Raw genomic sequence first — 288,047 nt, 5'->3', positions numbered from 1 at the left:
CCTTCTCCTTTCGTTCTTTCTTCTGTGTTGGAGTCGGGATCTTTTGGCTTTTCCCTTTCTTATTCTTGGCTACTGGATCTTCTTCCGCACCGCTAGAGGACCCCGTTTCTTCAAGCAACATTTTTATGTCCCCTCCTCTTGTTAAATTCCTAAATGATTCCCATGCGAGGGGGACTTTATATGAGTGGAGAGCATCCTCCACAAGAAGTTTGACTAACCCATGGTGGGCTACCTGATCCGGAATGCCGTCCTTGAGCTTTGTGGAGCACTCCATCAAGGACTGTAGTAAAAAGTAAGGAATGCTCAGCGTCTGTTTTGCAGGAAGATCAATCCGGTGTCTTAGTTCATTGAGCAGCCTGAAGTGATATGCATATACGATGCTGTAACGACCCTCACAGGTGATATATTTCATAATTTGCAAACTGACTTCGTTCCATGGTGGCAACAGGCTTGTCCTTCTCACCCCATTTTTGTCCTCTGTGAATGATTCTTCAGGTGGGAAGAACTCCTTCTTGGCTTGCTAGCTTAGCTTTCGTTCTTCTTTATCCCATGGGAGACCCATAGGAAGCTCAGTGATTCTACTGATAGACTGCGGGGTGATCTTGAGGCTTAGGCCTCTGAAATTGACTGTGGCCAGCACCTTGGATTTTGGCCTCAGGGCCTGCAAGAATTCCTCGGCCACTTCCTCATCGTACCCCTGCAACTTATCACAAAAAGGCATCCATTGTGCTCTGGTGAAGAGCTCTACCACTGCCTGATTTCTTCTTAGTGTATTTGAATCAGTGGGCTCTCGCCTGATAAATCCACCCGGCATGATGGCACAATTTTCTTAACCGGAGGTGGTGATGGTGGAAGAGAGTTTAGTTTCGGTGACAGAGTGCAGAACAATGCGTATAACCCACAAAAATTTTACAACACAGTCTAACCACGCAACAATCCTGTAGAATTGCAGTATGGGCACACAGACAGCAATTTGTCTACTTCCTCATTTACCCAGACAGTAACTGACAATCCTACCACCTTAAATGATCAATTGCATGAGGAGTCCAGGGTTACCTCGTTACTCGGCCACTTTTCTTTTTTTTTACGTGAACACCCGCGTTCCTGTAGAAGACTGCGTTCCTGTAGAGACTGCTTCCTGTAGAAACTGTTCCTGTAGGAGCAGTGTGCAAACTTCGGGGAGGACTGCAATTGGATTGCGGTTGAGGTGCGCTTCACCGGTGTTCTGGTAGCCGAAAGCTTGGCGTATCAACGTGCCGAGGAAATCAGAAGAGCCACTCAAGTTTTGAAGTGGAGGTTGATGAATACATGCACATAATCTAGCCGATTAGATTTTGAATCGGCGCAGCTCGTGGCGCGGGGGGTGAGCTGTCCCCGCCGGACTGTTGGGTGACGTCACCCATCATTCGCCTGCATATTCACTCGCTGCCGCATTCATTCCCACAGATCTGCCGCCGCCCTTTTCGGTTAAACTCGTTTCTCGGTTGACGGGACTATCTTCACGTGCGTGCTGCGTGTTTTCTTTGTCGTGGCTGCCACCCGATCATCCGACTATACCATAACTAGCCGACGTGGCCAGTCAACTGGCCATACGGCTGCTTAACCATTCACTCTTACGCCATGCAAACAAATCAAAGTAATATTCATGTGATTTGATGGAGAGAAGGTTGAGACACTTACCTGCACGCGTCTGCACACGATTTTCAGTTTTTGGATGACGGATCTACCTGCTGCACGCGGCTTACACAGACCCGGAGGCTCATGGTTACAGGTTGCTGACGCTGGAGTGGATGGTTTTGTTCATGCGCCCGCGTTTCATCTCGGATGGCGGTGCTGTGGAGGGTATTCACTCGAGCAGGTTGAACTGTTACAGGATCCCCGCGAGGGGTCTCGTCACAGTCCTTTCTCCTTGGGTGCATGCTGCACGCTGGCGGTTCTGGCTTCTCGATCACGATCCCAGCGCTCTTGATGCATATGGTATGAGATCTCGTCATTTGTTACCTTTGGAAATGGCTTTCTCGCGAGAACTCATCGATTTTCTTTGTGGGTGCAGGGACTTGGCCGCATGTCGACACGGGTGGTGGAGCAAGGTAACAGCGTCGTGCATGGGCCCAAAAGAGGCTTGCATGCGTCCACACCAACCCGTAGTCATCAGATCTGCTCATGAAACGCATTCTGGGCCGTTCTGAGCTTCTACAGGAAGTTTCCTGTAGAAGTACAGAGCTTCCTGTAGACAGGCAGCTCTTCCTGTAGAAATTTGCACCTTCCTGTAGAAAATCGCACCTTCCTGTAGAAAATCTGTGTCTTCTTGTAGGAGACTCAATCTATAATGAAAGTGCATATACCTTGAAGAACATAAGCATTCTTGGAGGAGGTGCTGGTGAGGTGTCCTGGCTGCATGATAAGGACCTTTGACCTTGAGTTGAGAGGCTTCTTCTCCTCCATAGAACACCTGCAATCTGCATGCAAATTTCACATAATGACTTATTGATCTTGTATTTTTTTTTTTTTGTTTTTTTTTTTTTTGAAAGATAGCAGGGGCGCCTCCATGAGGTTTTCACCCCTACCACCTGCCTTAAGCGCCTCAGAGAGGTTTTCACTCAAGGATCTTTATCTCTTTTTTCTCTTTTTTTTTTGAAAGATAGCAGGGGCGCCTCAATGAGGTTTTCACCCCTACCACCTGCCTTGGGCGCCTCAGAGAGGTTTTCACCCAAGGATCTTTATCATTTATTTATTTATTTATTTTTAGATTCTTCAGGGTGTGCCCAAAGCAGGGGCAGGACCCTTCTCTATGACCAATACTGCCTTCTCCATTGTTTTGATGAACTCTTGTCTTGAGGGAGGCTTCCTGTAGATCTTCAATCGATGCTCATTGACCAGCATGGGAATGGCTTCCTCATCAATGGTTCGAATGAGGACAGATCCATTGTCATGACACTTTTCCACTGAATATGGTCCCAGCCATCTGGTTCTCAACTTCCCCTTGAAATCTTTGTATCTGGAATCATACAACAAAGCCCAATCTCCCGGCTGAAATTGCTTGTCATGGAGATGTTGGTCATGCCACACCTTCCTCTGAAGTTGAACCACTTCTGAGTGAAGGAGGGCCTGCATGCGGTGCTCATCCAGTCCATTTAGCTGCAATAACCTTTCTTGCTGTGCATGGCTGAGATCTAGGTCCAGCTGAGCTGCCATCCTCAAAGTGTTATACTCAAACTCAATGGACAACAAAGCTTTCTTCCCATAGACCAGCTCATAAGGTGTGAAGCCGGTGGTGGTCTTCCAAGTGGTGTTGTAGGCCCATGTGGCTTCAACCAGGCGATCTGCCCAGTCTTTTCTGCTGCTGCTCACCACTTTGGTCAAGATCCCTTCTAATGCTCTATTGGTGACTTCCACCTGCCCATTTGCTTGAGGATGATAGGGGGTGGAAGTCCTATGCTTGATCTTGTGATGAGCTAGTAGATCTTCAACCAAGTTGGATGTGAACTGGCTCCCTTGATCGGTCACCAGCTCTCTTGGGTAGCCAAACTTGTAGAAGATGTTCTCTCTTAAGAACTCGACCACCTTCTCTTCTGTTGTTGCTTTGATTGCTTTAGTCTCTGCCCACTTTGTCAAGTAGTCAGTACACACAATGATGTAGGATCTCTGCCTCGAAGGGGGATTGATTGGACCCACAAAGTCCATGCCCCACTTCTCAAATGGCTCAAGAGTCACTTGAGGTTGGAGAGGCATCTCATCCCTTTGGGTCGGTTTCCCCATTCTTTGGCATTGGTCACACTGGCTGACATATCTTCTGACATCTTGATGAAGTGTGGGCCAATAGTAGCCTGCCTGCAGGATCTTGAAGGCAGTTCTCTTTGCTGCAAAATGTCCTCCACAAGGCCCATCATGACAGGTGAGGAGGATGTCAAAGACTTCCTCTTCCCTTACACAACGCCTTAAGATCTGATCGGGGCCAAGATTGAACAGGTTGCCCCCGATCCAAGTAAATGAGGCACTTTTTCTGATGATTCTGCTCTTCTCTTTTGAAGAGAGGTGCGGAGGGAACTGAGCTGAAACAAGGTAGTTTGCTATATCAGCAAACCATGGAGAGAGTACTGAGATAGCAAACAGATGCTCATCAGGCATCTGGTCATCCACCGTCCCATCTTCATCTGCAGACAAATCCAATCTAGACAAGAAGTCAGCAACAACATTTTCTCTACCTGGTTTATCAACAATGGTTAGATCAAACTGCTGCAATAAAAGTAACCATCTAATAATACGAGCATTCACATCTGGTTTATTCATCAAATATCTAATAGCAGCATGGTCAGTATGTACAAAGGTCTGGTAACCAGTAATATAATGTCGGAACTTGTTTAATGCATGGACCACAGCCAAGAATTCCTTCTCGGTTACAGTGTAATTCAGCTCAGCTTTGGACAAGTTTTTGCTAACAAAGTAAATGGCATATGGAAGTTTCTGCTCAACTTGTCCTAAAGCTGCACCTATGGCTTTGTTCGAGGCATCAGTGTGGATGTGGAAAGGTAGGGCCCAGTTTGGACCTCTCAAGATTGGTGCTGACACCAACTTGTCCTTTAACTCATTCAAACTCTTCTGACAATCGTCAGTCCACTTAAACTCCACATCTTTTGCCAACAGACCAAACAATGGCGAGGCTAGCTTGCTGAAATCTTTAATGAATCTCCGGTAGTATCCTGCTAATCCCAAGAAACTCCGGACATCCCTTACTTTTTGAGGAGGTGGAACCCTCTTGATGAGAGCAATTTTGTTAGGATCCACCTGCAATCCTTGGTAAGAAATGGTATGGCCTAGCACGGTCCCCTCAGTCATTAGGAATTCACATTTTTCAGGACTAAGGGACAAGTTCATCTCGGTGCATTTGGTTAGGAATTTCCCAAGGTTGGACAATGCTTCCTGGAAGTTGGCCCCATAAGGAGTAAAGTCATCCATGTATATTTCCACTGCATCATGGACCAACTCCGAGAAGATGCTCAAGACAGCTCTCTGAAAGGTAGCAGGAGCATTGCATAGTCCAAAGGGAAGGACTCGGTAGGCAAAGGTACCCCAAGGACAAGTGAAGGTGGTCTTATCTTGGTCTTCCGGGCTGATTTGGATTTGATTGTACCCGCTAAACCCATCCAGGAAAGAGAAGAACTTCTTTCCTGCCAGTCCATCCAACACTTGATCTATGAAAGGTAGAGGGAAATGGTCTTTCTTGGTAGCTTTGTTCAGCTCACAGTAATCCACACAGATTCTCCACTTCCCATTCTTCTTGGGAACCAACACTAGAGGGGACACCCATTCACTATCTGAAATGGGGTAGATGAATCCGACATCCAACAGTTTCTGCAATTCTTCCTTGACAATGTCCTTAAGAGCTGGATTCATTCTCCTCTGATGTTGCCTAACCGGTTTACAATCCTCTTTGATGTATATATGATGGGTACAGACCGAGGGATGGACTCCTTTCATCTCTTTATAGCTCCAAGCAAAAGCATCTAGGTGGTTGGCCAACAGACTACACAGCTCCTTTTCCTGGGAAGGAGATAGGGAGGAGCTGATTTTCAATGCTCTCTCAGGGCCGAACTCCACATTCTTAACTCTGGGAGTGACAGGGTTGGTTGTACAAAGATCCACTAAGGTGCTAGCTTGGGCATCCTCCACCAATTTTTCTAAAGGTAGTGCACTGGTAGGTGGGTTTTGGATCAGAGTCTCAATCAAGTCATCCTCGGTTGGGGGGTTTCTTTTAGTGGTATCTAGGGTACACAGAGGTGCTGAATACACCTCGTCTTCTTCTCCTTCCTCCAACCAGAGTGGTAAATCATGCTCTAAAGAAGGTTGGGCAGGAGGGTATAGGACTAGCTGCTTGGACATGGGACCATTTTTGATGGTCATGTTTCCTGCCCGACAACTTATGTAAGCATCTGCAGTAGCTAACCAAGGCCTTCCCAAAATGAGAGGATATCCAGTAAGCTTGGCCTTTGGTTGCAGAACCAGGAAGTCTGCAGGGTATTCCCAAGAATCAATGGAGACCATGACATCCTCCACAATCCCTTCGGGAGTCACGGTGGAGCGATCTGCTAATTGCAGTACTGTCGAGGTCTTTCTCAAGGAACCCTGAAGATTGAGTTTAAGCATGGTATCCCTGGTCATCACATTGATGGCCGCCCCCAGATCAATCAAGGTGTGGGGGATAATGATGCCATTGATGTGAACATCTACTACAGGACTTCCAGGATCTAGGTACTTTGGGCAGATGACTTGTCCTAGCATAAGGTCAGACAGTTGTCCTATGACATTGATAGTTGAGGCATCTTTCTTCCGTCTGCCTGGGTGTTTGAAACACTTCTCCTTAACCAGTTTGTTGTAAATGGGCACATCCTTGATAGCTTGGAGAAGGGGTATCTTCACACACAACTGCTTGAGCTCTCCCAGAAGCTCATCCTCCTCTGGGTTGGGTTGTGTGGTGGCTGTTAGTCTCTCAGGAAAGGGTGGAATAGGCTTTGGTTCACTCTCCTGATGGTCTTCCTCATCCTCTGGGGGAGGAGGTTGGCGATCTGGAAGAGTCTTTCCAGATCTAAGATTGATCTCCTGGATTTCCACAGCATAGGTAGGGCATGAGGTCTCCCCAGTATATACCTGCTGAGCCTGTCTATTGTTGGGGTTCGGGTTCGGTTGAGCAGGCATCTGAGGTTGCCTTGGAGGAGCAGGAGGTAAAGGCTGAGGTTGAACTGGTGGTGGAGGCAAAATGGCAGGAGGAGTGTTGTATTGGGGCCTCCACCCCGACTGAGGTGCACTCCATTGAGGCTGTGACTGGGCATGTGAATGATAGGAATGAGAAGTGGGTTGTGTAGGGTACTGAGGTGGATAAGACCATGGAGGAGGCATGGACCAAGAAGGATGAGCAGGGGGACCCCAAGAAGGCATGGGAGTCGATTGGTTGGGGTTATAATAAGCTTGTGGTGCCCCTTGCATCCCCTGCTGATAAGGTCTAGATCCTTGTGGCCTCCTTTGGTTGATGAAGTAGAGAGGTTCAGTGGGGGCTTCGGTTCCTTGGTACATGGCTTTAAACCCAGGTAAGGTTGGACATTGATTTGTTGGGTGGTCCTCCTCACAAACGAAACACACTTCAACCGAATGTAATGGGCATTCGTTCTTAGGGTGTCTTCTGGTGCACCTAGGGCAGAAGACAGCCAAGGCTCTCTCAGCTTCTTCTTTCTTCTGCTGGATCCTGAATGTGTCCAGCTGCATGGCAATGGTCTGTCTCACCTCACTCTTAAGATCTTCTAATTGGTTTGTAAACTCATGTTTGGAGAAAGGGACACCAGTGGAGAGGAGATTTCCTCTACCTCGTTTCCTAGCTGCCCTGGAATGATTTCTAAACACAGTCTTGATGTCCTCATAAGGCAGTTGGTAAATGTCCCCCCCAGCTAACATGTGAAGGGTGTCTAAGAGATCTTCAGGGACTCCTCGGAGTAGAACCAACTTGAGGGATTCAGGGTCAAGTGTGCACCTGGCCCGCTTATAGCTAAGTTGGAACCTCTCCTCATAATCCTCTAAGGACTCATCATTCCCCATGGTCATCCGAAAGATCTCTCCCTTGGTTTCCTTAGACCTACAGTAATCCCTATACTTGGTATTGAAGGCTTGCTGCATTTGAGCCCAAGTAGTGATACTATTCCCAGGTAGTCCCATGAACCAGCGTAGTGCTGCATCCTTAAGGGTTGAAGGGAAAAGCTTCAGCTTTTGCTCATCTTCAGTATAGTCATAGGTTCTACAAAGGACAGCAAACTCAAACAAAAAGGTATCAGGATCCTCAGTGGTCAGTCCATGGAAGTGAGGCAAGGCGGAGGGGCTAATGTTCTTCATTTTCATCTCTCCATTGGTCTCTCGGATGGGGAAAGCTCCTTCTATTCTCTCATCTTCTCTTCTATTATCAGCCATGGCTTCAGATGGAGTGGTCTCTAACTCTTCTTCTTCTATAGGGTCTTGGTATATCTCAAGATGTTCACCTATAGGTTCCTCTGGGTCACTGTTACCAAAGAAGAGAGAAGGGTGACTCAGTGATGTGGTGGGGGTGTTTGGTAGGAATTTGCCTGATCTATCTCGGTTCCTACGAGGCATGAAATGGAAAGGACTTTTTTTTTTTTTTTGGTGCTTTTGCTTTTTCTTTGGTACCTGCAAAACTGAAACAAAGTGATCTACACTAACTATATTGCTCAAATGAAATTTGCGGAATTGGAAAGCTAATTCTAGGAAAGCAGGAAATATTAATCTAGGAAAGCAGGAAATGCTAATCTATGAAAGCAGGAAATACTAAGCTAGGAAAGCAAGAAATATTAATCTAGGAAAGCAGGAAATGCTAATCTATGAAAGCAGGAAATACTAAGCTAGGAAAGCAAGAAATACTAAGCTACTTTTGCAGAATGGAAATGAAATAAACTACTGGGCAGAAGTAAGAGTACGAAAGTAGAAGAAGAGCAACAATTACTAATACTCTGACGCTTCCCCGGCAACGGCGCCAAAAAGATGGTGAGCTCCAGTATTGTAGCAATAATGCTACAACTCCTGGGGCTTCCTGTCTCTCATTTTATCAACCCGGTAGTTCGTACAAACTTGGAAGCGACGGTGCTGTATGCACAAGTACTAGCTCTTGTCGCAACTGTCACTTGGTCAGCTGGCACAAGTCCGCTAGGGCTCAAGCCAACTTCTATAGGCTCTCAGAAGAAGCTTGCTAATTGATGGACGAAAGCTATTCTCAAAGGGAAGCTACTTTACTTGACAAAAAATGAACTGAAAGCAAATCAAAGCACGTAAACCTAGGAAACCCTAATTTAACTAGTCTAACCTCTATAATGCAAAGAATGTGAATGAAACTTCTACCAATGCTGTTGTTACCTCTAATAAGTGAAAATGCATGGATCTAAGCTGCTTGCATCATAAAAGACATGTTTTTGTATTTTTCCTTTAAGTGTATGGAATGATTGTGATTGTGTGCTAATTAGGGTTTGGTTGTGCAGATGGGATGGAGAAGGAAGGAAAGCGTGGGACAGGTTGGGGAGGCTAGGAGAGGTCCCTAGGGATCCTTAGCATCCATCCACAGAGGTTCCTCGCATTCAGATGCTCAGCAACCGAGTGAGTGGCCTCCTACAGGATGTCTGCAGGGGATCCTACAGGATATGCAGAGATTTCTACAGGATGTCTACAAATTGCTACAGGATGACCTACCGTGAGTGTTTGAAGTGATGGAGGAGTGATGGAATGGTAGGGGGAGATGTGTAAGGTAGGAATAAGGCTGGTGATGGCTCAGAAGTGGAAGAATAGGATAGGGAGTGAGTGTAGGGAGTAGGTTGGGAGATAGAGGACTAGGTCAACGAAAGGGCTAGAGAATGAAGCTATGTGAGGAGTGAAAGACTTTGGGAGATAACAGAGCGGAACAGAGGTCAAAGATGTGTTTTCATGCGTGATCAATATGGAGGAGAAGGTAATGGAACGAGAGAGAGCAGTGTAAATGAAACAAATGCTTATGATTGTCACCAAACCAAAAATGCATTAGCCTAAACTACCTGTGCTTGTAAATTCAATGAACAGCAATCCAAAACGCGAAGGAGAATGTGCATGAAGCTGTGGAAAAGGAGTGTGGTGCAGGTGTGAATCATGTGGAAGCATCTAACATAACGTGACTGTGGTTGCAGCAATCATGAAATAAAGAAATGCGTATTTTTGGTGGTTAGTCATGGACTGCACCCCAATCCCAAATGAGATGGCAGTGAGCCTTAACAACCCTTTTGTTGGAGCTCCAATGGATTATATCTATCCTCTGCTAACCTAAACAACTGTAAACAAATTCACCATAAGCAAATCCTATCTAAATTCATGAAAAACAACTAAATTAACAACCTGTAATTCGAATTGCATGTGGAAATGAAAACTCAAAGTGCTGAAACGAAATGGAAACAACACTACAGCAGAGGGGATCTATGGCTCTCAGGTTGGGCCCTAACCTGAGAGCTATAGTCTCCTTAAGAAAACTCAGAACTAGATCAGAATCTGCCTTCTTTATTCATAATCTGATGTCATGCCAAATTGGCTTACAAAAAGGAACAAAAACTGAGCTGTGCTCCAAAATTACAATGGTAATGCGAAAGTTTCAACAACCTATCAAAGGCTACGGCCTTTATACTTATGCAAAACAGTGATCCAACAAGTGTCCTTGATTTTAGGAGCTCGGCTGTCCAACTAGAGTTTAACTGCTGATCCTGTAGGACAGTCATAAGTGCTGTTCTTGTAGAACAGTTGTAACTGTTGTTCCTGTAGAACAGCTGGCTGCTTCTAAGCTCGGAGGGGAGATGGATTGGAGCTCGGAGTTCTTGGTGGGAATCATGAGGAATGTCCCCAAGACCGTGGACATCCTCTCCTAAAAACCAGCAGTGCCACCTCATTGTCTCCTTGTCTCCTTTTCCGTTGTCTTTTGCTCCCTTTTAATGCCAAAACCTGGAATCATAATGCATTAGTCACGTAGATAGAGTGCCTACCCTTCTTCCTACAAACAACATGAACAAACTAAGAAATGCATGCATAAGCAATAAAAAATGAATGGTTTGAGCAAGTAGAATAGGCCAAAATGAGCCCAAATTGTACCAAAATTGGGGCTCATCAGTATGCCAAAATGGATAACTTTCTTTTAGATACTGGCTTTTCTAGGTGTCATTCTGACAATATTGTCTACACCAAGAAAGTGGGTAAGTCTCTTATCATTATTGTTCTTTATGTTGATGATCGTATCCTTACTGGTAGTGATCCCAACCTTATAAACCATGTGAAGTCCAACACTAAAAAGAAGTTTGAAATGACAGGCTTAGGACACTTGCATTATTTTCTTGGTCTTCAAGTCTTGCAATCCAAGGAAGGTATTTCTCTTTGCCAGTCCAAGTGTGCCTGTGATTTTCTACGCCACTTTCACATGGAAGACTATAAGCCAGCCCCTTCTCCCTTTCAGTCTGAAGCCAAACTTTCAGTCACTTGTACTTCCCCTGAAGTTGATGCTACCTTATACCGTCAACTTGTAGGAAAACTTTTGTATCTGACCCATACTCGTCCTGACCTTTCCTTTGTTGTTGGCCTTATTTCTCAGTTTATGAAAAACCCACATGAAAGTCATTGGAAAGAAGCTAAAAGAATACTTTGTTATGTTCGAGGTACAGTTCAGTTTGGGATTCATTACAGTGCAGAAGCATCTCCTCTATTGGTTGGTTTCACTGATTCCAATTGGGCTGGTGACCCTAATGATCGGAAGTCTACTGCAGGTTATGTCTTCACTGTTGGTTCTGGACCTATTACATGGGCTTGCAAGAGACAAAGTGCCATTTCTCTTTCTTTAGCAGAAACAAAGTATCGTGGCGCTGTAGAAGCTAATAAGGGAGCCCTGTGGCTTCGTCAGATCCTATCAGAGTTTGGTTTTTAGTAGCAACATCCGACTACACTTTGGTGTGATAATCAAAGTGCCATTCAACTATGTAAAGATCCAGTCCAACATCAGCGCAACAAACACATTGAACTACACATGCACTTCATTAGAAAGCTCATTCATGACCATGTTCTTGAAGTGCAATATTGTTCAATCGATGATCAAGTTGCAGACATCTTTACAAAGGATCTCACAAAGGCGAAGTTTACTAAACTTTGATTTATGGTTGGAGTTCAGGAAGTTGTCACTAAGGGGGGATATGCTCTAATGCCTCCTTCCTTCTCCTATTGTGTCATATTTGTACATCCTTCAATCCTATCCCAAGTTGTTATTAAGGGGGGATGTTAGGATATTCCGACACATAGGAAATAGTTAAGTATAACTTGGTTTAATTTAGAGTTAGGTAAAGTGTGTTTCTTTACTATGTACATTTGTAACTTACAATCTGACGGTCATGATATGTTCTAGACATGAACTAATCAAACGGTTCATTCTCTCCTTGGTATTACCAACACTTGATCCGTGGCTTAACACCCAATTGGTCCATGATCTCTATTTAAAGAGCATGAAGGATTATTTGTAGGGTGACCGTTCATGAGAGAAGCTTATGTAAATTTTCTTTATTTTATTAATAAATTTCCTGAAGTGGCCGTGTTGGCTCAAGCTATGGACTGTTTCCCTCTTTGAGGGTTTTAACCTTGTCAAGAATACTGGTATATTGATTTGTGATCTATTTGTGAGCGGTGTCCTTTGGTATTCTATTTGAGGAACTTACCCTATAAATTCCAACATGATTATATTAATTGAATTTCAAAATATTCCCAAAATCAATAATTACACCTAAAGTGCCCTTTTTTGAAATTGGTCAGATTAGGAATTGTCTACCTTTTTTCATCTCCATTTGACATTTGTACGTCTCTTGTTTTGACACTGGTCAACTTTAACATAAGAAAAAAAGAATTACACACCTTATTTTAAAATGGACTATTTTTCTAAATAAAATTTGCTTATATATAATGAATTTTATAAATAATAACGAGGAACTTATCATGGGGGAACTTATTAGAATTGAAATAATCTCAAATCCATAGGAAATTGGTGGGTGGGGAGCCACGTGGCATGAATCTAATTTTTTAAATTTATTAAAAGTAATGAGCCATTTTACTAAATAAAATTTGTTTATATATAAATGAATGTTATAAATAATAATGAGGAAATTATTAGAATTTGAATAATCTCAAATCCCTAGAAAATTGGTGGGCGGAGCATTTCCAGTTAATCAAATTCACTTTTAATTAGCATTATTTTTAAACAAATCACATTTAAATATTTATATTAATAAAAACTTGATAACCTTACTTTTACAATTATATTACATATTTAAATGACTAAAAAATAAGAAATAAATATGCATCACTATAATATGACATTGAAAATAAAATATTTGAGATGTTAGTTTGAGATGGTTGAGAAATTCTCTCAACTTCTCCTTCTAAGTTAGGAATAAATTAGATCTGAGAAACTCTATATATTAGAGTAATCTTTGAATGTAAAGTGTGTGTGTGTTGAGCACATACACCTTTGTGTGAAATATATGAGTGCTTTCAGCCATTCTTAACATGGTATCAGAGCTCAAGGTTGGAGATGAGTTTCCCTGAAACGTGGCTGAGGTTTTTGAGTGAAAAATTGTCATTGAACATGTTGCAAGATTGAGATCTGATGAGAGCCACGGACATGAGAATCCATTGCGTTGAAGGAAAAGAAGGGCCCTTTCTGTCGCTTCGTTGGATCAATTATGAAGAATGTGGGTGAAGTGATAGAGAGCGAATAGATTTGATGGTTCAAACAACTGCTACCTACATGTGAAGTAGATCTGTCGATTCAAACAACTGGTCCCTCCATGAGAAGTAACGAAGGGCCACCGTATGCATGGAAATCCATTCTTTGTGCACTATCTTGTTGAAGGACTTGGAGACGTCGTCAGATTTACAGAAGCAATATCAATGATGGCTTCTACAAGTTTAGTGATGCCACTCGAATAGTCTTCTTCGCAATCGGGGACAGGTTCCTACCCATAAGCGTAGATTGTCTTGGTGTGTTGTTGAGGTTGTCGTGGAGCATCGTCACCATCATGAGTTTGATCTAAGCCGTGGAGCGCAGAACAGTGAGATGGGAGGAGAATGAGCCATAGAGAATAAGTTGTGGAGCGTAGATGAGTTGACTACACTATTCGGAAATTATAAAAGAAGAATTCTCTAAAAACTACACATTTCAGCGCATTCTTATGTGAGTCTGTCTTGTTTTGTTTTTTTTTGAATTTTGAGGTCGATCCGAGGCATGCGATTTTCATAAAGCAACCAAAGAATTTTTTTTAATTGTAGAAAGGTACCTCGGCGTTGAAGTTTAAATAGGTACTTTTAATAGTTTTCTTTGATCATGGAGTTTATGGTTTTAGAAAAATTCAGTGGTGCAAATTTCCCTTCATGGAAAGTAAAAATTCAAATGCAATTAATGAAGAAAAATTTGTGGGGCATAGTGAATGGTTCAGAAGTAGCACCTACAGATGCTAAATAATTAATTGAATGGAAAAATAGAGATGACAAAGCTAAGTCCATTATTGGACTTTCTCTTTCAGATTCGCAATTACATCTTGTAGATCTCACTAAACCATCTAAGGAAATATGGGAACATTTGACTCAACTATTTGGTGTAAAAGCTACAAATGAAATTTTTTCCATAAAATTGTAATTATTTAGACTGAAAATGAATGAAGAGACATCTATGTCCACTCATGTAAACAATTTAATGTCTCTTATAAGACAATTAGCTGAAGCAGGTGCCAAGGTGGAGGATGAAGATGCTAAAGCAATATTACTAAATAGTCTTCCTTCAAGTTATAGTAATGTTGTCTTCACTTTGAGTCAAATGTCTTCACAAAAATTGCATGAGACAATTGCAACACTTCTTTTAGATGAAAAGAGACTAAAACCGGAGGATACAAAACAAAACTCTCCAATAGAAAATGCATTGTTTACAAAGACAATGATGAAAAAGAAAAATGCAAACAAAAGTGAAATTGAATGCTACTATTGCAGGAAAATTGGGCATACAACGTGGAATTGCAGAAGTCATGCCAGTGATATGCTAAAAGGGAAACAATCAACAAATACAACCACAAATGAATATCCGTTGAATTCTGATGATGAATTCAATGAAGAATTTGAACATCTTAAACTTTTTTAGAACAACTCAGTGAAAAGGCTCAACATGGATGGTTGTCTAGATAGTACGGTAGTTGCGGATCTTGGGAAGAATCCCTCATTCATTGAAGACATGGGAGTGGTCTTCTAATGAGGTTATGTGATAACTTGGGATGTTTCTTAGTAATTGACTTCCGGAGGTCCTTGATTCAGGAGTTCAAGGGTCGAACTCGGGAATCCAACTTGCCGACTACACCTTTACGAGGGTTATGAGGCAACTTGATGGAGTCTATACTGATAAGTTGTAAACCAGTTAAAGAATGACTGTGTATTTTGTTGTTTGTGGATGATTTCAATAAATTTATGTAATGTAAGCATTAAGAGGGGATGTTGGAGTTAATGCTTACATCCTATATTTGAGATGTTGGTTTGAGATGGTTGAGAAATTCTCTCAACCTCTCTTTCTAAGTTAGGAATAAATTAGATCTGAGAAACTCTATATATTAGAGTAATCTCTGAATGTAAAGTGTGTGTGTGTTGAGCGCATACACCTTTGTGTGAAATATATGAGTGCTTTCAGCGATTCTTAACAAATAGTTCTTATTTTATTAAAATATAATGAATTATCTTCATATTGGAACTAGGAAAGGTACAAGGGTTTTACATAGGTTGATTCTGATACGTGTAATGTGCAGTGGAATATTTATTTATATATCATAAATAAAAACTAAATAGATTCATTTTTAGGATGTGGTTGTGAAGCTTCATGTTCAAAATCCATGATACCTATGATGTAGTGGGGAACATACACCTTAAATTAAATTTGATTTAAACAATTCATTTTCAACATGGCGCTTTACACTATTCTTGATGCTAGCATATTAATACATCTGATAAGATTTACATTAAATTATGTACTTTTAAAGATTTTGTTTACTTATTAAAGTACTTTTTTAGGTAGAATGATATAAAATGTTTAATTGAAAAATTAAATGGGATTAATTTTGATTTTTTTCAACCAATTTACAACTAGATCATAACCTAACCAATTTTTTTATATAATAGAAAATATCTAAATTTTCGGTCAAGTTCATATAGAAATTTCAACTTTGGGGATTCTTAAGATAACTCCCACACAAAATTGCTTTACGTTATTGGGTATTTTTTTGTTTAGGAATGATCATCCTTGGCATAAAGACTTCTTAACTATGGTTAACTTACATGGTCACTCGTTATTGTGGGACCGGCACGAGCTGTGCAAAGTCAACCGTAATTACTTCTGGAAAGATGAGAAATAAAGAAAGAAATAAAATTTTAACGTCCACAAGGCTGAAGATAGCTTATGGGACCTCTTTTAGAGTGTAAAACTTGAAAAAAAAAAGCATGCACCTCAAGAGATTTAATCTCTTCAAAATGGATCTATATTGGTTCTATATATGCATATAGCATGTGTAACTTTTCATTTTTAAAACTGTATTTTTGAATGCTAAATGGATACAACCCCTTGAAAGTTTACTTGGACACAATTGTGTAAACTACACCACATAAATTTGCAATTCCAACAAATCTTTGTTAGACAAAATTTAAATTTAAATTTAAAATTGGAATTAATGGCTCCAAATTAATTTTAAATTTTTAAAAGGAGAGCTAAAATTCTAAAAAAACCTCATTTTTTATGTTGATTGCAGAATATCATGGAATCTGATGGTCCCTCCAGTGAAAACAACTCTTTATTTATTCTCATTATCAACACACACTGAGTTCAGTGATTTCCTCTGTGCAATTACATTTTTTGTGCGTGAATGCCACCGAAGACCTATGGTAATGTTTATCTTTGTTACCTTGCATGTTATAACTTGGATATAATATGTATATATGATTTTGACATAGTGGTATGATTGAAAAAAATGATTTAGCCAGGTGGTTGGAGCAACATTTGCATCCAAGATCCATCTTAGTTATACTTTTCATGAAAAATAGTAGTAAGTTTATTATTATTTTTGACAAATTTAGAATTTTAATTTAATTATTAATAATTATTAGATAAACAATAAATATTCTAGAAATTTGATAATAATATTCACAATAAATTAAGAATTATTTCAAAAATAATTATGTCTTTTTTTTTTATCTTTTAATTAAATTGATTAATTAAAAAATAACACAAACATGTATAAATATGAGGTATGGTTTTTTGTGCATCTGGTATTAGTAAGCCATGGTATTGTTGAATCGAGATGCTCATTCTACAGTCGAGCATGAAGACAATGTGTAATTATGTATGTACTCAACTAAGAGTTAACAATGTCACTTTTAAATCAAAATAAAATATTTTTAAATTAAAAAATAATGTTGACTATAATATAGAAAAGAAAAGAAAAATAAAATAAAGAGATACATATTTGGTTATACAATCTAAACATATAATAAAAATTAGTATCAATACAATCCAATAAAACATATGGGGGTTAGTTTTATTTAAAATTATTATAAAAATTAGTATCAATACAATCCAATAAAACATATGGTAAAAATATTTCTTTCTTTAGTTATAAATAAAATAACGTACTTCTATATTAACTTTTTAAATTATTTTGAAGCAATTAAAATAAAATAAAACTTAGTATCAATACAATCCAATAAAACATATGGTAAAAATATTTCTTTCATTAGTTATAAATAAAATAAGGTACTTCTATATTAACTTTTTAAATTATTTTGAAGCCGTTAAAACAAACAAACAAAACAAAAGTGATATTACTTATATTTTATATTTCAATTGGATATTAAATAAACTATTTTAATATCCATGTTAATTAATTTAATTTAATCTAAACTTTAAAAAAACGTAAACATATGTATATATATGAATCTCAATAAAATATTTTAATGTGCAAGTAATTAAAAGTAAAAGATTTAATTCCTAAGTGGGAGTTGTGTAATTAATTCAATTTTTAATATAAAGTTAATATGTTGCATTTAAAAAATATTAATAATAATTAAAAAATTCAATGTGAATCATAAATAAAATATTTCAATATGTAAAACTAAATAATATTGAAATATATGTAAGAATATATTAATAGGAAAAAAATAAGGAGTTGTCTTTAGTGCGACTTTTTGGAAGCTTTTGCGGTGGGTCTTTTGGTCAAATTTCTCTAAAATCCAGCTGGAATTTATTGAAATCACAAGCTTGATGAGTAATCTTGTGCAATCGAAGTGCCCTAGCTGTTTTCCAGGCTGTTGAATCCATATATACAGTAAAAAAACTAGTTTAAATAACACAAATCAATATTTCACCTCAAATTTTTCCACCGGATTCCGGCACCGGAAAGTCAAAAAAGTCGCATTAAAGACAACTCCAAAAAATAATATGGATAATGTAATCCATAAATAAAATATCTGAACGCTCATGTTAACTAAATTATTGAATGTCAATAATAATAATAATAGAGCAAATATTCTTTCTAAATGCATGCTTAAGCTATTTTATTCCATGTATTCAAGGAGTTGAATCCACACACACACATATATAAGCATAGTGTAATTTATCTAAAAAATAGACTTCTTCACTAGAATCCAACAAAACAATTTCAAGAAAGAATATGATTTTTTGTTGTTTAAAATGCATTTTGAATGAATAAATGGATCTGGCACCCTGAAAAACCCTTTGGCCGCTGAAATTCGCAGATTAAAGAACTAAAATTCAAAGTTTCAATTTCTTTTGCTAGATTTTAATTAAAAATGTCATGAAAAAAACTATTTAATTATGTTTATATATAAAAAAATTATATTCATCTTACCCATCATTTATCAAATCCTTATCTTAAATTTTACATTGTGGAAAAATTTCCCATTCAAGAAATTTAATCACCTTATTTACAAATTTAAAACTCTCTATAATAAGCAATTTAGTAGTTTTCTAGTTTTATTTCACACGTCCTTACCTTTACTGTGCTCAGTCCAATATTCTTTTATGATTATTATACGCTATCTCATTATGGATAAGTGTATACGCAGTGGAAAACGCAACGCAGGGAGGAACATGGGACTAGCCTTTTCAGTGTAAGAGTAAGAGATATATCCTTTTTTATTTCTTGGTTATTTTCGTTGGACGAGTGTTGAGGGGAATAAATGAAAGGCTTAGTATATTGAAAGTTGTGATAAAAAAAATTGTTAAATGAATTTTTAAAATTTGACAAAAGTGTTGGTGTTTATTAGTTATTTAATTTTATAATTATGTTAGTAAATAGAGATGACCATTATATATAATGAAATGACTCGTTAATGCATTGTTATATATTTTTTGACATATTTAGAAGATGTTTATTTTTTTTTTTGCTGAAGCAAGTGCCGATCTTTCTATTTCATTAAATCAATTAGAAAATTACATAATGTACAAAGCCTAGTCCATACCACGAAACTGGGAGACTGAAAACCTAACTAAGAACAAGACCACCCATTGATAAGGTGATCAACTTACCTATTGGGAATAAACAAGTAAAGGCAAGATAAGCCTCCACTCAAACTGACGGAAAAACAAAGTCTCCTGGGCCCACCCACTATAATAGACCCTATTGCCGCCCAAATACCCCACACCACTACAGAGTGGAAAAGCGCGCCAAAACAACAGAGAGGACAGAGCCCACCTGGCCCCACAACAGCACGATCGATCCCATCTGTTAATCTAGGGTGCCGGATCCAACGGCTGGGAATCGTATCGCACGACCTAACACTACCGAGGGATAGTGCGCGATCGAAGGTGGTTTCGAAATCTACCACTTGCCACGTGTAACCAACTCTATGGCATCACTCCCACAACAACAAAACCATTAACCGCTGATGAAACGCGCGATCGCCGGAAAACCGTGCAAGCCAAGTTTGTCGTGCCCGAAAGCGGAAAAGGGAGAGATAATCGGCTGCCTGGAAAATGAACCCTGCCATTTGAGTGTTCTTGCTACAGAACCGAGCTCCAATAAGATTCTGAGGTGGGAAGAGACCTAGCGCCTTATCCTTCAAGGAACCGAGAATCTCCTTCGGCTGCCTCCAGGGTGAGATGAAACCAAAAATTGCTCTTCTGTCGCCCATTAACAAACTGGAAGGAAATCCAAAACCAACTGGAGAACTCAAGCCATACTAGTCATCCTAGCCTGGTTTCTGAATATTTCATTATCTTCTATGGCTTGTTCTTCGCAGAGAACTTTTATTCTGTTTTGTGGTATTTCTTGCCACATTTTCGCCATTTCCCCATCAGTATTAATCACCCCTTGATTGGCAAGAAGATCTGCAAGTTTGTTGGCCGATCTACGAACGTGATTGAAACTCACCGTACGAAGCTTCTGGAGATGAATATGGATTTTTTGGTAGACCTGTATTAATTTCCAGTGTGTAGAGACTTTGTCTGGTCGGGATCCTCCATTGATTTTTTTCACAGAGTTAATGGTGATCTCTGAGTCTGCTTCGACAATGACATTTGAATCATGGTACTGGTTCAGAGACTCAAGACATTGTTCCATAGCCATTAATTCTGCCATATTATTTGTGGCTCTTCCCAGATGACAGTGAAAGATAAAGATGATATTGCCCTTATCATCTCTTAACACTCCTCCGAAACCTGCTGTTCCTGGGTTGCCTTTTGATGCCCCATCAATATTGTATTTCAGATAACCTTTCGGAGGAGGATGCCAAAAGTCCTTCTCTGTCTCCATATTTATGTTCTTCTTGCAAAATCCTTGGGGGATAATTCCTTCCATTCCCAGATGTCTCAGAGTTCTGAGCTCCATCTCAGAGGGGGAATTTTTAGGGAGATTATGAACTGAGATGCGCACAGTCTCTCTAGGCTGCTTTAGGATTAGATCAAAAAGTCTTAGAGGAATAACCTTTTCATTCTTGAAAATTCTTTTATTTATTTCTTTCCAAACATTCCAGATAATGAAACTTGGCATTAAGGCTTAGGCCAAGTTAAGGTACTCATTCTCCGAATAATTTCCTCTCCATTTGTTTAGGGTATTTGTGATACTACTCATGTCCCTGTCTGTCTGATGGAAAATGGTGGAGAAGGAATCCCACAACCAGGTGGTATAGGGGCAGCTGTTAAGAATGTGTTCCATAGTCTCCTCCTTCTCTTCACATAGCTGGCATCTGGAAGGCCCCATTACCCCTCTTTTCCTGATGTTGTCCCACGTTAAAATTTTCTTATGATGAACCAACCACATGAAAAGCTTGATCTTTATCCAACCTTGATGCTTCCAAAGGTGCTTCCAGGTATTTTCTGGAGCCCTTGAGTCAAGTTCCAGAAGAATACCTTTAGCTTCCTTGAGATTAAAGGTGCCTTTATTATTATTGCCCCATCTCAATTGATCCTGCCCCTCTGTTACTAAAATCATTCTTTGTTTCAGCAAGTTTTCCAGAGCCTCTGATTTTATTCTAGTGGGACTATCATCTCTGCCTTCCACTTTCCTCCATTTTCTCCATTTTCCGGAGTTTTGGGTAGGATCCCAGAAATCCTTAACTTTGTTTAATCCTTGGGCATCTGTTTTCTATTTGAGGCTTACAAATTCCTCTGATAACAGCATAGATTCTTGTTGCCATTTGTCCTCCCAAAAGAGTGCAAGATCTCTTGCTCTAATTTCCCAAAAACTGTGATTTTGAACTAGGCTTCTATTTTCCCAGGCTCTGTTCCAGATGTGAGATCCTTTTAAATTTCCAGACATCCTTATGAGTTCATAAGTGTGCCAAGAGTTGGCATATTTCTCTTTCCATATCCTTGCCCACTGTGCTTTTGGCTCTTGAACCCATCGCCACCAAAGCTTGGCTCCAAGCACCTTGCTGAGAATCTCCTGATCATCCAAACCTAGACCCCCATGAGTTTTAGGTCTACAGATTTTGTCCCAAGACACCAGGGCCCACTTCTTCTTTGTTTCTTCCTTACCCCAGAGGAAATTTCTTTGTATATTCCTGAATTGTTCTAAAACCCCTTTGGGAGCTGGGAGGGTTGATAACATAAAAACCGGGATGGATTGTAAAACCGCCTTTGTCAGAACCAACCTGCCAGCTATGTTTAAGACCCTGAAGGTCCAATTTCTGACTCTATCCTGCATCTTGTTAATCACTTGTTCCCAAGTACTCTTGTGCATTGGTTTGGCTGTAAGTGGGATTCCCAAATATTTTGTGGGGAGGGTATCCCTTTGGAAGCCAAGAATTCTTGAGATGTTTCTCTGAACAACAATATTAGTATTAAAGAAGAAGATTTTTGATTTAGAGAGATTGACTTCCATACCTGTAGCCATGGCGAAACCCTCCAAGATTTGATTATAGGCAGAAGCTTCTTTGACTGTGGGGATTCCTTGTAACATGGTGTCGTCAACAAATTGTTGGTGAGTTAGAGCTTGACCATTCTCAGATAAATGGAGACCTTTAATTTTGCCCAACTCCTTAGCATGTTTAATTGATCTGCCTAGTCCTTCCATCATGAGGATAAAAAGAAAGGGAGAGAGCAGGTCTCCCTGCCTGAGGCCTCTAGAAGGAATGAAGATCCCAGAGGGAGAGCCATTCACCAAAATTGAAAAGTTGGAAGAAGTTACCAGAGGCATGACCCATCTGACCCAGTTGTGATCGAAACCAAAAGCAGTGAGAACTTTCCTGATGTAATTCCAATTTACCTTGTCATAAGCTTTGGCAATATCCAATTGCATAATCATCCCTGCTTGCTTTTTACTGGTAAGTGTATGCACCACCTCATGGGCTTGGATAATGTTATTTAAAATTTGTCTGCCCTCCACATAACCTGCTTGTTCCTCTGAAACTAGGTGAGGAAGGAGAGGTTTTAGTCTATTGGCTACAACCTTGGATATTATCTTGTACACTACATTACATAAGGCTATGGGTCTGTACTTATCAACCGTTTGCGCTACATCCTGTTTGGGGATCAAAGAGATGAAGGCAGTATTGAGGGCTTTCAGGATGGTATTGCTACGCCTGGAATCCTCCACCACATTCAGAATATCCTGTTTGACAATATGCCAACAAGTTTTTAAAAAATCCACATTGAAACCGTCCGGTCCTGGTGCTTTACCATTCTGCATCTCTTTGAGAACTTCGCTTACTTCCTCTTCAGTGACAGGTCTATTGAGGTTATAATTGTCCTCTTTGGTAACCAACTTAGGGATATACTTTATTATTTCCTTGATGGAATAATCCCTATTTGGATTGTTTTCCCGAGTGATGTTTTGGAAATACTGAACAAGAACAGCTTCAATATTTTTGTGAGTGTTCTGAAGCTCCCCATTCTTGTTCTTTATTGAAGAGATTCTATTGTGTGTTCTATTAGCTATGGTGGACCTGTGGAAAAATTTTGTGTTCCTTTCTCCTTCTTTGAGCCATTGAACTCTAGACTTTTGCCTCCAAAATATTTCTTCTTGTTTGCATAAATTTTCCCATTCTTGATGATGTTTGTCAGCCTGTTCACTTTTAATTTTATCAAAGCCTTCCTGGATCAAAGTCTAGTTGAGATCCTGAATTTTGATCTCCAAAGATTTTTTATTCTCAAAAATGTTTCCAAAATCCTTCTTATTCCATTCTTTGAGTCTGAGCTTGACATGTTTTAGTATTTTGTGAAGGAGGTACATTGGTGATCCTTGTAATTGCAGATCTTCGGACCACCATTTTCCAATGTTACTGATGAAATTCGGGTGGGAGAGCCAGATGTTCTTGAATCTGAAGGGCCTATTTCTGGGAGAAGCCATACCTTGGATTTCCAGTTGAATCGGCCAGTGATCGGATCCTCCGAAGGGAAGGATTCTCGTTGTTATTTCTTTGTCTATAATCATCAACTCCTCCGAAATCAAGAACCTGTCTAATTTAGAGGCTACCAGTGCCTCACCTCCTCTTTTGTTATTCCAGGTAAAAAGGCCATTGCTCACTTCTGCATCAACCAACTTCATATCCTCTGTGAATGTTTGGAACTCTAAAGAATATTTTGCTAGCACTCTGGTTCCTCCTTTTTTTCTTTTGAAAGAGACTTGATCATATTGAAATCCCCTCCCATGATCCAAGGAATCCCATCCTGTCTTTTCCTGAGATCTTTTAGGGAGTCTATCAATCTAAGTTTGTCATCTAACTTTTGAGGGCCATAAACATTAGTAACCAGGAAGGTTTCCAAAACCCCCACTGGTTGCATGACCACTGATAAGTAATCTTTGGATGCTTCAACATCTATCATACTGATTTTCTGGGGATTCCAAAGAGTTAGAATGCCCCCCGCTGCATTTTCAGCTTTAATTTCTAAATACTCGAATCTGTTTAGCCATTTACTATGAATTTGTTTAACTTTCTGGATGGAACATTTGGTTTCCTGAATTAAGATCATATCCGGAATTTCTGATTTCATTCTGTAACTTAGCATTCTTTGCTTTCTTTTACTACTTAGACCTCTAATATTCCAAGATGTGAACTTCATAATTCAAGATTTGTAAAGGAGTAACTGGTTAGATCTTTCATCTTACCTGAGTCTATCATTAACTTCCCACACTCCATCAGGAGGTCCTTCTGCTTTTTTCTACCTCTTTTCTTTCCTGCACTTCTAGTGGCTAATCCTGGAGTTGATTTAATTATCTTCACCCCTCTGTACTCCTGCTTGTCGGTGGTTTTACCTTTGTCTAACCCATTTTCCTGAGTTTTCCATAAGAACAATTGTTGAATTCTGTTGCAGTCTTCTTGAGGTAGTGAATCTATCCCTCCCTTGGTTCCCTGCATCAAGAACCCTTCCAGATCTAGGTGTTCTTTATCTAGAATTTCTTGGAGTTCATGATCTTCTAGATCTATTTCGCTCTGGGTCATTTCCTGATCCAACTCTAGTTCTGCTTCATTCATTATAATTTCTTTGTTAATATCCATCTTTTGTATTGGGTTGCAATTTCCTGTCTCTTCCTTTTCTTTAGGGTCATCCTCCATAGATTGGTCTTCATTTGCTATTTCGTCATTCTCTTCCAAAACTTGATACCTGTTTTGACTGGCCTTTTGATTCTCAGTACGTGGGTGCCTTGGTCCTTTTTTGCCTCCTTTTCCTTTATTAGCAACTTTCTGAAAGATCTTTGTGTCTTTTGTTGCATTTTGTTTACTTCTATTGCCTATTTTTCTAAGCGGGAAATCTCTGAACAAGTGCCCATGTTCATGGCATTGACAACATCTGAATGGGATATGCTCATAGTCCACTGTTTGCACCCAATCCTCATCAAAAAAATTCCAGGATGACTTCGCCCGGAAGGGCTCCTGATAGATCCATTTCTACACAGATTCTAGCATAAGATGTGTATTTGCCTCTTCCGAAGCTTTAACAAAATGACCCAGTTTATTGCCTATGGCCGCAAGAGATTCAATTTGTCAGTAATCAAGGGGAAGAGAATAGAGCCTTACCCAGACAGGAACCGAAGTGAAGGTCTCCTTCTCCAGAACAAAGTTCATTATCCAGGGGCGCATATAGAGGCTAGCTGCTGTGTAAAAATAGGGACCTCCTTTGAATATTCTGTCTTTATCTTCGATACTTGTGAACACCACAGTGAAGAATCCCTTTGATCCTAGATATAGATCAATGTTGCCTTTGGGTTTCCACTGGTACTTGGTCCACATCTGTAAAGCCTTTTCCGTGGGCCGTAATCCCATGAATTTGCAGATTATAGCATAAGTCCCCATGTGTTCCCTGTGGGCCTGCAGTGCAGGATCATTTAGCACTACTCTAGGTGTAGTCTCCATTTTGGTTTTTCATGGTCCCTTTCATTTATTGTCTCCTGCTCTCTGTCTTTTGTCTTCTTCCTCCTTGTCTTGATCGCTGACATTCTCCTGGGGCCTGATCCCCTCTGTCTCCTTTTCGCTAGTATTTTTTTTTTCCTCTTCACCAGAACCTCTGACATTTCCTAGTGGGGATTTACCCCTACTGGCTACCGCCTCCTTGTAGGAGGGAGTGGAGCTCCCTCCTCTGCGGCTCTCCATAAGGAGCAAGCTCTGAAACTCTTCAAAACCCTAGCTGCGCGATTTTCCTCTCAGCTGCGTGATTTTCCTCTCCTATTCAATCTAGAATATTTTTATTTTAATAAAATGTTTTTTTCTTTATCTAGTGGCATTATATCTATTTAGAATTGAGTTGTTTTTGGTGAGACTTTTTAAAAGCTTTTCCACTGGGTTTTTCTGGTTTAATTTCTCTAAAATCTTGTAGGAATTTATTGAAATCACAAGCTTGATGGGTAAACCCCTGCACAATCAAAGTTCCCTAGGGTTTTTTATGGTGTTGAATCCTTAAATACACTCAAAAAACTAGTTTAAATAACACAAATCAAGATTTCACCTCACATTTTCCCATCGGATTCCAGAAAGTCCAAAAAGTCGCACTAAAAACAACTCCATTTAGAATATGGTCATTTTAACTATTAGATGTTCTTCTCTTTACCCATTGGCATTGTATCCATTTAGAATATGTCCATTCTAATTATTAGATGTTCTTCCCTTTTATTGAGATATTTTTGTGTGGAGAGGCACTCTCAGGCCTAGTATGGCATAGTATGGAAGATATGTTATCTAAAGATTTTGAATCAAATTACACAAAAAATAAAATAAAATAAAATAATTATTATTATTATTATTATTTTTTACTTTTGCTGAGAATGAGAGGAGTGATGCTTGAGAGGCGAGAGGCTAGGGTTTCAACCAGGCAATCCTGAAAAACCTGTAAAAATCCCTAGACAAAAAGGGATAGCAACAACAATATACAACGGACCTGATGATCGGGGTCATGAGCGGCTTGGTAGGGGGGGAGAGATCCCCTCCTATCGAAATATAGCGGCAGGGGATTCCAGCCAGCATGGAACAACAACATGTAACAATGGTGGCCGCGGTAAAGGACCTTCAGTCCTGGGAGTGAAATGGCAAGTGGGTCTGGGAGGCAAGTGCCTACCACGGGCCGCCAAGGAATTGAGATTCGTTATACCCAATAACAAGTTGGAGGAATACATAAAGTATATGGGGGATCATGCCCTCATCTGCAAATTTATTGGAGCATGGCCAACAAAAAAGGATCCGATTAAATGGATCCAGCACAGATGGCAGCCGAAGGGCCACATTGATCTCAAACTAGGAGAAAAAGGCTTCTTTATAGTGATATTCTCCAACCTAGAGGAAAAAGAGAGGGTCTTTGAGGACGAGCCCTATTTTTTCAACAACGCAGGGCTTTTCATACGACACTGGGAGGAATGTTACAACTCAGATCACGAAAAGCTCCTTGCTGCCCTAGTTTGGGTCCGATGATTTGCCCTCCCAATGGATTTTTGGGATCCAGAAATCTTAGAAGGGATTGGCAACTCTACCAGAACCTTTGTTAAGGTTGTAGAGTCTACGTGACGGGAAAGGTACACCTCCTATGCTAGAATCTGCATCCACATGAACATTACAGAACCATTGTCGGATTTCATAGAACTGGAATATCATGATGAGCTATGGCAACAACCCTTGGATTATGAGCACATCCTTTTTAGATGTCAGCGTTGCCATGAATATGGACACTTGTATCGAGCTTTCCCGTTAAACCAGAGCAAAAACCCTTCAACTGAGAAAAAAGAAGGGGAAACAACAACAAGAGAAGATGGGGAAGGGTTCCATGAGGTCCACCGATGGAAAATAAATCAGAGGCCTACTGGAAACTAGAGAGCTAGCCAAAACGAAAAAGAGCATTGAAACTGGAACCAGTTTGAAGTCTTACAGGAGGAGGAGGAAGGAGCGACAATCCCTTACATTCCAATGGAAATAGAAAACCCACAAAAAAAAAACCTCTAAAGGAAACAAGCCCAAGCGAAAAGTGGCAATAAAACCTCAAGGAAAGGAAAAACCCCATGCAAACTATAGAGCAAAACCATATGTAGATTGATAGATAGAAGGAAGACCTTAGTGTAGAGGAACAAGTGATGAAGTGCTTACTGCAAGAATGGAGGCACTTGGATGAACATTTCATTCTAGAAGACCAGAAGCAATTATATAAGGAAACCTTCCAACAATACAAAGCCAAACAGGCTACAACTATCATAGTTCAACCGAAACATCTAGCCTCCCAAGCTAGCCAGTCCAAGACCCAGGACCCTAAGGAAAATGGGGTAAGAAGCGTGGAAGAAGAACTTTGAATGAGTCCATCCAGATGGTTTGGGAGTTACTAGTAAATTCTGGAAGGGTAGTACTATTGTAAGAGGTATTCCACCAACCCCCCAAACTGTTGAAATGATCATTACATCCTAGAATATGAGAGGCCTCAACAACAGAGGCAAACAAAGGTACATTAAAGAGAGAATAAAAAAAGACAAGCCTAGCATCATGATAATACAAGAAACAAAGATCAGTGAACGAAAGCTTAAGGAAATTTTGGAAAATTTCAAACCCTGGTACCAAGTAATGGCCGAGGATGCAAATGGCAGTGTAGGAGGGCTTGCGATCCTATAAAACCTTGGAGAGATAATTTTTGATGAATGGATCAGCCTACCAAAAATACTCTCAGGAAAGTTCCGACATATTGGATCCAGAGAATGGGTTGTTCTCACAGGGGTTTATGGACCACATATCCCAGGGGAAAGAGAGACATTTCTTCAAAATCTAGAAAAACTGAGGAACCTATGCCCAGAAGACCTATGGGTTGTAGGCAGAGATTTCAATATGATTACCTCTCTAGATGAGAAGAAGGGAGGAATGAGAAGAATGAAAGCTGATATGGAAGCCTTTGGAGACCTCATCGCGGAGCTCCACTTAGTAGATCTACCAACAACTAATGGAGTTCATACATGGAGTAATAGGAGGGGATGAAGCCACCAGATCGCCTCCCGCCTGGACAGATACTTGATTTCAGAGCAAGCCATAAGTAGAGACATATTCATGAAATCCTTGATCCTCCCATGTATGGGTTATGATCACTGGCCGATAAGACTGGAGATAGACTTGAAGGTGTGACCAAAGAAATGCCCCTTCCGATTTGAGGCATTCTAGTTAAGAGACCCTGATATTCTAAAAAAAATTGACAAATGGTGGGGGAAGAGAAAAGAGCAAGGGCAAAACTACATGCATACCTTCCAACTAAAATTGAAGGAACTTAAGCACAAAATAAGGAAATGGAAAAGGGAAGAATTTGGACATATTATGAATTCCTAATGCCAGATGAACAAGAGAATGGGAGAGTTGCAACAAAAAATTATCCAAGTAGGGAGATCTAATGATCCTGTGAAAGAAGAAGGGCATTTAATAAACGAGGTGGAGGAAAGAAGAAAACATGAGGAAATTCTCTGGAAACAAAAATCAAGGGTGAACTAACTGTGGGAAGGCGAATGAAATACTCATTACTTCCATAAAGCCATGGTCCAACATAGGCAGCACAATAGAATATACCCTTTGAAAGATGTGGAGGGGAATTGCAAGGTTCAACATGAGGAAATGGAGGAGATAATGGTGAACCACTTCAAAGACCTCCTTACAGAACTGCCGGAGGACTGATTTGAAGCCATCCAAAGAATTAAGAACAACATTCCACAATTGGTGTCATGGGATCATAATCTAGCACTAATGCGAGCTGCCACGTTGGAGGAGGTGGAAGAGGTTGTCAAAGGAATGCAAAAAAATAAGGCCCCTGGCCCCAATGGGTTCACGAGAGAATTCTTCCATGCAAATTGGCACTTCATGGGACATGACATTCTGGAGGTGGTGGAGGAATCTTGTCATAACCAGAAGGTATGCCCTAGTTTGAATGCTACTTTCATTGCTCTTATTCCCAAAACTTTGAAATCTGAAGATCTGCAAGGGTTTCGTCCCATTGCTTTATGTAATGTTATATACAAAATCATTGCTACAGTTTTTGTAAAGCACCTTAAACCTATGTTTTCCAACCTCATATCTCCAGAGAAAACTGGATTTGTAGAGGGAAGACAAATCATGGATGGGTTTGTAGCCTCTCAAGAGATAGTGCATTCGCTAAAGACGAGAAAGCTTCCAGGGATGATGATTGAGTTGGATCTCTCTAAGGCCTATGATCGGCTAAGCTAGGTCGAATTTAATATCATCATAAAAGATTTTGGATTTGATCAAAGATGGATAAATTGGATATATGCCATGATATCTTCCCCTGTTATCTCCATCCTACTGAATGGGTCTTCCACCCCTACCTTCAACCCAACCCATGGCTTAAGACAGGGAGACCCTATATCTCCTTTCCTCTTTATTCTTACGGCGAAAGGGCTAGGACGTTTTATCAAAAATGAAGTACGTGAATCAAGGCTTTGAATCCTAAGGATTTGGGGCAATGCCCAGGCCATCACACACCAACAATTTGTAGATGACATCATGCTCTTTTGTCAGGTATCCTTAAGAGAATCTCGTTGAATAAAATAAGTCTTTCTCACCTTTATGGAGGCTTCTGGGAAAAGGATAAACAATGATAAGTCATGTATTTTATTTTTTAACACCCAGGGGAATGTTCGGGCATACCTTACCAAGATCCTGGGGTTTGGGATCAGTTCCCTCCCGTCTAAATACTTAGAAATACCCCTATCTGAGAACTCTTTGAATACCTCTTGCTAACAATCGATTCTTCAAAAGACTAAGGGAAATATCAGTAGTTGGACCTTCAGATTCCTCAACTTAGCAAGTAGGACAATCCTCCTCAAAGTTGTGCTTAAATCTACCCCCATTTATCAACTCTTTGGAATGTCCGCCCTGAAAATGGCATGCTCCAAAATGGTCGACATCTTTAAAATTTTTTATTTGGGGCGGTGCACAATAACTCAGGAAATGGGCTTTGGTCTCCTGGTTGGGCTTGGTGGAAAATAAAAGAGAAGGGGGACTAGGCCTAAGAGATCCTTACAGTCTGAACCAAGTTATGGGAGCAAAATTATGGTGGAGATGGATAGGAGGAGGGATGGACCTTTGGAAATAAATATGGACAAAAAAATATAACATGCCAGAGAGAACTGAAGACATGCTATGATATAGGGACCCTCCTAAAGGATCAATGGTTTGGAACCTGGCCACCCAAAAGAGAACCTCATTCATCAGCATGTTTTTTAGGAAATTAGCAATGGTAAAAATAAAAATTCTGGTACGACTCCTTGCATTAAAGAGAGCGATTGATTGAAAGGAAAGACTTGAGAGACATATTTATATATACCAAAGACAGGAACATCCATCTGGTGGAGCAATTTTGGAAAGAAGAACAAGGGGAGGGGGATTCGAGACAATGGAAGAAGAAAGAAGATTGGCATCAGGCTATAAAGACTGAGTAGTGGAACCAACTAGATAAAGAACTACGATCGAGAAAACTAACTGTCCTAAATGACTAGGATATCCTGAGATGGGGTCATACCACAAAAGGTACCTTTACCATAAAAGAAACATACAATCTTCAGATAGGGTAAGCCCAGGAAGGGCAGAGTATAATATGGAAAAATATATGGAAGGGAGGATAGTGGCCGAATGTGACACATTTCTTGTGGCTGGTAAGCAAAGGATGTATATTAACATGGGATCAACTCCAGAAAAGAGGATTTCATGGACCTTCATTCTGCTAGCTTTGCCAACAACACAGCGAAGGCCTAGAACATATCCTCAACACGTGCCCTTTTGCTGAACAAAAATGGAGACAAATGCAAAGAGTTTTTGGAAGAATGGATCGGGAACCACATAGTATCCAGGAAACAATTATCATACGGAGAAGCCACATATTCTCTAGCTCGATGATAAACAGAGCTTGGGGACTGGACTTAGGAATAAACTTATGGGCAATATGGAAGGAGCGGAACCGCTGAATTTTCAAGAACCAATCCTCAACTCAAGAACAAGTCTAGGAAGGAATAATTCAGAACATCAAGGAAATGATCTTAGCAGAGCAATGGAACTAGGATGATTGGTAGGTACCCCCATAGGAAGGTCGAATTTTGCAAAAACTTAATCTATCACCGGAAATTATAGCTCCTTCTACCTGAAAAAAATGCAGGTTAGGTATGAAATCTCGGGATCATTTTACAGCTCCGGGGGAAGGATTTATAAAATTGAGTTTTGATGGGGCCTCAAAAGGTAGCCTTAGATCGGCTGGTCTAGGCGGCCTCTTTCGAGATTCCCAGACCAATACTTGACTAATATATGTAGATTCTTGTGGGTTTTCCAGCAATAATGAAGCATAATTTGTTGCAGCCAAGCAAGCCTTGCAAATAGACATCTGTATGGGATACAAAAACTTAATAGTTGAAGGAGAGTCTAGCATGGTCATCAACACGCTGACAAAGTTGAACCATGGATCCAAATGGGATAAGCTTAGCCACAACTGGTGAACTTTGATCTAAGAAATCAGAGAGTTGATTCACAAGTTTGACTACATCATGATCAACTGTGTCAAGTGAGAAGGGAATAAAGGGGCATACTTCTTAGCCAATTGGGGATGTATCACCAAAATGACCCAATGGAAAAAATTTGGCCAGTACCGCCCTGGGATGACAGGTATCCGACCCTGGTGAAATTCTAGTGCAAGATCAGAGGCAAATCCTTCAATATGGCCATCTAAGTGGAAAAAATTTCGATCGGGGTGTGAGCCGGTAGTTGGGTATTTGAACAAGGGATTAATGGTTTGTACCTCCGAGTACAATACCACCGCCCCCCACATGCTCAAGGCGATAGGTGCGGTGGCCCGTTGCATGATGGCATGCAGTGAATATGGGAAAGGTGGCAGCGGGAGTTATGATAGTGTTGGTATTAACAACAGTGAAGGAGGGAAGTTTGGTGTTGTTTGGATCATTCACGGACAGAGAGACTGGTGCAGTGGACGGGTTTTGCGACACCATCCACAACAACAAGCATATCGACTGGGTGCGTAAGTTAATGGGTATGTACTCAGATATCTCTCCACTCTTGTAATGTTGACCTATTCTGGTTTTCGTTTAAGGGAGGGGAGGAATTATGGGTGAGAATTGAAAAATTGAGCAGCATTGGAAGAACTGGGGGCGTAGGTTGGTGGCATATGCTTGGTCTTGTGTCTGTTTCTCGCACCCATTTGGTATTCTATCCATTTCTCTTTGCTTTGAAGTCCTTCTTTCCCGCATGGGAATTCTAGTGATACTGGACAGAGGGCCTAGTTGTGCAGTTCCTAGGAGTCATGCTGTAAAGCTAGAGAGATAGGCCCTGGGGGTAGAGTCTGTCAGTCCACCTGCAATCTGGGTGACAACCCTTGCTTTAGGTGCATGCGTAGTTGTAGGGAGATAGGTAGAAACCTCAACATGAGGGAGAAGGTAAAACATTATGGGCAGGAAGTTTGGTAAGGGAGCGACACTGGCTATGGCAAGAAGATTGGTGATGGTGGCGTCATGGGGCTCAGGGATGGGTGGATGACTGGGTTGGGTCCTCCTTTTGCATCCTGGGTAGAGGGGAAAGGGTATGCTTGCCTCGGTCGGCTGAGTGATGGAAAGTGGCAGCGCTTACCAACCTGGAACCGAGGAGCGGAAGCAAACCTGATTGAGGCTGAGAGGAGGGGTCTGAGGCGAAGGGTAACCACTGGGGCTGGTAGTGGGTCGGCCCCATCTGAGGAATTGACCTACAACCACGAAGGGCCAGGTACTGCAACCAGAAAAGGGAGGGGATGAAGAAGGTAGGTTGGCACGCTGTAATGTTACCACCTATGTGCAAGGCTACTGTTATATTATGTTAAATTGTCAATGGTTAATGGTTTGCTGCAATGAACAGGGTTGGGCCAGCGAAACCATGGCTCGTCCTGTGAAAACCCGTGGTCATGGAAGGAGGGCCCAAGAGACCAGGAGGGACACGGATCCGGGCACATCTAAGGTCTGTAGAGGTAGGAAATTTGTGGAAAGGTTAATAAGTGAGGTGACAGAGGCCTACCACGAAGGCACAAATGAGGGAATTCACAAACTGTTATAGGAGTGGGAAGAAGAAGTGAAACAGGAGAGTGAGACGGAAACAGAAATGGAGGATTAGAGAACCCTTGTCCCGGATCTTGGAAACACAAGGGGCATAATCACTCAATTCAAGCAGACCCTCTACCTATATTGGTTGATGAAAAGCCTGCTGAGTAAGGCTATGGAGCAGATTTCAGTGGGCATGGTTGTCACTGTCCAAGGCATGCCGAATTACAAACAAGAATTCCAGAAGGTGCAGTTTCAACTGCACAAACAGGATATTCGACTTGACATAATTGAGAGGAACCTACCTTGCATCTTAGGCTAGACTGAGCTGTCGGGGATGAATGCCAAAGACCCAGCACCCGTGGAATCAACTTCTATTGAACAACATGACTAGCAAATATCTATTATTGATTTTGTATATATATATATATAGTATGGACATGAATATATAAACCAAAATGTTAGGAGACAATGAGAAACCATGCTTGACCCCAATATCACTTCTAAGACTTTCAAAAATGCCTGTTGAAATTATAATTTTGACTTTCACCTCTTCATATAGTCTTATTCACAATTGCTCTCAAATGTTTAGGAACCCCAAGTTCCTCCATTATGTCAGAAAGCTTTATCCCTAGGAACCATGTCAAAAGCTTTTCTGAAATCAACAAAGCAAGAAAATACTTTCATTTTTCTCCCAAATGTTTTCAATGATGTGCCTTAAAGTTATACCATGATCAACTATGGAATGTTTAGGTCTAAAACCTGCTTGCCCTTTAGCATGTTTATCTCTTTGTTCTACCCACTCGTCGATTTTATTTTCTATCATGCTTCCAAATAACTTTGCAAACAAGGGATTTATCACTATGGTCCTATAACTGGAGGGATTTTTGATATCACCACTCTTGAAAAGAGGTATTGCCAGACTAGTTGTCCAATGGGAAACCCCTATTGTATGATGTTGTTGAAATATTTTGTAAAGTGAGGTGCAATCATTTTTAAGTCCCACTTTAGATACTCAGCTTGGAGTTCAGTAAATCTTTTACTTTTCCAACTTCTTGATAACCCATGAAAAATTCAGTATGAGTATTAATCTTGCCAAAATAAAATATAATTTTAAGTATGTTGAGATCATTTATAACTAAAATGACTATTCACAATATGAACAAAACTATATAACTACTTTGAATGAAATGAAAAAAGTAGAAACGTTTACATAGTCATCCGCAAAGAACTACAGAGATTTGGATATGCCTGGCACAAAAGGCTTGGAGTTTTCTCAGCAATTGGAGTCTTTCTTGGGCGCTGGGGGATTGAGTGTATGTGGTATTTTCATTTTTATATTTTTAAAGGTGCAATGCAATGTGCTGGGTTTTAATTCAACAACGCAAGATATATGTACATGTGAATTCCTTTTGAACAACATGGTCGGGTTTTTTTTGCACCTACATAAAATAAGGGTTGCCTCTCAGTGTGGCTTTCACTATGGGATTACAATGAATGCACATGGTTTCCCACTTGCTCACATATGTGAGAATGAATAAGTATGAATATGTACACAATATTCTTTTCCCCCGAATAACAGAATGGTTTTCATGAATCCTAGGTTTGATTTCTGCAATGTGATCACATGTGTGCATGTTTTATTTTATATTTCTTGAATTTGTTTTTATAAAAAGAAATGAACATCATTAATTTATAAGCTCACATGTTTCATCTCAAAGTTTATAAAGGAGGATTATATCGGTTTATTGTTGTCATTAGATTGGATGTGTCACTCCTCTACACTGGTGGTACTCTTCCAACCACACGATAGGAGGTGCGGCACCACCGACCACTTTCTTTTCACCAATACTTGCGATCGTGGAATACGCCTACTTTCAATACTTAGATTATTTTCCAATAGCTAAGCATATTCTTCTTTAAACACAGTGGAAACATTCACATTAACATCAACATATTATCACCATTAACATATAAGTGCACAACAGAATATCATGGGAGGGACAACTCCCTGTAATTATGAGTCTGCCCGTATTAGTAATGATAATATTTAGAATTTACATATAAGTTTACAATGGAGGGAAACCCCAAGTTTCACCTCTACACTTATAAAATTCACCTTCTTGCACTTGTCGTGCAACCTTGCCCAGCCACCGGGCAAAGTCACCTGTTCGTTGTTCCGTCGGACCACCTGTCGTCGTTCACCCGTCGCACGAACTTTCGTTTCATTCGAGCACACCCACCACGACCGCCCAAACCATTCACCGTTTCACCCGTCATTCACCCGGACGCATTCACCAACTCGCCCTCCGACTCGTTCACCGACTGCCAACACTTCACCGTGCTGTCGTGTCGTTGTGCCGGGAGAGCCCACACGACTCGTTCGTCGGCACACCCGCACACCCTTCGTTCTCGTTCATCGGCTCTTCGTTCAGCCTTACCCAACGCTCCTCCAAACGTCGTGCGCTCTCACACGAGCTCGTCTCGCCCGACTCATCCTCCCTTCGTGCGCCCGCACACGAGCTTGCCTCGCCCGGCTTGCCCTACCGTCATGCACCCGCACACGAGCTCGTCTCGCCTGGTTTGTCCTACCATCGTGCACTCACACCCACCGACCGCCTAACCGTTTAGTCGAACGCCCACCGTGTGCGCTGTAACAGTCTAAAAAAATAAATATCTAATTTAACATTAATTTAAATGAGAGTGCCACTTACCTAGCCCAATAACCATGATTTTAATTAACTAAATGCAAATTCAATGAATAGTGCTTACCTGTTTCCCTGTGGTCGAAGTAGGCTTACCGCAACAAGGTTTTGGGGACGACTCTCCACCCAACCGTAGGCTCAATTGTGCAACGTCTTGCTACAACTGGCCACCCCCGAGCCCTCAATCAACGTTCTACTGCCAGTGACTCCTAGGTCTTAGTATACCATTCTCCCAAGAGAATGAAAGACAGAATCTCGGAAAGATGGAATGTCGGACCCTCCCATCTTCCTCACCATCTATTAATAGAACAATATTGGAAGGGGAACCACATGCACACACTCCATGTGTCTACATGCAACTTCTTTTGATTTTTAGCTTTCTTGTTTTATTTCTTTACTTTTCTTTTGATTTTTAGCTTTTCTTGTTTTATTTCCTTCTTTTTGATAGTTTTCTTGTTTTATTTATATTTATTCTTATTTAGAGTTTTAGTATAGTTATTACTATTTTTATTTTTATTATTTTTATTTATTTTCTTGTATATTTTTAAATTCATTTATTATTTATGATTTATTATTTTTATTATTTATTATTAAGTGATTTATTATTTATTATTTATATTATTATTATTTATTTGTATTATTTATTATTTTTATTATTTATTATTTATTATTATATTATTATATTATTATATTATTATTTATTATGTATTATTAAGGGAAGGGATATTACATGCGCCTGCCCTCGTGCTGCTCGACTCAGACCCGCCAAACTGTCCACCATTCGCCCTACGCCCTGCGGCCTACACACACCTCCATGGCACCCACAGTTCGTTCTGCGCCTTGGGTGCTTTGACTCCTTGTCTGTGTGCACCTTCGCCTAAGATTTCAGACCTCCAAATCTTCACATCTCACCTGAGCTCGCTCGCTGGCTTGTTTGCTTGCTTGAGTTCGATGGCTTAACTTCTCTCCATCGCCATGTTTATATATGCCTCCACCGCCATGGTTTACCACGTCGGCTCGCCCAGCCAACCTCCCATTCGGCCTTCGTTTTAACTTTCTTGCACGTCGGCTCATCGGTTGGGCACCCCACCCAAGACTGCCTTCTCCTATATACTGCCATCCATCTCCACACTTAGCCATTTTCTCAATGTGCCTCGCGTTTCTCCTCTGCGGCTGCGTTGTTTCGCTCAGCTTGCCCGCACTCCTCCGTCGTGTGCCCTTGCCAAAACGCATCGCAAATCGGGGGCGTTACATCCTCCCCCACTTGAAGTCATTGTCGCCCTCGACAATCTTCCATCCCAGCGACCATCTGTCACCAAGATATTCATCCACACAACTATGTATTTGGGTAATCCAGATGTCCACTACTCAACCTGTTTCCACGCGATAGATATGCCACTACTCTGCAAGGAATCATGTGCTGGTACCCCTCATGTCGGTGATTAGTTGGCTAGCTAATCCAACCATGCATCGCCTTCACAAGAACTCATGCCCCATATATCGTCATGACCGTCCACTGCATGCTATCTGTCAACCTGTGTCATCTCACCCCTAGATGCCTGCTCAAAGTGTTTGGAGACTCATTGCCATGAGCAGTTAACAATGAGCCTCATGCTCCATGATAGCTTAAGATGATGAGGAGGGAGCAAAGCCTGAAGGCTCTCCCTCACTAATCAACTCAATCCACCTATCCGGATCCTCCACTTCCATTCTCTGCAAATATGCCTCCCGATCCTCCATCTGGACATTCGGCCTCACATACTCTTTGTCATCGTCATCCTCCACTGCTTCCAACCTCTTAGATAGATCCAAGATGCTATCTGACAATGCCCTGATAACCTGTGACTGCTCCATAAGCTTTGCCTCTGCAACAGAGAATCGCGTACAGATCTCTTCATCTCGCTTTCCATTCTCCATGTTCATCGCTATCAGCTTACGTTCGGCCTTAGTTACTCCCACGATTGGTACACCAATGGGTACATCCTCTCATCTGTCGTAAATGTACAGTTTCTTCATATGGTGAACAATCATTGCATCGAATTCCTTCATGAATTCTATATCCAGTACAACTTCATAGTCATCTATCCGCACCACGGTAAAATCGACTTTCCTTTTCCATTCACCAAGTGTCACATCCACTTTTTCAGCTACACCATCACAGAATCTGGAGGAGAATTCACTATCTTCATCTATGCCTACACTGGTACAAACTTCAGCCCAATCCTTCTCACAATATCCTCACTCATAAAGCTGTGAGTTGCACCACTATCCACCATATTAAGCACCTCAACACTCCCAACTTTCATTTCGACATACTCCAATTTGTTTCTTTCTGGGTCTCTCCTTGAGACAGCGTCTGTAGCCACTGCAGCTCCTAAATCTGCATAACTCCTACATAAATTTCTTCTTTCTTCTTCGCATTAGACTGTGCCAAGGCAACCACCTTTGGTCTTGAAGGACAATTCTTCACCATGTGTGGTTCCTCACATATCCAACACTTCAACGGTTTCTTCATCTTCGACTTGTCGTTCGATCTCGAAGTCTCCTCTTTTGTAGTCTTGTCTTTCGGTTTGTCAACCTTCTTCTTCTTCTCCTTAGAACTCTCATCATAGTGTTCTACCAAATGATCCACAACAGCAAAAGCCTCCTCAAGTGTTTTAATCTTCAACCTCTTCACTTCATTCCGCACCCAAGGTTTTAGCCCAATGACAAAGTTGAATACCTTGTCTCTTTCCGCCATGTCTGGATGTTCCAGAACCGCACTTGCGAACTCTCGTTGATATGCTTGCAGACTTCCTGTTTGCTTCATATACTTTATCTTCATCCTTGCATCCCATGTTTCATCTTGTGGACTGAAGTGGGTTTGCAAAGCCTTCTTCATGTCATCCCATGAAGTTATGTCTTCAGCATTGCCATTAGCAATCTTATCCATCCTCCTTTGCCACCACATCTTAGCATCCTTCATAAAGAATTGAGCAGCTACCTTCACTTTGGTTTCCTCATCGGATAATCCCAAGCACTCCAAGTACTGTTCCATGTCCCATAGAAAGTTGCCAAGAGTCTTCGCACTCCTTATACCATCATAAGAATCCAGCTCTTCGACTTTGACATGAGTCACACCTCCACCTAAGTTGTGCCTCATGGCCCTCTTCAAAACCGCGATCTCATCTAGAGCTTGTTGAAATTTCAAGATTTCAGCCAAACCTTGACCTCTTGCTTCACCAATCTTCTTAACTTCTTCTTCTGTTTGTGTATACTTCCATTCGGTATACTCGTATCGAACCTTGAGGTCTTAAAGTTCTTCTTTTATCTTTGTATAGCCTTCATGAACCTGCATGTTCTCAACTTTCATCGAATCCCAATCATAACCCAATTCCTCCATTCGTTCCAATACCCTGTTCAGAAAAGCTTCTCCAACATTGTGGCTAGATTCGCCTGTCACAACCTGAGGTTCTTCTGCCATTCCTGCCATCTACTTTCTTTGCAATCTAGTATAGACCATAAACTGTAAACCTGAATCACCTGTCAGATTTCTGAATCACCAAAGATACCACTTGTCACGAAGTGACAATGGGATCAACGTCTTCTGCAAATTTGATTCTATTGAATTAGGCCTCTGATACCACTTGTCACGAAGTGCAGTGGGATCAGCTTCTTGTCACAAATCCTACAACTCTGACTCACCAAAGCCCGTAGAATACAGAGCTCTGATATCACTTGTCACGCCCCTACACTAGCGCTACTCTTCCAATCACACGATAGGAGGTGTGGCACCACCGACGACTTTCTTTTCTCCAATACTTGTGATTGTGGACTACACCTACTTTTGATACTTAGATTATTTTCCAATAGCTAAGCATATTCTTCTTTAAACACAACGGAAACATTCACATTAACATCAACATATTATCACCATTAACATATAAGTGCACAACGGAATATCATGGGAGGGGCAACTCCCTGTAATTATGAGTCTGCCCGTATTAATAATGATAATATTCAGAATTTACATATAAGTTTACAATGGAGGGAAACCCTAAGTTTCACCTCTACACTTATAAAATTCACCTTCCTGCACTCGTCGTGCAACCTTGCCCAGCCACTGGGCAAATTCACCCATTCGTTATTCCATCGGACCACCTGTTGTTGTTCACTTGTGCAAGGTTTGCTCGTTCACCGACGCCTTCACCCGTCGCACAAGCTTTCTTTTCGTTTGAGCGCGCCCACCGCGACCACTCAAACCGCTCTGTTTCACCCGTTGTTCACACAGACGTGTTCACCAACTCGCCCTCCGACTCGTTCACTGACCACCAACACTTCACCGTGCTGCTGTGTCGTCGTGCCGGGAGCGCCCACACGACTCGTTTACTGGCACACCCACACGCCATTCATTCTCGTTCACCGACTCTTCGTTCAGCCTTACCCGACGCTCTTTTCGTTTGAGCGCGCCCACCGCGACCACTCAAACCGTTCTATTTCACCCATTGTTCACACAGACGTGTTCACCAACTCGCCCTCCGACTCGTTCACTGACCACCAACACTTCACCATGCTGCTGTGTCGTCGTGCCGGGAGCGCCCACACGACTCGTTTACTGGCACACCCACACGCCATTCATTCTCGTTCACCGACTCTTCGTTCAGCCTTACCCGACGCTCCTCCAAACGCCATGCGCTCGCACACGAGCTCGCCTCGCCCGGCTCGCCCTACCATCGTGCGCCCGCACACGAGCTCGCCTCGCCCGGCTCTCCCTATCGTCGTGTGCCCGCACACGAGCTCGCCTCGCCCGGCTCGCCCTACCGTCGTGCTCTCACACCCGCCAACTGCCTAACTGTTTAGTTGAACACCCACCATGTGCGCCCGCCCTCATGCTGCTCGACTCGCGCCCACCGAACTGTCCACAATTCGCCCTGTGCCCAGTAGCCTGCACACACCTCCGCGGCACCCACAGTTAGTTCTGCGGCTCGGGTGCTTTGGCCCCTTGTCTGCCTGCACCTCCAGCTAAGATTTCAAACCTCCAACTCTTCACACCTCGCCTTAGCTCACTCGCTAGCTTGTTTGCTCGCTTGAGTTCGATGGCTTAACTTCTCTCCATCGCCATGTTTATATATGCCTCCACCGCCATGGTTTACCACGTCGGACCGCCCAGTCGACCAGCCATTCAGCTTTCGTTTTAACTTTCCTGCACGTCGACTCATTGGTTGGGTGCCCCACTCGAGACTGCCTTCTCCTATATACCGTCGTCCATCTCCACACTTAGCCATTTTCTCAATGTGCCTCGTGTTTCTCCTCTACAGTTGCGTTGTTTCGCTCAGCTCGCCCGCACTCCTCCGTCTTGCACCCTATGCTGAAACACATCGCAGCTCGAGGGCGTTACAGGATGGGTTACATAGGTTCACTTTTTCCATAAATAGACTTCTCATTTTTGTTTTTACCAATGCATTTGAGGTTTTGAGAACATTTAAGTAATGCATTTGTAGTTTTGGGAGGGGTCACATAGTTTTACTTTTTCCATAAATAGATTTCTAATTTTTGTTTTTACAAGTATATTTGGGTTTTGAAAATATTTATGTAAGTAATGCATTTGAGATTTTAAAATTTTTATGTACTGAATTATTTATTTTAGTTTAGATAGATTAATTTAATAAAATTAATAGTGTTTGTTTTAAAGAAACTCATAATAATATATTTATATTTTTCTTTTCTTTTTTCATGTAATAATCAAATTATATAATAAATAAATAAATTATAATGAAAAAAATTCATAAATAATAATTATAATAGTAAGATAATGAAAAATATATCAAATAATTAAACTATAATAATGCAAACAACATCAAATGATTTGTATATCTCAACAATATTCTTAATTGATGGGAAATCATGTCTAAGGGGGACTTTCCTACACCATTAATAAAATCACTTAAATTTATCAATCACAGTGTGGTGGTGGAGAAATCTCTAGATTTACATGATTACCAATTCCAATCCTTAATGAATTATTAGTTAGGAAAGTATTATACACAATAGTGATGAACTTTTACAAAGATCTCATCCCAAAAGCCTAAAATTAGTAATTTCAAGGAACAAATAAGTATCAACATTAGAACCTTTAGTTATACAAATACACTCCCCAACCTCTTTTATGCACACAAAGACAATTAGAGATGAGCTCTTTATGAGTATCTAATCTTACAACATGTTAGCCTTTTTCAACAATATTGATAAACTTATGAGAGATAAAGTATCATAATTACCATGAATTAAGATGCATGATAAGAAAAGATACATCATAAAAAATGCATATGTATAAATATTAATTTAGAAATTAATATTTAACATGTGACAAAGGTAATCAATAAAGATATAATAAGTCTTAAACATAAACTCCTAGTAACAACATCCATGTCAATAAAACAACTAACATATACTAAGGGTACCATATAAACACAATCAACTAATATATACTAAGGGTGCCATATAAACTCACTAAGAGTATTGACTTAAATTTATATGGAAAAGATAGTAACTATATATATTTTTTTTGAAAGAATGAGAAAACCTATCATAACTCAGTAGTCAAATGTGGGAACAACCATCATTAATTTACTATATATCATTTTTGTTATAGTTTTACAATGCTACTAAATTGTATTAATTGTATATATAAATATTAATATTTTATGGTTTTTTCCTAAAAATATTATAAAATTATAAAACAACCGATTTATAGTTATATATTTTTAAATATTAAAAAAAAAATTAAAAACAAAATTCTATAATGACACTTAACATATTTATAAATTGAATTTTTCAAAACAAAATAATCAAAAGAATTTTTTAATATTAAGAATGTAGTATTGACATAAATTCAATTCCATTTACTTATTTCCTAACCTTTCATACCCTATTATAATGAAAGATACAAATATAAATAGATTTCCAAAATAAAAACTTCAAATAATTTTGAAATGTGCTAACCTTTCACGCCCTAACATAATGAAAAATATACATATAAAGAGATTTTCAAAATAAAATCCTAAAAAAAATTAATGAAATAAATCTAATCTAATTTCCTTTAATTAATTAATTAACGAGAGCTGGTCGAGCTAATACGAAGCTTGACGAACTAATTCAACGATGATGGCGAGACAATAGCACCAATTCTTTTATTTCTTTTTATATTGATTGAAAATGACAGAAAGCCTAGTTTGGCAGTCAACCAGTGAGACGATGGGGGATAAGCTTCATCGTCGAGAGGGGAACAGCCCAGATCACCAGCTAAGGCCCATAAATGACCGCTCAGTGATGAAGGAAGTACGAGTGCAAAGACAGCCAGGAGGTTTGCCTAGAAGCAGTCAACCTTTCGTATGATCCACATCTTTTCAAGATGAAAACCCTTTTTCAGGGACGAAAATTATCTGTCATGATAGGTTTCAGGCCTATTTTACTTATATAGTAAGTGTTCTAATGGATCTCTATGTTGTAATATAGAACTCATTGTTGAACTCATCGAGATCTTATTAAAAAAAAAAAATTGCCCCAACTGGAAGGGATGGATCTTTTCTTTATCGCTTCGGACCTCCTGAGATCGATGGGTCGAGTGCTCTCTCTCCCTGCTTGATAGGTAAGCGAGTGCTTATCTGCTATCTCTCTCTCCCCCTCTCTATCAATGGGGCGAGTGCCTAAAGGCCCGTTTCAAAGGTTGATCTGTCGAGTGCTTACGCTAACCTTTCACGCCCTAACATAATGAAAAATATACATATAAAGAGATTTTCAAAATAAAATCCTAAAAAGAATTAATGAAATAAATCTAATCTAATTTTCTTTAATTAATTAAAAAAAAAAGTTTCGCACATTAGTATGATGAAATGTATATACCTTATATATAATTTAAAAATACAAAAATAAAATATTATATTTCAATATTTTATTTATTATCATTTTTTTTATAAAATTAATAATAATAATTTTTATTTAATGTACCCATTTAAATAATTTAATAATCTTAAAAGATTCCAACTCTATTGGAATATTTTATAACTTTAATATGATTATTGTGCCCAATTTAAACCCCTTCAATATAAACACCACAATAATGCAATGCAAATGCTAAAACCTAAAGCTAACTATTATCACATTGCAACTTTCTTGCATAAAACTAAAATCTACAGTTTCAAGAAAAAACTCTCTCACACAAAAATCGTTCGCATGTTTCATAAAAATAAACAAAGATAGCGAGCATCTATCTTTGACGAAAGAGGTAAACAGACAACTCTGAAGTGTAACTGTTTGGTAGATCTGTCATCATCTTTGGCAGCTCACCAAAGAAAAAATTCTTAATATTCTGTTACAATCCGCGTTCAATATAACCAAAAAAATAAAAACAACTATTTTAATGGCATGCATAGCCTTGCCTGAGATGAAGCTCTGGGCAATAACAGTATATCTGCCACAAACTGCATGTGCTTTTCTTCTATTTTAGTAATACCTCGTGGTATTCGGATTTCCATGGTTTCAAGAGCAGGAGTGCTCTTAAGCAAGCACTCTATAACGGCCATTTCCTTGTCATCAAAATTATTTAACTCTACCCGTAGTCTCTGAAAATCTCCATTTACATTTCGTGGATTCTGATCACCAGTTGAGTTCTGCAAGAAAATCAAAGCAAAAATGAAGCAGGTAAGTCTACTCTGTATAATTTTTCATAGATAATTTAGTTATTTTACTGCAAATCAAAGGAGATAGAAATATAAATTAATTTAGCTTTATAAATTAACTAAATTAAATAGACATCAAAATATTAATTTTATAATATATTTTATTTTATTAAAATTAATTAAATTATATCTTTATTTTAAATTATTATGGGAATAAAAATATATATTTAAAAAAATATGTAACAAGATTTTTAACTATAGAAATTTATGTCTTTTTATTATAAAGAAAATAAAAATTACATAACTATTTTCAAAATAAATTTTTACTTTTGATTTGTGACTACTAATAATATTCTATAAATGTTAAATCTCTACCATCCAATTAACTAACAGAGATCCCTTGGATCTACCAAGTGCTATTAAGTTTTTGGAGGGATCAAATCTGTCTAGGTGCAAACTTGAAAAAAAATGTTTGCACCTCCACAAATTTGATCCATGTTTGATAGATCCAAGGTTAATATAATTGATTTGTGACTACTAACCAGTGTATATCCATCTTAACCATGGATCTAGCAAGAGTTAAGAACGATCATATCTCTTGAGATGAAAACTTCTTTTAGAGTGCAAAATATTTGAATAAAATGTTGTTTGTACATATAGAGAGAGAGACCACTTGTAATTTTTCATTGTTTGTGAGACCGCTTAAAATAGTGAGACCACTTTAAATGTTTTAACCTAAAAAAAACATAAAAAAAAATCAATTGTTTTATATAAGCATAAAATGGTGAGACCGCTTAAAATGTTTTAACTATTAAAAAAAATCAATTGTTTCATATAATGTATATATAGTTTTTTTTAACCTTTAACTATTTTATTTCTCTATAAAGTTGGTATCACATTATGGTGTTACATGTGGACATTGAAATATTTTATTTATAGTTGAGAGTGAGAGTAAAATATTTTTACTGCTTCTCCTTAATATGGACACTGAGAGTGAGATTATTGATGTTTTATTATATTTTTAATTAAACAAACCAAACACATATTTATTTGTTTTCTTATTATATCCAACTTAAAATATTTTATTTATGGTTAAGATTAAGTGAAATATTTTCACTGAGTGAGATTATTGTTGTTTTATAATACTTTTAATTAAACAAACCAAACACTTATTTTCATTTTTTTATATGAGAAGCTTTTTTTAAAGGATAGTACATACTTACATATCTCATACTGGGTTACAAAATGAGTCTCTCCATTCAATAAGAATATTCTACAATAATCTATAGAGGTTAAATCTCTACCATCCACATAACTAATATAAATCTATATTAACCTTCCATCTACCAAGTGTTGAGAGAGATCAAATCTGTCTAGTGCGGACCCAATGTCTTAATACATAGCAGTTAAATTTTTTATTGGGTCCGCTTATTAAATGGATATCAGAGCTAAATCACAATTAAATTCCAAATCGGATCCAACTTTATAGTCAAAGTAAAAGAAATCTGTAATTTCAAAAATAAATTTGAATTTGATGTTTAATCTATGTAAGTTTAACTTGACGTAAAAAAAATTGAGACATGTTCATTCGCTTTTGAAAATTAGCTTTCTACGTTTCCCATTGGAATTAGCTTTCTACCTTCAGGGAACAGTGTAACTCATTGAGTTTGATTTTGAATCATGAACCAAAGTTGGGTTGGGATAAGAAATGAAGAGAACTAATGAGTAGGCAGTTGCTAAAAGCGAGTTTGCGTGTATTTTCAGGTCAAACTTTTTGCATTTTTTGAGTTACCCTAACATGAAAAAACATACATTTTAGTAACTATGGTTTCTCACAACTTGTGAGGGTAAATGAAGAATGTTTGGATATTTCCCAAAATTAGTTAGTTTACCTAGAGTCTCCATTAGGTCACTTGGTTATGTGTATGAGCCACTTGTGAGCTATAATAATTGTCTTGCAGGGGGCATTCTGAAGGAAAACAAATTGAATGCATGAGTTTTACACTCGTAAGAATGTTGTTCTTTTCTTGGTAAAGGATATGCATTCTAATGTTCATCTTCTTTGTATCATGTTTTGCATAATGTCTTTCCTCATACTCACTTTCTCTATATCTTGTTTGGCATAATATTTCCCATCTTCACTTTGATAATTGAGCAATGTTTTTCTTAGTGTTCTCTTCACTTCACTTCAATTCAATCTTCTTGAAAGTAATGATGAGGAAAAATTATATAAAAAATTATAGAGAAGTGATACTATACAATAACATGGATACTCGAAAAGGGAGAGCGCGCTGCGAGCTGCTAGGGTTAGCGCAGGTAGCAGAGATTGTTTCCAATGGAGGGCAACAGAGGAGGGAGCTCGACTCCCTCCTACAAGGATGTTGTAACTAGAAAAGGAAAAACACATGGGGAGAACAGCAAAGGTTTGGCAGAGGAAAGAAACAGGGATAATGAAAAGGAGACAGATGGGACCAGGACCAAGGAAAACAATGGCACAAAAGACAAGGAGGAAGAAGACAAAAATCTGGGTTCAAGAGACAAAAAGCAGAAGGGACCCTGCAAACCAAAAGCAGAAATCATTCCCAGAGTAATATTAAATGATCCTGCTCTACAGGCGCACAGGGAACACATGGGGACCTACGCCATTATCTGTAAATTCATGGGACTATGGCCCACTGAAAAAGCTTTACAGATGTGGATCAAGTATCACTGGAAACCCAAAGGAAGCATTGACCTGCATCTTGGGTCAAAGGGTTTCTTTACAGTGGTATTCTCAAACATCGAAGATAAAGACAAAATATTCGAAGGAGGACCATACTTTTATGCAGCAGCAGGTCTCTATATGAGGCCTTGGAGGATGAACTTCGTCCCAGAGCGGGAGACTTTCACTTCAGTTCTAGTTTGGGTAAGGCTCTATTCTCTACCTCTGGATTATTGGCAAACGAAATCACTAGCGGCCATTGGCAATAAACTGAGGTGTTTTGTCAAAGTTTATGAAGCTACAAGAATAAGGAAATATACCTCATTTGCAAGGATATGTGTGGAAATGGATCTATCAGGAGCTCTTTCTGATGAAGTCATTTTGGAAGTTTTCGATGAGGAGTGGGTGCAGACAGTGGACTATGAGCATATCCCATTCAGATGTCACAAATGCCATGAGCATGGTCATCTGTTCAGAGACTGCCCCCTCAGCAAAGAAGATAACAAAGGGAAACTCAATACAAGGAAGGACTCAGAAAGTTTTCAGAGGGTGACTAGTAGAGGAAAAGGAGGAAAAAAGGGGCTAAAGCAACAACATAACGAGGCGCAGAAGGTCAATCAGAACAAGTTCCAAGTGCTGGAAGAGAATGAAGAAAATGTGAAGGAAAATCAATCTCAGGAAGTAGGTCCCAATGAGAAAGAGCGAGAAGAAAATAACACACAAACTCAAGATATGGGCTATCAAAAAGAAAGGTCAATGAGTGAAACAGAAATGGAAACAGACCAGGAAATGACCCATAGTGAAATAGATCTGGAAGATCATGAACTTCAGGAAATTCTTGACAAGGAAAACCTGGATTTGGAAGGATTCTTAAGGCAGGGAACCAAAGGAGGAATAGATTCACTACCCCAAGAAGAATGTAACAGAATACAACAGTTGTTTTTATGGAAAACGCAGGAAAAAGAGTTGGAGAAAGGTAAAAATATTCACAAGCAGGAGCACAAAGGTGTGAAAACTATGAAATCAACTCCAGGATTAGCAACCAGAAATCCAGGAAAGAAGAGGGGCAGGAAAAAGCAAAATGAGCTCTTAATGGAGTGTGGAAAGCTAATGATAGATTCGGGTAAGATGAAAGATCTAACCAGTTACTCCTTTACAAATCTTTAATTATGAAGTTCATATCTTGGAATATCAGAGGTCTAGGCAGTAAAAGAAAACAAAGAATGTTAAGTAATAGAATGAAAATAGCAACACCAGATATAATCTTCATTCAGGAAACAAAATGCTCCATTCAGAAATTAAAACAAATCCATAGCAAATGGCTAAATAGATTTGAGTTTCTTGAAGTTAAAGCAGAGAACACAGCGGGAGGCATTCTCACTCTCTGGAATCCCCAAAAAGTCAGCATATTAGATGCGGAGGCATCAAGAAATTATTTATCAGTAATTATTCAACCAGTAGGGGTTGAGGATACCTTTCTGGTCACAAATGTTTATGGTCCTCAAAGAATAGATGAGAAACTCAGATTCCTAAACTCCCTGGTAGATCTTAGAAGCAGACATGAAGAAATACCTTGGGTCATAGGAGGAGATTTTAACATGATTAAATCTCTTTCGGGAAGAAACAAAAAAAAAAAGAAAAAAGGAGGTACCAGATTGCTAAGTAAAGACTCAGAAACATTTCACTCCTTCTCTGAAGATCTAAAACTGGTAGACTCAGAAACACAAAATGGCCTTTTTACTTGGAATAATAAAAGAGGAGGTGAGGCTCAGGTCGCCTCCAAGTTAGACAGATTTTTGATCTCAAAGGAGCTTATGCTCGCAAATAATGAAATAACAGCTAGAGTTCTCCCCTTTGGAGGCTCTGATCACTGGCCGATTCAATTAGAAATCAAGGGGATTGATTCTCCCAGAAATAGACCATTCAGGTTTGAAAATATCTGGCTCTCCCATCCAGATTTCATCAGCAACATTGAAAAATGGTGGGCTGAAGATTTGCAGATCCAGGGCACTAAAATGTTCCTCCTTCATAAAAGACTTCAACACATAAAACTCAGACTCAAAGAATGGAACAAGAAGGATTTTGGCAACATTTTTGTGGACAAAAAATTAGTGGAATCCAAACTACAGGAACTTAATCAAGCACTAATCTCTGATGGTTTTGATAAAGTCAAAAGTGAGCAAGCTGATAAACACCATCAAGAATGGGAGAACCTATGTAAACAGGAAGAAGTCTTTTGGAGACAAAAATCTAGAATTCAATGGCTCAAAGAAGGTGAACGTAATACAAAATTTTTCCACAGATCCACCATGGCCAATAGAGCTCACAATAGAATCTCTTCGATATTAAATGAGAATGGGGTGCTTCAGACCTCTCATAAGAATATCGAAGCTGTGTTGATACAACATTTCAGAAGCATCACAAAGGAAAACAATCCTGACAGAGAGCAACGTATCAAAGAAATTACAAAAAATATCCCTAAGCTGGTTTCAAGAGAGGACAATTTTAACCTGAATAAACCTGTCACCGAAGAGGAAGTCAGTGAGGTTATTAAAGACATGCAGAATGGCAAAGCTCCAGGACCCGATGGTTTCAATGTAGACTTTTTTAAGGCTTGCTGGAACATTGTCAAACAGGACATTCTGAACGTTGTGGAGGACTCTAGAAGAAACAGGACTATTCTAAAAGCCCTCAACACCTCCTTCATCTCCCTGATCCCCAAACAGGATTCAGCCCTGACTGTCGACAAGTACAGACCCATTGCTTTATGCAATGTGGTCTACAAGATCATATCCAAGGTTTTGGCTAGCAGACTCAAACCTCTGCTTCCTTCTCTAATTTCAGGGGAACAATCTGGTTATGTGGAAGGCAGACAAATCTTAAATAATATTATTCAAGCCCACGAGGTAGTTCACTCGCTAACCAGCAAGAAGCAGGCAGGTATGATCATGCAATTAGATATTGCCAAGGCATATGACAAGGTGAACTGGATCTATATCAAGAAGGTCCTTACTGCTTTTGGGTTCGACCACAACTGGGTCAAATGGATTATGGCTCTGGTAACTTCGTCCAGCTTTTCCATTTTGGTAAATGGCTCTCCCTCCGAGATCTTCACTCCCTCTAGAGGTCTCAAACAAGGAGACCCACTCTCTCCCTTTCTATTTATCATCATGATGGAAGGACTGGGCAGGTCCATTAATCAGGCCAAAGCCTTGGGAAAGATTAAGGGACTTCAATTAACGGAGAATGGTCAGACAATGACTCACCAACAATTTGTGGACGACACGATGCTGCAAGGCATTCCCACTGTCAAAGAAGCCTTAGCATATAAACAAATCCTGAATGACTTTGCCTTGGCCACAGGTATGGAAGTTAATCTCTCCAAATCAAATTTTTTTTTCTTAAATACTAATATTGCAATTCAGAGGAACATCTCCAGGATTCTGGGCTTTCAAAGGGATTCCCTCCCCTCAAAATATTTGGGGATTCCCCTTGTTGGAAATAATACTAAGAGGGGGGGTGAATCAGTATTATCTAAATCTTTTCATTATACCTTCCTGATTTATACTTTAATTTATTCTTCAGATATTGATCATTAACTTATATGTGAGAACCATAAAAATGAGCAAGAACAAGAAAAACAGATAGTCACACCAAAGAACACCAGATATAAGGTGGAAACCCAATGTGGGTGAAAACCACCTGCTGCAATATGTCTCTATCTTCTTTCAATTAGAAACTTCTTTTACAATGATTTTGTACTGGTGCAATCCTTTACCAGTACGCAGGCTGCAACCTGCAGAGAGCTACAACTCTCTCTCGTTTTCTAGTCTCTCCTGGAAGGGAGCTACAACCCCCTTTGCTCTTTTACTTCTTTAAGGACCACGTTTCATTAATTTTCAAACTGGATCCAAGAAGATCAAATAATCATCAAGTACATGCAAATCACCCAATCTCCTTATACAATCAACCAATGAATCACCCAACTTCTCAGAATGCTATAAACAGAAAAGTAATACCAGAAATCTAAACCCAGAACTCTGCAGCAATAGATAAAAGACAGCCAACAAATGTTTCAAGATAGGTCCGCAACTTCACCAATAGAGGCCTGCGAATACTCACAGCTCTTCTGTGTCTAAACTGCGCAGATCCGCACCTGGTCAGTCTTCTGCTCTGCGTATCTCCGCACCACTCGTTCTGCTGCCCTGCGTACCTCTGCTCAGATCCGCACCTGCACTGTCCGCCTGACAGCGTACCTCCGCAACTGGTTCTTCTGTTTCCCTGCGTACCTCCGCACTGTGCCTTCTTCTGCGCTGCGTACCTCGTACTGCGCCTTCTATTGTGCTGCGTACGCCCGCATTGCGTCTTCTCCTGCACTGCGTACCCCCGCACTCACGCTGTTGATCGCCTGCGAACCTCTGATTAGGGTCAAATTAATAGTCCTCCAATGTGCCACAGACAATCAAATCCACAGATCTGATCATGCGCCCTAGAGATCACGACTTATCAATAGATTCGCCTTAAGTTTTCTCCTTGATTTAGATCTAGCTTTGTAAAACCAATCACCCAAAATTTCAGATCTTAAGATATTCAAATTTCACAAGTGACTAGCCAAGTGATCTCCTTCCCTTTTTATAGTCAATCCCTTATTCACACCATGGGACAAAACCATCAAACACCAATACAAGGGATCCAAACCGGGGTTCAACAATTTAGATCCTATACCACGGGCCAAAACCATAGGATCATGAACGACGGGCTAAATACCAAGGGCCAAACATAAGAAACCCCACGTGAGCGCGCTTCTCTGCATTGGAGTGAGTGAACTGGGGGACCGCACCTTATGAATGGAGAACCTGCGGGTATGTCCGCACTTCCTGGATGGCGAACCTGCGGGTCCACACCTTTTGAACGATGCACCTGCGAACCTCTTATTTTCCATCATTTTGAGAGCCTGAACAGAGTTTTGCCACTTGAGTGAGTTGCCATCAAGTACAACACCTGTACCATAGAGCCAAACCAGAATCATAATGCCAACAATCTCCCCCTTTGGACTTGATGGCAACCTCAAGATCCTCAACGTCATTCTCCCCCTTTGACATCAAAGGCAAAGGGTTATGCTTCCCCTGACAACATGCTTAGGCCTTTGCTTTGCTGATCATGCTCCCCCTGACTATAGATCAGATCTGCAAAAGAAAAATTTCTTCAAGACGAACCATAATCCACCATACACCATAAATGATCGTGAAAGAGATAGAGACATATTGCAGCAATATTCATATCAGCATCCATGTTCTCCTTCTGTACTTCCTCCAAGATCTTCTACCATAATGCCAACAATGCATTATTAGAAGTATATATGCTCCCCCTGAACCTGTGCCATTCGATCTTCGACCAATCCGCAACCCAGTATGCGTATACCCCATATGAAACTCGCGTACAACCAACAATCTCTGAAACAGATGAGATTCAACAACAAGATGATGCATCAACTACCCCGAGCTTTTGCCTGAGGTATTCAAAGGTCTCCCTGGGCAATGGTTTGGTGAGTATATCAACAACTTGTTCCTTAGAAGGAACATACTCCAACTTGACCTTTTGTTCAAGCACTTGTTCCCTGAGAAAGTGATACTTGATCGGTATGTGCTTGGTCTTTGAATGCATGACTGGGTTCTTTGAAATGCTGATTGCACTTGTATTATCACATAAGATGGAGATAGGTGGTGTACAAGTGATTTGAAAATCCTGCAAGGTCTGCATCATCCAAAGAAGTTGAGTGCAGCAAGATGCAGCAGCCACATATTCCGCTTTAGCTGTAGATAAAGCAATCGAACTCTGTTTCTTGCTGAACCAAGATACTAATCTGGAACCCATAAAGAATGCGCCACCACTTGTGCTCTTCTTGTCATCCACGCTTCCGGCCCAATCTGCATCTGTGTAAGCATGAAGTGTGAGATCTGTGTCTCTAGGGTACCATAAGCCATAGTTTTGAGTTCCTTGAAGGTACTTGAAGATTCTCTTGACTGCCTGAAGATGAGTTTCCTTTGGATTTGCCTGAAATCTTCCAACTATTCCCACTGCATGCATGATGTCTGGTCGGGTACCTGTCAAATAAAGTAGACTTCCAATCATAGATTTGTAGGTTGGTTGATGCACTGCTGCTGATTCATCATTTGCACTGAGGCTGCATCCTGTGACCATGGGGGTACATACTGGTTTTGCATCTTCCATGCCATATTTCTTCAAAATCTGCTTGAGATACTTGGTTTGAGACAAGAAGATACCGTCTTCATTTTGTTGGATTTGCAATCCAAGAAAATAAGTCAGTTCTCCAAGCAAAGACATTTTGAATTCTTTCTGCATTACCAAGGCAAAGCTTTGACTCATAGCTTCTTCATTGCTGCCAAAGATAATATCATCTACATACACAACAAGTATTAGCAATTTGTCATTTTCAATTTTTATATAAAGATTGCTATCTGCTGATCCCTTTGAGAAACCTTGTTGATGAAGATATTTGTCCAACCGGTAGTACCAAGCCCTTGGAGCCTGTTTAAGACCATAGAGAGCCTTTTTTAGTCTGCATACAAGATTTGGATCATTCCCAAGGATGAAACCATCTGGTTGCTCAATGTACACTTCTTCTTCTAAGTCTCCATTCAGAAAGGTTGATTTCACGTCCATTTGAAATACTTTGAACTTCTGAAAGCTTGAGAGAGCAAGGAACATTCGGATGGCCTCAAGTCTAGCAACGGGAGCAAAAGTTTCTTCAAAGTCTATTCCTTCTTGTTGAGCATACCCTTTACAAACAAGTCTGGCCTTGTTTCTAATTACTTCCCCATTTTCATTTAACTTATTTTTGAAGATCCATTTTGTCCCTATGACATTCTTATCTTTTGGTCTAGGAACCAACTCCCAAGTGTTGTTCTTTTCGATCTGCTCAAGTTCTTCATCCATTGCCTTGACCCAGCATTCATCTTTGCATGCCTCTCTTACATTTTGTGGTTCAGTGGAGGAGAGCAATGCCAAATAGCTTGAGGCTTCTGCAATTGTTCTTCTTGTTTGTACACCTGCTTCTTTCTGCCCCAAAATCTGAGATTCTGGATGATTCTTCTGAACGTACCTGGATGGAGTCTTCTCTTCTATCCTTATCTGTTCCTCTGGTGCCTCTTGAGGTTCTTCTTCATCATCTATCTGATTTGGAGAGTAGTCTTCATTCTCTTCGATATTTTCATGATTTACTTGCCTAGGGATGTATCTTTTTTCATCAACCACTACATCAATGCTGTCAACAATTCTTCCAAGCTTTTTATTGTAACACTTATATGCTTTGCTGTGGGGAGAGTAACCAAGGAGAATGCCTTCATCTGCTCTAGGTTCAAGTTTGCCAAGCTGTTCATCAGTATTCTTAATATAGCATTTGCTCCCAAAAATTTTGAAATGCTTTACCGAAGGAGTCTCACCATACCAGAGCTCATGCGGAGTTTGAGTGCTATTCACTCGGACATTTGTTTTGTTGAGAATAACAACTGCAGCAAATGCAGCTTCACCCCAGAAGGTTGCGGGAGTTCCAGACTCATCAAGCATAGCACGAGCCATTTGTTGAACCGTTCTGTTCATCCTTTCCACCACTCCATTTTGCTGAGGAGTCCTAGCTATAGAGAATTCCCTTCTTATTCCATGTTCTTCACAGAAATCGAAAAATTCATTTGAGGTAAACTCCCCTCCTCTGTCAGACCTGAGGCACTTAATTTTGTAATCTGATTCGTTTTCAGCCAAGGCTTTGAAAGATTTGAATTTTTCGAATGCTTCATCCTTGTGTTTCATAAGTCCCAACCAAACCATCCTGGAGAAGTCGTCAATGAATAATATGAAGTATTCTTCTCCTCGAGGTGACCTTGTCCTAAATGGACCACATACATCTGTATGGACTAGTTCAAGAGGCCTGCTGGCTGATCCTTCCTTCTCAGGGAAGTTAGTTCTGGTTTTCTTACCAAACTGACATGATTTTCATATGGTGTTGTCTGGAATTTTGATATCCGGAAGACCACGAACTGCCTGGTATTTGCATGCTTTCCTTATTTGTGAAAAGCTTAGATGCCCCAACCTCCGGTGCCATAACCAGTGTTCATCATCCTTGCTCAAATAGCATTGTTGTTGTCCTTCTTCAAATATGTATAGATTATTTGGAGTTCTTCTGCCTTTGATCACTGTTTTTCCTGTATCAAGATCACGAACACTACATCCATTTGATCGAAATATTACCTCTGTTCCTTGATCGCACATCTGACTGACACTCAGTAGATTATGCTTCAAGCCATCAACATACAAAACATTTCCAGCCTTGACCTTTTCTTTCAACTGAGCAGTGCCTTTTCCTTTTATGGCTGCAGGGGTATCATTTCCAAAAGAAACCTTCTTTCCCTTTTCTAAAGAAGTATATGATTCAAGTTTTTCTTTATCACCTGTCATATGCTTCGAACATCCGCTGTCGATATACCATAAATTTTCCTGTCCTTCTGCATAAAAATCTATCCCACATCTTTCTGGTTTTGGTTCCTTTATTCTCCATGTTTTGGTACTTGAGGCTTGTTCCTTTGTCTGCCAAAACCTGCTCCTGCATTCAGAATCTTCATGACCAAAGTTATTACAAATAGAACATTCAATTTCACTTTCAAGGGCGGAAAAGTTGTTATAGGTCCTCTTCGTGATTCCAGACATACTTCTTTGTTTTTGAGCTTCTCTAGTCATGATTGTCTTATAGGCAACACATTGAGCTGCTTTGTGACCAAAGTTATGGCAAGAGAAACATTGGCCATTGAAGAAACTCCTGCGATTATCAAATCTATCATCCAACCGATTGTAGTTTCTACTGGCATCCATTCTTGAGGCAAATTGGGAAGATTTTACCTGTGGCTGGTTGTAGCTTCTGTTTGTCCTTAAGGTAGTTTGCCCCCGATTTTCTTGATAGTCTTTGTTCGTTCTTGAGGTAAATTGTCCCTGATTTACCTGATGCTTTCTATTCGGCCTTTGCTCGCTCCTCCTTGCTGCATCAAGATAACTTTTGGAGGTGGATGCTTGAGATGCTTCTCCATTATATCCCAGACCTGTCTTGATTAGTGGAGAACGCTGCACATTGATGATCTCATCCAGAGTTTCAGATCCTTTAACAAATTTAAGATTAAGAGCTTTTGTTTTCTCAATCTCTTTTCTAAGACCAACAATTTCACATTCCAATTTTTCAAGATGTTTTTCCCTTTCAGCCAGTTGACATTGCAGAGAATCAATAATCACATTTTTCTCTTCTAAGCAAATTTTGAGATTAGACATTTCTTCATAAAAACCTTCTTCATCTATAGCATCCATGTAGTCATCATCTTCAAAAGCCATTAAAAGTTTATAATCATTACCTTGTTCATCTTCGTCACTATTTGAAAGTCCATCACTATCTTCATGAGTGTAATAGATTTTCTTATTTGCATTTTGTTTCTTGTTCCATCTAACAGGTTCCTTCCCCTTGTCATTCTTATCCTTATGAGGACATTTGGCAGCATAGTGACCGACTCTTCCACAAGCAAAGCATTTGAAAGGTAACTTACCTCGGAATCGTCCAGCACCCCGTTGAAGATTTCTGACAAAATTTGATTCTTCTTCTTCTTCTGATATGTGTCCTGACTCATAGTAGTCTCCTTTGCCAGAATCTTTAAAGGCGCTTCTCTCCTGTCCGATGGTCCTCCTTTCCTCATTTCTTAAGCAGTTAGAATTCCATGCAGCTGTGAAATTTTAAGATTTTGAAGATTCTCTTTTTCTTCTATTGCAGAAACTTTAGATTCAAACCTAGGGGACAAAGATCTTAAAACTTTTTCAACCACAACAGCCTCTTTTACTTCTTCACCCAAATTTTTCATACAATTAACAATCTCATCTACACGAAGAAAATAGTTAGCCACACTTTCATCATTGTACATTCTGAGATTCTCATACTGAATTCTGAAGGTTTGAAGTTTTGCTCGTTTTCCCTGATCATCTCCTTCATAGCTCAGAACAATCTTGTCCCATATTTCTTTTGCGGATTTATACTGCATAACTTTGACAAATTCTGATTGTGATAGACATCCCAATAGAGTATTGACCGCCTTTGCATTTGTTTCATATTTCTTCTTCTCAGCCGGATCTGTAGGAGTTGCTGCTGGAAAAGTATACCCTGTATCTATGATATCCCAGACTTCTGTACCCAAAGATTGAAGATAGGTAGTAACTCTTACCTTCCAATATACGAAGTTTGTCCCATCAAAAACCGGTGGCCTGATTGATGCTTCCCTCTCGTAGTTGCTCATGATGAAAGATCTTCCTTCAAGCGATCAAGCTTCTTCAGAAGGACCTGCTCTGATACCAATTGTTGGAAATAATACTGAGAGGGGGGGTGAATCAGTATTATCAAATTCTTTTCAATATACCTTCCTGATTTATACTTTAATTTATTCTTCAGATATTGATCATTAACTTGTATGTGAGAACCATAAAAATGAGCAAGAACAAGAAAAACAAATAGTCACACCAAATAACACCAGATATAAGGTGGAAACCCAATGTGGGTGAAAACCACCTGCTGCAATATGTGTCTATCTTCTTTCAATTAGAAACTTCTTTTACAATGATTTTGTACTGGTGTAGTCCTTTACCAGTACGCAGGCTGCAACCTGCAGAGAGCTACAACTCTCTCTCGTTTTCCAGTCTCCCCTGGAAGGGAGTTACAACCCCCTTTGCTCTTTTACTTCTTTAAGGACCACGTTTCATTAATTTTCAAACTGGATCCAAGAAGATCAAATAATCATCAAGTACATGCAAATCACCCAATCTCCTTATACAATCAACCAATGAATCACCCAACTTCTCAAAATGCTATAAACAGAAAAGTAATACCAGAAATCTAAACCCAGAACTCTGCAGCAATAGATAAAAGACAGCCAACAAATGTTTCAAGATAGGTCCGCAACTTCACCAATAGAGGCCTGCAAATACCCGCAGCTCTTCTGTGTCTAAACTGCGCAGATCCACACCTGGTCGGTCTTCTGCTCTGCGTATCTCCGCACCACTCGTTCTGCTGCCCTGCGTACCTCTGCTCAAATCCGCACCTGCACTGTCCGCCTGACAGCGTACCTCCGCAACTGGTTCTTCTGTTTCCCTGCGTACCTCCGCACTGTGCCTTCTTCTGCGTTGCGTACCTCGCATTGCGCCTTCTGCTGTGCTGCGTACGCCCGCACTGCGTCTTCTCCTGCGCTGCGTACCCCCGCACTCACGCCGTGGATCGCCTGCGAACCTCTGATTAGGGCCAAATTAATAGTCCTCCAATGTGCCACAGACAGTCAGATCCACAGATCTGATCATGCGCCCTAGAGATCACGACTTATCAATAGATTCGCCTTAAGTTTTCTCCTTGATTTAGATCTAGCTTTGTAAAACCAATCACCCAAAATTTTAGATCTTAAGATATTCAAATTTCACAAGTGATTAGCCAAGTGATCTCCTTCCCTTTTTATAGTCAATCCCTTATTCACACCATGGGACAAAACCATCAAACACCAATACAAGGGATCCAAACCGGGGTTCAACAATTTAGATCCTATACCACGGGCCAAAACCATAGGATCATGAACGACGGGCTAAATACCAAGGGCCAAACATAAGAAACCCCACGAGAGCGCGCTTCTCTGCATTGGAGTGAGTGAACTGGGGGACCGCACCTTATGAACGAAGAACCTGCGGGTATGTCCGCACTACCTGGACGGCGAACCTGCGGGTCCGCACCTTTTGAACGATGCACCTACGAACCTCTTATTTTCCATCATTTTGAGAGCCTGAACAAAGTTTTGCCACTTGAGTGAGTTGCCATCAAGTACAACACCTGTACCATAGAGCCAAACCAGAATCATAATGCCAACACCCCTCACAGACAAGCCTTTGCACAAAAGTATATGGGAACCGGTGTTCAACAAGATGCAAGATAAAGTCAAAAAATGGACTATCAGATCTCTAAACCTTGCTAGTAGGTTGATTCTGACAAAGGTCGTTCTTCAATCTATCCCTATTTTCTTTTTATCAGCCCTCCCTGCTCCCAAAGGTGTCCTACAACAGTTCAGGAACATTCAGAGAGACTTCCTTTGGGGCAAAGAGGAAACAAGGAAGAAATGGGCCCTTGTGTCTTGGGAGAAAATCTGTAAACCCAAGAGGTACGGGGGTTTGGGCTTAGATGATCAGGAAACTCTGAGTAAAGTTTTAGGAGCCAAACTCTGGTGGAGATGGGTTAAAGAACCAGAAGCTCAATGGGCTAAGATCTGGAAAGATAAATATGCAAGCTTGTGGCAAACTAATGATCTCATAAGAATGTCTGGAAACATAAAGGGCTCTTATATCTGGAACAAAGCCTGGGAAAACAGAAGCCTAGTTCAAAACAACAGTTTCTGGGAAATCAGAGTAGGAGATCTAGCTCTCTTCTGGGAAGACAAATGGCAACAAGAACCAACACTGTTAGAAGAAGACTTTATGAGCCTCAAGCAGGAAACAGACTCCCAAGGATTAATCAAAGTCAAAGATTTCTGGAATCTTCCTCATAACTCTGGAAAGTGGAGAAACTGGAAAAGCATAGAGTGCAGAGATGACGGTGCCATAAAAATAAAAGCAGAAGCAATTATGAGCAGGTTAAAACAAAGGAAAATCTTGGTAACAGAGGGGCAGGATCAGTTAAGATGGGGCCTCAATAAAGAAGGAACCTTTAATCTTAAGGAAGCAAAAAGAATTATCCTGAAACTTGATTCCGGTGTTCCGGAGAAATCCTGGCAACAACTTTGGAGCCACCAAGGGTGGATGAAAATCAAGCTTTTCATGTGGTTAGTTCACCACAAGAAAATTTTAACTTGGGACAATATCAGGAAAAGAGGGGTTTTAGGGCCCTCTAGATGTCAGCTATGTGAAGACCAAGAGGAGACTATGGAGCATATCCTCAACAGCTGCACCTACACAACCTGGTTGTGGGATTCTTTTGCAACCATTTTTCAGCAGTCAGACAGAGATAAAACAAGTATCATTAACACCCTGAACAAGTGGAGAAGAAACTTTTCGGAGAATGAGCTCCTTAATCTAGCCTGGGCCTTTACACCAAGCTTCATTATCTGGAATGTTTGGAAAGAAAGGAATAAAAGAATTTTCAAGGATGAAAAAACTATTCCTTTTCACCTGTTCGATCTGATCTTGAAGCAGATCAAGGAGACAGTTAGTACCATTGTTCGCAATTATCCCAAGAACCCTCCCACAGATAAGGAAACTAGAATACTCAGGCAACTGAGAATGCAAGAGATCATTCCCAATGAACTAAGCAGAAAAGGAAAACATTTGGAAACGGAAAAGAAGTTCTGGCATCCTCCACCGAAGGGTTATCTGAAATGCAATATTGATGGGGCATCTAAATGCAATCCTGGAACAACTGGTTATGGAGGGGTGTTAAGAGATGAAGAAGGAAACATAATCTTTATTTTTCACTGCCATTTAGGTAAAGCTACCAACAATATGGCCGAATTAATGGCTTTGGAACATTGTCTTGAGCTGTTGATTCAAAATCACAGCTCCAATGTCATTATAGAAGCAGACTCAGAGATCTCCATAAATGCAGTTAAGAGAATCAGCTTCGGAGCAGCGCCGGAGAAGGTTTCAAAACACTGGAGACTAATTCAAGTGTACCAAAGAATTCAAAATCATCTTTTGAGTATCCGAACTGTTAGTTTCAGTCATGTTCGACGAGAAGCCAATAAACTAGCGGATACTTTAGCCAACCAAGGAGTATTTAACACAGAATGCAGAATTGAAATGAAATGGCAGGAGATGCCTCAGGATAGATTAAAAGCGCTCTGCGAGGAACAAGCGGCAGAGGACAAAGAAATTTTTAAATATTGGGCCAGAGTGAAAGGCACGGAATGATGAATTCTAAGCTAGTTCGATCTCAGTACTGTGGTTGGTACCTTAACGAAGGGCAAGCTCTGAGCGATCACTCTACACCCTGGTGTAAACAGATCATTCCCCCTTCTCTTTCGTTTCGCAAGATAAGATTCCTTTCTCAGTTTGCGGCAGTCTCTGTTGCTAGTTCCAAGATGTGCTCGCGCGGGAAGGACAGTTGGAATTATCCGGCAGAGGCTTTTCCCCTGTTTTCCTCTCATGGTTCGGAAAACCAGATGCCAAGAGGTTTCCAGGTGATCGCTCGGTTCCCGAATGGTAAATGGTTTTGGGATTTTGGGAGCGATCCCACTAATCTCCCGACACGTGGCACGGGAGGGGTTATGAAAACCACCCTCCATCGGGCATTAAAGTTCGGACAGTTCAGCTATGCGATACTTCTCCGCGCCGTTCGATTTAGCCTTAGAAATCGACGGTCAGTGTTGAACGTGTTGTTTTGTATGGCTTGACGCGGCAAAGACTTGGGGAGTCAACGGAGTTTCCCTTTAGGTTTTTGATTCATATTGTTCAACCCAAGAAATTTTAAGAGAGAATAGTTTTGTAGGGTGTAAAGGGTAGGGTCATTTCTAAGAAAGATAGCCCTTGGTTTTCCTGAGTCCATGAGGAGGTCAGGTTTTGTACATGTTGTAATTTTAATTTTGATTTAATGAAATAGAAGGATCGACTCTTGCTTCAGCAAAAAAAAAGATATTATACAATAACATGTTGTCTTTTGTGTAACATTTCCCCTACCCTTCTTTGTGTTTACAGGTGTTTTAATAAACTCAATAAATAAAAATTTATAGAATTTTTGCATCACATACATACCAACGAGTACAGATGCATGTTGCATCCACAACTAAACACTTGTTGATAGTTTTTAAAAAAGTTTATAAGTGTCTTCTGAAAAATAATCTAGATAGTACATTCAAAATGTTGTCGTTTTTGCTCTGTGCTCCTAAGGAGATCTCTCATTTAATGGAATTTGTTAAAATTTCTATTAATTGGGAATGTATTTTCATCATCAATGGCTTTGAACATGTCATTAATCTTCAGAAAATGCACAAAATTAGTTGGACATTTGAGAAAATGTAAGGGGTAAATGTTTATTGTTTTCAATGGCTTGAAATTGTTATTTTGTTGATAATATTACTGATTTTTAAGCTATTTCTTCAGTTTTTGTGTGAAAACCTTCCATGGAAAACTTCTAAAACAATTTTGGTGTTGCTTTTCACCTTGTAATTCCATGGGTTGTCCAAAACATTTGGTTTCTTCTCTTGTGCTCCATGGTATGGTATGCTATCTGAAAAGATGGACACCCCGACATGCAAGCACCTTTTGGGAAGTTTTTGAGTTCCATGTCTCACATTAAGAGGTATATAATGTTAAGCATTGAGTTAGGTATTTTATAAATTATTGATATTAACATTGTTCACTCAATTTAAAGAGTGTCATTGCAACAAATTTTTTCAAATTAACAAGTGTCACTGCAGTGGTGTTCTCTCTACCCTTGGTTTCATTGTAAATAAGAAATGGTGATACATGTTGTCATTTCCATGGAATTAAAAGAGTATATGGGGATGATTGCAATCCTCCTCTTGATGTTGACAGTGTTATTTCAGACCTTTCTCATTGGCATCCTCCTCTTCATGTTGGTATTGTTATTTTAGACTTTTCTAATTGCAATCCTTTTCTTGATGTTAGGCAGTTTTATTTCAGAACTTTCTGGATGTTTGCAGTGTTTTTACAAACCTTTATGTTGTGGGAGTGGGATTACAAATTTCATAATTGTTTTTCTGATAATCATAGCCACAAACCATAAACAGGTTTGTATAGTTTATCCATCTGTCCACACGATTCATTATAGGTCTTAATAGTTGAAACTTTGAAGAAGGGTGATGTATCAAGCAAAATAAAATTTTATGCGATGCAATATGTTGTAATAAAAGATAGATTTGAGTCTAACATGGAGTGTTGCAACAATTTATTTTGGGAAGATATGGAATGGTGTGGAACAATGCAAGCAAAGGCATTATGAGTGTGGAACACTACAAACAAAAAAACATTCCAGTGAATTATGTCTTGAAAAAAGAAGAAACATATCCATTTTAGCAATTTCCCTTTATTGTGATGAATGGAAGTTTACTGTGATGTGTTCTATCACAACTAAAAATAGTTGATGTGTGATATACACCATGTTGCAAAAAAGAAAATGCTTCACTTGGAAGTTTCCCTTTATCTTCATGAATGAAAATGTACAATGATGTGTTGTGACTACAACAAATTTTGACACATTTTGTCATAAAATAAAGGACAAATTGAATTCAACATATTATTTCATGACAAAAGACAAATCAAATGCGAAATGCACCATGTCATGATGAAACACAAAGTTGGGGTGATACAACATAGGAAAATCAAGTTTCTATTTGATGCAAAAACATAATTTTGGACAAATTTTTAAAACATTTTGAATGACAAAATTGCCTCTCAAGCAAGGGGAAAGCTCAATGCACATCTTCAAGAGCCTAGTGAGTTCTAAGAGAGAATCACAACAAATTTCATTAGAGGGTTCTGTTAGCACTCTATAAATCCCTTAAGGCTGAGGAAAGGGATCCCATAGGTAACCACAAACCACTTGTAGGTTAAGGTCCAGTCCCCCTAACCTTGGAGAGGGCTCTCTCGCTAGATCAACTATCAATCTAAGAAGACTGATAGCATTTACATTTTAGACTGGTTATTAAGCTCAAAGGTAGATGACATAGGATTTAATGGAAATGTTGGAAGTGAGGGCCATTGAAGTATAGGATTATAGTGCATCAGGGCATGCATAAGCCATCTAGATAACAGAGGCAAGGTAGGTACACATTCCAAGTCAATTGTCGGTTGTAGCATAGTGAAGAATGAATGAAACACAAAAATATTCAGTCAAATGTAACAAAGCATATGGTTATGAATTTTGTTACAAAACTAATGGCCAAATATTTAGAAGAAACATGATAGAGCAATAAAGAATTATATCATGTATAAGATCCACTATTATCCTGAGCATCTAAGGATGAATTCAAGACAATAGTTTTAGAAATGAATATTAATTTAACACAAAGGAAAACACAGACTTAAGACCACACACCACAAGAATCTCTGAAAATGATAACACAATCTTGGCCTAAGATTTTATTAAAAATAAGTTTACAATGGTCTTCTTCCTCTCAACAATTCTCTATCCTTTGTTACATTGTGTATTTAGCCTTTTATACTAGTTTGGCCAAGGGCCAGATACATTGCATTACATCTATCTAAGTGGATCAAAAGGTGCGTTTATCATTGTTTCAAACATAAACATCAAGATTCAGGTAAATTATAGAAACAACATCATTTTATCCTCATCTGCTCGTAGTCCTCTGGAATGTCTTGAATTGCCTGCTGCGATGCCAAAAATCTTACTAAAAATCCTCCTGATGCTCTTGTTCATCCCCATCTTGGCATGCTTTGACATATCTTTGAGTTTCTTCAACCAAAGGGAAGATTGGGCGCTAATACATAAAAAATTTCTTTGTATCGGAGTTTTAAAACTTAGGGCCACGCCTTTTTAGGGGCTAAACCCTTTGGTTGGGACGGGGGCCAATTCTTTGTATTATTTCCATATGGGCACATAAGACCATAGAACCACACCATATATGCACTTGGGCCCCTTTGGATATCGGAATATCGTAATCGACGATTTCACAGCGACGCACATGATGGCACCTTTTAAAACTTGCGATCGCTGAACGTCGATCACCCTTTGTGTTCTAGCCCCTGGCCTTGTGAAGCCTCACGTGACCACGTTCTAGCCCTCTTATCAAAGCTCCTCTCCCGACGATCTCTAATCAGTGATTTACTTTGGTGTACAACTTCCCAACTTCGTCGATCACCAATCACCTTTTCTGCTTAGTGCCAGGTCCTATAGTTGTTCACATGACTATAGGCCAACCCTCGTATCAGAGCCCCCTTCTCTGGCAATTTCCAATCGGAGGTTTCATATTATGTTGCGATGTGCCTCAACCTTGCGATCACCGATTGCTGACATCATCCTCGCCACGTCACTGCCACGTGTCGGCCTGTGAGTGGTGAAATGTGTCACCCATTTTTGGCCCCTTCTGACCCTTGAAAATTCTGAATCCACCTACCACATGTCCACCATACAGTGACGTCATGGTGACGTCAGCCGCCACGTGGGACTTATTGGAACCAATGCACGTGCGACAGCGTCCCTTATTGGATCCACTGGCTGACTACCCGTGGCCTTTATCGAATCCAATCTTTTGCTGCCACGCGTCGCTTTGGGAGGAGAGAGAAAAGGCCCTGCCTGACCTGGTTTTTTTATCATTTCGTTCATTAATTTGTTTCAGGGCCTTCTCGACACTTTAACACTGGAGGCCTTTTTCCCGCAATCCCGGCGATTTCGACATGTGACCACCCTGCCATGCCTCGTAAAATGTTGATCGTTGATTGCCCTGACTGTCAATATGGCCATATAACCTTCGGGACACAGGATGTGGGGTACTTGGAACCTCTGGGATGCAGGATGCAGGGTACTTGGAACCTCCAAGATGCGGGATGCGGGGTACCTCTGGGATGCGGGATTTGAACTTTAACTTAGCCTTTTCCTTTATTCTATGGGTTTTTAAAGAGGATCTTCAACTTGCTCTAACTATTGACCTGGAAATAGGTTTGAAGAAATGAATATACCACTAGAAAGCTGCTTCTGAGCACTTCATCATGAAAACACCTTCTAGATGATTTTACAGAAGCTTGACAAGAAAAAATCCTTCCCAACCTTAGACTGGTTTTGACCACAAGACTTGAATGACTGAATGGTTTTTTAGACAAGTAAATCTTTAGGCTATGGCACCTACTAATTCATAGGCTAAATTGACCACAATGAATAGTGAGAGACCAATACCACTGATTCTTATAATAGGACTCTAACAGGTTCAAAGTAGAGAAAATCAATATTCAACAAAATTCGTGTGATATTATTTCTACGCCAATTTTCATTCTTGGAAGAACTTATGTTGAATGGAGAAGGAGTTCGAAATGTATAGAATTAGAAGAATTTTGAGGTCTAAAATAAGTCTCCTAAGGAAAATAATAAAATAATAGCTATGAATTTTTAAAGAAAAAAAGAACAAAAATATTTTTAAATATAAGCCCGGAAAATTACCTAAACTTGCAAAAAAACCACCATTCGGACAATAACTGTTAGATTAACAACAATTATGCATGTGAAATACTCAAAAACTTACACATTTGATATCTCATAAATTCATAACTTCGCTGAAGGTGTCAATATTTCAAAACATTTTGACGATATGTCTATCAATCAAATAACATATCTCTTTAACCTTGTCATTTTAAGTCATACGTCCCAAAACGTTTGAATATCAGTGAATACCTCGAGATCAACCATGCATCGACATCTTAGAGTCAAAATTTACTTATCAATTGATTTTGCTATTTCCTTCTGTTGTGCTACAACACAAACCCCCCATTTTCCACTTAAATTCCATTATCGGGACCCTTTTAATTGATTTCTTAGTATTATTACTTTTAGATTTTGATAATATGGATTGCTTAAATGAGTTCGTTGTGTTCTTATCTACCTATCATAGCTCGTTTCATCTCATTTGGACATTTGGTTTGTAAATGCCATCTAATTGTCGATTGGAACTTTTCATCTTCTTTGGCCTTATAGATTGTACAATATCCTCTTATTTTATTATTTTTATTTCTATTTTGTAGATAGTCATTTGTATTTGTATCAATGTTGGAGTAATTGTTATCGGAATAATATCAGCAAGGGAAAAAATCGGAAAAAATCGTAAAAATCGAGAAAAAATCATAAAATACAAAAATATACATTTTTTTTCAATTTTTTTAATATCTAAAGCATCTACAACATAAAATAAATACATTGACACATAAATATGATAAACGAACTAATACATAAGATGTGTAATATCATTTCTAGTGCTACATCACACATAACAGTGAATCATGTCCTGAATAGTCAGTGCTGACTCCTGAGTCCCAACTCAGCGTCAAAATATCAACAAAAATAATAATAATGTATCTCATATAATGAGTCATAATGTCATATACAATGAAATGAACAAAATAACTAATACCACTGATTTCCTCTGCCCCTCTTGGGAGAAAATGCAATAGCTTTTCCTCTAGATGTAGATGCCGGTGGAGTTGGCAATGGACTCTGCTATGCTCTAGAAGCTGAAGAACTAAGAGCTACAGGAGGTAGACCACGTCCTCTACTGGTGACAGGGGTAGCCTGGGTAGGTTGTGTCACCTCCTCCTCCTGTTGCTTCTCCTCCTCCTCCTCCTCCTCATCAAAAAATCAGCAAAATTAAAAAAATAAAAGAAAATAAAAAATATTCCAAGATTTTTTCCCAAAAAATCACAATTTTTTCCCAATAATCGTGATAATTTCAAGTTATCGCGATTATTTCGCGATTTTTTGCGAAAAAAAATTCACGTAGTAATCGGGCGATAATATCGCCATTTTAAAAAAACTACGATTTTTCGATATTATCGCGATTATATCGTGATTTTCGCAACACTGGTTTGTATATAATATTTTTATGTTGTACAATATGTATTACTTACATAGCCCCCGAGACAAAGAACCATATCTATGCCCTAGGCCTAAATCATATTACAAAGTGGTCATGGCCAAAGGTTTAGGCCAATCTAATATATCATAACAAAAAACCCATCCAAGCACACTTATATATTGGAAAAATTACATCGGTGGTTTTGGTTATCGTGTATACTTTCAAAAATCCGATATCACTATAATCCATAACCTCTGATATGGCCCATGGTTTTGCCACGTTTAACCTCCGTTTCCGCTATTCCTCTTGCATCAAAAGTGCCCCATCAGAACTTTTGCGGTTTAGTCACTCTATTCCCGGACCCGAATTGATAATCAATTGCACTTTATAAATATATCACATCCAGCGTAATCAAAACTCTTCAAAGGCATACCACTCCAAACCTCCGATATGCGATATCGCAAAACCTCTAGTACCCGATATAGTATCACCTTCAATCTCCAATTTGCTCCAATTGGCCATGTTCGATATCACAAAAACCTATGATTTGCTCAAAGCTCCGATATACGAACCAGATTTAATTTAAATTTTGATTAATTGAAATATCATGTCCGTTCTCATATCGGCGCTTTTGTTTTGTGTCACAACTTAAAATCGTCGCTCGTCGATGTCATATGCGGATGCGATTAGTTTTTTATAATGTTTTAATGTGATTTCGTGTTCGTTGTCTCGAAACTTTACAATATCACAAATTTGTGAAGTGTGTCATGTTAAACCTCCAATATCAAAACCTCTAATACCTATCTACGTTTGCCTCTTGTCACACTATGGTTTGATCACTGTTATAAAGTATGTACAAATATTGTCCAACAGTTTGGGGTTGTTGTTACAGTTTTCTCTATGATTTGTTAAGCTTTATGTGAATTATAATAAAACATTCGCTGCTCTGTTTTATTCTGATTACAGGGATAATCCAGGGGGGCGATTCTGGAAGATCTTCTACTTCTGAATTATATGTATCAAAGTTTTTGTATTGCAAAATCTTTGATCAATAAACTACAACCACTTTATGAAAAGTCGTATCTTCTTTATAACCTAAAAATCACTATTCGAACCTACTGAATATCGCAAGTATTTCGTCTCATCTCATTTTAAAAGCTTTGATATCCATACCTCTGATACCACTCCTCCTCTGTCAATTGTCACTTCCTAATAAGCTCCGTTTGACTCAAACAGGGATGAACTCAAGGTCCGCATGTCCCATTGTCATCTAGTTTAAGTTATACAAGAGGAGAAGCTTTGTTTTTATTTCTTCTATAATTATCTAATTTGCCAATAAAATTTTAATATTGAATTTCATTATTATAAATAAGGAATTGAGTATCATTTATGGTATTTATTTCGATAAAATGTTTAATAAAAGAGTGGAAATTAAAAAATGAGAAGCACAGATATAAATGAAAAATATTTATTCTAATTTATTTAAAAAAATTTACAAAATCTGAAAAAATGTGACGTTTACTGAAAAATTCTCCCAAAATTTGAGAAAATGTAAAATTTTAAAAAGAAAATTTGAGAAAATGTAAAATTTTAAAAAGAAAAACAAATATGAAAGATAAATGCCTACTTTAACTTATCAAAGATTTCTGAACAAATCCTCTCACAAAAATTTCTCACCAAATCCTCTCACGGGAAAATGGCAAATAACTTTTTAAACTATTTCACTTTGAGAATTAAAAAAATAATAAGACAATGAAACTTTAGATAACCAAACTACTTTGTCATAAATTAATATGTATCATTATATAGCGAATTTTTATATACCTTCACTTCCTTCACACCAAAAAAAAAAATAATATAACTTCAATTTAGAGTTCTCTTATAAAGTTTTGAAGACCCACGTTGAAACCGTTAATCAAACTCTTGTTATTTTTCTTTCCATCTCTTTACCTCAGAAGAGACCTTGGCATTGTTTTGGATTGGAAAGTCGTCGATCATGTCTCGAAAAGAAGCCCCATTCTTTGCAGCGACACATCCTCCATGGCTAATCCTCCATGGCTAGGATGAAGAATCGCTTGGATTCGATCTCCTGCCCTCAGAGTAATCATCTTTAAGGTTTCAAGTATTGCTTTTGGTGGATTTAAATATACAGCCAAATTGTTTCATGTATTTTCCATTTTAAATGATTATTATGAGTGTAGTGTTTTTTTGTTTTTTTATTTAAAATTTAACAACTATTTAATTTAATATTATAACAACTAATTTTATATTGTATTAAACATGGTATTATAATAGTATGTGAATGTTAAAATAAAATACTACATAATATTTAATATAATATAATGTCAATATAAAAGAAAGAGATAGAGAGAGGTGATGAGGAGAGGGTGCGGAGAGAAAGAGAGATAGATATGAAGAGAGTCTGAGTGGCAAGGGAGAGGTGGAGAAAGAGTGTGGGAGAAAGGAGAGGAGGTATGTGAGAGAGGAGGGGAGGGAAGAGAGAGAGGGAGAGAAGAAAGAGAGAGAGATACAGAGATGGAAGGGAGATAGAGGGAGAGAGAGAAGGATGTATTGATTTCAATGTAGTTGATTTCTAATCTTATTTGATTGTTTTCACTAGATATATTGATTTCATTGTAGATGTTGATTTCTAATCTGATTTGATTTCTTGCACTAGGTGCATTGATTTTAGTGTAAATGTTGATTTCTAATCCAATTTGATTGCTTGCACTAGATGCATTGATTTAAATGTAAATTTTGATTTCTAACTTGATGTAACTAGATGCATGATGTTCATTAATTTGAAAGTAATTGCAGATGGAGAGAGAGAATGACATAGAGGGATATAATGACAGAGTTTGAGGGTGGAGAGAGAGAGAGACGGAGGTAGGAGAGGGAGTGAAAGGGGAAAGAGGGATGTAGGAGAGAAATGGAGAGAGAGTAAGGACAAGAGAAAGGACTTGAGAAAGAGGAGGAGAGAGGGAGCGACAAAGAGATGGAGTTGGAAGGGGAGAGAGGGAGGGAAGACGAAAGACAGAGAGAGAAAAGTGGAGAGAGAGAGAGGGAGTGACAAGGGAGATATAGATAGAGAGTGTGTATGTTTGGTGGTGAGATAGAGATATCAAGAAGGAGAGGTGGAGGGAGATATAAATATAGATGGAGGGCAGGGGGAGAGGGAAGAATATTTCTTGCACTAGATGCATTGATTTTAGTATAGATGTTGATCTCTAATCCTATTTGATTGCTTGCACTAGATGCATTGATTTTAGTGTAGATGTTTTCTAATTTTATTTTATTTCTTGCACTAGATGCATTGATTTCAGTGTAGATGTTGATTTCTAATTCTATTTGATTGTTTGCACTAGATGCATTGATTTTAGCGTAGATGTTGATTTTAGTTATATTTGATTGCTTGCGCTAGATGCATTGAGTTTAGTGTAGATGTTGATTTCTAATCCTATTTGATTGCTTGCATTAGATGTTTTTATTTCAGTGTAGATGTTATTTTCTAATCATATTTGATTGCTTATATTAGATGCATTGATTTCAGTGTAGATGTTTTTTCTAATCCTGTTTGATTGTTTGCATTAAATGCATTAATTTCAGTGTAGATGTTGATTTATGATTTGATGTAACTGGATGTATAATGGTACATTATCTTTAAAGTGATTGGATTAACAATGTGCATTGATTTGAGTGTAAGAACAAAAAAATTATTGACAATGTGTATTGACTTTTGTGTTATAGTAATTGAATCTATTAATATTGGAGAGCAAGAGAGAGAAGGTATGATGATTACTACATTAACTCGAGTTAAATATTTGAATGGTTTATGATTTCAACTTCTCCTTTCATATAATCAATATGAAAAGATGGCAAAACTAACAAGGGTGACAATAAGAATAGTAGAAGAAAATAGTTTGAGATTCATCACAATGAAGGCTATTTGTAATTGACTACATTCTTGTTATTCACATTTTCTGCCATCCAACACTATTACATTGTCACTTTGCATTCAAAAGTTTTATTTCATCATTAAAGTTACTAACAATATATATCATCCCAACAAACTGAGGTAAATGAGAAAATTAAAAATTAAAAATACTCTTCAAGATCTATTCAGTAATACCCGAACAAACACTTTTAAGAATTAATTAGTTGTCAAAAATTATGATACCTAAAATTAAATGAAATAGATGTGTAATATTAATCCTCCATTGCAACCCATTGTTGTTGAAGATCCTTTTCAACAATGGGGATTTGATTTTATTTGCGAAATTTCGACATTCATCAAAGCAACACTGATATATCTTAACCACTACAAATTATTGTACTCGGTGGGATGAAGCAGTTTCATTGAAATAAGTGAACAAGTAGGAAGTCATCAATTTCCTTAAGCATAATATCATCATCAGGTTTGTCGTTCCTATGTCAATTGTTTTCAATAATGAAACTTCTCATCATTAAAATTTTATGATTTTGCATTAGAGAATGGTATTGTTTTAAAGGACTCATTTAATTACTACCCTCGGAGAAATGCTTTAGTCGAGTCTACAACAAGAATTTAATTTGCATCATCAAGAAAATTGTTTACTATGAACAAAGGAATTGGCATAATGCATTGGTGAATGATTTATACGCTGACCATATCACACCTAAACCCTCTCTGAAGACTTCCTCATGTATAGTAAAGAAGTTATCCTTTCTTCAAACATATACCTTCCAGCCCTTCAACTTTCTTAAGAATCCCGAGGTACACCATGTCTTGAGGTTCAGAGTAGGATAGACACCCTTTTGAAGTTAGAGGAAGAAAGGAAGAAAACAAAATAAAAGTTTGTTATTCATCAAAGTCATATCAAGTGTTGGTTAGACATGAAATTTGTGGGGAACAAGGAGTTCGGTGTTGGCGACCTAGTATTAAATTCAAATCCTTGTGGATCGTACTCTTTGTCGTGCATGATAAGCTTGGACACCACACTTATCGTCTTCAATCTTTAGATGGGAAGATGTATTCTCTTCCTGTTAATGGCCAAGATCTCGAGCACTATTCCTACTAGAAACCTAGGGTTGTGTCCCTACTTATGTACATAGTTCTTTTCCTTGTTATGTTTCATTCATGTCACGTGGTTTCTTTTGGTCGTCCTTTTGTTTTGTTAGTCCTATGAATAAAACCTTAAGTGTAATTGTTTTTCCTAGTTCTAACAGTTGTGGTGAAAGTTTTAAAGGGCTTTGTGACATACTACAACACTTGGTTAACTTTTAGTCTCTCTTCTTTGTCTTGGTCTAATATCTTTAAGGTCAATGATTTCTGAATGGAAAATACAATCCGTTTGAATGGAAAGCTTTGTGAAAAACCACGACACTTGTATCTATTCTAAGATCTTTATTCATTGACTTGGTGTTGTAATTAGATGGTGTTTTGCATGGCGATCCAATCTAGTAGAGAAGGGAAAGGGAAAAAACTAAAGGTGAGCATACTAATCTCAGAGGTATATAATAGTCTCTGAAGGAACAACCTCTCTTTCTCTCAATAAGTTGAGATCCCTCTTCTGCCCTAGCGATATAAACACTGAGAAAATTCTAATGAGAATATTGAAAATAAAATAAAGGGTTAAAGAAGAGAAAGGCCTCCTGCGCAGGTAAGTGAAGCAAGTAACTTCGTCGAGGTACTAAACATGCTCGTTGGTAGTGAAGCAGTGCTTGTGTTCTTGTAATGACTTTGTTGGGGTACTTACATGCCTGCTGGAAGCAAAGAAAACCGGAGATGAAACTAAAAAAAATCTGATCATTTCAAACTCACAATTATATATTACCCTTCTCCCAAATCAAAACAATTGCGATATGGTAAGCTTTGTAATTGTGTTTAGCTAAGAAAAGGGTAACGAGAGACTACATCCATAACCAAGTTAAATGAGGAAGCATTGGTAATCCGCACAATGAATCAATACTTCCTAAAACACTAGACCCTATGCGTAAATCTAGACCATAACAGAGAAGTTGGGGGTTCTTCTAGTGAATCGCCAAGTGTTGTCACTGCGACAACACCCTCCAAATTTTGGCCTACATTGAAACTTTGGGGCCTCTATTTAACCATGTGAATCATCATTTCTTGTTATTAAAGTCATTCCATATTTTTTCTCTAAGCTTCCAAGTTCCTTCGTGAATAAATTCTAAGTATTATATTTTGTTAAGGGAAGTGTCACACTTCGCAAAAGGGAGTCATATGCACTATTTTAAGGGGCAGCTCTGGTGCTTTCTCTTGTACTAATGGATTTTATCTATCATAGGGATATGCATTGGACTCATTCTAAAATTATTGTGCACTTTCTTGTCGCAGTCGACACTAGTGTCACAAAGTGTATCTTAAGTGTCATACTTGGAGGTAAGTGTCATTTTGTTGTCGTTTCAATGGATTCATGTTTATTTTTGGTGTTAAGTGTCTTATTGTTATGTGGTTTATCTTTTATAAGTGTGTGATCACGTTCAATCCTTCTTAAATGTTCTGGTCTCATATTTCACTTCACTAATCCCACATTTAGCCAATTTCTAAAGTTTTTGTCTTCGCAATGTTCCCGACCAACCACTCCTCATCTTGCCTCCTTGAATTGCGCATTGCATAGTCTCAAGCCCCAGTCAACCATCCTTTCCTCCTGGAACTACGCACTATAGAATGGCACTTGTTTCTCTTACAAAGAAATGTTCTCCTTCAGAGAACTCTCACTCACAAGTTGACTCAATAACAAAGAAAATGATGGTTTTAAAAGAAAAAGGACTCTCTCATTGAATGTGGCAACATGTCCTTGTACTCATTCTGAGATCAAAAGCATAAGATTCGACTGCTTCGTAAGGAAGTGTCGAAATGGTCTTTTCTCACAAAACAAATTGAGAATAGACTAAAAATTGTTGCTCTAATAAAGAAACAGTTGCTACAAATGCCTCTAGAAGGCTGGAAAACCCATGTCAAGGCTTTCTCCATGCTCATAAAGGTCTCCATGTGGCCTCAACATAATCTTTATCTGCAGCACTAAAGGACTTCTCTCTATAAAAATTCTAACATACAATGCTCAAATCACAAAAATAATAATACCCATTGAGTTTAAAACACCCAAAAACTCCTGTGTAGGCTCTTCTTGGGCTCAAAAATATTAAAAAATGACCAAGTTAAACCTCCTAGAAAATTTATCTGCTATATGTCCTGCAAATTGTCAAAACTGGCTAACTAGGCAACGAATTTTGCCTTTTTGCTAACCATCAAGTGACAATTTCACCTAGGACAAGTGGAATTCCTACAAAAAATAGTGCAAATTGTTGCCTCCTTAAAAAGACCACTCATGCCCAGAAACTGCCTAAACATTTCGATCATATGGGGGGGCATGTGGTCAGGCCCAGATGCCACATGTCGTTCCCTCCGGCCTTATATCCCTCCACTTTGGGCATTGGTCACATTGGCTTACATGTGGCCAAAGCCATATGCCATGCGCCTACCCCCAACTCCTTTATTCTAGCCGTTAGTTTCGGGTCATTATACATGACCAGGGGTCGAGGCCAAAACTCACGCCCATTCAAAAATTGTGCATTATTTGGTCACATGGTGGTGGTAGGACCGGGGATGGGGTTTACAACCTACCCTCTCTGCTGTCACCTCTGCCACGCGTTCCATGGTGTTATATAACATAGGGTCAGGGATAACTGTCCTACCCCTCCCCCTAATCCACTGACAACATAACATTAAAACAAAACGACGATCAATGGTTATTAAGAATCATATGTACGGTGTGGCAGTAAGTGGTATTCAAAAATTGTGCATTATTTGGTCACATGGTGGTGGTAGGACCGGGGGATGGGGTTTACAACCTACCCTCTCTGCTGTCACCTCTGCCATGCGTTCCATGGTGTTATATAACATAGGGTCAGGGATAACTGTCCTGCCCCTCCCCCTAATCCACTGACAACATAACATTAAAACAAACCGACGATCAATGGTTATTAAGAATCATATGTACGGTGTGGCAGTAAGTGGTTGGTCCATTGTGAAATAGGTTGATGGGTCAAACTCCACTAATGCTAGTCGGCTGACCTATAAAAATTTTGGCCAATGACTGAGGGCCACATGGTGCCCTCCCATTGTCCACGTGTTGCCTCATCATTGGGCCACTTCAAACACCCAACAACCAATGAAATCTCAACACCTAACCTCGTATGACGCTGCCACGTGTCAGCGCAAGATTGGCCTATCTAACACCATACCCTACACAATCAACATGACATTAGTTGTACGACCTACCAAGTCAGTAGCCCAGTCAACCATGCAAGTTGGCGTTTTAGTTGTTTGCCAAAAACTTCAGAACGCGATAACTTTTGCATACGACATCAGATTGAGGTGATTTAAGCACCGTTGGAATCAGAACGAAGAGATATACGATTTGTCAGCGGTTTCGGGCAATTCTTAACACTTTGATTTTTTAGCATACTTTTATCCCTCTTGATCAGAGCTTCAAATCCCACTAGAAGAGGAGCTTTTAGCTCCAAACGAGGAGCCTCGGGAAGTTGTGGAGCAACCACAAATAGAGGAGTAGAGAGTGGAGATAGCCGCTCAAGCAGAACCATCCAGAGAAGGCAAGAAAAGAACCAGGGAAGCTAGTAGATTAATGCAGGATGCGAGGGAGAATGTGGGAGCTCCTTCAAATTTGCACAGAGGAGGTCAACTGAGAGGTACGCTGGCTACATGGCTCTAATGACAAAGCTTGTAGAGATTGAGCCATCCTCTTTCGAGGAAACAATAGAGCAACTTGTTTGGGTTGATGCAATGGTGGAGGAATATGAATCCATTGTAAAGAACAATCCTTGGGAAGTGGTCCCAATACCAGCAGATAAATCAGTTGTGTGTTCGAGATGGATCTTGAGGTTAAGCATGCAGTAGACGAAAGCATAGAGAAGTATAAGGCTAGATTTGTCGCCGAAGGATTCTCTCAAGTTGAGGCAATTGACTATGAGGAAACATTTGCTCTTGTACCAAGGTATTAATTCATTAGATCAATTCTTGCACTGGCTGCGCAGATGGGGTGGACGATCCACTTGATGGATGTAAAAACAACATATCTCAATGAGGTTATTGAGGAGGAGGTGTACATTGAGAAATAAAAAGGTTTCGAGACATGTGATCGAGAGTCTCATGTGTGCAGACTCAAGTGAGCATTGTACGGTCTCAAACAAGCACCCTGTTCTTGGTACACCCATATCGATAGCTATCTCATCGGTTTGGGCTTCACCAAAAGTGAAGCGGATGGAAACCTCTATCACATCTTGGCAGAAGATAAATTGCTTATTATTGTCTTATATGTTGATGATTTTATTTTGACTCATGATGAGCAATTGATTAGATCTTGCAAGGAGGACCTTGCAAGGGAATTTGAAATGAAGTACATGGGTCTCATGCACTACTTCCTCGGGTTGGAAGTATGGCAAGGAGATGGGGAATTGTTTGTGTCTCAAGGAAAGTATGAAAATGAGATACTGCGGAGATTTCACATGGATAGTTGTAAACCCATGGAGACACCTCTACCGACCAACTGAAGGAAGGAAGATGCCACTTCAAGTGAAAGAGGTGGATGCTAGCATTTATCGACAACTAGTGGGTTCACTGATGTTTCTTGTGAACACACGACCAAATATGTTATATGAAATCAACCAGTTGAGCCCAGCTATGGTTAGGTTGACCATATAATATTGGAAGGAAGCTAAGCATGTTTTACAATACCTCAAAGGCACTACCCAGTTTGGACTATGGTATAGATGGACAAAGGGAGTGAAAATGTGTGGCTTCGCATATGCGGATTGGGCAAGGAGTCCATCCGACCTAAAGAGTACATCAAGTGGAATTTTCGGTGTTGTGTCGACAGCGGTTTCCTAGTACAGCAAGAAGCAAAGATCTGTGGCACTAAGCTTGACAGAAGCAGAATACATGGCTGCAAGTCAAGCAGCGTGTGAGGAAATCTGGATGAGAAAGATACTTGTGGGGCGTTTATTCAGATGATGGATCCAACTGTGATCTATTGTGATAATCATAGTTACATCAAGCTCTCTGAGAATCTGGTATTTCATGATCGATTCAACCATATATATGTTCGATATCACCATTTAAGGCACTGTCTGCAAAGGCAAATAATGTTGCTACAATACATTCCAACAGAGGAACAAGATGTTGACATCCTGACAAAGGCCTTGTCAAGAGGGAAGTTCGAATTCCACCGGTGCAGGATAGGGGTGGTTAATAATCCCTTTTTTGCTGAAAAATGCAGCAAGAAAGTCTCAATTTGATTTTGCCTTGGTCAAATTGAGAAAATTCAAATTTCCACATTAGCAAACAGCTTGGATGCAGTTAGCTTGTGTGACATGCCTCTTGTCACTTAGTTAGTGATCCGAATTGGATCCTAGACACCCTCTAAGTTTTCATAAACTCGTTCAAATTATGCCAAACAGATTCAAGTCTTAGAAAGTGTTAGTGTCGGTCTTGAGCCCTCCATCAGTGATCAATAACTCTTTGCATATGCATTTATAGGTGTCTCATCAGTGTCAGTTTTGCATCCCACTAGGCATGCCATAACACTGAATGGAGGAGCTGGTCTTTGTTCCCTTCTTGGCTTTGCTGGATCAGGTCATACAACAATGTAATTGAGTCATACTTGTTTTTGTTTTTGTCTTGAGGTCCCATGGTCTTAGGTCTAGGGTTTTGAGTCAAAATCTTTTCAAGGTCATGAGTCATGGTCAGCAAGTGCCCAGCAAGCCGGAAGGAGTTTTGTACATATGTTTCATTATCATTTTCTTCAGCTACAGTTCATTTTATGCCTTGGATTTAAAAACCCTGTTTTTAAGTCCAAGGCCATGTGGAATTTGAAAAAATAAAGAAATTCTCAAAAATTTGTAAAAGTGCCGGCAATAACCCTGGTTCCTTCACTACAGTCCCTCAGGCGGTCAAGCTGCAAAAAGAACGGAGTCAAACACATCAAGAGAGCTCATTTCAGGACAAAAAGACTCTAAACAGTGTTAAAAAGCAAAGCAAGTTGAAAACATTAGAAAGTGGGTTCTAAAGTTAAATTTTTTTTAAAGTGACCCTATAAAAGCTAATTTCCCTCTCAATTCACTCTTATTGTGCATTTGAAAGTCAAAAAATTTGTGTTAGAGGCAAAAGGAGGCAATTCGGGCAAGTTTCTGCAAGTTCCAAGGTTAGAAGTGGTGCGCGACCATTCTGGACAGGTGCGCGACCACCTGGGTGCGCGCGACCAAACGGAGGCCAAAGCGCAGTGTTAAATAACACGGACGCGACCAAACGAAGGGGCGCGACCATTCTGAGGGCGTGCGCGACCAAAAAGTCTGCCCGCCTTGAAACTCTCCCAAACGCTCAAATTCACTCAAATTTTTAAAGGCAACTTTTTCCTAGTCCCTCCATTCATTTTCCCAAAGTTAAATTACATATGTTAACATGTCATTTTCATTAATCTCATTTGCAAGAAAAGCTCAAACCCTACCCCCAATCCTATGAAACCCTAACCCCTTCTAAACCATTTCAAAACCCTAGTTTCCCCCCATGTGTCATGTTCAAACCCTACACTAGTATATACAGCAAATTTACATATGTAAATACACAGCAGAATGAAAAGAAACAATATAAAAACAAAAAGAAAAAATGATAGCAAGGCATGCTTATGAATATCACACAAAAAACAGTGAAAAATGTAACTTGCATAGCCTTATAAAAACAAAAGAAAAATGACCTCTTGCTGTGTAAATGTCAAAGATTAGTAGCTGTATGGTGCTCATGACAAAAATTCATTAAATATACAGCTGCATAGTTATCAAAAGAGCAGTTTTGCTGTGCTAGGGTTTGCAAAGTGACATGGTATTTATCTCCCTATCCCTAAACTCTGTTTTCCCTTACCTTTCCCCTCATAAAAACCTTGATTCAATTGCTCATTAATCCCCTAAAATCCCTATGCAATTGATACCCTTCCCTTTTGACAAAGTATGTAATTGAAGACCCTAATTCACATATGACAAAAGTATGAAAGCTGCCAGCATTGTAAAGGACTGCTGTTATGAAATATGGTTGGCAGCATTGTTGATGGGTTCCTACTCCCTAACCCTAATTCCCATATCCCTCCATCTCCCTAATTCCCTTGATACAGTCCCTTTCCCATTTCCTTTTCAAATTGTCATAAAAACCCTTCTCTTCCCTTGTATTCAAAATAACAAAATCATGTTTCCCATTTAGTATCAATGACCATTTCAAAAGCTATGAAAAAACAGAGTATGCTCTTAAAAGACATTCAAAGTCAAAATTTAAGGAGAGCGGCCTGTTAATGGTTTATAAATGATGCTGCCCTATTCCCCTATGCCCGTGACATCATTCCCTCCATGATGAAGATTTTCATTGTCCTTTCCCTTGGTGCTTAAAAAACACAAATTTTCCCTAATAAAGTATTAATTCGCAAATGACGAAAGATGGAATGACATGTTTAGCATTGGGTGATGATTTCCTTCAGAATTCCCTGCTTATATATATATTTTCCCTTTCCAATATGTAAATTCCCTCCCCTAACATGTCCCTCATGATGTTTCCCCTTGAAAACAGCATACTTCACAGCATTTTGCAGGCAGGGCAGCGGTCATCTTGACTTGTTTATTCCACCTTGCTCAATAACACCATGTCAACCACTGAGACTAATGAGCAAGGTGATGACCGGTCTTCTTCTACAGAGGTTGAGACACAGCAGAGGCCTCGTAAGGGTGGCAAAGGTGGTCATCATAGTGGTTACATGTTTGCAAGGCTAAAATGAAAATTCTCCAAAGAAAGCTATCGGAGGCCCGGAAGAGGAAGAAAAGGACAAATCCACTCCGCATCTTGGCTGAGGCCTCCCTCACTCATCATGGTACTGATCAGCCTTGATCTAGCATCAAAATGTGAAAATTTTGAGAATTTTGGAGCATTTTGGAAATTTTTGGTAAAATTACAGGTTTTGCCCACGGTTTGGTCTCACCCCGGGTGAGACCATTTTGGAGGACTGCTCGGAATTTTGAAAACTTGGCATTTTTGGAAAGGGCATGCAAAAATAAAAATTACCAATGCTTGGGAGAAGCCTGGTTTTGAGTTTTGAGCCTCCAAAAGCTCAAAATACATCAAAAAAATGACTTTCTGCCCACTTTTTGAGTTGCAGAAAGTGACCTTGGGAGAAATGGTTTTTGAGGGGTCAAATCAACACCAAATTCAGAAATTCCACTTGGGATGGAAAGTAGACAGGCCAAGCTTTCCAATGAGCCATCTTGCACCTGATTTGGACCAGTGGAACCCACTCAAAAACAGCTGTGAAGGGGCGCGACCAGAACTTCCAGGGGCGCGACCAGAACTTCCAGATTTGCCAGAATTCACATTTTTGGTCAAAAAACACTGTTTTGACTATGGTTGACTATATTTACTTGTAGATGAAGGATAAATGTAATATTTTCATGGCACTTTGGTAGTTTTTATCTTTCTTTACCCTTCTAGAAGCTTCCATGATGTAAAAAGTGAAAAATTAATGCATGGATGAGTTAGCTAAGTAATAGAGGCAAGTTGTTGGGCTACCTATTTTCTAGTTCTTAGTTTAGAATTAGTTCAAACTGCTCCTAGGAAGCTAAGCTCGACCCCTAGAGGTGGGGAAAGGAGTTAGATGGTCTAGATGGTCTATATTATGCTCTCTCCTTCTCATTTTCATGGTTGGACTCTTGTGTAAGGAAGCTTTATTGTATATTGTGCATCTATTTCTGCAATTGAAGGCAAGGAAAGCCAGGGTTTTACAGACATCTTTGAGGATTCTTGTGGATCTGATTGTTGATGGTGTGTTCTCTACATGTTCTTGTAAGTTTGTTTATGTGTTTCACATCTCTCTTATGCTTCTAAATTGGACAGATGAAGTGGTAAAGTTTGAATTCATGTTTTGACATGCTCAGCTTTTTAGTTTGTTCAATTTTAATGTTTTCTACTGTCTAGAGAGGATTAGAATTGTGTGTTTGCCCTCTTTAGCTTCTCCTCTATCATCTCTGATCATCCATCTCAGATTAAGGCATCAGCACTCATTCCTACCTTGCCCCTTAGATCCCCCTGTGAAAACTGTGCTCAATCCCCGCACCTTGAATTGCACTTCCACCAATTGCCACCAAAAACCCCAAAAATCATCAAATCAAACCCCTTATCAATTTACTAGCCTAAAATCTTTATTCTTAATTGGTCAGCCTAATCCTATTGAAAGATCTATCAAATCTGACCCGAGAGAGCCTTCTCATACCTCGTAGGGCTAGCTACGAGGTGAAATGGTTTGATGTAGCCTTGAGAGTTTGTCTATCTCAGCCTAGGTGAATTCCAAGCGCTAACATATTGGCGACCATACTGGGGAGAACATATTAATCGTTTGCTCATTGTCGTGTTATTTCATAAGTCTTAGACGGAGCCTGAAGTTACGCCAGAAGCCTTCGAAAACGCTCTTGTTTTACATCAGCGCAAGTAGATAAACGCTGCTTCAGTCTATCTCCGTGGGATTTGTGAACATAGCGCTTCATTTGCATTTTACCCCAGTACATATATCAAGTTCAGATCTGATTGTTGATGGTGAACAACGATCAGACACTGGCAAGGCTGAAATCATTCACTTGGCGACTCTAAAATATTTTCGAGATCAGATCCAAAGACTCCACTGGAGGATGATCCCGACCAGCAGAAACATGAAAGGAGAATATGGCAAGATCAGGTACTCAAGTTGGAATTTCATCCAAGATATTTTGTTCTTTGTCATAAATTATTTCTTCTCTTTTCCCAAGAATGTAACGAAAGCTTTGCAAAGCATATTGTATTTGAGAAGAGATCCCAGGCCTACAGTTGACTCTTTCCCTTTGAAGATTGTGAATACCAAAGATTTGCATGCCTTTGAGCTTGATCAAGATCCTTTTTCCGAATTTTGTAATGATCATCTTCAAATTGATGAGCCCCAAGAGACCAAGATCGATTTTATATCTGTTGTAAATACCCCTATACCTTGTAGAATTCCAGATCGGTATAAGCCTCTTGTTTTACCTTCTTTTCTTCATCCTTTCCCCAAAAATTATGATCTATACTTGCCGAGGTTTGACGATGAATGTAAGAATGTCAACGCTGAGCAACATGTGCAGAATTTTGAGTTATTTCTTGACCTTTTTGAAGTTGATGATGAAGATGTTAGTATGAGGCTTTTTGCTCTTTCTTTGCAAGTTGAAGTTAAGAGTTGGTTCAAAACCCTGCCTGATGCAAGCATCTTAGATTTCCAGCAGTTCGTCAAAGTTTTTCTCGATAGGTGGATGATCGGGCAAAACCTTTCCTTGATTGTAGAAGAGTATAACCAGCTGAAAAGATTGCCAGGGGAGACAGTACAACAGTTTTCGGCCAGATTTAATCAAGTTTATTATTCAATGCCAGCTGATATAAGGCCTACTCCTAGATCTACTCTCTTGCACTATCCGGGTGCCTTTGATCCGGAGATGGAGTTTCAGCTGAGGGAAAAGGATATTGCAACACTTCACGAGATGCAAAATTGTGCAGTAAGTGTAGAAGCGCATCTGCTGATCCGACGGGCAAGGATGAAAGAAGAAGAGATGAAAAGCATAGATCCAGCCGAATCTCTAGAGGTAAAGCTTGACGTTTTGGTAAGTGCAGTGGAGGAGATGATGCAAAGAATCAACACAAGGAATGATTATAATTTTCATGGCTCGCTGATTGAAGAAGAACAAGTTGCTGATCCAAAACATTTTGTTTCCCATCCTAGTTGTCATAGCACTTATAGTGATTGTTTTGTAGATCATCTTGGAGAAGAAAGAACTGTTGATATGACATGTATGCTTGATGACGTGTTTTATACCGATGATTTGCCTCAGTATGATCAGTATGATGATGATTATGTTCTCCAAACAGAAGCTAATCTTGCAGACAAATCAGCAGCTCGTTTGTGGGAGGAAGAAGTTCATTTTCAGCAGCTCGAATACAATGATCAGCCATCATATATCAGCTATGACAGTGACGAGGAAAGTGCAGTAAATTTTGAAGTAAGTGAAGGATCTTTGCCTTTTTGTTTTGATTCATGTCAGTTCATCAGAGACAACTTCCATGCAATCACAAATCCGTTGTTGACCAGTCTTGATTTGGATCCTCTTGAGCGCGATGAAAACTTTGTTCAAGACTTCTCATATTCAGATTTGCAACCCCCGAAAGCCATTGATTGTCAAATTGCAGATGATTTAATGATTCAAGGTGACTCCGTACCATTCTGTTTTGAATCATTTCAGTTTTTGAAGGATCGATTGCATAGTACATCTTCAAATGAAAAGCCTATAACAAATCAACAGTCACTCAGTCTTAATGTTGAGGATGAAGGTCAGATTATAGATGAAGTTGTGGAAGATGAAATACATGATGTGATGATGCAGGAAGATTCTATACCTTTTTGTTTCGAGGCATTTCAGTTTATAAGGCAGAATTTTCATATTGTCCCTAAAGAACAGAATGAGCAGCATGTAGGAAATCATGTAGTCACATTGGAACCAATAGAAAATGGGTTGCAGCAGTCTTTTCAAGTTTTTCATGATCCAATAGCTGATGTTTTGGATGAGTTTTGCAGTCAAAGTCTTTCTCCATTTACTATGTGTGAGCTTGAAAAATGTGCTGATATGAATTTGATCCGGCAGCCAGTTTCTTCATCATTTTCAGCAGGGGTCTCGTCACAAGGCTCAGATCAAAGTTTGCATGCATGGTATGAGGAAAAGAGAAGTAATCCATTGGATGAGCTAAGTTCCAGTGAGCTTGAATTTCAAGATCCTTATGCAGTGTTTTTGGAGGCGGATAGAGAGTTCATATCATTCAACGGATCTGTTTCTCAGTTGCCATCAGAGTTGCCTTTCAGTAGTTCTCTCTTGTTGCTCATAAACAAACATGTGTGGAGGTTTCAAACAGCAGACGAGATACTTACTTGGTTGCACTGGTTGTTTCATTTCACTTGATCCGCTGATGAATGAAACTGTTAGGGTAGGTTGTGTTGAATAAGCTCCACTTTGAGCATCATTTTCAGTTTGTCGGTTGTGTTTAAGTATCGAGTCAGTTTTTAGTTGAGTCATGAGTCCTTTATGAGTCAATTTTTAGTCTTGTTGTTAAGTTAGTTTGTGTCAGTTTTCAGTCATGCATTTCAGCTTGAGTTTATGACTCCATTGCCCAATGAATAAAGCACTGGTCTGCTCTCCCAAGAGGTCTGAGGTTCTTGGCACCTCCAAGGAGCTGCCATCCCCATTGGAGCCAATGTTAGTGTCGGTCTTGAGCCCTCCATCAGTGATCAATAACTCTTTGCATATGCATTTATAGGTGTCTCATCAGTGTCAGTTTTGCATCCCACTAGGCATGCCATAACACTGAATGGAGGAGCTGGTCTTTGTTCCCTTCTTGGCTTTGCTGGATCAGGTCATACAACAATGTAATTGAGTCATACTTGTTTTTGTTTTTGTCTTGAGGTCCCATGGTCTTAGGTCTAGGGTTTTGAGTCAAAATCTTTTCAAGGTCATGAGTCATGGTCAGCAAGTGCCCAGCAAGCCGGAAGGAGTTTTGTACATATGTTTCATTATCATTTTCTTCAGCTACAGTTCATTTTATGCCTTGGATTTAAAAACCCTGTTTTTAAGTCCAAGGCCATGTGGAATTTGAAAAAATAAAGAAATTCTCAAAAATTTGTAAAAGTGCCGGCAATAACCCTGGTTCCTTCACTACAGTCCCTCAGGCGGTCAAGCTGCAAAAAGAACGGAGTCAAACGCATCAAGAGAGCTCATTTCAGGACAAAAAGACTCTAAACAGTGTTAAAAAGCAAAGCAAGTTGAAAACATTAGAAAGTGGGTTCTAAAGTTAAATTTTTTTTAAAGTGACCCTATAAAAGCTAATTTCCCTCTCAATTCACTCTTATTGTGCATTTGAAAGTCAAAAAATTTGTGTTAGAGGCAAAAGGAGGCAATTCGGGCAAGTTTCTGCAAGTTCCAAGGTTAGAAGTGGTGCGCGACCATTCTGGACAGGTGCGCGACCACCTGGGTGCGCGCGACCAAACGGAGGCCAAAGCGCAGTGTTAAATAACACGGGCGCGACCAAACGAAGGGGCGCGACCATTTTGAGGGCGTGCGCGACCAAAAAGTCTGCCCGCCTTGAAACTCTCCCAAACGCTCAAATTCACTCAAATTTTTAAAGGCAACTTTTTCCTAGTCCCTCCATTCATTTTCCCAAAGTTAAATTACATATGTTAACATGTCATTTTCATTAATCTCATTTGCAAGAAAAGCTCAAACCCTACCCCCAATCCTATGAAACCCTAACCCCTTCTAAACCATTTCAAAACCCTAGTTTCCCCCCATGTGTCATGTTCAAACCCTACACTAGTATATACAGCAAATTTACATATGTAAATACACAGCAGAATGAAAAGAAACAATATAAAAACAAAAAGAAAAAATGATAGCAAGGCATGCTTATGAATATCACACAAAAAACAGTGAAAAATGTAACTTGCATAGCCTTATAAAAACAAAAGAAAAATGACCTCTTGCTGTGTAAATGTCAAAGATTAGTAGCTGTATGGTGCTCATGACAAAAATTCATTAAATATACAGCTGCATAGTTATCAAAAGAGCAGTTTTGCTGTGCTAGGGTTTGCAAAGTGACATGGTATTTATCTCCCTATCCCTAAACTCTGTTTTCCCTTACCTTTCCCCTCATAAAAACCTTGATTCAATTGCTCATTAATCCCCTAAAATCCCTATGCAATTGATACCCTTCCCTTTTGACAAAGTATGTAATTGAAGACCCTAATTCACATATGACAAAAGTATGAAAGCTGCCAGCATTGTAAAGGACTGCTGTTATGAAATATGGTTGGCAGCATTGTTGATGGGTTCCTACTCCCTAACCCTAATTCCCATATCCCTCCATCTCCCTAATTCCCTTGATACAGTCCCTTTCCCATTTCCTTTTCAAATTGTCATAAAAACCCTTCTCTTCCCCTTGTAATCAAAATAACAAAATCCTGTTTCCCATTTAGTATCAATGACCATTTCAAAAGCTATGAAAAAACAGAGTATGCTCTTAAAAGACATTCAAAGTCAAAATTTAAGGAGAGCGGCCTATTAATGGTTTATAAATGATGCTGCCCTATTCCCCTATGCCCATGACATCATTCCCTCCATGATGAAGATTTTCATTGTCCTTTCCCTTGGTGCTTAAAAAACACAAATTTTCCCTAATAAAGTATTAATTCGCAAATGACGAAAGATGGAATGACATGTTTAGCATTGGGTGATGATTTCCTTCAGAATTCCCTGCTTATATATATATATTCCCTTTCCAATATGTAAATTCCCTCCCCTAACATGTCCCTCATGATGTTTCCCCTTGAAAACAGCATACTTCACAGCATTTTGCAGGCAGGGCAGCGGTCATCTTGACTTGTTTATTCCACCTTGCTCAATAACACCATGTCAACCACTGAGACTAATGAGCAAGGTGATGACCGGTCTTCTTCTACAAAGGTTGAGACACAGCAGAGGCCTCGTAAGGGTGGCAAAGGTGGTCATCATAGTGGTTACATGTTTGCAAGGCTAAAATGAAAATTCTCCAAAGAAAGCTATCGGAGGCCCGGAAGAGGAAGAAAATGACAAATCCACTCCGCATCTTGGCTGAGGCCTCCCTCACTCATCATGGTACTGATCAGCCTTGATCTAGCATCAAAATGTGAAAATTTTGAGAATTTTGGAGCATTTTGGAAATTTTTGGTAAAATTACAGGTTTTGCCCACGGTTTGGTCTCACCCCAAGTGAGACCATTTTGGAGGACTACTCGGAATTTTGAAAACTTGGCATTTTTGGAAAGGGCATGCAAAAATAAAAATTACCAATGCTTGGGAGAAGCCTGGTTTTGAGTTTTGAGCCTCCAAAAGCTCAAAATACATCAAAAAAATGACTTTCTGCCCACTTTTTGAGTTGCAGAAAGTGACCTTGGGAGAAATGGTTTTTGAGGGGTCAAATCAACACCAAATTCAGAAATTCCACTTGGGATGGAAAGTAGACAGGCCAAGCTTTCCAATGAGCCATCTTGCACTTGATTTGGACCAGTGGAACCCACTCAAAAACAGCTGTGAAGGGGCGCGACCAGAACTTCCAGGGGCGCGACCAAAACTTCCAGATTTGCCAGAATTCACATTTTTGGTCAAAAAACACTGTTTTGACTATGGTTGACTATTTTTACTTGTAGATGAAGGATAAATGTAATATTTTCATGGCACTTTGGTAGTTTTTATCTTTCTTTACCCTTCTAGAAGCTTCCATGATGTAAAAAGTGAAAAATTAATGCATGGATGAGTTAGCTAAGTAATAGAGGCAAGTTGTTGGGCTGCCTATTTTCTAGTTCTTAGTTTAGAATTAGTTCAAACTGCTCCTAGGAAGCTGAGCTCGACCCCTAGAGGTGGGGAAAGGAGTTAGATGGTCTAGATGGTCTATATTATGCTCTCTCCTTCTCATTTTCATGGTTGGACTCTTGTGTAAGGAAGCTTTATTGTATATTGTGCATCTATTTCTGCAATTGAAGGCAAGGAAAGCCAGGGTTTTACAGACATCTTTGAGGATTCTTGTGGATCTTATTGTTGATGGTGTGTTCTCTACATGTTCTTGTAAGTTTGTTTATGTGTTTCACATCTCTCTTATGCTTCTAAATTGGACAGATGAAGTGGTAAAGTTTGAATTCATGTTTTGACATGCTCAGCTTTTTAGTTTGTTCAATTTTAATGTTTTCTACTGTCTAGAGAGGATTAGAATTGTGTGTTTGCCCTCTTTAGCTTCTCCTCTATCATCTCTGATCATCCATCTCAGATTAAGACATCAGCACTCATTCCTACCTTGCCCCTTAGATCCCCCTGTGAAAACTGTGCTCAATCCCCGCACCTTGAATTGCACTTCCACCAATTGCCACCAAAAACCCCAAAAATCATCAAATCAAACCCCTTATCAATTTACTAGCCTAAAATATTTATTCTTAATTGGTCAGCCTAATCCTATTGAAAGATCTATCAAATCTGACCCGAGAGAGCCTTCTCATACCTCGTAGGGCTAGCTACGAGGTGAAATGGTTTGATGTAGCCTTGAGAGTTTGCCTATCTCAGCCTAGGTGAATTCCAAGCGCTAACAGAAAGATCATGCTATCAGAAGGAATCCTCGTGACAGTTGCAATTGTGATCAGCGCGAAGCAACGAGGACCCTTGATCGAGTGCGTAGACCGTTGGCCCATGGTAACGCGCGCTGGCGCAAATTGGCCAAACCAGAGGCTAATTCAAGAAACATAGGTGGTTTCTGATACGCGATTAGCACTAATCGCGTATCGCAGGGCGTCCCCCTCAGTGAAGGAAAGACCAGAAGTGCCCGAACCCGAAATGGCTATGAAATGTGGAAAAGTAATTAATTCGGTTCCGTGGATTCCACAAAACCGGCAGGATATCGGAAGGCCTCGAGGCAGTAAGCAATTTCGACCAAGTCCCACCCGATGCCACATATTAAGTGACGCGCGTCCGATGGAAGAGAGAGAAAACCGCTCACATCGGACAGGTAAACGTCATCCTACTTACTCGCCCAATATGAACGACGACCGTAGGATCTCGGGGGCCCAAATCAACGGCGGAGGCGCGTCCCGATAAATGACCGGATTTGACAAAGATAAAGCAAGATTAAATGGGATTTGAAGTCTGACGTGGAGGATGAGTTGGCAGAAGATTCGTGTTTCGCGGGCATCTTGGAGCAAACGGAAATAACAGCCATTCAAATGTGTCCAAGGAACCTGACACACTCACCAGTTGCAGAAAGAGGTGGCCACCTCCCTGTGAAGCATTACCCAATGATGATGACACAGAACAGGGGAGTTCGAATGGACAGAGGCAGGAAAACCAGAATGCCAGGAAGCGGAAACGAACAGATAGAAAGCAAACTGGCTTTAAAGCCATAAACTGACAGAAGCAGAGGACGGACACACAGAGAGGAGTTAGTTAGACACGGAAACCTAAGAGCAGAGAACAAATAGAAGAAGCCAAGCTGACCTGAAGGCAGCATCGAGCTTGACAGAGCCAGAGAGAGTCAGAGTGTCTATGCACTCCAGAGAAAGCTTGAGAGGTTCAAGCGACCTCCTCGGCATAGGCCTGTCATGTATGAGTTTCAAATTGGGCTCATACTACTGTGACCAGGAGAGGTCAAGCATCAGTAAGGAGAGTCTGTGTACTCCAATCCTACTGATTCATATCTGTTGAGTGAGACTCAAATTGAGCTCACTGTTGTAAAGAAACTCTGCTTTGAAAACATAATAGAGAGGCCACCACTGAAAGCTGGACCAGGGGACGTAGCCCAGGAGTATTGGGAGAACTCCTTATTAAACTTGTTGCATTACATATTTTCCTGTTATGTTTTCTCTAACTGCCTCAGTGTCTATGTATTTTGCAATCTTATCGATCCATTGCATAAAGTAACACATGCACATCCATGCACATGAGTCTGTAATACCTTTAATTCTTTGTTTTGGATAAATTCCAGATCAAGTGGTATCAGAGCTCTAGATTACCAAGGTTAGACAAGCTTGTGCTGGATTTTGTTGTTGAATGCTAACTAGATCAAAGCTTAAATTAGGAGAAGGAGAGTTGGTTGAAACTAACCCTAAAATTGGAAAAGTCCACTCTAAGAGGAAAATGTCAGAAGAAAACCCCTTGGAATCAGACTCCCAATTCATGGATGGTTTTCTGACCATGAAAGCCATGGTGGAGGAAATGTATAGAGAATTTAAGAAAGGTAGAGTTGAAGATTCATCAAACTCCAAACAAGATAAAGGAGCAGAAGAATCTCTCCTCCATGACCACTCTAAAGGCAAAGGGAAAGAAGAAAAACTTCTTGCACCTCCTAGTAGCCCTGAAAACAAAAAGAAAACATATTTGATTAAATTAGATGCTAAATTTGATTTCCCGATATATGATGGAGAGTTGAATGTAGAGAAGCTGGATAATTGGATTAGACAGATTGATGTTTATTGCAGCGTGCAGAGCATCGATTCAGACAAGAGTAAGATTTCGCTGGCCAGCCTACGCCTTGGAGGCACTGCCTTGGTATGGTGGGAAGGCAGGATGCAACCTGACATGAAGAAACATGGTAAAATTCTTTCTGTCTAGAGTGAATTTGTTTCCGCAATTAAAAAGCAATTCTATCCACTAACCTATATGCAGCAAGCCATGATGAGCTGGCAAACTCTTCGCCAATTAAAAGGGCAAAGTGTACAAAGTTACACTCAAGAATTTAAGAAAAGAGCTTTGATTCGAGGAATTTCTTTAGACTCACCTGAAACTCTATTGAAGTATATAGGTGATCTACACAGCTACTTAAGGCACACTATTCTCATGTTTAATCCCACTAGCATAGATGAGGTATCTGTTCAGGCTACACATCTAGAGGCTAGAGGAAAGAATGTGAACCCAGAAGTTGGGGGATCATCAAAACCCACTGCAAGCAAAAGCAAGGAAAAGAGAAAACATAAATGGAAAGAGAGGAAGGCCAATACTGTACAAAAGACCAAGTCTTCATGCACTCACTGTAAGAAGGATGGGCATGATGATGAACACTGCTGGATCCTGCATCCAGAGCTGAGACCCAAGAAATTCGAGGGCAAGAAGAAGAAGACTGTTGCAACTATTCAAAAGGATTTGGGGTCAGACTCAGGAGATGAAACAACAATCGCAGCCACAGGTATAAGAGGTTGTCCGCTTTAGAGAATGCAAAAATCAAGAAGCAGCTATAGGAGCTGCTCGAGAAGGGATTCATCAAACCTAGCACATCACCATGCGGGTCTCCAATTGTCTTGGTGAGAAAGAAAGATGGCTCATGGAGAATGTGAATTGATTACCAAGCACTGAATAAGATAACGATAAAAAATCGGTATCCCCTTCCTCGCATAGACGATCTATTGGATCAATTAAAAAAAGCTGTTTATTTTTCCAAGCTGAACTTGCATAGTGCCTATCATCAGGTTAGAGTTGCAAAGCAAGATGCATGGAAGACTGCTTTCAAAACAAAGCAAGGATTGTATGAGTGGTTGGTTACGCCTTTTGGCTTAACTAATGCTCCTACTACTTTCATGAGAATAATGAATGATGTACTCAGACCTTTTCTTGATGATTTTGTCATTGTATATTTGGATGACATTCTTATATTTAGTAAAACATGGGAAGAACATTTAAAGCATGTTAAGCAGAGTCTAGATGTTTTGAAAAAATAAAATCTTTATGTTAAGCTCTCAAAATGTGAATTTGGCAAAAAATCTTTGAATTATTTGGGTCATATTGTAGGGGGTGGTGAATTGAAGATAGATCCCTCTAAGGTTGCAGTCATTGTAAACTGGCCTAAACCCAAATCTGCTACAGAAGTTAGAAGCTTCTTAGGAGCAACACAGTATTGGAGAAAGTTTACTTCTAACTTTTCCTTAATTGCAGCTCCCTTGCATGCTTTAACAGGATTGAACAAGGTGTTTCAGTGGGGAGGAAAACAGCAGAAAGCCTTCGACACCTTGAAAGAAAAGATTAGTACAACACCAGTACTAGCACTGCCCGATCTTCAAATACCATTTGAGATTGAAATGGATGCCAGTGACTATGCCATGGGAGTAGTGTTGATGCAGCACGGTAAACCCATATGTTATCATTCTGAGACACTTAATTCTGCAGTAGTTAACTATCCCACATATGATAAAGAATTGTATGCATTAGTACAGAGTGTGATAAAGTGGAAACATTACTTAATGGGCAAAGAAACCGTTATACCTATTGATCATCAACCACTTCAATATTTACACTCCCAAACTAAGTTGTAGCAATCAAGACATTATAGATGGATGGGTTTTCTACAACAGTTTCATCTAGTCATTAGGTATAAAAAGGGCATACACAATAAAGTTGCAGATATGTTGTCCAGACCAATCATAAATGCATCCACTATACTTAAGCATAATTCAGTATTGCATGAAAGCTACATTGAACAGTATGCTCAAGATATAGATTTTAAAGATGTATATGCAACTTTAAGTCATGGCAAACAAGTAGAAGAATTGGATAATCATGTTAAGGACCAACTCTTGTATCATTTTGGGAAGCTATGCATTCCACAAACTGAAAGAGTAAAGATAATTCGAGAGGCACACACTTCTCTAATATCAAGTCACTTTGGTGTAAGTAAAACAATTGCACAGCTGCAAAGATTTTGTTATTGGCCAAAAATGAATGAGACAATTTCTGGATATGTAAGAGCGTGTACCATGTGTGCTAAAAGCAAGCCCAGCAATAGAAAACTAGGCTTGTACACTCCACTACCAGTGCCTTCTCATCCTTGGGAAAGTCTTTCCATGGACTTTCTTGGAGGACTACCTAAATCTAGGAAAGGTCATGACTCTTTATATGTTTTTGTGGATAGGTTCAGCGAAATGTGTATTTTAATACCTTGTAACAAACAGATTACAGTTGAGCAAACTGCAAGGTTGTTCTTTCAGCATGTATGGGTTCATTTTAGATTACCCACTTCCATTATATCTGATCGAGATACCCGATTTGTTGGGAAATTTTGGTCAAGTTTGTGGGAATTGATGGACACCAGGCTGAAGAAGAGCACAACTTTTCATCCGCAAACAGATGGCCAAACAGAAGTAGTCAACAAGACAGTGATCCAGTTGCTCAGAGGCTATTGCAGCAAGCATCCCAGGCTTTGGGATGAACATTTATGTTATCTCCAGCATGCTTACAACCGAGCTAAACATTCTTCTACACAGAGATCTCCTTTTGAGACCTGTTTTGGTTTCACACCAAGGTCTCCCTTGGATTTTGTCTTTGGTAAAGACATAGCGGTTGATGGACACAGTGATGTGGACAAGGCAACCAAGTTCATCGAACAAATCCAAGAGATTCACCAGGCAGTACAGAAACAGCTGGAAAAGAGCCAAGCCAAGTACAAGGCAAGGCATGACAAGCATCGGATGGAGCATAGTTTCCAAGTTGGTGATCAAGTCTCGCTGTATATTAGCAAAGACAGAATGCAAGGTGAAGGTAAGAAGCTGAAGCCACTAAGGTATGGACCTTTCAAGATACTTGAGAAGATTGGTGAGAATGATTTTCGCCTTGATTTACTAGCTTACATGCACATCTACTCAGTTGTTAATGCAAACAGCTTGAGATTATTTGAACCTTCATTAATTGAAGATCCCGAAGAGCAGAGTCAATTGCCTTCTATTGATGATATGTTGCCTGAATATCTTAATGAATTGCAGGAAGATACAGTTCTGGACAGGAAGGTGAGAACTACGCGCAGAGGAGATGTTGAGTACCTCAGGATTGGACTCAAAGGTTCAAAACCAAGCAATGCGAAATGGATAAAAATTGGGCAAGCGAGGAATCAATACCCTCACTTGATTGATGCTTAAAAATAAACTTTTGGTGGTCCAAGAGCCTTTTCAGTGGGAAGGCTGTGATCCGAATTGGATCCTAAACACTCTCTAAGTTTTCATAAACTCGTTCAAATTATGCCAAACAGATTCAAGTCTTAGAAAGATCACGCTATCAGAAGGAATCCTCGTGACAGTTGCAATTGTGATCAGCGTGGAGCAACAAGGACCCTCGGTCGAGCGCGCAGACCGTTGGCCCATGGTAACGCGCGCTGGCGCAAATTGGCAAAACCAGAGGCTAATTCAAGAAACGAGGGTGGTTTCTGATACGCGATTAGTGCTAAAGGGCATCCCCCTTAGTGAAGGAAAGCCCAGAAGTGCCCGGACCTGTAATGGCTATGAAATGCGGAAAAGTAATTAATTCGATTCCGTGGATTCCACAAAACCGGCAGGATATCGGAAGGCCTCGAGGTGGTAAGCAGTTTCGACCAAGTCCCGCCCGATGCCACATATTGAGTGACACGCGTCCGGCGTCCGGCGAAAGAGAGAGAAAACCACTCACATCGGATGGGTAAACGTCATCCTACTTACCCGCCCGATATGAACGACGACTGTAGGATCTGGGGGGCCCAGATCAACGGTGGAGGCGCGTCCCGATAAATGACCGGATTTGACAAAGATAAAGCAAGATTACATGGGATTTGAAGTCTGACGTGGACGATGAGTTGGCAGAAGATTCGTGTTTCGCGGGCATCTTGGAGCAAATGGAAATAACGACCATTCAAATGTGTCCAAGGAACCTAACACACTCACCCGTTGCAGAATAGGTGGCCACCTCCCTGTGAAGCGTTACCCAGTGATGATGACACAGAACAGGGGAGTTCGAACAGACAGAGGCAGGAAAACCAAAACGCCAGGAAGCAGAAACGAACCGATAGAAAGCAGACTGGCTTTAAAGCCATAAACTGACAGAAGCAGAGGACAGACACATAGAGAGGAGTTAGTTAGACACAGAAAGCTAAGAGCAGAGAACAGAGAGAAGAAGCCGAGCTGACCTGAAGGCAGCATCGAGCCTGACAGAGCCAGAGAGAGTCAGAGAGTCTGTGCACTCCAGAGAAAGCTTGAGAGGTTCAAGCGAGCTCCTCGGCATAGGCCTGTCATGTATGAGTTTCAGATTGGGCTCATACTACTGTGACCAGAAGAGGTCAAGCATCAGTAAGGAGAGTCTGTGTACTCCAATCCTACTGATTCATATCTGTTGAGTGAGACTCAAATTGAGCTCATTGTTGTAAAGAAACTCTACTTTGAAAACATAATAGAGAGGCCACCACTGAAAGCTGGACCAGGAGACGTAGCCCAAGAGTATTGGGTGAACTCCTTATTAAACTTGTTGTATTACATGTTTTCCTGTTATGTTTTCTCTAACTGCCTCAGTGTCTATGTATTTTGCAATCTTATCGATCCATTGCATAAAGTAACATAGGCACATCCATGCACATGAGTCTGTAATACCTTTAATTCTTTGTCCTGGATAAATTCCAAATCAATTAGCTCAGTAAATTCGAGTTATAGAAGTTGGAGTTCAGTTAAGCATGTGCGATTGCTAATTTGTAGCAATCAAGGTCAGTTATTTCAAGTTGTTTTCAGTTAAACTAGTTCCAATTGTTGGAGGAACTAGTGAAAGGTCAGTTGTGCAGTGGGACACTAGTCTAACTCAGTGATCATCTAATTAACTGATCTATCAGCCCAAAATAGCTAGTATATGTAGAGAATTTGAGTTCCCCAGTAGTGGTGGAGATTCTGAGGTAATGTAACATCAGTTATAGACTAGTCTTGAGTGTACATGTGTTGCATGCAATCAAATGATCAACCTTGGGAATTACACAATCAATTGGATGTAAATTCCTAAATAATAGGGGCCTAATTTCCTCAGGAATTGCAAAAGGAAATAGGGGCTCAAGCAGAGGCAGAAATTGACTAAGTCCAGGTCAGAGCTTCTTAGTGAGCAGAGAGATAGGTTATTCACTTGCAGGTTGAGCTCAGATCGAACTAGCAATTGTAATACATTTTTATTCATCAAATTAATGCAAACAGGCATAAGGGGTTTTTAGCAAATTGCTTTTCCCTGGAAAAATATTTTGCATGTGTGTTATTTCTTATCGCATGTACATAATTAATGTTCTAAATTGTGAATTAAATTCTGCAAAGCAGTAGAGTAGGATTGTGTTTTGTGATTTAGATTAAAATTTCATGAGCAGTTACAATTCTACACCATAATTTTCTACAAATAGTTTCAAATGTTGAACCTATACCTCATTGGGGTTATGAGATATGCATTTAGGGATTGATATAAAATAGTCCAGGGAATATTTTGGGTATGGAAGTTCAACATCATGCCTTTACAAGGATCATGAGACATTACATGTGTTAAGGGTGTCCAATGATGTTGAAAATTTTGGGTCACAACTCAAAGACTATACTTTTCGTTTCGAAAGATTAGGTGACAAGTTGATGGAGTTAGTAGTCTGCAATGTTAGAAAATCATAAAAATAGAAAGATTTTCTTTATGTTGATAGTTATTTGTGATATTCTTATGTTTTCTTATGTTCCTTTTTATCTTTAGTTCATTAAGCAATTATCAAAACAATAGCACAAAGATCACAGACATCCGATATAGGCGAACAGCCAGGGGAAAACCCCTATCTACGGGAAAACCCAGTCAACAACTCTTCCTTAATAACTTCCTGAGATAATCCAAGACTCTAAAGGGCTTTCTCCACACCAAGTCATCCATTTCTTCCTTTTGTAGGTGATAACCTTTCCAACAATAACTTCAACCTAGTAGCACCAGCTTGTAGCAGCAACAAAACTTCAATCCATCAACAACTTCATCCCATCAGTTAGCCTGGAAACAACTTCGATCCAGTAGTTAGCCCGGTAACAAATTCAACCCAGCAGTTAGCCCAACAACAACTTCGACCCAGCAGCAACACTTCGACCCTCAAGTAGTAGACCAGAAAATTCACACATGTGAGAGAGAGATGACCCAAAAACTTTGATCTTGATCTTTCTAGCACTTCTCCTTCTCTTCTTGGAATTTCACACTTTTTTTGCCTCCTTCATGAGTATCGAACTTGAGTGAAATGAGAATGCTCCATATGTATTCAAATTTCTTCAATGTATAGGCTTCTGGTGAGGTCAAATTACACATTTTGAGGCCGTCTTGATCTCCTTGAGGCTGACTTGGTGTGGAGGTGACAAATAGCATATTTGACTCAATAATAATTTTTTTTACATGATTCAAAAGCCCAATAAGGGTCTCTTTAAATGGACAAGGACTCTAATGACTCTGTATAAATCCTAGAAGTCCTCAATGGGGATTTTAACCTAAAACATGATGACCCAAGCATGAAATGTGAAAATTATGTGATCCTGATCTACTGCAGTCACTGATAATATTTCTTCTATTTGTTAAATTACTTAAACAAATTATTTGCAGTTTTCTACGACAAATATCAAAATACATACACTACAACCTTCACAAATAAAATTATGCGGAAAGTAAATACAAGCACATATATAACCACAGTGACAGTTATTTTTGGACAATTGTCCCCAGAAAAACCCAATATGGGAAAAGCGATGAAACAGATGAGGGTTTCTTTTATTAATCTTTAGCAATAATTTTTGTACAAGACAAAATAGAGGAAGAGTCACTAAGAGAAATTTACTGGTGAATTTCTCACACTCCACAGCATTTCTCTAACCCCGAAGAGGACCTCCAGCCCCTTTCGTTGGTCGTTCTACATCACCCTCTGTGCAGTGACTTTGTAGGCCCTACGTAAACCCTTCTACGTCGTTGATCTACGTTGCGCCCTCCAAATTTGTCCTGCTCTCAAACTATGCTGATTCCCTCTCTATTCCACCTGTAACTCACTCTCTCATTCAATTTTCTCTTGCCAAACTTCAACCATTGAGAAAATCGATTTGCTTGAGCAACTGAGTATCTACTATGATGTGTTCTCCATCTATCCATCGACTTCTTCTTAGAATCGTCTGTTGGAGCACCAACGACCAAGATTAAAACATAATCGATGGCTAAGATTAACCAGAAATCAATCCATGTCTTCTTCTAGAAGATTCACACCTGATTTAATTAATACTCTTTAATTAACCAAATTTCCTATGTTTAGACTTAAGGAACCATTAAAAAAGTTAATTATTTTAATTAAATCATCTCTAGGTGGATTTTTCCCAAATGATTTATAGGTTATGGGGAATACATGTATTCTAGCCTCTCCAAAAAATTTTGTGGCTAAAACACACCCGATGCTACAAAAATTAGCACTCCCTCTTAGCTAGGAATGTGTTCTAGCGCTACAACCCACTAAAGCATCACTCTATCTCTGCATCATTTCCTGTTGCGTTGCTGATGTGTAGTTGTTGTTGCCTCCCAAAAATTGCGTAACTCTGATAAGTGTTGCATCTGTGCTGCTGCTAACCCTGCTAAATTGTTGTCAACTACTGCATCTGCACTGAACTCCCTATCAAGTGCTGCTACTGAGAATCTATTGAAACGGATTCTCCACCATACCCATATGTTCTCTGAACTGGATGAACTTAGCTCTCCCTAGAGATTTTGTGAGTATGTCTGCTACCTAATCACCTGTGGGGACATACTACAGCTGAACTGCCCCACGTTGAACACAATCCCCGATGAAATGACATATGATATCAATGTGCTTTGACCTAACATGAACTACTGGATTCTCAGAGAGTTTTATGCAACTTTGATTATCACAGTAAACATTGGTCGCTCCCATTTTCTTCCTGAATAAACTCACCAACAATTTCCTAAGGCATATGGCTTCGTACGTAGTTGTGGTAGTTGTCACATGTTCTACTTTTGCTTAGCTTATTGCTACTAACTTATGATTCCTGTTGCACCAAGAGATCATCCCTGATCCAACATTGAAGCAGTACTAGAAGGTACTTTTCCTATCCATTGAGCTACCTGCCCAATTTGCATCTGTGAATCCGCTCAACTTGATTTCATCTCCTCGATAATATTTCAACCCGAGTCCGACTTTTCCCCACACATATCTGAGAATGTGACTAGCTGCTGCCCAATGTACCCTTTTCAGTTCCACCATGAACTGACTAAGGGTATTGACAACGAAGCAAATGTCTGGCCTAGTGTTGACCAGATATATGAGTGACCCAATTAGCTATCTGTACAAGGTGGGATCGACTTCCGTGTCTCCTGAGGCATCTATATTTTTCCAGTTGGTAATCATGGGTGTTTTCATGGGTCTATAATCCTGCATTCTGAATCTCTTCAGAATTTTTGTAGCATATCTCCCTTGCCCAAGGAAGATTTCCAATTCTTTTGCCATACTTCCAAACCAAAAAAATAGTGTATCAACCCCATATCCTTCATGTCGAATTCTGTTGCAAGGTTCCTTTTGTAGTCCTCTATGAGCCTCGATGATCTTGTCAAAAACAAATCATATACATATAAAACCAGAATGAGAGGCTCATTCTCCACCATCAGATAGTAGAGATTGGGATCTACATCACACTTGATGAATCCCAACTATTGCAAGTAATTGTCAATCCAATCATACCACGCCCTGGGTGCTTGCTTGAGCCCATACAGGGATTTCTTCAATCTGGATACATAAGTGTGCTTCTCATGAGTTTCAAAGCCTTCAGGCTACTCTATGTAAACCTCTTCTTCTATCACCTTGTTCAAGAATGTTGTCTTGACATCCATTTGGTGAATTTCCCATCCCATCCGCGCTACTAGGGATATGACGAATCTAATAGAGAGATATCTAGAAACTGGGGCAAAGGTCTCCTCATAGGTTATTCCTTCTTTTTGTGCATACCCCTTTGCCACGAATCTAACCTTATACTTTTCTACACTGCCATTTGCAGCGTACTTGATCTTGTAGATCCATCTGGAACCTACAACTGATCTATCCTCTAGTCTAGGCACCACCTCCCAAACATCATTTGTCATGATAGAACTGTATTCTTCTACCATGGCATCCACCCACACCTGATGTTGTTCGGCTTCCTGAAAACTAGAGGGTTCTGCAACTTAAGCCACCAAGACATGGTATCTGTCAGGTTTCCTGTGCTACCTCTTGTCAGTTCTACGAGCTCCAAAAAACTCTTTTGCGTCATTCAAGGTCTAACGCACTTCCCTACTGGTCATATCACTAGTGGTGGGAGGTTCAATCTGTTCCTATACCTGTACCTGCAGCTCTATCTGTTGAGAACTTCCTGGATCTCTTGCCCCTAAGGAGATGTTTGTACTAGTCACCATACTCGAATCCTGTGACTCTCCCCCTGGTTGTTTTTCCTGCGGTCCCTGCTGCTGCTAGACTAAAGGAACATCTGATGACTAATCTCCTGCAGGCATCTCTCGAGATTTTTTGAAAGCTCTATCTTCCATGAACTTTACATCTCGCCTTACTACAATCTTCCTACTTCCAGGAACGTAGATTTTGTATGCCTTTGAGGTGACGTTATATCCCACGACATACCCCTTTTCTGCAATCTGATCCAACTTACTACGCTTCTCATCTGGAATGTGACAATAGGCCACACTCCTGAATATCCTCAAATGACTTACCTCAGGTTTCTTCCCAGTGAAGACTCCCTCTAGCGTTTTCTTCCCCAAAGCTTTGTGAGGTGACCTGTTTTGAATGTACATTGTTGTCTTGCATGTTTATGCCCATAGGAATCTAGGCAAATCAGGATCACACTCTGAAATTTTGGAAGGCCCAAATTTCTACTGCAGCAACTGATTAAGTTCTTTCTATTTGTTAATTACTGAACAAATTATTTATTGCATCCTACAACAAATACCGAAACTAATACACTACAGCCTTCACCAATTAAATTAAATACGGAAACAAGAAACTGAGCAAGAAATAAAAACACAACACATTACACTGTTATTTTTGGACAAATGTCCCTAGAAACACCCAATGCGCAAAATCGGTGTAGCAGTTGAGTGTTTGTATTATTAAGCAGTAACTTTCTGAATACAATTCGTGGGAAGCCCAACTGGCTATCTGATACTGAGAGAAACTGGACAAAAAGAGTAGTGAGATTATCTCACCTTGTCACTGGAAGAACTGACATTGATTTGCGCTGGAGGTGAGCCTCTGCGTTGCCTCTGCGCAGTACTATGTCAAGCCTACACAGTCACTGCATCACTGCAGCTCGGACTGTGCTAAACCTCCTTCTGATCCTTTGATGGCTGGGAACTTCAGCTCTCAGGCCTCCCAATCTCACACCCCAACTCCGGCACTATATCCTAACTGTTCCTCAACAGAATTTCGATCTCCCTCTGAAGATCTGTGCTACCACAACGTAGCTCTGCGTGGCCTTGTGTCAGCCTCTCTAGACATATTTCTACCCTCTCTACCTTGTAATCTCTAGACCAGGAAAACTTCCCTCCAAAAACTATCCCTGCCCCTCAATGCAAGAAATCTCCTCGATCAATTCTCTAGCAACTGTTGCACTGCCCTCTCTGAGAAATCTAATCTCTTGATCTCTCTCCGATGTGATTTCCAAATGCCCATCAAGCTTCCTCTTATAATCTTCTCATTGAGAACCAATGGCCCAGATTAGATTCTAATCAATGGCTTAAATCATTTTGGCTTGATCCTCGTCTTCTTCTAGAGGTTTCACCCTCAGTTTAATTAATACCCTTTAATTAGTTTAATTTTCCAAGTTTAGACTTAGGCACCCATTAAAAATAATTAATTATTTTAATAAAATTGTCTCCGAGTGGAATTTCCCAAAACGCTTTCTGGGTATTGTGGAATACATGTGTCCTAGCCTCCCTGCAAATTTTGAGGCTTAGAGAACATCTGATGCTACCAAAAATCAACACTCCCTCTTAGTGAGGAATGTGCTCTAGTAATGCAACATGTTGAAGCATCACCCTTATCTGTAAGATATCCTCCGCATTGCTGATGTCTGACATCGCTGCCCACCAACAACTGCGCAAATGATGCATATGTACTGTTGTTGACCCTACCACTGCTAACACTACATCTGTACTACAACCCTCATAATTTCTGCATATGTGCTGCTGCTGGCACTACCACTGCCAATATTGCATCTGCACTGCAACCTTCTCCAACTGCTGCAGCTATTGCATCAGCAACGGAAAAGCATCCAAAATTAGGGAACAACGATTCAACATGATGCATCTGTTGTTAGAGTTATGACTACTGTTAGTCTTTGCGTTGACCCTCTGAAAACTCTACATTGCTCCTGACTTTGCACTATGCCAACTGCACTGTTGTCAATCCTGCTACTCCTCTGACACTCCTCTGCGTCAAGTGATCCTGGTCCATCCTGCTACTTCTGATATGGGCTCACGTAGCAAGGTATTGATCCAAGAGGTGGACTCCTCAAGGATCCTGCCCATTTGTAGTTCTTTCGAGCTACAATACTAGATCACCCCACCTTCCTCCTGGAAATATCTGGGAAATCATGGAAAACTCCTCCTCGATCTTTGTGGATGCAGCCTTCAAATCATGCTTCTCATCCTTGTCCTTCTTCTTGAGAGGACATTGTGTAGCATAGTGACCAAGTTCACGACACCGGAAGCACTTGATCTTTGAGACATCTCTCTTCTTCTTTCACTGCTCCTGCTGGCCCTTTGATGCAAGCGCTGCATTTTCTTCCTCCTCCTTGGGCTTTGTCCCACTTCTGCTACTGCTATTAAGTTTTCACTTGACCAAGTCTCTCCTCATCTCTTCCTGTTGAAGAGTGGCCCACATTCCTTCCCAATCCAGCAATCACTCTTAGCCCAAGATACTCTGGACAAACACTGGCCATTCTTCTGAGACTGAATTCAGGGCCAACCTCACCATCTCGGTAGGCTGAGGTATTGACCCCACAACTGCCAACAAGTCTCAGATTTCCTGAAGCTTCGTTAGGATCGGATCAATGCATTCCCGCTTCTGCATCTCCGTGGATCTCATCTTCTACTCCAAGTACATCACCCGCTACTCGGAAGATCCTTTGTATAGCGTGGTCAATGCTTGCCACATCTTCTTGGCAGTGTCTTTGCCGACAATGTGACACACTATGTAATCTCTCACTTTGTCTAGGATCAATCGTTTGGCCTTCGCCATTTCAGCCTTGTACTTCTTGAGCGGATCTAGATCCACGGGTACAACTACCACACTGTCAACATGGGTTTTGAGATCATGCTCATCCAGAAGGCATGAGATCCTTGCCTTCTAGATGACATAGTTGGATGCACCCTCCAATCGATCCTGATCGCGCAACCCATGAGCTGCCATCTTTGCCAGTGAAATGTCAAACTGCCTCCTCTCTCCTCTGCGCTACTGCTGGGTTGGCCTACGCACTCCCTGCTGGAGTTAGTAGATCTGCTGCTCCCTACTACTGCTCAGCAAATGAGAATTTAGACTTCTTGGTTGGAAGTCCTCTGAGGAAGAATTCCCTCAACAATGTCTCTCTTCTTCCTTCTGATGTTTTTCTGCCCCAGCAACTGCTGCAGAAAACTGCGTCACACCAGTAACCTCCTCTGCACTGAAGCTTCTGCGCTGCTCCCTCTGACACTAGAAAACTTCAATATGGAAGTCTTACCTCTCTGTTGACTCACTCAGAGAGAGACCTTCCTCGAAAAATTTTCCCTCCTGGCCTGGACTGCGCAATCCCTTTGGAGATTCGATTTGCTGCCTACGCAGCACTTTGACCCTCCTCTTCAACGTTGGGCTCTTCTGGCTCTTCTCTCTTGCTTCACCTACAACTCTAATACCATGTGAAAATTTGGAAGGCCCAAATTTCTACTGCAGCAACTGATTAAGTTCCTTGTATTTGTTAATTACTAAACAAATTATTTACTGCAGCCTACAGCAAATACTGAAACTAATACACTGCAGCCTTCACCAATTAAATTAAATGCGGAAACAAGAAACTGAGTAAGAAAGAAATACAAAATGAGAAGATTAACAAGTTGAAGGCACGGTGTCTGGTTTATCGATATTCGAATAGTAATACGAACACAAAGTCTTGGAGAACAGGATGTGGCATGACAGCACGCCTGAGCAAAAGGATGATTTTTCATTTTTAGGTTAGATCTGCTAGTCGGCGCTTTTTATTTTATCTTTTCATCTCCCCATCCACTATTTATCTCCTCCTTTCTCTTCTCTTTTTTGCAGGTTTTTTCTTGATGATGAGTCATGGTATTGACTCGAAACGTCGAAACTGAAAAGTGAATATTGCGGATGATCCGAGATCTCAAAACCATCAAAATACACAACACATTACACCATTATTTTTGGACAAATGTCCCTAGAAAAACCCAATATGGAAAAATCGGTGCAACAGTTGAGGGTTTGTATTATTAAGCAATAATTTTCTTAATACAATTCGTTATAGCCCAATTGGTTATCTGATACAGAGAGAAACTGGAAAAAAAGAGTAGTGAGATTATCTCACCCTGTCACTAGAAGAACCGACACTGATATGCGCTGGAGGTGAGCCTTTGCACCGCCTTTGCGCAGTATTGTGTCAAGCCTACGCAGTCACTGCGTCACTGCAGCTGAGACTGCACTACACCTCCTTCTGATCCTCTGCTGGCTAGAAACTTTAGCTCTTAGGCCTCCCAATTTCACACCTCGGCTCCGGCACTAGATCCTGACTGTTCCTCAGCAGAATTTTGATCTCCCTCTAAAGCTCTGCACTGCCATAGCATAGCTCTGTGTGGCCTTGCATTAACCTCTATGGACGTCTTTCTGCCTCCTTTACCTTGTACTCTCCGGACCAGGAAAACCTCCCTCCGGAAAATATCCCTGCCCCTCACTGCAAGAAATCTCCTCGATCGATTCTCTAGCAACTGTTGCGCTGCCCTCGCTGAGAAATTCGATCTCTTGATCTCTCTCCGATGTGACTTCCAAATGCCCATCAAACCTCCTCTTATAATCTTCTCGTTGAAAACCAACGACGTAGTTTAGATTCTAATCAATAGCTTAGATCATTTTGGCTTGATCCTCATCTTCTTCTAGAAGTTTCACCCTCAGTTTAATTAATACCCTTTAATTATTTTAATTTCCTAAGTTTAGACTTAAGCACCCATTAAAAATAATTAATTATTTTAATAAAACTGTCTCCGGGTGGAATTTCCCAAAACTCTTTCTGGGTATTGTGGAATACATGTGTCCTAGCCTCCCTACAAATTTTGAGGCTTAGAGCACATCCGACGCTACCAAAAATAAACACATACAACATGGCCTTTGTTGCCCCAACTATAGTTTTGTTCTTCTGCTCCACTAATCCATTCTACTGCAGATTGTAGGGATCTTTCCACTCTCTTTTGATACCCTACTTTGCATAGAAATATGTAAAGTCTTTATCCGTGTATTCTCCACCACTATCTAAATGCAACATCTTGATCTTTTTCCCTACCATTTTTTCTACGAGAGCCTTGAACTCTCGAAACTGATCAAAGACCTCATCCTTGGTCTTTAAGAAGTAGATCCAAGATGTTTTGGAATGGTAATAAATGAAGCTGACGAAATAGTTGCCAATGCTAAGATCTCTAATGGACATAGGGCCGCAAATATCTGAGTGTATCAATCCCAACACGCCAATGGCTCTGTTGTCACTTCTGGGAAACACTGCTTTTGCGTACTTTCCAAGTACACATCCTCGGCATAGATCATCATGCTTGTTGTTGAGAGCTGGAATTCCTGTTACAGTCTCTCTGAGCATCATGAGTTCTCCATGGTGAAATTGTCTCATCCTCCTGTGCCATAGCTCATTTATCTCCTTCCTACTGTTTTTATCACTGCCAATCAGTGCCATTGGATAATCGATCTACAATCTATATAGTTTGTTGCTTCGAGTTCCAATCTATCTCACCTTCTTCCAAGTAGGATGTTTGACATACACTTTCTTTCCCATAAAGTATACATCGTATTCCTTGTCCTGCAAATGGGGCACTGAAATTAGGTTCATACCCAATCCTGGCACATGTAGTACATTCGTGGCGCTAGTACTGGTTCCTGCTTCCGTCTTAAAATCTATGGTGCCTCTCCCTACTGGAGTACAATTAGTTTTGTTGCCCATAGTGACCTGGAATTCCATTTGCACCTCTTGATAACTCGAGAAATATTCCCTTACCCCTGTCATGTGAGCTAAAACTCCGCTATCAATATACCACACACCAGCTGAAGCCGATCATGACAGACACGCAAACTCATCTTCGAATCTGGAAGACAATTTTGAGGCTTCTTGATTATCCATAATTTTCTATGTTATTTCCTTCCCAACACTGAATTCGCCTCTCTGCGTGGAAACTGCTACGCTGCTCCCTCTACCTCTGATGAATATCAATCCGAATACTTTTATTCTCTGTCGACTCACTTAGAGAATTATTTTTCCATGAAAAAAATTCACCTAGCAAATGGACTACGCAACCTCTCTGGGGTTTCGAACTGCTGCCTATGCAATGTTTCTCGAAATCCTTCTTTCATCTGCAATTGAGCTCTTACTGCTTTACTACTGTTTTGATACCATGTGAAAATTAGGTGATCCTGAATCCTACTGCAGTAACTGATAATATTTCTTCTATTTGTTAAATTACTTAAACAAATTATTTGCAGTTTTATATGGCAAATGTCAAAATACATACACTACAGCCTTCACAAATAAAATTATGCGGAAAATAAATACAAGGAAAATTCAAGAACATATATAACCACAGTGACAGTCATTTTTGGACAATTGTCCTCGGAAAAACCCAATGTGGGAAAACCGGTGCAACAGTTAACGGTTTTTTTTATTAATCTTCAGCAATAATTTATGTACAACAGAAATTTGAGGAAGAGTCACTAATAGAAATTAATGGTGAGTTTCTCACACTCCACAACGTATCTCTGACCCCGAAGAGGACCTCCAGCCCCTTTCGCTGGCCTTTCTACGTCACCCTCTACGTAGTGACTGTGTAGGCCCTGCGTCAACCCTTCTACGATGTTGATATGTGTCTCTCCTCTGCACTTCCCCCTCCAAATTTGTCCTGCACTCTCAAACTATGCTGATGCCCTCTCTCTCCCACCTGCAACTCACTCTCTGATTCAATTTTCTCTTGCCGAACTTCAGCCACTGAGAAAATCGATCTACTTGAGCAACTGAGTATTTGCTCTGGTGTGTTCTCCATCTACCCATCGACTTCTTCTTATAATCTTTTGTTGGAGCACCAATGACCAAGATTAAAACATAATCGATGGCTAAGATTAACTAGAAATCAATCCATGTCTTCTTAGATTCACACCTGATTTAATTAATACCCTTTAATTAACTAGATTTCCTAGTTTAGACTTAGGGAACCATTTTAAAAAGTCAATTATTTTAATTGCATCATCTCTAGGTAGAATTTTCCCAAACGATTTATGGGTTATGGATAATACATATATTCTAACCTCTACAGAAAATTTCGTGTCTACAACACAATTGATGCTACAAAAATCAACATGAAACCCATGCTTTAATAAGTCATAATGATAATAATAATAATTTATTTTTCATTCTTTTGATAAATACAGTTTATGAAGACCGAACCTAGTTACATTCTTCAACACTCCCTCTTAACTAGGGAGGTATTCATACTTACATATGCAAGTACATGTAAGATCTCAAAACACACGAACAATGAAGAGTTTATGCATTTATGAACTAGATTCCTAACCAGGGCAATCTATCTGAGTGGGACTAAAATGGACTAAAGTTTTCATCCAATCTAGGTACCATCAGGGTTACTTGCTAACCATCAACCTAAGGATCTAGGTGTGTATCTAAGGCCAGAGCTCCAAGACCAACGCCACCCTCCCTCTTCGGGATCTAGACATCACCACATATGTCGATCAAATGTCCTCCCAGGCATTTTACACACACAATGCCTCAACATATCAAATATCTCTAACCTCAAGCATGCTTTTCAAAAACTTTGAGAGATTTATCAGAACAGCCATAACCCCAATCAGTAAAAATCTTTCAAATACTCATGAGTAAACATAAAGCTTCGAGATCTTTTGACATCTTGAGGCTACATCACAATTCATCATAGTAGGACTTCGAGGTTTTCCCAAACAAATCTTGATAGAGGTTTCCTCAATCATTCTACTTCCTTTCCTACTTCATATACAATAACCAAATCTAGCTTTCCTTCTTTCAGTAGCACTGCAATATGCATTCTCCAATTTCTTCTTCAAAGTATCCATCATGACTATAATATGCCCTCCCTCTCAAATCGGGAGATATACTCTTTTCTTTCTCTAGGCTCCCTTTTAACTTAGGGAGATCAAATCCTTTCTATAACATAGGAGAAGCTTTCATGTCTTCCATCCTTCTTATCAGAGTCATCTTGATCATCATCATTTCATCATGATTATCAATCAAATCAACTTTGCTTACAAACATCTTCATTATCTTGAAGATTATGTACCTCCACAACTTATATAACAAGTACAACCAAGTACATATATAGAAGCATGAACTTAAACATATCATAATCGTATAGTAATGGAAGCATTAGACTTTAGACATCAAATACCAAAACTTAGTTATGTTCATAATCAACAAGAGACACATGCTTTTATACTTCAACTTCTTGTTCGGGTTAAGTTATAACCCCTAGATCACATCAGTAACTCAATCAAGATATCAATCTCATTATATCTAGGGCCTCAATATTTCTTCTAGAGATATGACATACTCTACTATAATATATTGAAAACCCTAGGAGAAATTCAAACAAGTATAGTTCTACAATGCATCTAACAACTTTAAAATTCATATGTTTGACTTCTGCTAGGATTTAATGCAAACCCTAGATTCCATATATAAGACACTAAGCCTTAGATGTCAAAAATCAAAATCAATCACAACACAATCTAAGGTTTCAACTAAATAACCAACTTCTACTAGGGTTTGTTGTAAACCCTAGATTTTATCATCACATTAGAAACAATATCATCTCATCATATCCTAGAGTATCAAACATCTACTAGAGCTTAGTTACAAACCCTAGAATTTATCAACAAATAGGTTAGCACAAACACATATCTAGGATAATCATGTACAAGCATATCATAGCATATATAGGACAAACCCAAGACACAAATATCAATACATTTAAAGTCAAACATATAACAATCTAGATCAGACTAGGTTTTTGATCATATAGACAAACATACACATAGGGTTTCATTCCTAGGAGCTTACTCTCTATACATAAGAGTTTTTACTCATAAAAACTAATTTACCAAAACCTCAATGTCTAGGAATACACAACCAACCAACCCTAAAGGACTAGGGTTTCCATAGCTATACTAAAACTCCAAACATGACATCACCATCAAAACCCCAAACATCAAAAGAATAGTATTTTCTAGATTTCATTAGTAACCCTAAGTAGAGTAGGGTTTTCACACTGGCATTGACATACCCTTAGGTTAGGGTTTTACAGAGAACCTATTAGGGTTCTACAGGCATAATGATTTTAATGAGGGTAGATTCAATCTAATGATTAATCTCCCAAACAAGAATCTCTATGATTCAAAGGTCCTAGACATAACACTTGTTAGTATTGTAAAGCAGATTCCTTAGAATGAATCAGTATACCTTTATAATGAAGAGAAACAAAACTTATAGTCTAATACATACCTTTGAGTTTAGACAAACCTTATAGGACATCAATTCCAATGCTTTTTCTCTTAAGTTCTTCTCCATAGCCCTTGAGCATATCAACAAGATTTTCCTAAACAAGGAAAATATAAAAGGAAATGTTATTAGCATCTAGTATAAACACATATAGAAAAGAACAGGAAAACCAAATATAAAGGATAATACACAGAGTAAGATACTTATCTTTGGAAAATGGTGAGGGTTCCCTCTTAATCCAATTTTGAGGGAACCCTAAAACTTTTACAAAATAATTTTACAATGTTTTTCCAAAGAATGTTAAACCTATAAGTTCTAGAAATCAAAATACAAAACAAATCAAAAACTTGGAGTAGAAGGATAGAGTCCCAAAGAGTCCCTAGCAAATAAATCTTTGACTTCAGATTCTTCCTTCTTGTTCTTCTTTGGAGGTCCTTCATCAACAACATTTTCATATTCCCTTTCTCTCTTCTTGTATCTTGGATTCTCAAGACAATCACTTTTATAGTGACCCATCTTGTGACAGTTGTAGCATTCGATTTTGGATGTGACTATCTTTCTTCTAGGCCCTTTAGACTTCTTGAATGATCCTTTGTTCTTGTGATGAGCGGAGTAGGCATTTGAAGTTTTTTCCTCTTCATTCTTCTTATTGCTTACTAGAGAAATTATGACTTCTTCTTGACTGCATGCATTCCATAGTTGTTCAAATGTAAGAGTTTTCTTCCAGCTATTGAGACCTGATGAGAAGGCACTCCATAATGTTGGTAAACCTAGAAGTGCAGTGATTACAAGTTCCTTCTTTGGTACTATCTCATCAATTGCTTGGACATCATCTCTTATTCTAGCTATTCTCAGAAAGAAGGATGCTACAGTGTCTTCCTTTGTCATCTTTATCGATCTTAGTTCATTTTTAAGGCTTGCTATTTGACCAAGATTCTTGATAGTGAATACTTTTGATAATGCCTCATACATCTCTTGAACAAAGTCTATGTTGGATATATAGAGGATGATCTTATCCTTTATTCCATCCACCATTAGATTCATGGACAATATTTTTGTTTCCCTGAATTTTTCCTTTTCTGCATCACTTGACTCATTAGTAGGCTTCTTTACCTTTCCCTTGACTAGATCCAAAACTTTATTATTCTTGAGGATGAGATCTATCCTCTTTTTCCATGCCCTGTAGTTAGATGCTCCTTCTAGGTCATTTTATCCCTTCATTGAGTTAGACATTGTCCTTGAAGATGATAGACTTGACATTTTACATGTTCCTTTTGATGACCCTTATTCAAAGCTTCTTAGAATTCCTTATTCTCCTTTCAATAGATCTTTGAGCTTCCTTTTTCCTCCTTCTTCACCTTAGCTCTGAAGCCATATTAGAAAATCAAAAAGGCGGAAAGATTTTCTTTATGTTGATAGTTACTTGTGATATTATTATCTTTTCTTATGTTCCTCTTTTATCTTTAGTTCATCAAGTAATTATCAAAATAATAGCATAAAGATCACAGACACGAGATATAGGCAGATAGTCAGGGAAAAACTCCTATCTAGGGGAAAACTCATTCAACAACTTTTCCTTAATAACCTCCTGAGATAATCCAAGACTCCAACAAACTTCCTCCACACCAAGTCAGTGTCTTCTTCTTTTTGTAGATGATAACCTTAAAAACAATAACTTCGACCTAGTAGCACCAGCTTGTAGCAGCAACAAAACTTCAATCCAGCAACAACTTCATCCCCGCAGTTAGCCCAACAACAACTTCGATCCAATAGTTAGCCCAGCAACAACTCTGACCCAGCAGTTAGCCCAACAACAATTTCAACCCAGCAACAATGCTTCAAACCTCCAGTAGTAGACTAGAAAATTCCCACGTGTGAGAGAGAGATGACCCAAAAACTTCAATCTTGATCTTTCGAGCGTTTTTCCTTTTCTTGGAATTTCGCACTTTTTTTGCCTCCTCCTTGAGTATTGAACTTGAGGGAAATAAGAATGCTCCAAATGAATTCAAACAACTTCAATACATAGGTTTATAGTGAGGTCAAATTGCCTAGTTTAAGGCCGACTTGGTGTGGAGGTGACAAATAGCTTATTTGACTCAATAATAAATCATTTTACATGATTCAAAAGCCCAAGAAGGGTCTCTTTGAATGGACAATGAGTCTAATGACTTGGTATAAATCCTAGAAGTACTCAATGGGGACTTTAACCTAAAACATGATAACCCAAGCATGAAACTCATGCTTTAATAAGTTATCATAATAATAATAATAATAATAATAATTTATTTTTCATTCTTTTGATAAATACAATTTATGAAGACCGAACATAGTTACATTCTTCAACATGCAAGACTTTGAAATGGTTAGAGATGCTTGCAAAGACCTTACCCAACAAAAATGAGAAAACTACTCATTATGAGGGGTGTTGGAATTATTAATTCCTACTTGTCTTATTAATTGATGTAAGATTGTTCACAATACCATGATGTATGATTTGTTATTTTATTTTATTTTTTCACTAACTAAGCTAAACCTAAGTCGGGTCCAATGTATGTTTGCTAATGTATTGATTGCTGTAAGATAGAAATAATATTTTTAATTCTATTATTTAAGAAGTTGTTACATTAACTGAAAGTGAAATATTTTTCCCAATTAGTTAACTCCTAGTTTCATATATAGTTGAAATATTTTATAAAAAATTGTCAATGTGATAAAGATAAGTGCCTATTTTTAAATAAAGTTTCATGTATTTATATTATACTATTTCATGAATGAATAATATAGCCATTTCAGTTTTGTGTTTGAGAAAATCATGTTTACTTTTTAAATCAGTTTTGTGTGTGAAGCAATCATGTTTATTTTCCAATTTCCTTATAACAAAAACCAATTACCTGGGATGATTCGATATTTCTCAAAACCCTCCCATAATTGCATGCCTTCAGCCTAATAAATAAAAATATATATAATAGTTAAATATATCACAACGTATGTAAAAGCATTGTTCAACTATCAATTAGCTTATCTTCATATTCAGAGAAAATTTTAGGGGCTAATATTCGCAAGTGTGCTAATTTTCCATGCTTCCCCGATTTCTAATTTTTTCTAAAAATGATTAGGCCAAATTTTACAATACAAAATTATTTTATCTTAACAATTGCCAAAATTTTATATCCAATAATATAAACTGATTGGAAATGTAAATATTTTTACAAAAACATCACTAAACATTTTATAATGTGCATATTAGGGACTAGTAATTTAAGATAAATTTTCATCCTTAAAATTTTAGGGACATCTTGAGTGCTTTGACTATTGTTCAAAAGGAAATCTCACTTCTAGAATTTTAATTTAATTATCAATAATTATTAGCTAGATGGTAGACATTTAATCTCCATATAATACTCTGGAATATTTTTAGTAGTATACACAAATCAAGGTTGAGATTTCCAAACTAATTATATATTTTTTATAATTTTAATTAAATTAATTAATTAAAAAGAAAATCATGAATAATTGTCATATAAATATAAATTCTGATTTTTTTACACATGTAATAATGATAAGCCATAATATTGTAAATTATTCATTATCATAACCATTTTCAAGATAATCATCATTCACGAACATGGATCTCATATTATATAGATTTTCAGTCCTTTTTATCCGAAAGCAAGGTCCACAAGAATGGCCCATCCATATTTATTGAGGAAAACAACAGACAACCTGATATTGTAATAAAGGATGAGTTTATATCAATGAATTTTATATTTACCTCTTTTTTCCTCTCCGCTATGGTAGCCCGCTCGGTCTCTTCCTCAGTTGCTCTCATTTCAGCCGCATAATTCACTCTATTTTTCCTCCTCCTTTTCACTGGTTTGTTTCTTGGATCACTGCTTAAGCTACCACTCACCTAAATTAACAAAAAGAAATTTAGATGGGATCCCATAAATAAAATAAGTACAGCACCACAATAATGGTTGTGCAGGTTGAGACAGATACAGCTTACCGCTGGCCAACTCGAGTTAATATCCACTCTATCTCCCAGCTTAGCTTTACGCCTAGGAATGGAAGCAGCAGTTTCTATGGCCTTCTCTTTCTCCTTGAAAGCTATTCTTGATGAAAGCACTCTGCAGAAGGCTCTTTAGAATCGATATTTGACATATATATGTTTTCAACTTATTGTCTCAAGATTAACAGTTAACAGAACAAAAAATATGGTCCTGTGCATTCTAAAGGCCCCTAGGGCGTTACTACCACACTTAATACATGAATAATGTTGTTGCATAAAGCCTGTTTTGAAAATTTAACAGAAAATGGATCTCGTCTTCCCGTACTAAATCCATAAGTCATCCAACAATTCATTTCCACGAAAATAAAGGCCGCCCTACTGTAAATTCAATGACGTTTACGAACAGCAAGGTGGAGTAGTAGTGATACCTATGTCAAAAATACCTCCAAAATTTGTTGAAGTGCATAGATTTTTTTATATATGATAAAAAATATAACAATAAATCATACAAAAACCAAATATCACATCAGGACCCCTATGCTAAAGGATATGAGAGGAATTTTAAAGTCCAGGAAACATCAACAAACATCATTAGACTGTTTATTATTCATACCCAAGAACTCTTTACTGATACCATTTTGAAACATTTTGATATTTTTTTATCTGAGATAACATACATTTAATTGTAATTTCTCATTATTGGAGATAACATACACATAATTGTTACTAGTGAATTGTAATTAGTGAATGGAGTTATGTATGGCAATCTCATATCTCATTATTATGATCAAGAGGGCATTTCACAAGTATATATATGAGTTCATTATTCTTCATTTGCATGAGACAGTTAACCAATGACAATGGACAATTACAACTAGGTATCAGTGTTCTTTAGTGCATGTTCACATCTCTTAGATTCATTATCAGACTATATTACATTGAATTATAGTTTCTCATAATTTTCTTTTTTTTTCTGGCATCAATACAGTTTAATAATTATATTCTCTCATAATTTTCTCTTTTTTTCTTGCATCAATACAGTTTAATAATTCTTTTCTCTGTCAATTTTCTTTCCTCTTTCCTAACAACTTTTGTTCATTACTTTTTAGCTAAATCCAATATGTGCAAGTTCAGCTCCAATTTCATACCCACAGGTTAAAACTTAAAACCCCTAAGGAAAAAATGGACCAAAAAGAATTAAAGATAGAATATGACCAAAGGGCAAAGCAAACAGGTATATGGCCTAGATTGACACTCCAACAGTCTGAAATCTACATGCTTTTAGCTTAATCCCAAATTTCTCACAGAGAACAAATGGGAACAAAAATCCCTGTGAACACAGAAATAAATATAAATGGAAAATGGATCCTACTCTGAAAAATGTCATGGCAGCATGTACCTTTCATTCAACAACAACTCCTTCTGTGCGCGATCGATAGCTCCAAATCTTTGATCATTTGCCCATTCTCTGGCGAAACTTTCATAGGTTGTTTCATGGGTTATACACTGAAATAAAATACCAAAGATAGATCAATATCCAGGAGAATCATCTCCTAAAGTTACTCACAACTAAGAGTCAACTGCATATATAACCATATAGATAGACAGTCTATAATCTTCACCATTCATAAATTACAAAATCCAGGCAACTCACGATTGAAGCGTCATCCAAGAGTTGTTTAAATGCCTTGACAGCAGATTTCCGATATTTTTTTCCATTTCGAATACGTGTACAACGTTCCTGCAAAACATTCGTAATTTAAAAAATCTATAGTGCATAGATTTTGTTTTGGGCCCAGATGCAACACTGGTTTCTATACAGATAGGAAAGCTGCCACAATCTGAAGAGTCATGAGAACTGGTACAGTGAATGGGTTGGGCATGACTGGGAACAACTCTGGGCCTGAGAGCTGAAATCTGCTGCCAATATGTAGGCAGCCACTGGTTAAATTTGATTGGTATTTATCCTTTTTTATTCTTATTTATTATAATAATAATTAAATAATAATATCAATAATAATGATGTTGGGACATTAAGGGATAGAGGTTTTGCATGTTTTTCCAAATTTCCAAATTGTAACACGGATGGCTTTTGGTAAGCTGGGATTTTTAAGTAATAATAATTGAATAATAATATCAATAATAATGATGTTGGGACATTAAGGGATAGAGGTTTTGCATGCTTTTCCAAATTTCCAAATTGTAAGGATTTTTAAGTAATGAAGCAAATTATGGAATGGTTTTTTATTATGTCAAAGGAGTAATATTGAAATTTGGGACGTTTAAGTTATTTTGGTCCTTTTTATTTATATAGGTTTGGATACATGTTTTAAAGTGTAAGGTTAGGAAGAAGAAATCTTCAATGGTAAAATGTTTTTTTTAAAGTAAAGTTGTTTATGTGGTGTTTAATGATAAATATAGTATTAACTTGGGATATATTATGGAAGAGGAATTGGGAGGAGGCCTAGCGAATACATCTTTTGAAAATTCAGTGAGGAGACAAATGGTCAGTTGATCATGGATTGTGACTATTCAAAATAGGTGTGACCGGAAGTGAAGTTACTAATAGGTTTGAAAAATGCTTAATAAGAAGATTATATTGAAGTAAGTTTGAGGAATTGGGCAAAGAATCCACAAATAAAGGTTTTTAAAGCTATTCCATTATTAGTGACCGGAGGATATGGTTGGCTAAGAACCTTCCATGCTTTGAAGAAAAACACTTTCCTCTAATAAAGTGTGCAGTCAATGGGATTAGCATCTTAAGTCATTTCCCATAGGATAAGGAAGAAAACTTAGTAAGGGTAGTGGTTCAAGCACAAATTCATAAGAGTTTTCCCTAAGCTTTCTTAGATGGGGCATCACAAAGAGATCTTAATGTATGTAGAGACAGGGATTCTATTCTTTACAAATAATCATTCCATTCATTTTAGAACAAGATTAGGGAGGGGTCAAATAATTATGCATAACTGATCCCACTAAAATTAGCTTTGTTTTTGGCAAATGAAATAGGAATTAATAGTTTGCAGGTATTTGGTGACTTCTAGGTTTTCATCAAATGGGTAAAATATGAACAAAGATGTCCCAATGTGTTTATAAATTCTATCTTGGAAGAGGCCAAAGGTTTGACAGCGTTTTCTAATCATATTTCTCTTCAACATGTGTAGATCGAGAAAATTATGGAAGGTAATAGTTTATCTAAAAGTGTAATTTGATGCAACCTAATACCTAAATGATAAAATAAAATAGGAATGGGTAATACTTTTCATGAATTAATAGTGGGAGCAAGAGATACTCATGTTTGAGGCCTTTCTTATATCTTTTAAAGCTTACTCTAACAATTTTCATCATATTGTTTTCTTTTATTTTTAGAAAATTAAAATCAAATATCCCACATTGAAAAAATATACATTCTCTGAGTGGATAGGTGGAGGTTTTTTTCTCTTCTTTCCCTTGGTTTACTAGTTTTGAGGACATTGATAAAGAGTAGTTTCATATTTGAATTTTTTTATTTTTTTTAATCTTTGGAAGGTTTTAAGTGATGACAGTTAGCAGAAAATGAAAATGAGTGAGAACCGTATGTGAAGATGTAATTTTGTAACTTTTCAAAGAAGTGATGAAATTACGATTTTTTTCACAAACCATAATAATAATTTAATATTAAAATGATAATTAACCTACACACCAAATTGGTATATAAGTTCTTTGTCTTTGGGACAAAAACACCCCATTAAAATCTACAAATTATTATTAAAATACAATTAATTCCTAAAATAGTTGAAATTTTCCATATAACCATCCCTATATACCCATATATATATATATATAAAGACATGATAGTAACCTCATGACCTAAAACTTTTTGATAATAAACCACTATGCAATATTAAAACTTGGCTGAGTTATTCTGTTACTGTGGATATAGATTTCACATTACTATATTGTATTGTGAAAGAATCCCGGTAATGACACTTCTTCGATACCCTCAAACAATTATCAAACAATTATTACTCTAGTTCAAGTTGCACACAAGTTATGATTACTGAAAATATAATCAGTTTTCCTTAATAATATAACCACTGTATTTATTATAAATATAAACAGAAATGAATATAATACATGGTATTTAAAAATTAACAAAACACATATAATACATATATTAAAAAGTCATAAAAATAAATATAAAAGATATTTTAAAAAACAAAAGAAACTGTCATAAACAATTTATAACTCCATGAGTAGGAGTGCCCATCAAACTTATACGCTGCTAACCAGTACCTCTTGTAACTGAACATTCAGTTTATCCACGACATTATGCCCCATGCTTATGAAAACTTGGGATGACGTACTTCAATGATCACTCTTCCACACCTCTTTTTACTCTTGCAGGCGCATGGACAACAATAATTTTATGTGGCACCTGATTATCCTTCCCTTTGAAAGTATTTAAAATACTTTGAAGTTGGGTCGACGGTGGTTTGTTTTTATTTTCTGTTCAAGGGACCATCTTTAATGGGAATAAAATAAACAAGTAAAGCAATAGTGGGGAGCTCAAGTTATAATATTTTTAAACGTATAGAGGAGGAATGACAGATGAGGGATGCTTTAGACAAACGAGAGCAATGGAACATAACATGTTATCTGCCACAGACAATCAACCAAAAGACTATACTATGTTCTCAGTTCGAGCCCAAAAGTGTTCATTTCAACTAGAGCATTAGACCGTAAAGTGTTTGAACCATACTCATCTCCCTAAGTAATCGAACAAAAAGGTTATATTATTTTCTCAATTTGACCTTAGAAGTGTTCAAGTAAATGCAGAGACCTTTATTTAAAGTGGTTCAAACTTATGTCGATTGCATATTTTGAGAATATTCTACAATCCGACGAATATAGGTGAGGTCAAACAATTCACCTTACCCGTATCAATCGGATTCCAAAATATTTTGGGAATCCACAATCTACATAAGGCTGCCCTTTAAGGAGGATATTTATGTTGAAAAACAATTTTTTTATTAAAAATATCATACAGGGGTTGCACATACATAAAAGCACTAGAGTACAAAGAACATTAATTGCCCCACTTCACTGTAAGAGTATTCTATTGCTCACTAAATTTTGTAAAAGTACATAGAAAACCTTCATTATATAGCAATGGAGGAGGCCCAATGTCAGTTAAAGTCAACAATGACAGATGGGCATATACAAATCCTTGGGAAAAGAAGCATTGGAAAAGCCAACTCTAACACTCAACCTTAAGCAAAACATAGGGAGTAAATGTAAAGAAAACTTGGGTCCTCACAATAAGGCCTAATAAAGTACCCAAGTAGAAACTCTCATAAGCATAGAAAAACAGAAAAAACCGTAGGAGAGAACTCCTCTCCACAAGAGAGAAAGATGTCAGATAAGCATGGAGTTGAAACTGTAGATCCCACAATGATCCAATAAATGGAAAGAACAAAGGCCCGCTCTAATCTAGAAGTAAGAAATGCTGAAGTACCAAAACTTTGAAGATAGGAGCCATGAAACCTCAATAAGGTTGGTTGATATTTGAAGTAGAAATGTCCAGAGACACAAAGGTAGAAAAATTTGTCAAATTCCCCAAAGAACCTTCAGAGAAAATAAGCGTTGGTAAAGAACCAAGACAAAGGCTTCAAATAGAAGTGGCAGCATCAACACAAAAAAAACAATGAGCCTGTTACCCACCACTTGTGGGTAGTATGCATAGGAGAAATTTTTTCTTCTAGATGGTCCTCAATTAGTAGCCAATAGCCCCTTGCAGCCCCTAGATAGCTCGATGTGCCATTTTCTCCGCCACCTGAGCAATCCATGTGATCCCTCGCCCATCTGTTATGAATTTATGTTTGAAGGTGGGCCTCCCGACCCCAAAGGTATGGCTTTTCATTGGTACAATCGAGTAATTTTTCTTACTTGTCATGGGCACTTTTGGGCATGGATTAGTGGGGGGATACGACGGAAAGAGTGGATTAGGTCAGTATTTCTGTCTCCATTGCCCGATTTTGTGGTTACCCTAGTATCCTAGTCTCGTGGGATCTCCTTTACTAGTCATTAGCTTTAGGGTTGGCACTACATAGGAAATCCTGATTTTGCTTGTGTGATCCCGCTTCCCGATACCACCTACATTACTCCCCTCCCACTCATTTTAGCCCCATTCATCTCTTTTCCCATCTGGGTCCACAAAGGGTTATCCTCCCCCTCCCCTTGTCCACACCTTGGTCGGGCCTAGAGCGATGCCTTGGAGGTTGATGCAGCTAAAAAGAAAAGAAAAAGCATAATTTGGCCATGTTATCGCTCAAACTAGCAGGGGACCTAAAGGGGATTCTTAAAGGGCCAAATGCTAGACCAAGGGCAACAAATGGAGACTTAGCCCATTGTCACCTCGGCTAAGGCTCCCTACTATTCACGGATTTGCACCAATGGGAGGAGACCCGGTATATATGGAGTCACAAATGAAAGATAAATCAACAAGTGGACATAAAGTGACCCAAATAATCCCTTTCCAAAAGAGGGTCAAGAATGGAGTTAGCTTGCTTTCTAAGCAAGGTACAATGTCTTCTAGGAGAAATGTGGGGATTTGAGGCTTAGGTTATAGAATATGACTTGTGAAAGAGTTTCCCAATCCCTAAAATCCTTATTGAAATTGGTATCCCAGATGGTTATTGAAGAATTGTCTTTTCAAAGGAATGGGACCACATGGGACCATGTGGACCTAGCCTAGGTTAAGGAGCAAGAATATAGCAACAAATGATATTCTTAACCCAGACAAGGAGGGGGAAAAGATCAAATAAAGAATGTTTACTTAAAGGTGTCAAATTGATCCTATGAGGCACTAGCCTTGAGGATACCAGGACAAAGTTTGATCTCGGAGCTAGGGCTTGAGTTTTCTCACAACTCCACTGTCGAAATGGCTTCAAAATTGGAGGAGGCCTAGAGGACACACCATCACAAGAGAGGCTAGGAGATCAAACTTTTTGGAGGGCTATTTTGTCGGAAAAATGATGCCCTAGGTGACACAACTTGGCTAGACCTAGAAAAAGGTGAAAAGGAGTTGATTTTTTGAGTAACCACCTCTTGGTAGATCGATGTCTTAGTCTTGGGAGAATGGAGTCTAGGATAAATATGAATGAGGATCTTGTTTCTTAGTCAAGGAGACCTTAAGACTACCTCGCTAGCCTTCTAGGGCAAAGGGAAGCAACCTTACAAGTTTTATACTTCGACTCCCAAAAAGTGATGGCTTATCAAGATGAATTCAATGATAGAATTATCCCTACGAAATTTCATTCAAAATTACATGGCCCATACATTGAGAGATGCTATATAGAGACAAAATTCCACAATTTAAGCAGTGAATGCATGCAGCAATTAGCCCTAAAAATAGTGAAATTCCCAATCCAATGTCTATGACAAAGTAAAACAAGAATAGCATTAAAATCATGTACTTACATGTAATAGAACATTTCCAACCATCCAAAAATTGACAATGGAGAAGCTCCAAGATAAGAAAAACCAAATCCAAACATCAAAATTCATCCATAAATCTCCCATTCATCCTCCAAGAAAAAGTGCAAAATTCTCAAGAGAGAGAAGAGATCCAATCCAAAGTGATGATGAGCAAATGAACTCATATCACTTGTATTTATACACTAATTAGGAGTTTGAATTAGTCTCCTAGGCCTTCATAAGCGCCAAGAATAAAATAGTGTGCTAATAACCTAACTTTTGGTGACAAGCCCACCAAACTATCTCACAAATGAAATAATAAGCCCCTTAAGAAGTCAGATGATAAATAATACAAGTCGTAGGGCCCTTCAAGAGGCCTGATGAGGTACAGAGGTGCCATAATGAAGAATAGGACCCTCAAAAGTGATGGACAAGGGGTTGGCCTCTTGTTCTCCAAACAATAAACCTGTGGTGCTCCCAATGGGTGTGGAAACAAGAATAACCTCATGGGTCTCCAAATGAGTCAAAGATGGATGTAGATCATCTATAAAGGCTTTGATGATGGTGTAGGTGGTGCCACATCATCCTACAAGTACTGGGTCAGCTTCCAAGTGCATGATACATCTGTGGGGCCGACTCGGGAAAGGTGAACCAGGTGCATCTTCCTCGTCCAATAGGTGAATCTCAAGCAATCTCTAAACATCCTTGGGGATCCATGGAATGTTGTCTACTGTTGTCGAGGCCCATGCCTCTCAACACACACCCTACATGTGCCAATGTAGCCCTCTGGAGGATTAGGACGCCATGTAGGGAGACCAAACCCAAGATGGAGACCATATGCAATCTTGTATAAGATCCAATGTGTCCCCTAGCCTTCCAGTACAACAAGTCGTTAGAGAAATTGAGTAAATGAGCTTACCAACCATGAACCACAGGTGGGGACTTCATAATGGCCTATCCTTCCATAATGGGCTTCGGGATGTGCCAATGTCTCCCAAACTCCAAGTGGGGTTAACCAAGTATCCTATTAGGTGGTTTCTACTTCTAAAGAGGATAATATGTTCAAGTTACATCCTTTAAAAGGTGGTGGTATGTGATAGATAGGTGAATGAAGTAGGGGATGAGAAGGGGCAGCCCTGGGCGCCACACTGGGGTGCAAGTGTAGCTAATAAAAGGGAAGTCCACACTTGGGTTTATAATGTATAGGAGGGAGCAATTGTGGTACATGAGGTGCCCCAACCTTGATTTTTTCACCCTTCTTTATATGTCTTTTTCTTTTTTATGGTTTTTGTTTGATTAACTGCTTAGGGCTCAATCAATAGCAGTGAATACCCCCTTTTAGGTTAGGGCGATGCATTTCCCACCAGGCATTGGGACAATCATGGGTTCCTATATGATGAAGGAGGCTCATAGAACCTGTAGGAACTAGGGCGATGGCCATGATGATTGGGTAGAGCTCATGTATTGGCTTTTGCCCATGTGCTAAATGTGTTTGTCCCGACCAGCTTTTGCATTTTGTGGTACATTTTCCTATTGACTGTTGCCAGATATGCTTTTACTTTTCTTTTTAGCTGCATCAACCTCCGGAGCATCATTCTAGGCCTGACCCAAGGTGTGGGTGAGGGGAAGGTGTGAGCTAGCCCTATGTGGACCCAGTGGAGGAATGTGGACCCAGGTGGGAGAAATAATGAATGGAGAAGTAATGAGTGGAAAGGGGGTAATATATGCGGATAAGGGAGCGGAACCACACAGCCAAAATTAGGGTTTCCCGTGAAATACCATCCCTAAAGCCACATGGTCAGTAAAAGAGATACCACGGGACTAGAATCCAAGGTTAATATCGAAAAGGGGTCTAGGGGACAAGAGCACAGACCTATCCCATTCTTTCTACTGAATCCCCCCATTAATCCATGCGAAGAAGTGTCCATGATAAGCAAACTACAATATTCAATTACCTAATGACCAGGCATACCTTTAGGTTCGGGAGGCCCACCTTCAAACATACGATCAAGGCAAGATGGGTGAGGAACCACATGGTTGGCTCAGGTGGCGGAGAACTAGCACAATGAGCTAGTTGGTGGCTGCAAGGGGCTACTGGCTACCAATTGAGGACCACCTAGGAGAAAAAAAAAATCTCCTAGGGATATCACCCACAAAATGGTGGGTAACATCTAGCTCTAACTAGGATGTGATCTCTCGAAGAAGTGGATGAAGCTACTTGAACAGGAGGTCACGAGAACTCCAACAATATCTTGGTTACCGTAGACCTATTACCTGCACATATAATAGATGAAGAACACGAGGCACCATGCTTTCGCTGCGTCTCATGATCACACATGCTACATGTTAGGCCATAAAATCAACAGAAGAACAAAATATGCAAAGATGCATCTATCTACCATGAGAAATATCATATGACATTAATTCAAATGGAAAAAATTCATCATGCAATGCCTCCTACTCTACCATGAATATGATACAATGTCAAGTCTCAAGGAAAGAGGTGATACGACTTAATTTAACTAGCTAGGGCCAATGTTCCTCGTTAAGTTTGGCAATGTAGTAATAATCCTCTCCAACCTTTCCATGAATCCTAACAGGTATTGGATCTCTATCAACCAAGACTAAACTCCCACCCTTATATTCTTTTTTAGGCTTCCACCTTTTGCTCGTTTTAAAGATTGGTTGCTTAAGGATGTGGACTTGTTGAGTCAGCAGAATAGGAGAAGGCTTCACGATTTCACATGTTTCGTAGTAAGGTCCAAGTTTGATCACATGAGGTAAGTAGGTAGGTTCCCTATAAGGATAAAAGGGGTGCCATCAGTTCACGGAATGGTGGCATATGATAAGTCCATTTGAACATGGCCCCCAACAGTAGCCTCCCATTTCCTTGATAATAGCATCCCCCACACATCAGGAATATCAATGACAATAACATCCATGAGGAGGGTGATATTAGGATTCCTAGCTAAAGAAACATTAAGGTCCTTGATGAGACCTTCCACTTCCACAGGTTTGGAATTAAAACCATACACCTTCTTGTACAGTCGAGTGATGCTAAGACCAAATTGCTTCATAACGGTTAAAGACATGATATTTGCGGAATTCCCTAAGTCCAACATACAATTGTGTAAGAAGATGTCATTGATATCCAAAGTAAGCAAGAAAGGTTCATGCCCAGGGTTTCGGTCAGGAATATGAATGTTTTGCAATTCTTCAAGTAGTTCTTCTTCCTGGATTCCCAAGGACTTCTTAATTTGTTGTTGTTGCTCGGGAAGCTTATCAATCTCTTTCAAAGGAACAAGTATAGTCATTCTTCCTACGGCAACTCCTATGTCAATGTCAAGTTTAACTTCTTTCCCCTTTTCCTTCTTGATGTTTTCCTTTCTTAGAGGAACCTTTTTCTGATTGGCTTTTTTTGGGGGATCCTTCTTTAGAGGAATTTTTGGGAGAGATTCTTTGGGAGGGGATTGCTTAGGTAATGTATCTTCTTTAGATGGTTCCTTAGAAATAGCGGGGTCTTTGTTATTTTCTTTTCACGAGTATTGGACCCCTTTGAACCTTCCCTTGCTATCAAAGTTAAGGATGGATTCTTCCTTTTCCTCTTTAAGGGTGACCTCACTAATGGGAGGATGTGTATATGACCTCCCCAACAAAATGTTGAAAATATCAAATTGCACAAGGTTGGCCTACCCTTCAGTTTGTTCATCCTCGGTCTCTTCCCCTTCACTCTCCTCATCCTCGAATGAAGAGCTTGGCTCAACAACATTAGTTGGAGCAAAAGTGTTTGGGATTTGAGAAGAGCTTGGCCTATCTTCTTGAGTTTGATTTTTTGGAAAAGGCCTTCCTTTCGAGATATAACTAGAATTTTGGGCCCTTTCCAAGGTGGTGATTTTGTTCATGATAAGCTTGTCACATGCATTGGCTTCTTTGGTAAAAAAAGGAGAGTTTCCTCATGTTGATCTTTGGATTTCTCCTTCTTGACCTCAACTCTAGCTCTAGGGTGGTCATTGATATCAACCTTCGAGATTCGTATGTTCTCTTCAACTTCCATTGCTATCTCTTTAGCTTCAACCAAAGTGGAAGGTTTCTTATCCCTTAACACATAGGTGAAGTGACCACCCACTGCTTTTATGAACTTATCAAGAATATTGGCTTTAGATGGCTTCAAATGATCAAGTATATCTTTGAATACCCTATCAAATTCTTGAATGAATTATCGCACATCCCCCTTTCCCTTGGTTAGTTGGTAGAATTTTTCAATATTGAAGGTCCCTTGGGCATTGCATGACCACCTCTTCATGAATAGGTCTTCAAATTCATCGGAGTCTTGTATGCATGTAGGGGGAAGGCTAAGGTACCAATCTCTTGCTTGTCCCTCAAGTCATAAGTCAAAAAGCATCACGAGCCTATCTTCATCAAAAATCATCCTGGGGGACATTTTCCAATAGAATTCTTCAATAAATCCATGTTCAGTCCAAGTAGTTTCCCCTTTGAATTTGGGTAACCATCGATTATATTTTTTAGGTAGGGGTTTGGGATCATCACTCAATTTCAAAGGGGCAAAGACACTAACCAAGTGTCTTTCACCCTTGGTCATATTGGGTTGATCTTGTTTTGGGTCAATGTTAGAACTAGATTGCATCTTTGGAGATGGATCATTGACCTCCTCAAATATAGTGAAAAGAGTGGTTCCAACAGGTGATGGAGTTCGCTTTCCCCTTTTTGCAGCATACCTAGTTAAAGTAGGAATGTTGTCGCCTTCAAGTAAGCTAGGGATTTAGATAATGAGTGAAGTTGTGAGAGGAATGCTTTATAGATGTTGTCAATAAATCAATTTCTCAATGATTCACTAGAGAGGCAAACCTGCTTCCTCCCCAACGACGACGCCAAAATGTTACCGCTCAAACTAGCAGGGGACCTAAAGGGGATTCCTAAAGCGCCAAATGATAGACCAAGGGCAACAAATGGAGACTTAGCCCACTATCACCTTGGCTAAGGCTCCCTACTATTTACGAAATTTCACCGATGGGAGGAGACCCAGTATATATGGAGTCACAAATGAAGGATAAATCAACAAGTGGATATAAAGTGACCAAAATAATCCCTTTCCAGAAGAGGGACAAGAATGGATCTAGCTTGCTTTATAAGCAAGGTACAATGTCTTCTAGGAGAAGGATGTGGGGATTTGAGGGTTAGGTTTATCGAATATGACTTGTGAAAGAGTTCCCCAATCCCTAAATGATCCGAATTGGATCCTCAAACAATTCCATGATCATTAAGAATGAATGACAGACTTCAAGAAATCTTATAGCTATCAGAAATAACCTCTGAATAATGGCAATTTGCAGCCAACACGGAGTAACGAGGACCTTCGGTCAAAGCGCACTGACCGTCGGCCCATGGAGACCGCGCATGGCGCAAAAATGGCAATTGGGAAGCTCAAATCTGAAAATGGAGGCTGTTAATCGCGTATTGCTGGGAAAAACCCCTCGAGAAGGAAAGGCCCCGAGCGCTCGATCACAAGGGAAACCAAAAAACCGTGGGAAAGCGCTAAAACTGACAAGGCGGGTCCCGCGCTTAAAACCGGTGGAATGTCGGAGGCATTTCGGGTGGTAAGCAGGTTTGGCCGAGGACCCAGCGATTCCATACACCGAGTGACGCGTGTCCGGCGGGGAGAGAGAAAAACCGCTTACATCGCGGACTAACGGTCGAGCAAATCAACCGCGCGATATAAGCAAAGACCGTAGGATCTGGGGGGTTCCAGATCGACGACGAAGGTTCAACCGGATAGATGACCGGACCCGAGGGAGAAATAAACTGCGGTGCATAAGACTTGAAGTCCGATTTGACCAATGAATCGACAGAAGGATCCGTTTCACAGGCATCTGGAAAATAACGGAAGAAACAACTGTTTAGGAAGAACTAACACTCAGTTCGCAAAGAGATAGGTGGCCACCTCTCTACGAAGCGTTACACAGCGATGATGATGTAGGGCAGAGGAGTCCCAGTGAGCAGAGGCAGGCGATCCAGAAAGCCAGGAAGACGAAACCAACAGTGGAAGGATCCAACTGGCTTTAAAGCCACGAAGATGATAGAGACAAAAAGAGACAGTGAGATAGAGAAGCAGTGAAGTAGCCGAAGGCCGAGAGACACAGAAAGAGAGGCAAAATTGCAGAGGACAGAGAAGTCGAGCTGACCATCAGAGTAAGAACAGCATCGAGCAGACAGAGACCAATTGAGGTCGAAATTCAGTAAGTGGAGTCTGTGAACTCTAAGGACTTGGGATTTCCAAGTGCCCTCCTATTGATTATCCTTTGTCGAGTGAGACTCAGATTGAGCTCCTTATTGTAAGACTCTGCTTTAAAGACATAATAAAAAGGCCACCACTGAAGGCTGGACCAGGAGACGTAGCCCATTACTGTGATCTCTTACTGTTTCAAGTGTCTGTGTATTTTGCAATCTTATCGATCCATTGCCTAAGATAACATAGACACACACACCAGCGCATGAGTCTGTAATACCTTCATTAATTTCCTGAGGTCACCTAGGGGTGATTTTAGATCACTAAAATCCTTATTGAAATTGGTATCCCAAATGGTTATTGAAGAATTATCTTTTCAAAGGAACGGGACCACACGCGACCAAGTGGACCTAGCCTGGGTTAAGGGGCAAGAATTTAGCAACAAATAATGTTCTTAACCCAGACAAAGAGGGGGAAATGATCAAAGAAAGAATTTTTGCTTAAAGGTGTCAAATTGATCCTATGAGGCACTAGCCTTGGGGATACCAAGGCAAAGTTTGATCTCGGAGAGAGGGCTTGAGTTTTCTCACAACTCCATCGTCGGAATGGCTTCAAAATTGGAGGAGGCCTAAAGGTCACACCAGCGCAAGAGAGCCTAGGAGACCTCAACAACAGGAAAATTATAAGAGAGACTTGAGAGTCATTTGGAGGCACACCGGGCAAATACTCAATACCCTGACGGAAATCGATTCTCAAGGAGAAGGAGTTCAATTTCATAGGGAGAGTTGCAGGGTGAAGGAAGAGGAGGGCATCAACAGTAGTCAATGACTGAGGAGGAGGTGACGCAAGGCATTCGAGAGACAGCGCAGAGGGAAGAGCAAGGAGACAACACCATTGGAGACGCAGTCCTCACGCAAGTTGACGCAGACTGACACAGAGAGACACAGAAGTGACGCAGAGGTGGGTGAAGGGTCTCTAGGGTGTCAAAACTTCTCCAGGAGGAGGAGAAACTTTGTCTCAGGTGTTTTTTCTTAGAAGTGTCTCAGTTTTTCTGTGGAATCATTCCTTGTAAAGCGATTGTTGCTGAAGATTAATAAAACCATCATCTGTTGCACCAGTTTTCCCGCAATGGGTTTTTACGGGGACAATTGTCCAAAAACAACTGTTTTGATATGTTCGATTCTTGTGCTTGTATATCACTGTTATTTTCTTTATGTAATTATGTGATAACTGCAACATAATTTATTTTAATGTTTACTTAAGGGCTTTGTAAATAACTTATTGTGAGAGATAAGTAGGTGAAATAAATCAGTTACTGCAGTAGAATTTCGTGTTAGAAATTTTCACATGGTATCAGAGGCAGGTTTCAGGCAACAGGATTGAAGAATCTGCTATGAGTCAGGAGCATGATGTCGAGGCATAAACTAAGAGGGACTCACGCAGATCTCCACAGAAATAAGAGAGCACGAAGAACATGGATCATGATTATTCTTTGTTAGCTTCCAGACTAAAAGAAGAAGTCACTTGCCTAGTGAGTTCTGCCTCCTCTAAGGTTTGGTATATAGATAGTGGAGCTTCCTGGCATATGACAGGAACGCGAAAATGTTTTTCGAATTATCAAGAAGAAAGGATGAACTTTCAGATCACCATGGGAAATAAGGCAAAGTGTACCCCCGTAGGAAGAGGTATTGTATTCTTTCAAACAGAAGCAGGGGATCGGCTTCGAGCAACCAATGTGTTGCATGTGCTAGGATTGGGGATGAAATTACTCTCTGTATCTCAACTTCGAAACAAGGGCTATGATGTTTTCTTCATTAAGGAGAAAGTATACGTCAAACACCCGAGTTGGAAAAAGAAGGCACAAATTGGAATCAGAAGTAACAAGTTGTATAGATTACAGCTAGAATCTCCAATGGCACTGATAGGCAGCAGTGGGGATAAATATTTGAATGAACTATGGCACAAGAGGATGGGACACTTACACCATGGGGCTCTGAGAATTCTCGGGAAAATAGTATCAGGAGTTCCAAAATTAAGTACCGAACGAGATGATGTATGCAGAGGATGCGCACTAGGCAAGTACGCCAAGGCAACATTTTCCAGAAGCAACAATATGGCTAAGAGTGTTCTGGGATTGATACACTCAGATATTTGTGGACCCATGTCCACAAAAGCTCTTAGTGGTGCCGAATATTTCGTTATCTTCATTGATGATCGTTCCAGAAAGACTTGGATCTACTTTCTGAAAACCAAGGATGAGGTTTTTGGTCGATTCAAAGAGTTCAAGGCTCTAGTTGATAATTTGACGGGAAAGAAGATAAAGATATTGTGCTCAGACAATGGTGGAGAATACATCAACAAGGACTTCACTGATTTTTGCACAAGGGAAGACATCAAAAGGGAGTGGACAACCCCCCATAATCCGGAGCAGAATGGAGTAGCAAAAAGGAAGAACCGGACTATTGTTGAAGCAACCAGGGCAATGTTGTATGATCAAGATATGCCCAAGTTTCTATGGGCAGAAGCATTCAACACGGTAGTGTATATCCAGAACAGGACTCCTCACAGGGCATTAAGTAAGATTACTCAGGAGAGTGTCTTTACTGGTATGAAGCTTGAGGTGAATCATTTCAAGATATTTGGGAGTTTGGCATACTGCCATGTACTCGAAGAGAAGAGGAAGACATTGGATCAGACTGCGGAGAAAGGATATCTTGTGGAATATAGCAAGAATGCTAAGGCATATAGAGTCTATCTTTCGAAGAATAGGATTTTGACGGGACGTAAAGTTCATGGAGAACAGAGCCTTCAAAAAATCCTGAGAAATGCCTTTTGAAGAGCAGTCAAAGGATGATCCGTTGGTACAACCACTTCGACCAGCAGAAACTAGCGCTAGTATTTCTCCTAAAGACAAAACTCCAGAGGTGGAGCCTCAGGAAGAGGAGGAGCAGATAGATATACCCACTACCAGTGGTAGAATGAGCCGGGAACTTCGACAGATACTACGAGATGCAGAGGATTTTATCGGGGCGCCAAGAAACAAGAAAAGGGAGCGTAGACAGCCAGATAGATACCAAGCCTTGGTGGCTCAGGTTGGAGAACCCTCCAGTTTTCAGGAGGTCGTTCAGCATCAAGTATGGGTAGATGCTATGGTGGAGGAATACAGTTCCATAATGGTCAATGATGTCTGGGAAGTGGTACCTAGGCCTCAGGACAGGTCAGTTGTAGGGTCGAGATGGCTCTACAAAGTCAAATACGCTACAGATGGCAGTGTAGAAAAATACAAAGCCAGGTTTGTGGCTAAGGGGTTTGCTCAGAAGGAAGGGATAGGCTACGAAGAAACCTTCGCCCCAGTAGCCAGGTATACTTCTATTAGATCCGTGATATCCCTTGCAACTCAAATGGGGTGGGAGATTCACCAGATGGATGTCAAGACGACGTTCTTGAATGGGGTGATAGAAGAAGAAGTATACATTGAACAACTAGAGGGTTTTGAGACACATGAGAAGGAATCTCATGTATGCAGATTGAAGAAATATTTGTATGGGCTTAAATAGGCACCTAGAGCATGGTACGGTCGAATTGATGGCTACTTGCAGAAGATGGGATTCGTCAAGAGTGACGTAAATCCTAATCTCTACTATCTGGTTGTAGAGAATGAGCCTCTAATCCTAGTTTTATATGTGGATGATCTCTTTCTGACGTGATCATCTAGGCTCATCAAAGATTGCAAGGAGAACCTAGACATAGAATTCAACATGAAGGATTTGGGACGGATGCATTATTTTATGGGGTTGTAAGTTTGGCAGCAGAAGGGTGAAATTTTCCTTGGGAAAGGGAGATACGCTACAGAGATTTTGAAAAGGTTCAGAATGCAGGATTGTAGACCTATGGCTACTCCAATGATCACCAACTGGAAGAAGATTGATGTATCCGAAGATAAAGAAGTTGATCCCACCTTGTACAGGCAGCTCATAGGGTCCCTGATGTATCTGGTCAATACCAGGCTGGACATTTGTTACACTGTCAACACCCTCTGTAAGTTCATGGTAAAACCAAAGAGGGTGCACTTGGCAGCAGCCAAGCATGTTCTCAGATATATACGAGCAGTCAAGCATGGACTAATGTACACCCAAGGAAATGACATAAGTTTGAGTGGGTTCACTGACGCAGATTGGGCTGGAAGTTCAGTAGATCGGAAAAGTACCATTGGGTACTGTTTCAGCATTGGATCAAGAATGACCTCCTGGTGTAGTAGGAAACAGAAATTTGTGGCTCTGAGCTTAGCTGAAGTTGAATATATGGCAGCTAGCACAACTTCATGTGAATCCGTATGGCTTAGGAAATTTCTTGTGAATATATTCAGGAGAAATATGGAAGCGACCATTATTTTGTGTGATAATCAGAGTTGCATCAAGCTCTTTGAGAATCCAGTCTTTCATGATCAGTCGAAGCACATTGATATCAGGTGTCGCTTTATCGGTGACTGTGTCCAAGGAGGGGCAGTACAGTTGAGGTACACCCCAATAGTAGAACTAGTGGCAGACATTCTCACCAAGGCCCTAGGAAGAACAAAATTTGTTTACCTCAGGGAGAAGATGGGGATGGTGAAAAATCCGTTTCAGTAGCAGAAGAGGATAGTATAAGGAGTTGCAGTGCAGCAATTAGTAGTGATAGTGCTATGGGCAGCGTGATGCAGCATATTCAGAGGCAGCTGCAGTACAGATGTAGCAGTGACAGTTACAGTGTCATGGGCAACAGTACAGGCTGCATCAGCACATTGGATGAGGGGCAGTTGGCCGAGCATCAACAGCGTAGAGGACTGATGTCATGGATCAGTGTGATGCTTCTGTTAGGAAGTATTGCTAGAGCACATTCCTCGCTAAAAGGGTTTGTTGATTTTGGGTAGCATCGGATGTGCTCTAGCTCAAAAAATTTGTGGAGGGGCTAGAACACATGAGATCTCCAAGACCCATAAACCGTCTGGAGAAATTCCACCCAGATGAGGAGTTATTAAAATAGTTAATATTTTTAATGGGTTCCTAGTCTAAACTTAGGAAAATAAAAATATTAATGGGTATTAATAAAGATATGGGTGAAAAGCTTCTAAAAGACGAGGATCAACTCTATTTTAATCTTAGCCATTGATTAGAGACTTAATCTTGGTCATTGATTCATCAACATGAAAAGTATAAGAGAAGACTTGAGAGTCATTTGGAGACGCATCGGGCAAATACTCAGTACCCCAAGGGAAATCGATTCTCAAGGAGAAAGAGTTCGATTTCAGAGGGAGAGTTGCAAGGTGAAGGAAGAGGAGGGCATCAATAGCAGTCAGTGACTGAGGAGGAGGTGACACAGGGCATTTGAGAGACAACGCAGAGGGAAGACCAAGGAGACAATACCATTATAGACCCAGTCCTCACGCAGGCTGACGCAGAGTGACGCAGAAGTGACACAGAGGTGGGTGAAGGGTCTCCAGGGTGTCAAAACTTCTCTAGGAGGAGGAGAAACTTTGTCTCAGGTGTTTTCTCTCAGAAGTGTCTCAGTTTTTATGTGGAATCATTCCTTGTAAAGAAATTGTTGCTAAAGACTAATAAAACCCTCATCTGCTACACCGGTTTTCCCACATTGGGTTTTTCCGGGGATAATTGTCCAAAAACAATTGTGTTGATGTGTTTGATTATTGTGCTTGTATATCACTGTTATTTTCTATATGTAATTATGTGATAACTACAGTAGAATTTATTTTAATGTTTACTGAAGTGTTTCGTAAATAACTTATTGTGAGAGATAAGTAGGTGAAATAAATCAGTTACTGCAGTAGAATTTCATGTTAGAAATTTTCACATAAACGACATTTTCAGGGAAAATGGAGAGACCGAAAAAGTGTCAAAATCAATTTCACATATTCTTCTTCGACCTCTTCGAGAAGATCTTTGAAATGAGGTATTATGATAGCCAAAAAAAGATCGTATGCCAAAGTTATGACCTCGGGAATTTGGAGATCCAAATTATTCATTTATACAAACACTTTGTGTACATAGTACCTGTAGGTCATAAATACATATATGTTTACTAATTCAATTAGCTCACCATAGAATCATCAAGAATGATTGCTTCCCTTTATTACTCGCTGCAACAACACCCATTAGCCCATGTATTCATATGACCATTCAATAACTTATTAAACCATAAGCAAGATCCATAACAAGAGCACACTATACAACAAGAGTATGCCATGCTTATAACCAACATGTAACCAGTATGCATTCAAGACAAACCAATCATAAAATCAACACAATAACCAATACATGTGTCCATTGATCTCAAAAGGAAATAACACATAATAACTTAGGCATAAAGCCAACCAAGTCAGGGACTTCCACGTACCACCCGACCATAGATTGGTCTGAACCAAATCTTTCTTTCAGCCAATCACCCCCATGCCATATTCCAAGCATGAATGTGGGATCACAAGAGATAAACCTAAACAAAACCAACCAAGGAATCGAGAGGCTAAACCATCTTTATCCTTAACCACAATGATTTCACCTCAACTGGTCCAGAATTCACTGACACCAAAGCAAGTTTGGATTCTTTCCAATTTTCTTCACAATATCTAGAGGAATTTTCTTGTCTCCACCCATCTGTCAAGATTTCCAAGAGAAACGTCATCTCCACCTTCGACCCTTGAGAATTTTCTTGATACCACGTCAACTAGGATCCAAAATCTACCAACCATCCGAAGCTTAACCAAAACAGGGAACCCACTACATCATGGCTATCCAGGAAATGGCAAAGGCAAGGCTGAAACCACTGTCAATCCTGGCAATCCCATGCCAATGACAGCAAGTGACCAAATAGCCAAATGCATGTACTGTGCATTCAAATCTCAACAAGGAAATCACACATGCAACCTGTTACTTGCAATGTTTTCCTGTTGTAGTTGTTTTTCCAGCGTTCTTCTTCGCTGCCCATGAATTTCTTTGCTTGCTTCTATCCAAGTGCTCTATCTCTCTCCCAAGTCCAAGTGAGAATGCCTCTATCTACAAGTGAATGTTCTATCTCCAAGTGATTGCTAGAATGCTCCAAGAGTAGCTAAGAGTGTCCAAAGAGTGTGTAAGAGAGTGTTAGAATGTTCTCCCTCTCCTTTTATTTCCTTTTTTCCCTTTTCCTTCATTTTCTTTCATTTTCCATTGCATGCATATTCTTGTCTCTTCATCTTCATTTTCTCCTATTTTCCTTTATTTCTTTAATTAATTACCATTTATTGTCCTTTGCTTTTTATCAATGCCAATGCCAATTTCTATAGGCAATCATTTAACCACAACTAATGCCCACTATAATGTTTTCCCCTCCATTCAGCTTGGAATATGTGTCTCATGACCTTGGTTTTATTTATTTCCATGGAAAATAAACCCGAGGTTGTTACAATTGATACTTGTAGTATGAGACATGCATTTCTGCATTGGCTAGGTGTCAAGCATACAGGGATCATCTGAAACCCCCTTACAAAACTTGTTGAACTTCTTGAGTAAGTTGTCCTTATGATTTAGCCTAAGTCTAACTTAGGAAAAACACATTAATTAAGTTAACTAATCAATGTTGGCTACTAAGCTAGTAAAACTACGAAAATGTAATTTTAATTACATTAGCGAATTTGTTTCAATCTCAACCATTGATCTAAAGTTGGTTAGGATTTAATTTTAGTCATCTATCACTTTAGATATTAGAGTTAGAGATATAGCTCAATAAAAAATTATAACAACAAGCATAAGGAGAGGAGAAAGACACAATTGACAGAGATTTGAGAGATTGATTTTCTCAGTGAGTGTGATACTCAAGGCTGAAGAAAAGAAAGTGTTGTGGAAGTGAAAGAGAAATTATGGAGAAAGAGATTAAGTGGAGGTCAAGACCATACCAATTTCTAAGCGCTAGTTAATAGGGAAATGAGGGGCAAGGGCGATGATAGCTCACATACACCATGCAAGGAGAGCTAAAGGCCACATGGGTGACATGGGTTTTGTAGCAACAAGTCCAAATGTATGAAGGATAAATTGTGCATGGAACATACATCTAGCAAAGGTGCCGATTGGGGTCTCTTAGGGGTAGATTTGCTAGGTTTTATTTTGTTGTAAATTTCCTATAATTTATGTGGGCCAATTTTCTAGTAAGGGAGCACTCACTGTGATGAGAATAAAAAATAAATATTAGTTGGAGGGATTTCCTGTGTGACTGGTTTCTTGTTTTTTCTTCCACTATTTAATTTTCAGAGTTAAAAATTCAAATGTGTTTTATTCAATAATTGCATAAATAATTTTTCTAGGTTATAAAAATTACTAGGAATTAAAATCAGATATAGAATTTTGAAATTAACATCATATCAAAGCATCAACTCTAAAAATGGGAATTCATAATTCATGTCAGTTTACAATAGATATAAATATCCAATAGAAGATTTTTTAAGTAAAACTTATGATTTGGGAGATGGTCACAATCGGGTTAAGATTTGAAGATAGGTTGGAGAGTGCATCAAACTTTATTCCTTGGAAGACGAGGATTACATTGATCCGGATGAAGAATGGTTTATGGGAGTTTGCTATCACCAAACTCAACCCACCTACAAACGCTACAAAATTGTTAATCCACAATCAGAAATATGTGAAAATCAAGAGGATAATCTTGGATGCTGTGAAGGATATTCTTCACCTATCTAAGAAAAACACAACAAGGTAAATGTGGGAGGCTCTAAAGATGCTTTATCAGAGAGATAACACAAACATGAAGATGGTATTAAGAGAGAAAATTAGGAACACAAAGATGACCATATCAAATATCGTGACCAATTATCTCACCAGGATCACTCAGGTATGTGATGATTTAGCAGTATTTAGGGAGATTGTGACAAACAAGGATATGGTAAGGAAGGCCCTAAATGGATTCACCAAGCTAGTGCTCCTTTCATCAAGGGCATCATTGCATGAGAGCATATTGTTGATTGGGAAAAGCTATGGGATGCTTTCGTCCAAGAGGAGATATGGAAGTAATGTCAAGGAGGCCAATACCACAGTGTTATGAAACCAGCTCAAGAAAAGATAGAAAAGATAGATCAACGCCTTAGAATTCAGTCTCTTCGAGGGGGCAACCTCCTTTACATTACATAAATGAACAATTCTTTGATGATACAAATGACAAAACCTCCTTTCTATATATAGGAGTCTAAGGAGTCACAATATAATCCAGCCGACCTAACAATAATAATATAAAGCCACAAAAATAACAATAGAGGGATTCTATGGGGCACAGAAATAACAACATGGGGGTATTAGGGGCACAACAATATAAATAAGGGGTATAACTACAATAGTAATGGGGTAATCACTAGTATTATAGGGACCCAACATGCCCCTCTCCTTCAAAAAAGTGTTGTCCTCAACACTTGAGTAGTTCTGGATACTTCTGCATAAAATTCTCATCCTCCCATGTGGAATCTTCAGCGGATAAGTTCTTCCACTTGATAAGATACTCTGAAATTGACCGATTTCGTAGCTGTCGAGTTCTTGTTTCTGTGACTGCTTCTGGTTCCAATATAATTTTTCCTTCCTCATCAAGTTCTGGCAATTTTGTTTGCACTGGGAGCTTGTCGCCTATAACCTTCTTTAAACATGAAACATGGAAAACTGGGTGCAATCGAGAAGCTGTAGGAAGCTCCAATTTGTATGCCATAGTACCAATCTTTTGCAACACCTTGTACGGACCATAATACTTTGGTGATAATTTATTATCCTTTTTAGCTTGCTTTAAGGACATTTGCTTATATGGTTATAGCCGTAGGAATACCCAATCACCTACATCAAAACTTCTTTCACTGCGATGTTGATCTGCCTGTTGTTTCATTCTATTTTGTGCCAACACGAGGTTATCCTTTAAGAGTTGGAGGACTTGTTGTTGATGTTCGATGTGATGTTCTACTGCCTGAACCTTAGAATTTTCTCTTAAATATGATGTGATGGATGGTGGTTGATACCCATAAAGTGCCATAAATGGGGTCATTTTTGTTGCTGTATGGAAGGAAGTGTTATACCACCATTCAGCCAGAGGCAACCATTTGACCCATTGTGTCTGTTTATCAGATACAAAGCAACGAATATATCCTTCCAAACATTTGTTTACTATCTCAGTTTGCCCATCAGATTGAGGATGATAAGATGAGCTATGAGCTAACTGAGTACCAAGACAAGAAAATAATTCTGTCCAAAAATTTCCAGTGAAAATGGGATCTCTGTCACTTACAATAATCTTTGGGTTTCCATGTAGCTTCTGAACTGTTTCCATAAATGCAGTAGAAACTGTACTGGCTTTAAATGGATGTGACAATGCACAAAAATGTGCATACTTGGTAAGTCTGTCAACTACCACCATGATGACACTCTTTCCCTCAGACTTGGGTAAAGCTGTGATAAAATCCATTGAAACCTCCTCCCAACGTTGGCTTGGAATGGATAAAGGTTGTAATAGACCCGGTGTCTTAATTGTTTCAACTTTATTTTGTTGGCAAACCAAACATTCCGCCACAAACTTTTGAATGTCTGATTTAAGGCCATCCCAAAAAAATTCCTTCTTAACCCTGTGGTAAGTTTTTAAAAATCCCGAGTGCCCTCCTAAGGGAGAAGTGTGCAATTCCATAAGAATCTTTTGTTTTAGCTGGGAATTCTTACAGAGGTATAAGCGATCTTTGTACCGTAATGAATCATTTTGCCAGCTAAATGTATCAGACGTATTGGAATCTTGTTGTAGCTTTCGAATAAGTGCCCACACTTCTTCATCATTCTTCCATTCCTCCCTTGCTTCGTTTATCCAATCTGGTTGGATAATAGAAATGGCGCACAACAATGCTTCCACATCCTCATCCTTTCTTGAGAGTGCATCTGCCACCACATTTTGCTTCCCTTTTTTGTAGATGATTACAAAGTCATAACCCAACATCTTTGTGACCCACTTTTGTTGCTCTTCAGAGGATAATCTTTGTTCTAAAAAGTATTTAAGGCTATCATGATCCGTTTTTACCTTGAAGTGTCTTCCCATTAGGTAGGGTCGCCATTTATCTTAGATTCCACGCCACTTATTAGCATCTATTAGCTTTTGTGAGCGTGACATTTGTTGCACTTGTTCTTGTAATTTTGATATATCATGTAGCATTTCTTCCTCTTCTTCATGAGTCATGCTAGAGCTTTCAGGTTCCTTACTAGGTGTTTGCATTTTCTTTCCTCGGGGCATCAGTGACCGATAATAATGCTTTACTATGCCCTTTGAATTCGTTAAACCAAGCTTACACAAAAATTTAAAAAAAACTACACACTTTTTTTCTCTTTATAGAAGCCTGATATTGAATCTGATGTATCTCTGTAATTTCGGATCATCCAGTTCTGAAATTGAGATCTGTAGTAGCCTTCTGCATCCTCTTTCCAATGCCACAAGTCTGACCTAAATTGGATTCTCCAAGGAAGAGTTATGTGAAATCTCCCACAGTGACTTGCTTTTAGACTAGTTCAGTAGAGCAAACTTGTACGACGTGCCACGAGTCACTGTTTCAACCTTTGAATCTGAAACACTCATACAAGAAACTACAGTCCGTCCTCTTTTTGTACCTTCTTACGAAATTTCAATCCGATCCCCAGAGAGAAAGTTATGACGATTTTCCCCAGGTCACCTGTTTTGAATGTAATTCAGGAGTCTGCAAAAAGACCAACTTCCTCAGATCATATCTCCGCAAATATCGCGCAAAAAGCTCTAAAATTTGGACCCAAGGTTCAGCGCGATTTCTTCTCAAATGGGTTTTTTTTGCGACTTCTGAAACATCACAGAAAAAAAAGTTATAGCGAAAATGCCACAATGACCTGTTTGGAGCAGCAAAACCCTAGAATCCAAAGCTCTGATACCAAATGTTATGAAACCAGCTCAAGAAAAGATAGATCAACGCCTTAGAATTCAGCCTCTTCGAGGGGGAAACCTCCTTTACATTACATAAATGAACAATTCTTTGATGATACAAATGACAAAACCTCCTTTCTATATATAGGAGTCTAAGGAGTCACAATATAATCCAGCCGACCTAACAATAATAATATAAAGCCACAAAAATAACAATAGAGGGATTCTATGGGGCACAGAAATAACAACATGGGGGTAATAGGGGCACAACAATATAAATAAGGGGTATAACTACAATAGTAATGGGGTAATCACTAGTATTATAGGGACCCAACACACAAGGTGATGAGGAGAGCCTTGCCCTTACCATCTAGGCAAGAAATGGTAAAGGTAAGGTCAAGAAGTATACAAGTGGAGAGGATAGTTCACGGGCTAGAAAAAAGAAGGATCTAAGCAAAGTGAAATGCTCTATGTGCCACAAGAGTGGGTATTATGCTTCACAGTGTCCAAACTAGAAGGGTATGGGTAAGTCGCAAAAAGTAGCAACATCTATAGGTACTCAAGTCAATGAGTTGTTGCAAAGTTTTAGGAGTTCTCATTAATATATTTTCTTTTTGGCATAGTTTCCAAGGGTTCTTGGTTTGTGGATAGTGGTTCTTCTCACCACATGATGAGTTCATAGGAGGTATTCACTAGTTTGTCAAAGAAGGACTTAGATATGCATGAGGATCTTGGAAACAATGGAAACTATGGTGTAGAGGGACTTGGGACTATTTTCGAGAAATCTAGCAAGTATGGTGAAGGGATTCATGGGGTGAGGAGCTAGACATTATGGAAACAACAAGGAAGGGTCACCATTATAACCTAAGCAATCTTCCTCCTGTTGTTTAGTGGGATTTCAACTGCAAGGGAGGCTTCCTAATGCCACCTATAAGGTATTCTAATAATAGGGATCAAGATGAGCTATTTTGGAGGTCTAAGTATAGATAGAGGGCTTGGCAAGGCCAAGAGATGACCATGATATTCAAACCTAAGGTTCAAGTTCTCTAAGGCTAGACCAACGACAAGGTTGCTATAAGTTAGGGTTTGAATGATGTTCAATATTAGGGCATGTAATGACATATAGCAGTGATTAGAAAAAAAACCTAAAAATGATATTTAATAAGAAATGGACAAGGGTTTCCAATAAAGACAAGCATTGATTCAAGGAAACAAGTTTTAAGTTTGTTAGATGTGTATAAACAATGAATAAAGGAGGTGATGTCATCCCTTTTAGGGCATGCAAGACAACTTATAATGCTATATTTTTCTTTTAGAGGGTTTATATCGATTATCCTATAATTTAAAGCTACTCCCATGTAATAGAACAACATTTTACAAACAATTATGCATCTAAAACCCTAGTATCTTCCCTAGCCATCTAAGAGAGAGAAAGTTTAAGGAAATTTTTATTGAATTTTATGGTGACCAGCACACTTCTAGACCAATGGATTAACCTATAAGCGAAAATGGAGTCTTAATGGAGCAAAATGCCAAGGAAGGACCTTGATGGAGTAAGGGGGGGGGTAGGTGCTCTAGGGCATCCACTTCTAAAACCCTAGTTATTATTTTTTTGAGGAGAGAAATTAATTATTAGGCATACACACTAAGAGTTCCTTATAGGCTATGAAGAAGACACTATTACACGCAATTATGAAGCAAAGTTTCACCAATGATAAGAATTTAGACATGGAACAAAAGAAACTCTACTTTATGTGAAAAATCAGTGACCCGATTCCTACTGCAACAAACTGATGATATTTCTCCTATTTGTTAAATTGCTTGAACAAATTACTTGTAGTTTTCTATGGAAAATATCGAAATACATACACTGCAGCTTACACAAAATAAAATATTGCAGAAATTAAACTCTGCACTAGAGAGATATAAACACACACATATACACTGTCGTTTTTGGACAAATGTCCCCGGAAAAACCCAATGTGGGAAAATTGGTGCAGTGGCTAAGGGTTTTTTTATTATTATGCAACAGTAATCTGAGTACAAATCGTTAGATGCCTAAACTGGAAATTTGATACAGAGAAATATTAACAAGGAGATAGTGAGAAAAATCTCACATTGTCACTAGTGATCCAAATCTGATCCAGACTCTGGATGGTTGGCCCCTCGTTGCCTCTGCCTCAGCCTACGCAAATATGCGTCACAAACTCTGGGCTCTGCGTCACCTCCTCCTCTAATCTCCTACTGGCTGGAACTTCGCATCCTCTGGCCCTCCGGTCTAACACCCCGGCTTCTGGCTCTGGAATTCGACTTCCCCAGCTAAATCTTGGACTCCCTCTAAAGCTCTATGCTGCCTCTACATGGCACTACACTACCTCTCTGAAACTCTCTGTCTTCTCTGCCTTGCATTCCCCGGATCTGGAAAAATCTCCTCCAGTCTTCTATCACTGCCCCTCTCTCACTACTTCGACTTTACTAAGTCAATTCCGGCAACTCACAATTGCTACTCAGGAAATCGAGTTCCCAACAAAATCGAACTGCACAAGTGTGCTCTCCAAGTGCCCATCGAACTCCTTATAATCTCTCATTGGAGCTCCAACAACCAAGATTAAAACATAATCAACAACTAAGATTGACTGGGAGTTGATCCTCGTCTTATTCTAGAAGATTCACACCTAATTTACTTAATACCCTTTAATTAACTAGATTTCCTAAATTTAGACTTAGGTAACCATTTTAAAAAGTTAATTATTTTAATTAAATCATCTCTAGGTGGAATTTTCCCAAACAATTCAGGGTATTGGAGAATGCATGTGTCTTAGCCTCTCTGCAAAATCTCGAGGCAAGAGCACATCTGATGCTACAGAAATCAACACTTTAAACATTTAAAGCATGTAGAATATCAATAATCAACATTAAACTTACAAAATCTTCCACGATGAATCTTTTTTCAACCCAAAAATAGTGTATCCAAGCAAAAATCACATCCAAGAGAAATATGCACCATAATAGATCACATTATGCCTAAGTACCAAATAAGGAAGCTAGATCACACTCTTTTGAGAGAGGTTTAATTCACATGTGTGATGATGGAATGAGAAGTAAGGGGGGGATCTATTTATGTGAGCCTTCACACACTTACTTTACAATAAAAATGACCTAAAATCCCTATTAACAAGTTCACTTTTGAGTGTTCAACAAGAAATAGGTTACAAGCCAACCTCATAGCTCAAGAAGAAGACAAATATGCCATAAACACCCACGTGTGAGAATAAATGCTCCAATAGTATGATGTCACCCTCAAAGTGAACTTAATAAGCCCTCAATTTGAGACAAGGGCTAAGGAATGCTCCATACTCTAAGAAGTGCCTCAAGGATTATGTGCAAGAAATCAAAAGTATCCATTTCAAAAGGTCATGCCCAAAAGTGCCCTGTGTTAGCCTCACAAGAGGAAAAGAGCGATGTGGCATCAAATATCTCAAGCATTAGGGCTCCAAGGTGATTTACAAGCCCTCCCTTGTCATATCAAGGATGACCATCACCTTCTAGGCTTTGGATTAGTGATTCCCATCAAACAGTGTCGAGGCCAACCTAGGGGCATCCTAGGGCCACTAGGAAGATGATCAATATCTCCAACACTAAACATCATGGGCTCAGTACTTCAGCATATAAGTGTCCCTCTGGGTGTCAATGATCTGGACACAGCAACAAAATACAGATATACACATAATGCAACAAAATACTGATATACACATAAGCATAGAGATGCAGCAAAAATAAAATAAAATTGCATTAATATTAAAGAACTGAAATATGCTTACATACAAAAATGGAAATAAACTAGCTCGAGCGATGGTAGCTTATCTCTGAGAAGAGATGTGGCGGCTACATGCATCTGAACTATTTTAGACTAAGGCTCAAGGGATTTTTTATTCTTGAACAACATGGGAAAACCCTAAACAACCAAAACCCTAACCCTAGGAGATGGAATGCCAAGAGATTGTTGGCCCTGTTGGGGTTAGTTGGGCATCCAACTTCCCAGGGTCGTAACTTGGTCATATTATCTCAGTTTGGCACGTACGATACCTTGTTGGAAATATCTCTCCAAGTAATAAAGGATTTGTTGTCATGGATCTGAGGCGGACCTCAAAAAAATGTTGTTTATGGGGTCAAAACTGCTCCGGAAGTTAAGGACCCGAAAAGCTACTAAAAATAGTAAATGCTACTATAAACAAGGAAAATGATGAAACCGATTGGAAGTCTAGGGAATAGGAGGGTGGCCACCAAAATCCACTTGATCAATCCTCCCTCCTTAGGAAGCAATGGTCCCCATTGCGTGCAGAGCCTCCATGACTTGAGGAAATTTTTGTTGAACCTAGTCCCTAGTGAACCACTTTCCCTGGTGGAATTGGCCCGCTTTGACAACTCGATATAGCTGGATCCTCTGTTGGCAAGTGTTCTTGATCTGCATGTCCATGATCTGATGAGTTGTGGCTTGTTCCATGCAGTTTGGGTTTAACTCTGTTGGTGTGAGTTGTTTTACAATGTCAGATGTGTCCAACAATGGTGGAAAGTATGGTTGAAGGTGGTCTGCATTGAATACTGGGTGTAGACCACGAAACGCTGGAATGATGAGCTCAAAGGCATTGTCCCCTTTAGCCTTGGTGATGGTGTATGGCCCATATTGGAGCGGGCGAAGCTTGCAGTCGAGCCCAGCGAGGTGTTCCTTCTGCGGATGTAGCCAAACTTTGTCGCCCACCTAGAACTTGTGTGGCACCCGATGTTGATCATGTCATTGCTTGTACTTAGCATTGGATCTGTCTAATATATCATGGACCCGCTGGTAGATGTGTTGAATGCGCTTAATGAAGTTGTTAGCCTTGTCAACTTTCAACTGGACATGAGTTGAATCTGCTTGAGTAGCTGCAAATGGTATGTCCACATCAATGGGACACAGTGGATGGAATCTCAATCCAACCTGAAAGGGATTATGGCCAGTTGAGCTATGGAGGGCTCTATTGTAGCTGTGTTGGACGTAAGGGAGGCTTTCATCCCATGTGCATGGATGCTTCGAGTTTTACATGTGCAAAATGTGTACAGTCATCCTGTTGACGACCTTTGTTCAACCATTAGTTTGGGGGTGGAAAGTCGTGGACTTACTGAGCTTGGTATCCAACATCGACCAAAGACTTGACCAAAATGTACTTAGGAACCTACTGTCCCGACCTGAGATAATGGACTCTAGGATCCCAAAGTGTACCCACACTCGTTCAAAGAAGAGCTTAGTAGTGGATTTTGCTGTGACACTCTTCTTGCAGGCCGCCAAAATGGCCATCTTAGAGAATTTGTCGACGACCACGAAAACGAAGTCATTGCCATGCTTAGTAGAAGGAAGGCCTAACATGTAATCCATGGAGATGGATTCCCAAGGTTGACTAGGAGTAGGCAGAGGAGTATATAGGCCTTTCTTATTGATGGTCGGTTTGGCAATGGCACAGGTAGTGCAGGATTTGATGTACTTCCCAACATCTGTCGAAGGTTCGGCCAATAAAAATACTTCTACAGCACTACCACTGTTTCCTCTACCCCAAAATGTCCAGTGACCCGACTATAGTGTGCCTCCCAAATCATCTTGGCACGCTCGCTTGAAGGAACACAGAGGTATCCCAGGTGGCATAACAGTGCATCATCTAGGTGAAATTTTGGAACTTGTTTTCCTTCCAGGAGCATCTGGTATGTGTAGCCGAATTTTGTATTGCTCTTGTAAAGATGCAGCCACCCCGCAGTCTCGTGCCCACAAGAGCCGAGCACAGTGGTTAGCGCCATGACCGATGGTCAGTTGAGGCAATCTACAACATTGTTGGCGCTGCCTTTCTTGTACTTAATGTTCAAATGGAACTGATGCAGGTATGTGGACCATTTCTGATGGCGATTGTTCTCCAACTTCCCCTGTATCTGTATGAACTGCAAGGGTCAATGGTCTATGTGGATGACCGTTTCCTTCCCCAAAATGTAATTCTTCCATTGTCAGCAGGCCTGTACAATGGAATTCATCTCTTTGTCATAGGTGGGATACTTTCGAACTGTGTCTGAAAGTGTCTCACTGTGATATGCCACTAGATGCCCCTCTTGAGTAAGAACTGCACCAATAGCATAGTCAGAGGCATCTGTCTCAATCTCAAATGGTTGTTATAGGTTTGGTAATGTGAGCACTGGTGTAGAGCAGAGGCAATGCTCAACTCGGCAAACGCCTTATGTTAGGATTCGAACCAAAAGAACTTTGTTTTCACTCCTACCTTGGTGACTTGACTCAAAGGCCAAGTGATATGAGAGAATCCCAACACGAACCTGTGGTAGAAATTGGAAAGACCCAGAAAGTTGCGGAGCTCTGTTAGAGTGGTTGGGGCTGGCCAATCTTGAATGTATTGTATCTTGGCTGGGTCCACATGCACACCCCACACATCAGTGATGTACCCCAAATATTGAACCTAGGTCATACCAATAGTGCATTTCTCCAAATTGGCACATAACTTGTGTTGCCACAAGGTTTGGAGGACCCATCGAATATGGTGGAGTTGTTATTCCCAACTCTGGTTGAAGATCAGAATGTCATCCAAATACACCACCACGAATGAGTTAGTGAAGGGTTGCAAGATGTCATCCATCAGCCTCATGAAGGTTGCGGGGGCATTTGTCAACCCAAAAGGCATGACTAGCCATTTGAAAAGGCCCTCCTTGGATTTGAAGACAGTCTTCCACACATCGGAGTTTTCGATTCGTACCTGGTGATAACCGAACTTCAAGTCAATCTTGTTGACATATTTGGCCCCCTTGAGCTAGTCCAGAAGGTCATCAATCTGTGGGATAGGTTACCTATTCTGCACAGTGATCTTGTTCAGCACCCGATAGTCAATACAGAGTCTCCAGGTCCCATCCTTCTTCTATACCAACACAATCAGGCTCCCATAGGGTGATGAACTTGGCCTGATATGCCCTTTCTGCAACAACTCCTGAATTTGCCTCTTTATTTCATCGTTCTCCATAACAAAGCGTCGATAGATCGGTCCATTGGGTAGCTGCGTCCCAGAGTCAAATCAATGGAGTGCTTGACCTGACAGTGTAGAGGTACCCCTGTGGGTGAGGTGAAGATGTCCCTGTACTCCTCCACAACCTTGTCCATCTGTTGTTGCCGCGCAGAGGAGCCCTGTGTGGAGGTTGGGCCACAATCTTCTTCTTACCCTGAGGGCGAATCATAAGGAAAAAAAATTCCTGGTCTGGAAAATGATCTTACTACATTGCTTCGCAGTGATGAAAGAAATGGCGGTACGCGGTGCTACCTCCAGTGTCCTGTACAACTTATTGCCAAAGTAATAATAACGGTGCAAAGCCTAGACTCATACACAACATGTCACTTCCACAAGTATGGTTGGCCTAATAATACATCACAAACTTCAAGAGGAGCAACATCACATAGTACCTCATCTATGAAAGGCTTGATGTTGTAGTGAAGGTGACACTGCTAGCTGACGTGGAGATCTTGCCCTTGGTGAAGCCACCCGATGGTGTACGGCTGTAGGTGTGGTGTGGTCGGTAGGCCCAACCACTTCACAACCTCTACTGAAATGAGGTTCGTTTGGCTCCCACTGTCGACAATGAACTGCAACAGAGAACCCTTCACCCACCTTTGTGAGCGGAAGAGTCGCTCCCCCTCCTTTGGATCTTCGGGCTCGTACTTCTGGATCTTGGTGGTGGCAACAGTGGCACTAAGCTCTGCATCGATGATATGCTTCCGTTTGTCATTCCCCTTGTCGGTTTCTAACTCAAGAGTCGGAACATGCATCTGATTCGGAAGCCTTCAACTCAGCCACCAGTGACTACTTGGCTCAGACTCACTTGTGTTGTGAGTGGGGCTCTTATGGAACTCATACCATTTCCCTGTGTACTTCTTTGTCTTCGTGGTGTTGTTCTTTTCTTATGGTTTCATAGGTTGTCCTGGGTCGCCCCGCCTTGGCTTTGTCCTTTGTTTTGTGGTTTGGGGGTGTCTTTCCCTTGCTTCGAATTCACAGATCCAAAGTCTCACTTCTTCTATTTAAATTCTTGTTCGTTCTTGACAGCGCATCGATAGGTGGCACCAAGTGAGAAGATGTTTAGGAACTCCATCTCGTCTTGGATGTACTTGTGTAGACAGTCGCGGTACTTGAGTACCAAATGCCGCTCAGAATCCTTGATACCTAGCTTCGTGCGAAGGGTATGGAAAACATTTGTGAACTCCGACACATCTTGGTCCCTTCCTTGTCGTAGCGTGGTCCACTTTATGTATTTATCTTCATAGCTCTCGACAAGGTAATATTGTTCCTTGATGGCATCTCAGAAAGAATTCCAAGTGGGTGTGGCTGAAAACAATGAGGATTCCCTCTCATCCTTTTGTTCACAGTAGGTTTCCCACCAGTCCTTGACATGTGGGGCAACTTTGAGGAGTGCAAAAGTAATCTTTTCCTGATTGGAAAATTCATGAACTGAAAAATATCCTTCCAACAGATTTAACCATCTATCTACGACGTTTACATCTATCTGGCCTTCAAATATGGGAATGTCAAAGTTAACTTGTACCTTAAAAGGAGTGGTGCCTCCAGAGTGGCTGTTGGATGAAGATGCGTCGCTTGTGGGTAGCCGCTAAAGGATCTGGGCAAAGTTATCCATCATCGCGTTCCTTTGTCGCTCGAGGGCTTCCTCGAGCAATATTTTGAAAGGATCTCATGCCCCCTCGTCTTTCTTTTCTTTCGCCATGGGAGGCCATCGAGGTTTGCAAGGCTGGTCTTGCAAAGGTTCAACCAGTTCGAGCTCTAACTCCTTATACCCTAACTTCATTGGAGACATGCAAACAAAAACAGAGAAAGAGCAGACCACTTTGATACCATTGATCCAAACTTATGCAAGAACACAAAAAATTATAGATATACATATAAACACAGAGATGCAACAGATATAAAACTTTATTTCATTAATATTAAAGAACTGAAATATGATTACATACAGAAATGAAATGAACTAGCTCGGGCGATGGTAGCTTATCTCTGAGAAGAGATGTGGCAGCTACATAACTCTGAATTGTGTTACAATGAGGCTCAAGGGCCTTTTTATTATTGAACAACAAGGGAAACCCCTAAGCAACCAAAACCCTAACCCCAGGAGATGGAACGCCAAGACTATGTGGGCCCCGTTGGGTTAGTTGGGCAGCCAACTTCCCGGGGTGTAACTTGGTCATATAATATCTATTTGGCGTGTATGATACCTCGTTGGAAAGATTTTTCCAAGTACTACAGGATTTGCCACAAGCCCTTTCCTGATGGCTATGTTTCTACTGCAGACCTCAAAAAACGTCGTTTTGGGGGTCAAAACTGCTCCGAAAGTTCAGGACCGAAAAACTACTAAAAATAGTAAATGCTGCTATAGACAAGGAAACTGATGAAACCGACTGGAGGTCAAGGTGGAATAGGCCGGTGGCCACCAATATCCACCTGGATCAGTCAAGAATCAAGTGAAATCCTCAAATAGCTCAATGCTCTACTCTTAGTAGGCAATGTTGCACCATCAAAGTCAATTTCTCTCTCTTTGCACTTGATAGTACGACTTCTACTACTCTGTGGAGGAGGTGGGGAAATCACCTCGAGAAGCCTTTACCACTATGATGTGGAAAACCTAAAAATACCTGGACAATATAAAGTGTAAACCAACCAATCATTAGGTAACTAAAACCATGGATGCATCATAATAGAACATACTTAACATTAGGGGCACAACCAATACTTCACACAAAGATCACCTTCAAATATCTAACTAGACCAAGTCCATATAAGTGTTCAATTTCTTATGTTTGGGATGGCTAGATGGATAGCCCTATTAGGTGTCTACAACCCCCAACGGGAAGCGATAGGTCCCAAGTCAACCCATCAGTCTATAGGTGCAAGTGCAGATGGTGGTAATGGAGTGGGCAAGACTACAGGGCCAAATGGCATAACCAAGTGATCCAACATCCCAAGTGTATAGATGTAAGGAGGGAGCAATCATGGAGGCAGGAGTTACCCTTTACTCAGCTTGCTTTTTCCACCCCTTTGGTGTGCCTTTTACTTTTTTATGATAATGATTTGATATGGGTGCATAGCTCAGGCGCCAAAGCTTTCATTTGAGTGATTTGGCATTTATTACCCCCTAAGATGAGTCGGTTTATCCTCGTCAAGGTTGGGAAAATACAAGGGTTCCTTTTTATGTTTGGAGCATCAAGTGCTCTGGGAACTAGGTGATGGCTAATGAGGAGAGTATAGTTCATGTTAGGCTTTTTCATATACACCAATTTCTATCCTATCCATCTTTTGCATTTTCCCTTTTTCTTTCATTATGGCCTTCTTTTCTTTTATCATTCTTTTAGCTACATCAACCTCCAGGGAAATTTTTTTTGGCTCAGACCCAAGGATGAGGATGATAAGGTGTTAATCCCCATGACCAATGAAGAAAACTAAAAAACTAATAATAATACACTCACACTCATAAAATAAATATCAGAAATATAGAAAAACCAGACATGGGAAAAAGCATGAGAGACTTTCATGTAGTCTCTCATTCTCATGAATTTCATTTTTAAAATAATGTTTATGATACATATAAATACATGAGGAAGTTGTCTCAAGATAGTGCATCTATCTTGAACAAACTTGGTTGAGAAAATATCTCAACAACACACTAATCTAAGAGCCTAACTAGTTGGAGAGAATCTCTCAACCAACTAAGCGTAAACTGACTCCTAACCATGAGGAACAAACTCAATCTAGAAAGATAGGATTAAATCCTAACTTTCATGATTTTAATTAATTTAATTATTTGGACTTAGAATTGTTTTTAATGTGAGAGTGAAGCTAACATTTCCCCCCTCAATGATAAGTCCAAATTAAGAACCAGAAACCATCTTCCAAGTTCTCATGTTAAAACTGTTGATCCTCAAAAAACATTTTCCTGAAAAATCGCCAAAGCTGGATGCTAAAAAAACTCAAATCTGAAGAGAACATGAATCAACTGCATGTCTGATTCATCTCTGAATGTCGCTTGAAAACTCCATCACGTGCCAAGCTGTAAAAGGATCCATCTGTCTTTTGCTTGCAATCAGCATCATTTGTCCACTGACAAAATGTGATGAACACCCACTGGCATATCTGCTGATGATGATCGCCCACTGGCTGAAAAACAACTCACTATTGCTTTTGTTGTGTTTGAAAACTGCTCATTTCTGACTTTGTTGTCAATCGCCCACTGGAAAAATTTTGTTGATGTTCACTCGTTGATGAAAATGCCCACTGGCTGCTTCATTGATGTTGTCGAGACTTTCAGTCTGACAACCACTGAAAATGCCCACTGGCTGCTTCGCTAATGTTGTCGAGACTTTTAGTCTGATAACCACTATCAATTTCATTGACATTTCCCCCCCTTTGTCAGCTGAAAGGAGAGACAGTTTTCTTCAAATTATTTCTGAACTCCCCCCTTTAGGTGTAGGAGTGTTTCACAGGTGTACTCCCCCATTCAACTACACGAGAGTACCATCTTCATTTTTGTTGTTGGCTGCAGTATGTGTGAATGAATTCGATTGTAAAACTTATATAATCTTCTGACCGTGGATGTCCATTCCCAGGGATCAATCCACGAATAATTGATCTTCAATCTGGTTGATTTTGTTGTTTGCTGCATTGTGCTGATAAATGATTTGACTTGTCACAATGGTGACGAGGATGGTGATCGAAACAATGATCTTCCAGATGACCGGTTCTTTGACAATGAAGGCATTTTGGTTTGACTGCAACTTCAGTTTGTGTGTATTTCTGTTTGTCTTCAACTTTCTCAGAACTAGCCGATGTGATTTGTGAAAGAAACCCTGCACTGACAAACTTAATGGGCCTTGAATAATTTGGGATATGCAAGTTGGCGTCATCTTTGACATATCGTAAGCCTCGTCGGTTTCTATTACTTTGGATTTCTTCCCATGGCTTGATGATTGGTTTGGAAGAAAATTGAACTGGATCAGGGACCACTTCGACACTTGAAGTTGGTTGGATCAATGACTTGGAATCATCCGCTGTATTTGTATTGTTCAAAGACTTGGAAGCATCACTCTTCTCTAGCAACTCAGTTCTTTGTAGTTGCGACTCCAGTTGAAGGAACTCAATCATTTCATGTGCATGTTGAAGATGCACTTGAATATCAGCAAGAGTTGTTTTGTTGATGTTCACCATGTCGCCAGCTGATGATAAAATCAAATTGTTAAGAATTTGGGACAGTTGAATGTGTGTTGCCATGTTAGCTTGCTCACTTTGAATTCAGGCTCGCTTGTACTGTTGCTTATTGCTGATGCTTTAAACACTTGCTAGAGTTTTATAACTTGGTTTCTTGAACTCTTGATTTCACGCTCGCTTGATGACGATCGCTTTGCTTGAATGCTTCACTGGCAGTTTGTGAATGCTTCAATCAACTTCACACTGGCTCGTTTGTTGTAGATGTCGTGCTATGAACTTTCGCACTTGGTTTTGAGACGCTTGCTTGCTTGGTTGTTTGAATGACACGCTCGCTTGCTTTGTTGTTTAAATGACACTCCCTTGATTTATTGCTTATTGCACTTGCGTTAAACACTGGCTTGATTTGATGCTCACTTGAAGAATAGAATACTAGAATTCACACTCGTTTGATGATGATTGCTTGCTAGATGATTTGCTTGAACTTGCTTGATTGATTACTGACACTTTGTGCTTTCTTGAATGTACTCACTGAATGTGCTGATTTTTAAAAAATAAAGGGTGTCGAACACTGTGGAAAATGCACCCAAGTGACAAATGACAAGTTCAATTTTGATGACTAAGTTGAAGACTTACTTGACTTAATGTATTCACCTTAACAATTCAAATTAGGGTGCCAGTTACAACCGAGAATGCACCCGTACAATTCAGTTAAAAAATGTTTATCTGCAAGTGATACAAAAAGTGTTGATGATGTTGATGTTGTCTTGGCTTGAAATGTGTGATTTTGTAGCGTCCTTAACTTGATTGCTTTGATTACATGAGGTGAAATGTGCTTGCTTAGAAGATAATCTTATCAAGTTGATGATGTGACGCTTTGTGTTTATGTACTTAAGCTTGATTAAGTGTTCTTATACTTAAGATTGCTTATGTGCATGTAGTTGTTTAAGCATAATACAAAGAAATCATTTGAACACAAGTCATGCACATGCATTCATTACACACGGTGTACCTAAGATCCCCTTATTCAATTTCGAGCGGATCTAGGACACAAGCACCACAAAAATTATGATTTTATTAATTACTGGAGTACATCATTCTTTGTCACAACTTTGTCTTCGAAGCTTCTCAATGAGAATGTCACACTTGAAAACTTTGGAAACAAATTGTCTTCAAAAAAACTACCTGCACTGACTCAATCTCTCTCAAAGTAAAAGATTACTTTGGATTACAATAATGATTTTCACTCAAACAAATTCACTTATCGCTCCAAATTTACAAAATATGCACCTTATGACTCTACAAAATCACTTATTACTCCATTGCATAAAGAATTAAAAACACTCCTTATCCATAAAAAATGTACAAAAATCACCTCTTACTTCTCACTCCAAAATAATTTTACAATTTAAAAAGCATACCTTATCCCTCCATTAAAATAATTTATGATCACTCTTTAAAAAGTGCCTTTACATACTTTCCATTAAAATATATTAAAATTTTATGAAATCACTTGAATTCACGTTGCTTATGTATGTAAAGGTGTATGCATCATTCCCTTTATACATATAAAAATAGGCGTAACATACAATATGTGTCTTTTCAAAAACTTTTCACGGTATACTTTGAACAACGCCCATAACTTGCAACGATAAAAAAAAGACGCAGAGATGTTAACTGATCCAATGCAGAGACATCAAACAACGCACACCTCATGCAACTGGGTTCCACACATAGTCCTCTGGATCTTCTAGCAACTGCAGCTGCAACCCAATACCGACTCCTCCGCCTCACAAATTCACGTACAATGTTGATTCTCCTCACGGTGATTCACTGTTGGCTACACTTCCACGTTGATCATTTCTTGAAACTGGACTCCACGTTGGTCATTTCTTAAACTCGACTCCACCATCTGTAACTATGTTCATAGGCAAACATATTGGATTCTTTGCACTGCTTCCCTTTATTTTTCCTGGCAATTGTATTTTGTATACTGCAATGGCTTCATTGTGGATTCTGCAATGGTGATGATTAATAACAGTATAAAACTACACCATTTTACACAAGCTATGACTTTGGGCATTCAAGTAAACTAATAAATTGCATAGACACGTGCAAAAAAAGTGATTTTTCACATTTGTATGGATTCATATTAGCACCAATCGAGGCGCACACAGATTTGCAAGTCTGCATCAATAAATATGAACAACAATATATCATGTTGTGTTGCCTCTCTCGATCTCTCTTTGGAATTTATCTGGGATGATTGTTGAAACTCTTCACATAGTTTAGGGCCAATTATTTTGCATTATACCACACAATCCATATAAACTCTAGGCATGACAAGTCCACAAAAGTTCTCCATGCAGGCAAGTTTCCACATCTAGGCTCCACAAAGATAGATGGTCCAGTGTTATTCTCAGATATGTAATCACTAGCTTGTGCTTGCATCGTTTGAAGTTACTAAGAATAAACATTGGAAATCAACAAAAATTGCAGCTCCTATATGGCTCTTATCTCCACTGACATCTTCCATTAGATCCACCCACTTTTCGCTTCCCTCAAAGCCATCGCATGGGAGAGATGTGCAATAAATAAAACAAGGCCGCTACAAATTCATACTCAACTGCATCGCACGCTATAGTTGCTAAGAATGAAACTCTCACGCCTTTTGCATTAAATGCTCAAGATCCTCTTCAATATTTTGTTGTGACACCAAAATCTCAACAACTCATTACTTTTTCTGAACACAATTCTTTTCGGTACTCTTCAAATCTCGTTCACTGCGTGGTTACTCGTACTTGCAGCTCCACGCATCACCTACTTATTGATAATAGATTCAACACTGGATCTTAACGGTATATCGGGGCTCCACGCCTCTGAATTTGATGGGGCTCAACGCTTCAACTGCATATTCGCAGATCACAGAAATACGCTTGTCATTTTTTGTGTGTTGTGCTACTGCAGGCATATGATCCCCAATAAAAATTGAAGAAATAGAATTGGAATAGACTCTGATCCGGCAGTGAATCTGTTAATCAACAGATTCTCAAGCGGCCTCAATTCCGAAGAATGTGAATTGGCGATCTCTGTTGCGCCATTGTATTTTGGAGCTCACAACTTGAATTGAGCATCTCTACAACCGGGAAAATGAATGGCTCCCAGTTCACCAATATTGCCAGCGGTCAGCTTGAAGTTTAGATCGAAACTGCAATCTGTGGATGGGGCAGAACCGTTGGAATAGACTCTTTATCTGGCAATTTCACCATCAAAGCCAATGAGCCAATGATCTAGATTTGGCTGCAGATCCAGCGCATTCAAGGAGCAGATCACAACTAAAAGACATGATCAAAATAGATCAAAGCTCATCAAAAGTGCAGTCATTCATAAACTACAAGACATACTGTAAGAGTTTCACAAAAAATCCGATCCAAATTGTATCACTTAATTAAATTTGTAGATTTGGAAAATGAAAATATTGAGAGACCTTACTAAAACAGAACTCCGTTTAGACCATAAAATAATTTACTAAACTCAAAAATAATTCAGTAAGACATGAATCTCCAGCTCTAATACCACATGAAGAAAACTAAAAAACTAATAATAATACACTCACACTCATAAAATAAATATCAGAAATATAGAAAAACCAAACATGGGAAAAAGCATGAGAGACTTTCATGTAGTCTCTCATTCTCATGAATTTCATTTTAAAATAATGTTTATGATACATATAAATACATGAGGAAGTTGTCTCAAGATAGTGCATCTATCTTGAACAAACATGGTTGAGAAAATATCTCAACAACACACTAATCTAGGAGCCTAACTAGTTGGAGAGAATCTCTCAACCAACTAAGCTTAAACTGACTCCTAACCATGAGGAACAAACTCAATCTAGAAAGGTAGGATTAAATCCTAACTTTCATGATTTTAATTAATTTAATTATTTGTTCTTAGAATTGTTTTTAATGTGAGAGTGAGGCTACCAACCAATGACCACCTACTCGAAGAATGGATATGGTATACAAGGAATGATGAAAAGAGGTGAGTATGGAATATTACAAGTGCACTACTTCACTCAAATCCTCCCAAACAATTTCATTCATATAACCATAAACCCTCAGAGGAGGTCCCACTAGACTAGGATCAAAGACTAACCACCTCGGTGAAGTGAGGGAACAGGAATACAATCAAAGATCAGTCAATCATCCAGATCACCCCTTGATTCATAATAGTATGCCCCAAAACACATAATTACAAAATGGTAAAGTACCTATTGATGGATGACCCACCTCCCTTCGAGGATGAATGTTGGATGGGCGAAAGAAATACGACCAAAGAATATATGTGGAGGGTCCATGAAATCATGTCAAGTGTTGATCAATAGGGCTGCTAGCTAGCTAATTGTCCAAGGAGTAGAAAATTGTTTCCCTATGGTTTACCCACTTTTTAGTGGGTAATAGGGACCATTTTGTTTCAACTAAAGTTAGGAGGTCCTCCAAAGGTGAAGGGTGTATTGTTTGTTTCGAGGATAACAAAAAATTTACTCTTAGTCTTAGCCATGGGGGATATGGGTTATGTCATCTATTTATGGGATAGAAAGGTTCTCGTTCGACTAAGAAATTCTAGCCTCAACTCAGGACAAGTGATTGGAGGTAAAGTAGTTAATCTGTACATATTGAAGGCTCAACTTGTATGATCCCTAATTCATACGATGACAACCTATGCAAGATTTGGCACAGGATCATGGGTCACTTGCATCACAAAGTGTGGCCCATACTGAGGAATATTTTCACTATGTTATAGCACAAAATGACACCCCCTTGTGTCTACTAGGGAAATAGCTCAAAATGAAGCCTGGCATGTAAGAAAAACTCCATGGAAACCCTCCAAAAAACTCAGGTTTTTCCTCTCCAACACCCCCAATACAATAGAAAGGAGAGTTGCATGGCTTAGCAAAGAGAGTTGTTATGCTCTAATACCTCAACAACAGAGAGTTGGAGCAGCTAAGGTTGACATAACACATGTATTAGATTTGAAAGGGTAAAAAATGATAAGAATTCGAAGATGAGGATGAAAGGGCTATATCAAACATGTTAAAAAAAGTGTCTAGATACATTTGATCACTCTTGAAACTCACTTATAAAAATATTTTTCTTTGTGAAGCAAAGGAGAGAAGAGACAGGTACATGTCGTGAAATTGAGAACTTAATTCTACTTGTAATAAGCCAAGACTGAGAAATGAAGCAAGATTGTGAGTTGTGGTGGATGGAGTATCCAATGGAAAAGGCCGCAAGGAACACATATTTGTAAGTTTCCATTGATTTGATAAGAAATCATACTGCCCCGCCCCCCCAACACTTACATGTGTTATTCATGCAATTGTGATCACGTCTTTGGATTATTTTTGGTACTAGTGTTAATACGGTTTGCAAGAAGGAAGATCTAGTGGATTGGTTTTATGTTGTGTAGGTTATGTGTCAGGATTAGGAGCAAGGATCTTGAGGGCTTCTTTCACCAAAGGCATTAGACATCCACCTTCAAAGCCAACTTGCATCCATCACTCTTTCTCTTGTCTATTATAATCATGTATGCATGTGTATCATTTTTGGGTTAATTAGGTATTTAGTGCATCTTGGTCTTGGGCAAGCCTATGGAGAAAGCACCATGTTACTATAGAGGAAATTTAGTAGAAACATAATTGGTGACTGCACTAGGGAGTCTTAGTGGGTTTCCTTGTATGCTTTATTTTCTCATTCATTTACTTTCTTTCATTTTTCTTGCTTATGAGTCATAAGTAGGAGTTCTGGTAGAATTTGATATGAAAAATATGTGTTTGAAAACTCCAAAACGGGGCCTAAAACTCTTTCAACTCTCATATCTAGGCTTGATAGAGAATTGAACCCCTAACCAATGCTCTACATAGTCAATGACAAATCATTACAACTCTCTATCTACTCAGTGACAGTGTTGAAGCAGCACTAGGTGGGTCTTAAAGAGGTTTTCTCTAAGATTTCTTCATTTTTCTTGCATCATTCTGAGCCCAAGGCTTAGGTCATTCTCAGATTTGATTACTTTAGGCTTCTTCTTAGTCAAATCACTCTCAAATCCACTTCAACTAAGTGAATTTGTAGTCTTTTTTAAGGGTTTCAAATCCTCTTGGGTTTTATTCCTAATAGTGACATTAACACTAAGTTTGCCTATATCACCATGTGCTTGCTCGTGTTTAGGGTCTTAGGTTTTTGGTGTGTTTTCTTTTCATTTCCTTTGGTTATTTGAGTGTTTTAATTCAGATTTGCTTAGTGCATTTCAGAGCGATAAAAGAGAGAGTGGCAAGGATTGTATTCATACTGCATTTGAAACATTTACCTCTTCTCTAGATAGTTCTCATCAAAATTAAAAAATTCACATTCATATTTGTATCTCTTTATTTGGAATCAAGTAAAGAAAACCATTAATTTTCATTATGTATACCCTTGACTTAAATAAAAACCACTAAAAGCAACAATTAATAAAATTTATCAAACCTTTTTCATTTCTCTCACAACACACCAACATTAACTTAGGATTTTAATGTCTTGGAATAGGTTGGTGAGGACACTTTCCAAGGCCATCAAAATAAACACTAGAATCTTGAGTTAGAGTGCAAATACATTTACAATCGGATGTTTCCATGGAATCCCTTTTAACACTAGCATCAAGCACTAGGTCATCTTGGGATCGACAGAGTGATCACCCCATTTCATTTGGTCTTGGGGGTGTATTTTACACACTTATTGGGGTCTCTTTTAGGAGGATTTGAAAACACTTCCTTTGTGTGTCGAACCAACCCACGACTATTCCCCCAAGTCGGCTAGATGTTGCTTGTAATCATAGTCACCATAATCTTGTGGACCTTACATAGGTGACAACGAGTGGGACATACTTGCTATACCTTAGACATATGTTGGTAAGTACTCACTTGGATCCCCGAGAGGGTGCCAATGCACAATTAAGGGTACTTGCACTAGGTGTGAAACCATTAAGAAGGAGGCTAGGTTAACTACCCCATCCATATATCTTCACAGTTGACTTGGGCCCTAATAAACCAATATCCAACCAAGGGAATAACCCTTTGATCCATTGGTTTTCTTGCTTGTTCGTTAGATTTTCCAAGTGTGTGTTGTTTGATCAAGTCTAGTTAGCCTTAGTTGTTACTTCTTTTTATCTGCAGAAATCTTTTGCAGCTTGTTATGGAACCAAATTAGAAAATAGAAGAAAAAATAGATCGACGACATAAAAATTAACCTCTTCAAGGGGGCAACCTCCTTTACATCACATAAATGAAAAATTCCTGGATGATACAAATGACAAGACCTACTTGGTATATATAGGAGTCTAAAGGGTCACAATATAATAAGAGCATACATAACAATAATAATGTAAGGGCACAACAATAACAATAGTGGGCTTTGTATGGGGCACAACAATAACAATAAGGGGATACACTAATAATGACAATAAGGGGGCTACACTACCTAGCATGCCCATCTCCTTTAAAAAAGTGTAGTCCTCAACGCTTGAGTAGTTTTGGATGCTTCTGTATAAAATTCTCATCCTTCCATCTGGAATCTTCAGCGGGTAAGTTCTTCTACTTAATGAGATACTCTAAAATTGATTGATTCTATAGTTGTCGAGTTCTTGTTTTTGTGACTACTTCAGGCTCCAATATGATTTTTCCTTCCTTGTCAAATTTTGGCAATATTGTTTGAACTACAAACTTGTTACTAATAACCTTCTTTAAGCATGAAACATGGAAAATCGGGTGTACTTGAGAAGATGCAGGCGACTCCAATTTCTATGCCATAGTACCAATCTTTTGCAATACCTTGTAAGGACCATAGTACTTGGATGATAATTTATTATCCTTCTTAGCTTGCTTGAGGTACATTTGTTTGTATGGTTGTAGCCGTAAAAATGCCTGGTTGCCTACATCAAAACTTCTTTGACTGCAATGTTGATCTCCCTGTTGTTTCATTCGATTATGTGCCAGAGTGAAGTTATCCTTTAAGAGTTGGAGAACTTGTTGTTGATGCTCGATGTTCCACTGCTTGAACCTCGGAATTTTCTCTTAAATATGATGTGATAAACAATGGATGATATCCATAAAGTGCCATAAATGGGATCATTTTCGCTGTAGTATGGAAGGAATTGTTATACCACCATTCAACCAGAGGTAACCACTTGACCCATTGTGTTTGTTTATCAGATATAAAGCAATGAAAATATCCTTCCAAACAATTTTTCCCTATCTCGGTTTTCTCGTCAGATTGAGGATGATAAGATGATCTATGAGCTAATTAAGTACCAAGATAAGAAAATAATTCCATCAAAAAAATTCCAGTGAAAATGAGATCTCTGTCAGTTACAATAATCTTCAGGTTTCCATGTAGCTTTTGAATTGTTTCCATAAATGCAGTAGCAAATGTATTGGCTTTAAAAGGATGAGATATGCACAAAAAGTGTGCATACTTGGTAAGTCTATCAACTACCACCATGATGACACTCTTTCCTTCAGACTTAGGTAAACTTGTGATAAAAACCATTGAGACCTCCTCCCATCACTGACTTGGAATGGCTAAAGGTTGTAACAGACTTGGGGTCTTTATAGTTTCAACTTTATTTTCTTGGCAAACCAAACATTCTGCCACAAACTTCTGGATATCAAATTTAAGGTCATCTAAAAAAAATTCCTTCTTGACCCTGTGGTAAGTTTTTAGAAATCTTGATGCCCTCCTAAAGGACAAGTGTACAATTCCAAAAAAATCTTTTGTTTGAGTTGTGAATTCTTACATAGATATAAACGATCTTTGTACCACAATGAGTCATTTTTCTAGATAAATGTATCAGACGTATTGGGATCTTATTGCAACTTTTGAATGAGTGTCACACCTTTTTTTCATTCTTCCATTCCTCACTTGCTTCAGTTATCCAATCATGTTGGATAATAGAAATGGCATAGAGCAATGCTTCCACACCCTCATCCCTTCTTGAGAGTGCACCTGCAACAACATTTTGCTTCCCTTTTTTGTAAATGATTTCAAATTCATAACCCAACATCTTAGTGACCCATTTTTGTTGCTCTTCTAAAGAAAATCTTTGTTCCAAAAGGTATTTAAGACTATCATGATATGTTTTTACCTTGATGTGTCTTCCCATTATGTAAGGGTGCCATTGCTTCAGGGCATGAAGTATTGCCAACATTTCCTTCTCATAAATAGGTTTATGTAAATCCTTTCCCTGCATTGGACAACTTTCAAAAGCAATGGGTCTTCCTTCTTGCATTAAAACAACACCAATTCCTTTTTCTGAGGCATCACATTCCACCATAAAGGTTTTTGTGAAGTCTAGAGTAGCTAAAACCAGAGCTTGGCACATTGCCTCTTTAATATGTTCAAAGGACTTAGTTGCTTCTGGAGTCCAAAAAAATGCATCTTTCTTCAATAATGTTGTTAGAGGAGCTGCTATTTTCCCATAATTCTTAACAAACTTGCGATAATACCCTGTCAACCCAAAAAATACTTGAAAATGTTTTAGGGTTATGTGGATTTTCCATTGCTTGATGTCTTTAATTTTGTTAGGATCTACCTTAACACCCTCATGAGATACAGCATGACCCAAATATTCCACCTCCTAGTTGTACACCAAAGAAACATTTGGAGGTTTTTGCATGCAATTGTTTCTCCTCCAATAGTTTGAGCACCCTGTCAACATGTTGAACACGATCCTTCCAAGAATTGTTGTAGATTAGTATATCATCAAAAAATACTAACACATTTTCTAAGGAAGGGTTTGAAAATGGAATTCATCAAACGTTGAAATGTAGAAGGTGCATTAGTAATGCCAAAAGGCATGACCAAAAATTCATAATGACCTTCATGAGTTTGGAATGTTGTTTTTAGAATGTCTTCAATCTTTATTCTAATTTTATGATATCCTGAACAAAAATCCAACTTGGTGAAGTAAATTGTTCTATCTACTTCATCCAACAATTCATCAATGATAGGAATGGGAAATTGACCTTTAATAGTGAGGTTGTTGAACTCCCTATAATCCGGACACATATGACATGATCCATCCTTCTTGTGTACCAATGCTATTGGAGCAGAGAAAGAAGTTTGGCTAGGTTGAATTATACCTGCAGCTAGCATTTTTGTAACCATACGTTCAATTTCACTCTTTTGGGCATAGTGATATCTGTAAGGTCTGATGTTTGGAGGAATGTTTCATGGAATCAAGTGAATAGCTTGATCATGATCATGAATAGGTGGAAGGCTTTTGGGAGTCTCAAATACCTTGGAATGATTGTCCAAGATTCTTTGGAGATTTGGAGAAACAGAGGATTTCGATGTTGGAACATCTAGTGAGCATAATTCTGCAGTTATGCCTTCTTGTTCTTTCTTCAAAAGCTTTGTCATGCCATTAGAGTTAATTATCTTCCTCGATTTCCCTGTGATGCCCCTTAATTCAATTTCCTTTCCTTCCCAAGAAAATTTCAAGAAAAATTCTTGAAAATTAAAAGCTATCGTCCCCAAAGATTGTAACCACTGGACTCCTAATAAGACATTAGCACCATGCATTAGAATGGAAAGAATTTGAATATTCAATACATATTCCCCCATGTTTAGATTGATATTGTGGTAGTTCCCTGAGCAATTTATAGTTCCTCCATTTGCAACCATTACTTGACACTCTGGTGTTGGATACAGAAATCAATTCAATTCCTTGGCTATCTTACAATGAATAAAATTATGGGTACTACTAGAATCGATCAACACTATTACCTTTTTTTTCTTGATATATCCTTTTATCTTGAGAGTTTGAGTGGTAATTCTTGCCAACGCATTACAAGATATCGTTGGATTCATTTCTTCTTTCTCTGGGGTTAGTTCCTGGTGTAAATCCTCTTCTTTTGATGTTTCTTGTTACCTTTTTTCCATCTCTTCACAATCTATGTAAAATAATTTATTCTCAGCAACTTGTGACCCTTAATGTATTTTCTATCACAACTGTAACAAAGCCCTTCTACTATTTTTTCCTCCAATTGTTGTGGTGTCAACCTTGCAGGTTGTGGGAGGCTAAGAGTAGCAATACTTCCATCTTTATAGTTGTGAGTGGTAGACTTCCTTGTTGCCATAATTTTGCGTTCAACTTTTCTTGCCACCTCGAAAGCCTTCTCCAATTAATCAAGTTCCCAAAGGTGAACCTCATGTTGGATGTTATCCTTTAAAATCCCTATGAATACATCAATCCTATGCTCATCTGGAATATCATTTACCTTGATATTCAATCTTTGGAAGTCCTCAATGTTCTCTGCCATTGAACCCTTTTGTTTGAGATTTATCAATTGGCTAAAGAAGGTATTGCTCTTTGTATCCTCATAATGTGCTACCAATTCTTCCACAAAAATTGTCCAAGTGACAGTTGATTTACAAGAACAAATCCATTGATACCACAAACTGACTTTGTTCTAAATATAAAGATGCAATGCATATCTATTGTGTGTGCGAAACATCATGTAGATCAAAAAATTGCTCCATTTGTAGTATGCATGTTATCAGATCGTTGCCATCAAAGTTCTTCATATCGATCTTTGGAATGTGGTGGGTCTTAAACCCAACACTGAAGTCTCTAAAATCATAACTCATATTCCTTTTGTCCTCATCATGATTTTCATGGATTACCTTGTTAGCACTGCGAAGCCTTTCTTGCAACAACTTTGTCAACCCTGTCAACCCAAAAGGTAACTCCTCAAAAATGAGATTGTTTATTCATTTAGGCTGTTCATTATTATATACATGAGGGAGTGACTGTTGAGTTTCATCTCCCGATGACTCTCCATTTTCTCTTTTATTTATTTACATTATTCACAGTGGTTCACCCAATCGCTATGATTAGGTGCCAAAATTTCCCCCCCTAATCTGAAGGGATGTTGGTCAGTCCAAGCATCGTTCTAAATCTTTCAAGCTTTTCTCTTCCAAGCGCTTTGGTGAAGATGTCTACAATCTGCTCATTAGTGGAACAATGGCGAAGATGGATTGTTTTGGCCTCAACATGATGTCGAAACAGATGATGTTTTGTATTGATGTGCTTCGTTCGATCATGGAACTTTGGATTCTTGGCCAACTTTATTACCGAGGTATTGTGAATCATGAGTGGGGTCGAATATATTTGTTTTACCTACAAATATTCCAGAATTTTCCTGAGCCACACAATTTCTTTTGTTGCCTCGGTTGCTACCACATATTCGGCCTCTGTTGTGGAATCTGCTGGAACTAATTGTTTGCGTGATCACTAGGAGATAACTCCTGATCCAAGACTCATAGCATAACCAAAAGTAGATACCCCAGTTTCTTTGTCTCCATCGAAGTCTGAATCAGAGTATCCAATCAAGCTGAAGTCGCCCACCTATGTATACTTGAGTCCAAAGTCTTGAGTTCCCTTCAAGTACTTTAGAACTCTTTCTGCAGCAGACCAATCTCCCTCACAAGGCTTTTGCATAAACCTGGAGAGGATTCCAACAGCAAATGAAATGTCTGCTCTGGTAGTATTCAAGTAGTTGAGACTTCCTACAAGCTGTCTATACTTTGTTGCATCCTCAAATTCTTTTCCTTCAATGGATGTGAGCTTTAAGTTTTGTTCCATTGGAGCAGTCAGAGGATTGCATTCAACCATGCCAAACCTGTTCAACAGATCTCCAATGTACTTCTTTTGAGAAAGGATTATGGATTTCGGATGTTGAGTTACTTCAATACCAAAATAGTAATGAACATAGCCCAAATCAGTCATTTCAAAACCTTTCATCAATTCCTTCTTTATGGATGCAATGTAGCTCTCATTGTTCCCTGTCATTAAAAGATCATCTACATATACCAAAAGATATACAACCGTTTTGCCAACTTTCTTGACAAACAAAGTTGCATCATCAAAATCATAATGTTTGAAATTGAGTTTCAGAAGATGCTTAGTTAGTTTTTCATACCAGGCTCGTGGTGCTTGTTTGAGGCCATACAAGGATTTCACAAGTTTTCATACTTTATGTTCATGTCCTTTCATAGCAAATCTTTCAGGTTGGGACATAAAAACATTCTCTTTTAGATCTCCATTCAAGAAAGCAGTTTTTACATCCATTTGATGGACTTTATAACCGTTCTGAGCTGCTAGGGCAAAGAGTGTCCGGATGGTAGCCCATTTTGTTGTGGGGGCAAAAGTCTCCTCATAATCGACCCCTTCCTTCTGTGCAAAACCTTTTGCCACAAGCCTGGCTTTGTACTTGTCAAGTGAGCCATCACCTTTATACTTGTTCTTGTACACCCACTTGCAGCCAATTGGTTTGGTTCCCAAGGGAGGATCAACCAGATTCCAAGTGCCATTCTTTATCAAGGCATCATACTCCTTTGGCATTGCTTCTTTCCATTCATCATGAGAAGCAGCTTCTTTGAAGGAAGTTGGTTCAAAATCTGTGGACAAATTCAATTCACAATTATAAGAAATATCCATATCAACAAGTGAATCAGAGTCATCTACATCACCTCCATTTTGCGGAGTTGAATTTCTAGTTCCCATCTTTCCAACCTCATCAAGATGAACACTTTCAAGTGTCTTTGTGAGCTACTTTGGGGGACCTTTCTGAGATGGTCAAGGTTGCTCCGTTGATTGAGTTGGCACTGAATCAAGATTGAATCTCCCAATTATGTCAATCACATCACTCAAAGTATCATCCGTTGTTGGAGTTTCATGCGGAGGAGAGAGTGCTTCAGAAGAAGATTCCACAGGTTGATCTAGTATAGGAATCCCCCCTTCAAGATGTGGAATCTGATTATCAAATTCTTGAAATGCTTTTGCATTTGAGAATCTATCTAAGCGATCAAATTGTCCCTCAACAACATTGTCAGTTTTGGATGATTCAAGAAAGATTACATCTCTAGATACAACAAACTTTTTATTGACTTCATCATAGAGACGATATGTTTTGGAGGTGTTTGAATACCCTAGGAAGATACACTTACGACTTCTTGCACCAAGTTTGTTTCTATGTACCTTTGGTATCAAGGTATAACATGTGGAACCAAAGACCCAGAGATGCTTTACCGAAGGAATGTGCCCATACCACATTTCATAAGGAGTCTTGTTTCTAATAGCATTAGATGGTCATCTATTCTTTACATATATAGCACATAGAACTGCGTCAGCCCAAAACATCAGTTTTACATTCTTGAAAAACATCATGGAGCACACCATATTTAAGATTGTTCTATTCATTCTTTCAACGACTATGTTCTGTTGGGGATTATAAGGCACAGTTGTTTGATGTTTGATCCCATGTTGGCAAAGATAGTTTTCAAATTCATTTGAAGTGTATTCTTTTCCATTATCAGTGCGAATAGAGCCAATATGAGATTGTGCATCATTTTCAATCCATGTATGAAAGTTCTTGAATGTTTGAAAAGCATCAGATTTGTTCTTCAATAAATAAACCCAACACATTCTGGTGTAGTCATCAATAAATGTCATCAGATATTTATTTCCATTTGCAGAAGGAACGGGCATTGGACCACATAAATCTAAATGAATGAGTTCAAGTTTTCTATGTGCTCTGGAATGTGAATTATGAAAAGATTGTTTGCTATGATTTCCTAGAATGCAAGCATCACATTGCTCAAGTTTCCTAGGAATTGTAGGCAAACTAGTGACACCATTTTTCTTCAACAAGCGGAGGTTGTCATAGTTTAAGTGTCCAAATATAGCATGCCATAATAAACTTGATGGAAATGTACCTTCCTCATAATGAGAATTGTATGAGAAATTTTGTGCACGAGCAGAGGTACCCTGCAGCTTGAGAAGCCTTTCTTCTTCTATCCCTGTCATGACAAGTGAGTGGTCTAATGCTTTTCTCACCTCAATCTTGCCATCAAACATATGAATGGAGTGTCCTTACTGGCGGATGTGGACCAAGGATACCAAGTTTCTCCTCAGCTGTGGGAGATACAAAACATGATGCAGAAGAAAGTCTGGAAGACCAGGCAATTTAAGCCCAATTGTGCCAAGCCCTGATGGCTTGAGTTTTGATTTGTCTGCAAAGTATACTGCTCCATCAACATTGTTAGTAAATTATTCAAAAAAATCTCTTCTAAAAGTCATGTGGCAAGTTGCTCCTGAATCAGGGAACCAATCATTTTTCCAAGAAGCAAGTGAAGTATTAAATAAGTCTTCATTTACTCCAATATTACAATGTGCCACAACATAGTGAGCGGATTCAAGTGCTTTACCTTTCTCTTTGTCATTAGTTTTACCTTTGGGTTGGTTTCTTTCTTGCTCAATTCTGTCCCAAGGCAACTTGCATGTGGATGCATCATGTGATCATCTCTTTTGTAGTTTATGCAATGCAAATCTGACTTTTCTCCTTGAGAGTGTCTACCCCCCCTGCCTCTGAAATTTCTTCCTCTTCCTCTTCGACCACCTCTTCCTCTGGAAGAATCTTGAGCAAGATTCTTCTCTCTATGTGCAAGACACACAGCCTCTTCAAAAGACTGAGGAGTTGTCTTCTTCCCAAAAGCTTTCTCTCTTTCAGCAAATTTTTTCACAAGGGAGTCAAAGGTAATAACTTTGAGGTTTCCATTTGCTTGCACTCACTCAATTTAATTTGAGTAAGTGGGATAAAGTGCCTTGAGAAAAGCTATCAGAGGAATGTCCAGTTCAACATTAGTGACTTTGATATCATGCATAATATATTTTACTTCTGATGCAAGAGCAAGAGGATCATCATTTTGTAATTCAAGGCTGAACAATTTAATCATGAGTTGAACAACTTCAAGTGCAGAGTGTGAGTCATAGAGTTCCTTCAGTTTTTGTAAGGCTTCGAAAGCATTTGAAAATGGCGAAATATGGCAACTCACCTCTTCATTCACTGATGCTACAATCAATGCATAAGCCTTGTTGTTCTTATTTTCCCAAATGGCGAATTCCTTGTCTGAGGTAGGTTGTTCTGGCTCTTTGTCTCCATCTCCAACACACACTCCTTTCCACAACTCATTAAAAATGAGAGTGTGTTTGATTTTCCGTGACCATTCTGGATAGTTCTCCTTGTCGGTAAGAACCACTCCCACAATGGATATCAATGAATGTATTTTAAAAAAATAGTGTACTGTAAAATAAATATACTTCTGCTGCCAATATATAAAATATTTTCACTTCTGGCGTTAAAAAAGTACTGCACTGTAATAGCAATATTCTGAAAAACACAATTCTGTTAGCAATATGACAAAGGTATTATTGGGGGAGGGATTATATGGGGAAGGAGTGGTATGGAGGAGGGGATATATGGGGTCAATACAAGGCGAGGTAGAAGCAGGACGACCCTGTCAATAAGCGAATATACTTGGAGGAGGGGCCGAGGTAAGCGTATATGTGTGGAGAGCCAACGTTGCGTATTGGAGAGCCAACGGTGTAAGCAAAGGTGAGAGTTGTTGGCTGCGTATTAGAGCAAAGATAGCAGTGTATATTAGGAGCAGTGTACAACGTATTGGGAGCAGCGTGGAGAGGTATGAGCAACCGGAGGTCTACGTATTGGAGAGGACGGAGGTATGGCAATGGAACGCTGGCAGCTCTTAAGGGAGCAATAAAGTGAAGAGAGGCAACGGAGGCTGGGAAATGGTTCCCCTGTGCAAAGAGGCCTCAACTGACTCTAGATGGACAGCATTCGATTCGAGGAATGAAATCAGCAATTAAAACAATTGATGTGGTGCACTATAAGGCACTGCAGCAATAAATATGAAAAAACAGAATCATTATTGAGTCGATCACACGCCTATCTTCTCATCCCCCCATCGGCATAGAGACCAGAACATTCTGGAGTGCATTCTTTTCAAATTGTTGCAAGGGAATGATTGGTTATGATGCAGCGTAAGAAAAAATTTCAAACCATTGGCCTAGCATTGTAATATAGATTGACACCATTTCTTGTTCGCTTCCTCCATAAATCGAGTGACTAGACCATTAAAGATTGCAGCCAAAAAAGAGAAGTTCATGACTACAACAGGCTGAACATTGGATGAGAGATAATTGCAATGAGGAGCAACGTACTGGAGTAGGTATTCGATGGGTATACCAAGCATTACACTAGATTATCACGCAGAGGGCAGAGAAAAATATGGCAGACTACAGGAAATGCAGGACAGATTTCTAAAAAATGGCAAAAGGGAGTTACAATGGCAGATTGTAATGCCAAAAATGGAGTTGGCTCTGATACCATGTCAGACCAGAAGGTAACTCCTCAAAAATGAGATTGTTTATTCATTTAAGTTGTTCATTATTATATACATGAGGGAGTGACTGTTGAGTTTCATCTCCCGATGACTCTCCATTTTCTCTTTTATTTATTTACATTATTTACAGTTGTTCACCCAATCCCTATGATTAGGTGTCAACAAACCCTTCCAAATTGACATTCATCACGTCCATGTCTGCGTTTAAAGCATCCATCTTAGCTTCTAGTTCAATTTTAGTTACTTTTTGCGAGAGTGAAATTTGTTGCACTTGGTCTCGTAATTTTGACATATCATGATGCATTTCTTCTTCTCCTCCATGTGTCATAGTATAGATTTCTAGTTGCTTACTAGGCGTGTACATTTTTTTTCGAGGCATTTTGGAATCAAACAATGATATCTATGCTTCACTATACCCTTTGAATCACTTCAAACTTATTTTTCCAACAAAAGTTATGCACAATTTTAAAAAATACACACATTTTTCTTCCCTTTTAAGAGCTCTATATTGAATCTATTGTATCTCTCTAATTTCAGCTCTCCAAGGCCTAAAATGTCATCGTGTGGTATCCCTCTGAGTCTTCTTTCTAATGCCATAAGTCAGATCGAGATTGGATTCTTCAAGATAAAATTATGTGCGATCTCCCATGATGCCCTGATTATGGACTGGTTCAGTAGAGCGAAATTGTACGGAATACCACATGACATTGTTTAAACCTTCGGCCTTGAAAATAATACACGAAAAACTAAATTTTGTGCACTTTCAGTCACGTTTTATGAAATTCAAATCTAATTCCTGTAGAGAAAGTTATGACAATTTTCCCTAGGTCACTTTTTTGAGACTGAATTCTAAAGCCTGCAAAAACCCTAACTTCTTCAAACCATATCTCAGCGAAACAAGATCTGAAATTTTTACACAAAATTCACCAAAATTTTGGCTCTACGTGGTCGAAATTTCATCTTCTGAAGCCTCATAGAAAAAAAAATTATCGCGAAAATTCTAAGATGAACTGTTTGAAGCAGTAAAACCCTAGAATCCAAAACTCTCATACCAAATGTTATGCAACCAGATCACAAAATAGAAGAAAAAATAGATCAATTAAGGGGAAAACCTCCTTTACATCACATAAATGAACAATTCTTCGATGATACAAATGACAAGACCTACTTGGTATATATAGGAGTCTAAAGGGTCACAATATAATCAGAGCCTACATAACAATAATAATGTAAGGGCACAACAATACAATAGTGGGTTTCTATGGGGCACAATAATAAAAATATGGGGGGCTACATGGGCCCAACAATAACAATAAGGGGATACACTAACAATGAAAATAAGGGAGTTACACTAGTATTATAGGTACCTAACACAGCGATTATGGCTAGGATTAGTCCATCTCATTCTCTTCATTTATAAGGCCTTCCACCTGAGGAGCAAGTTCTTCCCGTCTATAGACATAGGATCAACCTAATTCTGACATAGATTACGTACCTCAAGGGCCACCTAGATTGGTTCTCAGGGGGTCAAACCCATAATTCATGAAGTGGTTGACGAAATTTTGTTTCTTCCTTCTCATTCCCTTGTAATCCATATTATAAGGTGGGGTGGGTTTGACTAGATCTTTCAACTCAAATGGTCTTTTCCAAGAGTCAATTGTGGATGGTGTTTACCACACGGTAAAACCTAGTGTTTCCACACCCGGTGACACTAGATTTGTCCCCAACGAAACTTCCATACTTTCCTTGACTACCACAAGTACTATATCCACCATGCCCACTCCAACCATTTTCTCCTATTAGCAGAATAATCCAAGATCATTTTTTCCTCCTTTTAGTACATCTAGCATAGGTGCCTCCACAACATCAATTTTGGTCCATCTATTCATATCTAGCAGAGGCTCTAGTTCCACTGTGAGTAGCATACCCATGTCAATTGTAGCAGGTTTGATCCCTAGATCTACATCTAGGCCTACAGGTTCATCCTTTGGTCCTGGTATTTCTATAGGTAGTTATTTACACCCAATGTCGGGTTCCCTTTTGGTTGGAATACAAACACTAGGTCCATGTTGTTCCCTAGCACAGTTGGGGGCACACATGTTTCTAATGGGTTCACATATCCTTGGGGAAGTCAATTGTTAGTGGGGTCACATTTTCAAGGAAATATCCAATTCCCTTGGAATGTCCAAGGGGATGGGGGAGCAACCCTACCATGCCTTTTATCCTTGGGTACCAAGTACTTTGGTCAGCCTTTTGGTCTAGGAGGCTTTCCTCTTAGTGCACCCTTTGGTCCTTATGATCCACTACCTTTTGGAATTCCCTTTTCCACTAGGGATCCAAATATCCAATTAGATTGGCCAACTAAATATCTCTTACAGTGACTTGGCTACTAATCCTAGCACCCAAACTCCTAGTGCTACAATTCAAACCTCTGAGGTGAATTCAATGTAGACCACATCTTCAAAGAATCCTCAATAACCTGGAGGGAAAAAGAAGAAAAATGTTAGGGTCCCACCCTAACCCCCTTATTTATGTAATGGGATCACGTCATAGTCAAGAGTCAATAAAGCCCATATTAATAATTGTAAGTGGTTAATCCGCAATTAATGACGGAACCACAGTTAGTTGCAAATGGGTCGTAGTATTAGATAGATGGTATTAATAAAACACACGGTATTGGCCTGTGGTATTGCATGTATGAGTCATATATAAAGGATAGAGACTCCCTGTGAGGAGCATCGTATCTTATTTTGTAATCGAGCTCTGCTCTATTAGAGGTTGCCCCCTCGAAGAGGCAAGTGAACATTACTCTCTGAATAATAAAATCATTGCTATTCTGTGTTCTGGGTATCTTTTCTTCGCATATTCTGTATTTGGGTATCATTTTGCAGGTTAAGAGCATAACAAGTGGTATCAGAGCACTTTCCAGGGCCGGTGGAATCTCCATTTCTTAGCAAAAAAAAATTTTGGCTAGAGACGTGTTCCGACGTCTTTAAACCACGGGATCTGTCGTTGAGCGCATAAACCTGCAGATTTGGGGAGGCATGCACACAGGAAATACAAGAGGTGGTCACATCTGTTGGACTCCCTTGTAACCCCTGTGGGTACCCCTTCGAGTAGTAGCGCATTAGACAGAACCGCGCACGGACTGTCTTCCACGTACCCTCTGGGTATATCAGAAGCCCCCTAGGCTCCCTTGAAACCTCGCCATAGATAAACCGTCGGCCGTCTTGCGGCTACAGTACACCGAGAACAGCACTCGGAGAGATTACTCGCCCGTACGATAGGGTAGTCGGGTTGTACGGCTAAGGGTACGGTCGATCCTCCTTAGTTAGAGCCCTGAAACATTGGGCCGAGTACTACTGCCAGACCCTTATGTATATTGCGATCTGTAGCACCTGACACTCCTCAAGACCATAGTTCCCTTTTCTATCGGGGGATCACACATCATCTCTTCCAGATCCGCTTGTGCAAAGGGGTGCAGCAGCAGCAGACATCAGTCCCGCAGTCTCGAGTTCGCAGATCAGCCATTTCGATCTATTAGATCCATCAGATCCGCAGCAGCAGTCTGTTCCGCCGCCCAGAGCTATCAGATCCGCCATTCAGATCTCTCAGATCCACCAGATCGGAGTCGTTGTGAAGGGTTCCTATACTGGGGTATAATTTTCGCAGGACTTTTGGCCGCATTGACATTTTGAGGATTTGGCCACTGCAGTATTGATAAGGAAGGAGTAAAACTCCGTTAGGAGTTTTCAGTGTAAAACAAAAACAAAAAAACAAAAAAAAAAGTATGAGATCTTTCGGGGCGCTTATTGATGATCTAGCCCATCAGAATCAGGACGACGAGCTGAGCACGGTGGTACCATTCACTTCTTAGTGAAAAATTTTTTAGGCGGTCCCAATTTTAAAAAAAAGTCAGGTTGGTGTATGGTAGAAACTAGAGCTCAAGCGATGGCCAATGAAAGGATGGACAAACTTGAAGAATCAGTGCAATCCCTCCACATTCAGCTTAGCGGACTATGTAGCATGGTCGAGAAAATAGTCCCGAAGGGCAAGGAGCAAGCCCACGAGGAGGGGTATAATGGCAATGAACACAATGAGGGTGAGTCTAGCCACTCTCCTCACGTCTGGCACACCCACCAACAACCCAGTCAGTGACCTCCCAAGTTGGATATGCATAAATTTGACGGTTCTCACCCGTCGGCATGGATAGCACAAATGGAGCAGTGTTTCAAACTGAATCACATCTTTGATGATGAGACTCAGCTTATGTTGGGGAGCATGTACTTGGACAATGAAAGGTGGCAATGGTGGGAATGGCATCAACGTTGCACTGGACCTTTTAGGACTTGGACCAAATTGACCAAAGCTCTTCAAGACCGCTTTGACCAGGAATCATCTTTTTTGGGTCGTCTTACTAAGCTCCGACAGACTGGTACAGTGGATGAATATATTACAGCTTTTGAAGCCTTAGCCTTCCGCACTTGGGGTCTCTCAGATGTGTTCTACACGGAATGTTTTATCAGCGGTCTTAAAGAAGCTATCAAAGCCCAAGTCCTACTGCACCACCCTCCCACATGGACGGAGGCTTGCAAGGTAGCTTGTAACGTGGAACGTGCATTAGCAGCCCAATACAGTCGCCCAAATTTCTCCGCTAAAGGTCGCCCCCCACAGGCTCACAACACGACTCAAACACTTAAGGTCCAAAAGGTGTCACCTGCGGAAATGGCTGAAAGAAGAAAGCAAGGCCTATGTTACTACTATGATGAAAAATACTCCCCAGGTCATAAATGCAAGGAGCCCAATTCAAATTGATGCCACTGACTACAGCTCAACACAGGAAGATCCACCACTGGAGGAACATGAGCCGCTAGAAGAAGACAACCAAAAGGACAATGTCTCTGACGAACCAGTTATTTCGTTGCATGCTTTGGCAGGAATTTCTTCCCCTCAAACTCTCAAAATCAAAGGTTTTATTAAACATCGCCCAGTAGTAGTCTTGATTGATAGTGGAAGTACACATAATTTCATCCATCAAAAAGTCGCAGAAGCAGTGCATTGTTTTGTACGAGCAGTTTCTAACTTCCAAGTTCAAATTGCGGATGGAGGCACAATGAAATGTGAAGGCCGTTGTGAAAATGTCAAACTTCAAATGGGGGATTATCAGTGGAAAACCCACATGTTTGCCATACACATGGGGGGTTGCGACATTGTACTCGGCGCTGAATGGCTCCGCACTCTTGGGCCAATCACAATGGATTTCCAGGAGTTATATATGAGTTTTAAGCAGAACAACTACACACATACCCTCCGTGGACTCCAGGCGAGAGCCCCCTCTATCATCAGCTCGCATAGGATGGAAAAATTGTTAAAAAAGGGCAATCATGGAGTTGTAGCTCAATTTAATGCCATCCAGGCAGTCGAAACCAAGCCTCTGCCAATTCATCCTGAGATGCAACAGATTTTAAATAACCATCTGCCGATCTTTGACAAGCCTCATGAGCTTCCACCCTCGCGAGGGGAACATGATCATAGCATCACCTTGGTTCCAGGGGTCCAACCCCCAAATGTGCGCCCATACAGATATCCGTTCACCCAAAAGAATGAAATAGAAAAAATCATCAAGGAACTTTTGGAAGCAAGTGTCATTCGTCCCAGCATTAGTCCTTATTCATCCCCAGTGGTCATGGTGCTCAAGAAAGATTGGGAGTGGCAGATGTGTCCCGACTTCAGGGCCCTCAATAAGTTGACAGTCAAAGATAAATTTCCCATCCCGGTGGTTGATGATTTGCTGGATGAACTCAATGGGGCTCAATTCTTCACTAAGCTGGATCTTCGCTCAGGCTACCACCAAATTCGCATGAAGGAAGTCGACATTCCCAACACTGCTTTCAGAACTCATGAAGGCCATTATGAATTCCTGGTCATGCCATTTGGTCTTTGTAATGCCCCCTCTACTTTTCAGAGCCTTATGAACCACATTCTCAAACCATATCTCAGGAAATTTGTCCTTGTCTTCTTCGATGACATCCTCATCTATAGTTGCACTTGGGCTGCACATCTTCAGCATGTAGATCTACTCTTGCAACTGCTCCGCAAGCATAAATTATTTGTCAAGATGTCCAAGTGTTCGTTTGGCATGGCAGAAGTAGAGTATTTGGGCCACATTGTGGGGCGTGAAGGTGTCAAGGTGGACCCAAAAAAGAACCAGGCAATGCAGGAATGGCCTCAACCTAAGACCTTGAAGAGCTTGAGAGGATTTTTGGGTCTCATAGGCTATTATCGTAAATTTGTCCGCAACTATGGTCGCATAGCGAAGTCCCTCACCCAACTCCTAAAGAAAAATTCATTCTTCTGGAATGAGGAAGCACAACAGGCCTTTACAGCTCTAAAAAATGCCATGTGTTCCACTCCAGTCTTAGCACTACCTGATTTCACCAAATCTTTTTTCATTGAATGTGATGCTTCGGGTACAGGTATTGGGGCGGTCTTAATGCAGGAAGGGCGACCGTTGGCCTTCACAAGCCACCAACTCAGTGGGAGGAATCTGGGCCAATCTACCTACGAGAAGGAAATGATGGCCATCTTACATGCCGTCGAGACCTGGCGACCTTACTTATTGGGGCGACGTTTCCAAATCCGCACAGATCATCACAGTCTTAAATATTTTTTGGAGCAACGCCTATCCTCCCCACAACAAAATAAATGGCTCGCCAAAATGTTGGGATATGATTATGAGATCATTTACAAGAAAGGGAAAGACAATAGTGTAGCAGATGCATTATCTCGCCAATTTGAGGAGGAAAGTACTCTGCTAGCAATTTCCCTCCCCATTCCAGAATGGATTGAAGAGGCTCGCAGGGAATGGTTTTCACACCCCGAGCTCTCCCAACTCATTTCTCAATTGCAGGTAGATCCAAATTCCACCAAGGGCTACTCGTGGCAGGATGATATTCTTCGCTACAAGGACAGAGTCGTAATATCACCAACATCCACCCTCAAAGTCGCATTTTGGCAGAATTGCACTCATCTCCCATTGCAGGACATTCGGGCTTTCAGAAGACGTATGCTCGCACCAGAAGATCATTTTTTTGGATAGGCATGAAAACATCCTTACTTTCGTAGCAGAATGCGATGTCTGTCAACGCCACAAAGGGGAAACCATCAACACACCAGGCACATTACAACCATTGCCCATTCCGGCATCAATTTGGACGGAGGTTTCTATGGATTTCATTACAGGTCTTCCAAAGTCAGGGAACAAGTCAGTCATCATGGTGGTTGTGGACCGACTGTCGAAGTATGCTCATTTCTGCGCCCTACCCCACTTGTTTACACCAACTTTGGTTGCTCAATCTTTCATGGATCAGATCTTCAAATTGCATGGCATGCCCACTTCTATTGTGTCCGACCGCGACCCGATCTTCACCAGTAATTTTTGGCAGGAACTCTTCAGAATACAAGGCACTCAACTAAAACTCAGTACTTCCTATCATCCGCAAACAGATGGTCAAACCGAAGCCGTCAACAATGTCGAGAAACCTACCTTAGGTGTTTCACTTCAAAAAAGCAACACCTTTGGGTACAGTGGTTACCTCTGGCTGAATGGTGGTATAACACCAACTATCATGCCACCACCAAAATGACTCCCTATGAAGCAGTATATGGTCAACTCCCGCCTTCACCTACTTCATATCTCAAGGGATGCTCAAAAGTACAAGCAGTGGATCAACTCCTACAACACCGCGCAACCATGCTCGCCCATCTTCGAGAGAATCTTCATCAAGCTCAGAACCGCATGAAGCAACAGGTAGACCAGCATCGCTCAGAGCGCCAATTTCAAGAAGGGGATCAGGTCTTTTTACAGCTACAACCATATAAGCAAACATCACTCAAAGACAAGGGGTGTCAGAAACTCTCTCCCAAATTCTACGGACCATATCAAGTACTTCAGCGCATTGGAGAAGTGGCCTACAAGTTGGCCTTGCCACCTACTGCAAAAATCCATCCAGTTTTTCATGTCTCATGCCTCAAGAAAGTGATTGGGAACAATTGCAGAATTCAGACCAGTCTACCTGAATTGGACGAAGAAGGGTCCATATGGCTTCAACCCGAACAGGTCCTAGACACACGAGACAAGCAACTGCGCGGCCGCATGATTAAGGAAGTCCTCGTCAAATGGAAAGAAACCTCTCCGGAAGATGCAACTTGGGAACCAGCCACTATTCTTCAGCAGTTTCCGCAGCTTCAGCCTTGAGGACAAGGCTAGTCTTAAGGGGGAGGGCATGTTAGGGTCCCACCCTAACCCCCTTATTTATGTAATGGGATCACGTCATAGTCAAGAGTCAATAAAGCCCATATTAATAATTGTAAGTGGTTAATCCGCAATTAATGACGGAACCACAGCTAGTTGCTAATGGGCCGTAGTATTAGATAGATGGTATTAATAAAACCCACGGTATTGGCCCGTGGTATTGCATGTATGAGTCATATATAAAGGATAGAGACTCCCTGTGAGGAGCATCGTGTCTTATTTTGTAATCGAGCTCTGCTCTATTGGAGGTTGCCCCCTCGAAGAGGCAAGTGAACATTACTCTCTGAATAATAAAATCATTGCTATTCTGTGTTCTGGGTATCTTTTCTTCGCATATTCTGTATTTGGGTATCATTTTGCAGGTTAAGAGCATAACAAAAAATATTCTAATAAACATTTTAACAATGAACATGGGGCCCTTGAAACCCAAGAAACCATTAGGAGTGGCCGAAAAGAGAAAAAAAAATGAATTGTTTCCCTTGCAAGATTTGTGGGGAGGATTGTATTACTCAAAAGTATCATTGGATGGATGAGATTCATTAATACTCATTGCAAACAAAAATTGCTTGTCAACGTACTAACTACAAGAATTTGTTTCCTGCCCAACAACAATATATGGTTATGAATCCTCCACCTCCTCAACAAGATGTGGTGGGGGATATCCTTCACACACTACTTCGTCATCCACACAGGACATCTTTTATGGTTGATCAACCAATCCACATAACCACTAGAGTGCACAACTATGAGAATACTGAGAGTGATCCTTCCACTTAGGAACCTGTGATTCCTACTCAACTCGATGGCCCCCTTCACATCAAAAATCCATCATTTGCACTATGTTGCATCATCCTATAGGTGAACTTCGCAATTCAGTACATAACCCCAATGCGAGGATTGATCATAATTACAATATTGTTGACAATCTAGCCCAAGCACCCCCTGTCATGTTTTCTCTTGAAGTTTGGCAAAGTTGGCTAGCACAACGCAAAGCACTTCTAACTACAATTTGTTGGGTATATCCCTCATATTCAAATCTCATCACCTTCAATCCCACATCATGGAAACCCCATCTTCCACATCACCCTACCTTTCAAATAATGGTACATATGTTTTGGAAACACATTCATCAGAATGTCTTTGATGAAGGGGCATCTACCTGTATTATGTCATCGAAGTGTTAGAAAGATCATGGATCACCGACCATGTCACCATTGACATCTACGTTAGAGGCATTTTATGGGCACACCTTTCACCTCAAAGGGTTTTACCTACTTTTCCTATCGAGCTAGAGGGTAAAACATATCAATCAAGTCAAAATCATTGATGCCCCATTAGATTACAATCTCTCGCTTCAACAAAGTTGGTTCTATGCCATGACAATTAATGTTTCATCAGTCTTTTGTGTCATGATGTTCCCTCATTAGGGTAATATTTTCACTATTGACTAGTTAACAATTTGTAAGCCCAAACTTGCATTTTCACAATAGCCAAGCAATTCCTTTTCTAGGAGATTCCCCTCCCAATTTTGAAAGAAATGGAGTAGGGATGTTCAAAGACTCCTTGTTGATGGTTACTTTTCCCCTACCTGCATCAAACCTATCTCCATCTATTGGCAAAATGAGCATGATCTATTTGGTCACCAGTGGATCCCTTGGACCTCTTAATCCTCGAGTAGTGCCTATAGAAGATAAATCTCATGGAGGAACAATTCCACCTCTTGTGGAAGTGATTTCCTCTTCAATGATCCTACCAACCTCTACCGACATTAGTTAGAAGCTCCAACCTAATATGGAATATGATCCATCTACTTTGCACACATGGGTGTTCACTCCAACAATTTCACATGACTTCCTTGATATTGAATTTCCTTTAGAAAATGCCATCTTGAAGGTCATGGCCTCACACAATAAGCCAAGGGAGACTATGCCTCGTGATGCCTCTATCCTTCCAAATTTGGAAATGATGGAGTTTGGAAAACAAAAGCTTGAACCAAACCAAAGGAAATTTATTGGATCATCCAATGATGTGCCACTGTTGGACCGAGTCAAGTTTGGGATTTCTAGCACTAAAATCGCCACTATATTATCTACTCTAAACTCCTCCGTCGACGAGTGTCTCATACCTTCTTTGTGCCTTGGTTGTTGTCATCAAGTTGTCATAGCTCTTGATACCCTTCATCCTTTATGTCTTCAAGTAGTTGTGATATGGTTCTAGGCCACCCCTGGAATCATTATCCTTTAGAAATGTGGCAATTCAACTTGATGTGGCATGTCCCCATCATGGTGTGCCATAGTGGGAACTACATTGCATATAACCTATTACACAGTGTCATGCTTTGTATATATGTTTATAATACATCATAAAAACCAAAAAACAATATAAAATACACATAAATAAATAATATCCATTCTTTTTATTACCTAATCCATGTTTTTCTTTTCCATTATGTGCTTTAACCATGGGTCTAGTCTTTTTTGATGGCTTTTACAGGACTACGTGGAGTTTTTACATAAAAAATATGTTGACACCTAATCATCAAGATTGGGTGAATAAGTGTAACTGATGTAAATAAATAATGGACAATATGAAGAGTCACCGGGAGATGAAATGAATAGTCTCTCCCTCATGTATATAATAAAGACCAACCTGAATGAATATAATGAATTGATTCGAGGAGTTACTGCCTAGTCTGACATGGTATCAGAGCCAGCACCATTTTTGGCCTCCCTCTGCTTTGTAACTCCCTATTCTGCCTATGGTTTTCTGAATCCTATGTAGACTGGCTAGCCTGGCAGCTCTAACCTTCCACTGCCCTGAATGCATCATTATTCCCCTGCGGCTCACCATTATTCTCTGCTACGCCTGCTGCTCCACCTACATACAAACGCTGTTCTCTGTCCATTATTTTGACATAGTCTGATAATGTTGCTCTCTCGCATTGCGCGCATTTTGTTTTGAAGATTTTCTCTCCGGTCTTACCGTAAAGGGAGAGAGCCAAAAGTTGTTGGCCAAAACTGAGACCTCGTTCTGGTGATGGTGCCGCTCAGACATGGTGTATGATGCACAACAAAATGGTATCATCGTATCATCATTCCTGTATTTTACGATTTAAAACCTAAGCTCGTGTGCACAGGCAAAGATAAAAGTGGAGCATACGATAAAGCCCTTGGCGCACACGAATAGACACTGAAATACGACAAGAAAAGAATTCAGAGTTGGAGAGACGCTCTGTCTCATGTTGCAATTATAAGCAGCTTGGAGTGGGAGGCATCGAATGAGGAACTCTTGCATAAGGTCGTCGAGAACGTGTTGAAATTCTACACGCCCGAGTTCAAGACTGGTCGGTGAATTGTTGACAGCGTCCATCGTGGTTGATTAGCGAGAGGATCACGAATATCTGAGTTAAGTGATGATGCGTAGGAGGTATCTGAATGGCGCAGCGGAATGGTATTCAATTCCAATTTTTTATGTCGTATGGCTCAGTGTTTGAATAGTGTATGCAGTCCTTTCGATTTTAAATCCGCTGCATAACAGTCTTATAATACCTCTCCTCCACCATATCACCCCTAGGTTGGTCGTTGTCTGAACGTTGGCTCTTAACAATACCGCGCTCCCCATACATGTGCTGCCATAATCCACCATACAATCTCGTTCCACTCTCGTTTTAATACTGTTGTGTTTTTTAATACATGCGCTAGCCTCCATACGTTGAATACTCCCTCCACCACATAACCCCTCCCCTAGTTAATAACTCTGATATATTATCCCTCATTATTTTTTTTCAAAGTTAAACAAAGTTTGCCACTAGAAGTACAATTATTTTTTACAGTATATTGGCAGAAGTATTTTTTTTTTACAATACACAGATTTTACAATGCATTCAATCATATCTATTGTGGGAGTAGTTCTCACTGGCAAGGAGAACTATCCTGAGTGGTCCCGGAAGATACAACACACCCTCATTTTCAATGAGTTGTGGAAAGGAGTGTGTGTTGGAGACGGAGACAAAGAGCTAGAACAGCCTACCTCAAACAAAGAGTTCGCCATTTGGGAAAATAAGAACAGCAAAGCCTATGCATTAATTGCAGCATCTATAAGTGAAGAGGTGAGTCGCCATATTTCGCCATTTTCAACTGCTTTCGAAGCCTTACAAAAGCTGAAAGAACTCTATGACTCACATTCTGCACTTGAAGTTGTTCAACTCATGATTAAACTCTTCACTCTTGAATTACAAAATAATGATCCTTTTTCTCTTGCATTCGAAGTAAAATATATAATGCATGATATCAAAGCCACTAAGGTTGAATTGGATATTCCTCTTATCACTTTTCTCAAGGCACTTTATCCTACTTACTCCAATTATCTTGAGTCATTGCAAGCAAATGGAAATCTCAAAGATATTACCTTTGACTCTCTTATGAAAAAATTTGTTGAAAGAGAGAAAGCTTTTGGAAAGAAGACAACCCCTGAATCTTCTGAAGAGGTTGTGTGCCTTGCTCATAAAGAAAAGAATCTTGCTCAAGATTCTTCCAGAGGAAGAGATGGTCGAAGAGGAAGAGGAAGATATTTCAGAGGCAAGGGGGCAGACACTCTCAAGGAGAAAAGTCAGATTTGCACTGCATACGCTGCAAAAGAAATGGATCACATGATGCCTCTACATGCAAGTTACCTTGGGAAAAAATTGAGCAGCGAAGAAACCAACCCAAAGGTAAAACTAATGACACAAACAAAGGTAAAGTACCTGAATCCGCTCATTATGTTGTGGCACAATGTAATATCGGAGTAAATGAAGATTTATTTAATGCTTCACTTGCTTCTTGGAAAAATGATTGGTTGCTTGATTCAGGAGCAACTTGCCACATGACTCATAGAAAAGATTTTTTTGAAGAATTTACTGACAATGTTGATGGAGCAGTATACTTTGCAGACCAATTAAAACTCAAGCCATCAGGGCTTGGCACAATCAAGCTTAAATTGCCTGGTCTTCTAGACTTTCTTCTGCATCATGTTCTATATCTCCCAAAGCTGAAGAGAAACTTGCTATCCTTGGTCCACATCCTCCAGCAAGGTCACTCCATTCATATGTTTGATGGCAAGCTTGAGGTGAGAAAATCATCTAACCACTCACTTGTCATGAGGGGAATAGAAGAAGAAAGGCTTCTCAAGCTGCAAGTTACCCCTGCTCATGCACAACATTTCTCATACAACTCTCATTATGAAGAAGGTACACTTCCATCAAGTTTATTATGGCATGCTAGATTTGGACATTTGAACTATGACAGCCTCCGCTTGTTGAAAAAAATGGTGTTAGTGGTTTCCCTACAATTCCTAGGAAACTTAAGCAATGTGATGCTTGCATTCTAGGAAAGCATAGCAAACAATCTTTTCATGATTCACATTCAAGAGCACATAGAAAACTTGAACTCATTCATTCATATTTATGTGGTCCAATGCCTATTCCTTCTGCGAATGGAAATAAATATATGATGACATTTATTGATGACTACACCATAATGTGTTGGGTTTATTTATTGAAGTACAAATCTGATGTTTTTCAAACATTCAAGAACTTTCATACATGGATTGAAAATGATGCACAATCTAATATTGGCTCTATTCGCACTGATAATGGAAAAGAATATACTTCAAATGAATTTGAAAACTATCTTCGCCAACATGGGATCAAACATCAAACAACTGTGCCTTATAATCCCCAACAGAACGGTGTAGTTGAAAGAATGAATAGGACAATCTTAAATATGGTGCGCTCCATGATGTTTTTCAAAAATGTAAAATTGATGTTTTGGGCTGATGCAGTTCTATGTGTTGTATATATAAAGAATAGATGTCCATCTAATGCTATCAGAAACAAGACTCCCTATGAAATGTGGTATGGGCACGTTCCTTCAGTAAAGCATCTCAGGGTCTTTGGTTCCACCTGTTATGCCTTGATACCAAAGGTACATAGAAACAAACTTGGTGCAATAAGTCGTAAGTGTATCTTCCTGGGGTCTTCAAACACCTCCAAAGCATACCGTCTTTATGATGAAGTCAATAAAAAGTTTGTTGTATCTAGAGATGTAATCTTTCTTGAAACATCCAAAACTGACAATGTTGTTGAGCGGCAACTTGATCGCTTGGATAGATTCGCAAATGAAAAATCATTTCAAGAATTTGATAATCAGATTCCACATCTTGAAAGGGGGATTCCTATACTAGATCAACCTATGGAATCTTCTTCTGAAGCACTCTCTCCCCCGCATGAAACTCCAACAACGGATGATACTTTAAGTGATGTGATTGATAGAATTGGGAGACTCAATCTTGATTCAGTCCCAACTCAATCAACAGAGCAGCCTGGACCATCTGAGAAAGGTCCCCCAAAGTGGCTGACAAAGACACTTGAAAGTGTTCATCCTGATGAGGTTGGAAAGACAAGAACTAGAAATTCAAACCGGCAAAATGGAGGTGATGTAGATGACTCTGATTCACCTGTTGATATGGATGTTTCTTATGATTGTGAATTGAATTTGTCTACAGATTTAAAACCAAGTTCCTTCAAAGAAGTTGCTTTTCATGATGAATGAAAAGAAGCAATGCAAAAGGAGTATGATGCCCTAATAAAGAATGGCACTTGGAAGCTGGTTGATCCTCCATTAGGAACCAAACCAATTGACTGCAAGTGGGTCTACAAGAACAAGTATAAAGCAGATGGCTCACTTGACAAGCACAAAGCCAGGCTTGTGGCAAAAGGTTTTGCATAGAAGGAAGGGGTCGATTATGAGGAGACTTTTGCCCCCACAGCAAAATGGGCTACCATCCGGACACTCTTTGCCCTAGCAACTTAGAATGGTTGGAAAATCCATCAAATGGACGTAAAACTGCTTTCTTGAATGGAGATCTAAAAGAGAATGTTTTTATGTCCCAGCCTGAAGGATTTGCTATGAAAGGACATGAACATAAAATATGCAAACTTGTGAAATCCTTGTATGGCCTCAAACAAGCACCGCGAGCCTGGTATGAAAAACTAATTGAGCATCTTCTGAAACTCAATTTCAAACATTATGATCTTGATGATGCAACTTTATTTGTCAAGAAAGTTGGCAAAACAGTTGTATATCTTGTGGTATATGTAGATGATCTTTTGATGACAGGGAACAATGAAAGCTACATTGCATCCATAAAAAAGGAATTGAGGAAAGGTTTTGAAATGACTGATTTGGGCTATGTTCATTACTATCTTAGTATTGAAGTAACTCAACATCCGAAGTCCATATTTCTTTCTCAAAAGAAGTACATTGGAGATCTGTTGAACAGGTTTGGCATGACAGAATGCAATCCTCTTACTACTCCAATGGAACAAAACTTAAAGCTCACATCCATTGAAGGAAAATAATTTGAGGATGCAACAAAGTTTAGACAGCTTGTAGGAAGTCTCAACAACCTAACTACTACCAGACCAGACATTTCGTTTGTTGTTGGAATCCTCTCCAGGTTTATGCAAAAGCCTTGTGAGGGACATTGGTCTGCTGCAAAAAGAGTTCTAAGGTACTTGAAGGGAACTCAAGACTTTGGAATCAAGTATACACAGGTGGACGACTTCAGCTTGATTGGATACTCTGATTTAGACTTCGATGGAGACAAAGAAATTGGGGTATCTACTTCAGGTTATGCTATGAGTCTTGGATCAGGAGCTGTCTCCTAGAGATCACGCAAACAATCAGTTCCAGCAGATTCCACAACAGAGGCAGAATATGTGGCAGCAGCTGAGGTAACAAAAGAAATTGCGTGGCTCAGGAAAATTCTTGAAGATTTGCAGGTAAAACAAGTACAATCGACTCCACTCATGATTGACAATACCTCGGCAATAAAGTTGGCCAAGAACTCAAAGTTCCATGATCAAACAAAGCACATCCATACTAAATATCATCTGATTCGACATCATGTTGAGGCCAAAAAATCCATCTCCGCCATTGTTCCACTAATGAGCAAATTGCAAACATCTTCACCAAAGCGCTTGGAAGAGAAAAGCTTGAACGATTCAGAACGATGCTTGGACTCACCAACATCCCTTCAGATTAAAGGGGGGAATGTTGACACCTTATCATCAGGATTGGGTGAATAAGTGTAACTAATGTAAATAAAAAATGGAAAATATGAAGAGTCACCGGGAGATGAAATGAACAGTCTCTCCCTCATGTATATAATAAAGACCAACCTGAATGAATATAATGAATTGATTCGAGGAGTTACTACCTGGTCTGACAAAATACACCAATTAATTGAGGTATTCTTTCAAAACTAGAATATAGGGTTAGGATTCACATCCCATCCTTTCAAAGAGACCTTGCACTGGATTGATTTCCATTACTAGACAATTTGCTACTACTTCTTACTTTGTTTGGGTTAGTTATGTCAACCTTGGAACTAGATGCATACCGTTATACCACTTGTCTCTCTGGAGCGAGTTTCCTTTTGGTCATCTTTTCACGCTCATTAAATAATGAAAATCCTAAGCTTCTTTTGTTGATTTTTGCATGCTCTCTAAAATACTTGAAAATGTCAATTTCTTTATGTTCTTTCCTACTCATTAGCCAAGATGAAAGTCAACAAGCAATATCTTCTCTATTCTCATTCTCGTTAAACCATGAGAAAGACACAAGTGAACTTCTACCACTTTTTTGATTGGATAAAAGCTCTCACCAAAAAGGCACAAATTTGAGTAAACTTTTAACTCCTTTTCAATGTTGTTAAAATTGAACGAAAAAACACTATCAAGCTCACTCGTCTTCTATTTTATGCTCATTACACTATGAATGGGATCATCCATATAAAAGCGAAATGGGAGAAGGTCTTATTATCTTCATTTTATCAAGGTAGCCATCAGTTTCCTTTGAACGTGGAACTTGTTTGAGTCATCCTCTTACAACTGGTATTTGTTGGCATTATGACACAGATTTGGCACTAAGACACAGGTGTTGTCCTTGATGGCAACTCACTCAGACAACAGATCACAGTTCAGACTCACAGAATGAAGAAAGAGAGCTATACGCAGGTTCCCCATTAACCAAGCTGCTTGTACATGCGGCTTAGCAGACCAAAAGATGCGTATAACGTACACACGCACTTTCACAGGAGTAAAGGCGCGTACATGTTGGAAAACTAAGTTTTGGTCTGTGGTATTTGGTCCATAGTGTTAGTGTCAGTCTTTCCAGCCTTCCTCCAGTGATCAAATATGCTCTTACAAAGTGGTCTCAGAGTGTCAAGGTCAAATTTTGTCATTTCAGTGAGTTTTCAAACAAAATTTGGTCACTAGGCATTAGGTCTAGGGTTTACTTTCACTCCTTCTAAGGTTGTCAAAATGTCGGTCCATGTCATTATTCAGCTGAGCCTATCATCATTCAGAGGGATGTCATCATCATGTCAAGTTTCATTACGTCATTTTACACCTTGTTCATGCTTCAGTTGCGCCTAGGTAAGGTCATTTTCCTCTCCTAGGGTTTTGAAGCTAATTTCTCTTGGACGGTCAAATCATCGGCAAAACTTGTATCCAGATGTTCATACACCTTCCCCTATCCTTCATGTACCTTATCAAACACTTTCCATCACTGAGATCCCCCAAATTCCTCATTTTTGCACAAACCCTAGTTTCTAGCTACAACCTGGCAATTTTCTAGGTTTGGCCTGTGTTTTGCCCTTTTGGACCCCTTCCCCTCGCTCAATCTCTGAGATTCCACTTTCCCCTGCTTCCTAACATCCCTCCCTACTTCCAAAAATTTCCCCAAGAATTTAGAAGCCCCTTATCCCCTTCATTTCGCTTCATTTCGACAAAATTCCTTGTTTCACACATCGGGATAAGTTTCACTCAAAAGATGTTTTAGAGAAATCAAAGATGAATTTTGGGAAACTGAGAGAGGTTTTTGTCCACAACATGCCAAAGAAGAAAAACCTCCTTCACTTTTTGCACAGGTGTCATGGTTTGAGAGAAATGTCAAGAATACCGTTGCCTAAGGAGAATCAAAGACACCTTTGAAGTGACCTTGGGAAAATCAAGTTTTCTCCTAGCTTGGTTGGCCAAATGATTTGCTTGATGGGTAAAACGATAACTAGACACAAGGAGCTTTCCAATGAGCTATCATGAGCTCAATTTGGGGTTGAGGAAGGCATTCAAAAGTTGACTGCAACAGCACTCTTCCTTGAGGCAGCCTCATTTGGCACTTTTTGACCAGTCTTGGGAGATTTGATTTTTGACAGGGCAAATGAACTCCAAATTGAAAAATTCCAGTTGGGTTGGAAAGTAGACTCAAAGACCTTTCCAACGAGCTATCCTGCACCCGATTCCGACACCGGGAAGGCCTCAAAAAGCCTCCTGCAAAAGCGCGCGACCTGTTGAGTGCGCGCGACCTGTCAGGGGGGTCTTACCAGTTGAGAAAATACACTGGCGCGACCTGTTGGGAATTCATCCAAAAAAATCGCCTGTAAACTCCCAAACGACCCCAAAATTCTTCAAGATTGCAGGTAGGCCTCTGATCATCAAAGTATTTTGCTTGATAAAGAAAAATGAGCATGGGAAATGTGTTTTAATGCCATCAAGTTGGAATGAGAAGTTCATGTATATTTGCTTTAAAAAATGTCAAAGTGCAAGTAAAGCTAGGGTTTTGTTTTGCTGCTCTCAAGGTCATCCCTTTCACTCCCATTTTTTCCCCACATCCCAACCATCTCCCTTGTCATTTTCACCTAATCTCCTTACCAAAAATATCAAAGTCCCTAAACCCTACCTCCTATGAAACCCCTACACAATATGATTATGTGATGGTATATGTTTCATAATTGCTTCCCTAAATTCCCCTTTCATATGTATTTTCCCTAAATCCCTTCAAAAGTCTCCCTCCCTAAACATCTCCCTTGTGTTTTTGTCCCCTTGGAGCAGCGTTTAAACAGTCAAAACAGCAGGGTATTCCATGGGAGAATTTTATCTCTCGAGAGGCTATGTTTCTCCAGGTCAATGCTCATTTGGAGAGGTTGCTGGCCAAAGCACTAAAACGAAGGAAAAGGCCCGATCCCCTCCACATCTTGGCTGAGGCTTTGAAGAATCATGGTGTTAAATAACTCACTTCCAGCACAAAATTCTAAAAATTTTGAGCATTTTTGGTCATTTGTGATATTTTTTGGCAAAAAACAGGTTTTCTCCACCAACGGCGCGCGACCTTTTCGTTGGGCAACTCCTTTTTGGGAAAACTCAGCATTTTTGGATTTGTCATGCAAAGATACACTTGCTCAGCCATTGCCAAGAAATTTCACCAAGTTTTGAGCCTCCAGAAAGTCAAAAAACAAGCGAAAAATGACTTTCTGCCACCTTTTTGACACACAGGAAGCAGTCTTGGGAGATTGCAATTTTGGAGGGGCAAATGACCACCAAATTCAGAGATTCCACTTGGGTTGGAAAGTAGACATCCAGACCTTTCCAACAAGCCCACTTTTGCCTCATTTGGACACCTGGAAGTACCTCAAAATCAGCTCCAAAGTAGCGCGACCCGTTGGGCAGTTTTCACAGGAATTCATCTACAGCTCAGGAATTCGCCCAGCTTTGACCAGTTTTGACTTGTGATGGGATTTTTCACCCTCTTTGATGTAATTAATGTATTTTCATGATGACATGACACTTATTTACCTACTCTAGAAGATTCATTCATGAAATAGCAAACATTTAATGAATGAATTGGTTTCCTAGCTTATAGAGGCAAGTTGTTTTGACTGCCTAGATTTTAGTGCTCAGTTTAGAATTGGTTGAAACAGCTCCTAGAAGGATGAGCTCGACCCCTAGAGGCTAGGGAATGGGTTGGCATGGTCTATATTATGTATTTTCTCAATCATTTTCATGGTTGGAGGGTGGGACTCTTGAGGGAGAAGCTCTATTGTATTACTCATTGCATCTCTGCAATTTTGGAAAAGAAAGAAAGACCAAGGTTTTGCACTCCTTTTTGGGATTCCTGTGGTTACATGTATTGATGGTGTGTTTTTCTTTGTACTTGTAAATTTGTTATGTGATTCATCTTCTTACTTTTCCTTCTGCAAATTAGGCAAATGAAGTGTTAAAGTAGAATTCATGATTGCCATGCTCTGCTTTTAAGTTTGCTTAATATTTACGTTTTCATCTGTCTAAAGAGAACTCTTGAAGGTTTCTTGCTCTCTTTAGCTCCTCACCAGTCATTCCTATTCATTCACTTAATTCAAAGGCATCAGTACAGTCTCCTACCTTGCCCCAAAGAACCCCCTACAAAAACTGTGTCCAATCCCCACACCCAAAATTGCCTTTCCCCAACTTTCCACCAAAACCCTAAAAATCCCAAATCAAACCTTTTATCAGTTTACTAGCCTAAAATCAGTGTTTCCTCATTGGCTATCTCGCCCGTTGAAAATCTTTACCGAGATAGACCGGAGAGAACCCTCTCCTGCCCCGTAGGGCTAGCTACGAAGCTAAGTGGTTTGATGTTGCCTTGAAGTTTACCTTTCTCAGCCTGAGGTGAAATTTCAAGCGCTAACACATAGTATTTTGATCCATGGTATTGGTCCAAGGTATCTAGTCCGAACTGTTGACCCCAGGTATTTGGTCCAAGGTATTGGTCCTAAATGGTTTTGGTCCATGGTATTGAGTAAGGCCTAAGACTATAAAAGGAGGAGAAGATTATTAGGCAAAAGTACTCAAGTATTGAATATCTGTTGAAGAGCAAGATCAAGTATACAGGTTATTGGGTTATGGTGCATAGCTGGATCTGAACCAAGGATGAATCTTAGCACTTGATGAAGGATAAGTTCTAATGATGGGTCAAGATCTTAAGGCTTGAAGTGAAGTATCTTTATGTGGTTTTGATCATTTATCTAAATAACTTGCACATGTTGTAGTCTGTAAATATGATGATCTGGTTATAACTGAAGTCTGAAATTGTTGTAAAGTTTAAATCATCATTTACAGATATGTACGCAGGTTCACTTTAGAAAAGACGCATATACACGTTGGTTCTGCATATCAAAACAGCGTATACATCTTAAATTTGATTTGCAGATCGTACGCAGGTTCGCCTTAAGAAAAGAGCGTATGCACGCAGGTTCGACACATTGAAATAGTGTATACCTCTTAAAATATGTTTTAGCTGCTTTTGTTTTCTGTTGCAGTGTTCTGGGTTCTGGCTTGGGTTTTGGTTATTGTATTCTGAAAGATCAAATTGAAGGGTTGTCAAAGTGATTGGTTGTTTTAGTTGTGGTTGGTACAAAGATTGGTTGATGCAGATATATTTGATGATTGAATGATGCTATTGATGGATCCAGTCTGAAAATTTATGAAACGTGGTCCTTGGAAGAAAAGAGAAGGTTGTCGCCTTCTGTAGGCCGACACCTACGTACTAGTAAACATATCAGCTAGTACAAGAGCTAGGGGTTGTAGCTCCCTTCCAAGAGAAGCTGGAGAACGAGAGAAGGTTGTAGCCTTCTACAGCGAAAAGCCTCCGTACTGGTATAAGACTGCACCAGTACAAAAATTGTAAAAAGAAGTTTCTAATTGAAAAAGGAGATAGAGACGATTACAACAGGTGGTTTTCACCCACATTGGGTTTCCACCTTATATCTTGTGTTCTTGTGTGTGATTGTCTGTTCTGTTTTCACTGCACCTGGTTACTGTTTAAATGGTTCCGATGCACTGATTAAAGATCAACATATGATGAATTAACTGAATCATAAGTCTGCAGGATATACGCTAGTTGCCTAAAACACTGTTGCGTATACAATCGAGTTCCATTAACTAAAGTAGCGTATATGAATCTGATTATGGAAATGAAAAATTATTGACTTGCTAACACTGATTCACCCCCCCTCTTAGTATTATTTCCAACAATTGGTATCAGAGCAGGTCCTTCAGAAGAAGCTTGATCACTTGAAGGAAGATCCATCATCATGAGTAACCACGAAAGAGAGGGATCCATCAAACTACCAATATTTGATGGGAGCAACTTCTTTTATTGGAAGGTAAGAACCACAGCCTATCTTCAATCTCTTGGAACAGATGTCTGGGAAATCGTGGAAGGAGGATATACATTTCCATCAGCAATGCCTATAGATACGGCAGGTAAGAAGTAATATGAAACCAATGCCAAGGTTGTCAATACATTATTAGGGAGTCTGTCACAATCAGAGTTTGTCAAAGTTATGCAGCTCAAATCCGCCAAAGAAATATGGGACAAGATCGTTCTCAGCTATGAAGGAGACAATCAGGTAAAACGTGCAAAACTGCAAACTCTCAGAATTCAATATGAAACTCTCAAAATGCAAAATGATGAAAGTATAGCTAGTTACTTCTTACGTATAGATGATATTGTTAATTGCATGAAGAATTTGGGTGAAGAGATAAAAGAAATTACTTTAGTTGAAAAGGTTTTAAGATCCTTGTCTACTAAGTTTGAATCAAAAGTATCTGCCATAGAAGAAACGCAGGATCTTCGAACTATTACTATGACACAGCGGCATAGAATCTTAACTACTTTCGAAATGAGAAAAGGAGGTCCATCAGATATGAGAGAAGTCACATTTAAAGCTTCAGGAAGAGAAGAACTCAATGAATCAGGACATATTTCAGAAGGAGAGGAAGAAGCAAACTTTGTCAAGAACCTTCAACGGGGTTCCGGAAGATTCAGAGGTAAACTACCTTTCAAATGTTTTGCTTGTGGAAGAGTCGATCATTATGCTGCCAAATGTCCTCATAAAGATAAGCTTGATAAAGGTAAAGAATCAGCAAAATGGAATAGAAAACAAAGTGTAAGTAAGAAGAGCTACTATACGCATGAAGATAGCGATGGTTTATCAATTAGTGATGAAGATGAAAATAGTAATGACTATAGACTTCTGATGGCTTTTGAAGATGATGATTTCTTGGATGCTTTAGATGAAGATGACCTTTATGAAGAAATCTCTAAACTCAAAATCTGTTTAAAAGAAAAGAATATGATTATAGATACTTTGACATTCCAACTTGCCGAAAGAGAAAAACACAATGAAAAACTAGAATGTGAAATTGTGGGTCTAAGAAAGGATATTGAGAAATAAAAAGCTCTCAATCTTAGATTTGCTAAAGGATCAGAAACCTTAAATGAAATTATCAAAGTGCAACGTTCTCCTCTGATAAAGACAGGTCTTGGATATACTGAAGAAGCATCTCAAGCACAGAAGCCGTCAACCTCCACTAAAAGCTATCTTGATACAGCAAAGAGCAGTGAACAGTTTGACAATCATCAGCAAAGGCATAAAGTAGATCACCAAGTCAATCAGACTCAATTTACTTCAAGGATAAACAGAAGCTACAACCAACCTCAGGTAAATCATCCACAATCTGGTTCAAGAATGAATATCAATAGAAACTACAATCACCAGGACAGTAGATTCAATAATTGCAGGAACTTCTTTAATGGCCAATGTTTTTCATGTCATAACTTTGGACACAAAGCTGCTCAATGTGTTGCTTACAAGACCATCATGACTAGAGAAGCACGAAATCAAAGGAATGTGACAGGGATCATGAAACGAACCTACAATAAATTCTCTTCTAGAAAATGAAATAGAATGCTCTATCTGCAACAACTTCAGTCATGAAGAATCTGAATGCAAAAATAAATTTCGGCAAACATCTCAGAAGGAGCAAACTTCACTAAGTCCCAAAATATGGAGAAAGAAAGAACCGCAAACAGAAAGATGTGGTATAGCCTTGTATGCAGAAGGACAAGAAAATCAGTGGTACTTCGACAGTGGATGCTCAAAACACATGATAGGTGACAAAGAAAAAATTCAATCATATAATGCCTTAGAAAAGGAAAAGAAAGTCTCATTTGGAAATGACACTCCCGTTGTCATAAAAGGTAAAGGTCTTGTTCTCTTAAAATAAAAAGTTAAAGCTGGGAATGTTATGTATGTTCATGGTCTAAAGCATAACCTGTTGAGTGTCAATCAAATGTGTGATCAAGGAAATGAAGTAGTATTTCGATCAAATGGATGTGTTGTTCATGAGCTTGATATAAGAAAAAACATGATCAAAGGTATAAGAACTCCAAACAACTTATACATACTCAATGGATGACAACAAAAGTGCTATCTGAGAAAAAATGATGAACACTAGCTATGGCACAAAAGATTGGAGCATCTAAGCTTCTCTCAAATAAGAAAAGCATGCAGATTCCAGGCTGTTCATGATCTTCCTGATATCAACATTCCAGAGAATACAATATGCAAATCATGTCAGTTTGGTAAGCAAACCAGAGCGCACTTCCCTGAAAGGGAAGGATCAGCTAGTAAGCCTCTTGAACTTGTTCATACTAATTTATGTGGACCATCAAGGAAAAAGTCACCTCGTGGAGAAGAATACTTTATATTGTTCATTGATGATTTTTCCAGAATGTGTTGGATAGGACTTCTAAAGCATAAAGATGAAGCATTTGAAAAATTCAAAGCCTTCAAAGCTTTGGTTGAAAATGAATCAGATCGCAAAATCAAATGCCTCAGATCTGATCAAGGAGGGGAATTTACCTCGGATGAATTCTTTGACTTTTGTGAAGAACATGGAATAAAAAGGCAATTCTCCACTGCAAGGACTCCTCAGCAAAATGGAGTGGTAGAAAGGATGAACAAAACTGTTCAACAAATGGCTCGTGCTATGCTAGATGAATCTGGAACTCCTGCAACCCTCTTGGGTGAAGCTGCATTCGCTGCCGTCACTATTCTCAACCAAGCAAATATTCGGGTAAATAGCACTGAAACTCCACATGGACTTTGGTATGGTAAAACTCCTACTGTAAAATACTTCAAAGTTTTTGGAAGAAAATGTTACATCAAAAGGACTGATGAAAAACTTGGTAAGTTTGAACCCAGAGCAGATGAAGGTATTCTCCTTGGTTACTCTTCCCGAAGTAAAGGATATAAATGTATAATAAAAAACTTGGGAAAATTATTGAAAGTATTGATGTTGTGGTTGATGAAGCATGCAAAAATCTGAAGCAAATAAAAACCGAAGATTGTGAAGAAAATGAGGATTATCCTTCCACATCAAATTAGACTAATTCTGAAGAAAAAACCAATGAAGCACCAGAAGAAGAGATAACGGTAGAAGAAAAGACTTCGTCCAGGTATGTTCAGAAAAATCATCCAGATACTCAAATTTTGGGACAGAAAGAGGCACGTGTGCAAACAAGAAGAACTATTACAGAAGCTTCAAGCTATCTAGCATTGCTATCCTCCACCGAACCTCAAAATGTAAATGAAGCATGCAAAGATGAATGTTGGGTCAAGGCCATGAATGAAGAACTTGAGCAAATTGAAAAGAATAATACTTGGGAATTAGTTCCTAGACCTCATGATAAGAATATCATAGGAACTAAATGGATATTCAAAAACAAGCTGAATGAAAATGGAGAAGTTATTAAAAACAAGGCCAGACTTGTTTGTAAGGGATATGCTCAACAAGAAGGTATAGATTTTGAAGAAACTTTTGCACCTGTTACTAGACTTGAAGCCATACGAATGTTCCTTGCTCTTTCTAGTTTTCAAAAATTCAAAGTATACCAAATGGATGTAAAATCTGCCTTTCTTAATGGAGACTTAGAAGAAGAAGTCTATATTCAGCAACCAGACCGATTCATTCTTGGAAATGATGCAAAACTTGTACAGACTCAGAAAGGCTCTCTATGGTCTAAAACAAGCTCCAAGGGCCTGGTATTACCATCTTGACAAATATCTCCATCAACAAGGCTTTTCAAAAGGATCAGCTGATAGTAATCTATATACAAAGATTGACAATAATAAATTGCTAATACTTGTTGTGTATGTTGATAATATCATTTTTGGTATTGCTAATACTTGTTGTGTATGTTGATAATATCATTTTTGGTAGCAATGAAGAAGCCATGAGTCAGAATTTTGCTTCGGTAATGTAGCAAGAATTTGAAATGTCCCTGCTTGGTGAGCTTACATATTTTCTTGGTCTACAAGTTCAACAAAATAAAGATGGTATTTTTCTGTCACAAACCAAATATCTCAAGCAAATCTTGAAAAAATACGGCATGGAAGATTCTAAACCAGTATGTACCCCAATGGTAACAGGATGCAGTCTCAGCTCAAATGATGAATCAGCAACAGTACATCAACCAACCTACAGATCCATGATTGGCAGTCTGCTTTATCTAATAGGTACCCGACCAGACATCATGCATGCAGTAGGAATAGTTGGAAGATTCCAAGCAAATCTAAAGGAATCACACCTTCAGGCAGTTAAAAGGATTTTCAAATATCTTCAAGGAACACAGAATTTTGGTTTATGGTATCCTAGAGATACAGATCTTACACTTCATGCATATACAGATGCAGATTGGGCAGGAAGCGTTGATGACAAAAAAAGCACTAGTGGTGGTGCATTCTATATGGGTTCCAGATTAGTGTCTTGGTTCAGCAAGAAACAAAGTTCAATTGCATTATCTACAGCTGAAGCAGAATATGTGGCTGCTACATCTCGTTGCACACAACTCCTTTGGATGATGCAAACACTACAAGACATTAAGATCACGTGTATTCCACCCATCTCCATTCTATGTGATAATACAAGTTCCATCAGTATTTCAAAGAATCTAGTCATGCATTCCAAGACCAAGCACATACCCATCAAATATCACTTTCTACGTGAACAAGTGCTTGAACAAAAGGTCAAATTGGAGTATGTTCCCTCCAAAGAACAGGTTATGGATATATTCACCAAACCACTGCTAGAGAGACATTTGAATATCTCAGACAGAAGCTGGGAGTAGTTGATGCATCATCCTGCTGTTAAAACTTATTTGTTTCAGAGAAATATGGTTATACGCGAGTTTCATGAAGCGTAGTCGCATACATACACTAGTTTCTGTGGATACAGTCGCGTATATGATGGTTTGAAGAAAAGTAATGGGCCAGACTCAAGATGGAAGGAGTCTGATATGGGTCTGACAGTGATCATCTGGCTCAGGTTCAGGGGGAGCATATACTTCTAATAATGCATTGTTGGCATTAACTTAAAAGATCTTGGTACAAATTCACACAATTGTTTTTGATTCAGGTGGAACAGGTTCAGGGGGAGAACATGGTTGCTAGTCTGGATGTTGATTAACAGATGCTGCTGATGATAGTTGTTGATGACTATCATGGTCTTATATTTGGTCTTTGTTATATATGTCATGTATATCTTTTAATGTAAAGGTCATGAAACGACCTATTTTGTTACCACACTATGCATGGGATGGTTGATGTAATGTTCTTGTTTTGACATGTATAAACAATTGGTATATCCCCACTTGGTTGGGTGGATGAGTCAAACTTGGTATATCCCCACTTGGTTGGGAGATGGATGTATGTATGAGTCATTGGTGATAAGAAGGTAATTTATGATGTATGTATAAAGTCATATTCTTCTTTTAGAACATCTTTTTGCAGACCTTGCTTATATTCAGGGGGAGCATGGAGCTCAATCAGCACACTTTAGCATATCAGAGAATTCAGCATGAACTCAGGGGGAGCATAACCCTTTTCCCTTAATGACAAAGGGGGAGAGTGACTTGGGATTGCCATCAAGTCCAAAGGGGGAGATTGTTGGCATTATGACACAGATTTGGCACTATGACACAGGTGTTGTCCTTGATGGCAACTCAGTTAGATGACAGATCATAGTTCAGATTCACAGAATGAAGAAAGAGATCTATACGCAGATTCCCCATTAACCAAGCCGCGTGTACATGCGGCTTAGCAAACCAAAATATGCGTATAACCTACACACGCACTTTCACAGAAGTAAAGGCGTGTACATGTTGGAAAACTAAGTTTTGGTCCGTGGTATTTGGTCCACGGTATTTTGATCCATGGTATTGGTCCAAGGTATTTGGTCCGAAGTGTTGAACCCAGGTATTTGGTCCAAGGTATTGGTCCTAAATGGTTTTGGTCCATGGTATTGAGTAAGGCCTAAGACTATAAAAGGAGGAGAAGATCATTAGGCAAAGGTACTCAAGTATTGAATATCTGTTGAAGAGCAAGATCGAGTATACAGGTTATTGGGTTATGGTGCATCGCTGGATTTGAACCAAGGATGAACCTTAGCACTTGATGAAGGATAAGTTCTAATGATGGGTCAAGATCTTAAGGCTTGAAGTGAAGTATCTTTATGTGGTTTTGATCATTTATCTGAATAACTGGCACATGTTGTAGTCTGTAAATATGATGATATGGGTATAACTGAAGTCTGAAATTGTTGTAAAGTTTAAATCATCATTTACAGATCTGTACACAGGTTCACTTTAGAAAAGGCACGTATACACGCTGGTTCTGCATATCAAAACAGCGTATACATCTTAAATTTGATTTGCAGATCTGTACGCAGGTTTGCCTTGAGAAAAGAGTGTATGCACGCAGGTTCGACACATTGAAGTAGCGTATACCTCTTAAAATATGTTTTAGCTGCTTCTGTTTGCTGTTGCAGTGTTCTGGGTTCTGGCCTGGGTTCTGGTCACTGTATTCTGGTTACTGTATTCTGAAAGATCAGATTGAAGGGTTGTCAAAGTGCTTGGTTGTTTCAGTTGTGGTTGGTACAAAGAAGATTGGTTGATGTAGATATATTTGATGATTGAATGATGCTATTGACGGATCTAGTCTGAAAATTTATGAAACGTGGTCCCTGGAAGAAAAGAGAAGGTTGTAGCCTTCTGTAGGCCGGCACCTACGTACTAGTAAACATATCAGCTAGTACAAGAGCTAGGGGGTTGTAGCTCCCTTTTAGGAGAAGTTGGAGAACAAGAGAAGGTTGTAGCCTTCTGCAGGTAAAAGCCTTGTACTTGTATAAGACTGCACCAATACAAAAACTGTAAAAAGAAGTTTCTAATTGAAAAAGAAGATAGAGACGATTGCAGCAGGGGGTTTTCACCCACATTGGGTTTCCACCTTATATCTTGTGTTCTTGTGTGTGATTGTTTCTGTTTTTACTGCACCTGGTTACTGTTTAAATGGTTCTGATGCACTGATTAAAGATCAACATATGATGAATTAACTGAATCATAAGTCTACAGGATATATGCTAGTTGCCTTAAACACAGTTGCGTATACACGCGAGTTCCATTAACTAAAGTAGCGTATATGAATCTGATTATGGAAATGAAAAATTATTGACTTGCTAATATTGATTCACCCCCCCTCTCAGTGTTACTTCCAACATTATTTTCTTGTCTTCGGATCCAAACCATCAACATGAGTCAATTCACTCCTTAATCAAGTTAGCATGTCAGTCGATTGGTTACCCTTCTAGCTTGTGGTGATGCCTCTTATGTCATCATTTTGTTTGAACGGTGTTCTTTAGTCCAAGCTACCAACTTCATATTTGTGTCATGCCATTATATGTTGAAGGGAAGTCCTAGTTAAGATTCAATTATTTACAGTGCCATTTTACCTTTTGTGTCATCCATCCCTATGTCAGTCGTGCATCATTTTTTCATCTGCTATCGTAAGTAACCTCATCTTGGTGTCACTTTCATGTCGAATGATGGGGGATCCAACAAGGCCTTCCTTTGATAGGTTTATTCCCATTGACATCATCACCTTACCTAGGATGTAGATCTAGAAATGGTCCAGTACCTTAGAGCTTGCAATCCTTAGCAACACGCTTCATCATGGTTGATAGTAGGTTTTTCTCATTGGCCCATGTTGACTGATTCTACAAGTGCTCTACATCAACTCATTCATTCGCACTCGATAGATTGTGCTAGGTACTTTGAGAACCATTTTCTGTGAAAATTCCTAGATCTAACAATCTCTGGAATCCTACTGCAACCAACAAAATCTACTCCACCTAAATTGTAAGTTACATTACAAACTTATTTCAAGTTTCTTCTTAAAATATTGAAGTAAATTACTGAAGCAACCTACAACCAATTAAATATGATTATGAAACATAGAAACTGAGAAAGGAAATAAAAACACATAGGACATCGTTATTTTTGGACAAAAGACCCCGGAAAAAACCAATGCGGGAAAACCAGTGCAGCAACTCTAAGGGTTTTATTATTATGCAGGAGAAAATCTGAGTACAATTCTAGGATGCTCAGCTAGCAATCCGATATAGAGACAATATTGAACAAAAGGCTGGTGAAATGATCTCACCCTGTCACTGGGAGAATCAGTGATTGATCCTGTTGAACTGGAGGCTCTGCGTCACCCTCTGTGTGGCTTCTGCACAGAACTGCGTCACTCCTAGCAGCTTCTACGTCACCCTTGTTGGGTATTACATTGCACCTCTTTCGAATCCTCTGCTGGCTGAGAAAATCGAACTTCATCCTCCTAGACTCACACCCCGGCTTTCGCCAACTGAAACTCAACTTCCCTTAGCAGGAAACGTGACTTCCCCTCAAGGACTGCGCTGCCTCTGCGTAGGCCAGCTTCAGCCTTCCTCTGGACGTCTTTCTGTCCTCCCTTTGCCTCGTACTCTCCGGAAATTCCTTCTTCCGGATTCTCACTACCCCTCTCCTGCAAGAAATCTCTTCAATCAATTTTTCCTCCTGAGAACTTCTCACTTCAGAAAATCGATTTCCTTGATCTCTCCGTGTATTTTCCAATTGACCCTCAAGCCCCTTCTTATATCTTCCTGTTGGACAACCAACGACCTAGATTAAAGCTTAATCAAAGGCTCAGATCATTTTGGCTTTATCCGTGTCTTTTTTTAGAAGTTTCACCCATGATTAAATTAATACCCATTAATATTTTAATTTTCCTAAGTTTAGGCTTAGGAACCCCATTAAAAATATTAATTATTTTAATAAAATCAATTCTGGGTGGAATTTCCCAAAATGCTTTATGGGTTCTTTGGAATACATGTGCCCAAGCCTCCCTGCAAAATTTGAGGCTTAGAGCACATCCGATGCTACTCCAAATCAACATTTTCATCATTGGTGTTCTCCCTCATGTATGTTAATAGGATCCTTCAATGCCTTGTAATTAGACAGTCCCCTTACATACTCAACATCAACTCATTCATTCGAATGTAGTAGGGCCGTACCATTAGGATGAGTCGAATACCTTGGGGATTGGGGCTACCTTACTAAAGCGCATTTCCTCCTCCATGTTGTATTGGAGAATGTATTATGTACTTTGAGGACCACATTTGGGCACTCTCACTGGTGTTGACAATGCTACTGATATATGTCGTAATCTACATTGTATTGTGATCAGTTATCATCATCCTCAACCAAGACATCATCATCAAGAAGGCTTGCATCCTCCACCTTAGGCATGAATGGGTGACTTCGCAACCTAGCACACATTGTTTGCCTCAAAAGGGAGTGTTCTAGCCCCCCCAAATCATCTCAAGTGATCTACATCCTCATATGGGCTTTGGAACAAGGAAACACCCATCAAGTAGGTATAAGGCTAGCCTAGTGGCATCCTGGGTCATTTGGGCACATCGTCAATCAAGCTAAAATCCTGGTCTCTTGGCCTAATGTTTCAACATCTGGAAGTGAAGAAGGGGGCTATACATCCATGTGCGGCTCCTCTAGGCCAAACACTAATCTCTAAAATGGAAATGTTGGCTTTGCAAGGTCTTAAGTGCTTTCACATCTCAGTTGAATGTCCTCAATGTGTTGAAAGGTTGATAAACCATCCCTCAAGGAGTATCCAACATATATGTATAAACCCAACTAAAACATACTCTCAAGATCAAGTAAGATCAACATCATTAGGGACACAAACTATTAAAGTATGATAGTGGACCATACTAAATGCTAGGAACACAAAATACTTCATAGAAACCTTTCCTTCAAATGTCTTTCTACTTGGTGATTTGTAAGCAAGTTACCACACTTATGTTAGAGATGATCATGAAATTATCCCTATTAAGCACTTCCATCCCCTAAGGGGAGGGACATTTCACAAGTAGGTCCAGCAATCCATAGATGCACATGATAATTGTGGTCATGGAATGGGAAAGACTTCAAGGAAGATGGCTATAGCCAGGGTACCTGTTGAATGAAGTCCAACATCTTTAGCATATTGATGATAAAAGAGAGCAATTGTGGAGGCATGAATTACCCCTTTCCTCAGCTTGCTTTTTCCTCCCCTCTGGTGTCTCTTAAATGATTTGTCTTTCTTTGTTGTATTACTTAGGTGACCTAGCTTGCTTTATGTTTTCCCAATATCCCTTAAGGATGTAGAAAGTTATCACTCATCAAGGTTAGGACATTCATAAGTTTCTTTATTTATGTAGAGCACGAAATTCTTAGGAATTGGGTGATGGCTAATGAGAGAGGTAGAGCTCATGCTATGATTTTCCCCACACACTTATTCAAAGCCTCAATCATCTTTCGCACTTTCAATTTCTTTTATTTGTGGCTTCATATGCTTTTATCTTTCTTTCAACTGCATCAATCATTTCGGGAAAATTTTCTTGACCATGACTCAAAGACGAGAATAAATGGTGCAAGTCCCAGTGACCAACGACAATCAACCCAAAGAATAAAAGTAAATATATGGGAAGCAAAAAAGGTGGTAAGTATGGATTGCCTTGGGCATGTTATATCAATCAGTGCTCCTATTAGTGCCCTCTAATAGTGGAGGAAAAGGCCCAAGAGGAGGTTGTTACCCACCCTTTGTGGGTGATATCCCTAGGAGAAAAAATTTCTCCATGATGGTCCTCAGCCGGCAACCAACAGCCTCTTGCAACTACCAACTAGCTCATTATGCCATTTCTCTGCCACCTAAACCAGCCATGTGGTCCCTCACCCATCTGTCGTGATCATATGTTTGAAGGTGGGCTTCCCAAACCTACAGGTATGTCTTTTCATTTGGTGATTGAGTATTTTAGTTTACTTATCATGGAAAATCTTGGGCATGGATTAATGAGGGGATTTGGCGGAAAGAGTGGACTAGGTGTGTGCTCTTGTCCCCTAGGTCTCTTTTGGATGTTAACCTTGGACCCTAGTCCCGTGGGATCTCTTTTACTGACCTTTGGGCTTTAGGGATGGTACTACATGGGAAACCCCGATTTTGGTTGCATGGTCCCACTCCCCGATCCACATATATCACCCCCCTTCCGGTAATTATTATCCCATTCATCACTCCTCCCACCTTGGTCCACATTCCTCCACTGGGTCCACAAAGGGTCAGCCAACCCCTCCCCTTTGCTCACACCTTGGGTTGGGCCTGGAACAATGCACAGAGGTTGATGCAAAAGAAAAGAAAAGAAAAAGCATAATTGGCCACATTCAACAGGAAATTGTACCACAAAATGCAAAAGATGGTCGGGACAAACACATTTAACACATGGGAAAAATCCAATACATGAGCTCTACCCCCTTCCATGGTCATCACCTTGGTTCCTATAGGCCCTAGATGAGACTCCTTTATCATTCAGGAACCCATGATTGTCCCAACCCCTGGTGAGCAATGAACTACCCCACCTTAAAGGTGGTATCCACTGTTATACTTTACACATCATGCTCTCATTCCCTTGAGCCCTGAGCAGTTAACCAAAGAAAAAATCATAAAAGGCAAAAGGCATATGATGAAGGGTGGAAAAATCAAGGCCAAGGTAACTCATGTACCACGATTGCTCCCTCCTACACATCATTTACCCAAGTATGGGCTTCCCTTTCATTATCTACCCTTGTACCATGGCATGTGACCCAAGTTTTACCCTTCATCCCTTAGCCTGTTCCATCACTTTATCACATGCAACCACCATTTAAAGGATGTACCATGGACATACCCCCACCTTTAGGAGCAGAAACCACCTAATAGGGTGCTTGGTTAACCTCCCTTTGAGCTTGGAAACATTTACACATGACAAAGCCCACTATGGAAGGGCATGCCATTATGAAGTGCCCACCTGTTTTCCATGGTTTGTAAACTCTCTTACTTGATTTCTTTAATGACTTGGCATACTATAGGGCAGGTGATGCATTGGATCTTATGCAGGGTTACAGATGGTCTCCATTTTGGGTTTGGTCTCCCTATATGGAGTCGTAACCCTCTAGAGGGCTACATTGGCACATGTAGGGTGTGTGTAGACAACCATGGGTGTCCACAACAGCAGAAAACATTCCATGGATCCCCAGAGTCGTTTAGAGATTTCTCATGGTCCACCTATTGGACAAGGAAAATGCACATAGTTCACCATGCTCAGTCGGCTCCACAGTTGCACCATACACTTGGCAAATGGCCCAGTATCTATATGATGATGTGGCATCACTTATATCATCATCCTAGCCCTTGCAGATGGTATACAGATTCTTCAATCTATTTGGAGACCCATGAGAATATTTTTGCACCCCCACATCCATTTGGGAGCACCCCGAGTTTATTCCTTGGAGAACAAGGGGCCAACCCCTTGTCCACTATTTTTGGAGTCCTATTTCACATTATGGCACCTATGGACTTCATTAAGCCTCCTCTAAGGCCCAAAGACACATGTTATTGATCATTCGACCCTCTTGAGAGGCTTACTCCTTTGTTATTGAGCTAGTTTGGTGGGCTTGTCACCAAAGGTACTTGTCATTTTGCACATTGTTTTATTCTAGGGGCTAAATTAGGCCAAAATAAGCTAAAATCGAATTCATTAGACATTGTATAAATAGATGATGAGCTAATTCATTCTCTCATCATCACTTGGATTAATCATATTCTCTTTGAAGGACGAAATTGGATGGATGGATGAATTTTGATGTTTGGATATCTTCATTTTTGTCTTGGAGATTCTATATTGGCATATGATGATGATTGGATATACTTGTTCTCACATGTAAGTGCTCTTTTAATGTTATTTTTGACATTATTTTCTATGTCACATAAATGATGCTAGGATTTTCGCTATAGTAGGCCAAAATTTTGCTGCTTCTCTTGGATGAAAGGGTATAAATTTGTCTTTTATTAGCGTTGCATCATGTTATGGGCCATGTTTGAATAAGTGAATGTTCCTAGAGATATTTCATTGAAATTTATCTTGACAAGTCATCACATATTGCACATTGAAGTATAAATACCTTGAAGCAGTTTTCCTCATGCCCTAATTGTCATGCGAAATTGTTCTAGAGGCCTCCTTGACTGAATGAAACCATCCTAATCATTGGAATCTTCTTGACTCCATTTCTCCCAAAGGAATAGGCACTAGTCTTCCATAGGTGATCACCATAAATCATACTCTTTATCACCTCTCCCTCTTTCTTTTAGGCCTAGCCTCCATAGGGGACCTTGGGCATCACATTTCTCACATACTACCCATCAAAAAAATTCGATCTTCTAGCCTCTACTATGTTGTTGTGTCTCCGTAGGATCCCTCCAAGTTTGAAGACATCCCGATGGTGCTGTCTTGAGATATTTCAAGCCCTAGATCCGAGATCGAATCTTGTCCTTTGATTCCCTTGGCTAGTGTACTCATTGAGATTATTGTGTTGAGATAGTTAAAAATTCTTCCTTTGATCTCCTTCTCCTCCTCAATTAGGTCAAGCATACCCTTGATTGATCAATTCTACCCCCTTGACCTAGTTGTGGGTCCACTTGGTCCCGTGTGGTCCCATAACTTTTGGAAGGTAATTCTACAAAGACCATTCGGAAACCAAGTCTTCATAAGGGTTTTTAGGACTAGGTCCCTCCTTAAGAAGTCTCATTCCCAAAACCTAGCCCCTAAGACCCTCTTGGCCCTTCTTAGAGAGCCTTTCATCTTGCCTCTTGGGCAAGCAAGCCATATATTGAGCCTCTCTTGTGAATAGGCCTCTTTAGGAATCACTCTTTTCCCTTTATTGACCCATTTATCTAGGTGATTCCCTTCATATCGGGTCTCCTCCCATCGGTGAAAGTCCGTAAAGAGTAGGGAGCTTTAGCTGAGGTGATAGTGGGTTATTGCTCCATTGATGCCCTTGACCTAACAGTTTCCCCTTTAGTGTTATTTTTTGTAGCATCGGATGTGTTCTAGCCACGAAATTTGGTGGAGAGTCTAGAATACATGAGATCTCCAAAACCCAGAAATCGTTTCTGGAAATTCCGCCTAGAAGTGTCTCAATTAGATTATTAACCATTTTTAAAATATTTCCTAAGACTAAACTTAAGGAATATGGTTAATTAATCAGTATTAATTGGGATAAGGCGAGAATAGTCTAGAAATTCACACAGATCGATCCAGAGATGATCCTAGCCATTGATTAAGTTTTAATCTTGGTCGTTGGTGCTCCAACAATGGATTATAAGAGGTCTATGTGGTGATGGAGAATACACTTGAGCAGTTTGATTTCTTGGTAAATCGATTTCCAGAGTAGCAGTAGTTAGTTTCTGAAGAGAGCTAGAGATCAAAGTAGTGAGTGAGGGACAGGGACAGTGATCCACAGGAATTTTTTCCATATCCGAAGAGGCAACAGCAAGAGGGCCGAGTTATCCCAGTGAGGCAGTACAATATCTTCAAAGAGGGAAGTTCGATTTGCTGAAGAGAAAATCGTTCTCAGATCCAGAGGGTCGGAGAGACGAACTTCTCAGCAGCATAAGGCAAAACAACTTCATCAGAGACTACTCAAAGGCTAGACGTCATAGTGACTGCGCAGTCCAGTGCAGAGGGTGACGCAAAAGCTTCAGGAGGTCGAGTTTTTTGTAAGCAAGTCGTGTTGGGATTGCTTGTGGAGGAAGTATAAATCCCCTTCAATAATTTTGCCCAGATTTTCTTATTGTGGATTGCTAGTTTCAGGCATCCAGATTGTACTCAGATTTTCACTATTGCATAGTAATAAAAACCCTCAATGTTGCACTGGTTTTCCCAAGTTGGGTTTTTCCGGGGACATTTATCCAAAAATAATTGTCTCATATTTTATGTGTGTGTGCTAGCATTTCTCAGTTTCCAACGCATTATTTTTCTGTAGTATTTTATTTGTGAAGGTTGCAGTGTTTTTATTTCAATATTTGTCGTAGTAGATAAATTGCTAAATTAATTAACAATTAGGAGAAATAATACCGGTTGCTGCAATAAGATTCCATATTGGAATTTTCACATGGTATCAGAGCGCAGTTGATCAGTCGAAGAGTTCAAAAGCGAAAGAAGGAATTTTGGTTTTCAGTAAGAGCAGCGGGGCCGAAATTACCAGGGGGCAACGCAGTGTTTTGCTAGAGGGCCGAGTTACTTAAGGAAACTTGATTTTTCAAAGCAGAAAAATTGGATTTTCCAGATTGAGTAATTCCAGAGGCAAAGGGAGCAACTCAGATTTCTAGCTGGATGCAAAGGGTGTTGCAGCAGTTCGCTAGAGTAGAACCAGCGTCAAGTGGAAGAGAGAGAAGCACACACAGTTGAGGGAAAATTTTCCTCAAGGAACTTCTAGTCTCAAAAGTTCGCTTTTCCTTGTAGATTGGCAGTAGTTGTGAGCAGATATTCTCACTCCAGAAGGGAGTGCGAATAGAAAAGCAGCAGCCAAGCAGAAGGAAAAAGGGAGTTTTCGACAATTCATTGAGATGTTCATTGTTGGGCTTCGTGATCAGGATAGGTTGGGTGGAGCTTCCACTATGTCATTTGGAAGGCAAGGATGTCCTTCCTTCTAGATGAATATGGCCTGAAAGCCCACATTTATAATGTAGTGGCAATTCCCCAAGATGTGGATCAGCAGAAAGAATACAAGAAAGAGATGGCGCAGGCGAAGTAGTTGATCTTGGATGGAGTCCGAGATCATATAGTCTCACATATAGCTGGCAAAGATACTGCCAAACAGATGTGGGATGCTCTCTCCACGTTATACTAGGGAACTTCCGAGCAACGAAATATGTTTCTTGAGGAGAAGCAGAGATGCATCCAAATGCAGAAGGGGGAAGACATAAATCCCTTCCTAACCAGGATTCAAGAGGTCTGAGACCAGCTGTCAGTTGTTGGGGCAGCACCTCAACCCTCGAAGCTAGTGCGATTGGCACTCAATAGTGTCTCTAAGGATTAGAAAGTCTTTGTCCAAATCATATTGGGCAGAGATAGCCTACCAGAGTGGGACAGGATGTGGGATGATTTACAGCAGGAGTAGTTGAGATGAGCTCTGTTAAAGAGCTCCATCAGTGGCAGCAGCAGTAGTGAATCAAAGGTGGTGAAGGAGGAGGAGAATGTGGCCCTAGCATAAAAGGGTCCTAGTCAGGGGCAGAGCGAACATAGAAAGAAGAAGAAGGAACTGTTAACAATCAAGTGCTTCAAGTGTGGTGAGCTCGGTCACTACAGCACATAGTGTCCCCTCAGGAAGAAGGACAAGTGGGAGAAGCAAGACTAGCAGGTAGCGTTAGCTGAGATCAACGTTTTAAAAACCGGAATCGGTGGCCGAACCAGTCCACCTAATGAACTGGGTTTTGAACTGGGACTGGTCAAGTCTAAACGAACCGGTTTTTAAAAAATACATTAAATAATTAATTTTTAATGAAAAAAACTACTTTTAAGATTTAAAACCATGATTCCAAGCCAATAGAAACAAAATATGCAAGGTTTGCTCATCTATATACCATGTAAAGGTAAATATATCAAAATGGCATCGAGTGCAATACATATCCGCAACAAAATACATAATCAATGAGGCTCTAAATGGCCTCTAGAGTCTGAAAACAATGCTCTAAGCTATGGGGTCACTGAACTACTACAATTCTACATATCAGTGATCAACAACATGATCACTCCTCCTCATGATCAAACTCATCACCACTACTAGACAAGAGATCATCAACATGAGCTACATAAATAATATGGCTCAGAGTTTGAGGACTCCTAAAACTCCTCTACAACTTTAGTAGTAGTAGCAAAAATAGACATCAAAACTACAAATCACTAATCAACATGGTCACTCATGAAACTCATCATTGATTCAACGCTACTTGAAATACATAAACATCATCAACAAGAGATACATAAACATCATCTAGCTCAAAGTCTTTAGACTTGGATTGCTCAACCTTATAACATGATAGAAATTGAAAAGGTTTAACATGCCTAACCAATGATTTTGGTTTGAGTGAAGGGTTCATCTCCTCAACCTTATAATGTGGTAGAAAAAGATTAGCATGCCTAACCAGTTGTTTTCCTTTGAGTGAAGAGTGCATTCTTGTTAAGGACATGGTAGAGGAGTTCAACAATCAATACCACCAACATCAACAAAGTTCAACAATCAATGCCACCAACATCAAGGTTCTTAAAGGGCTTCATGCTCTTGATCAAATCTCATACCCTTACGCATGATAGAATCAAATGGAAACATTGCAAACCCACAAACTATGAAATCCTAAAAACCATCAAGTCTGATGACTTTTGAGTGAAATCTAAAATTCTAGTTTCTCCATATGAAATCCAATGAGGTGGAAACCACTCTCAAACATCCTGAGTCATTTCATGGTAATGTTAAAAATTTAAGTAAAAGGATGAATCAAATGGAAACAGTGCAAACTAGCAAACTATGAAATCCTGAAAACCATCAAGTCTGCTGAATTTTGAGTGAAATCTAAAATTCTAGTTTCTCCATATGAAATCCAATGAGGTGGAAACCACTCTCAAACATCCTGAGTCATTTCATGGTAATGTTAAAAATTTAAATAAATGGATGAAATGAAAATTAAAGGAATTGTCACTTTTACTTAAATTTTTAACATTACCATTAATTGCCAACATTGCTAGGGTTGAGATGTGTCAGGAAAATGAGAGGTAGGCATGTTTTTCTTGGAGGGACTATATTTGGAGGAAAAAAACCCCAAATTTCCCTCAAAATAGCTTCAAAACTAAAAAAAATGCATTTTGTGGGGTTTATGGTTGCCCTGGCAATAAACCGGCTGGTTTATGATGGAACCGGCCAGTTCGACTATAAACCGGCCAGTTAGGACCAGTTTTTCTAATTTTTTGGCGAAGGGAGGGGTCAAACCGGGTTTTTCTGCCGGTTTGACTGGTTACCGGTTCAAACCGGCTAGTTTTTAAGACACTGGCTGAGATCGACAAGTTATCCTCTAGGCAGGAGGAAGGATTCACAATGTTGGCAGCCATACCTCTAGGTGTGAGGTGGGGTGATTTAGAGTTGTAGCCACAGAGAGCTACACATTTGCGCAGGGTCCTTGAGTAAGTCCACCTCATGGATCATTACCTAGCTACGGGGGCCCACAATATTCAATAGCGGGATGGATCAGTGGCAGTTGATGGAGTCAGTACCAAAGTGACAGTTGTAGACTAGTAGCAATTAGATGTTAAGGAGTGTAGTACAGTGTTGACAGCAAAGCAGGTGGCTTAGCGCAGAGTTGGCAACAGCGGATTCTTCATTGACAGTGCAGATGCTAGTAGTAGTCAAAGACTCGGGAGATAGATGCATCATACTGAACACAGTTGATTCAGTATTTTGGATGCTTTTCAGTTGCAAATGTTGCAGTTGCAGCAACAACAGATGAGAGGGAGCTACAGTGTTGGCAGCAGTATGGAAGCTTCAGCAGCAGCACAGATGCAGCTTATATCAGAGTTGCGTGGTGGTTGGTGGGCAGCAGCAACAAGACAACAACAACATGCCAGGAGATGATACAGAGACAGGGTGTTGTAGCAGGGTGTGTAGCAACAGAACACATTCCTCACTAAGAGAGAGTGTTAGTTTTTGTAGCATCGGATGTGTTCTAGCCACGAAACTTGGTGGAGAGGCTAGAATACATGAGATCTCCAAAACTCAAAAATCGTTTCTGGAAATTCCGCCTAGAAGTGTCTCAATTAGATTATTAATCGTTTTTAAAATATTTCCTAAGACTAAACTTAGGAAATATGGTTAATTAATCAGTGTTAATTGAGATAAGGCAAGAATAGTCTAGAAACTCACATGAATCGATCCAGAGATGATCCTAGTCATCGATTATGTTTTAATCTTGGTCACTGGTGCTCCAACAGTGGATTATAAGCGAAGGTCGATGTGGTGATGGAGAATACACTTGAGCAATTCGATTTCTTGGCAGATCGCTTTCCAGAGTAGCAGTAGTCAGTTGCCGGAGAGAGTCAGAGATCGAACCAATGAGTGAGGGGCAGGGACAGTGATCTGGAGGAAGTTTTTCCAAATCCGGAGAGGCAACAGCAAGAGGGTCGAGTTATCCTAGTGAGGCAGCGCAGAGCTCTGCGCAGTAGCTTCAAAGAGGGCAGTTCGATTTGCTGAAGAGAAAATCGTTCTCAGATCCAGAGGTCGAGCAGAGGTTCCAAAGGGCTGAAGAGACGAATTTCTCAATAGCAAAAGGCATAACGACTTCATCAGAGACCAGTTAGAGGCTAGACGTCATAGTGACTGCACAATCCAGTGCAGAGGGTGACGTAGAAGCTTCAAGAGACCGATTTTTTTGTAGGCAAGTTCTATCAGGATTGTTTGTGGAGGAAGGGTAAATTCCCTTCAATAATTTCGCCCAGATTTTCACTACTGCATAACAATAAAAACCCTCACTACTGCACCGGTTTTCCCAAGTTGGGTTTTTCCGGGGACATTTGTCCAAAAATAATTGTCTCATATTTTATATGTGTGCTAGCATGTATCAGTTTCCAGCGCATTATTTTTCCGCAATATTTTATTTCTGAAGGTTGCAGTGTGTTTATTTCGATATTTTTCGTAGCAGATAAATTGTTAAATTAATTAACAATTAGGAGAAATAACACCAATTATTGCAATAGGATTCCATATTGGAATTTTCACATCTAGGATCCCCTTCTAGCACCCGTGCTAGTTTGAGCGGTAACAAAGGTCACATTGGACTAGGGGTTAAGGATAATCTCCTGGGTGAAGTATGGGATCAAGGGTACAATCAAGAGTAGTCAATTATCCATCTTGGCCTATGATCCATATTAGTATGCCCCAAACATCAAATTAAAGGACATGATTTGCTGAAATGGTTAGTTTTCCTTTTGATAGATTACCCACCTTCCTTTAAGAAGTATGTTAGATGGGAGGTAGTGCACTCATTGGAGCATAGGTGGAGGGTTCTGAAGTAAAGCTATCTTTGGATCATTATATGGTTGTTCGCTGATTGACTGACCAACAAGGAGAATTTTTTTCTCTTAGGGGTTATCCATTTCTAGTGGGTAACAAGTCCGTGGACTATTTTCCCTCTTTGAAGTTTTTAGCCATGTAATACATTAGTGTACTGATCTTTGATTTATTTATGTGAAAAATTACTTTAAAATGATCAATATTTATGGATATATCTTATTTTATTGAGCATAAATTATAAATTTAGTAAACATAGAATATAATAATTGTAAATGCCACTGAATTATAGATTCAACAAACTTAGAATAGAGTAACTCTAGATTCCATATTTATATAAGAGAGTAGAGAATCCCAAAACAAAATAACTCTACACATAAAGAGCAAGCTTATCATTCCAGAAAACACAAAGAGGTTGTAACTGAAGATTTGGTCATTGTATTCTTGCAAAAACATAAGTTTCCTTGATGAGAATATAACAAACTAAACAAGTGGTGCTGCAACGAGCAGCAAGTCCCAGCGTTTAGATGTTGTGTTTCAGCTACGTTTAACATAATTGTGATGACACTCAACCGAGGACAATGAAAATAACAAACTAAACAAGTGGTGCTGCAACGAGCAGCAAGTCCCAGCGTTTAGATGTTGTGTTTCAGCTATGTTTAACATAATTGTGATGACACTCAACCGAGGACAATGAAAAGTAGAATACTAATAGATCAATTTTCCAAGCAAGCAACATGTTATCTGGATTGGTAGATTATACTAATCAATGTAGAGGCCTTGAAGCGATGCGTCATGGTACTTAGAGTGCTTGCACAAATGTGATGTGATTGAACGAAGATTGACTCGGATGACAAATAAGAACTGTGTTTGTGTGAATAAGATGGATCCCCTTGAGTGAATGAAGAATTTTCATCCATAGGTTATCAAGCGCCATGAGATGGAGGCAGAGGCCCTGAGAACCAATTTTATTGGCACATTGTTTGAATAACTGCACATGTATACATTTATGTGAGACTTTTCTCTGAGCAATTAAATTAATAACAATCCAATAACCCCATCACCATGATAAAAGGAATCAATGTAATATTTTATATTTACAATCCTCGTACCAACAATTATTTAATCAATATGGAGTTCTCATTGATCATAAATGGAATGATATAATTTACAATTTTTTTTTAAATGTTAGTAGAAGGTCGACTAATAGGTCCAAGCAACTAAGTAGATATTAGTCTTGTAGTTAGAATTATCCATAGTGGTTTGGTGAGAGATAAAAATTTTAAACACACAAGAGAAGGTGGCTTAAGAAAATAGAAAACCTTGACATTGAGTTTTGGTTATATGTTTCTCTTCGAAGAAAGTAGTGTGTCATGTGGTTGGTTTTCAAAGCTTTTAAGTAGCAGTTGGCGATGGAGTTTGTGTGTTGGAGGTTATAATTAATCACTTATAAGCGCCAAAGTATAATTACAAAATGCATTTGACATGAACAAATAGGCTTATATTGAATACCAAAACTAAAAATTGAAAAATGAACCAAGAAACGGAAAGATCAATGGAAAATTGGAAAAAAATAAAAGGAAATGAAAATGCAAAAAAGAAACCAAGATAAACGATGCCATTGAAATAATGTTATGAAATATTAAAAGCCTAGGACGCAGTGAAAAAAAAAATGCAAAATAAACCAAGATAAATGATACCGTTGAAATAATGCTGTGAAACATTAAAAGAGTAGGACGCAGGAAATACGCAAACGAAAAGTTGGTAAGTTCCCTCCAACGACAAGAAGTAATATCGTCATCAAACTATTCTTCCCACTATATGAATCTTTACTTAACACTAACAAGAAAGATGACATTAAATCGTAGTTTCATATATGTATTTTTTTAACTTTTTAATCTATTATTTATGATTTCTTAAAGAATTTTTTAATTATATATTTTGTTTATTTGAATTTTTTTTAAGTGTTTTGAATTTTGATGTTTTTTTTCTTATGAATTGATGTTTATTATTGATAATTTGTAATACTAAGTTGAACCTGTATTTTTCATTTTAAAGCTGATTTATAGGGATCTATCAAACAACCGGAATTAATAACATATTTATTTTTATGATAAGCACTATATTTATGTAGTAGGTTGGGTAGCACTTGTCCTAGCCCATTAATGTAAGTCAGAGCCATGATTTCAATGCTACCTCCAAGCACTTAATGATTGATTCAACCTCTCTCCCAGGTTTGTCTTAACCGTGGTATAGCTTGAATGTTGAACAACATTTTGAGACACTCAAAACCACACTACCTGGCACTGCTTTGTGAACTCATGACACATGCATTACATCACATGTAGCAACCTCCACTTGGTTTTGCATGCATCACCCTACATTTGGCTCCCATGCATCATGCTCATGACCCAAGTTCTATCCCCACACTCTCTTTACCATTGATGATGTTGATCCCGTGGTTGGATGGGTGAGACTATCCTTGATTACAAAACCAATAAATATCTTTGTTGTTGATCCTTGCTAGGATGTTTTTGGTGGTGAATTTGGAATGGACTATGTCTCTTGAAATAACAGGGCTGTGATTGTTGGATCAATGGTTTAAAATGTTGCTAATGGGGTCTCTACCTATGCTTTCACAAGTTCCCTTTATGGCTTTGGGACGAGCCATTCTTCCTCGCTTCGCTTAGGTCTTTCTTTTACTAGATTAAGCCAAGTAAAGAGGAATAAATGGTGGAAAATTGAGAAGCAAACTACCAATTAAAACAAGGTCAAGTTCATGTCTTTCTTTTGCTAGATTAACCCAAGTAGTTGAGGAATAAATGGTGGAAAATTGAGAAGTGAACTACCGATCGAAAGCAAGGTCAAGTTCATGAGTTGGTTACGTCATCGATATCTCTTCAAGAGTAGCTCATTTATCATGGAGGGTAGAGGTATTCACTATTTTGACTAATTTTGTTTTGAATAAGACTTGTTTGTTTATCCTTCGTGTATTGTATTTTACTCGTTTGCTTCTTTGTTGGTGTCCCTATCAATAATGTCAATAGTTTCATAGCTCTAGTTTTTTGACCTTTTCATGACTATGTTGAGTAACTCAAAATCCGGTGGCAGTTTGGTCGCAACTCTTGAGGTATGGCATTTTTATTATGTCGAGATCGTGGGTGGCAAGGGGTCTGCTATTTCTTATTCTTCAACTACTCGAAGATGAGGGCTTGTGGCTTCCTAACCATGATGGGAACTCCATCAAGAAAATGTCCATAAGCCTTCTTGAGTCTCTATATAGAAGCTACCCCCTCCACTAGAGCAAGTGAAGGGTTCTTTGAAATTCTTTTTTTCATCACTAGTACTCCTTCATCTCTAGCAAGAATAATGGGAAGAGTAAAAAACATCTCCACCAATTTTAAGCCACCTTAATCATTATCTATTGATTCGATAAGACAAGAAAGAACCACCCCAATTATTTGGGAAGGGCAATGCCCTTGCAATTTGAAGCCAGGTAGCAACACAAGGTCAGGTTCACAGCTTATCAGCCCACAACTTAGTTATTGTGGATACATCCCATGAGCAGCATGAGGTGTCGCTTCACAATTGATAAGGCAAACAACCAAGTTGTGAAGACCTAATAATAGTAGGAGGTGCAGTGGACAAATTACTAGCCCAACACCAAACAAAGTCCATATGATTGTTTGAGAAGACTAGATCATTCAAGATCAAGCGTGAAATATTAGCATTGATAAACAACGTTAGTGTAGGTCTTTTTGTTGAGGCCACAAAGTTGTACGTGTCTTTGTTAAATGGTGGGCCCCTACTGCAATTGTATGCATCCACATTGCTTGAGGTGGATGGAGACCTCGTAGCTTGATTGACAGGAATGATAGACGACAAAGAGCTTGTAACCTAATGGAAAGGCGTAATAGAAGCAATGACCTAGGGTGGATGACCTAGAGTGGACAAAGACTTTGTAGTTTGATGGATTGACAAAATAGAAGTGTTTGAAACAAGTATAATACCTAAGCAGTGGGAAAAGCCATGAAGGTGGGGGATTATGTATACTTGGTCGCAATGAGAACAATGGTAGATAGCCAACATGTCAAGAGCCAAAAACAATACTAACTACACTTAATAACATTACCCTAAAAACTAAACTCAATTTTGTGTTTTTATGAAAATGCAATAACATAAAATGGGGTTATCATAAATACTAAATCCAATGTGCGCATTTTTATAAAAATGTGATAGCATAAAATGCTATGGATTAATGTTAACCTAAATTTTAGTAACAAGAATTAAGCATAAATATATCACCTATTTCCTAAGTTTAAACAAAAATTTCTCCCCTCATCTCCTAATATATTAAGGTAAATAGATAATATGCTTGAATGTTAAATCATCATTCTGAGATCGCTCTGATGCACCAGACTGCAAATCGCTTCAGAACCCTAACCATTAGCCGCCCCTGACCGCTTACGCTCTCGCCACCGCCGGACTCCTGCTGGAAACCTGCAATGGCAAAGATGGTAGGAGGGGAGAGCTCCGCCTCCCCTCCAATGGATACTCCAATCTCTGACAAGGAACAGCATGCACCGCCTCTGTACCCCTCTGGCGCAGTCCCTGAAGCTGGGCAGGAAGGACAAAGGACGAATGAAGAAAAGATACCCACAGCCCAGACAGAAGAGGAAAACGCAGAAAAAGAGATGCACAACAAAGCTTCGTCGTCACAGCCAAAGGCGACCTCGGCCACCTGTATCCCGAAGGCTGCAGAGCGTATCAAGGTCGACCTGCCAAGCCACCGCATCAACGGTGAGATCCAATACATGCAGGATCATGCACTAATAGGAAAGTTTCTGGGATTCTGGCCTACGGAAAAGGCCTTACAAGGCTGGATAGCCTCAAAATGGAAGCCCAAAGGACAAGTTACCCTGCAACTGGGTCCGAAAGGCTTCTTCACAGCCATCTTTCATTGTGTGGAGGACAAAGCGCGGATATTCGAAGGCGGCCCATACTTCTTCAACTCTTCAGGTCTCTATCTCACGGAATGGAAACCAAGATTTAACCCTGATAAAGAAGATTTCAGCTGGGCTCCGGTCTGGATAAGGATGTATTCCCTCCCAGTGGAATATTGGAAAGAAGAAACGCTGGCAGATATTGGCAACAAACTTGGGACCTTCATCAAAGTTGCGGCTGAAACAAAAACCCGCAAATACACCTCGTATGCTAGGATCTGCGTTCAGATGCACCTGACCAAAGCTTTAGCTGATTCGGTAAGTCTCTTTCACGATGACTTTGAATGGACACAGCCTTCAGATTATGAGCATATACCCTTCCGCTGTCGCAAATGTCATGAGCATGGCCACCTCTTCCGAGATTGTCCATTAAATTTACAGTCCAAAGCCGCTTCTGCTGTCTCAGACAAAGACTCGGAAGGTTTCACCAAAATTCCCAACCGCCGCAGGCATGCCAAGAAAAGCCAGCCAGTCTCGGACAATGCCTTCAAAGCTGACTCCCAGAACAGATTTTCTGTTCTCGCTTCACAAGTTATGCAAGACCAACCCAGTTCTGACCCCCTAAATCAGCCCTCTATGCCCTCAACCTCCCACAACCCCTCAGCCCCCATGCAGTCCACAGATCCCGCCTCTTCTCACCTCACCCCTAACCCTTCTTTGGAGAATGCAAAATTGGTTTCAGATCTTAGTCCCTTCACCTCCTCCCAGGGGAAATCTATGTTGGACAATAAACAGCAAGACACCGACATGGAGCTAGATGCAGCTCTAGCCCTCAGTCTACATGAAGAAGCAGATGAGGAAGAGCAGAGCTCTCCTATTGTCATGGAGGAAGATCAGGTGGATGTCAGCTTAGATGGTCTTGACATCTTCAAACTTGAAACTGCATGCAAACAGAAAGAATACAATTCAATTCCCCCCTGGCAAATAGACAGACTTGAAGGAGTCCTGACCAAGGTGCAGCACAATAAAAGTCTTGGCATACAAGGAGGCAACCCCTGGGACGGAAAAAAGGTGCTCAAAGAAACCAAGAAAAGGGGAAGAAAGACAGACCTTCAAAGAACCATAATAGTAGGTGAAATACTTATGGAATCGGGGCGATTCCCTAAGTTGACAAAGTTCTATAAACCTAAACCTCAGTTTACATGAAGCTCATCTCCTGGAACGTGAGAGGACTCAACAGCCCCTCAAAACATAGAATGATCAAAAACCTAATTCAACAAGAAAAACCAACCATAGTTTTTCTTCAAGAGACAAAAAGCAGCACCGAAGCTATTGAAAGAATTCGAAACAAGATCTGGGCAGGAAGCAGCTCTATTTCTGTAGACGCCTCTGGAGCCTCAGGCGGTCTGGCCATACTGTGGAACCCGCAGATTATTTCATTATATGACTTCCATGCCACCCTTCATCTTATCCAAGCATCCTTCCACCTTATAGGCACCAGAATCCATGGGCATCTCACAAATGTTTATTTTCCACAGACAATACAGCAAAAATTGGATCTTCTGGAAACGATCTCCATCCTCAATGAAAATAGGCAATTTCCCCTCTGGATCGGCGGCGGCGACTTCAACATAATAACATCCATGGAAGAGAAACAAGGAGGCAGAATCAGGCTCGACAGTGACAGCAATGGCCTCAGACAATTCATACAGACCAATCAACTTATGGATATTCCAACCTCCAATGGAATTTTCACTTGGACTAACAAGCGTCGAGGTATTCACCATATTGCCTCCAGGCTCGATAGATTCTTCATTTCGGATAATGCAATCCACCTGGGAGGGGACTTCAATGCTTCCATTATCCCCCAAGGAGGATCAGATCACTGGCCAATTTTGCTACAATGGTCCAGGCCAGGTAACTGCTGCAATAGACCTTTTCGATTCGAAGCCTTCTGGCTCACAAATACCAATTTTAAGGCAATGGTCAACGAGGCATGGACATCTTATATTCCGCCAGAGGGAGCCAAGATGTATCAATTCCAACAAAAGTTGAAAAACTTGAAACAAGTTCTCAAAGTTTGGAATCGCACACATTTTGGTAATATACAGGCAAATCGCCAACAATTGGAAAAGCAAATGCAAGTACTTCAACAAACTTTCATTCTAGAAGGCAGAACAGACGAACAAACACAACAGGAGCAGATACTCTGGAACCAAATTGAAGAGCGTCGAAAACAAGAGGAAATTCTCTGGCGGCAAAAGTCCCGAATCAATTGGCTAAAAGAGGGGGAGAAGAATACAAAATTCTTCCACAAAACCACAATCCAAAGGCGAATGCACAATAACATTACCTTCATCAACAATCAACAAGGTGAAAGAATCGAAGCACATGAAGATATGGAGAAGGAATTCACAGGATATTTTAAGGACATTCTTAAGGAACCCATAGACAACAGGGATGAAACAATCAGAGCCATCACGCAGCACATTCCTAGCATCATAACTGAGGATCACAATAACAAACTGCTTCAGCCCACGTCACTGCAGGAAGTTGAAGAAGCCATGGCTCAACTCAAAGATGGAAAGGCTCCTGGGCCTGATGGCTTCACAGCCAACTTCTTTCTTGAATTTTGGGAGCTCATCAAACTTGAGGTTTGGGAAGTCGTTGAGGAATCCAGAATCATGCACTGGATCCTCCCGGCCCTTAATACCACCTTCATAGCTTTGGTACCCAAGGGAGAAGAGCCAAACAGGCCGGAAAAATACAGACCAATCGCGTTATGCAATGTAATCTACAAGCTAATCTCAAAGGTCATCGCGAACAGGCTCAAACCACTCCTTCCCCTACTCATCTCTCCAGAACAGACGGGATATGTAGAAGGCCGGCAGATCATGGATGGAATAATTCTATCAAATGAGGTAATTCACTCATTAAAGATTCTCAAAAAACCAGGTATGATTCTAAAACTAGACCTTTCTAAAGCTTTCGATAAGCTCAGTTGGAATTTCATTCACAAAATGCTTTTAGCCTTTGGCTTTAGTGCAACCTGGACCAAATGGATTATGAACCTAATCACCTCTCCCAGCTTCTCTGTCTTGCTGAATGGTTCTCCCTCATCTCCTTTTCGACCCTCTCGCGGCATTAGGCAGGGGGATCCACTTTCACCTTTTCTCTTTGTTTTAATGGCAGAAGGTCTAAGCAGGCTTCTCAAATCAGCTGTCTCCTCTCAAGCTCTTAAAGGTATCTCCATCCATGGCCTCAATCCTCTGTCCCATCAGCAGTTCGTTGATGATACCATGTTATTCGGTCATCCATCCTCGAGAGAAGCCTCTGTATTCAACTCTCTACTTTCCCTCTTCTCCGATGCCTCTGGCACTACCATTAATGCCACGAAATCTCAGCTCTTCTTCTTTAACACCCCCCCCTCTACGCAAAGAAATATTGCCAGAATTTTGGGATTCACCATATCCCATTTGCCGTCCAAATACCTTGGGGCTCCACTTTCTGATTCAGCCATCAAACATGCTTCCTGGAGGTCTCTCCTTGATAAGCTAGAATCAAAGCTTTCATCTTGGACCTTCCGTGCTCTAAATATGGCAGGCAGACTCGTCCTAATCAAATCGGTCTTACAAGCAATGCCACTGTACCTCTTTTCCATCATGGCAGCTCCAAAATGGGTCCTTAAAGCCATACGCAACCTTCAGCGCAACTTCCTCTGGGGCTCCACTGGACTGAATCGAAAATGGGCTCTTGTTAATTGGAAAGAAGTTTGCAAAATCAAATCAGAAGGAGGACTAGGATTACGGGATCCGCTTCAAAGCAACAATACAATGGGAGCACGAATGTGGTGGAACTGGATCTCCAAACCTCATTCACCATGGGCTAGATTATGGCAAGCAAAATATGCCCCGGGAAGTCAATGGAGCGATCTCATAAGAATCAACTCCACAACCCAAGGATCACCCATCTGGAACACTGCAAAGATTCACAGCAACTTCATTCAAGAACACAGCTTCTGGGAAATTCACTCAGGCACGACAGCAAAGTTTTGGGAGGATTCGTGGCAGCAACTCCCTAAACTTGCAAATCTATTTCAAAAGCCCCTATGGCAAACTCATATGCAGCAAGCGAACCTCACCCATGTTCACCAATTCTGGCAACAATCCACGCATCATGACTACCAATCATGGAAACCAGCGAGCATCTGGCAGAGGGATTGGCAGGGAGAAACGTATTCTGATATCGATCAGGAACTCACATACCGAAGAATTCGTTACTCCAACCAGCAGGACAAACTCAGATGGGGTCACACACCCAAAGGCACATTCACCACTAAAGAAGCCCATCAACTGCGCTATTCAGACCTCCAAGCGGACAAAGATCAAATATGGGGACAAGTTTGGCTACCAGGGCTATGGCCCAAGATCTCAACTTTCTTATGGCTGCTAAGTAAAAGACGCATTCTTACATGGGACAATTTGATAAAACGGGGATTCATTGGGCCATCAAGATGCCCAAATTGCAATCTCAACTCTGAGACCATCAGCCATTTAATGGAAACATGTCCGCTAGCTAAGCAACTTTTGGAGAAAGTTGAGAAATGCAACATGAGAACAGAACCCAGGAGGGAAGATGTAACGGAAAATATCAGGAACTGGAACAAGAACCCGTTCAAAAGCCAGCTTCTCAACACTCTATGGAGTCTTATACCAGGCTTTTTGTACTGGATTCTCTGGAAGGAGCGAAACTACAGAATCTTTAACAACACATCCCGGTCAATAGACGCTCTGTGGCTCATCTACAAAAAAAACATCCAGGAAACCTTAGCCATAAGAACCTGGTATGATACAGACATGCCAGAATCGCAGCAGGAGCGTAATATTTTGAAAGAATGGAATCTAGACCTTTCTGCCTTAGCCAAGGTCATCACCCGTCCCCCAATCAGCTCCACCTCCCCGTCATCCTGGTCCCCACCAGCAACCAACTCATTCAAGCTAAACTTCGATGGGGCGGCTAAAGGAAATCCTGGACCTGCCGGATTTGGAGGAATCTTCAGAAGCCACACAGGAGCATTACTGCACATTTACTATGGATCAATAGGCAAAGACACTAACAATGCAGCAGAACTGGAAGGACTCTGGGAAGGGATCTGTCTAGCAGAACAAAAGCACTTCTTCCCTCTTGAGGTCGAAGGAGATTCTCTCATCCTTATAGCAGCGGCCAAGAGAATACAGGCTGGGGCTATGGCAATCAAGATAGCAACAAGCTGGAGATTGCTTAGTAGATTGGAATCCCTGGAGGCAAAGCTCAAAAATCCCCAAAGTATAACCTTCCAGCATGTAAGAAGAACAGCAAACCAGGTAGCAGATAGAATGGCTAACCAAGGTGTATCTCAGCTATTACCATACTTCTCCGGCTCTTTGGATATGGTAGATGATGATCAACTCAAAAAGGACTGCATCTCTTTGGTGCAAAAAGACCTCTCCCTCCCGGATGCGGGTGTTTCCAACGCGTAGCAGCCCAATGGCTCGTCACATGGGCATGTGTCAGCCCAGATGAGCCACGCAGTACCTGGCAGACGGTTACATAAGAATGACGGAGGTTGATCCTCTGCGGGAGTTAATACCAGTCATTTCAGTCTTAACTGTTCTCCTGCGAATTGGAAAAATGGCGCTACAAAGGCCCGGAACCTCAGTCACTCACCAGCATTCTTGCATAGGGTATGAGCACTTGACGGCAGCGTCGGAACATCCTCTGGTTCTGTGGGGGATTGCGCAGGGACATTCCTGCTCTCTGGTTAACTTGGCGATGCAGCGTGAGCGTTTGAGAATGAGCAGCCGGCGCGGAAGCTCAAGGGGTCGTGCTTCGGCTCAGAGGCCTGCAATTTCTCCCTCTTCCTCAATTGAGGTAACTTCAGACCATCGCCGCTCCCGGGGTCGAGCAGCAGGCCGTGGCAGGGCAACTGAGCATGGAGAAATCATGGAATGCGGACACACAGCGCATCCCACTGTCAGGTATAGAATACCCTGCTCTCTGGCAAATTCCACTTTCATCGTTTCGGTTTCTGTTGAGCACTGTGGCAATTCCAGAGGTCAAGAGGAAGCACCGCAGGGAAACCCTCCTCTGGTTCAAGGGATTGTTCCCACCATCGATATGCAGGTGCCTACTATTGATCTGTTACGCCCTATCAAGGAAAGCTCTTCCCCAGACTCTCAGGCTGCCCTTGCGGGCCCCAGCGAACCGGCTCAGAGGATCCAGCTCTCCGACCCGGACATCCCCAAGCACTTCAGGGGCAAGGTGGAGGACGAACCGCATACCACCGACGATGAATAACTCGACCTGCAGTTCGCTCTTAGTCGCTGGGAAGGGAAATTTTTTCTCTGTTTTCACTCATTGTTATCTTGTATGTGTTCGGACTCAGTCCAGATCTCAAAATCGATGTGTTGGCTATCCATATGTTTAAGGTGTCGGTCATAAGCAATGTCATGTGTCGTAATGCTAGTCTGTCATCGCTTCCAATTTTTGTACCTGTGTAATTTTGGACATGTTTAATCTTGGGCAATCTGTCAATCTCTCGGCAGGAATTACAGGGCCAAGGCCCTGTTGTAATACTGATGTAATTTTTGACTTTTTGTAATATAATAGATTAGCCTGATTCAGAAAAAAATATATATATATATATTAAGGTAAATAAGACTTTCAAGTTTATAAGGCATTAAAGTTTATAATTACCTAAACCAAAAACAATGGAAAATATAAAATACAAAACTTCAATTTTAGATTAAACACATCAGTTTGTTCGCCAGTCTAATAAAAATATTGGAAACCCGGGGACTAATAAAATCTGTAAAAAGAATAAAATTTAAAGATGTGGAACAATGCCTGCTATATCAATGTCTCGAGAAGGGGATGAGGGTAGTGGGAGATGAAGTTAAAGAAATGACAAATTGGATGAAACACGCACTTGAAAACAAACCCGATGAAATAGAGGAAGCGTCGGACTAAAGGTCTCTGAAACCAAAAATTCAAACTATAAGCACCAACTGCTAAAATGGAGAGGGAAGTGCACCTGGGTGTCTAAAGTTGATTCCAAAATGTTGGGGTCACGCAAGAAACTTGCTTCTGATTTGAGTGATTTGAGTGAGGACACTCATGATTCTCCTACAACTTGATTCCAAAAAGTTAGGGTCACGCAAGAAAGTTGCTTCTGGTTCGACTGAGGACACTCGGGCTTCTCCCGCAAGAAGAGAATGACGCGGAGCTATTTGAAATAACACTGGGCGGAACCGTTCTTCCACTTTGCAAACTACTCCTGCGCTGGCTTGACATCCTGTTGAGGGATTATATTATGGGTAGTTATATTGTGAAAAGTTCAAGCGGGTTTGATTATAATTGTACTCCTGTTTTGTTAGTGGTAGACTATTTGTTTGCTCTAAATAAAGGCATAAGGGTTTTGGAGTAGAAAACAGCAGAGGATACTGGGAAACTGAGGTATCTCCATTGTATGGTGCGGCAATTTCTGCCCCTTCCAGTTTATCCTCTGCAATATCAGGTTGTTTCCTGAATCTAAATAAAGTTAAGATAGAGATTCTCAGTGTTCTCTGGATTTGAGGCGGTGTGTATATAAAGCACTGTTTTTACAATTGGTTTATCAGATCTTTTGCACTGCTATATCTTTTTCTGCAGGGTTTTATGTTTTAACCCCTTTTTCTGCAGGATTTTAAGTTTTAACCCCTTTTAGTAGGGACGCTGCATCAAATAATTAGTAATACACATATTTTCCTGTCATGAACAGTTTAATTCTTCACGCAATAAATATGAGTCATCATAATAATGTCAGGGAAATCATCTTTACCAACATTGGTCTCATACTGTATGGATTTTCAACATTTTTTCTAGCAAGGTCTACAAGAAAGCTCCATCGTTTTTGAGAAAGACAACGTCACTCGATATTGTAATAAAGGATGAGTTTATATAAATGATTTTGTATTTACCTCTTCTTTCCTCTTTGCCATGACAGCCCGCTCCTTCTCTTGCTCCGCTGCTCTCATTTCATCCACATATTCATTGAATAAAGTTTCTCTATCTTCGCTTCTCACTGCTTCGTATCTTGGATCGCTGCGTAAGCTATTCTCGACCTAAATTGACAACCAGAAATTTCGATAGCATCCCATAAATAGAATAAATAAAAGCAGCACACAAATAATGGTTGTGCATGTTCAGAGAGATACAGCTTACCCCTGACCAAAGGCTGTTCGATTCAATATCAGCTGTATCCCCCAGCATAGCTCTAAAATCAGCAATAGTAGTAGCATATTGCATGGCCTTCTCTCTCTCCTCGAAAGCTCTCTTCAATGGCAGGACTCTGTATAAGGCTTTCAAGAATTAATATTTGACATCTGTTAATTATGTTTAGAACTTTATCCTCTAAAGCTTAACAGTTAGCAGAGGATAAGAATGTGCTTATATGCATTCTCAAGGTAGCTATGCCGTTTTACCACACTCATGTGAATAATTGTGTTACATAAAGCTTCATCTGAAAAATTAACAGAGGATGGATCTTAAGTCTTCAAAAAGTCATTTCCACCAAAATAAAGGCTGTTAATTGAACCAGTGCAAAGGGAATTTAACAGAGGATGGATCCTATCTTCTCATATGAATAATTGTGTTACATAAAGCTTCTTCTGAAAATTTAACAGAGGATGGATCTTAAGTCTTCAAGAAGTCATTTCCGCCAAAATAAAGGCTGTTAACTGAACCAGTGCAAATTCAATGACATGTATACAAACAGCAAGTTGATGGAGCAGTTATACTTATGTCAAAATACCTCCAAAATTTGTTGACGTGCAATGCTTTTTCTATTTGATAACTAATAAACAGTAAATCACAAAAACCAAAATATCAGGATTCTTTGCTAAAGGAGAGGAGATTAGACTTTAAAGTCCTAGAAATATCAGCAAATATCAAGCTGTTTTATATCCCGTGTATCATTCACACACAAGAACTCTTATGCTCCTTCACTGAAACAATATTGAAACATTTTAACAGCCCCACAGGTTAAGTCCCCTTGGGAATAACGGACAAGCAAGGATTAAAGATAGCCTATCACCAAAAGGCAGAGCAAACATATACCTGGCCCCAATTGGACACTTCAGTAGTCTGAAATCTAAATGCTTTAGCAGAATCCCAAAATTGTCACAGAGAACCAAAGGGAACAAAACTCTAAGTTGCAATACAGAAATATATATTAATGGGCAATGACTCCTACTCTGAAAAAAACCACGGCACCATGTACCTTTCATTCAACAATGGTTCCTTCTCTGTGGGATCGAGAGCTCCGAATCTTTGATCATTGCCCCATACTCTGGCAAAACTTTCGTAGGTTGTTTCATGGCTTATACTCTGAAATAAAATAATCAATATCGAGGAGAATCACCTCCTAAAGCTATAAGCAATACTCACTAGTAGTAGTGAACTGTGCATATAACCATATACATAAAGGTCTACTATCCTCACCCATAATAAATTACAAAATCCTGGGAACTCACCATTGACACTTCATCCAAGAATTGTTTAAAGCCCTTGATAGCTGCCTTCCGAGATCTATTTTCTGCTTGAATGCGTGTACTACGTTCCTGCAAAACAAAACACTCGTAATTTCAAAAATCTATATTGCAAGTTGTGGTAGACGACGTGAAAGAAAGTACGAGTCCTTAAATTTTGTTTTGCTCCCGGATGCAGAAGTGTTTCCTATACAGAGAAAAAAGAAACCACAATCTAGAGAGTCATGCAAACCAGTAGGGTGAATGAGTATCATTAGCCTAGTTTAGTTTTATTTGATGTTTTTTGTTTTTTGTTTTTTCCGGACATATTTTGTTTGTTTGAAATTTGGTCGAGAATTTTTAAAATTATCATTTTTTTGTCCTGTAATATTCAGAAGTTTTTCAAGTTTGTTTGAAATTTGGTAGAGAATTTTTAAAATTATATTTTTTTAGTCCTGTAATATTCAGAAGTTTTTCGAGTTTTTCAAGGTATTGAATCTCTTTATATATTCAAAAATGCATTTTAAATAATGAAAAACATTACAATCTCACATAAAAATTATATCATTATATCATTGGATTTTTATGAAAAAAGCCAAATTTTTTAATAATTACCTGTATGTGTATATTTAGTATAAAAATTATATCATTATATCATTGGATTTTTATGAAAAAAGCCAAATTTTTTAATAATTATCTGTATGTGTATATTTAGTATAATCTCAATCAGTTAGTATTATCTAGAGTTTTAGTTGTTAAAATTGACTATGTCAAATTATCTAGATGAAGATAATTCATCTCTAGATATTTCCAGAGAATTATCCTCATATTTTTTTAGAAGAACCATATATTTAAATATATATCCATGTCAATAGTGAGTATTGAATCTCTTTATATATTCAAAAATGCATTTAAATAATGAAAAACATTACAATCTCACATAAAAATTATATCATTATATTATTGGATTTTTATGAAAAAACCAAAATTACTTGTATGTGTATTTTTAGTATAATCTCAATCAGTTAGTATTATCTAGAGTTTTAGTTGTTAAAATTGACTATATCAAATTATCTAGATGAAGATAATTCATCTCTAGATATTTCCAGAGAATTATCCTCATATTTTTCTAGAAGGACTATATATTTAAATATATATCCATGTCAATAGTTTTTGTGGATTGATCATCTTTATATTTTTGTTGCTCGTCTCTTTGATTTTGTCATGGTTTCAAAGCACACTTAACTCTCTTCAGAGAAAGGAGGGTGGGATTATTTCAATTATGTGGATAAAGCCATGCAGGCGTGATTGGACAACGCGTAAGAGAAAAACAAGTTTTGTGGTGGGAAGAAATCAGTTGAAAGGAAATTGTGGTGAACCCTATTTGAAGGAGTTGTTTGCTATTAGTTGAGGAGAGTTGCCATTTGCTCAAAACCCTAGCCTCCCAACTTGTTGGATTGAAGAGAGTTTTGGCCTTCTTTAGTTCTTTTAATTTGGGTGATACAATTTTCAGAATTCTTTTAAGATTACGGAGAAAATTGTTATGGTTTGATACAAGTTTCATTTTAAAATATCAATCAAAGATTTATTTAAAAAATGGTTTGTTTAGCTGTGTGATGGTAAAGTAATTGTGATTTTGGAGAATTTGAAGTTATTTGATAATTAAATGTTTTTTTTAGTTGTGTGATGGTAAAGTAATTGTGATTTTGGAGAATTTGAAGTTTTATTATTAAATTGATAATTATTTTGGTTTAAAATAGAAGATTCATTTTGTAAAAATAAGTGGTAGATTTAAAAAAAATAAAGGAAAGGTTTTTTTTTATATAAAATATAAAATAGAGTAAAAATTTATTTAGAAAAACAATAAATCTAAATTTAAACGAGAGCATAATAATTGATTCAAAATAAGAATCTTGGTACAGTCTCACAAAGCCCCAGGCCCAATTTTAACTGGTATGAATTATGATCTTTGATCAATCAAAATGAAAAATTACCTTCATTTTCAAAAATATTGGGATATTGTAATAAGTGGATTTGTAGAACCAAATAAAGCAACTTTATAAGAAATGTCAAATGCACAAAGACAAATTATTGCTATAAATAGAAAGAAAAATTCGAAAGCATTATAGCTTATCCAACAAACACTAGAATATTCGATTTTTCCTAAGGTTGCAGCAGTTAATCATGCCAACTAGACAAGAGATACTCTTGAGACAACATTTCATTGCAAACAGTCAAAAAGAATTTTGAAAGCCTCAATATGAAGAATGTAAACGCTATAGATTATGCTATGACACAAGTCAAGGACATTGTTAATTAGCTTCAAGCACATGAAGGAGATATTTTATATCAAAAGGTCGTTGAAAAAGTACTTAGAAGTCTTCCTAAAATATTTGATATGGTCGTAATAGCTATAGGAGAGTCTAAAGATCTATCGCAATAGTCTGTTAAACAACCCATAGGGTCTTTGCTGACACATGAGACAAGAATCAATAGAAGCACCAACTCTTTTGAAAGTGTATTTTAGCCTCAAGCCTTCATTAGCAAAGAAAGAGGCTGAGGAAAGAGAAGTAGAGGAAAGGAATAAAGGGTCACTCTCAAGCAGGGATAGGTCAACGCCAGAACAGAAAAAACATTCACACAATTTCCTTCAAAACCAAAGAAGAAGAGGCAGATATTACAATAGTGTAAAGAGGACTGACAAGTTAAAAATCTAATGATATTATTGCAAGAAGTTTGGTCATTATGAATTTGAATGCAGGAGAAAGAAAACATATTTGAACAGAGCATAAGGGAGATTTTGAGGTCTAAAATGAGCTTCCTAAGGAAAATAAAAAATGATAATTATGAATTTTTAAAGGAAAATAAACAAAAACACATTTTTTAATTGTATTTTCGACTTATCTCCTTATATGTTTACTTAAATGTCAAGTGTAGGAACCTGTTGGACATGAAATTTATAGGTTTACTCAAAATTCAAGTGTAGGCACTCATTGGATGTGAAATTGAATTCCACATTCAATGGGTGCCTACATTTGACACTTAAGTAAACCTATAAAGAGACAAACCGAAAATATAATTAAAAGATTAGTTTTCTTCTTTTCCTTCCAAAAATATTTACCCCTAGGGATGACAACATCATCTCGAATCTTATTGGTTCTTTTAAAATTGATTTTGTTAGTATATTTTTTGTTTTGAGACCCATTTTTTTACTTCAAACTTCTCATAATAACAAAGCTAATGTGAAAAAACCTAATAAAGATACATATGAATCCATGTTCTTTTCATGTCAAACAACTAAAGAATGCAGCACTAGTGATCTCTAATTGATGGATAATGGCTACAACAATCATATAACAAGTAACATAATTGTGTTCTCAAGTTTAGATAACTCATTCATAACTAAAGTAAAATTAGGAGATGATTATCTAGTAAATGTTCAAGGAAAAGGGCCCACGAGGCGTGGAATAGACGGTGATCGAGTGTACTATTAAGTCACTCCGTGATGTGAAGGTCACCGGTTCAAAACTTCGTGGGAAAAAATCCAGTCATGTTAAGGGTTGGTGTGGCCCAGGTCAGGTGTGATCCCCGAGTGATTTTGACGGTTTAGATGCCCCTGGGTCGTGGTTTCTCAAGCCACAGGTTAAGCCTATTGTAATGTCTAATGAACTTAAACCAATTGACAAACAAAAAAAATGTTCAAGGAAAAGGAATAATATTTGTTTTGACCAAGTAAGATTAAAAGAAGGACATTGTTTATTATGTATCTAGTCTCAAACATAATTGGATGATTTAGGACAATTAAGTCATAGTGGGTGGTGTCATATTCAAAGGTTCCACATGTACCACTCTAGACAAGCCACCCAGTAGGAGACTCATTACAAAAATAAAAATGACTGAAAACACAATGTTTCCATTAGTTATGATGAACCTTAATTCATCATACTCATATGCATAGATTGTTTCAAGCTTAGATGAGTCTTGGTTATGGCATCTTAGCTATAGTCATTTTTCTTTTGAAAGCCCTAATCCTTTCACAAAAGAAATCTATGGTCAAAAGTCTCCCCATGATAAATGTTCAAGGCAATTCTTGTGAGAATTGTGTCCTAGCTAAACACCATAAATATATTTTTCTAGCATTTTCTTCCAAGAAAGCCAAAGCACCACTTGAATTAGTACACATAAAACTCTATGGATCGTTGCAAATGCAGTCAATAGGAGGTAATTTTTACTTCTTCACATTAACTGAAGATTTTAGTAAGAGGATGATGTGTAGAAATTCTCTTGTAGATTAAACTGATAATGCAATGTAACTAAAGCAATATACTTAATCTACTTCTACAATCAAACTTGCGGAAGCTTAATCGATTTTTAGCAAGATCAAATAGAACACATATAACAGATGGAGAAGATTCAATCACACATGAAACACATAAGAATACTCTGGGGAAAGCCTCAGCTAAAAAACCTCGCTATCTGTATTATCATACAAGTGGAAATATCTCAGGATTACACAAAGCTTTAGCTCACAAGCTATCCATCTCTCAGTACAATCCCTCACTACTGCTCATAGACAGAATAGACAACACATATGCCTTCCTTTAGTCCTCCAAGCCTCTTATTTCCTTGCGCAGTTTCTCCTGGGTCCTCAAGTTGCCACCTGTGTGTAATTATTCCTCACACACTGCTCTAACCTCTGAAATAACTGCACAATCCTCAAGGAATGAATTCCTTCTGCATGCAAGAGATATCCTCCTGGGAATATTCCTGCAACTAATAGTATCCTTTGATCTCAACTGGGTCTTTGTCTGAACTAACATGCATGAGTTATTTATGAGAGAATATTCAGTTATCTGAAGTACACTAGTTGCATGCATGCATGCATTGACTAATTGAACTCACAATCAGTTCCACAAACTGTTGGAACTAATCTAACTGGACTTAACTCAGTTAACTAAGCTAACTAATTACAACTCAAAGTACAACTCATCCTGATCTCCTTAATTAAGGGATAACTTCCTCAATCAAAGGGATAACTGTTGCATGTCTTCACAAAGACTTCATGTTTGATTTTCACCCACTAATTAACTCAAGATGAATTAATTAATTATTTTATAAATAGCTGCTGAGATCAAATTCGAATTTTAATTCTCAATTTTAATTTAGGGACTAATTAAAATTGGAATGTATCCCGAAATGCTATCTATAGCAATGCTATTTTTAGCATTTCTATTTTTAGTGTTTCTTGTTGTTATTTTCAACATGATGCAGGTGCATAGACCAAGCACAAGATCTGAGAGTCTGGACAAAACCTTACCAATGTGATGGGATGGCCACATGGTAATGTTGGGAGGAAACTTTAAATGTTTTGTAAGAAATTTTAAATATTTACATTATGAAGCAAGTTTTGATTTTTAGAAATAAGATGGAGAAGTTATTTTCTAATATAAATATAAATTTCAGTTTCCCTTATTTTATGGAGAAGAGGAAACGATTCACATTTGGTGACTCTTGGTTTTCATGAACGGTTTCTTTTGGGAAACAATAAGAAAAGAGTGTTTGGAGAAGAAAAAAGAGAGGAGAAGCTCCCAAGACAAGAGAAGAGAGTGAGAGAGAAGAGAGGAACTTTTTGTTTCTCTGTGTAACTACAATTTTGATGTTTGTGCAGACACCTGTACCTTCAATTTGTGTGAACAGAAGGTATTTATTTGTGAATGGCATAATAAACAACAATGTTAGGTTGTAAGTTGTCTAACTATTAAATGAATCGAAGTTCGGTAGTTACCCTAAATCATTTCCTGTTGTTAACTGTTAGTAATTCATAATTTTTATTCATGTGAATTGATATCGGTCAGTTTATGAAAACCTGTAGCTTGCTTAATCATTTTACATTAAATATTTGAACCTGGTAGCTTCAATCATTGTGTGATTTATTCATGCATCTTTGGCATTCTTGTTGTAATGATTCGAAACCCCGTGGGGGAGTGTTCATAGTGTTTTGACATAGTGGTTTCATAGTATTTACAACAATTTGAGTGTTGTTACAGAGACAGAGTACCCTGTTTGAAATTCTGAAAATAAAAATGCCTCTTTGACTGATTTATTATTGGCAAATTTGTTATGGTGTTGCAAATCTAGGTGAAGAAAGGCACGTGAAATAGTGCACTGGGTTAAGGAGTAAGTCAAAGCTGTTGAAGGTCGATTTTGAAAAGAGTTGAGTCATTTTAGCTTCCCTGAAAACCGCAATGCATAATTTGAACAGGCACTACGAAATCATTGCATAACACCTACATGATTTTAACAGGTGCTATGAAATCATTTCATAGCAACATAATAGTTTATTTGAAGCAAGCGCTACAAAATAATTTTGTAGTGACCATGCGAAAAAAAAAAAAAAAACTCTGAGGATTGCGTGTTCAGTTTTTAAATCTCCATTTGGTCAGCCTTCATATTGCCCAGTTGTGTGGTTATTTTATATTGTTTGGCGTTGAAAATGTTAAAGGGTCGAATCCATTATTATATGGATTGAGGAGATTGGTGAGATTGATGCCGACCTGCGAGCCTGATTTTTTTTTTAATTTGATGTAGATACAGAGTTGTGTGTGGAATAGCTTGGGGTTTTGGCAGCCGAGGTAACCTGGACGACATCAAGTGGTATCATAACCTTAAATGCTCTTTGGTGATGAGATCAAAACATAGTAGGGAATGGAAATCTAAAAGAAAGAAAACCAGTAAAGTTCAAAGATTTGCAGCAAAAACATGAAGCATAATCCAAATTAGAAATTTGGTTGAGGTTGAGCTAAATTTGGTTTTGTTTTCAATTTGTGGTGAATTTTGAAATTGACAATTGCATGGTTGAAGTTCTGAAGTTTGAAGAAGATAGTGTATGAAAGAAAATCTACTTTGGGAGGAGCTAGATCAGATTTGTTTTGAAGAAAACAAAAATTTATGAAGGACATTAGAAGATTGTAACCTTGAAGACAGAGTCAACAAAGAACACTGCAACAAAAATTATGCATGTTCAACAGAGATTTGGACAGTAAGAGAGAGTTCTTGATGATGATGGTAAAGAACCTTGTAGCAGAGATGGACGACCAACAAAGTTCTCAAAGGAAGAAGGTGAGTAAATTGCATGCAAATTCCAAAAGAGCAGAGAATGCTTAGATGAAGATTCTAGAGGAAGGAGTCGGCAGAAATACAGAGAGAAGATTAGGCATGGAGGAGCTTAGTATGGTATTTACAAACAGGTTGGTGGAGTCAGCTTGTTATAGTGGCCTGTGTGCAGCTTATCGTGAGCAAGGAGAAGCTCACAGAAAAAGGAGATTTGTGACTACTGAGATTCATAATAAAGGTTCAGAGAGAAGCCATAGTAGATCAAGTCAGGACAAACTTTATAGAGAAGTAGATGAAATTAAATTACAGCTAGAGATTTTGAAAGAAATGCTACAAAAATATGGGGAATACTAGGTGTTAGCGCTTGAAATTTCACCTCAGGCTGAGAAAGGTAAACCTCAAGGCAACATCAAACCACTTAGCCTCGTAGCTAGCCCTACGGGGCAGGAGAGGGCTCTCTCCGGTCTATCTCGATAAAGATCTTCAATGGGCGAGATAACCAATAGGGTAACACTGATTTTAGGCTAGTAAACTGATCAAAAGGGTTGATTTGGGATTTTTAGGGTTTTTGGTGGAAAATTGGGGAAATGGCAATTTCGGGTGCGGGGATTGGACACAGTTTTCGCAGGGGGTTCTTTGGGGCGAGGTAGGAAACAGTATTGATGCCTTTAATAGAGATGGATGGATGAGAATGACCGGTGAGGAGTTAAAGAGAGCAAGCAATAACCTTGAATTCCCTTTAAACAGTCGAAAACATTGATATTAAGCAAACTTAAAAGCAGAGCATGACAGTCATGAGTTCTACTTTAACACTTCATTTGCCTAATGTGCAGAAGGAAAAGTAAGGAAATGATTCACATAACACACTTACAAGTACAAAGAGAAACACACCATCAATACATGTGTCCACAAGAATCCCAAAAATGACTGCAAAACCCTGGTCTTCCTTAGCCAAAAATTGCAGAGATACAGTGAATAATACAATGATAGCTTCTCCCTCAAGAGTCCAACCTTCCAACTCCTGAAAATGATTGAGAAAATACATAATATAGGCAAGCCAACCTCTTCCCTTGCCTCTAGGGGTCGAGCTCATCTTTCTAGGAGCTGTTTCAACCAATTCTAAACTGAGCACTAAAATCTAGGCAGTCAAAACAACTTGCCTCTATAAGCTAGGAAACCAATTCATTCATTAAATACAAGCTATTTCATGAATGAATCTTCTAGAATAGGTAAATAAGTGTCACATCAACATGAAAATACATAAATTACATCAAGAGGGTGAAAAACCCCATCAAAAGTCAAAACTAGTAATAGCTAGGCGAATCCATGAGCTGTAAGTGAAAAATTATGAAATTTGCCTGATGGGTCGCGCGCCAAATCCTGACGGGTCGCGCGCCTTTGAGAGCACTTTTGGGGCACTTCCAGGTGTCCAAATGAGGCAAGAGTAGGCTTGTTGGAAAGGTCTGTGAGTCTACTTTCCAACCCAACTGGAATTTCTGAATTTGGTTGTCATTTGCCCCTCCAAAATTGCAATCTCCCAAGACTGCTTTCTGTGTGTCAAAAATGTGGCAGAAAGTCATTTTTTGCTTGTTTTTTGACTTTCTGGAGGCCCAAAACTTCATAAAATCTCTTGGCAATGGGTGAGCATGTGTAACTTTTCATGACAAATCCAGAAATGCTGAGTTTTCCCGGAACGGAGTTGCCAAATGAAAGGGTCGCGCGGGGGGTGAGACCCGTCAAGCGGAAAAACCTGTTTATGGCACAAAAAATTCACAAATGACAAAATTTTCTCCAAATTTCTTGAAATTTGGGCTGGGAGTCCCTAATCAAGTACCATGCTCAGTCAAAGAGGCTTTGGCCAAAATTTGGAGTGGATCGGGCCTTTTCCGTCGTTTTAGTGCCTTAGCCAACCTCCTTAGATCCGGCGATTGTAATTTTGACATTTCTCTAAAACAATGACACCTGTGCAAAAAGTGAAGGAGGTTTTTCTTTGGCATGTTATGGACAAAAACCTCTCTCAGTTTTCCAAAATTCATCTTTTATTGCTCTGGAACATCATTTGAGTGCGACTTGTCCCGATGTGTGAAACAAGGAATTTTGTCGAAATGGAGCGAAATGAAGGGGATAGGGGGCTTCTAAATTCTTGGGGAAATTTTTGGGAGTGGGGAGGGATGTTAGGAAGTAGGGGAAAGTGGAATCTCAGAGATTGAGCGAGGGGAAGGGGTCCAAAAGGGAAAAACACAAGCCAAACCTAGAAAATTGCCAGGTTGTAGCTAGAAACTAGGGTTTGTGCAAAAATGAGGAATTTGGGGGATCTCAGTGATGGGAAGCATTTGATAAGGTACTTTAAGGATAGGGGAAGGTGTATGAACATCAAGATACAAGTTTTGCCGATGATTTGACCGTCCAAGAGAAATTGGCTTCAAAACCCTAGGAGAGGGAAATGACCTTACCTAGGCGCAACTGAAGCATGAACAAGGTGTAAAATGACTCATTAGACACTGACATGATAATGAAAACCCTATGAATGATGATAAACTCAGCTGAATGGTGACATGGACCAACATTTTGACAACTTTAGAAGGAGTTAAAGCAAACCCTAGACCTAATGTCTAGTGACCAAATTTTGCTTGAAAACTCTTTGAAATGACAAAATTTGACCTTGACACTTCAAAATCACTTTGTAAGAGCATGTTTGATCACTGAAGGAAGGCTGGAAAGACTGACACTAACACTAGGGTTACAAATGGACTCTCCAGAAGAAAGTGAAATGGAATTTGTTGCAGATGAAGTTGAGAAAAAAGATCAAATGCTTAGTTGATGGAGAAACTCAAGGACTTTGAACATAAGATAAATGCTCAGTTAGAGAAAAAGCTCAAAGAAGTTGAGCTGCAGAAAAGGACAATTGTTGAAGGAATAAACCTTGAAAAGAGAGACAATGATAATGCTGAAAGGAGACTAGCTGAAAGTCTCATGGGCCATTTGGAAACTAAAGACCAACATGAAGAAAATGTTGATGAGAGACTAGTTGAGAGTCTCACAAGTTGTGTGGACAATCAACATATGATGGTTGAGGTGTTAATGGAGGATACAAGCCATGATGATTTTGATTTTAACAATTGGTGTATGAATGCAGGAGTTGTTCTAGATGAAGGACAAAGCATTGATTTTGTTCTGTGCAGAGAGGAGAAACAATCACTAAGTACTTTTATATAGGTTGGAAGGAAGACAGAGGATAGTCAAGATGAAGACTATGTGCCATGGGAAAATGCAACCATGGAAGAATAACCTAAGGGTGATGAACACATGTGTGTGGATGTTAATGAGGATGTTGTTATAGTGGATGAAGCAGATGAAGGTTTGATGGGAAGTTTGGAAGCTTTAGTATTGCATGAGGAAATGATGCTTGGAGAAAGTGAGAAAGAGACAGTGTACATTTGTACACTGGAACAAGGATCCATCCTTGGAGAGGATGACAGTGATGAAGAAGATGTTGATGAGGGGCTCATTAGGAGTCTCACCGATTACTTGGAGAATGGAGATGAATAAGCACTTTATTCTTACTACTACTATTTCAGTTACCATAGGATATTAATTACATTGATAGGTGTGTCTATTTTGGAATACAACTTATAGAATTTTAACTCAATTATCAATAATTATTAAGTGGATGATATGGATTTAACCTCCATGGAATATTGATGAAATATTTTTTGTAGTAGTCAAAGATAGAGGGTTTGATATTTATTTCAAAGTTAGTTATGTCTTTTTTGTTTTTCAATTTACTTTAAAAATGTCATGTCCATACTATATTTTTCTTGTTATGTGTTTTTTTAAGTGTACATATATGTTTAACTCATATATTAATATTTTTTATAATTCATAAAATAACGATGATTATTTTAAATAAAAATTTAATTTAGTTAAATTTTACGATTTTTTTTTTAATCTTGGCAATGTGAGGAGATGTATCGTGAGATATATGTTTGATGCCTATCATGAATTGATGTCTATTGGTGTTTACCAATAATTTAATTTATATAATTGTGCTCGTTAAATAATATGAATATCTAAAAATGAGCAGTGTTGTAGATACTCCTCAAAGATTTAAAGGATTCTCTCATTCTCTAGAGAGGTACGATACTAATATGGTTGTAGTGAAGTTTTAATGACGACACGCAAAACACTATGCCATTGTCTAGTAGAGGATGAGTTGAAGTATTACGTGCACCCTACGACTCCAACAGACAACAATATAAGAGATAAAACGCCAAACAAATAAGTTATTCTTGCAAGAATTACTAGAATGTGGTCAACCAATGAACTAACATTGATTTCAACGCGCAAGAGAATGGGTAATATGCCAGCGGTGAAGGTACAACATGAGACAAATTTGGTATATGTTAGTGAACAGAGCTCAAGCAAATGCTTTCCTTCCTTTTCAATTCTCCGTTAGCTATCCACTACCCGTATTACCCATGCATGCTTCACTCCAGCGGCCAATTGAGCACACAAGCATCTTTGCTGATAATTGGCGGCGTAAGGTCCCCTAAAATGGTGGTCGTATACGACTCTCTTCAATCTCCGAGTACAACCAAGGTTGAATATGAATTTTCCAAGTAGCAAAGACGTTGCTTAAAGGAGAGGGGTACGCCAATGGAAAAGAAAAGAGAAATAAAGTAATTTAGTGATCTCCTACACAAGTGTAATGGCTTTAAGATGGCAACTATCAATCTCTAAACCAATGTTGCGAAAATCGTTATCGGGAGTAAATCGGTGAAGGGAAAAAATCGTAAAATACAAAAATATTTTTTTTCAAGTTTTTTAATATCTAAAGCATCTACAACATAAAATAAATACATTGACACATAAATATAATAAAAGAACTAATATATAAGATGTGTGATATCATTTCAAGTGCTACATCACACATAACAGTGAACCATGTCCTGAATAGTAAGTCTTGACTCCTGAGTCCCAGCTCAGCCTCAAAATATCAACAAAAAATATAATAATGTATATCATATCATGAGTCATAATGCCATATACAATGAAATGAACAAAATAACTAATACTATTGATTTCCTCTTCTCCTCTTGCGAGAAAATGCAATAGCTTTCCCACTCCCTCTAGATGTAGAGGCCGATGGAGTTGGTAGTGGACTCTGCTGTGCTCTAGAAGCTGAAGAACTAGGAGCTACAGGAGGTAGACCACGTCCTCTATTGGTGGCAGGGGTAGCGTGACTAGGTGGTGTCACCTCCTCCTCCTGTTGCTCCTCCTCCTCCTCCTCCCCCTCTACGCCTTCCACTACCTCATGCTCTAACCAAATGTTTAGTCAATTTAGTGTTTTCTAAATTGCTATCATAAAATGTCAACCCGGGGCTCGTAAGCTGATGAAGTGAAGGTGTACTATATGTACTTAAACAACCTCTTAGATCTTTTTGTCGTTTGGGGGTGTTGTGGTCAATTTAACTTCCTAAGATGGAGTGATGATTTTATAAACAGATGAGTGATAGTGTGTGTAAGGTGATTTCTAAATGAGTGAGTGTGTGCAACTGGTGTTTTCTAACTACCTTCTAAACTTTGCAAAGAAAGAGATTGAAAGAAATAAACTTGAAATGAAACTGAAAGCAAAGAACCACTTTCTAATGGCACTAGTCACTACTCATGCTGCTGCAAATAAAAAGGTAAGAAAAACCACTTTAAAGACCAATTATAATGTTCATCTCTTCCTAACACTCTGCTTCCAACATATAGTACTATGTGAAACACGATTAAGAAGTAGTTAGAGATAAGTCTAAAAAGTAGTCAAGCTCTAAGATGGCAAATTATAACACCACTGTGCCTCTCTTCAAAATTCTGCTTCCAACATACACTGTTATGTGTAACAAGTGAAGAAAGAGTTAGTGATATAAGCCAAAAACTACTCAAAGCAAGCTGTAATTTATTAGTATTCTGATCTCTTAAAGATGAACAACTTATGATAAGGAGACCATCAATATGTTAGCATACAACTTGAGAAACTAAACTAGAAATTAAGCTAGAGAAACAGAACAAAGGCAGCAACTATGAATATGACAACTGAAAATACCATCAGAGATAAAGCAAATACAACAAAGACACACAATCCCGGGCTAAAACCTGCAGAAAACAATCCTGATCAGTTTAAAGTAAATGCTGGAAATGAAAGTAAATCAAAACTGTACATGTGTTAAAGAAAAGGAAAATTGCTGAATTCGAAAGAAGGAAATGGCAAGAACATAAAGGTAAATTTACTGTACAAAGGTTGTTATGAATGGGGGCCCTCCATCCACAAAACCCAAGGAAAGATCAGCTACTTGAAGTCAAAACAGCACAGTCTTCTATTAACTCATATGCAGAAATTACAGTAAAAAGTGCTGAAACAGCAGCTCTAAAACAGAGTTTCTGTATACTCTAAAATTGCAGCAATTACATAAACATAGCAACTAAAAAACTAATCCTTAAGCGTACGCAGACGCTGGATTTATAGGCGTATGAACAACTGCCTACTGCGTAAAACATGAAACGAGAAATTAACTAACAGTCATGCTAATTAAATGGTTCAGCAACACGTAAACAGGTCCGTGTGCTTTTCTGGAGGGTACGGTCGTCATGGAGGTTGAATCCAAGGTTGGATCCTGTCTCCCATAACCTGCGTAGCGTGGAGGAATCGCCATCTGGAGTGACGTGACCTTTCAGCTTACGCAGCACCGTTTGAGCTGGCTTTGTTGACCGAAGTTTGTTCCACGTTGACCGGAGGTGTGCGTAGCATTGCTGGCCGAACCAATAGCATAGGAACCTTTAACACCTTCATTCCCACGTGCCCATGTGATTCGTTCTTCAAAATGACACGTGGAACATAGAGATCAATGAAAAGGCTGCGGAATGACTAGATAGCTGCGGAATTGCCAGACAGCTGCGGAATCTCTGTGCATATGTCAAAAATCTAGACAAACAGCCAAACATTAGCAAAGTTAACCAATCATGCTTAAAGACATCAAATGTAATGATCTGGGTAGGTTTATGAGGAAAATAGGGCAAAAGAGAGGGATAAGTGAGGAAAAGTTGTAGGTAATGATGGATAATTAGGTGCAAGTTAGAGGCTCTACATACCCCCACTACGAGGGAGTTGCATGTCCTCATGCAACGAAAACATTGTTTAATCTACCTGCTGAGATGCCTCTGCTAAGACATCTAGTCTTCTCCTCTTCCTCTGTGTAGCCACATTGACTCTTGGTTTCCTCACCAAGCATCTGATTTTTAGATTGACCAAAGCTCCGCTTAGCTTCCTGCATTTCTTTTTTAGCTTTCTGTTTTTCCTTTGCCAAAGGCCTAGATGAAGCATGGTATTATCGTGGATCATCTTGTCCACCTTAGCTTGCTCCTTCAATTTTTCATTCTCTTGTATGATGTGGCGATTTAAAACTTCAAGCTCAAAATTTTCCTGTTTGAGTGAGTGAATTTGCTGCTCAAGAGGTAGAACAGTGCTTGGACCAGCAGCAGCTTGTTCTAAGTTCTAACGTCTCCAGGTAATTATAAACCTTCTGCTGATCTGGGTCAATCTCTGGTGACCTCTTTGGACTAGGCTCATGCTCAAATTCGGGTTCATGCTCAAAAGGACTTTCCTCACGTGGAGGACTAGTCTCATCATGCTCAATATGTGGAGGACTTTTCTCAAAGTCAAGTCTTGTAGCAACCTTTTCAGGTGTGCTCAAGTCAATAATGAGTGACTTTTTATCCTTTGTGGCCCCCATTTTGCCTTGTAGCCTGCTGCTCCTTCTCACGGTGGTGATGCTCTGTTTTTCCTATTGTTGCTTTTGCTTTTGTTTTTGCATCTTCTTGGAAATGGCAGCCTCATGAAGTTGGGCCAATCTATGTGCTAATGGCTGAGTGTCCTCTTCACTGGAATTTTCAGGAGTAAGGTAGGTTTCTTGGGCTATAGCTTTTCCTTTATCTTTCTTTTGTCTCTTCCTACTCTCCTTTTTCTTTTGAGCAGCCTCTTGGACAATTTCTTGCAGGGTTTCTGTAATGATTTCTTGGGCTGTTTGGTCAATGTCTACAGCAGGCTCAGGGTCATTTTCTTCTTCAGAATGATGTGCAGCAATTTCTTCTTCAACAAGGTCTTGGACAGTTTCTTCTTGGACAACAGTTTCTGGGGTAATTTCCTCTGTTCTTTTCCTTCTACTCTTTTTAGGCACTTGAGGTGAACCACCAGAGGCTTCCCCTATCTCTTGGAAATGATTCCTTACAAGAAATCTTTCCCATGTGTCTCTTTTTGCTTTCAATTGTTCTTCAACTAGTATCTTGACAAGCCCATGATGGTACAAATGTGGCTCAATGTTTCTTGGGTTTCTTTGGACTATTGAGCACATTTTTCTAAGGCTTGAGAGTAAAAAGTATGGAAGGTTAATGTCATGTTCTCCTAAGAAATGCATCATAACTTTGGCATGATAGACATACAAAACTCCAAATCTTCCTTCACATGTAAAGAATTTCTGTATTAACAGAAGCAAAGTTGTCCATTCTTCTTTGACAAGACTAACAGGGATTCCCTTTGTAAAAATGCTAGTGTCCATACCTGGATTTTTCAGAATTTGCTTCCATTGCTGGTCTTGTACTGATCGGTTTTTGAACCATCTCTCCCCAGTTTGTGGTAGTGAAGTGGCCTGTGCCAAACTGCTTTCGGTGACTGTAAATTTCAGATCTCCTATCTCCACTTGGTTGTCTTTGTCTCTGAAAGAACGTGCAAAAGCCTTCATGACCTCTCTATGATAACCCTTGAATTTTTGGATGCACTGGAGCCAATTTGCCTTCTGCAAAGCGTCTTTGACTTGGGGATATCCTTCCAGAAATTTAGAGCCCTCTGGCTCTGCCCTCAAAAGTTTACCCATCAGCTCTCTGCTTGTCTTACGGCTCTGTTTTAATACTTTGGAGAAAGGGTTATACGGCTTCAACAGTGGCTTCAACACAATAGATTTACGGCTTCAACACAACAGCCGTAATACACTCACAACAGTGGTCGAAGTTTAGCAGAGGAGAAAACAGAGTATGGTTACGGTGGCAGAGTAGTGAATAAGGCAGAGCAGTGGAAAAACAAGGGAAATGCGGAAGTGAATCAACAGCGTGAATGAGATTATGCGTAGGAGGGTTATGAATAATGGGAAGAAACGGTTAAGTCCCTTAGACATCGGTCATGAGTGTACATTTGGCTGCGGAATCATAACGCAGAGAGCCGTAGTACAATTGTCTACGTCACTCAGGTACAGGAATTTAAATAGAAGAGCAGCCGTGCTTGAGTTTTAAAAATCATGATGAATAGGGACTGTCAAGGTTGAGGGATACATGGATTTCCGGTCGGGTAATGGAAAGGACTGGTAATCATTACATTAAATGGCTGAAAACACAATCCGTAAACCATGCAAAATGTTATAACCGTAAGTTTAGAAATTAGCTCATACCTCATGTATCCGCGCTTTGATTCCTTTTGCTCATCTGTGCTAACCTTTCATTGTTTATTGCTGCTACATGACCTTTTTTCAATTTTTGCTGATGACTTTTGGACTGCAGATTCCTTCTTAAACAGACTGTGTTTTTTTTATACAGGTGCAGAAAGTGTATCGGCTGCGGAATTGGGATGTTGGCTGCGGAATTGCTCCTCAGCTGCGGAAACTGCAGTGATACCCTTCTGTCTGCACAAAACAACTTTAGCTGTGTGAAATAAATCTGACAATGACTTTATTGGTGAGATGGAATGTAATGGATGGATGGATGGAAAGAAATGAGGTGGAGTGAGAATGATTGGATGAATGAGATGGTGAATGAAATGGATGAAATAACGAAATGAGATGGAACAAGGAGGAGAGAGAGATTTTTATTTTTTTTTTGGAAAATGTGAGGTGGCAGGTGACCCTGATTTTCACCTCAGATTTTCTACATAGGACTGCCAATCAGAGACTGGTTTTCAGACCTATACTTTTATTCTTTTTTTTTTTTCTTTTTTTTTTTCTTTTTTTTATTTTTTTTTTTCAAAAACCAAAGATTAGGCTGATGGAGGAGAAGAATCCTTCTCCACCAACCTGATTGCAGAATCTTCTTTAAACAACTTGACAAATTCCTCTTTTGAGAGTGGCTTCTGGTAGATCTTCAAGCGATGGCCATTCACAATAAGAGGAGTATGAAATTCATCAATAGTTTTCACTCGAACTGCTCCATTACTAAAGACTTCATCAATCTCATATGGCCCAAGCCAATGAGTTTGAAATTTTCCTTTGAAGTCTTTAAACTTTGAATCAAACAATAGAGCCCAATCTCCTTTCTGAAACTTTCTTTCTTTGATATGACGATCATGCCATTTAGATCTTTGGTGCTGAACTAGATCGGTCCTTAGAATTGCATCTTGTCTTATTTCATCTAGCTCATTTAGCTGGTCCATTTTGTGTTTTTGGGCTTCCGAGAGGCTCATCCCCAATTGGACTGCCATCTTGAAGGTCTTGATTTGGAACTCAATGGGGAGCAGGACTTCCTTCCCATAAACAAGTTCATAGGGAGAATGTCCTGTTGTGTTCCTCCATGTAGTTCTATAGGCCCATAAGGCTTCAGGAAGCCTTTCCGCCCAATCTCTTCTATGAAGATGAACAGTCTTGGTGATAATGCCTTCAAGAACTTTATTGGTAGATTCCACTTGGCCATTTGATTGCGGATGGTATGGAGTAGATGTTCTGTGCTTGATCTTATATTCCTCCATCAGCTTCTCCATCAATTTAGATGTAAATTGGCTTCCCTGATCTGTCACAATTTCCCTTGGGACACCAAAACGAGTGAAAATATCCTCAAAAAGAAATTGAACAACTGAATTTTCAGTGGCAGAAGGCAAAGCTTTTGCTTCTACCCACTTAGTAACATAGTCAGTACAAACCAATATATACTTCTTTTGCTTTGATGGTGGATTAATAGGTCCAACGAAATCTAGAGCCCATTTCTCAAAGGGTTCGATGCATACCTGTGGCTGTAGTGGCATTTCATTTGAAGGAGTTGGTCTCCCAACTCTTTGGCAGCTGTCACACCTTCTAACATACTGCTTTGCATCTTTAAAAAGAGAAGGCCAATAATATCCTAGAGAAAGGATTTTATAGGCTGTCCTCTTGTCAGCAAAGTGCCCGCCGCATGGTTCATCATGACATGCCTTAAGGATGTCAGGCATTTCATCTTCCCGAACACATCTTCTGATTATACAATCTGGCCCTGTTTTGAACAATTCATTAGAAATCCAAGAATAATGTGAACTCTTCTGAATGATTTTCCTTTTCTCATTAGGAAATAAGTATAGAGGTAGCTTCCCTGTAACTAGATAATTAGCAATATCTGCATACCAAGGAGTCTTGGTAGTTACTGCAAACAAGTATTCATCTGGAAACTTATCTTCTACTGGAGAATCTTCATTAGTGTTTTGGATTCTAGACAAGAAATCAGCTACTGTGTTTTGTTTTCCAGGTCTATCTAACACAGTAATGTTGAATTCTTGTAAAAGTAAAAGCCATCTTGTAACTCTGCCATTAGTAACAGGTTTGTTCATTAAATATCTTATGGCAGAGTGATCAGTATGGACAAAGGTTTCATAGCCGGTTATGTAGTGTCTAAACTTATTGATCGCATGTACCACAGCTAAGAACTCTTTTTCTGTAACAGTATAATTCAACTCAGTGGGAGTCAAATTTTTACTGGTGTAATAAATGGCATAAGGGATCAAATCCTTTTGTCCCAAAACAGCTCCTAGAGCTGTATCTGAAGCATCAGTAGAAATGTGGAAAGGGAGTTTCCAATTTGGCCCCCTTAAGATGGGTGCTTCAGATATTCTAGTCTTTAAAGCTTCAAAGGCAGACTGACACTCAGGATCCCATTTGAACTCACAGTCTTTGGTAAGCAATTTGAAAAGAGGAGATGCTATCTTAGTGAAGTTTTCAATAAATCTTCTGTAATATCCAGTAAACCCAAGAAAACTTCTAACATCTTTCTGGCAATTTGGAACAGGTAACTTAGAGATGACTTCAACTTTGGATCTATCAACCTTAATCCCATCTCCTGAAATATGATGTCCTAAAACAATCCCTTCAGTAAACATCATAAAACACTTTTCATGACTTAAAGAAAGATTTGTTTCCTTGCATCTTATCAGTACTTTTTCCAAATTTTCCAAAGCTTCTTCAAATGTATTACCGTAAACTGTAAAATCATCCATATAGACCTCTACACAATCATGGATTAGATCTGAAAAGATACCTAATACAGCCCTTTGAAAAGTAGCATGTGCATTGCATAATCCAAAAGGGAGTACTCGGTAGGCAAAAGTTCCCCATGGACAAGTAAATGTGGTTTTGTCTTGATCTTCAGGTGCTACCTGAATTTGATTATACCCACTAAAACCATCCAAGAATGAGAAATACTTTTTACCTGCTAAAGTGTCTAGTACCTGATCAATAAAAGGTAGAGGGAAATGATCCTTTAAGGTTGCCTTGTTCAATTCTCGATAATCAATGCAAACTCTCCATTTACCATTCTTTTTGGGCACTATAACCAAGGGAGAAACCCATTGGCTATCTGAAATGGGGTAAATGAAGTTTACCTTGAGTAATTTCTGGAGTTCTTCTTTCACGATTTCCCTAAGGTTTGGATTCATCCTTCTTTGTGGTTGCCTAATAGGTCTGCTGTTTTCTTCAATATAGATGTGATGAATACAAGTCTTAGGATCGATTCCTTTCATGTCAGTGTATTCCCATGCAAATGCAGTGGAATGTTTTTGCAAAAGTTTGGTTAATTCTTCTTGTTGTGGTCTTTCCAAGTTTCTGTTAATGTTTAGTGTTTTTCCTGGAAGGATTTCAACTGTAGAACTACCAAACTCTTCCATTGAGAAGAGAGACATCTGTCTAGAGGAGAGATATTCAATGTCCGCATCTAACTGAAACTGTGTAGAGTCATATTCTAAAGGTATTTCAAAATTTTCCAATGTATTTAGGATTTGACTGTCTTCACTGATTTCAGAGATGGTTAGAACAGGTTGTATAGTATCCTCATCATCGACCCACTCATCTTCTCCCATTTCTGTTATTGCCTTTGCTGGAGGATACAAGTTGAATTTCTTGGTGGAATTACCATCTGATATATACATGTCTCCAGACCTACAACTGATAAAAGCATCAGCTGTTGCTAGCCAAGGTCTTCCTAAGATAAGAGGATGTCCTCCTAGATTGTTCTTGGGAGTTAAAATCATAAAATCAACTGGATATTCCCAAGAGTCTAGGGAGACTGGAATGTCTTCCAATACACCATCAGGTTTAATGATTGATCGATCTGCAAGTTGCAGTAAAGTAGGTGTAAAGAGAAGGTTAGGAAGTTTTAACTGATCCATGGTCTGTCTACTCATGATGTTGATAGCGGCTCCTAAGTCAATCAAAGTATTTGGGATTTCAACCCCATTAATATGAGTCTTGACAATAGGGCTACCGGGATCCACATACTTTTGCATGGTAATCTTACCCCTCATAATGTCTGCAATTTTTCCAACCAGATGTATCCTTTTGGTATCTCTGGTTCTCTTTCCTGTTTTCTTCAAACTCAACTCCTTTATTGTCTTTGCTAGAATGGGAATTTCCTTAATGGCTTGTAACAAGGGGATCTTGATACAGACATTCTTCAATTCATCTAGAAAACTATAGTCAGGCAACCAAATTTGCTTTTCCACTCCTTTGTCAATTTGTAATCTTTCAGGAAAAGGAGGCGTAGCTAAAGATGTAGGTTGCTCAACTATGGGAGTTGTAGAGGTTGATTCTTTTTCTTTTTCTTTTTGGATATTTTGGTTTTGAAGTGATACTTCAGAACCCTTATTGGCTTTGAGAGATTCTTCCTCAGAAATGCTTGGTTGTTGAACACTTGTAGAAGGTTGATCTAGGATTCTACCTGATCTGAGTTGTACTTCATTGAGAGGAACAACCATATAGGTAGGGAATGGTTGACCTTCCATCATGTAAGCATTTTGAGGGTTCCTATTATTTGGATTTGGTAATGGCTGAGAGGGAAGTTGATTTGACTTCTGTTGGGATTGAAGCAAGAGTTGAGAATTTTGATTTTGTGGAGGAGGTTGTTGCTGTTGAGGGTATGGCAGTGATAATTGTTGACCTTGATTTGGAAGTTGTGGAGCTTGCTGATTCTGAAAAGATGGAGGATATTGATAGAATTGAGCAAGTCTCCCATAAGGATTTTGCATGCTTTGCATCCATGCTTGAAAAGGATTTTGAGGTTGAGGCCAAGGTTGTTGCCAAGGATTCCAATTTGGTTGGGATTGAAAATTCATAGAGTTGTTAAACCCTTGATTCTGTTGCCCTTGCCAAGGTCTCCTTGCAACAAAACAGAGAGATTCAAGTGTATTTGGATCCTCTTGAAAGACTGCTTTGAGGCCAGGAATTGAAGGACAATCCTTGGTCTCATGAGTTTCTGAGCAAATTACGCATGTTTCTACAACGTGTGCATCCAAGGGACATTCCCTTAAAGCATGTTTCTTTCTACATTTCGGGCAAAAAATGGCCAAAGCCTCAGCTTCTGCTTTTTGTTTATTGTGAATCTTAAGGGTATCTAATTGTTCACTAAGACTCCCTAAGATGTCAGTTTTGAATTCATCAAACATATTGCCGATTTCAGCCCTACTTACTGATCCCGTTGCAGATTTATTTGCTCTAAGGAGAGAAGGATCTCTAGGCCCTTTTTGAGTTTTTGATTTGCCCCTTGAGAGATGGATACATAGTTCTGCTATATCATTGAGTGAAAGTTGAGATATATCCCCTTTCCCCATCATATTCAAGATATCTATCCATTCATCCCTAATGGCTTTTAATAGGAGGGCTTTTAAAGTCTCTTCATCCAAATTACTCATTTTTGCTCGTTTCAGGTTATATTGAAATCTTTCAAGTAAATCTTCTAAGCTCTCATCTTCTCTTTGTATCATTTTAAATACCTCGTCCTTGTGATTAGTAGGCATACAATAGTCCAAATACCTATCCAAAAATGTTTGTTTCATTTCATCCCAAGACCTAATGGATTGAGTGAGTAACCCCATGAACCATTTCAAAGCTTGATCTTTCAGTGTTGAAGGGAACAATTTGAGTTTCTGAGAGTCATCCAGATAGTCATAAGTTCGACACACAACTTCAAACTCAAATAAAAATGTTTCAGGGTCCTCAGTCCTTAACCCATGGAAATTTGGGAGGACAGATGGCGATATGTTTTTCATGGTAGCTCGGGAATCCTCATTAACAATGGGAAACCCAAATGAATTATCCCCATCTCTATTTCCTCCTCCAAGGGGGCCTCTACCTCCTCCATTGTTGTTGTTATTTCCTCCTCCTCCTCTACCTCTACCTCTACCACCTCCTTCTTCCTCTGCCATGATGGTTCCTCTAGGGATTTCAAAATCTTCTGGTTCCTCTACAAAGGGTGAATGAGAAGAGATTTCTCCTTCTTCTTCAGATGATTCTACTTCCTCAATTACAATTGGTCTTTCTGTAGGAGAAAGAGAAGGGTCTCTTCCTGGTTCAAATTCAATAGAAGGTGTGGGAGAGTCAATTCTTGGCTCTTGAATTTCAGGAATTCTAGGGCTAGGAGTGTCGGTTGGAGATGAGGGAGGTGTCTCTTGTCTATCCCTTGAAGCAGATGGACTTGTAAAAATTGAACTTCGAGCTCTAGCTAAAAACCTTCCCCTATAATCTCTAGCTCTATGCATGTCATTTTTTTTTATTATTTTTCTTCAAGTCAAGTTAATAGTTCTTTTTCTGATCTTCCAGGTCACTCTAGGTGCAAGAAGAGAGCATACTCAAGAAACTACTAAATCAATAACTTTCTCTTTTCTGATCCTCCAGATCACTTTGAAGTGCAAGAGGAGAGCATACTTTGATAGGTTATCAACTTCTTTCCTTGAAATTTTATGTTTTTTTTTCTAAGAATATGGCTACTTAATTTCACTTCCCCGGCAACGGCGCCAAAATGTTTAGTCAATTTAGTGTTGTCTAAATTGCTATCATAAAATGTCAACCCGGGGCTCGTAAGCTGATGAAGTGAAGGTGTACTATATGTACTTAAGCAACCTCTTAGATCTTTTTGTCGTTTGGGGGTGTTGTGGTCAATTTAACTTCCTAAGATGGAGTGATGATTTTATAAACAGATGAGTGATAGTGTGTGTAAGGTGATTTCTAAATGAGTGAGTGTGTGCAACTGGTGTTTTCTAACTACCTTCTAAACTTTGCAAAGAAAGAGATTGAAAGAAATAAACTTGAAATGAAACTGAAAGCAAAGAACCACTTTCTAATGGCACTAGTCACTACTCATGCTGCTGCAAATAAAAAGGTAAGAAAAACCACTTTAAAGACCAATTATAATGTTCATCTCTTCCTAACACTCTGCTTCCAACATATAGTACTATGTGAAACACGATTAAGAAGTAGTTAGATATAAGTCTAAAAAGTAGTCAAGCTCTAAGATGGCAAATTATAACACCACTGTGCCTCTCTTCAACATTCTGCTTCCAACATACATTGTTTTGTGTAACAAGTGAAGAAAGAGTTAGTGATATAAGCCAAAAACTACTCAAAGCAAGCTGTAATTTATTAGTATTCTGATCTCTTAAAGATGAACAACTTATGATAAGGAGACCATCAATATGTTAGCATACAACTTGAGAAACTAAACTAGAAATTAAGCTAGAGAAACAGAATAAAGGCAGCAACTATGAATATGACAACTGAAAATACCATCAGAGATAAAGCAAATACAACAAAGACACACAATCCCGGGCTAAAACCTGCAGAAAACAATCCTGATCAGTTTAAAGTAAATGCTGGAAATGAAAGTAAATCAAAACTGTACATGTGTTAAAGAAAAGGAAAATTGCTGAATTCGAAAGAAGGAAATGGCAAGAACATAAAGGTAAATTTACTGTACAAAGGCTGTTATGAATGGGGGCCCTCCATCCACAAAACCCAAGGAAAGATCAGCTACTTGAAGTCAAAACAGCACAGTCTTCTATTAACTCATATGCAGAAATTACAGTAAAAAGTGCTGAAACAGCAGCTCTAAAACAGAGTTTCTGTATACTCTAAAATTGCAGCAATTGCATAAACACAGCAACTAAAAAACTAATCCTTAAGCGTACGCAGACGCTGGATTTATAGGCGTATGAACAACTGCCTACTGCGTAAAACATGAAACGAGAAATTAACTAACAGTCATGCTAATTAAATGGTTCAGCAACACGTAAACAGGTCCGTGTGCTTTTCTGGAGGGTACGGTCGTCATGGAGGTTGAATCCAAGGTTGGATCCTGTCTCCCATAACCTGCGTAGCGTGGAGGAATCGCCATCTGGAGTGACGTGACCTTTCAGCTTACGCAGCACCGTTTGAGCTGGCTTTGTTGACCGAAGTTTGTTCCACGTTGACCGGAGGTGTGCGTGGCATTGCTGGCCGAACCAATAGCATAGGAACCTTTAACACCTTCATTCCCACGTGCCCATGTGATTCGTTCTTCAAAATGACACGTGGAACATAGAGATCAATGAAAAGGCTGCGGAATGACTAGATAGCTGCGGAATCGCTGAATGGTTGCGGAATTGCCAGACAGCTGCGGAATCTCTGTGCATATGTCAAAAATCTAGACAAACAGCCAAATATTAGCAAAGTTAACCAATCATGCTTAAAGACATCAAATGTAATGATCTGGGTAGGTTTATGAGGAAAATAGGGCAAAAGAGAGGGATAAGTGAGGAAAAGTTGTAGGTAATGATGGATAATTAGGTGCAAGTTAGAGGCTCTACACCAATCATCGACAGACTCCATGAGAGGCCTCTCGACCTCAACCCTCCATGCAGCAGTGGTGTCAATCCCATCCAAGAGATGGCCTCCATATCAGGGATCCTCTCAAGTTGCTTCACCCACAATCGAAGATTGTAGTAGACGTAGACCATGTCATTAAGTCGCTGGGTCTCCAACTTGTACAAAGATCATAAAATAATAATTATTAAAAAAATTATTTAATGAATTCAAAAAATTAATTGGAAATTTGAAATATTTTAAGTTTTAAGTTTAACCTGTTGCGGTTCTTGTTGTAAATTTTTTCAAATACACTCTAGCTGCGCTCGCATCGTGAGGAGCTACATGTTTGGCTGAGGATTCAAATGGCAAGCTTTCACAAATGGGGTAATCTGGCACCATAGCGAGTCCACCATGCATCTATAACAAAAATACAAATAAGATAAACATAAGAAAAAAAATGAAAGTTGAAAGTTGAAGCAATGTATGAAATTATGAACTTGAAGAGATAATGAAATTTGAAAACACCTGGAATTGTAGTGTTCCTATCAGTTACAGCGATCTCAAAGCCAAATGTGCCATCTGCCATCCTGTATATCTCCATTTCTTTGGAGATTTTTGCACGTTCTGCTGGAGATCGCACCATCCTCTGAACACAGGTTAAGAATCCATCCATGATCTCAGGATCAAATAAGAATCCACATGGGTAAGAAAATGTGGGGTTCAGGTAGATCCATGCAACATGAATGGGACGATGGAGTGTGTTGTTCCATCGTTCATCAATCACTTCCCATAGGAGGAGTTGTTTCTGAAACCCCTCATCTTCCTTATCATCATAGTAGGCCCGAATGGATTCTTTGGCCCTGTCCATGGCCTCATACAAATATCCCATTGTGGGTTTCTCACCACCAACTAATCAAAGAACCTTTACCAAAGGTTCAGTAACGGTGCACACCTGCTACACTCCCGCCCAGAAGTCTTCCTGGTATGAAACTAATTTGCATATGTCCTCTCCCTCTGGTTTGCGGCTCATTGTCAAAGCACGCCACTTCTTTGAAAAAAACATTCTCTTCACATCCCACATAGAATTCAAGAGGGATTGGAGAGATATGAAACTAGTGGCAAACCGTGTAATGGCGGGGTGCAACTCCTTGTTGTTGGTGAATTTTCTCATCAAGCTAAGCACAGATGCATGATTATATATAAATTTTGTAATGCTTTTTGATGAGTCAACAATATCTTTGACAAAGGAGATTTTTCCTATATCCTCCAACATCAAATCAATACAATGTGCAGCACAAGGTGTCCAAAATAAAGTAGGATGTCTCTCCATTAGCATCTTGCCAGCAGCAACATTATTTGCAGCATTGTCCGTTATGACTTGAACAACATGTTCTGCACCCACCTCCAAAATAAACACATCCGGCAAATCACATAATAATTTTGCATCTTTGATATGTGAAGATGCATCAACAGATTTCATAAACATTGTCCCCTTGCGACAACTAACCAAGAAGTTTATAAGAGTTTTCCCCTTTTGGTCGGTCCAACCATCTGACATCACAGTGCATCCTGTTTGTGCCCATGATGCCCTAAACTCCTCCAATCTTTTGGTGCAGTCAACATTTTCCTCTTGAAGAATGTGGCCTCTAAAGTCATCATAAGAAGGGATCTTGTACCATGGGCCACCAGTTGCAATAACATCAACAACAGGCTGGAAAAATGGATTATTCCTTGCAACGCTGAAAGAAATATCACTCCAAAGGATAAACTTGCCCAACAACTTGTCAGCTTGTTCTTTCTCATTTTTTTAAGCATTGAAGTGATAGATGGTTGTGAACCAGGAGTGGTTCTAGGAACAAAAAATGATGAGGCAGCTATAGGGTTGGTTGTAAACATTGATGCTGAAGTAGAACCAATGCCACTTCCATATTCACCTCCTAACACCTTCCCTGCTAGTTGCTTCTTCAATTCTGCTTTGAGCACTCTCTCTTGCTCTAATTCTTCCAATGATCTCATGGCTCTTCGGATGATTTATGCATTTGTATTGTTGCAAGGCCTTACATCATGTCCAGGGATTTGTGCAAGGTGATACTTCAATCTATAAACCCCCCCTGACATATGTTGCCCACACAACTTGCAAGACAAGTTCAATCTATCAAACCCTCCATCAGGTTCACCATATTCCTACAGAAGGTCCAATTTCCTTGGCATGTTTGTAACTTGGTTGAATTTTTGAGTTTTAATGTAAGATGAAGTTTGAACTTTGAAGTTGAACCTATGGCACAATAAGAATTGCAAGTTACAAAAATTTAAAAAAAATTACATACATGACACAACACATTGAATTTTTGACAAACAAACAAAAAAACCTCAACTCAATCCAAAATGAACTCTCTTCACTCTATGCAACAAAAATGAAAAAAAATACCATCAAATCCACTAAAAAATCTTTGATAAACAATGGGTAATAGAAACCCAAGCAAAAACAAGAAAAAAACCAAAACAAAATGGCCAAATTTGGTGCCCATACCTGAAAACCACAGTTTGCCGGAGAAATTTAATCCAAAGACGAAGTTATCTTGCTTGGGATGCTAAAATCTCCAAGCTTCCTCCTCCTCTGCCCTAGTAGACGCCTTCCAAGGTTCCTCTCCTCCTCAACTCTCAATCCACACCGTTGTCTGTTCAAAATGACAAAAAAATCATGTTTTCCCTTATAAAACGCGTTGTCCGCCACCCCCGCAATAACTTCTCATCGAATCGCGATAACTTCGAAATTATCGCACTTTTTTGAAGTTAGCGCGATAATTTCAGCAATTTTTTGGAGGACAAGAAGGAACAACAACAAACCAACAAATAAACTAACCCAAAAAAAAACGCGTAGTAATCGAGCGAGTTTATCAGGAATTTGAAAAACGCGCGATTTTTCATGTTATCGCGATAATATCGCGATTTTCACAACACTGCTCTAAACCTTAAAAATCATCTTACAATTGTAGTAATATATTTGTTATACTCTTTATTAGACCAAGAAAATTAATAAAAAAAAATCCAAAAAATTGATTATATATCCCTCTCAATTACACTCCAATTATTCGTTGGCAACCATTAAAATTGGAACTAAAATAAGAATACATAGAGAACAACCACACAACCATTAAGCACCATAAGATAATGGAAATTATGCTATATTACAACCATTTATTTGCTTGGATCCATTTCAAATCACACCTTTCCCTTAAAATGCTTTTCGGTTTCCAAAAGTTTAAATGAAATCCATCTCGATCAATATGTCTTCTATCTAGATCAATATGGCTTTAACTCTGGCTCTCGACTACAGCTCTAGCTCTGGCTTGTGGCTCTAGCTACTTGCTCTAATTTTGGCTATGGTTTTACCTCTAGTTCTTGGCTCACTTATTCACACAATGTATAAATATATTCATTAATTCTCAACTTGGAGCCGTCTCTAGATCTGAAATTTGTAACCAATATTCACCTCTCTCTCAAACTTGGACATGATCCTTTTTGGAAATCAACGAAGCAAAGTTGAATGTTGGTATTCTTGTTCAATGTGACTCTAACAAGCTACGTTACCATGTAACAATTCCACAAGAGGAGGTTTGCATTGCCTTCTTCTATTAACACAAATTACTTTTGAACATGGAAATAATTCTCTGAAGTCATGTCAACTGAATGATAGTTTTGCATGCCCTTACATGTTATCCATAGGATACTTGATCATTAATAAGTTGTTTCATCCATTGGCAAGTATTTCTTCAATGAACTTACATTGAAGGAAACGTTACCCCATGCTTGAGATCATCATCTACTCTCTCTTGCTTTCACCAAACCACTTCTTCCTTTGTTGGTGAGGCTAACCACTTGTTTTGTTGGAATTCCTTGGATAACTTTTGCTTCTTGGGATAGAAATGCAAGGAACTCTTCATCCTCTTTATTTTTCACTCTCCACACTCTTCTCTTGGTTGTGCATTTTCAATATAGAGCTCTAAATGAAGTTTCCAACACTTGGCCTCCAAATGCCCACTCAATTTTTTTTTATGGAAAAGTTATCGGCGCTACTGTATGGAATACTTGAACATCCTTCTTTTCTTTAGATGTCTTTGAGTTTGTTGTTCTTTTGGTGAGTCCTTCTTACCATTCCTCCTCTAGAAACAATCAAGCTTATGGCATGCGACTTTCTTTTCCTCAAAAGATTCCTTAAGGTGGCATTTCTTCTTGTAGAATAAGCATTCCTATGAGTACCAACAAATGACAGCACTATGGCCTTTCCTCTAGCGATAGTGACAAACAAGGGATGCCTTGTTTGATGTAGACTTCTTTATCTTTACTTCTTCTTGTTCCAGTTGATCTTGCCACTTATTCTAAGTGTAAGTGTAGGTTGAGTCAAACTCTTCTCACCACTGCCCTTTTGCAATCTAGTATAAGAAGTTTGTGGTGGTAGTGTACTGCCACATTCGTGTACTATTGATTTTTCTTTTGATGAGTAGGATAATTCTATCATGTCTTTTTCCTTCACAAAAGTGGTCTTCATGGTCATGGATTTTCCCTCGTTACCAAAAAATCCTAGGCCTTCATGCTTAATCCTTGATGTAACTATAATAGGGTTTACAATGCCTGTCCTTCTCTTTCATATCCATGTCTATCATATACAATCATCCTTAGCAATTTTGAACCAATGTCTCTAGTATGCTTTTCAAATGTACCAATCTTTTCTTGGAACATTTCTACAAAAGGTAAGCTTACCAAAGTTCCCTTGGTCACGATGCTAGCCAAAATAGTGGAAATAGAAGGTGGCTTTACTAATACTTCTTCCTTCTTTGCCAACTCTTGGATTAACTGAGCTATATCATCTAAGTGAGCTCATGCTCCCGCTAGCTATCCATCTAAATGACCTTGTCTCCCATTTGTACAAGTTGCACAATATTCTTATCTCAATTTTTCATAACAAAAGTGAAGGGGTATTGGTGTTCATCAAATTGCTTCTTTAGTAACAACAACAATTTGCCAGAGATCTCAACCTTCTTCTCCATCTCTGCCATCCTCTACATATACATCTAACATTCTTCTTCAAGCATTAGTTCTCTTCTTGAAGCTAATCATCGATGGCCCTCAAGTCTTCCAACCTCTCTCTACTTACTTTCACCATGTTGAGTTTGAGTTTTCTCCAAATTTTTGACAATAACATCACAATTAAGAATACAACTACTTTGATACCTTATGATCCATAAATGAGGAACTTATAACCCACTCACTTCAGCAACACAGATCCTTTATATAAGTAAAATCTTAGGCTTTGTTCTTAGTGTGATGCAAAGATTTCTATCTTTAGAATGACATGTTTTTAGGTGTAACCTACAATTTTGACTTCTCTTCTAATATTCATCAACAAGCATTATAACCTCTATTCTAATTGATTTCAAAATTGGATTACAAAAAATATGTATTCTTTGTAACTCTATATACCAAAATAGAACAAAAATATATTGTGTAAGCCTTCTTAGTTGCTAATTACTAGTAAGCAAAAGGATGCCTCTACTTAAATTCCTAAACTTAGAATTTGTTTGTACAAATTCTCTATCAAACTTTCTAATTTTGTTATATGAGCTTCAACTCTATTCTATTAATTACTTTCTCACTGCCCATTCATAGAACCAACAATTATGCTCTCTACGCAATAAATACATTTCTTCATGTATTCAACAATTTACAAGCATTTTATTCTAGCTACTACTCTCAAGACAACAATGATATTAATTAAACAAAATGACTATTACTATCCCAACAACAATGATATTAATTAAACAAATATGACTATTACTATCCCAACATTATTGATATAGATTAAACAAATATGACTAGCACAACAACATTAATATATGTGGTTGATATACCAACATCATTTTCATACACCGATTGGCATATAAAATATAGAAAAAGGCTCTAACCAGCATATAGCAACCACATTTCCTAATGTGGTTGTGCTTGTTGATGGCTGACATGCATGGGGAGGATTAGTAGACCATGGATGACTATGGTTGACTAGGGATAAATATGTTCAAGTTATAGTTAAGGAGGGTTCTTTATGGCTAATATAGAGTTGACTATGGATGACCATGGTTGTCCACAACTAATTATAGTTGACTATCATGGATTATTATTGACTATCGTTGAGCATGATTGTTCATGTTTGATCATGGTCACACATGATTGCACATGGTTGAGTATGGTTGGGTATGTTAACCTGCAAGCAATTAACCCAAGCATTAACCCACAAGCAATTTGTTTCAGACTTCTTAATTTTTGCTCTTTTTCACTTTGCAAGTGCGCATTGAATTAAATGTGTTAATTCATGACTATGAAGGTTGTGAATTGTGATTTTCTCCTTCTCGAAGAGCCTCTCTAGCGTCATTTTGAAAGTATTACAATTTTCTGGAGTCGAAAGAATTCTGCCCTGTGGGAGATTTTGTTGGACATGCTGAATTTTTTATTCTAATTGTTTCTTTCCAGTCCAAGAGAAACATAAATAAATTGGCTTGTAATCTGATTGTAAGTCCCACAACTGATCTCCAATCAAAACTTCTTCCATTTTCTCACACGAACCATGCGAGCAAATTACATAATCTACTACACTTGCTCCATTGTAAGTATTGCAAGTGAAATTACCGGACTTTGCCCATCTAGTCAAGCCATTACAAATGACTAAATCAAAGGCCCCACATAGAGTAAGCAATTGTTCACCAAAGAAATTGTAACCCTTGTCCTTTGAAATTCTTTCCCACTGATGATTACTCTCTTCTGTAAGCCAAATAGGGTCGCAATCATCTTTACAACAAAGAATACTAGCTTGCTCATTTGCAGTGCTAGCATTGAAATCACCCACTATAAGGACTTCACCTAATTGCGAAATATGTTGCAATATTCGCTTTTAAGGCTGCAAATGGATCTTTGTGGTCAAGCACTCTACCTTTGTAGATTTTTGAAACTTGTGGTGTAAAATAGCATGTTGCAATTCTAATATGGTTTCCATTTTCTGATATTTTAAACCAAATGAATTTCTTGTTTGAGTCTTCTTTTTCTAACTGAATGAGACGACCTTCTTTCTCCATTACTAAAACCATGATACCCCCGTGGCCCTTTGCCATTCCCCACCGCCTTGTTCCACACTGCCATATTCCAGTATCCTTCAAATAGAGGTGTCTTGCACCCTTCATGCTCATGTGTTTCTATGAGGCAAATTATGTCTCTATCTTCCACAATAGGCCCTAACCCAGGTCCTCGTCTCCATGGGTAACCTCTGCAGTTCCAACAAACTAATTTTAAGGAAACCTAGGTATGACTTGATTGCTATTTATTTTGACATGCAAGACTCACATTTGAGTCTGTCCCTGCTTTCCTATACTGACCTTGCTTCCTAATTTCCTGTTGAAGAGTTTGTTCCCTCTTCTTTATTACCATCTTGCTGCTCTGTTTTGGAAGGAGGTCCAAATTGCACTATCACAACTTTGCCTTTATAAATCCATGCTCTCTTGCCTTCATCTTTGGCTGCCCTAACCTTTAACATTTCCTCCCTCCTTTCCTCGTGTTGTTTTACAGTTAAATCTTTTATATATAATAAATGTTAATATATAAAAGGTGCAAAGAGTGGGACAAAGTCCTTATGCTAAAATTGTTGGACATACCTTGCACTATATCAGTCTGGCCCTCCTCAATTTCTAAAACCGGCTATAAAAAATTATGACAAATAACCTAAATGATTGCAAATCAAATTTACGGGTTCAAAATTTTTTAACTCACGTTTCAAAAATTTTATTTGCCATCCACTACATTTAAAACACCGAAACCGAAAAAAAAAAACATTACAGAGAACGTTGAATTCCTAGACAGTTTACAAAGACAATATGCGCTTTCATCGTTATCAACTATCTGTCATCAAAGTTTAAATTTTGCTCATGTCAGCCAAAATAAAAAAATAAAATAAAAATTTATAAATAACTATACGAAATATTTGAATAATGTCTGGTCATAAAAAAAAATTGCACGTGAAGAAATTGGATCCCTCTGGGCTTGTGTTAGATCCATATTTAAGATAAATCTACACTGATTTAATGCCCATTGGCAAGCTACTTATTTTCAGCACTTTATTTTCGTTTTACAAAGACAATATGCCCCTTCATCATTGTAACAATATGCGCCTTCATCATTATCAGTGTATGAACAGGGCAGATTTGCACGAGTGCATGGCTCGCACGGTGGGGGCTGTCGGCTCCTTCGCGCCCCACCCGCGATCGATCCCCGTTGATGTGGCGTTGCGCGGTTCACAATGCAGCTATTTCCGAATCAATATATGATTGATGTGACGTGATTGACATAAAATTATATGTAAAATATTGTACATACGGGCCTTATAATAAAGCTTCTTCCAAGGGACTTAGCCCCCCTTTTTGAAAAATGAACAGGGCAGATCTGGTAATTTGAATCGTATCAGGCAAGACGGATCTGGTGATTCAGATCGTATCAGGCAAGACAGATCTAGTGATTCCAACATTTTGGAGTTTTGTTCACAAACATGGTATGGGTTTGGGAATATTTTGAAATTCAATAGAGGGCGGTGAGGTTAATTGACTTGCTGTGGTTCATTGGATTCCAAAATATTTCCAAACTCTGTGATCTAGATAAAGATTCTTTTTATGTAGTATTTAATGTAGCTAGGCACATAGTATAAGGGTACTCTAAAAAGACAACCATACTACTAGAAAAAATAATTTTCCTTTGCATGATTTTGATGAAATCTGGTGGAAATTTTTGAAAATCCAGATTACAACCATCAAATTTTAGAATTTTAAGCCATAGTATATTGCTACAGTCAAATTTTAGTCACACTATCTGTAAAATCTAAAGATATATACCAAACAAATATTAAGCATCATAAACATCTATGGACATATACCAAACAAATATTAAGCAACATACACTAATGCAATAATTGGCTCATTGCCTTTTCATCCTGTCCATTGAATATCACTCTATTCTTATCTAATGGACAAGATGTAAAGGCTATAAGCAAGTGATTGCCTTACTACATGATGCTTAATTGAGCAGAGGGGCTCATTTTACAGCCCAGTATGATGTGTAACCCTGTCCATCCATCATCAAAACTTGAAATTTTACTGGTCCCAAATAAAAAATTTATAAAATAAAATAAAATAAAAAATTAATAAACTTTACAAAATATTAAATAATGTCAATTTATAAAATAAAATAAAAATTAATAAACTTTATAAAATATTTAAATAATATCAGTTCATAGAAAAAAATTCGCAGATAAAGAAATTGGATCTCTATGGGCTCATATTAAATCGTATTTTAACTTTACAAAATATTTAACTAATATTGGTTCATAAAAAATTTGCAGATAAAGAAATTAGATCCCTATAGGCTCACATTAAATGATATATGCTAGTATATAACTAAGTCACAAGTACAATAAATATGGCATAGAAATAGCAAGGTAGATATTGCAGTTCAGATTTGATTGTTTTAAGCGGACAAACAGGACAGATCTGGTGAGTCTGATCATATCAGACAAAAAAATTCAATGGATATCCCAACGACAAGAATGATCCTAACCTTTTGTAATGTAACAGAACAAACAAATGCGGTAACACATAATTTATATGATTTATCTTAAATAACAGCAAAGAGGCGGCAATGCAGCTGTTACGAAGAAGGAGAATCAAATTATTACACAAAAATACACTGGCGAGATGGGTTCTTAGACAATAACCTAACCTTATGTCTGTAGTTGTCCACGGCGCTCATGAAATTACTGAGATTCAGATATCCGTAGATTTCTTCTTTGGTTTGCCTAAATCGGCGCGCGATAGCCCATGCCCAAACAAGCAAATACAGATAGCTTCTATTCTGGTAACTGTAGACAAGATCATTTGCCTCTCCCATTACATCGCCCAGATGCTCCAAAATGTTTCTGGTTTCAGGATACCTCATAAACTCCGTAGTCTCAAGTTCCAACCGCAGTTCATCAATGCACGTCAGTTTCTGTTCAAACCGACGGCGGTTCTCTTCATGCTTGTATGCAGAGATGACAGCTGTAATGAGTACAGGGATCAGCAAGGAAATGACAGGTCCCGCCAGCTGCACGACATTTGCCAGTTTGCCCACAAAATCCCAATTCAGTGCGATCCCCATGATGATAAACTCCTCCCAATTTATTAGCACTTATACTCTCTCAACCTTTTCTTCGATTGTTTCCAACTTCCGTTCACAAGTAAGTAACTTTCCCCAGCACTTTCAGAGAATAAACGAACGCGTTTCCAACTTCCGTTCACAAGTAAGCAACTTTCCCCAGCACTCTCAGAGAATAAACGAAGGCTTGTGGTTCTGGCAAATTTCAGTAAATGTAGTTTAATACCTCAAAATTTCAGTAAATGCAGTTTAATACCTCAAAATTTCAGTGCAAGAGCTGCGAAGCGTTTTGTCACCCTGCGAATGAAAGAACTAGAGGTTTGACATAAAAACGAAGAGCTAGGAGTAGCGTAAACGCTACGCGGTTAAAACACGGTGCAGGTCATTTGACATATTTTTTTATCAGGTCTGTTTTTTCATGGTCATTTGACAGAATTTTTATGACGTCTGCTTTTTATGATTCCTTGTAACACGATGAAACGGACAGTGAGCACAATGTGAAGAACATGTACAGGCTACAAAGTCTAAAAACATTTGGTTAGGATGACCGTTGTGTAATTATTTTAGATTTTGGAGGTTTTTGTTTGAAGTACTCAAAACCCGAATATATATATATATATACTCGCAGGCAGTATATACCCCGTAGATTTTGCAACACGGGATCCTCGTGACGTGCCCTGCGTGTTCAGTTCTAACGTACTAATAGGAGGTGGTATTGATGACAGTAAAAACATTGTGGATGACAGTAAAGGCAAAGTAATAGATGTTGATGGCGTCGAGCGAGTGTAAGTAGTGTGGTGGGACCCAACGGGTTTGAATGTGTGGTCGGGACCGGTGGGTTCACATTTCCATATGCTTGACTAAGTAATGTAATTATTTATTTTGATTCTTCCAAACAGCAGGTAGCTGCTATCGCTGGAGGTTGCCAGTACCAAATTGGTACAGCCAACCACAAAAAAATAAATGGTGTGGATGACAGTAAAAAGCAAAGTAGTAGAACCTATATTTTTTTTAAAAGATGAGATAGATTTCAATGATTTGAAATTATGTTGAACATTAGCGATGATTTATGGATTAAAATATTGAAGGCTTGGTTTAATTATTGAATTTTGAAATGTAAGAATTAATTATTGTATTTGAACAAGGGTGACTTTGTAGTTATTCTTGCTTATTTTAAGTATCTTTAAATTAGAGTAAGAAATAAATAAGACATACATAAATGAATAAATAAAATGTTTTTAGTAGCCATAAAATATTGCTAATGACTTGAGACTCAGTGCTTGAACATTGAAACCAAAATTTTAGAACCATACTTCCAAACAAAAAAAGTTTCTACCAAAAGTGGTAAAAAAAACATTGATATGAACGTTGAAACCAAAATTTTAAATCCATACTTCCAAACCAAAAAATGTTTCTACCAAAAGTAGTAAAAAAATATTATATTGTTATCTTGCACTGGAAATCTGCTAACTAAAACTGCTAACATATATATATATATATATATATATATATATATATATAACCTCTCATCAAATTCTATGTTTAACTAACTAAAATTGTTACATATATATATATATATATATGTATATATAACCTCTCATCAAATTCTATGTTTACACAATATTACATTTGTTCGAATACATATAAATATGCTCAAGATAAACATCACAAATATATATAAATATACTAAATATGAGCAAAAAGTATATGTTCTATAGAAGTGAAACGAACACTCAATTAGAGATTTTTATCAAACACAATATACGAACTAATAAATTAAGAATATATTGACGTTGTAATGTTTACATAAAAATCAGACTTGAATTGAAAAAGAAGGAGTTGCAGCTCACAGGTGAGTACTGCACCTGGAGACTGCACTCAAACAAAGAGAACTCTCTCCGTACACTCTACATTCATCAAATGAGTAATTACATCATTAAGTACATTACTAGAGATCAGGAAGTTGCAACCAACTCCTAAACTCTAGGAACAAATCCTAAACTAAGGAGATACGTTACAACTTGTGTAACCATTTCTCCATTAATATAAAATAATATTAATTATTTTCAACTTCCCCCTTAATGGAGAAAAGATTATCCTGAACTCCTAGCATCCCTCTAAACAATTCAAACTTTACACGCCCAAGAAGCTTAGTAAAAATATCAGCCAAGTTATCACAAGTTTTACAATATTCAACACATATCTCTTTTGATTGTAGTTTCTCTCGAACAAAATGAGACTGAGTATCGATATGCTTGGTATTTTTATGAAAAACTGGATTGTATGCAAGCTTGATGGTACTCTGGTTGTCAGTTTTGATAATAGTTGATTCTTTCGGCTCTGCTCCTGCATCGTTGAGAAGTCTTCTCAACCAGATAGCTTCACATGTGGCTGCACACAATGCTTGGTACTCAGCTTCACATGAAGATAGAGCTACAGTGCTCTGCTTTTTGCTGCTCCATGCTATGACCCCGGATCCAATGTTGAATGCGTAACCTGTGATAGATCTTCGATCATCCAAGTTACCTGCCCAATCAGAATCTGAAAAACCTGCTAGAATAACATCATAAGTGTCAGTGTACAAAATGCCATAATTACTAGTACCACTAAGATACCTCAACCCACTTTTTGCTTCGACCTAGTGACTTTCGAGTGGTTTTGACATGAACTAGCTCAACACACTAACAGAGTATGCCAAATCTGGTCTAGTTGTAGTCAGATATATCAAACTGCCAACTAGTTGTCTATACATGGTGGCACCCACCTCTTTTGTACCATCGTCACTGCTCAACTTTAAGTTCTGCTGTAATGGTGTTGCTGCTGATCTGCACTGCTCCATTCTGAACCTTTCCAGCAAGCTTTTGGCATACTTCCCTTGATTAAGAAAAGTTTGTCCAGAATCTTTTCATACCTCCAATCCCAAGCAATAATGAAGGTTTCCGAGATCTTTCATCTCAAACACTTGTGACATCTACTGTTTGATTTCTTTGATCAGATTGTTAGCATTCCCTGTTATGATCATATCATCTACATACAAAGAAATCAAAATAATTTGCCTCTGTTTATTAAACTTGGTATACATATTTGGATCATTCAAGCTCCTATGAAAGCCATGCTGTACAAAAAATGAGTCAATTTTCTCATACCACAACCTGGGTGCCTGTTTTAAACCATAAAGTGCCTTTTTCAATTTACACGCAAGATGTTGCTGCCCCTTTTTCACAAAACCTTCAGGTTGTACTAAATAAATTTCTTCCTTCAAGTCACCATTCAGAAATGCAGACTTAACATCTAGTTGGTGTAGTTGCCATTTGTGTTTTGTTGCTAAGAAAATTAGCATTCTAATGGTGTTTAATTTGGCTACAGGAGCAAAGGTGTCATCGAAATCTATTCCCTTTTGTTGTGAGTAACCCTTTGCTACCAGTCTAGCTTTAAGTTTCTCTATACTCCCATCTGCATTTATTTTTGGTTTATACAGCCATTTGCATCCTATGGGGGTTTTACCTTCAGGCAATTCAACCAAATCCCAAGTATGGTTTTTGTTTATTGATTCTATTTCCTCATACATTGCAGCCCTCCATGCATCAGATTTACTTGCTTCCTCATAATTTGCCGGTTCTACAATGTTTAAAATCTTTGACATTAATGCATAGTCTTTCAATTTAGAAGGTAATCGAGTCTTCCTACTTGATCTCCTTGTTAGGGGACTTACCTCAAATCTGTCTATTTCAGCCTTTTCTGGGCTTGCATCATTGATTACATTACCTGTTACTTCTTCTTCTTGTTTCTGCTCCTGCTCTTCATCTTCCTCACTGTTTTCTTCCATTAGCAATGGAATGTGCCAATCACTGTTAAAGTCATCATTTCCTTCTTCAACATGTTCATGAAATATGACATCTCTTCTTGTAAAAGCCTTGTGAGTCACAGGATTAAATAACTTATATGCCTTGAACTCAGTGCCATATCCAACAAATATACATTTCAGGGCTTTGGGATCTAACTTCTTCCTATCTGCCTTAGGTATATGAGCATAAGCTTTTGACCCAAATATTCTTAAGTGACTCACTGCTGGTTTGAATCCAAACAATGCTTCAAAAGGGGTTTTGAAGCCTAGACATATAGTAAGACTCCTATTCTTTAAATACACAGCAATGTTAATAGCTTCTGCCCAAAGACCATTTGATAGACCCTTACCTTGAAGCATGCTCCTTGCGCACTCCACAAGAGTTCTGTTCTTCCATTCTGCCACTCCATTCTGATGTGGAGTGTGGGGCACTGTAAACTGTTGCACAATCCCATGATGCTTGCAGAAAATCATGAACTCTCCCAACCTGTATTCTCCCCCTTGATCTGAGCGGAGAATTTTTATCTGTCTGGTTTTCTACCATGGATTTAAACTCTTTAAAATACTGAAAGGCTTGACTCTTTTTATTCAGAAAGTATATCCATGAAAATCTAGTGCAATCATCTGTAAATAAGAGACAGTAATATGCCCCTCCTAATGACCTAGTTTGCATAGGTCCGCAGATGTTTGTATGCACTAGTTCTAAAATATCTCTTTTCTTTCTATTAACATGCAAAGGGAACTCTTCTCTATGCATTTTCCCTAATGCACATCCATCACAATCCAGCTTAACATTATGGAAAATAGGAAGTCCATCAACCATACCTTTTCTCTGAAGTAGGATGAGGCCTTGCAAATTAAGATGGTCGAATCTTTGATGCCAAAGATCCTCGGCTGTCGATCCAGCTGCAACCATTGCTTGTTGTGGCACACTCTTCACATCTAGTCTGTACAAACTCCCCATGCGCACTCCTGTTGCAACTGTTTCCATCTGGCTATCCTTAACGACACAGTTAGTCTTAAAGATTTGAACTTGCATGTCCTGATCAGTAATCATTGAGACAGAGACCAATTTTTTCTTAATTCCTGGAACATACAATACATTTTTAAGGTGTCTAATGTCACCGCTAGGTAACCTTACAGGAATGTCACCATATCCTTTGATCTCATATCCACTATCATCTCCTAAATAGATTTTCGACCCACATGAAGTTTTTTCAAGAAATTCAAACCAGTCCTTCTTACCAGTCATATGTGAGGATGCGCCCGAGTCGACATACCATATGTCGTCCTCATCTCCCTTTGAAGCTGAAAGGGCACAATTGACTGTAAATAGTCGAAGTTTGTGGCTATGGTCCTCTTCTTCCTCAACAAAGTAACCCTTATGTTTTCTATGTTTGTTTCTTCCTTCGTCTGCCTGCCTCTTATAGCAATCTTTAATCTAATGACCAGGTTTTCCACAGTAAAAACATTTCTTGTTGGGAAATTATCAGCAAACATACCTTTAAACCGTCTCTTCTGAAATGTGTTGGTTCCTTTCTGCTGCTGCGGTTGCTGATGCTGCTTCCCTCTATACTGTCTCCTTTTTGCCATCAGAGCAAGGTCATTGCTCTGTGATTTCAGATTTTGTCATCGCTCTTCTTCCTGCAGCAGAATCCCTATCAGCTCTTCAAATGCAGGGGCTTTCTCCCTTGCTGCCAGCCCTGTGATAAACATCTGGTATTCATCAGTCATTCCGTTCAACGTGATCGTGACCAAATCTGAATCGGAAACTTTCTCTCCGATATCTCCCAGTCTGTCCTTCAAGTCTTTGACTCTAGCAATGAATCTAGCAGCGGACTCATTCTCCTCCATCTTCATTGCAAACAGCTTGCCTTTGAGTGACAAAACACAGTTTGTATTCTATGTCTGGTATAGATTTTTGATCGTCGTCCAAATGTCAATGGCCGATTTATAGTCTCTAATATGTGGGATAACATTGTCCTTGACGGACATCTTCAATATGACCTTTGCTTTTGTCTCCCTTTTATCCCAATCTTGTTCTTGTGCAGCTGATCCTGGTCTCAGCTCATTTCCTATAACGATCAACCACGCATTTGCACTTTTGAGTAAAGTCTGTATCTTGAATTTCCAGTTGGAGAAATTCGATCCATCGAGTTTGCCAGACTCGTGGAGATACGATTCTATACTGTTATTCATATTGGACTGATAAAATTTCTGATCCTTTGATGAATAAATCTATCCAATTTCAATGAGCCACCACCGGGCAAGTACAATCTGCTGCCACCAAACAGATCAGGAACTCCAATGTGCCACCACTGGGCAAATCCGATCTGCTGCCACCGAGCAGATCTGAAATTTCAAAGTGCCACCACCGGGCAAGGCCGATCTGCAAAAAATTGCAGATTTTCCAAAGAGAAAGAGGCTGGCGCTTCTCGATGGCGAAAGATCCGCGCCAAAAACAAAATCGATGCGTCTTACGAAATTGGCGCGATTAAGGCTTGTTTTTTTCCACGATAAACAACGCTAACCCCTCATTCCGCTCAAAAATGGCGCCACTGTTCACGACGAAACCGCGCCAACCCTTTCTCCGCTCAGAGATGATCAATCATCTGAGACCTGTGCTTCAGGGGTTATTGCAGTCCACCTGATTCTACGAATGCTTCTGTATACTCCACCGGCACTGCAGTTCTGTAATCAATGATGCAACCTAAAAAAAAAAAAATTAAGGTTGTCCCTACTCTGTGCTCTGATACCAACATAAAAATCAGACTTAAATTGAAAAAGAAGGAGTTGCAGCTCACAGGTGAGTACTGCACCTGGAGACTGCACTCAAACAAAGATAACTCTCTCTGTACACTCTACATTCATCAAATGAGTAATTACATCATTAAGTACATTACTAGAGATCAGGATGTTGCAACCAAACTCCTAAACTCTAGGAACAAATCCTAAACTAAGGAGATACATTACAACTTGTGTAACCATTTCTCCATTAATACAAAATAATATTAATTATTTTCAACTTGTTTTATGTAATAAAGACACAATTACCTTATTAGTTTTAGTTGATATAATTTTTGACAAAATTATGATATATATATATATATATATATATATATATATATATATATATTTTAATAATGTGTTTTTGAATGCATAATAATTTAAAGATATTTCAATTAATTTTTATTTGATTTTAAGAAAAATTCACTAGTGACAATTTGACCATGACTTATATAACTAGATTTCAATGTATTGTAAAAAATTACATTTGCATTAATTATCTTATGGCATTTCAAAATGAATAAAGTATTTGGCAAAACTGATATTAAAAATGTCATTTCAACAATATAAGATTATAATTTAACTAACCATTATATCAAAGACTTTCAAAATAAATATGATTAAAATCTTTCTCGGTGAAAAATGGTATTTCGAGGTGTATTTCAAGAACCAATAAATTAAAATTTATGTAATCTAAGTACTGTAAAATAATAATTTAACTAACTATAACATTTTTTAATAATTTCTATATTTCTCAAAATGAAATGTATTTTTTATTATTTGATAATTTATTTTCTATATGATGTAATTTGTTACTTTATATAATGTAATATGTTATTTAATAATATATATGACAATTTTATAATTGTATCATTCTAGAAACTGAAATTTATATAAACTTTAAAATGCAAAATAATTAAATAAAGATTCAAAGATACAAAATAACTAAATACAACAAAAACTAAAAATATAGGGTATATTAAAATTTTCAGTTAAAAAAAATAATTTCCAAAATATTTAACATGAATTTGAGGAGACACTTAAGCCCATTGCACCTTCTTACTTTTACTTTTAGTTAAAAACCTCTGCTTGACAAGAGACAAAATTCACCAAATCCAAAATTAATGTCAACGTCAATGTTTTTTGAATAAGTTATTTTGATGATTATGATGATGGTTAACCTCCACTGAGACCAAACTTTGGTCTATCTGACCTAAAGAAACGAATTATTTAGTTTGATTTAAGATTTTATTCCTATGCTCAAAAAGCTTGGAGAGAAGCCTCCCGAGCTCACTGTAATTTGACATCGTAAAAGGCTAGGAAGGTTAGTATTGCAATGATCCGAACTTAAACAGGAACGCAACAAATTACAGAGATAACCATAAACACAGATATGCAGCGGAAATAATACTTCATTTCATTAATGTAAAACACTGAAATATTCTTACAAACAGTAATGGAAATAAACCAGCTAGGGCGATGGTAGCTTATCTCTGAGAAGAGATGTGGTGGCTACATGCCTCTGAATTGTGTTACAATGAGGCTCGAAGGCCTATTTATTGTTGAGAAACAATGGAAAAGCCTTAACATTCCAAAACCTAACCCTAGAAGATGAAACGCCAAACTGTGGACCCCGTTTGGGTAAATTGGTACATCAACTTCCCGGGGTCGTAACTTTGGCATACGATCTTCGTTTGACGCATACAATAGCTCGTTAGAAATATCTATCCGAGCACTACCACTTTGGGAAGGGAAACATTGGTCTATGGACCTATGTTGCCCCCATATTTCCCAAAAAACGTCGTTTAGGGCCTCAAAACGACTCTGGAAGTTCAGGACCCGAAAAACTACTAAAAATAGAAAGTTGTGCTACAATTAAAGAAACTGAAAATGCTGAGAGAAACAATGGTGGGGGTCCAGGTGGATTTGGCAGGTGGCCACCAATATCCACTTGGATCATTCCTCCCCCCTTAGGAAGCAATGGTCCCCATTGCGTTGATTTCCTCCATGAGATGAGGAAACTTTTGCTGAACTTGGTCCCTAGTGAGCCACTTGCCCTGGTGAAGGAGTTGGCCTGCTTTGACAACTCAATACAGTTGGATATTCTGTTGGCGAGTGTTCTTGATCTGTGTGTCCATGATCCGATCAGTTGCAGCTTGTTCTATGCAATCTGGATTTAATTTTGTGGGTGTGCGTTGTTCTGCAATGTTGGATGTGTCTAGCAATGGTGGAAAGTATGGCCAGAGGCGGTCCACATTGAACACTGGGTGCAGGCCAAGGAATGGGGGAATGTTGAGCTCAAATGCATTTTTTCCCACAGCCTTAGTAATGGTGTAAGGACCATATCAGAGTGGTCTCAGTTTCCGATAGGATCCAATAAGGCGTTCCTTTTGCAAATGCAACCAGACTTTGTCGCCCACCTGAAACTTGTGTGGCTCCCGATGTTGATCATGTCGCTGCTAGTACTTGGCATTTGATTTCTCCAGAATGTCATGGACCTGATGGCGAATATGTTGGATGTGCTCAATGAAGCTGGTTGCCTTGTCTGTTTCGAACTGGACATGAGCCGAATCTGTGTGAGTAGTTGCAAGTGGCATGGCCACATCAATGGGGCATAGTGGCTGGAATCGAGCTGTGAAGAGCTCGGTTGTAGCTGTGCTGAACATAGGGGAGGCTCTCGTCTCATGTGCGTGGATGCTTTGAGTTGTACATGCGCAGAATGTGTACAATCATCCTATTGACAACCTCTGTCTGGCCATCAGTTTGAGGATGGAAGGCTGTGGACTTAGTGAGTTTGGTGTCCAGCATTGACCAAAGACTGGACCAAAATGTACTAAGGAACCGACTGTCCCAATCTGAGATGATAGACTATGGGATCCCAAAGTGCACCCACACTCGTCCAAAGAAGAGTTTAGGAGTGGCTTCTGCTGTGATATTCTTCTTGCAGGCCGCCATAATGGCCATGTTCGAGAACTTGTCGACGACCACAAAAACACAGTCATTTCCATGCTTAGTGGAAGGAAGGCCTGACATGTAATCCATGGAGATGGATTCCCAAGGTCGACTAGGGGTAGGCAGCGGGGTATAGAGGCCTTGCTTCTTAATGGTCGGTTTGGCAATGGCACAGGCAGTACATGATCTGATGTACTTCCCGGCATCCTGTCGAAGATTCGGCCAATAGAAATACTTTTGCAGCAATGCCACCATTTTCTCGACCCTGAAATACCCAGCAGCCCGACTGTAGTGTGCTTCCCAAATCATCTTGGCACGCTCGCTTGAAGGAACACAAAGGTGACCCAGGTGGCATAACAGGGCATCCTGGAGGTGAAAATCTGGAACATGTCGACCCTCCAAGAGTGTCTGGTATGTGTGGCCGAATTCTGGGTCGCTTTTGTAGAGAAGTGGCCAATCAGAAGTCTCTTGCCCACAAGAGTTGAGCACGGTGGTTAACGCCATGATCGGTGGTCGACTGAGGCAATCTACAACATTACTGGTGCCGCCCATCTTATACTTGATATTCAAATGGAACTGTTGCAGGTATGTAGACCACTTCTGATGGCGACCATTCTGCAATTTCCCTTGGGTCTGTATGAACTACAGGGGTCGGTGGTCTGTGTGGATGACCATTTCCTTCCCCAAAATGTAATGCTTCCGTTGTCGGCAGGCCTGCACAATGGAATACATCTCTTTATCATAAGTGGGATACTTCCGAACTGTGTCTGAAAGTGTTTCAATGTGATATGCCACTGGATGCCCGTGTTGATTAAGGACTGCCCCAATAGCATAGTTAGATGCATCTGTCTTGACCTCAAATGGTTGTTGTAAATCTGGTAACGCGAGCACTGGTGTCGTGCAGAGGCGATCTTTCAACTCTATGAATGCCTTCTGTTGAGATTCAGACCAAAAGAATTTTGCTTTCGCTCCTCCCTTGGTGACTTGACTCAAGGGCCAAGTGATATGAGAAAATCCCAACACGAACCTACGGTAGAAGTTGGCAAGACCTAGAAAGCTATGAAGCTCTGTGAGAGTGGTTGGAGATGGCCAACCCCGAATGACTTGGATCTTAGCTAGATCCACATGCACCCCCTGTTCATCAATAATGTATCCCAGATACTGAACCTAGGTCATGCCAAAAGTGCATTTCTCCAAATTGGCACATAGCTTGTGTTGCCGCAGTGTTTGGAGAACCTATCAGATGTGGTGGAGGTGCTCTTCCCAACTCTGGTTGAAAATCAGAATGTCATCCAAGTATACCACTACAAATGAGTTGGTGAATGGTCGCAAGATGTCATCCATTAGCCTCATGAAGGTTGCAGGAGCATTCGTCAATCTGAAAGGCATAACCAACCATTCGAAAAGGCCCTCCTTGGCTTTGAAGGTAGTCTTCCACACATCAGAGGGTTCGATTGGTACCTGGTGATATCCTGACTTTAGATTGATCTTGCTGAAATATTTTGCCCCCTTTAGTTGGTCCAAGAGGTCATCAATCCGCGAGATCAGGTACCTATTACGGATAGTGATCTTATTCAACGCCCGATAGTCAATACAGAGTCTCCAAGTCCCATCCTTCTTCTGTACCAACACGATCGGGCTCCCACAAGGTGATGAACTCAGACGGATGTGACCTTTCTATAGTAGCTCCTGAATCTGCGTCTTGATTTCTTCGTTCTCCAGAACGGAGCGCCGATAAATTGGTCCATTGGGTAGCGGTGCACCTAGGGTCAGATCGATGGAGTGCTTGACCTGACAGTGCAGAGGAACCCCTGCGGGGGAGGTGAAGATGTCCTCGTACTCCTCCACAACCTTGTCCATCTGTAGTTGTTGTGCAGAGGGGCCCTGTCTGGAGGCCATGGCCACCATCTTCTTCTTTCCTTGAGGGCGTGTCATCAGGAAAATAAATTTCTCGGTTTTGGAAATGAGCTTACTGCATTATTTTGCAGTAATCAAAGAGATGGCGGTAGGCGGTGCTACCTCTGGTATCCTGTACAACTTATTTCCCAATGTAATAATAACAACACGGGGCCTTGATTCATACACAGCATGTCGCTTCCACGAGTATGGTTGTCCTAATAATACATCACAAACTTCAAGGGGAGCAATGTCACACAATACCTCATCCGTGAAGGGCTTGATGTTGTATGGAAGGCGACACTGCTGGTTCACGCGAAGATCCCGTCCTTGGTGAAGCCACCTGATGGTGTACGGTTGTGGATGCGCTGTGGTCGGTAAGCCCAACCACTTCACGACCTCTGCCGAAATGAGGTTCTTTTGGCTCCCACTATCGACAATGAACTGTAGCGGGGAGCCCTTTACCCACATGTGGGAGTGGAAGAGACACTCCTCCTCCTCTGGATCTTCGGGTTCATTTTTCTGGATCTTGGCAGTAGCAACAATGGCATTGGGATTCGCATCAATGATCTGCTTCCCCTTGTCATTCCCCTTGTCGGGTTCTAACTCAGAGTCGGAACATGCATCTGATTCTGAAACCTTTAGCTCAGCCACTAGTGACTACTTGGCCCGACACTCACTTGTGTTGTGAGTGGAGCTCTTATGGAACTCACACCATTTTCCCGTGTCCTTTTTCGGCTTCGTGGCACTGTTCTTTGTTTGCAGCTTTGGCAGGTTGTCTTAGGCTACCCCGCCTTGGCTTTGTCCTTTGTTTTGTGGTTTAGGGGCACCTTTCCCTTGCTTCGGATTCGCAGATCCAAAGTCTCGCTTCTTTTGTTTAAACTTCTGCTCGACCTTGACGGCATATCGGTATGCTGTGCCGAGTGAGGAGATGTTTAGGAATTCTATTTCTTCCTGGATATACTTGTGCAGGCAGCTACGGTATTTGAGTATCAAATGCTGCTCTGTATCCTTGATACCCAACTTTGTGCGAAGGGTATGGAAAAGATTGGTGAACTCCGGCACGTCTTGGTCCCTTCCTTGCCGCAACGTGGTCCACTTTATGTATTCATCCTCATAGCTTCCGACAGGGTAGTACTGCTCCTTGATGGCATCCCCGAACGAATTCCAGGTGGGTGCGGCTGAAAATAGTGAGCCGGTATTTTCATCCTTCTACTCGCAGTAGGTTTCCCACCAGTCCTTGACATGGGGGGCTGCTTTGAGAAGAGCGAAAATAATCTTTTCCCGACTCGAAAATTCATGAACAGAAAAATAACCCTCTAGCAAATTTAACCATTTATCTACGGCATCTACGTCTATCTGACCCTCGAATATGGGGATTTAAAAATTAACTTGTACCTTAAAGGGCGTGGCGTTTCCAGAGTAGCTGCTGGAAGCCAATGCGTCGCTTCTGGGTAGCCGCTGAAGGATCTGGGCAAAGCTATCCATCATCGCGTTCCGTTGTTGCTCGAGGGCTTCTTTGAGCAAGATTTTGATAGGATCTCCTGCCCCCTCGTCTTTCTTCCATACACCATGGGAGGCCGTCAGGATTTGCGAGGCTGGTCTGGCAAAGGTTCGACCAGTTCAAGCCCTAACTCCTTATATCCCGACCTCGTTGGGGACATGCAAAAAAAAAAAACAGACCGCTTTGATACCATTGATCCGGACTTAAACAGGAAAGCAACAAATTACAGAGATAACCATAAACACAGATATGCAGCAGAAATAATACTTCATTTCAGTAATGTAAAATACTGAAATATGCTTACAAACAGTAATGGAAATAAATCGGCTAGGGTGATGGTAGCTTATCTCTGAGAAGAGATGTGGTGGCCTCTGAACTGTGTTACAATGAGGCTCGAAGGCCTATTTATTGTTGAGAAACAATGGAAAACCCTTAACATTCCAAAACCTAACCCTAGAAGATGAAACGCCAAACTGTGGGCCCCGTTTGGGTACATTGGTACATCAACTTCTCGGGGTCGTAACTTTGGCATACGATCTCTGTTTGACGCGTACAATAGCTCGCTAGAAAGATCTATCTGAGCACTACCACTTTGGGAAGGGCAACATGGGTCCATGGACCGATGTTGCCCCCAGATTTCCCAAAAAACGTTGTTCAGGGCCTCAAAACGGCTCCAGAAGTTCAGGACCCGAAAAACTACTGAAAACAGTAAGTTGTGCTACAATTAAGGAAACTGAAAATGCTGAAAGAAACAATGGTGGGGGTCCGGGTGGACTTGGCAGGTGGCCACCAATATCCACCTGGATCATGCAACAAAGATTTTGAAACTGAGATCTAATGTGGTAGTACGCGGGGCACTCTAAGAGGAAGTGATTTTCATCCTCGATGTTCGTATTCTCACGGAGATGGCAGAACCTTTCCATCCATGGTGTTTTAGAAACTGCCCAACGACCTGTTTCACTATGGAGCTCATGAGAGTTCGTTCTAATCTTGGCTATATTAATTTTCTTCTTTGAGCTAGTTAAAACAGAGAGATACTTTTGATCTTCTAGGGTGGGGTTGATGACCTGCTTATAATATCTTAATTTTCTTTTAGCTGCTAAATCTTTCTCACACCACATTTTTTCTTTGAACTTAGAAGTAACAATATTTTTAATGTTATTAATGTTTTGCAATGCAACATTCTCGTCGATCTCTCAATGGTTTAACCAGGCCCTGGTATCTTTATACCAACCTTGTTTGAGCCTTAGGTGGTTTTGGCTGGAATTTAAAGCTAGCTTAGGAAGTCTATGGTCTCCTATGTTATTGAGTTTGTGCTTTGTACAACAAAAGCCTAGTCATAGCTAGGCTCTTGATAGGGGAAAGACACACTTTTATAAGGAGAATAGGATGGGGTGTGTTGCTTTTAATTTTGAGGTTATACGTTATAAAATGCTTCTGGATTTGCTCAATCTTTCTCTAATTTCTTTAGAGATGCTACAACCCAAAACCTCACATCCATATAAGATAACCAGAGTGACTAAAGTTTCAAAGAGGAACTTCTTTCTATCCCACATTACGAGGTTTGTCGTTTTACAATTATTTTCAAGACCAAAATAAGCTTTCCATCCCCCATTAATCCTTTTCTCAATGCTATAGTTCCAATTGAGCTTCTGATGAATATCAATTCCTAGGTACTTGTAGGAAGACACTTCCTCCAAGTTATTATTGTCATACATAAAATTAGTGTAAGTGTTCTTCTTAGATTTGATAATCATAACTTTTGTTTTGTCAGTGTTAACAATCATACCCATGGTAGAGCAGAAATCGTTAAGAAGTTTAAGTTGCTTATCAAGATCAGATGGGCACCTTGCGAGAAGAACAATATCGTCAACGTAGAGAAGAAGGATGATGACTATCCCAACTAAGATCGTGCTAGTACATCCTGCTTCCTCTAAACAACCTTCTAGCTTGTCAATGTAAATGTCAAATAGGGTAGGGGAGAGGGGGCAACCTTGTTTAACTCTGATATTACACTTAATATCTTTCAACCACCCCTCGTTGCTCTTTAAGTTGGCAATTACATTCTCGTATAACCTTATAGCGGCAGCTCTCAACTCAAAAGGAACCTTTAGCTCTTCTAATCTATTCCAAAGGTTGTTTCTAGGAACCATATCGAAAACCTTTCTAAAGTCCACAAAGCAACAAAAGAGATTGGATTTATCATTGCGACATTCCTCCACAATGATCCTAAGCGTAATGAGGTGGTCTGTTGTTGAGTGCTGCTTTCTAAAACCCGCTTGGCCTTTAGCCCGCTTACCTTCACTTTCAAGCCATATGCTCAACTTCCTTTCGAAAATAATACCATATAACTTGGCTAGGAGAGGGTTGATCATAATTGTCCAATAATTAGAGGGGTTATTTGTATCCCCACTTTTAAAAATAGGGATAATGAGGCTTTGAGTCCATGGTTTAGGGAACCCTTGCTTGACCGCTTGATTGAAAAGCTTGTGAATGTAGGGGATGAGGACAGGACCTTCAATTTTTAACATTTCTGCCTAGTAACCTTCAACGTCCTTAGCTTTCCCATTAGCCAAGCGATTAACCCCAAAATCAATGTCTTCTAATGAGAAAACGTATTTCGTTGTGAGCAAGGTTTCAAAGTTATCCATGACATTTGGAGATTCATAAAGCTTTTTCAGATAGGAATTCCAGTCGTGTAAAGTAATTTTATTATTATCTTTAGTTTTCCTAGTTAGAATCTACCTCCAGAATTTCTTAGGAGCTACCTTAGAGAGGTGTAAGAGATTCTCTTGTCTTTTACGAATATACTGTTTTTTTTCTTCCTTTAAGTTAGGGCTTTGTATATTTTTATCTTGCCAATTTTAAGAGATTCATCAACAACTTCCTTAATTGCTCTCCTCGCACTTTTACAATTTTTCTCATACCATGGGTTGGTTTTGCTATTTCGTTTATTACTCAAAACTTCAATTGAGAACTTGTTAATAGAATATGAGAGGGTTGTAGTAAAATTATGATAGAGATCTTCTATGTTGTCTATACTAGATAAAGGAAGCAAATTAGTTTTTAATTCATTTAGAAAGAGATATTTTTTATTTCTATCAAAGATTAACTTCTTTTGGCTATAAGGATTATCTTCTATAGGTTATCTATGCATGACAAAATTGAAAGTTATAAGTAAAGACCTATGATTAGAGTCAGGCTCGTGGTCGTTTAAGATGTCAAAATTTGTTATTTCGTTGTATAGAGGGAGATCGGAGATAACATAGTCTACCACGCTGCTACCAAGCCCATGGATGCAGGTCATCTGGTTAGAATTGGGCCTCTTCTTTAGACCGTTACAAAGTATGAGATCCTGAGCACTACAGAGCTTGACTAACTTTGACCCAAACAAATTCTCCCCGAGGTCTTCAGAGCTCTTTTTGTATTGGCTAGCCAGAGGAAGGTCTTCGTCTAACCAAAGAGGATTAGGGTTGGAATGATTGCTTAGAAGAATAGCTTGGTTGCTTGAAATTCGAGCATTAAAGTCACCCATTAAAAAGATATTGCCTTCATTCCTTAGGCTAGAAATATCATTCTCTAAACCATTGTAAGGACTATTTTTATCTAGATTATTTTTCTTATAGAAGTTAGAATTGATGGGGGGAAATAGTAGATTGCTATGTAGGTCTTTTTATCATAAATGTCAGTAATTTCTATCCAACTATATTGGTTGTAAGGGTCGTTTTTATAAATCCTAGCATGGGGAGAGATGTTCTTCTTAATGTAACAAGCTATACCCCCAATTCCTCTATGGGAGGATCACTTATTCTAGGTAGACCATAATGTAAAGCCATCTATGTTAGGGACCTTAGATTCTTCGTGCTCCCAAGTTTCAACAAGCAAAATAATATCAACATCATTCGAGATCCAACTTAGCTTGGGGCCTTTGTTCCATGGAAAGCCTCGACAGTTCCAAGAAAGAATCTGGAGCATGTTGAATTGCTATTTATTATTATCTTTTTGGTTTCTATCTCGAATAACGACTTTTCTATTTCTGATTATTGCCCATTTTCCTTCCTTCCTAGCTTCCTTTACCTTTTGAACCTCCTTTCTCAATTCTGCTTGATCTTCTGGAATGATATCTTCATTTATAGATATTCTCGTTCCTTTTAGATTTGAGGTTTTACTAAGTATGTCATACTTATGGTCAATAGAGCTCACCTTTATTCGGATTAGCCTTCCTTTATTCTCAGTTAGTTTCTCCAACCTTGTTGCTTCTGTGAGACGCATTGTTTTAGTTTGTAATCTGTTATGTAATTCTGTTTGGGCTATGGCTAAAGTACTCTCGTCTACCTCCTCTTTCAAACCAAAGATTATAAGGTTCAAGGCCCTTTTGTTACGCTCATGGTCTAATTCTATCAATTTTTTATTTCATCTTTAATTGGTTTGATATCTAATTTACCTGCCACACTATTTAGGGTGAGGCAGCTATTAACTTTATCTTCTAGCTCTTTAATCATGTCCTTCATTTTAAGACTCTCTAAAGTATCAACATCTACTTGCTGGGATGTTTGGTTCACATTTTAGTTTTGTTTTTCTATAACCTGCAACCTAATCTCCATTGCCTCCATCTTATTCTCCAATAGTTTTATTTTATTTTCTATTTGTTTTTGGATCTTGTCTTCAAGAGATGTGAATTTATTTTCCAGCATGGCTGCTAACTCTGTTTGTAGCTTGACTTCTCTTTCTTCTCTACGTTTCTCTAAAGACTCTATATACTCATATAGGCTCTGCAGAGTAACTGTGTTAGGTCTACCTTTGGTAATCTTTGGTAATTGTGGTGAATTATTCATACTTGAAAATATATGAGCAGATATGTATTAGAAAAATATAAGGAATGTGTGCACCTGATATCAACAAGCCGGACTGCAGACGCACGTGCCCGGATTGTTTTTCTATTACCACAGAGACATCGTGAATTATTACAACAGAGAGATCGTAAATTATGACCGCAGAGATTGTAAATTATTACCGCAAAGAGATCATAAATTATTACCGCAGAGAGATCGTAAATACATCACCCTAAATTAGCTTGGGGCCTCAAGAATAATAAATAAATAAAATATTATTTAGTTTAAAATATGCTTAATTTATCTATAATTTTGTATTTTAGGTAAAAAAATCTATCATACTTCTAATTTATTTGAAAATATAACAACTATACATAAGAAATAATATTAATGTAAACTAATTATATATCATTTTAAAAAATATTAATTTAATATTAAAAAATAACCATTAAAAGTGAAAACTGCCCGCAAAGTATGACTCTGCACACGTGTCGCCTCTTGCAACTGTGACCCTATTAATCATTTAATAATTGAGCATATTACAATGAAATCTGTTTCATTAGTTTTTTTTTGAGTGGTTGAATTGGAACTTTACAGTACATATACCCAAACATAAATAAATGTGTGGCTTGCGGGGCTTAAATCGGATGGAGATGGTAGTTACACGATAGTCCATCCTAGAACCTTTTAATGAATAAAGCGTAACTTTTATGTAATGATCAGCGGATGAAGGGATACAAAAACTTTAACAAAAAAAGAAATTGGATATTAAAAACTTAAAAAAAAAAGAAATTGGATATTAAAAACTTAAAAAAAAAAGAATTACATAATTTATCTCTGGTGTCTTTTTCCACATTAATTAAATTTAACTAAGCCGGCTGTTGTACAATGTTATTAACATGTCAAAGTATATATTATCATTACAGAATAAGGCTCTAACCAATCAGAATGTAGAAAAATTAGCTTTAAAAAAAATAAAAAATAAATTTTATTTTATTATTTATTTATTTATTTATTTTTCTCAGAAGTAAACATTAGATAACATCATTTAATTTTTGGTAAATTTAAAATTAATGTCAACATCAATGTTTTTTGAATACGTTATTACGTTGCTGTGGCAGGGAATAACAAGCTTGACTCAAGACATTGCGATACAGACATTGATGCTCATCCAGGATTGAGTGCCAAGGTCCCTACTCCCATCTCTTCTTTTGATTCTTAATGGTGTTTATGTCTGATAGTATATCTGGTATTTTGTTACGCTTTGTAATGGGTCGCTAATATGTCAGGTTTTTGTATTTTCCAATTAGCTAGTTGATATCTTTTGTATTATGGGATTAGTAGAGAAGTATGAATCCTCCTGTATCCCCAGGAGTTAACAAAAATCTCCTTGGTGGTCTAGTGAACAACTATGCAATTTTGAGTTATTTTGGTAATACAAAGTGCTTTAGTTTTAAAAAAATGTTTATTTTTATATAATTTACAATATTTAGAAATTGAAGTGTATTAATGTTGATATGAGTAGATTTTTATAAATGAAATAGTTAGTTGGTAAATATTGATAGGCATCACAATACTTATCTCATGATAGATATCACATTACAAAGATTCGAAGAAATCATTAAAACCTATTAAATTATAATTTTATTATTAATTATAAAAAGAATCAATACATAGGTTAAACATATATCCTTCAAAAAAAAAATATGTAACTTGATTCTTATCATTGAGATTTACTCTCACTTTATCATGGAGATTCTTAACCTATAATAGACTATGTGATAATATTATGGGCCAATAACATGGCTTACTTATATTACATATCCCAAAAACCATAACACATATTCATATAATATATATTTTTTAATTAATAAATTTAATTAAAAAAACAAAAAAGACATAACTACTTTAGAAATATATCTCAATTTGTGATTTGTGATTATTTATAAAAATATTTTAAAATATTATTTAAAAGTATAAATTTTATTATTCATTGAATAAATTTTTGATAATTAAATTAAAAATTTGAAAACCTTATTCTAAAATAAACACATCATCAATATAAATAGAATAAAATAAAATAATTAACCCTATTTTATTGCAAATATATTTTTGTATTTTCTTTATAAAAATTATAAACCATCCATTCGAAATTTGAACAAAGTTTTAAATTGAACATAGATTTTTGTATTTTCTTTATAAAAATTATAGACTATCAATTCGAAATTTGAACAAAGTTTTAAATTTAATATTAACTTTGATAACAACATTTTTGTTTTGGCATCATCAGAATTCCATGAATATTGTATAATTTGATAATTAAAATGATGTTATTATTATATATATTTGATTATCATTAACTAACGAAATTAAATTTGATTATATTCAACCAGTAACCTTCCTTTTGAGGAAAAAAATGTTAAAATATTCCTGATAACGATGTTCTCTTGAATCCACTTGAAAAGACACGTTTGGCGGAAGAAAAATGTACTCAATGCCGAAATTTGTCTGCTCAAAGTAATTACCAGTAAATTATGGAGGTTGTGCAGACGCCCATGTACTTTCAAGTTTCACGCAATCGCATGGGAAATAGACCTCAAACATCTCCCAGGCTCGGCAGCCTCGGTCTCTGGTTCGAAACCGACAAATACGTGGAGATCGTCTACTGGTTCTTCGCTACTGTCAGAATCGTCGGTCCAATTACATTTACAACGGAAGAATAATAACCGCGTCACTGAATTAGTGCTCCAACTCGGAATTTAATAATAACCTCACCATGGAAATAGTGCTCCCACACAACACAAAGATAAAGGGTAAGGGTTAACTAGCTTGTCATAGGGCATTAAATGCTTGGATATATGCATGTTTTATAACAAAATATAAAGCGGGCACTGTGGCTACATAAATTAAAAATAATGGTGGTGTGTTATTTTGTTATAGAGCATGCATGTATCGGGTATTTAATGCCCTATGGCAGACTTGTTAACCCTTGCCCAAAGATTATACCAGCAAAGATTGCTTCAAGAATGCCAATAACTTACGAGTTGTCGGCCATTGGAGGGAATCAGACGGTTCGATATTTGTGCTGGACAAATTTTCGAGACTTCTCATTTGGAGTGTCTTTTCCCACAGTAATTAGATTTTTGACATATTAATAACAGTGTATAGCAGCTAGCTTGGTTAAATTTAATTACGGTGAGAAAAGACACCACAAATAAATTATGTATTTTCTTTTTAAGTTTTTAATATCTAATTTTTTTTTTAAGTTTTTAAGATCCCTTCATCCATCGGTCCTTACGCTTTATTCATTAAAAGGTTCTAGGATGAATGACCGTATAGCTAGTACCACCACCCACGCCTATTATGTCTTTATTTATTTATGTTTGGGTATATGTACGGTAATGGTCCAATTCAACAACCGAAAAAAACTAAACGGATTTACGCTCATTTATGAAACAGATTTCACTGCAATACTCTCAATTATTAAACGATTAATAGGGTCACAGTTGCGAGAGGCAGGTGTGCGGAGTCATACTTTGCGGGTAGTTTTCGTTTTTAATGGTTATTTTTTAATATTAAATTAATATTTTTTGAAATGATATGTAATTAATTTACACTAATATTATTTTAGATATAGTTGATATATTTTCAAATAAATTAGAATTATGATAGATTTTATTACTTAAAACACAAAATTATAGATAAATTAAGCATGTTTTAAATTAGATAATATTTTTTATTTATTTATTATTCCTGCAGCGTCAAGGTAATAACATATTCAAAAAATATTGATGTTGATATTAATTTTGGATTTGGTGAATTTTGTCTATTGTCAAGCAGAAGTTTTCAACTAAAAGTAAAAGTAAGTAGGTGCAATGGGCTTAAGTGTCTCCCCAAATTCATGTTAAATATTTTGAAAATTATTTTTTTTAACCAGAAATTTTAATATGCCCTATATTTTTAGTTTTTGTTGTATTTAATTTTTTTGTATCTTTGAATCTTTATTTAATTGTTTTGCATTTTAAAAATTATATTAAATTTCAATTTCTAGAATGATACAATTATAAAATTGTCATATATACTATCAAATAACATATTGCATCATATAAAATAACAAAATACATCATATAAAAAATAAATTATCAAATAATAAATAATCCATTTCATTTTGAAAAATATAGAAATTATTAAAAAATGTAATAGTTAGTTAAATTATTATTTTACAATATTTAGAGTACATAACTTTTAATCTATTGGTTCTTGAAATACATCTTGAAATACCCATTTTTCACCAAGAAAGATCTTAATCATATTTATTTTGAAAGTGTTTGATATAATGGTTTGTTAAATTATAATTTTATATTGTTGAAATGACATTTTTAATATCAGTTTTGCCAAATACTTTATCCATTTCGAAATGTCATAAGGTAATTAATGCAAATGTAATTTTTTATTTTATTTTTTACAATACATTGGAATCTAGTTATGTAAGTCATGGTCAAATTGTCACTAGTGAATTTTGCCTAAAATCAAATAAAAATTAATTGAAATATCTTTAAATTATTATGCATTCAAAACACCTTTTATATATATATATATATATCATAATTTTGTTAAAAATTATATCACCTAAAACTAATAAGGTAATTGTGTCTTTATTACATAAAACATTACAACGTCAATATATTCTTAATTTATTAGTTAGTTTATTGTGTTTGATAAAAATCTCTAATTGAGTGTTTGTTTCACTTCTCTAGAACATATACTTTTTGTTCATGTTTAGTATATTCATATATATTTGTGATGTTTATCTTGAGCATATTCATATGTATTTGAACAAATGTAATATTGTGTAAACATAGAATTTGATGAGAGGTTATATATATGTATATGTTAGCAGTTTTAGTTAGCAGATTTCCAGATAACAATATTTTTTTTTACTACTTTTGTAGAAACATTTTTTGGTTTGGAAGTATGGTTCTAGAATTTTGGTTTCAACATTCATATCAATATTTTTTTTACCACTTTTGGTAGAAACATTTTTTTTGGAAATATGGTTCTAGATTTTTTTTTTACCACTTTTGGTAGAAACATTTTTTTGTTTGGAAGTATGGTTCTAGAATTTTGGTTTCAACTTAAGTAGGTCATTAGTAGTATTTTATGGCTACTAAAAACACTTTATTCATTCATTCATGTATGTCTTATTTGTTTCTTACTCTAATTTAAGGATACTTAAAATAAGCAAGAATATCTACAAAGTAGCCCTCATTCAAATACAATAGTTAGTTCATACATTTCAAAATTCAATAATTGAACTAAGTGGTAGGGAAACGCTAGTTATGCAACCTTGTTATTATAATGGTTTCTTGCAAATATATGGTGATGAATTGTACATATTTATAATGAGTGTGTAATTCTTAGAGTTAAATAATACCTCTATTGAATGAGCTAATCTAATATGGGAGTTTAGTCTCACATATTGGTTTAGCTAATTTTATATGGTATAGTTATACATATTGGATTTAGATGATTCAATTAACTAATTTTATATGGTTTTTTAGTTATACATATTAGGTTTGGATAATCAATATGGTAGTATAATGTGTTGTTTTAATTATAATTTGGTTATTTTAATAAATTATAAATGGAATATAGGGAAAAATATTAGATAAAGTTATTGAAAATTTAGCATGAAGACTAAGTGTGTGAGTAAAAGTAAAATGAGCGTTTTTGTAATTATGATAAGTAGTTAATTATGGTTAATAACTAGTTAAAGTTATTTTTTATAATGAATGGTTAATGGTAAGAGTCGAAACTAAAATCTAAATAAAAACAATAATTAAAGATAAATAACCAAAATCTAAATCCAACCCATATTATTAGGTAAGAGTTGATTTGTGTGGTAATAAGGTAGAAAAATACATATTGTTTTGCCTTGAGATTTTATGAGTGGATGATGATACAAGTTAAATGTCAAATGGAGATTTTACGAGCATATGATAATGTAAATTAAAAGCCAAATGAGTAGCATGAATGTGATTTCTAGTGGGCTCATTTAGCAATAGATAAGAAAAATAAGTTCCAATCATTAATGATTATGAAAATATCCTATGTTATAAATAGACATAGTGTATGAGGCATAATTTGTTTAAAATTATATAAATATTGTTATAATTTGTTCTCCATATTTTCAATATTCTTTATTTTTTCACATTATCTCTCCCTAATGTTGAATACTCTTTATTATGTCAAACTCTCTTTCCCTAATGTTAGGCTTTCTCATTGTGTTCCCAATTTTTAGCTTTTTGCTACAATGTTCGTAGATTTGAGTGTTTAGAAATTATGGTTACATAACATTTTATTCATTTTTTTAGTTTATAATATTAAAAAAAAAAATCCCGATGGGGTGGATAAAAGGCTAGATGAGGACAATTGCAAGTACCACCTCATTTTCGAGAACTAAGCACTTTCGTATGAGTGGCATGTTCCATACATGTAACCACTTTATGGAAATTTTGAGATGAATGTCGTTATGGTTATATGTGGGAAGGTATTCAAACAATTATTGTTAGCAATTCTGGGCATGGGTGTTGGTGACAATGACAGAGGGAACGAAGAGTTTGTGTAGACAGACAACCTGCACAAAATTCTTCGAGCATGACTCTGATGGTTACTGTTTGTTGTCTGCAAATGAAGAATCCTTCCACAAATTGTTGGAGGTTACCAGAGACGGGTCTGGGACCCTGGAGAGGATATTAACTAGAGGCTATGGGGTGAAGGGGTTAGAGGGACACGAGAGTGGAATTCTCACAATTGGTTTCTCAGAGAAATGTTGCAGATTTGGTGCTTGGATTCGAACACCCTGGTAAGTTCGTTAAAAGGGTATCTCTTTTTTCACAATATGATTTTGCATTATCTCTAGGGGGAAGCTCACAACAATTGTGTTAGTCTCTGGTATTATCCTCTCCCTACCACGAGAAGCTTAGCCCTTCTCATAGGCCAAGCGTATTATATAATCATTGGTGGTTTTATTATGTATATTTGGTCTTTGAGGTTAGAAAATGTGAGTATAGAAGAGGGCCAGAGTAGTCAAGGCCTTGTCGTTATGTTTAGTTTTAGAGGGTGGTTGATCTAATAATTTTTCACAAGTGCTTTCAAACAAAAATCCCCATTATAAAATACATTTTACTGATGCTTACATTTGCATGTGAAATCATGAGCAATGTGAATTATTAAACAACACTTCAAAGATCCATCAACATGAGACAAGAAGCAATAATCAAGAAGCACACATGAACGCATGATATGATAACGAAGTTCGTCCAATATGGACTACGACTCTGGGCCTAGTCAAGAGCGGGGAGGTCACTTCATTAGTCGTTACAAAAAGATGATGACTACATGATGTAATCATTGTCATTACAACGATGGACCCCCTTAGCTAGCGTGACATGTCTCTGCCAAGAGACGTTCTTCTATGATAACTCTCACTCATGAGATGCTCTCCTTCAGCATGACAATAAAAAATATTTCACATAAAGTGGCATATAATGATCCTCTCACAAGGTTGCAAACATGGATCTTAGAATCAAATCATCATCTTAACAAAATCAAATGAACACATGGAAAAAGTACACCTTCTACCTCCAAGTTTGGTGATGACTTGAAAATCGGCTACTCGAATGAGGAAACAGGCTGTGCCATCATGTTCCTTGCAAAAATCCATGAAATTTGACTGTAAACGCGACCCCTTTCTGCATCAGTAAAATTTGGGCTCCTCAGGAATCTTACAGATTCCTCACAAGATTCTCTTTTGAACACGTGCGTAAATCCCCCTATTCAGATGAAGAAATGGACTACCCCATCATACTCCCGGCAAAAAACTAGTTCAAATGAGTATAAAGTTGGCATGTTTCTGACGATGTTAAAAATCAACCCCTAGGGAATCTTTTAGATTCCTCATTGATCTGAAAATGGGGCACTTAGGCTCCTTGTCTAACTTACAAGAACCTCTCCCACTTCCAAAGCTTAAATATTCCCAAGTCTTAATGCAGAATTAAATGTGTGCTTGACAATATAAGTGTATGCTTATGTTTATTTCAAACTGTTCAGGGGCTGTAAATTAATTTGCTTAAACTGATATAAAGCAAATAGCAGCAATTAAAAATAGCAGATACAATGTAGCAATAAAACACACAGAACAACAATGTAATTAGGAGTTCACCTAAAACTCTTGGGCTACGTCTTCGTGAGCTCTAGTCAACTCGACTAGGCTCTCTGGGATTATGGCAGCAATATTTTTACAAGCTCTCTGGCTCAACTCCACGGTTTAACACAGAAACAATGGGTTTAGAATGTCATTCTGTCCCTAGCTCTGAATCTCTTGACCTTCTTGCTTTGGCTTTGGCTCTTAGGATCTCGCGTTAGCTCTTAGGCTCTTGGCTCTTTGGCTCTGGCTTCTCTGAGCTCTCAGCAGTCCGCTTGACCCCCAAGCGACTGTCTCAGCAACGTTCTGCTCTC

At 39.0% G+C, this 288,047-nt stretch overlaps 1 protein-coding gene across 2 annotated transcripts; it reads right to left on the bottom strand.

Annotated features, from left to right (window-relative positions):
- Nucleotides 1-44,485: 44,485 nt before the first annotated feature.
- LOC149156980 (uncharacterized) lies at nt 44,486-262,207 on the bottom strand. 2 transcript variants are annotated; one of them, XM_089445487.1, is made up of 10 exons: nt 261,299-262,202; nt 226,518-226,604; nt 226,265-226,371; nt 225,208-225,334; nt 224,964-225,107; nt 116,152-116,238; nt 115,897-116,003; nt 114,495-114,615; nt 114,261-114,398; nt 44,486-44,943 (listed from the first exon to the last, which is right to left on the bottom strand). In XM_089445487.1, exons 1-10 carry the CDS (start codon nt 261,713-261,715, stop codon nt 44,686-44,688), a joined length of 1,593 nt encoding a protein of 530 aa, XP_089301613.1. In that variant the 5' UTR covers nt 261,716-262,202; the 3' UTR covers nt 44,486-44,685. The 2 variants fall into 2 exon arrangements, with proteins under 2 accessions (XP_089301613.1, XP_089301614.1); XM_089445488.1 differs by lacking the exon at nt 116,152-116,238 and having other exon boundaries at nt 261,299-262,207.
- Between the last annotated feature and the right edge of the window lie 25,840 nt (nt 262,208-288,047).

The sequence above is a fragment of the Pinus tabuliformis genome, chromosome 9, assembly GCF_031772625.1.
Source record: "Pinus tabuliformis cultivar Carrire ecotype Pingquan chromosome 9, CPIR1, whole genome shotgun sequence".
In the NCBI taxonomy this organism is placed as follows: Eukaryota; Viridiplantae; Streptophyta; class Pinopsida; order Pinales; family Pinaceae; genus Pinus; species Pinus tabuliformis.
Note: the sequence above shows the minus strand (reverse complement) of the source record. Positions and strands in the feature narration are given on the sequence as shown.

What these genes read in the sequence shown, in the direction of transcription:
- LOC149156980 (XM_089445487.1), bottom strand. Translation starts at nt 261,715, where the DNA reads ATGGGGATCGCACTGAATTGGGATTTTGTGGGCAAACTGGCAAATGTC. An exon ending in TGGACAACTACAGACATAAG is followed by an intron (nt 226,605 to 261,298) that starts GTTAGGTTATTG and finishes TTTGTTTTGCAG; the next exon opens with GAACGTAGTACACGCATTCA. An exon ending in TAGCGGAGAGGAAAAAAGAG is followed by an intron (nt 44,944 to 114,260) that starts GTAAATATAAAA and finishes ATTTTCTTGCAG; the next exon opens with AACTCAACTGGTGATCAGAA.